At 43.4% G+C, this 288,358-nt stretch overlaps 2 protein-coding genes across 7 annotated transcripts; both read right to left on the bottom strand.

Moving 5' to 3' along the window:
- Nucleotides 1–6,784: 6,784 nt before the first annotated feature.
- On the bottom strand, nt 6,785–10,082 carry pou4f3 (POU class 4 homeobox 3). The gene is made up of 2 exons (XM_038796138.1): nt 9,841–10,082; nt 6,785–9,588 (listed from the first exon to the last, which is right to left on the bottom strand). The coding sequence occupies exons 1-2, from the start codon at nt 9,958–9,960 to the stop codon at nt 8,698–8,700; spliced, it is 1,011 nt and encodes a 336-aa protein (XP_038652066.1). The 5' UTR covers nt 9,961–10,082; the 3' UTR covers nt 6,785–8,697.
- A 51,953-nt stretch (nt 10,083–62,035) lies between these two features.
- On the bottom strand, nt 62,036–222,309 carry rbm27 (RNA binding motif protein 27). 6 transcript variants are annotated; one of them, XR_005460510.1, is made up of 23 exons: nt 221,625–222,157; nt 192,553–192,671; nt 181,319–181,455; nt 177,378–177,467; nt 176,795–176,889; nt 175,175–175,377; nt 165,790–166,059; nt 164,240–164,494; nt 159,328–159,459; nt 156,154–156,303; nt 154,527–154,671; nt 153,572–153,734; nt 149,349–149,573; nt 147,493–147,636; nt 140,540–140,665; nt 133,204–133,278; nt 131,123–131,293; nt 126,501–126,605; nt 122,826–123,011; nt 113,623–113,706; nt 103,971–104,081; nt 73,805–73,939; nt 62,036–62,483 (listed from the first exon to the last, which is right to left on the bottom strand). XR_005460510.1 is itself a non-coding variant. In XM_038796137.1 (22 exons), the coding sequence occupies exons 3-22, from the start codon at nt 181,355–181,357 to the stop codon at nt 79,031–79,033; spliced, it is 2,853 nt and encodes a 950-aa protein (XP_038652065.1). In that variant the 5' UTR covers nt 181,358–181,455; nt 192,553–192,671; nt 222,164–222,309; the 3' UTR covers nt 75,324–79,030. The 6 variants fall into 6 exon arrangements, 5 of the variants coding, with proteins under 5 accessions (XP_038652065.1, XP_038652061.1, XP_038652064.1 ...); XM_038796137.1 differs by lacking the exons at nt 62,036–62,483; nt 73,805–73,939; nt 221,625–222,157 and adding exons at nt 75,324–79,114; nt 222,164–222,309; XM_038796133.1 differs by lacking the exons at nt 62,036–62,483; nt 73,805–73,939 and adding an exon at nt 75,324–79,114.
- Nucleotides 222,310–288,358: the final 66,049 nt, after the last annotated feature.

Here is a 288,358-nt window from a genome sequence, read left to right as displayed (position 1 = left end):
AATTGTGGGCCCAACACGAATCCCTGAGGGACACCACTATCTACTTATCGCCAACCAGAGAAGTACTCATTAATCCCCACTCTTTGCTTTCTATTAATTAACCAATCCTCTATCCATCGCTACTACTTTACCCTTAATGCCATGCATCTTTATCTTATGCAGCAGCCTTTTGTGTGGCACCTTGTCAAAAGCTTTCTGGAAATCCAGATATACCACATCCATTGGCTCCCCGTTATCCACTGCACTGGCAATGTCCTCAAAAAATTCCACTAAATTAGTTAGCCACGACCTGCTCTTTATGAACCCATGCTGTGTCTGCCCAATGGGACAATTTCTATCCAGATGCCTCACTATTTCTTCCTTGATGATAGATTCCAGCATCTTCCCTACTACCGACGTTAAGCTCACTGGCCTATAATTTATACTGGCCTATAAGGAAGGCACGGAGCATGTTGGAAGACATCATCAGGAACATGCAGAGGTGAAGTTAAGGCATTGGAGGGAGCACACACACCTTCAAACACACCATCTTCCGAATCCTTGGAGCACTAGTTGCCCCCCGCATGTGGCAGAAGTCTGCAAATCATGCACTGGGCTTATCAACCATTTCAGAACCTATTGAACTCAAGGGACAGCAAACCATCTTTGATCCTGAGGAACTGCCTAAGAAGAAGAACATTTTCCTTAACAGAAATTTAAATGCAAAATATTAAATTATCCAAATTTAATGCAGTAGAAGAGCATCAAGTCTGTTTCATTTAACTAGAGAACTAATTAGGCACATGATCATTTCCAACACTTCCAAACATACGATTCACCTCTCTAACTGCTGCTAGACAGGAGAAGACCTAAGATGGCTCGTGCCCATAAGGCAGCAACATTTTAAGAGAAACAGTTTGAAGAAATATTTTTATGGGTACTCCCCAAGCACTTTTCCCCACCACAGATTAGAAGCCTTTCTGCATTGATCTTATTAATGGACTGTAATATCCTCAGTTCCAGCATTATTTCTGTTGGTCTGCTTTAGACTCAACCTTTTTCATTTTGTCTTGACATAAACTGTTGGAAGTATTAATGGTGCAAAGCTCCCATGTTCTAATCGGGAAACTAATGCAATACCCCTTTGGGAGATAGGTTGATGCACTTCATTTTCACACATCAACTACAGAGTGCATAGAATTCAGTTGCCTTTGACAATATTTTATTATAAGTTATTGTAAATTAATGATAAGATGTAAGGAGCCTGTCTCTGTCCTCCAGTGAGGTCAGGTAATTTCAGTAATCACTATTTCCCCAATATTCTTTATAACATTTGGTCAGGTCTCAGCTGCACAGTTGACATGGCACAAAACTCAGAGATGTCCCATCAAAGACACTGAAGTTCAAAGGAAATTTGATACAGAAATTATTGCATAACCTCCTCAGAAAGTTGCGACATCCCTTCACTTTCACAATTTCCATAAAAACATAGATGTGGAATTGTATTTGGGAAATAAATGAGATCCTGAAAGATGTTGGGCTGCGTGCTAATAAGTGTCTAATTAGTTCCTCATGTCACTTAAACACAGATACATCATACTTTTATTACTCACTAAAAACCTTTCTAATGGACCATATAATGACAAATTTCAATTTGATTCCAGCAGGGACTCTGGTAGATATCTGCCTGGAGGACTCAGTGCAATTAGTTGCCTTTTGTATAAATGGATTGTGAATAAAAGAGAGCTACTTCTAGTGTTGATTTATGAACCACAGACATTAAATGCATGGGATAGATTGTGATGGACTCAAGATAGCAGACAGGAACCAGAATGCCATGGAGGTAGGGGAGAGACAAAGAGAGAATGATGAATGCATTGGAGAAAGAAGGAGAGCGAGTGCTAAATGTTTTATAAAATGAAAGAGTATTGAATGTTTTATAAAGCGAGAACACTGAATTTTTTGTGGAAAGTGTTAAATATTTTACAAAGGCAGTGAATATTGAACCCCTTATGGAATAAAAATATTGCATATCCTATTGAAAAGAGAATATTTAATGGAAATATTTAGAGGGAATATTACATGTTTAAGAAAGGAATATATTCAATGTTTCAGAGACTGCACAGTTAATATTTTGCAGCGAGTGTTGCCTACGATATGCCGTCTAAGAAACTCTTCATCTTTTAGTTCTGTTTATTTAAAATATATATTTCAGCACAATACTAAGGCCAGGCTAATGGATTCATGTGTCAAGTCTACTTGTGAATGTTTTGCTTTTAGTTAAATCTTCGGCATTATTTTGCGCGGACGATTTTGTCGCTATTCGTTCCTCTCACAGCAGAATTGTTGATTTAAGCCCAAGGGAAATGTTACGGCGAACAATAAATTTGGGTTGCGGAAGGAGGGAAGGGGGTAGGTTTACACTAATGGATTGCCAATCCTGGTCTTCTTCATCAGGCAATTAAAGCAGTTTTAAAAAAAAAGAAAACATTCACTCTGAGATTGAAAACTTCAAGCAGCCATCTCGACAGGCAACATTCACCCAAAGTTTTAAAACAAATCCTGGATCCGCAGTGATTTGCTCAAAATGCGTGATTGATAAGGATTTGGCAATGCTTCCAAACTCTTCTATGAAACGCATTTTGCCTTTCTGCAACCCTGTGGGTAGGTCAGTTTGAACAAAGCAAACACTAAACGCACAACCAGGAGTTTGTATTTTCCATTAGACACGGTTGGCCTCTCGATTCCTTCCTCTGCATTTGGGAATGTGGCTAAAGTTCTCGATTTTGGTGTCATTGGAATAAAGCTTAAATCTCATTAAGTTTACACTCCTCATGGAGGGAAAACCGCCTGGATGAAATCAAATTATGAAGGATTTCGTTTAAATCGCAAATGTGATTTTAACTAGTTAAAAAAAATAACTTTCAAACCTGTTGATCCTTTCAGCTTGCCACTCTCCCACTAAAAAAAGGAAGACACACAGATGGAAGAATAAACCTTTCTCAGCGGACTTGGCTGTTAAACCGCTATTTGTCAAATCAGAACTGCAGGAGGAAACTGACTAAACAGTAATTCAACATAATATGTGAAATCGCAGATGATTGAAGTTGCATTGTCATCTGCTCCTCCACCTCTATTCACAGTCAGCTACAGAACAGTCACAGGCTCCTGTGACAGTGGCCCATTAAGTACACGGCAGTAATCGTGAAATAATCTTACCACCCTCGGAGGACACCCTCGGCGCGACTGTGCTGAAATCCTCTTCCACAATACTGCGGCTCAGGTCACCAACTCGCTTTCTGCCTGTTTTATATCAACCTGGGCGATTAATATTGCATTAACCGTCTTGAACATTTTCAAAACGAGCAATATAATGTGCGGGCATCAGGGCATTTATTATTAACAGCAATTTGATTAGGAACAAATATCTGTGGCAGGCTCCCGGCTTTGGGGCGAGAGGCGAACACACGAACGGATTCACAGGCGAACGGGAGACTTCAAGAGGAGAGCAGACAGGGAACAACTCTTGCCGATTGAGCTCCAGATCATTTTTTAAAATCCTACCTTCAGCTTTGATGCCTGACTCATTGAAATTCTCCAGTAAAATATTCACAAGATACTTGGGCTGTTACATTAATTTTTTATCATCACGATCCTTTAGGGATTCAGGAATAGAACCGTTTTAAGTGCCCTTAAAACAGATCGCTCTTTCTCAGCATTAGAAGACAACAGTTCATTAAAACCCATCCTTTTTTCTTTCCTACATTATTTCCATGATCCAAATTGTAAGAGGAAGTGAAACTGTAATGAATAAAGCTGTAAATTAGCTGTCAGACCCCAAGCTAAATTAAAGCTTATATTTCAAGTTCCTTCTAAAAAAAGACGATTTTACCGAAATCATTATCGTTTTATCGGAATTAATCGTGTCATTTATTCTAATTTTATCAAATAATTGGCGATATTCCCGATCAAACGTTGTACTCCAGTTGTGTGAAGATGCACAGTTTAAGCCGTCCTCCACATGTTCATTCACAGGCCCATCTTTAGTATCTCGCTCTCTGCCTGATGTTGCTGTTGATTTGGGGGCCACACTGCAGCCCCGGGTTTTACTCAATATGGGCAATTAGGCGCAGAGGGGAAACCTGTCGCGTTCAGCTTCCTTTCAAGAGTCCCATTTCCTCAGCTGAATGGGGTTGGCCGAGGGAACGGCAAAAAACTCACCCGAAGGAGCCTCCTATACACCCGCTTACACAGAACTCAGAAGTAGGCCATTCGGCCCAACTGGCCTATGCCTCCCCACTAGTGTCGTCTTATCTTATCTAAACCAATCTGTCTATCCTTCTATCCATTTTACTGCTGGTTTCCATTCTCATTGTTCCATTGAGTGACGTTAGCCAATGTGGAAGCTTTCTTCGCAAAGAGATAGAGCAACCAGCAACAGAAACCTACATCAAACACTGCTTCTTCCTGCAAATTGGAAGATTCAATCCACGCCCACATCCTCGCCAAGAAGATACATCGAATAGAGAGCGTGCCTTAGATTTAAGAAGTCTTCCTTTTTTTAAACTAAGCTGATTCACATGAACAGTTCTGAAGTATTCGAGGAGCTCGTCACTCCCAAGGCGAATGGTCGCCCAGTTTTGAATTTAGCACGGGCTTTGCCACCCTAGACCATGAAGTTCGAACCAATGCAGAATCTTAGTAGTATGTCAATGGACTGTGTACCCAGAACCCGGAGCCGAGGTGCCTGCCAAACCCACGTCCAAAGACAATGATCCAGGGAGACGAGAGATCTCAAGATGGCAAGAATTATCCATGGTACATTATAGATCGTTCATACAGATTACTGGCGAGCTTATGAGCCTGAATTCTATCTGGAACATGTTTAAGATGATACAACAGTGGAGAATGCACGCTTTCTCATCTCAGAGTGCGATTGGAAGAATATTTTGTTTTACTTGCAAGGTATTTGAGAGGGTAAACTCTCAGAGGCGAGGGGAGTTTTCACTGAGTTCCTGCCACTTAAGAGCGAACTCCAGTTCCCCAAACACACACTGTTCCTATCATCTGAGCAATCATCGTGTTTTCAAACATAGATTCACCTCAAAGAAAGGAGCAAGATAGAGTTACATTGCATTATTGGGGGGGATGCCGAACATTTCGACAAACCTGGCCGATCGGGACTCAGAAAGTTGTGAAATTGTGAAACCACGAATGGGATTGTGTCCTCCCCCCCCCCCCCCCCCCACCCCCCCCGTCCCCCCCACCGGCTTGTACCTCCGCCCAATCGAATCGTCCCCAAAGCTTTTAAGCGTTAATTGCAGGGCGGTATCTTTCCCTAATACCCACCCATAACAGACACATATGTTCTATTTTGCTAATGCGGTGAAATATTCCGGAAAACTATAGAAAAAGGAGAAACCTCACTTTCTGAGAGTTGAATGGCCGTTGACGTGCGGTTGGGATTTCGAGGCAAATCTTACTTTGGCTGTCAGAGAGTTAAGGACAGAACCGAGTATTTGGGGGCGAATGCGGGTTAACATGCCTAACTTTCTGCGGAATATACCGACTCCGTGGAAGTTTGCCAAGGTCTCCTGTGTTTTTCGGGACGAGTGGTGACCATTGAGAACATGCTCCTCGGTGCCTTTTGGCTTTATCTTCATTGTGGCAGGAGCGGTTAGGATTCTGCTTGCCCACCCTGTGTACAATGGGGTAGAGAAACACCAGGACCTGCTTGAATCTATGGACTTTAATGTGTAGACAGAGAAGCCGAGCAATTTGTATAACTGCACAGTACAATGCCAGGCAACCATCAACCCATACCCCCTCAACACCCCCACCCCCACCCCACCATCACCATGGAGCTTTTTATTAAAACCATTCACTCTGAGGTCGGGTGCAGTGCCAATGATTTGGGGCGGATACTTGAACCATGACCTCCCCATGGGAAAATAACCTCGATTTGCGTCCAGTTTCCCGAGGACGCCTCTGTTTTTCTTATTGTCTCAATTTGTCTCCAATCAACTGCAGAATTTCTAGATAATTCAGGTAAAACAAGATAGAAGAGCACTGAAATCCGCACGGAAAATAAAACGCATTGCAAAGGATTTTTCTTTTATAATTGCAATAATAAAGATTTTATTTTAAGAAATAAACTTCAGAACAAAGACTACACACGCTCAAACTGGGGTGGGGGGGGGGGGGGGGGGGGATAAGGGTAAGGTGTCCGAAGTCGAAGGTGTTATTGCGAACATCATTATGATTTGCAATAAATGATTAAGGTGCAATAAACAGACCATTTCAATAACATACAAGCCTCTGCCTTTATTGTAAGAGGTCAGACCAACAATTTGCAGTCTAAAAGCGTTCAACGTTACAAACTTGTCCTCAAAGTGTAAACCACGAGCTCTTGGCAAACCCAGACCCAGTGGGAAGGGGGGGGGGGGGGGGCTTGTTGGTGGGGAGTTAATGAAGAAAAGGAAAGGACAGTTTAACATCCAGCCCTGGTGCTTAACAGAAACAAGCAATCACTATGAGGGGTTTGTCCTACAAGGAGAGATTGAACAGTTTAGGCCTATACTCTCTGGAGTTCAGAAGAATGAGGGGAGATCTAATTGAGGTATACAAGATGATAAAAGATGTGGATAAAGTAGACTTGGAGCTGATGCTTCCTCTTGTGGGACATTCTAAAAGGAAAGGTAATAATCTTAGAATAAGAGGTAGCAAATTTAAAACAGATTTGAGGAGAAACTACTTCTCCCAAAGGGTTGTGAATCTGTGGAATTCGCTACCCCAGAGTGCGGTGGATGCTGGGACAGTGAGTAAATTTAAGGAGTTAGACAGATTTTTAATTGGTAATGGGTTGAAGGGTTATGGAGAATGGGCAGGAAGGTGGAGTTGAGGCCAGGATGGGATTAGCCATGATCACATGGAAGATGTGTAGGCTCGGGGCCCGCTCCTAGGTCATGTGTTCTAGAGAGGAGATGCTCTGGCTGATTTTGCAATCCAGCTCTTGGTCTGTAACATTGCAGGTAACAGATGAGGAACATACCAGCCATGATAGAATGGTGGAGGAGACTCGATAGGCTGAATGGCCTAATTCTGCTCCTATATCTTATGAACTTGTGAACTGTTGACGTTTCAGCAGGAATGATTACCCATTGCACTCGGAAGACAGAATTGTAATCACCTAAAATGCTTCGAACGATCAATGACTGAAATGCCAGCCACCAAAATATTCCCTTTACTCTCTGTAGAAACTAAAACGGGTCATTTTCTAAACAGTGCTGGACCAACATGGTGAGACAGGCCAGTCCGGGGGTATGGAAAGCAAGAAGAGACACTTGGCATAAAATGCAAAGAACACCGGAATCCTTTGCCTCCCGTTTCGTTACGATGTGGTCAACTTTATTGTAGGAGATCTGGAGATCTCTGGTTGGCGACATTACTGAAGGATTTCTTCATTATGATTCTCATGAATATTCTGCCTGCAAGGGGAGACGTGTTGCTTAGCACTGGATACAACACATCCGACCATTTAAACAGATATATTTACATACACTATTAATCAGAAGGGGACCGTTACAAAAGGGGTGGCCGTCATCAGCGTGATATCCAAACTATCTCTTTATATATATATATATATGTCTCTTGTATTTTTCCCAGTCGTATGTATTTTGTCAATGATTCAGAAAAGAATGACCTACATACATGCTGGTCCACTGGACCCCCCCCCCCCCCCCCAGTCCATTCTGGGTGTCCCCATCTGGCCGGGTCCGCGGTCCAGGCACTGTGCTGTTGGACTGGGCAGTGTGGAGGACGGGTTCCGGGCTGTCAATCTGCGGGACAACTGTGCCGGAGACGGTGAAACGCCGAGTGACCAGAGGGGTGCAAACAGCATCCTCCACACACACACACACACATCTTACCCAATGTTTGCCAGCTCACATCGCTTTTCATGGTATGGAATGGGAACCCAGGCTCGGAGAGGGAAGGGCGTCTGTCTGTGTAACATCTCCGCACACTTGGTACCAGCTCCTTAAACAATATGACCCAGTTTGTCGATTGAGTGGGTGGAACAGAGGCGGAAAATAATGTAAAAAAGAAAATCACTTTGAGGACATCTTTAGGAACAGTCTGAATGATCAGACCGCTGGTTACACAGTGGAGATTCTGGTTATGTTTGTAATTATTAATACATGAAACAAATAACATTAAATATTAATTTAGCGGTGTAATTAACTCAGCATGGAATAGCTAAAGGATACTAATAAAACTGAAGACTGTCTTTCCCCCAGTCCACTGGCCCATCGTAAATCCCCTTCAGAAGGAAGATGCCTTTACAACTCTGGGATAATCCATGAATTTGTTTTCAGAAACAAGGAAGAGAAATAAGATCTTACTTAGGTTTGGAATGACTGGAAAATACATTTGATTTACATTGGAAGGGGTGTGGAAGACAGAGAGAGAGAGAGAGAGAGCAGTCTGTCCCAACGTGTTATAGAGCAAATCTTCAAAGTGAAGACTGATGCGGGTTACACACAAGAACCGTCCTTCGTTTATTAGATGCCAAACACCAGACCTTTCTCGGAGTTCATTGTGACAAGAGTGGAGAAAGTTACTTTGATCTAAAGTCCATGGCTTAAGTCCTTAGCGAAGACACTGAAAATCCCTGTTTATTTTTTTTTTTGCTATACCCAACATGAGCCCAGTTCCTCGTCAGTGATTTGCTGAATATTTCATTCGCTTTTGTTTCTGTCTCTGATTGCAAAACCAGACCCTCACCACGTTTTTCTTCAGGTCGAGTTTCTCTGCGATTGCTGCGATTTTTTCCGACGAGGGTCTGGGCTGGATGGCGAAGTAAGCTTCCAGAGAGCGTTTCTCCGGAGCTGCAATCGAGGTGCGTTTCCTCTTCCTCTCGTTCGAGTTGAACATCTCGGGTTTGTTCGCCTTCTCCCTGTAGGCGCTCTCCGCCTCCTCCAGCCAGGTCTGCAGTACGGGTTTCAGCGCTATCATGTTGTTGTGAGAGAGAGTCAATGATTCAAAGCGACAGATAGTGCTCTGGCTGAGAGAGCCCACCCCGGGGATCTTCAGGTTGGCCAGGGCTGCCCCCACATCAGCTTGTGTCACCCCCAACTTGATCCTCCTCTGTTTAAACCTCTCGGCAAACGCCTCCAGCTCTCTGGGATCTGCCTCCACCTCGTTTAGACAGGGCATCCCGTTGTGGGTGGCGAAGGAGTGAGGGTGGCCCATGGGCATGGCTTGGTGAAGGTGCCCCATGCTGTTGAGATGGTGAGGGTGGGTTTGTGAGGAGAGGATGATCGAGGGGTCTGGTCCGCCCATTCCTGCCAGGCTCGGAGAGATATCCATCAGGTCGGTGTCCAAAAGCTGGTGCCCTGGGTGAACATGATGGGAGGAGATGGTCGCCGATGGGCCCATAGATAGCGTGGAACCGGTAGAGTTGCAGGGGACGCTGCTCATGGTGTGATAGGTGATGTCCGGCTTGAAGTGATGGTGATTCTTGCTGTGAGCTACCACATCCACAGCAGCCAGAGCTTCAGCGCGGGCTAACAGAGTCTCATCAAAGCCGCCGAATATATTGCCCTGTAGCTGTAAGCAAGAATGCACACACATTGCCGTCAGTGGGGAATTCTGTCAACTCTGTATTAAAAAACATTTACAAAAAAAAAAAATCGCTCCTCAAAGCCCAGGTCATAAAAATTAATATGAAGTCAAGAGACTTGAATGAACAGACATGTGAAGAGGTACAAGAGCTACGCGATTGTTCTGGTGACATGAAAAAAACATTAAGCAGCGCCTGTCAAGACTGTGCCTTAAAGCGGTAATTATGTAGACACATACCGGTGGAGTTGGCAGGCAAATTCTCCTCACTGCCTCTGAGCTGGAGTGCAGGTTCGGGTACTTGGGTTCTTGCAGAATTTGATGCATGCTCATGTGCTGTTTGCCGTTCATGGTCATCATGGTTGCACACCTTGCAGGTAGACAGTCCTGACATAGACGCTGCTACCTTGGTGCCTTGCTCTTGTCAGCTTTCCAATGGCACAGCCTCTTTCCCCCACCTGCTCCTGACTCATTTTACCAGCAACAACCAGCAGCGCGCAGGCGTGCTGCATCCAGACAAAAAGCAGGAAATTAACCCGAGGACTCAAACCTTTTCACATTCACCTTACACACAGACAAACTAATCTGGCCTTTATTCCGAAAACTCATCCTTTTACCTGCATACTCCCTGGTTATTATTATTTTTAATTAACCCATGCAACAAAATGATTTTAAATAACCTTCCACTGCTCATCATCTGGGCTAAAGCAGATATCCCCTGTGAATTGAGGGCACAATCTTTCCAAAAAGGTAGTTTAAAAATCATCTTATTTAATTGTGGTCTATACCAAATTAATAAAAACATTAATTGGATATTCCACAATAGTGAAACTGCAGAAAGTTCCTGGAAGTCCAGATTTCTCGTGAAAATTAATCCTGTTGACTAATTACACAGTTTACCAACTAGATCAGATTAGCATATTTGTGACTGATCTAAATATGTAAAGATATGCTATTTGCAGTGGGTTGGAATGGGCTAAAAGGTTCTTTTGCCGCAATTGCAAATAACAAATCTGGTTCTACCTGCCCACTAAGGGGCAAATTAGGAATTGGTGTCAATGACCATATGACGGGTAGTCTTATCTCCGCACTGAATGCACTTAAGTGTTGATTCCGTTCTATTTGCATTGGGACAGACAGACACTGGCCAAGGTGGAGACAATTGATTCATTTGCACTAACCTAAAGGTTAAATAAAAATCTGAATGAATGTAAACATAACCTTGGGCTGCTGGAGAGACGGATGAACAATCAGAAAGATTTTGAAAGGACTCAGAAAAATGGGAACAAACAAACAGCAAAATAACCATGAACTTAAATGGTTATTGGACGCAGGATACTTATCGCGTGCAGTATTAAATATAAAAGAAAGTGTTGTGAATGAGGATTGCGCTGTAGAGAGTTCCCTTCAACTTTAACTAGTGCATTACGTATGAATTTAGTTTCCCCCATCATCCATAATTAACGAGAAAGAAACTCACTATTGTCAATTTCAGTGGTAAAGGACAGGAAGCAACTCGGCGACACCCCCCCCCCCCCCCTCCTCCTCCTCCTCTCAATCCCCCACCTTGTACAACAAATTGTTTTATTGTTCTTTAACCGGTGTACGGTTAGCTTAAACAGAGTTCGGGCTGCAATGATCTGTTGGAGTATTGGAATTTACATTAACATGAAGAGTTGAATGCTGCTTCAGATCTGAAGTCCAGTGAAAGTTTGTTTTACAACAATAATGATTACTCCTCCTTTAACAGCTTGGGTGGCAACGTTAGAATATTCAACACGGCTGAGACTAGAATAAACATCAAGGAGGATTAATTTCTAAACATTTGCCCAATTGGGTGAGTTTGCTATTTCCGTGTTTCAGGGACGATCAATGCGATTATCAGTTCAAGGGCAATCTACTTGTAAGGCGCGTTAGCCTGGCATTACAGTGTATTCTGGTGCACCCTTCACATCTAAATAAATGGCTAAAAATATATATTGGATGAAGATTATTAATCCTATTCATCCAATTTTAATGGCAGCTGGATGTTATTTACCAAAAGCTCCCAAAACTGCAATGGTTTAATTTTAATTCCAGCGATGTTTGATTCAGAGCGCAGCGAGTCCGGCAGACCTGTACAGGACAAAATCCATGTGGGAAAAGTCCAGATATTTTTCTGGCGGGATTCAAAACAAGTTCCCCTTATTGGCCGCAGCTGTGAGCACACAGCATTTCCCACAATTACAGACACACTCCGTGCCTCAACCCATAATTTAATTAGGGTTTGAATTATGAATGCAAAATTTATCTATAAATAAATAATTTAGACGTTGAAATATTATTTAATGGCAACACATGCACGCTGAAACATAAAATTATTTCATAATAGATTCTAGTGTATATTACTAATTATACGTCTGCACTTTTGCAATTACGAAAGTTGGACTGGGCTCTGATTGGAAGGAAAAATTGAAGTATTTTTGCCGGAACATAATTCTCTCCGTTAAAATATTCACCCTAACATGTGTTAAAATTCCACGGTTTAAATAAAGTAATTTTCGCCGGCAGTTATTCTCAGAGCAGAAGGAGTAAACATTAGTCTCATTGACTGACAGATTAAATACATGTTCCTTGCAATATATTGTAGCAAATACATTAATCGCAACAAATGTCAACATAACTCATTATTTGGGGAAATGGGTTGACTGGGATTCGTCATCGTTCACTTGTCCACCTTAATCCAATAATCAACCTAAATCAATTAAAGTTTATCTGCGGAGTACAGTACGTCTCAATTAACCTAATCCATAGATCTTAAAATGGGCGGGATGAGCACATTTCATTTAATGCTTTCGTCCAATTTGTGTCCATCATCAACATTGCTCCCGCTCCTCTCACACTCTTTCGTGGGTTACTCCCAATATTGTGTCAAATGACAACAGCTTTTACAAGTAACCAACCCACGTTGTTCCATTTCGTATCTACAGGAGGTGAAGCCAATCACTGGGGACAGTGTTTACTGCCGGGTTTCAGTTTAGGGGGAGATGCTTTGACCCATCTCACGGTCCAATCTACTTGAATTGCATTTCTATGTTCCCCTGTGGTAATGGAAACCATATTCCACCAACTGTTAAGTGAGAAACAACCAGCATTCACATTGAATATTTACCTTTGTAAACCCAATGTGCCTGAAGTATAGCAGGTAAAATCTGACAAGCAGCAAAAGATGGAGACTTGTGGGGAAATAGTCCAGTCGGATAGCTTTTAATAAGCGTCTTAAAGGGAGATAAAAAGATAAAGTTTTTGGGGGGGGGGGGGATAGTGTCAGTAATGGTGATCATAAAACCTCCACCAAATTCACTAATGTCCTTTAGGGTAGGAAATCTGCCGTCCTTACCTGGTCTGGCCTACATGTGACTCCAGGCCCACATCAAAGTGTATAACTCTTAACTCCCCTCTGAAATGGCCAAGCATTGAAGAGTACACTTACTCCCCACCACCTTTTCCACTGAAGTTAGGCCCAGGAAAGAGGTACTGGCCATGCTAGAGATTCTTCATTCCATGAAAAACTCCATTGTAAACCTTCCAGAGGTTAGCCTCTAGGCGGGGTCTGGTATGACAGCCAATGGAAACTTCTTTCACATTTGTACTAACTCTATGCACCCGAGTGACCAATCACACCAGATGGATTCTTTATGAGTAAGTAAATAACGATATTGGCTTGGAGGTGAATGAATTCCTTTTCCTCTTGGTGAGTGCTGCAATTCGCAGCCTCGGAATGCAAGGATTAGCAATAGTGTTTAATGAAGGCGTTATCCAAATAAAATGGCGATTTAGGCTGGTTGCCAGGTTAAGAAAAATATTTATAAATTACAAAAAAAAACCCCTGTAAAATAGAATACAGACGCGAAGGCATTCGGTGCTAACCGGATTACAGATAGCAGAGGACATTATTTGTATCTAATCTCAGATATAGGGAAAGGATAATACAGAAAGTATTTTAATTTACAGATTGTTCGGAAGGCTGGAAGATTCGTTAATCTTGCAACCTGAAAAGTGAGCCCATGAACCGTGTTTTTCGAAGAGGTCAAGAATGATACTCGAGTTAAAGTAAAGACCCCTCCCTTAACAAATTTGGGGTCCCCAGATTAGCTGGTGCATCTGCTAAAGGGTCATTCCTCCCCTGTGTTCGACGCCTTAAAACCGGTGAAAAATAACTCTCAGTCGCAAAGTAACTCTCAAAATTAAATCTACGATGGCAATTTGAAAGTTGCGGCGGCTGAGGACTCCCTCGCCCTCCGCTCCTGTTTTTTTTTGCAGAAGTAGATTGTCCTCTGTGAGAGGACGAGTGCAACGCCACCGAGACCTGCACTTAAAACTCACTTCAGCACCATGGACAAGTCACCCGGTCTTCCAGTAATAGTTTCTGTCATCCTCTCCGGCGTCTGGAGGCTCCAAGAGACATTTCCTGACATCCCCAAGCGGCGACAGGACAGAGAAGCAAAGTGCCGGCGGTAGAGAGAAAAAAAAAAATGTGCAGCATGCCATCAGTCTCCATCAAGCCCACCAAATTGCACAAATGGAACAAGAGCATTAGCGAGGCTGAGGCAAAAGCGGTTCCTTGCTAGGCAGGGGAGGGGGGAATCAGCGTCTTCTCACATATATACAAGCACTGATTTAATATAAAATTTTAACGAAATCATTTATATTTCAAGGCCCCTAAATAGCTGCATGAAACTTTTATCTAAAGTGACGCAGTGTTTATAGCAAGGCCTTGTCTGAAGGAAGGTAATTAATAGTTGTATAAATCGCATTGCCTGCTTTTTCATTATTCAACGTTTTCGGATGGCCCTCCTGTAAGTAAACGTTAATAATGAGAAAACTCAGCCCGTCCATTGTGGAGATTGAAGAAAATTAGGAGAATTTGCATCAAAGACCTCATTGCTGGCTGCTTCAATGAAATTGGAAATAACATGATTAGCAAGAGTTGGCAAACATCTGGCCCAGAATATGTTCATTTGCATCAGGAAAATTACAGAACACTAAACAGGTATAATTATTGATGGTAAATTCTTGACACCAATCGCAAACCGGATTAATATCCACGGGATATGTATTAACCTAGCCCCCACCAGATAACCCAACATGGCATTTGAGATCATTTTTATACAACTGGAACTATATAAACTTATGAAACAGAAGCGTAACGCACATCCAAACATGTATCCTTGCCTGTACCATAAATCATGTCACATGTTTGTTTGTTTGTGGCAGGAAGTTACGTTCTGGAGTTGCCAGATGACGGCAGGCAACTTAATTTTTTTTCAGAATGGGAGGCGTGAGTTTTTAGTAGAGTTTTTAGAATGGGAGGGTCGAGATTTTAGTAGAGTTTATAGATGGGAGCACAGAATTTTAAAATTGGGACGTAAAGTTTTTAGAATGGGAAGGTGGTGTTTTTAAAATGGGAGACTGGTATTTTTAGAATGGGACGGTGGTGTTTTTAGAATGGGAGGGTGACATTTTTAGAATGGGAGGGTGACGTTTTTAGAATGGGAGTGTGGTGTTTTTAGAATGTGTGTAGTGTTTTTAGAATAGGAGAGTGGTGTTTTTAGAAAGGGACGGTGGTGTTTTTAGAATGGGAAGGCTGTTTTTAGAATGGGAAGGTGGTGTTTATAGAATGGGAGTGTGGTGTTTATAGAATGGGAGGATGGTGTTTTTAGAATGGGGGTGGTGTTTATAGAATGGGAAGGTGGTGTTTCTAGAATGGGAGTGCGGTGTTTATAGAATGGGAGGGTGGTGTTTATAGAATTGGAGGTTGGTATTTTTAGAATGGGTGTGTGGTGTTTTTAGAATGAGAGGGTGACATTTTTAGAATGGGAGAGTGGTGTTTTTAGAATGGGAGAGTGGTGTTTTTAGAATGGGAGAGTGGTGTTTATAGAATGGGAGAGTGGTGATAATAGAATGGGAAGGTGGTGTTTATAGAAAGGGAGGGTGGTATTTATAGAATGGGAGAGAGGTGTTTATAGAATGAGAGAGTGGTGTTTATAGAATGGGAGAGTGGTGTTTATAGAATGGGAGGATGGTGTTTTTAGAATGGGGGGTGGTGTTTATAGAATGGGAAAGTGGTGTTTCTAGAATGGGAGTGTGGTGTTTATAGAATGGGAGGGTGGTGTTTATAGAATGGGTGGATGGTGTTTTTAGAATGGGGGGTGGTGTTTATAGAATGGGAAGGTGGTGTTTCTAGAATGGGAGTGCGGTGTTTATAGAATGGGAGGGTGGTGTTTATAGAATTGGAGGTTGGTATTTTTAGAATGGGTGTGTGGTGTTTTTAGAATGGGAGGGTGACATTTTTAGAATGGGAGAGTGGTGTTTATAGAATGGGAGAGTGGTGTTTATAGAATGGGAGAGTGGTGTTTATAGAATGGGAGAGTGGTGATAATAGAATGGGAAGGTGGTGTTTATAGAAAGGGAGGGTGGTATTTATAGAATGGGAGAGAGGTGTTTATAGAATGAGAGAGTGGTGTTTATAGAATGGGAGAGTGGTGTTTATAGAATGGGAGGATGGTGTTTTTAGAATGGGGGGTGGTGTTTATAGAATGGGAAGGTGGTGTTTCTAGAATGGGAGTGTGGTGTTTATAGAATGGGAGGGTGGTGTTTATAGAATTGGAGGTTGGTATTTTTAGAATGGGTGTGTGGTGTTTTTAGAATGGGAGGGTGACATTTTTAGAATGGGAGAGTGGTGTTTATAGAATGGGAGAGTGGTGTTTATAGAATGGGAGAGTGGTGTTTATAGAATGGGAGAGTGGTGATAATAGAATGGGAAGGTGGTGTTTATAGAAAGGGCGGCTGGTATTTATAGAATGGGAGAGAGGTGTTTATAGAATGAGAGAGTGGTGTTTATAGAATGGGAGAGTGGTGTTTATGGAATGGGAGAGTGGCGTTTATAGAATGGGAGAGTGGTGTTTATAGAATGGGAGGGTGGTGTTTATAGAATGGGAGAGTGGTGTTTATAGAATGGGAGAGTGGTGTTTATAGAATGAGAGAGTGGTGTTTATAGAATGGGAGAGTGGTGTTTATAGAATGGGAGAGTGGTGTTTATAGAATGGGAGAGTGGTGTTTATAGAATGGGAGGGTGGTGTTGTTAGGATGGGAGCTTGGTGTTTTTAGAATGGGAAGGTGGTGTTTATAGAATGGCGGGAAGTGTTTTAGAATGGGATGGAATTGCCTTTAGAATGGGAGTGTGGAGTTTTTAGAATGAGAGAGAAGTGTTTTTAGAATGGGAGTGAAATGTTTTGAGAATGGGAGAGTGGTGTTTATAGAATGGGAGGGTGGTGTTGTTAGGATGGGAGCTTGGAGTTTTTAGAATGGGAGGGTGGTGTTTTTAGAATGGGAGGGTGGTGTTTTTAGAATGGGAGTGTGGTGTTTATAGAATGGGAGGGTGGTGTTTATAGAATTGGAGGTTGGTATTTTTAGAATGGGTGTGTGGTGTTTTTAGAATGGGAGGGTGACATTTTTAGAATGGGAGAGTGGTGTTTATAGAATGGGAGAGTGGTGTTTATAGAATGGGAGAGTGGTGTTTATAGAATGGGAGAGTGGTGATAATAGAATGGGAAGGTGGTGTTTATAGAAAGGGCGGCTGGTATTTATAGAATGGGAGAGAGGTGTTTATAGAATGAGAGAGTGGTGTTTATAGAATGGGAGAGTGGTGTTTATGGAATGGGAGAGTGGCGTTTATAGAATGGGAGAGTGGTGTTTATAGAATGGGAGGGTGGTGTTTATAGAATGGGAGAGTGGTGTTTATAGAATGAGAGAGTGGTGTTTATAGAATGGGAGAGTGGTGTTTATAGAATGGGAGAGTGGTGTTTATAGAATGGGAGAGTGGTGTTTATAGAATGGGAGGGTGGTGTTGTTAGGATGGGAGCTTGGTGTTTTTAGAATGGGAAGGTGGTGTTTATAGAATGGCGGGAAGTGTTTTAGAATGGGATGGAATTGCCTTTAGAATGGGAGTGTGGAGTTTTTAGAATGAGAGAGAAGTGTTTTTAGAATGGGAGTGAAATGTTTTGAGAATGGGAGAGTGGTGTTTATAGAATGGGAGGGTGGTGTTGTTAGGATGGGAGCTTGGAGTTTTTAGAATGGGAGGGTGGTGTTTTTAGAATGGGAGGGTGGTGTTTTTAGAATGGGAGGAAATTGTCTTTAGAATGGGAGGGTGGTGTTTTTAGAATGTGTAGAACATAGAACAGTACAGCACAGAACAGGCCCTTCAGCCCTCAATGTTGTGCCGAGCAATGATCACCCTACTCAAACCCACGTGTCCACCCTATACCCGTAACCCAACAACCCCCCTCTTAACCTTACTTTTTAGGACACTACGGGCAACGTAGCATGGCCAATCCACCTAACCCGCACATCTTTGGGCTGTGGGAGGAAACCGGAGCACCCGGAGGAAACCCACGCACACACGGGGAGGACGTGCAGACTCCACACAGACAGTGACCCAGCCGGGAATCGAACCTGGGACCCTGGAGCTGTGAAGCATTTATGCTAACCACCATGCTACCGTGCTGCCCTAGTGTTTTTAGAATGGGAGAGTGGTGTTTTTAGAATGGGACGGTGGTGTTTATAGAATGGGAGTGTGGTGTTTATAGAATGGGAGGATGGTGTTTTTAGAATGGGGGTGGTGTTTATAGAATGGGAAGGTGGTGTTTCTAGAATGGGAGTGGTGTTTATAGAATGGGAGGGTGGTGTTTATAGAATTGGAGGTTGGTATTTTTAGAATGGGTGTGTGGTGTTTTTAGAATGGGAGGGTGACATTTTTAGAATGGGAGAGTGGTGTTTATAGAATGGGAGAGTGGTGTTTATAGAATGGGAGAGTGGTGTTTATAGAATGGGAAGGTGGTGTTTATAGAAAGGGAGGGTGGTATTTATAGAATGGGAGAGTGGTGTTTATAGAATGAGAGAGTGGTGTTTATAGAATGGGAGAGTGGTGTTTATAGAATGGGAGAGTGGTGTTTATAGAATGGGAGAGTGGTGTTTATAGAATGGGAGGGTGGTGTTGTTAGGATGGGAGCTTGGTGTTTTTAGAATGGGAAGGTGGTGTTTATAGAATGGCGGGAAGTGTTTTTAGAATGGGATGGAATTGCCTTTAGAATGGGAGTGTGGAGTTTTTAGAATGAGAGAGAAGTGTTTTTAGAATGGGAGTGAAATGTTTTGAGAATGGGAGAGTGGTGTTTATAGAATGGGAGGGTGGTGTTGTTAGGATGGGAGCTTGGAGTTTTTAGAATGGGAGGGTGGTGTTTTTAGAATGGGAGGGTGGTGTTTTTAGAATGGGAGGAAATTGTTATTAGAATGGGAGGGTGGTGTTTTTAGAATGGGAGGGTGGTGTTTTTAGAATGGGAGGGTGGTGTTTTTAGAATGGGAGGGTGGTGTTTTTAGAATGGGAGGAAATTGTCATTAGAATGGGAGGGTGGTGTTTTTAGAATGGGAGGAAATTGTCTTTAGAATGGGAAGGTGGTGTTTTTAGAATGGGAGGAAATTGTCTTTAGAATGAGAGGGTGTTGTTTTTAGAATGGGAGGAAATTGTCTTTAGAATGGGAGGGTGGTGTTATTAGAATGGGAGAGAAGTGTTTTTAAGAATGGGAGTGAAATGTTTTGAGAATGAGAGGATGGCCCCTTGGACCGTCGGGATTGACTCTGGGACTTTTGTGCCTTTTACTGACTGTTGCCTACTTTGGAGGGACTCGTTATCTCCGAGTCATTGCCATTTGTGGACTTTGTGGACGTTTTGCTTTTCGTGAGCTTCGACTATTCAACTTTGTGGCCAAAGCACAGGTCATGAAATGTCGACTTTGGTGTACTTTCTTCGAACACTGCACAGTGTGATAATGAGTTTTGGTGTTGGATTTAGATTTTTAGAATGGGAGGGAGGTGATTTTAGAGTGGGAGGGTAGCGATTTTAGAATGGGACGATTGTGTTTTTAGAATGGGAGGGAGGTGTTTTCAGAATGGGAGGGTGTTGTTTTTAGAATGGGAGGTTGGAAATTTTAGAATGGGAGGCTCGTGTTTTTAAAATGGGAGGCTGGTGTTTTTAGAATGGGACGGTGGTGTTTTTAGAATGGGAGGGTGACGTTTTCAGAATGGGAGGGTGGGATTTTTAGTATGGGAGAGTGGCACTTATAGAATGGGAGGGTGGTGCTTTTAGAATATCAGGGTGGTGTTTTTAGAATGGGACGGTGGATTTTTGAGAATGGAAGGGTGATGTTTATAGAATGGGAGGGTGACGTTTTTGGAATGGGAGGTTGGTATTTTTAGAATGGGAAGTTCATGTTTTTAGAATGGGAGTGTGGTGTTTATAGAATGGAAGGGTGGTGCTTTTAGAATGGGTGTGTGGTGTTTTTATAATAGCAGGGTGGTGTTTTTAGAATGGGAGGGTGGTGTTTATAGAATGGTAGTGTGGTGTTTTTAGGATGGGAGGGAGGTGTTTTTAGAATGGGAGGGAAGTGTTTTTAGAATGGGAGGGGATTGAATTTAGAAGTGTATTTTTAGAATGAGAGGGTAGAGTTTTTCGAATGGGATGATTGTGTTTATAGAATGAGAGGGTGGTGTTTTTAGAATGGGAGGGTGTTTTTAGAATGGGAGGGTGTTTTTAGAATGGGAGGGTGGTGATTTTAGAATGGGAGGTTGGTGTTTTTTGAATTGGAGGGTAGTGATTTTAGAATGGGAGGGTGGTGTTTTTTGAATGGGAGGGTGGTGTTTTTTGAATTGGAGGGTGGTGTTTATAGAATGGGAGGGTGGTGTTTATAGAATGGGAGGGTGGTGATTTTAGAATGGGAAGGTGTTTTTAGAATGGGAGGGAAGTGTTTTTAGATGGGAGTGTGGTGTTTTTAGAATGGGAGTGTGGTGTTTTTTGAATGGGAGGGTGGTGTTTTTAGAATGATAGGGTTGAGGTTTTAGAATGCATATGTAACCTTTTTACCATGTGAGGGTAGAAGCTTTAGAATGAGAGTGCTGAGCTTTTATGGTAGCACAGCTTTTGGGCAGCACAGTAGCACAGTGATTAGCATTGTTGCTTCACAATTTAGGGTACCAGGTTCCATTTCCAGCTTGGGTCACTGTCTGTGTGGAATCTGCTCCTTGTCCACGTGTCTGCGTCAGTTTCCTCCGGGTGCTCTGGTTTTCTCCCACAAGTCCTGAAAGACGTGCTGTTAGGTAACTTGGACATTCTAAATTCTCCCTCTGTGTACCTGAACAAGCACCGGAATGTGGCGACTGGGGGCTTTTCACAGTAACTTCATTGCAGTGTTAATGTAAGCCGACTTATAGAATTTACAGTGCAGAAGGAGGCCATTTAGCCCATCGAGTCTGCACCGACTCTTGGAAAGAGCACCCCACCCAAGGTCAACACCTCCACCCAATCCCCATAACCCAGTAACCCCACTCAACACTAAGGGCAATTTTGGACACTAAGGGGAATTTTGCGTGCCGAATCCACCTTACCTGCATGTCTTTGGACTGTGGGAGGAAATCAGAGCACCCAGAGGAAACCCACGCAGACACGGGGAGAACATGCAAACTCCGCACAGACAGTGACCCAGCGGGGAATCAAACCTAAGACCCTGGCGCTGTGAAGCCACAGTGCTATCCACTTTTTAGAATGAGAGGCGTTAGTTTTTAGTGGAGGTGTTAGATTGGGAGGGCCAAGACTTTAATAGCTTTCAGAATGGGAGCACATAGTTTGAAGAATGGGAGGATAAAGTTTTTAGAATGGGAGGATAATGTTTTTATTAGAGTTTTCAGAATGGGAGGGTCGGGTTTTTAGAATGGGAGGGTATTGTTAATAGAGTGTTTAGAATGGGATGGTTGGATTTTCAGAACAGGAGGGGAGAGATTTTAGAATGGAAGAGTAGAGTTTTAGAATGGGAGTGTAGACGTTTTGAGTAGAGTTTGCAGAATGAGAAGGTGGATGTTTTAGAATGGGGGAGTAGAGTTTTTACAATGCAGGGTAGTATTTTTATAAAGGGAGGGTGGAGTTTTAGTCCGCTGTTTAGAATGGGAGGGTAGAACTTTTGTTATATTCTCAAGGAGAAATTATGGAAGTTCCAGACATGATGCAAGTTTTATTCAGATGTTGCTCATACAAAAAACAAGGTGGAGAAATGAAGCCCGTGCAAACACTCTGCTCTACATCACTACCGATCACGTGACATTTCACCAGCAGCGATATATTATTTAAATACATAACACCCCTCCCCCTTTACTTCTTTAGCACAACTGAAAAATTTTCTTCACGTGAAATAATAGTCCCAATTAGATACATTACTTTGCACCCTTATCTTTTAACGTATGTATAACTTAACAGCTTTTGGAATGTCTTATTTTTCTTCTGTTGGTAATACTTCCTGTGAAGTTACTTCAGTGTTCATCTCCATTGATGTTAAAGCTGCCTCAGAGACAGGATCTGAATTTGTCCCTGTGTTTGGTCTCTGATCAGAGGTATCACTGTTTAGGTTTTCCGGTGGAAATACTTCTTGGGAAGTTTCAGTGATTACATTTCATGAAGCTAGCAATTGGTCAGTATGATGTCATCAAACTCTCTCATCAGCCGTCTGTATGGTATATGGTATTTGACCTGTTTTTGATAGGTTAACTGCACGTACTCATTTCTCATTTGTAGTGTAGCTTCTTGCTAGTACTTACTCTTCTTGAGTGAATACTCTCTTTTTAGAGTTTTATTCCCTCCTCGCAATCTGTGCTTGTTATTGTCGTTTGACTATTTCTGAAGTATCAGGTGGCATCAAAAGGTCAAACTTTATCCCTGAAAAGCAGCAATGCTGGTGAACTCTGTCTGTGTTTGGGTATGACATCAAGAAGTTATTCCCTCATCTTGACAATATCCCTTAATCCTTTGATGTCTTGATTTAATTGTACAAATTGATCGGCCTATTCATTTTTGGCAGGATGTATGGAACTGACTTTATGTGCTTATACCATATGGGCAGCACAATGGGTAGCACTGTTGCTTAACAGCGCCAGGGTGCCAGGTTCGATTCCTGGCTTGGGTCACTGTCTGTGCGGAGTCTGCATGCTCTCTCTGTGTCTGCGTGGGTTTCCTCCGGGTGTTCCGGTTTCCTCCCACAAGTCCCAAAAGACGTGCTGTTAGGTGAATTGGACATTCTGAATTCTCCCTCAATGTACCCAAACAGGCGCCGGAATGTGGCGACTAGGGGCTTTTCACAGGAACTTCATTGCAGTGTTAATGTAAACCTACTTGTGACAATAAAGATTATTATTATTATTGTTGTTTCCTTTTAAGTAGCCTTCAAACTCCTTGGAAGTGACCTGAGTTCCATTGTCACTTACAACCTGTTCCAGTGTACCAAATTTGCAAATACATAATCAAACTTCTCAATAGTTAGTTCTGTCATCATGGATATTATATTCACTGCTTCCAGCCATTTAGAATGTCCCTCAACTGGACCAGCATAGTCTATGTGTATTATCTGCCATGGCTGCCTCAGCCATACCCGCCTTAGCCACACCCACAGATGTAAGGGTTGCACCAGCTGAGTGTTTCTCAGTTTTGCACTAGACTGACATTGCCCCACTTTCTCTTTGGTTTGAGCACCTAATCCTGGCGACCAAAAATAACTGCTTGCCAGTTCCTTCATCCTCGCCACACCAGGATGTCCCTCATGTAGTTGTGCAAGAACTTTATTACACAAGCACGGAGGAATAATCACTCAGATTCCTCATAATAAAGTTACACTCTGGACTGTCAACTCAAGTCTTCTTGTGATGTAGGGCTTGAGGTTTGAATTTCTATGATGTGCATCTGTCATTGTTCCACAGACAAGGTGAAGAGGCGATTTCCCATCACTAGCTTAGTTCTTGTATCTCTGTACTTGAGATGAGGTCACAGGTACATTAATCCATGAGAAACACAGGATGTTGACAAAATTTTCTTCAGATTCTAGCTTGATTTGTAACAGCAACCTTGACAAAGCGTCAACATTTGCATGTTGCTCTGATTATAGTGTGTGCCGATAATATCATAGACCACCTCTGTAAGCTATGGCCCGAAGATTGCCATCAAGGGTCAGTGACCTGTCACGAGAATAAAATGATATCCATAAAAGTAGTGGTGAAATCTTCTTACTCTGAACATTAAAGTTTATTTTTCTAGCTGAGCATAATTTGTTTCTGCACTAGCAAGAGTTCATGAAGTGAATGCTATTGGTCACTTCTCTCCTGAGGCAACTGCGCCTACCTCAATGGCTGACACATCACAAGTAAGTTGCAAATTCAGTTTTGGATTATGGTGAACCAATAGCTCGGATTCTTTAAGGCTTCTTTTACCTCTTTATAAGCACTTTTGCATCCTCCGGTCCAATGCCACAATCTGTTTGACACACAATTGTTATGTATCTGGGAACGCATTCTTGCATTACATGATGTGTAATGACATTATTAGAGTTTGCGTGGGCTTGGCGTAGATCACCAGTCTGATTGAATGAGCAACACCTTTAATAAACCTTTCATTGTGCTTTACAAGAATCCAGAGTGTGGGCATCTCCATACCTTTTCTCTTTGCGGAAACAAAGAAATATAACAGGAGAGAAAACTGGCAGTAAAAAAAATGAAAATTGCAGAAAATACGGAAGTATGGGATTGAAGGTGATTTAGTGGTTTGGATCAGTAATTGGCTAGTTGAAAGAAGACAGAGGGTGGTGGTTGATGGCAAATGTTCATCCTGGAGTTCAGTTACTAGTGGTGTACCGCAAGGATCTGTTTTGGGGCCACTGCTGTTTGTCATTTTTATAAATGACCAGGAAGATGGTGTAGAAGGATGGGTGAGTAAATTTGCAGATGACACGAAGGTCGGTAGAGCTGTGGATAGTGCTGAAGGATGTTATAGGTTACAGAGGGACATAGATAAGCTGCAGAGCTGGGCTGAGAGGTGGCAGATGGAGTTTAATGCGGAAAAGTGTGAGGTGGTTCACTTTGGAAGGAGTAACAGGAATGCAGAGTACTGGGCTAATGGCAAGATTCCTGGTAGTGTAGATGAACAGAGAGATCTCGGAATCCAGGTACATAAATCCCTGAAAGTTGCCACCCAGGTTAATAGGGCTGTTAAGAAGGCATATGGTGTGCTAGCCTTTATCAGTAGGGGGGATTGAGTTTCGGAGCCATGAGGTCATGCTGCAGCTGTACAAAACTCTGGTGCGGCCACACCTGGATTACTGCGTGCAGTTCTGGTCACCACATTATAGGAAGGATGTGGAAGCTTTGGAAAGGGTTCAGAGGAGATTTACTAAGATGTTGCCTGGTATGGAGGGAAGGTCTTACGAGGAAAGGCTCAGGGACTTGAGGTTGTTTTCGTTAGAGAGGAGAAGGCTGAGAGGTGACTTAATAGAGACATATAAGATAGTCAGAGGGTTAGATAGGCTGGATAGTGAGAGTCTTTTTCCTCAGATGGTGATGACCAACACGAGGGGACATAGCTTTAAATTGAGGGGTGGTAGATATAGGACAGATGTCAGAGGCAGTTTCTTTGCTCAGAGAGTAGTAGGAGTGTGGAACGCCCTGCCTGCAACAGTAGTAGACTCGCCAAATTTAAGGGCATTTAAGTGGTCACTGGATAGACATATGGATGAAAATGGAATAGTGTAGGTCAGATAGGCTTCAGATGGTTTCACGTGTCGGCGCAACATCGAGGGCCGAAGGGTCCGTACTGCGCTGTAATGTTCTATGTAATGTTCTATGTTCTATGAAACAAAATGAAAATGAAATGAAATGAAATGAAAATCGCTTATTGTCACGAGTAGGCTTCAATGAAGTTACTCTGAAAAGCCCCTAGTCGCCACATTCCGGCGCCTGTCCGGGGTGGCTGGTACAGGAATCGAACCGTGCTGCTGGCCTGCTTTAAAAGCCAGCGATTTAGCCCAGTGAGCTAAACCAGCCCCTATGGCTTATTGTCACAAGTGGGCTTCAAATGAAGTTACTGTGAAAAGCCCCTTTTGCAGTGAGGATTGAGGCAGAAAAATCACGGGAAACAAGATTTTTGATGACTGATTGTGGGGCTGCATCGGGAGCAACAGAAGATTCTTAGGACTGGACTGGCGCACTCACAGACTTCGGACGAGGCACTGTCGTCAATGTAAAGGTTAACAAATGTTTTCGACAGCAACTGTGAGAAGACTGACAATTAAGAAAGACTGCCAACTCTGCAAGGGCCACTACTCAGGTGAAAAGACAAAATACTCAGGCAAAAAGGAGAACGATTTCCTAGCTGTTTCTGGGCAACTCGGTAGCACAGTGGTTAGCACTGTTACTTCACAGCACCAGGGTCCCAGGTTCGATTCCTGGCTTGGGTCACCGTCTGTGCAGAGTCTGTACGTTCTCGTGAATACGTTCTCCCATTATCTGCGTGGGTTACCTCCGGGTGCTCCAGTTTCCTCCCAAAAGTTCCGAAAGACGTCCTGTTAGGTAATTTGGACATTCTGAAATCTCCCTCTCTGTGCCCGAACAGGCACCGGAATGTGGCAAATAGGGGCTTTTCACAGTAACTTCATTGCAGTGTTAATGTAAGCCTATTTGCGACAATAAAGATTATTATTCAAATAATTGTTGGTGTCAATATTGCCAACAATGTCGGAAGGGAGGAAGTGAAGACCGTAGGAGCCAGTATCCAAAAATAGTGAAGAAACAGGCACCGTGGACGTGTTTGACGAGGATTATGAAACATGGAATTCTTATGAAGAAAGATTCCAATTGTTTTTAATAACTAATCAGACACCAGAAGACCAAAGGGTCGCAACATTTCTCAGCTCAGTTGGCTGTAAAATGATTAAGCTGTTTCAGAATCTTATTCATCCAACAAAACCCGGAGGTAAGTCCTTCAGTGAATTAATGAAAGTTTTTGGGGGATATTTATCTCCTAAAACATCACTGATTGCATAAAGGTTCCAGTTCCACTGCCGTAGACAGAAAGAAAGTTGAACCATTTTACAATTTATAGCATCGTTAAGAAGAATAGCTAGATATTGTGGATTTGGTACAACACTTGATGATACACTTTGAGACAGGCTGGTTTGTGGGTTATGCAGTGAAGCAGTTCAGAGGAAGCTGCTTACTGTAATTGATTTAATTCTGAAAGATGCCCGCAGATAGGGACAAAATGGATTCCTCAAGGAACAAGGCTCACCATTATACTCAGGGGAATCCTGGGGTATATCAAATACATGTAAGAACTGTGGTAAGAAGGGCCACTTTGACAAAGCACGTTGGGCTCAGAAAACTTCTTTTACACTATGAAAGTGCAAGAAGAACAATACGAATAAACAATTTGGCCATGTCTACAAATTAGTGGATGAAGCTCAGGATCACTCAAAGACAGCAAAACTGCACTACAGCAAGAGATAAAGCTGGATATTTTGTCAAGACAGGTGACCAACAACATTTTTGGGCATATCCAAACTTGAAGGTCATGAAATTAAAATGTAAGTGGATACGGGCACAGGAGTATTGCTGATACCCAAGACAATTTATCATCAAAAGCTGAGGCACCTACCTTTAATACCATCTATTTGATCCTAAGGTTGTACACTAAAGAGGTTGTATCATTAAAAGAATGCTCTATGGTGAATGTAGATGCAAATGACTGTGTGGAGTTTGCACATTCTTCCCGTGTTTGCGTGGGTTTCCTCCCAGAGTCCAAAGATGTGCAGGTTGGGTGGATTGGATATGCTAAATTGCCCTTAGGTTGGGTTATGGGGATGGGGGGTGGGGATTGAGCCTAGGTAGGGTGTTCTAGGTAGCAGGTCGGTGCAGGCTCGATGTGCCGAATGGCCCCTTTCTGCACTGTAGAGATTCTATGATTCTATGAAATGGGCAGATGACAAAATTGCCTCTTCAACTTGTCAGTGGAAACTTTCCTGATTTATTTGGCAGAACATGGTTGGCTAAGACTAGGCTTAACTGGGAAACAGTCAGTCAATTAGTGCATTCAAAGAGCAACTTGCAACAACTTCTGAAGAAGTATGAGAAGGTGTTCGAAGATTCACTAGGCTCTATGACTGGAGATAAAGTACACCTAAAAATTAAGCACATTCAGCACACCCAATGACTCAAAGCTAGAACATTACCGTACACCATCGAACCTAAAGTTGAAAAACTAGACAGATTAGTAAGGCGAGGAATCATTGAACCTGCCGTGACAATTGATTGGGTGACACCTATCATTCCTGTATTAGTGGGGTGGCTCAGTGAGAATTTGCGGAAATTTTAAAACACAGTTTTGTGTGTCGATCAGTGTCCACTGCCGCCGATTGAAGACTTGTTTGCTGGACTGTCTGGAGGACAGAAATTCAGTAAAATTTATCTTTCACAGATATACCTGCAGATGAATATAGTTGCCGAATCACAGCAACTATTCACCATAGTGACACACAAAGGTCTGTTTTGTTGCAGGTGACTTCCTTTTGGAAGTACGTCTGCTATTTTCCAAACATTCATGGTTCAAATTCTAAGTGGTTGAAAGGAATGCAATATTATTTAGATGACATACTCATCACCGGTTCGAGTGAACAGGAACTCTTGACAAGTTCGGAAGCTACCCTGAAGAGTTCTTAGAGCCACAATCTGAGAGTTATGAAGGAAAAGTATGATTTTTGCATCCTTGGTCATATTATCGACAAAGCCAAAGAAAATGTCAGCAATCTTAGAAGCACCATATGCTCAAAATGTAACACAATTAAGGTTGTTTTTAAGATTGGTTAATTATTATGGTAAATTTGTGCCAAAGTTAGCAACATGATTGAAGCCTTTACACACTTTTCTACGTGCCAAACTGGCACTGGTCAGAAGAATGTGAACATGCATACAATGAAGTGAAAGAAGCTTAACTGAAGTTAGAGCTGTTGGTTCATTATAATCCAAAAATAAATTTGCAATTAGCATGCAATGCCTCACCTTGTGCTGTTGGTGCAAGTGTCTCACACATTATGCCTGCAGGTAAGTAACATGAGCTCTTACTAGTGCAGAAATTAATTGTGCTGCAGTAGAAAAAGCTTTGAGCATCATTATTGTGTTAAGAAAGTTCCATCATTATCTTTATGGGTGTCATTCTGCCCTTTTGCCAGATCATTGAACCTGGACTACAGTCTTTCGGGTGTTTAAAAGTTTACCTTCTTTGGCAGCTAGTGGATTGCAAAGAGGATTATTGATATTGTTGCCATACACTTAATGACATCCAGTATCATACGTCTGAGCACCATGCAAATGCTGATGCTTTATCACGATTGCCATTACAAATCAAGCATGACCTAGAAGAAAGTTGTCAATATTTTGTATTTCTTGCTGATAGATATGGTACCTGTGACTTCATCTCAAGATCTAAGATATAATATTTATAAGTAATAATCTTTATTAGTGTCACAAGTAGGCTTACATTGAGACCACAATGAAGTTACTGTGAAAATCCCCGAGTCACCACACTATGGCACCTGTTCAGATACACAGAGGGAGAATTCAGAATGTCCAAGTCACCTAACAAACACGTCTTTCGGGACTTAGATTAACGAGAACTGATCCAGTGATGGGGATGTTGATGGACTTGGTCTAAAAAGGAACGCTGTCAGACATTCATCGGAAAAATCCAGACCTCAAAGCCCTACATCACATGAAGACTTGAATTGACAATGCAGAATGGAGCTCTATTATGGGGAATTCATGTGATTGTACCCAGTGGCGGACTGGCCAGGGTGTCAGCTTGCCCGATGGCAAGTGGGCCCCTGATGAAGTGGGCCCCCTATATCAAATAAAAATGCAATAAAGAAACAAACACAGACAACTGTTTTAGTAATAAAAAGGAATAAGAAAAAAAAAGAGAACAGGACACAAATAAGCAGTGCATGAAAAGGAACGAAGCAGGGGAGGTAGTGGAAGGATGTGGAAGGATGTGGAATAGGGGGGCCCGGGTCGGGCATAATTAAGGAAATTCCATGTTTTCAGCAAGAGTGTGTGAATTTAAAGATAAAGTTACAATTCGTGATTTGAGATGGTCGGCAACTTCAAAGGATATCAAGCAGTAGTCTTGGTTCAGCCGGTACATTGGTCTGGGGCCCGGAGAGCCAAGAAGGGGCCCGTGAATCTCTGAAGGGCACTTAAAAATTATAATTAATTAGATAAATAAATCTCCAACTTCTTTCCTGAGATTTGTATTCTAACTTAATAAAATATAATTGTTTTTAAAAAGAGCAATACCAAATAAAAATGCAATAAAGAAACAAACAAATAATCACTCAGTGTATGAAGGAACGAAGCAGTGTTAAATGGATGTGAAAAGGAGTGGGGGGGGGGGGGGGGCTGGTTCACCTGGGTCAGACATAGTTGGAAATCCACGTTTTCAGCAAGTGTGTGAATTTAAAGATAAAGTTACAGTTCGTGATTTGAGATGGTCGGCAACTTGAAAGGATATCAAGCAGTACATAGGGTCGTGAGGTCACCAAAAAGAAGCGGTACCTTCGGGGCCTCACGGTAGCATGGTGGTTAGCATCAATGCTTCACAGCTCCAGGGTCCCAGGTTGGATTCCCGGCTGGGTCACTGTCTGTGTGGAGTCTGCACGTCCTCCCCGTGTGTGCGTGGGTTTCCTCCGGGTGCTCCGGTTTCCTCCCACAGTCCAAAGATGTGCGGGTTAGGCGGATTGGCCATGCTAAATTGCCCGTAGTGTAAGGTTAATGGGGGGAATTGTTGGGTTACGGGTATACGGGTTACGTGGGTTTAAGTAGGGTGATCATTGCTCGGCACAACATCGAGGGCTGAAGGGCCTGTTCTGTGCTGTACTGTTCTAATTCTAATTCTTTGACCGTGAATCATGAGGTCAAAGATATTGAAGTGATAAGCCATGATCGGTAAACTCAAAGGGTTGCGACTTGTAACTCTACACTGGTATCAAACTGGACATGTTAACTTTGGTCGTGGGACCATTCTTAATGTCTTACTATAGTCGGACCAAACTTCTAAGTTTCAACAGTTGTCTCAGTTGCTTGCTGGTGTGAACACTGGACAGTGGATTGTCTCCTCTTCTGAAGCTGCATAGGCCACAGTAGTATTGACTAATGAATATAGCCTATTGAAGTGTAAGTAAGTTATTTTATATTTTTTATCAAGTAGGGGTTTATCTGGCATTCCTTCAAGTTATTCTTGCAATCATCAATATTCATTTTTCCCAATGTGGGCTATTTTTAATTAAGTTTTTATTTCAGGAATATTACCACTACCAGCATGGAGAAGAAAAAGCATAAATCTGGGTCACTAAAACGCAAAGAACAAAAAGAAGCAGAAAGGAAGGAATCAGCAAAGCGATGCAGGCCTATTACAGAGTTTATAATACCACAAGCACAATCCACATCAATATCCAGTTCTGCAACAAATAATCAAGAAGCAAGAAACAATGCTCATGGTGATGATGCAATGACATGCGAGTTACAAGAACAGAGAAGAGCTACTTTGAATGTAGAGACAAATACAAGTGCATCCATTACTAATCAACCCAGGCCCAATATTTCTTCTGGCTTCCTTGTTCCGGTATCTGTACTGCCTGTAGTTGCAACATCTGAACACATAGCTTCAACTAGTGACAGGGAATCAGATATTCCTTCAAGCATAAATTACTTGGTTTCTGAAGCACATCCTGAAAATGAACCTATGCAAGAAAATGAAAAATCAATTACTGGAATCTTCCAATATCCATCACGAGCAAAGCTAAAACAGTTTTTTGCTGAACATCCACTTCAGCCACTTGATGATCTGCCATTTGAGGCTCGTTTGTATGAGAGGAAAATTATGAATGACTCAGTCCCAAGAAAATGCCTAACATATAACAAAGAAAATAGATGCTTATATTGTTCATACTGCTTAGCCTTTGAGTTTCCCAACACTTGTAATCCATCACCCTTTGTACGTGGCTTTAGTGACTACAGGCGTATTAGCCAGAGCTTGACTTTACATGAATCGACAACAACACATGTCAGAACTGCTCAGCAATATATCAGTGTGGTTAATGATGGCACCTTAGATAAATTTTTTACAGCATCACTAATTAAAAGGAAAGAAGAAGTATTGAAGCAGAGAAGTATTGTCATGAGGATTATAGACATCATAAAGATGTTAGGCAAGCAAGCACTTCCTTTTCGAGGTCACAGAAATTAATCGGCCTACACTCTAGATAATGAGGTTCTGAAATATGGCAATTTTTTAGCTACAGTGCAGTTGATGGCAAAATATGACCCCATTATGGCAGCTCACGTTTCTGCAGTGCAAAACAAGTCTAAACAAAGAATCAAACGATTAGAGCAACAAGGAAAGGCTCAAAGTAAAGGCCGTGGTGGACTTGTTACATACCGGAGTAAAACAACTATAAACATGTTAATCAAAATTATGAAGACTATGATACAAGAAAGAATTAGCCATGAAGTTTCTCAAGCAAAATATTATTCTATTCAGGTTGATTCAACACAAGATAATTCATCCATCGATCAGTTTAGCATTATTATTCGGTATGTGCTTAAAGGTATTATCTGTGAGCGACTACTTTCAGTTGTGCCAAGTAATGATGGTACAGGACAGGGACTTTTTGATCTATTGATTGAAACATTACAGCATCTTAAAATTGACCCCCAAAAATGTTTATCTGATAGCACAGATGGCGCTGCAAGCTACCATGGCCAGTATAATGGTTTACAAAGTAAAATTGCTGATGTGGCTGATCAACATGTTCATATATGGTGCTATGCCCATGTCTTGAATGTTGTGTGCCTGCAGTTTCTTTTTTCAATTTTCTCCAGAATATAGCAACTTTTGTGAAAGTATCATACAAGAGAATGGCTGTATGGATAGAAGTTGTTGGAAAACATCTAGGACAAGAAAAAATGAAACGATTAAAGCTAATCGGTGAGACCAGATGGTCAGGAAAATCTAATGCAGCAACAACTATATTTGGACGTTTTGATGATACCGTTGCCAGTACTTTCGTAAATCTATTGACATGCTTATCAATGATACAAGATTCAGAAAAGTTTGATGCAAAAACAAAACATGAAGCAAATGTTTTACTTCAAAGTCTTCTAAAGTTTGAAACCATATTGACAGCATTTACTTACTTGTATATATTTGAAACTACAACCCCGTTATCAAGTTATCTACAGACAAGTGGTTTAGATATGTTTACTGCATGGAGTTTGGTAGATTCAGCTACAACAAAGTTGAAGGAACAGACAAGAACATTTGATAACGTTCACAGCAAGGCATTGGAATTTGTAAATAAATGTAATGACAGGATTTCACAGATGAATATGGATGAAAATCAAACATTGGAAATTGATGCGTTGGAAACAGCATTGCCAGTTAAGAGGCAGAGGAAGAAGAAAAGAATGGCAGATGAGCTTATTGATGATGAAAGAAATTCCTCAGATTCTCTAGCTGATTTTCGAGTAAATGTGTTTAACCTAATAATGGATTGCATTGTCCAGTCACTTGAATCACGCTTTGTACAACACAAACAGTTGTATAAAGATTTGTCATGCTTGGACCCAGCAAAGTTTAAAACTATTGCAGAGAAGGGCCTTGAAGATGAAGCATTGGAAGGTATCATTAAGCTGTTTCCACAAATCAGCAAAGATCAAGTAATATTGGAATTGTTTTCTTTTGCTACAAACTTTGATGTATTAAAGCTATTGCTTAATGATGGTGAGAATATGGATTCCAGTTGCAACAATTGTAAAATTTGCAGCACTTGCCCATCGTGTGTACTAAAAATTCTGGCATCCAACAGACTTCATGACAAGGCATATGATAACCTTTATGAACTTTATAAAGTCATCTGCACACTATCAGTTACTCAAGTCCAGTGTGAGAGGACATTTTCAAAGCTAAAGATCATAAAGACAAGGTTAAGAAATTCACTGTCTGAGGAGAATTTGGAATCATACATGTTGCTATCCATTGAAAAGGAATTGTTAGATGAATTGGATGCAGAAGCAATTATTGGCAGATTTGCACAATCATCTAGCGAACACAAACAATTGCTCTTAATATAGTGGACTGCATGCAATGCTCTATTGTGCTTTTGTACTATCTGTTAATGTGTAAATTGTGCAGTAAACTGTTTAAAAATATCAACCAATTACTTAAAATTTAAAAAAATAAATAAAAAATTAAATTACAACATTCTGTATTTACATTTGGTATCTACTGCCAGTAATATGTACAGTACATGTACACTGTAATTACTAAGAAATACACATTTTTTCCACAAAAATTTTAATTGTACCCTTTTTTCCATATGTATTTTTTGAAAATGTTATTTATTCGTTATGAAAATTAAATGATAGCATTGTAGTTGTGGGTGGGCCCCCTTTGTCTCCTTACCACAGTCCGCCACTGATTATACCGCTGTTCTAATGTAGTAGAGTCCTTGAGGGTCCTTGAGGGTGTGGTAAGGATGAAGGAATTGGCACGCAGTTATATTTGATGGACGGGATTAGATGCTCAAATTGAAAAGAAAGTTGGGCAATGGCTGCTTTGGGCAAAAATTCAGAACACCGCACCATTACAACCATTACATCTGTGGGAATGGCCGACTCAACCACGACAGAGAATAGACATCGATTATGCTGGTCACCTAGAGAGTCACAATCTTTTTAGTGATTGTGGATGTGCACTCCAGAAGGTACGATAATGAAGTCAACGATGCCTGAACAGACCATTGAGAAACTAATATAATAATAATCTTTATTGTCACAAGTAGGCATACATTAACACTGCATTGAAGTTTCTGTGAAAAGACACTAGTCGCCACTCTCCGACACCTGTTCCGGTACACAGTGGGAGAATTTAGAATGTCCAAATTACCTAACGGCACGTCTTAAGGGACTTGCGGGAGGAAACCGGAGCACCCGGAGCAAACCCACGTAGACACGGGGAGAACATACAGACTCCGCATAGACAGTGACCCAAGCTGGGAATCGAACCTGGGATCCTGGAACTGTGAAGCAACAGTGCGAACCACTGTACGACCATGCTGCCCAGCTACCGTGCAAAGTATTCACTAGATTTGGAACACCGGAGCAAATTGTCAGTGATAATGGAATACAGTTTACTCCAAAGGAGTTTGAGGACTACCTGAAAGGGAACAGTATACGCCATATTAAACCAGCTCTGTATCATCCAGCAACGAATGGATTGACTGAATGTTTTGTGCAATCAATAAAACTTTTTATCAAAGCATTGAAAGACCAGGGGACATTATCAAGAAGAGTAATCAAATCTCTAATATCTTCCCGGAACACTGTGTATGCTCCCATGTAAAGATCACCGGCAATACTGTTGTTTACGTGGAAACTACGAACACAGTTTGATTTGTTAACTCCACTTGATACTTCAAGTACAAATTATTAGGGGGGAGAAAATGTCTCAAAAACGAGTATTCAACCAGTGAGAGTGTTAGCTAGGATCACACCACTAACAATAAATGGGCATCAACTATGATCTGAGCAAAGACAGGTCCAATATCATACACCGTACAGACGGACAATGAAAGAATTTAGTGATGTCATGCTGATCAGTTACTTGCTGCACAAAGTGAGTTTGTAGAGACTTCTCAATTGATTTGATTTGAATTGATTTGTCACATGTACCGAAGTACAATGAAAATTATTTTTCTGCAGCCATTGGAACGTACACAATACGTACATAGTAGACAAAAAAAGAATAACCGACAGAGTACACTGACAAATGCTACATCGACAAACAGTGATTGGTTTCAGTGCGGAATAAGGGGCCAAACAAAGCAAATACATGAGCAAGAGCAACATAGGGCGTCGTGAATAGCGTTCTTATAGGGAACAGCTCAATCCGAGGGACAGTCATCGAGTAGTCTAGTAGCTGTGGGGAAGAAGCTGTTCCTATGTCTGGATGTGCGGGTCTTCAGACTTCTGTATCTTCTGCTTGATGGAAGGGTCTGGAAGAAGGCAAAGCCTGGCTGGGAGGGGTCTCTGATAATGCTGTCTGCCTTCCTAAGATGGGAGGTGTGGCCAGAATCAATGGGACGATGGCAAGCTTGTGTGACGTGTTGGGCTGAGTTCACCACACTCTTCAGTTTCTTGCGATCTTGGACCGAGCAGTTGCCATACCAGGCTGTGATGCAGCCGGATAGGATGCTCTCTATCGCACATCTGTAGAGGTTTGTGAGAGTCGATGCAGACATGCCGAATTTCTTCAGCTTCTGTAGGAAGTAGAGACTGTCTTGGGCTTTCTTGACTGTTGCATCAACATGAGTGAACCAGGACAATCTGTTGGTGATGGTGACCTCCAGGAACTTAAAGCTATCAACCATCTCCTCTTTGGAGCCATTGATGCAGATGGGTGTGTGTGTCATGCTACGCTACCTGATGTCGATGATCAGTTCCTTGGTCTTTCCGACATTTAGAGAGAGGTTGTTTTCAGTACACCATGCAACCAAGTGATCTACCTCCCTTCTGATGTCTGATTCATCATTGTTTGAGATACTACCCACCGAAGCCATATCATCCGCAAACTTATAGATTGAGTTGGAGATAAATCTTGTCACACAGTCGTGCGTGTATAGGGAGTACAGTAGAGGACTGAGCACACATCCTTGCGAGGCCCTGGTGTTGAGCTATTGGAGGAGGAGGTGCTATTGCCTATCCTGACGGATTGTGGTCTGTCGGTGAGGAAGTCAAGGATCCAGCTGCACAGGGAGGGGTCAAGTCCAAGATTGCAGAGGTTGGTTATAAGTCTTTTCAGATAATGGTGTTGAAGGGAGGCTGTAGTCTATGAACAGCAGTCTTACGTAGGTGTCCTTGTTGTCGAGGTGTTCAAGTGTTGATTGTAGAGCCAGGGAGATAGCATCTACTGTGTACCGGTTCCGGTGATAGGCGAACTGCAATGAATCGAGACCATCTGGGAGGCTGGCATTGATCCATCTCATGACTAGTCGCTCAAAGCATTTTATGATAACAGACGTCAGGGCCACTGGTCAGTAGGTGTTGAGGCAGGCTACCTTGTTCTTCTTTGGTACTGGTATCATGGTAGTCTTCTTGAAGGAAGTGGGGACCTTGGAGCAGAGGAGTGAGGTGTTGAAGATATCTACGCATACAGTCATCAGCTGGTCAGCGCAGGCTCTGAGTGCTCGCCCAAGGACTCCTTTGGGGCCCGTTGCTTTTCACAGGTTCACTTTCAAGAAGGCAGCTCTTAACTCTGAGGCTGTAACAGTGGGTATGGGTGTGTCCAGGGCTGTTGGGCGGGTGGCACTGATGCATTGGCTTACTGTTCAAAGTGGGCATAGAACTTCTGAAGTTAATCGGGTAGGGATGCTCCAGCCCCAGATATTCCCCCGACTTTGCTTTATAGCCTGTGATGTCGTGCAAGCCCCGTTGTGGGTTGTCACGTTGGCCTGGGACTCTAGGACTCTAGTTTGGTGCGGGATTGTCTTTTGGCGTCCCTGATGGCTTTCCGCACATCGTACCTAGATTTCTTATATAGGTCAGGGTCGCCAAACGTGAACGCCTCCGTCCAGGGCTTCAGCAGGGAGTGAACCCTTTGGTTTCTGATTGGGGAACACCCGCATTATCTTCTTTGGTGCACAGTCCTCGACACACTTACTGATGAAGTTTGTGATGGTCATTGCGTACTTGTCCAGGTTAGCTGCCGCTCCTTGAATATGGACCAGTCCACAGACTCTAAGCAGTCGCAGAGGATGTCCTCTGATGCCTCAGACCATGGTTTTCTTGCGTGGCTCAGCACGCTTGAGTTGCTATTTGTAAGCCGGAAGTAGAAGTACTGACTTGTCAGATTTGCCGAAGTGTCGTTGGAGAGGGTTTACCTTTCTAAGATTTGGAGAGCTATACAGTGGAACAGAGACCAGAGACAGTGACGAGTCCAGATTCTGTTTCTGAGGACTTTTCAATGCTGATAATGACAGATACTGAAATAATTACTCAAGACATACCATCTGCAGAAAGGAATGAAGGCCCTTCTGCGGTTGCAAGTAGAAGTTCAAGAATGCTAAATTACACCAAAAAGGAATAGAAGTCCAGCACGGAAACAGTTATTGAATTTTATATATGTATAGAAATAACATATTCTGGTGTATGTTGCATAAATGTTAATTGTTGTCATTGCACGGAGGAATGTTATGTATCTGGGAATACATTCCTGCCGATTCTGCGGTACATGACGTGTCGTGATGTCAGCAGAGTGTTTGCGCCGGCTTTGAGCAGATCACATCTTGTTTGTATTGGGTAACGCCCTTAATAAACCTCTCATCGTATATGACAAGAATCCAGAGTGTGGGCATCTCTGCACCGTTTCTCTTTGTGGCAACTATAAAATATAACACCTGAACAGCGGTTTGTCTTATTCGAGTGGTAGCTTGCACAGAATTGGAAACCCTTTTGAATCCCTGTTCCCGCAGCCCGTCTCGCTTTGCTACGTGTGTGGTCCCTGCAGCTTAGAGTCTACCCACTTCCAACGGCCAGAAAGATTTTGAAACTTTTGTTCCGCTTACTCTTTTTTTTTGTTGTGCTTTGTCTTTTTTTCAAACCTTTCGGCATTGGTGACTTTTCCCTCGATTGACATTTGAGTCCAATCCTGAGAAAACTCTCTGCTCTCAAAACCGTTTTCACATTTCTCATCAACAATTTTAGTGCCTCACCAGTTTCTTCTCATCTTGGTCTTTTGTCACCAGTTTTCACTTTTGTTATATCCCCAATGTGCCGCAAAGAGAAAAAGTATGGAGGTGCCACACACTTGGCTTTCTTCCAAACACAATGCAAGGTTTATTTAAGAGATGTTACTTTGCAATACAAGATGGAGAGTGAAACCCTGTGCAAACACTCAGCTGACGTTACTACATATTCATGTGCTGTTTCACTTGCAGGGAAACATTACTTAAATACATAACAGTTTTTAGAATGGGAGGGTGGAGTCTTCAGTAGAGGTGTTTAGAATGGGAGGATTGTATTTTTAGTAGACTTTTTGGAACGGGATGACAGAGTTTGTAGAACGGGAAGGTAGTGTTTGTAGAATGGGAGAGTAGAGGAATGTTGGAGGAAACCAGACACCCAGAGGAAATCTACACAGACATGGGGAGGATGTGCAAACTCCACACAGGCAGTCCCCCAAATCCAGAATCGAACCTGGCTCCCTGACTGCTGTGAAGCAGCAGTGCTAACCACAGTGCCACCCAGAAAGGGAGGGTAGTGTTTTTAGAATAAGAGGTCAACTTTTGAATGCAGTTTTTAGAAGGGTAGAGGTTTTAGAGTCTGAGAATTGTAGGGTAGAGCTTGGAGAAACTTGCACCAAAGCACGGTGGAAACATCAAGCAAACGGAAGCCAGTAGAAAGTCCGGGGTGATAATTCTGGACTAACACTGCCTGCTCGAAGCCAAGTGTGTTTCGGTTTAATTAAGGCTTTGAAAGATTAATGAAGCTGGCTCCTGGTATTGACGTTACACCTCGGGAGAAGGATGGGAGGCTCACGGACAACAATAACAAGGAAAGAAGACTCTATATGCTTCTCGGTCTAGCGAGATAAGAACAAGAGGTGCCACGTCACTCGCTTTGCACGCTCATTCACATTCAGATGCATAATTGATTGCTTCTCTGCTTGGGATGAAATTCAGACAGGGCCGAGCAAGTATGGGGCTTGTTCATCGCGCACCAAACTCCAAGTTCCTAGCTGGATGATATCGGGTGAGATTTTAAACCCATGTCAGAACCCATCTATTTGCATAAAGTTAAAATTGGATTCCAAAGAAGAGTCGTATTGAACTCAAAAAAATGTGATTTAGTGGCCCCGTTCGCCGAGTGTGTAAATCGTGTTATGATCCTGCGAGTGGACAAAAAGGGATTTGCGCCGGCTTGATCTCAGTGTAACTTCCGCCTGCCCCTGCCAGTGACTGAGTGCGCCTGATATTTGTGTGACGATGTGGGGCGGGGGCAGTGTGGGGTGGGGAAAAGAGTACCCCCCAAAACTTCCGTGGTGGGGGGAGGGCACCCCACTGCTTGAGAAGGTGGTCCTCCGTGTCGGTGGGGGGTTTTGGGGGACACAGTATTTTAAATGCAGCTCAGGGTGCCATCCTTAGAGGGCATCCTGATCTGGCTTTATCAGGCCCCGCCTTGCCAGAGTGATGGCGTAAACCACACCCCACATTTGCTGTGCACAAAGTGTCAGAAAATCTGGGGCCGGATTCTCCCCTACCCGGCGGGGCGAGGGGGTCCCGGCGTGTCGTGAACCACTCCGGCGTCGGGCTGCCCCAAAGGTGCAGAAGTCTCCGCACCTTTAGGGGCCAAGCCCTATCATTGAGGGGCTAGGCCCCGGCCGGAGTGGTTGGAGCCCCGCCGGCCGGCGGGAATGGCCTTTGGCACCACGCCAGCTGGAGCCGAAGGGACTTCAGCGGCCGGCGGAAGTCCGCGCATGCACCGGAGCATCAGCGACTGCTGACGTCATCCCCGCGCATGCGCACGGAAGGGGGTCACCTCCGCCATCGTGAAGACTATGGCGAAAGCGGAAGGAAAGAGTGCCCCCACGGCACAGGCCCGCCCACTGCTCGGTGGGCCCCGATCGCGGGCCAGGCCACCGTGGGGGCAGCCCCCCGGGGCCAGATCGCCCCGCGCCCTCCCCAGGACCCCTGAGCCTGTCCGCGCTGCCTGGTCCCGCCGGTAAGGTAGGTGGTTTGATTCACGCCGGCGGGACCGGCATGACAGCGGCGGGATTTCGGCCCATCACAGGCCTGAGAATCGCCGGGTGGGGGCCCGCCAACAGACACGGCGCGAATCCCTCTCCCACTGAATCTCTGGTGCTGGAGACTTCGGGAGCCGGCGGGAGCGGGATTCACGCCGGCCCCCGCCGATTCTCTGACCCGCTGGGGGTGTCGGAGAATCCCGCCCCGGTCCAAAACCCGGCTGCGTTTCTGGAGAGAAACAAGTCGGATTTCAGTAGGAACCGGACACTTGAGAAAGTTCGGGAAAATTCCATCCATCAACTCTTTCTGTCTCTCCACAGATGCTGCCAGACCCGTTGAGTTTCTTTTCAGACTTTTGTTTTTATTTAAAATCGTGACATTGAGCCAGATACAATTAGTATGTAGTGAGCCTCTTGGGTGGTGGTACAGGGGGCAGTTATCACTGCCGTGTTGTGACACCCACATGTGTCTCATAAACAGGTTCAGATGTAGCTGAGATCTGGGGTAAAATGTGATCCCCCCCCAGGTTTGACAGTATCTGCTGCAGTTCTGGTCACTCTCCCCCCTGCTTGACTCGGGTTAAAACAGAGCCAATGCAGTGCAAGAAACACTTGGGATATGTTTACTGAAGGAACAGGCAACTTTGAAGCCTTGGGCTTCCGAGAACCAGACAAAAGACAGAAAACCATTGCACTCAAGCAATAGTTTGGCGCATGGTATTGAGCCAGCTGTGCATGTGTTTATAAAGACTTTGAAAGCAAATCGCACTCCAGCATTATTCTTCACTGGTCTTTGTGCGGGGAGCGGGGTGAACACATTTACCAAGGGAGCAGCTTAAAAACTTTTGTGCCAAGAGGCAGCCAGGTCAGGTGGCTGGAGTTCAATCCCCTTGCCTGTCCCCCATCCCCAGTCTATACAATCTAATCTTCAGCTGAAGAGTTGTCCCCTCAAGATTACAATGAACACTTGTGTTTATATAGCTCCTTTAACATAATAAAGTAACCCCAGCTGCAAAGCACATCTCTATAAGTCAGTATTATTTTTAAAAATAGTTAAACCAAAACTCCAGATGAAGTGGTCTCACTAGGATCAGACAATTTTTAAATGATCACCATGGATAAAATTATTACCCTTTTCTATGTATCTCATAAGATGTGTCTTTAATAGGATCATCCAATGGCTACAGCACAGAAGGAGGTCATTCAGCCCTTCATATTCCCGCCAGCTGTCCACAAGTAGCCAGATGACCTTTCATCAGAATTTCTCCTGTCTATTCTGGAACCATTCTCAAGAATCTGTTCTGCATTCTCTCGATTGCCATCACATCCTTCCTAAAGTGTGGTGCCCAGATGGAGCACAGGGCTCCAGTTGAGGCCAAACCAATATTTATACAGGCTTCCCATCATTTCCTTGCTTTTGTTCACAAAAACCTCTGCTTGTAAAGCTCAGGACGCTACATCCCATATTAACCACTTTTTCAACCTGCTCTGCTACCTTCAACGGTTTGTCCACACATCCATGATCCCACTCCTCTTTTAGAAATGTACCCATTGTTTTACACTGCCCCTCCTTCCAAAATCTTCTCTCCATTCCACCAGGTTGACAGAATGGGCCCAATGGCTTCCTTCTGCACAGGAGATCAATTCAATTCTGACTATGTTCTTTTGAAGTGTGTCACTATCCTCCCCGGCTTGGGTCACTGTCCGTGTGGAGTCTGTGTGGAGTCTGCATGTTCTCCCTGTGTTGAAGTGGGTTTCCTCCGGGTGCTCCGGTTTCCTCGCACAAGTCCCGAAAGATGTGTCCCGAACAGGTGTCGTAGTGTGGAGACAAGGGGATTTTCACAGCAACTTCATTGGAGTGTTAATGTAAGCCTCCTTGTGACACCCTGGACATCCAAGTCTAGGTCATTTATACATATCAATAAAAGCTTTTATTCCACTTTACTGAGAAGCCTGTTATGGGGCATTTTACGGAACACCTTTTGAAGTCAATTTACACGTCAAATACTCCCTCTCTATAATAATGATCATTATTATTGTCACAAGTAGGCTCACATTCACACTGCAATGAAGTTACTGTGAAAAGCCCCTAGTCACTACATTTCGGCGCGTGTTGGGATACACATAGGGAGAATTCAGAATATCCAATTCATACAACAAACGCGTCTTTCGGGATTTATGGGAGAAAACCGGAGCACCCGGAGAAAACCCATGCAGACACAGTGAGAATATGCAAACTCCACACAGTGACCCAAGCGGGAACCGAACCTCGGACCCTGGAGCTGTGAAACGATAGTGCTAACCACTGTACTACCATGTCGCCCCCGCTAGCGTGTCACCCATACTTAGAACATAGAACAGTACAGCACAGAACAGGCCTTTCGGCCCTCGATGTTGTGCCGAGCAATGATCACCCCCTACGCAAGCCTAACGTATCCTCCCTATACCAGTACCCCCCCCCCCCCCCCCCAATTAACCTTACTTTAACACTAAGGGCAATTTAGCATGGCCAATCCACCTAACCCGCACATCTTTGGACTGTGGGAGGAAACCGGAGCACCCGGAGGAAACCCACGCACACACGAGGAGGACGTGCCGACTCCGCACAGACAGTGACCCAGCCGGGAATTGAACCTGGGCCCCTGGAGCTGTGAAGCATTTATGCTAACCACCATGCTACCGTGCTGCCCCATCAAAAAACACAAGTTAGTTAACCTGATTTGCCCTTAATAAACCCATGTTGGCTTTTCTTTATTAAGCCGCATTTGTCGAAGTAACTGTTAATTAGATCTGAGATTATAACTCCTAAAAGCTTTCCCACCAAACTGCTGACCCGTAGTTTTATTATTATAGCTAATGGAAAGAACATCGTTAATATTTACATTTTTGTGAATCACGGTGTTAAATTTTGAATATTGCATTTAGTGAAGGAAAATGCAGTTTACTGTGGGTAATTTGCAAAACATTGATGACAGACATGGTTGGTATTTTACATTTCTAACACTGAAATTGCCAGATCAATTCAAAGTTTACAATGTTAACTAATATAGCAAGATGTCGTTAACAAAGATCAATTGAAGTAGCTAAAGGAAAAAGTGGATATAATTAACAAGTTCATGTTCATTTTAAGGCACAAATTATACAAGCAATCAAGGTTCATTTTAATTAGGATATTTCCTCCATAGGGTTTTAGTTAAAGTGCATGAACAGTCAAAGACTATTGACTTTGCAGATGGAATTTATACCCACAGGCTGCAGATCACGTTCTGCCAGGAGAAAGCGAGGCATTCGCAAAGACCTGCTTCCAATTGCCTTGTTCTTTTTAGAACAGGAGGGATCAGACTCATTATTACGTAAAGTCTCAAGTAAATCCAATTAAATGCCCGAACATTCCAAAACACCTCTGCACAAGAGCAGGTAAACAGCCAAAAAGGGTCAAGCCAGCCTGCAAAGAGAATACCACACAATGCTCGTGCTTTAGCTGGGTCTCGCAGTCAGATTAGCATCTGCAGCCCTGAATTGTGTTGATATGTTCATATCAAAGATAAACCAAAGCACACTTTGCATCAATGCAAAAACGTAAAGTACAACAGCAGCACAAGAGGGATGTTTAATCACAAACCTGCCACATATATATTCAGAAACTGCTGCAATTTATGGAACAACAGTCATTAGGGGCTGGTTTAGCACAGGGCTAAATAGCTGGCTTTTAAAGCAAACCGAGGCAGACCAGCAGCTCGGTTCAATTCCCGTACCAGCCTCCCCGGACAGGTGCTGGAATATGGCGACTTGGGGCTTTTCATAGCAACTTCATTTGAAGCCTACTTGTGACAATAAGCGATTTTCATTTCATTTCATTTCATACACAATTAGTGACTATGCTGCAATTAGAAAAAACATTTTGATACTAGCAATAATGATTAAAGTATATTATATTGTATATTTAAAGGGGCAATTCATTAGCCACTTAGGGGCCACTCCACTTCAATTTTCCCTGTTTCAGGCAGAGCCAATGTCAAGCGGGAAGCCCGGCAGTTCTTCCTGCTCAGCCTGTTGGTGGGAAGCCCCCCATACCAAACAGAGTCCCCTTCCCCATGGATTCCTCGCAACATAAAATTCTACCCCACGAGTGTGGATGTTAGGGGGAGGACAGGACTGGGCTTGACTATTACGTTCACTGATAATTGAATACCTGGTTGATACTCTGTGATCAGACATGAAAAATAGCCCAAAGACGGGTTGAGCTCTCATGGAATCAGATAGCAGAAAGGAAGTTGCACCTTAAGGAAATGTCTGTGCCGGACAATAAGCAGCTATTTACTCTAATCCCATTTTCCAGCACTTGGCCTGTACCCTTGTATTCTCTGGCTTTCCAAGTGTTCATCAAAATATTTCTTAAATGATGGTGCCCACCTCTCCCACCCTTTCAGGCAGTGAGTTCCAGATTCCAACTACCCTCTGGGTGCAAAAGGTTTTTCCTCACATCTCCTATAAATTTCTTGCCCATTATCATAAATCTGGTTATTGACCCATCAGCTATGGGGAAAAGTTATTTTCCATCCACCCTATCTATGCCCCTCATAATTTTATACACCTCAATCAGGCCCCCCCCCCCCCCCCCCCCCCTCCCCACAGCCTTCTCTGCTCCAAGGAAAACAACCCCAGCCTATCCAGTCTCTTTTGCTAGCTGAAATGATCCAGCCCAGGCAACATCCGGTTGACTCTCCTCTGAATCCTCTCTCATGCAATCATTTCCTTCCTATAGTGTGGCGATCAGAACTGTACACAGCACTCTAGCATTTTATACAGCTCCATCAAAACCTTCCTGCTCTTATATTCTTTGGCTTTATTAATAAAGGCAAGTGCCCCATTTGCCTTCTTAACCACTTTACCTACCTGTCCTGCTGTCTTCAGGGAGCTATGGACATACACACCAAGGTCCCTCTGACCCTTACAACTTCCCAGAGCCCTACCATTCATTTTATATTTCCTTGTCTTTTTATTCCTACCAAAATGCATTACCTCACCTTTCAGGGTTACATTGCATTTGCCCCTGTTCTGTCCATCTAATCAGTCCATCTCCATTGTTCTGTAATCTAAGGCTTTCCTCCTCACTATTTACAACACCAATTCGTGTGTCATCTGAAAACTTACTGAGCCTATCTCCTACATTCACATCCAGATCATTAATGCATACTACAAACAGCAAGGGGGCCCTCTCTGTGGAACACCACTGGACACAGGCTTCCTGTCACAAAAACAACCTTCGCTCATCACCCTCTGCCTCCTGCCCTTAAGTCAATTTTAGATTCAATTTGCCAAATTTCCCTGGATCCCATGGGCTCTTACCTTCTTCGCCAGTCTCCCATGTGAGCCCTTGTCAAAAGACTTAAGTCCATGTAGACTGCATCAACTGCACTACCCTCATCTACATACCAAGTCAGCTCCTTGAAAAAATTCAATCACATTTGTAAGGCATGTGCTGGAAATCTCCGGCCATTGGGGTGCACTCTTCCTGCTAGCAGCACAATCCCATTGACAAGTGGTGGAATATAGAACCTCGCTGCCAGCGAACGGTGCGTCGCTGAGAGACACTGGGGGACTGGAGAATCCAGCCCATGATCACCCTTTGACAAAGCCATGCTGACTATCCTTGATTGATCCTCGTTTCCCCAAGAGGAGATTCCATCTTTCAGAACTTCTTCCAACTGTTTTCCTACCACTTTCCTGCTTCCCTTCTTGAATAATGGTACCACATTAGCTGTCCTCCAGTTCTCTGATACCTCACTTGTGGCAAGAAAGGATTTGAAAATTGTCAGGGCCTCTGAAATCTCTCACAGCAGCCCAAGATACAGAACATCTGGCCCTCAGGATTTATCTACTTTCAAGCCCACTAAAATCGGTAATACCTCCTCCCTCTCAATGTTAATTTGTAAAAGTACATCATTGTCTCCCTCCCTGATTTTTATACTTACACCGTCCTTCTCCAGAGTGAACACATGTGCAAAGTACTCATTTAAAACGTCCCTAATGTCTTCCGTTGCGCACAGAGATTGCCATGTTGGTCCCTAATGGGCCCTACTATTTCCATGGCCATCCTGTTACCCTTAAGATACCTATAAAACACCCTTGCATTATCCTTTATTTTACCTGCCAGTATTTATTCATGCCTTCTCTTCAATCTCCTAATTTCTTTTTAAGCAACCTCCTGCACTCTCTATACTCAAGGGCTTCCGCTGGTTTTGCGTCCTTGGTGTCTGCCTTTTTTTTCCTTATCGAACCCTGGATACCCCTTCACATCCATGGTTCTCTGGACTTATTGCTCCCACCCTTCACTTTTACGGGGACATGTTGGCCTTGTACTCTATTCACTTTTTGAATGAATTCCACTGCTCTGATGTAGATTGTTCTTCAAGTAGCTGCTGCCAGCCGACTTTGGCCAGATCCTGCCTTATTCTATTAGAATTGGCCCTCCCCCAATTCAGAACCTTTATCTCCGATCCATATTTCCAAACTATCCTTAAATCCTCCTGAATTCTGGTCACTTTCACCAAAACGCTCGCCCACGGAAACATCTACCACCTGCCTGGCTTCAGTGCGTAGAACTAGGTCCAGCACCACCCTCTGTCGTGCGACTTTCTACGCACTGACATTAAAAGAAACTCTTCTAGATGCATTCCATGCCCGATAAATCTTTCATACTTTGACCATCACAGTTAATATTCAGGAAGTTGAAATCCCCCAGTATTAACATAGGAACAGGAGTAGGCCATTCAGCCCTCAAGCCTATCCCGCTATTCAATGAGATCATGGCTACTGTGACCTAACTCCATATACCTCCCTTTGGCCCATATCACTTTTGTATCTATCTCAGATCTAAAATTAACAACTGCTCTCACTTCAACTGCTGTTTGTGGGAGAGAGTTCCAAACCTCTACCACCCGGTGAGTAAAGTTCTTCCTACCATCTCTCCCATTTATATATAAATAACTTGGAAGAAAATGTAGCTGGTCTGATTAGCAAGTTTGCAGATGATACTAAAATGGTAGGGATTGCAGAAAGTGATGAAGATTGTCAGAGAATACGACAGGATAGAGATAGGCTGCAAAATTGGTCAGAGAAATGGCAGATGGAATTTAACCCAGACAAATGAGAGATGATGCATTTTGGTAGATCTAATTCAGGTGGGAACTATAAAATAAATGGCAGAACCATCAGGAGCATAGAGACAGAGAGATCTGGGCATGCAGGTCCACAGATCCTTAAAAGTGGCAGCACAGGTGGAAATGGTGGTAAAGAAAGCATATGGGCATGCTTGCCTTCAGAGGACAGGCTATCAAGTATAAAAGCTCGAAAATTATGTTACAATTATATAGAACGTTGTTAGGCCACATTTGGAATACTGTGTCCAATTCTGGTCACCACACTACCAGAAGGACATGGAGGCTTTGGAGAGAGTACAGAAAAGGTTTACCAAGATGTTGCCTGGTCTGGAGGGCATGAGCTATGAAGAGCGATTGAATAAACTGGGATTGTTCTCCCTAGATAAAGAGAGGCTGAGGGGCGACCTGATAGATATTTATAAAATCATATGGGTTACAGATAGGGTGAACAGTTGGAGGCTTTTTCCCAGGGCATAAATGACAATTATGAGGGGGCACAAGTTCAAGGTGAGGGGGGAAAAGTTCACTGGAGATGTGTGGGGGAAGTCTTTGTACACAGCGGGTGGTGGTGGCCTGGAATGCACTGCTAAGTGAGGTGGTTGAAGCAAAGAATACAGCTCAGGAACAAGCCCTTCGGCCCACCAAACCTGCGCTGACCATGGTACCCTCCTCAACTAAAACCATCTGCACTTACAGAGTCCGTATCCTTCCATTCCCACCCTATTCATATATTTGTCTATATGTCCCTTAAATGCCACTATCGTACCTGCTCCCACCACCTCCCCAGCCAGCGCGTTCCATATATTTATCTGTGTAAAAAAACTTGCCTCTCACAACTGTTCTAAACTTTTCCCTGCACACTTTAAACCTATATCCCCTAGTACTTGACTCTCCTACCCTAGGAAAGAGCATCTGACTATCCAGATACGGTAGCGACCGTTAAGACTTATCTAGATGGACACATGGACAGACGGGGTATAGGATACAGGAGGTTGGTGTAGATAGGACAGATGATCGGCACAGGCTTGGAGGGCCGAAGGGCCTGTTCCTGTGCTGTCCTGTTCTTTGAACGGTTTGGCCCTAATTTTTAGACTATGCCACTTAGTTTTAGAATCTCCACCCAATCAAAGTAGTTTATTTTTATCAACCCTGCGACCAGCTGAATGAGTACGCCACTACAGTAACTGACTTCATTAGTGTGTAGAAGACTGTGTGCCAAAGAAGAAAATCCGCATGTTTCCCAACTGGAAACCCTGGATGAACAGGGATATCCACTGCTTGCTGAAGTCTAGGTCTGAGACGTTCAAGTCAGGCGACCCTGACCTCTACAAGAAAGCCAGATATGATCTAAAGAAATCCATCAAAGATGCCAAAAGACAGTACCGGACCAAGCTCGAGTCCCAGGCGAGCCAAACGGATACCCGCCGTCTATGGCAAGGTCTGCAAGACATAACGGACTACGAGATGAAGGCATGTAAAATCGCCGGCTCCAATACACCCCTCCCTGATGAGCTCAACGTATCCTATGCCCGCTTTGAGCAAGAGGTGAGCGAGAACGAGCCCTCCCCCCAGAAGCCATGGATGAACTTGTATCTGAGATCACCACTGCAGGCGTCAGAGCAGCCTTCTCAAAGGTCAACCCACAGAAAGCCACTGGCCCAGATGGGGTACCCGGACGAGCACTCGGGTCTTGCGCAGATCAGTTGGCGGGGGTATTCGCAGACATCTTCGACCTCTCTATACAACAATCTGAGGTCCCTATCTGCTTCAAGAAGACGACCATCATCCCTGTACCAAAAAAAAGTCACGCAGCGTGCCTTAATGACTATCGTCCAGTGGCTCCGACATCCATCATCATGAAGTGCTTCGAAAGGTTAGTCATGACACAAGTCAACTCCAGCCTCCCAGATTGCCTTGATCCACTACAGTTCGCCTACCACTGCAACAGGTCCACAGCAGACGCCATCTCCATGGCCCTGCACTCTACCCTGGAACACCTAGATAACAAAGACACCTATGTCAGACTCCTATTTATCGACTACAGCTCAGCCTTCAGCACCATCATTCCTACGAAACTCATTTCCAAACTCAGTGGTCTTGGCCTCGGCTCCTCCCTCTGCAACTGGATCCTGAACTTTCTAACCCACAGACCACAATCAGTAAAGATAAGCAACAATACCTCCTCCACGATCATCCTCAACACCGGTGCCCCACAAGGCTGTGTCCTCAGTCCCCTACTATACTCCTTATACACCTATGACTGTGGGGCCGAATTCCCCTCCAACTCGATTTTCAAATTTGCTGATGACACCACCGTAGTGGGTTGGATTTCAAGCAATGACGAGACAGAGTACAGGAATGAGATGGTGAACTGGTGAACTGGAGCGACGACAATAATTTTGCCCTCAATGTCAACAAAACGAAGGAGATTATCATTGACTTCAGGAAGCGTAGTAGAGAACATTACCTTGTCTATATTCAATGGGAACGAAGTAGAAAGGGTCGAGAGCTTCAAGTTTTTAGGTGTATAGATCACCAACAGCCTGTCCTGGTCCCCCCATGCCCACACTATAGTTAAGAAAGCCCACCAACGACTCTACTTTGGCATGTCAGCTACGACCCTAACCAACTTCTACAGATGCACCATAGAAAGCATTCTTTCTGGTTGTATCACAGCTTGGTATGGAGCCTGCTCCACCCAAGACCACAGGAAACTACAAAAGGTCGTGAATGTAGCCCAGTCCATCACGCAAACCCGCCTCTCATCCTTTGACTCTATCTATAATTCCTGCTGCCTCAGAAAGGCAGCCAGCATAATTAAGGGCCCCACGTACCCCGGACATACTCTCTTCCACCTCCTTCCATCAGGAAAAGATACCAAAGTTTGAACAAAGAAAATTTACAGCACAGGAACAGGCCCCTTCGGCCCTCCCAGCCTGCGCCGATCCAGATCCTTTATCTAAACCTGTTGCCTATTTTCCAAGGTCTACTTCTCTCTGTTCCCCACCTGTTCATATATCTGTCCAGATGCATCTTAAATGATGCTATCGTACCTGCCTCTACCACCTCCGCTGGCAAAGCATTCCAGGCACCCACCACCCTCTGCGTAAAAAACCTTCCACGCACATCTCCCTTAAACTTTTCCCCTCTCACCTTGAAATCGTGACCCCTTGTAATTGACACCCCCACTCTTGGAAAAAGCTTGTTGCTATCCACCCCATCCATACCTCTCATAATTTTGTAGACCTCAATCAGGTCTCCCCTCAACCTCCGTCTTTCCAATGAAAACAATCCTAATCTACTCAACCTTTCTTCATAGCTAGCACCCTCCATACCAGGCAACATCCTGGTGAACCTCCTCTGCACCCTCTCTAAAGCATCCACATCCTTCTGGTAATGTGGTGACCAGAACTGCACGCAGTATTCCAAATGTGGCCTAACCAAAGTCCGATACAACTGTAACATGACCTGCCGACTCTTGTACTCAATACCCCGTCCGATGAAGGCAAGCATGCTGTATGCCTTCTTGACGACTCTATCAACCTGCGTTGCCACCTTCAGGGTACAATGGACCTGAACTCCCAGATCTCTCTGCACATCAATTTTCCCCAGGACTCTTCCTTTGACCATATAGTCTGCTCTTGAGTTAGATCTTCCAAAATGCATCACCTCTCATTTGCCTGGATTTAACTCCATCTGCCATTTCTCTGCCTAACTCTCCAATCTATCTATATTTTGCTGTATTCTCTGACAGTCAGCCTCGCTATCTGCAACTCCACCAATCTTAGTATCATCTGCAAACTTGCTCATCAGACCACTTATACCTTCGTCCAGATCATTTATGTATATCACAAACCACAGTGGTCCGAGCACGAATCCCTGTGGAACACCACTAGTCACCGTTCTCCATTTTGGGACACTCCCTTCCACCACTACTCCGTGTCTCCTGTTGCCCAGCCAGTTCTTTATCCATCTAGCTAGTACACCCTGAACCCCATACGACTTCACTTTTTCCATTAACCTGCCATGGGAAACTTTAGCAAATGCTTTACTGAAGACCATGTATATGACATCTACAGCCCTTCCCTCATCAATTAACTTTGTCACTTCCTCAAAGAATTCTATTAGGTTTGTAAGACATGACATTCCCTGCACAAAACCATGCTGCCTATCATTGATAAGTCTATTTTCTTCCAAATGTGAATAGATCCCATCCCTCAGTATCTTCTCCAACACTTTGCCTACCACTGACGTCAAGCTCACAGGTCTATAATTCCCTGGATTATCCCTGCTACCCTTCTTAAACAAAGCAACAACATTAGCAATTCTCCCGTCCTCTGGGACCTCACCCGTGCTCAAGGATGCTGCAAAGATATCTGTTAAGGCCCCAGCTATTTTGTCCCTCGCTTCCCTCAGAAACCTGGGATAGATCCCTTCCGGTCCTGGGGACTTGTCCACCTTAATGCCTTTTAGAATACCCAAAACCTACTCCTTCCTTATGCCGACCATGACCATCCCTAGCCTCAACATCCATCATGTCCCTCTCCTTGGTGAATACCGATGCAGAGTACTCATTAAGAAGCTCACCCATTTCCTCTGACTCCACGCATAAATTCCCTCTTTTGTCTTTGAGTGGGCCAATCCTTTCTCTAGTTACCCTCTTGCTCCTTATATACGAATAAAAGGCTTTGGGATTTTCCTTAACCCTGTTAGCCAAAGATATTTCATGACCCCTTTTAGCCCTCTTTATTGTGCGTTTGAGATTTGTCCTCCTTTCCCGATATTCCTCCAAAGCTTCATCAGTTTTGAGTCGCCTCGATCTTATGTATGCTTCCTTTTTCATCTTAGCTAGTCTCACAATTCCACCCGTCATCCATGGTTCCCTAATCTTGCCATTTCTATCTCTCATTTTCACAGGAACATGTCTGTCCTGCACTCTAATTAACCTTTCCTTAAAAGAGTCCCACATTTCAAATGTGGATTTACCCTTAAACAGCTGCTCCCAATCCACATTCCCGAGCACCTGCCGAATTCTGTTATAGTTGGCCTTTCCCCAATTTAGCACTCTTCCTTTAGGACCACTCTCGTCTTTGTCCATGAGTATTCTAAAACTTATGGAATTGTGATCGCTATTCCCAAATTAATCGCTGACTGAAACGTCAACCACCTGGTCGGGATCATTCCCCAATACCAGGTCCAGTATGGCCCCTTCACGAGTTGGACTATTTACATACTGCTCTAAAAAAACTCTCCTGGATGCTCCTTACAAATTCTGCTCCATCTACGCCTCCAACACTACATGAGTCCCATTCAATGTTGGGGAAGTTAAAATCTCCCATCACAACCACCCTATTTGCTCCTACATTGTTCTATAATCTGTCTACATATTTGTACCTCTACTTCACGCTCGCTTTTGGGATGCCTATAATAAAGTCCCAACAATGTTACTGCACCCTTCCTATTCCTTAGCTCTATCCATATTGCCTCAGTGCTCGAATCCTCCATTGTGCCCTCCTTAATCACAGCTGTGATATCATCTCTGACCAGTAATGCAACTCCTCCACCCCTTTTATCTCCCTCTCTATCCCTCCTCAACCAAGTACCAACCAACTCAAGAACAGCTTCTTCCCTACTGCCATCAGACTTTTGAATCGACCTATCTCGTATTAAATTGATCATTTCTCTACACCTTGCTATAACTGTAACATTATATTCTGCAGTCTCTCCTTCCTTATGTACGGTATGCATTGTTTGTACAGCATGCAAGAAACAATACTTTTCACTGTATACTAATACATGTGACAATAATAAATCAAATCAAAATCCTGTCTTTCCCTGTTAATATCTTGAATACTTTAATCGGGTCACCCTTTTACCTTCCAATTCTAGGAAAGCCAGGTCTAATTTGAGTCATCACTCCTCATAAGACAACCCCTGTAATCCAGGCATAATCTTTGTAAACTACGTTGCACTCCCTCCAAGGCCAAAACATTCTTCCGAAGTGTGGAATCCAGAACTGCTCGTAGTACTCCAAGTGGGGTCTATCCAGGGTTTTGTACAGCTGCAGCATAACCTTTGTGTCTTTACACTCCAATCCTGTAGATAAAAGGCTCGCATTCCATTGTTCCTGACATTTTACACCTTTATGCACCTGAACCCCCAAGTCTGTTTGGGCATCCACTGTACCTAACCTCTTTCCATTTAGAAAGTACTCTGCTCTATCCTTTTTTGGTCCAAAATGGATAACCTCACACTTGCTTACATTAACAATTAATAATAATTAATAATCTTTATTAGTGTCACAAGTAGGCTTACATTAACACTGCAAAATTTCATCTGCCACAATATTGTCCATTCACCTAGTTTGTCAATATCTCCTTACAATTTCATGCTATTGTGCACAGTTTTGGTCCTTTTATTTGAGGAAAGATGGAGTGGCATTGGAGGCAGTTCAGAGGAGGTTCATTAGATTGATTCCAGAGATGAGGGGTTTGTCGTATGAGGAGAGAATGGTAGAATGGCAGAGCAGACTCGATGGTCCGAATGGCCTAATTCTGCGCCTATACCGTATGAACTTATGATCTCGGCTGTCGGCAATGCCACCTACCTAACTTTGTATCATCCGCAAATTTGGATACATGACTTTCTATGCCATCATCCAAGTCATTAATGAATAGTGTGAATAATTGATGCCCCAACACCGATCCCTCTGGTACACCACTAGTCATCTCCTGCCAATTAGAGTAATTACCCAATATCCCCACTCTAGGTCACCTGCCACTCAACCAATTTCCTAACCATGTCAAGAATTAACCCTCAACTCCGAGGGCTTCCACATGGGTTAACGGTCTTGTGTGGGACTTTATCAAATGTCTTCTGGAAGTTCGTATAAATGACATTCATAGACATTCCTCTGTTCACTACCTCAGTCACCTCTTCAAAAATTCAATAAGTTTATTCAGGCCTGACATTCCCTTCACAAATCCATGCTGGTTTCCCTGATCGACCAAAACTTTTCAAGGTGTTTTGTTAGACTCCAGCAATTCACCCCACCACCCCACCCCAGCCCTCCTTAAAAAGCACCATCAAAACTCCCAGCAAGGATGTTAGACCCATTGTGGTTTAGCTGCAACCTGTCAACTTGTAGAGGTCCCACCTTAACCAGAAATAAATCCAGTGATACAGGAATCCAAAGCCCTTCCTCCTACACCATCTCTTCAGCCACGTATTGATCTGCCCTATCCTGCTACTCCTATGCGCAGTGGGATGTTGCACTGGGAGTAATCCAGAGATTGCAATCTGCTACCTAGCTCCCTAAATTATTTCTGCAGGACCTCATCCCTTTTTCTACCCACGTCATTGGTACCAATGTGAATCATGACCTATCTGCTCACTCTCCCCCTTTAGAATGCCCTGCAGCCATTCAGTGACATACCTGACCCTGGCACCAGGGAGGCAACACACCATCCTGAAGTCATGTCTGCGGCTGCAGTAACGTCTATCTGCACTCTTCACTATTGAGTCTACCACCACTATTGCTCTTTCACTCTTACTCCTCCCCACTTTGTGCAGCTGAGCCATCCACAGGGCCATAAACGTGGCTCTGGCTGCACTCCCCAGAGGAACCATCACTTTCATCACTTTCCAACACCAAAAAACTGTTCTGGTGCAGCGTGCACTCTGGGGCTTTCCTACCTGCCTGCCTCCCCTTCTCATTGCTGGTCAACCATTCCTTCCCTGATTGCACTTCCTGAAGCTGTGGGGTGTCCACGTCTAAAACCGTGATTGGCACGCAAGTCTCATCCTCGCAGATGCATCTCAGTGCCTCCCGCAGACTCTCAAGCTCCGAAACCCGATGGCACTTCCCGCACAGGTGGTCATTCAGACGGCAAGGAGCATCTCCGAATTCCCACATGCTGCAGGTGGTGCAACACACAGGACTGAACTCCCCAGCCATAAATTTAGTTAAAAACTCTTACCCTAAATTCATGCCAAGCAGAAATTTATTCAAGTTTTTTGTAAATGCTGGAACTCTTATCTACCTGCCGAGTGTGTCGTTAGTGCTATGCTCCACCCTGCTGTACCTTTGCATGTCAGCTCCTGTAGCTGTAACCTAACTCTTAGTATCTATATTCCTCAGTCATTTAAATATACTAGGTCTCCCCCCCCCCCGGTCCTTTTATAAGATTCCCATGTTCCCAATGATGAGTCAACTGCCCCACACCTGGTCATTTGCACCTATTCAAAAACAAATGCTTGCTTATGATTGACAGTGATAGGAGACTTTATTTTTTACATCGAGGGTTATTGGGGCTTAGAATGCCTAGCAGAAGCAGTGGTGGTAGCACACTATATCTTTCAAAAGGAATCAGGATAAATAATTTAAACGGAACTTCTGGCAAGTTATGGGAAAGAGCAAGGGTTTGGAATTAGAATTGATAGTTCGTTCAGACAGCCAGCAGAGGAATAGTGGGCAAAGGACCTCATTCTTTGCTTCTCAATGAATTAAACGCCTGTGTCAACAGCAAGGAATTTTATATCAAAACAACTTGTTTGCTAGTATTGCCAACAGTAAACATTAGGATAAGTTACATATTTGTGATTTACTAATTATTTGGTTATCACTACGTAATGCTGAGAGAGAGAGAGAGAGAGAGAGAGAGAAAGAAAAAGAGGAGAGAATGAGAGAGAGAGAGAGAGAGAGAGAGAGAGAGAGAGAGAGAGAGAGAGAGAGAGAGAAAATTACTTCAAAAATTCAGGCCAAAGAAAACCCTGTTCCATTACACAATGTGAACTGGAAAGATCTAGCTTTACTTAGACACTGAATAATTGATAAGAAACTGAGTAAAGCTACAGTTACCAAGTCAGATCTTCTTCGTTAAGGAAATTAAACCAAGGCATGGGTGATTCATAGGAGATGTAGTTACTTTACTGCTCAATAAATTGGCCAGTGTTGCACTTGTCTCTGGGTAATGCCAAATCATCTTACATTAAAATAAAATAATTTCCTCCCAACCTTTCCTCCTGTTATAGCTCCCACTCAATTACATGCAATGGGCCTCAGCTAGAAGATGGATAGCTGACTACTCCCAATTCCTCTCATAATCACGAATGTATCAAATACTAGAAATGTAACAACTATTGAGGATGGAGGAGAAGATCTTGGCCAGGATTGTCCGAAATCCCAGCCAAGTGCCGGTCAAAACCGACGCGAGCGATGCCGGCGTCAATGGGCCTCTAGGCCCAGTCATTCCCCTTCTTCGGGGGCTAGAATGGTGCCAGAGTGCTGTGAGCTGTTCCGGCGCCGAAAGCCGGCCCTTCATGGCCGGCGTGGGTTCGCACATGCGCGCCACGGCCGTCTCTGCGCTAGCCCCCGGGCAACATAGTGGATCCCTACAGGGCTCGGCGCGGAGGAACATAGCCCGACCCCCCCGGAATGAGCACGCCTGCCGATCAGTTGCCCCCCGATCCCAGGCCTGCCCACCGTGGAGGACACCCCCCCCCCCCCCCCCCCCCCTCCCCAGAGTTGGCTCCACCCACCCTCCACCAGGACGGCCCCCGCAGCCAGAATGCCGAGGTCCCGCCTGGTAGGACCATATGTAGACCACGCCAGCGGGACTCGACAGGCACTCAGCACGTCGAATGCGGAGAATCGCCATGGGGCCCGCTTTCAACAGCCCCTGAGTGGCGCCGCAGCGACCGCGCTGGCGCGATTGCTGGCAATTCTCAGGTCGCCGGAGAATCAGCAACCCGGCTTCGGAGCGGCATGTCGGGATTCGTGCCCCCCGCCGATCCTCCGACCCAGTGTGGGGCTTGGAGAATCCTGGTCTTTGTCTTTTTTACTTCATATTGTGTGAATGAGCAGCATTGAGTGGATGGGGGTCACTCAATTTTCACATCTGAAGATTAGTGAAATGCTTATTTTTTTCACAAATGAAAACTACACTTGAATATAGTACCTGTGAATTGGTCGACTCAATGGGCCCAATTTGAAGCCATTCAAAATCCATCCACTTGTAATAATAATAATATTATTGGATGGGTGCCCAAGAATTTGGTATGCATAGACCTAATTTTGCTCATACAATGGATCTTCATGAAGAATGGGCAAGGGTAATTCTGAGTATCTGCTGATGGACACCACTACTGCAAGCACATTGTCAGAGAATCATAAGTCTGTGACCATGAACTCTACATCCAGGAATGGATTCTTTGATAATTGAACAATGCTCCCTGCAGTCAATGAAAACCCAGGAAATTTGGGTTTAAGTTCAGTATTCCCATTTTGATGCACGTGTCTTAATTCATTGACACCAACATGTAAGCACTCTGATTCATAATTTATTCACTATGAGCAGATTGAGTTCACCGAGCTTTGTGGAATGAATTGTTAAAAGTTTGGAGGGCGAATTGGCAATGTTTTGGATGCCCGTTCTCTTTTCACTGCTCTGACCAATGTTCAAATATAATTCAGGCTGAGGGTCAAAAGCTACTGTGTGATAACCATGTCTCAATAATATATGGCAAAATACGGTGGATGCTGGAAATCAGAAATAAACAGAAAATGCTCAGAAAACTCAGCAAGTCTGGCAGCATCTGTGGAGCGAGAAACAGTCAACACTGACTCCATATGACTCTTCAGTTCTGTAGAAGGGACATATGGACTTGGGAACGGTAAGTTTCTCTCTCCACAGATGCTGTCAGACATGCTGAGTTTATCCAGCATTACTTGTTTTTATATATGAAACTCTCAATTCACTTTTTAAGAGCACGAGTTCAGGTTTAAAACTAACAATTGTTTTGTTTTTTTTAAATGTTCACCATCACTGGCCAGACCAGCATTTATTGTCCATCCCCAATTGCCCACGCGACGGTGAGCCACCTTCTTGAATCACCGCAGTTCATGTGGTCTAGGTGCATCCCCTGTGGTGTTAGGGAGAGTTCCAGGATTTTGACTGAGCTATGATGATGGACATAGTTCCCAGACAGGAAGGAAGCTTTCACAAAGTATTCCTACTTGAATTTCTGCCTGTTCACCAATCCTCAATCCACGCCAGTACTTCCTAACCCACGTGCTTTAAGTTTTCTAACCAACCTCCTGTTCCTTGATTTTATCAAAAGCCTTCTGAAAGTCTGAGAATATTATGTCCACTGACTCTTTATCAATTCAGTTAGCAACATCTTCAAAAAGCCAAATGATTCAGAGATACAAGTTCAACACAGACAAGGGCAACTGGGAATTTTCAATTCGGTTGAACTAAAAATGGAACAAAAAGAGTATCAGTAATGTTTGACCATGGAACTGCAGGATTGTTGTTAAAACCTATCTATTTCACCAGTATCCTATGGGGAACAAGATCTGCCATCCCACCCAGTCTGGCCCATATGCGATTCCAAACCTACAGCAATGTGATTGACTCGGAAATGATCCAAAAGCCACAAAGTCGCATCAAACCACGATGAAAAAAATCTAACAAATCAGAATTCAGAGAGACATGAAAATGGTTGACGTACGAAACATCAATTCACATTCACACAGAGGTTCTCTTCTGATTCCCGGGGTTATTACATTGATGAGGCTCATGCATCCAATACAAGAGAGCTTGATACTATCCTTGGGTGCCACAGTATAACTGTCCAAATTATGTTGGGTTTGTCATCCTCAGACCTGACAGAAGCTCTGCCAGATGTAAATTTATACAAGTCATGCAAAAGGCCTGATAAAGGTCCAAACAATTGCCAGAGGCATTTATTTCTGAATGAACTATACTCCCTTTGGAACAATAGTTTCCTTTTTCTTAATCATTCCCAGGCCTCAATGTCCCTATCATGGTGGCTGGATCACCACCACTGGTACAATGGATGCATCCCGAGAGAGGTGGACCGTCCATCCTAACTATGAAAATTACTCCATCCCCACAATTTAGGATAGAGTCTGGGCAGAGTGCAATTGGTGGCTAGGAATTCCACTACTGCCTTGCCAAAACATGGAGTCTAGCATTGTAGACCCGAGTACCTAAAGTGGGAAAGTGCTCATTGCACATCTATTCCTCATATACTGTCCTTTACCCAGAGTACACAAATTTATCCAAAGAACAAAATAATAGGTAATGAACATAAGTGAAGTTTTCAATATTAAATAAGTTATTAATGTAGCAGCATCACATAAGTGCGCTCCAGAAATTTGATGCTATTTTGTCACAAATATTCCACCCCTCTGAAGAGATTTCAATTGATGACTGAACCGTTCTTGATGTTTGTAAATTCATGAAGGCCCCACTCTGTAAAGTCAGGGTTGCTGTAACACCAGAAGACTTGCGATTGTGTTACCGGTAGAAAGAGCACACCAATCTCCGATGCTTGTCTCTCATTCCAGGAATTGGAATGCTCAGTGCTAAGGAAAGGAGAGCAATGACTTGATACACTAATTGGTCAACTATACTATACAGCTTGCATCATTATAAAGTGGTTTAGGCTCAATACCAAATGGACCAGAATTGCACACAGTGCTCCAGCTGTGGCCTCACAAAAGTTCTATACAACTCCAATATGACCTCCCTGCTTTTATAACCTATGCCTCGATTGATAAAGGCAAGTATCCCATATGTCATTTTCACTCCTGTCTTGGCCATAGATCTCTGAAGGTGGGAGGGCAGGTTAACAGGGTGGTGCAAGAGGCACATGGGACACTTGCCTTTACCAATTTTTAAAAAATTAATCTTTATTAGTGTCACAAGTAGACTTCCATTAACACTGCAATGAAGTTACTGTGAAAATCCCCGAATTGCCACACTACAGCGCCTGCTCGTATACACTGAGGGAGAATTCAGAATGTCCAATTCACTTAACAAACATGTCTTTTCGGGACATGTGGGAAGAAACCGGAGCAGCCGGAGGAAACCCATGCAGACACGGGAAAACGTGCAGACTCCGCAGAGTGAACCAAGCCGAGAATTGAACCTGGGTCCCTGGCGCTGTGAAGAAACAGTGCTAACCACTGTGCTACCGTGCCGCTCCTGCCTTTGTCAATCTTTTTGTTTAAAAAAAAGGAAATTGGACAATTTTTTTTTTCATTTTTATAAATTTAGAGTACTCAATTCATTATTTTCCCAATTAAGGTGCAATTTAGTGTGGCCAATCCACCTACCCTGCACATCTTTGGGTTGTGGGGGTGAGACCCATGCAGACACGGGGAGAATGTACAAGTGACTCGTGACCAGGATTGACATGGACAGTGACCCAGGGCCAGAATTTAACCCGGGTCCTCGGTGCCATGAGGCAGCAGTGCTAATCAATGTGCCACCATGCCGCCAGCCTTTATCAATCCTGACCACTGGTCACCCTTTATCTAACTCAAAAAAAAAAGATTGAATGAGGATCCCCCCTTCCTCAAACTTAACAGCTTCCAATTTCACTGATAGAAATGCTCTTGATATTGCATTTACATACTTAGCAGTAATTATTATTTAGTCTGAAAGACTTAGTCAAATTTATTGAAGCTTTTGCTCCAAACTTTTTCATAGTTAGATGACAAGTTCTATAGTTGGGCAGATTGCCTTGTCTCCAAATCTTCATTTATTCCTCGTCACTCCTGGGACAGAATATCCCAGGATTATCAATTAACTACAAACTGTTGTACCTCACTTCCTGGAGAATACATGGGTTACCCAACGCATTTTCTCAGGTGTTGTCTCTCCACGCAGGCAGCCAGCTACTTCCCATCCTGTAAATTACTGACACACTTTTCATCTCATCACCAGCATCCCCCTCTACTGTAAGAAAGCGGGTTAAGATCTGCAGTAATTAAAGTCAAAGTTACACCCATTTTGGGGAGTCAGCACGCTTCCCGTCAGACCTGCTCTTCTCCTTCTAAAGTCTCAGGACCAATTCCATGTACTTCTGTTTCAATCGCCAATATAGTTCCCCCCTTAATCCACCACCATGTAACACCCCTTCCTCAGCTATTCACATACTTTTCAATCTATGCTTCTAATTATACGTTTTCCTGTTGTCTCAAGTTACCTTCATGCTTGAGCATTTAACCATTGAATTTTCTTTTAAAATCTGAGGTCTTATACTGATACTTCGCATCTCATGGACCAGTATAACCAATTTTCCCTGTGTTCTGATTTTCCCTGTGTTCTGTTATGATTTAAATGTTGTGTCTTTTTTCACTTCTGGGTGAAATAATACAAACTAAACTACTCTCTGAGCAGGCACGGACTGCTTCCATTTTTTGTTTCAGGCGTGGATTTTTGAAAATATGCCAGCTTGTCTACACCTTTACAGCAAATGTTATTTCTGTACATATTCATCTGGTTTTAAAGTAAGAGCCACCCCTCTCTGAAAATAACATGTGGAAGCAACAAAGCTGATTCAGAAACATATATCGAAATGTATCAGATTCAATTTCTCTAGAATTTTATGAATTTATGAAATTAATTCCATATTAAATACGAGTACTTGATTTTCAATTGGGAGTTGAAAAAGAGAATTAAATACATATATTGTGTAACAAGAGATATATTGATGCTGAGAAAGCATTTCAAAATTTATTGAAATGTTGTTTAAATATATGGAGAACACTTCTGATCATGGGACACAGATTAAAAATAAATCAAACATTAGTTCTCATACTTCCACTGTGATATGAAATGCATCAACTCTGTCAAAACCTATATTACAATTTTTTTCCATACTGGTTCAAGAGGATATTGTTTTGTAACATGTAATCTGTCGATTAACATAAAGAAAGAACTGCTCGATGCCAATGCTAATATACAGGTTTAAAATAGATATTGGTTTTAGTCCTTGGGGAAGCAGGTTCGAAGGCAGCCCACAGATAAGGGAGTGAAGCGGATGCATTACTAATGATTTCTGAAGGATATAAATAAAATGAGCTGCTGACGGCTTGATGCTATTCCCATGGGAAAAATGTCCACGGAGAAAATAACGTCCCCCAGCTCTGCCAAAAACATCTAGAAAAAGAAACACAATTAACATCAATTAATTGATAATATAGATTCAAAAGTACCAAGAACAGTGAAAACACAATAAACAATTCTCAACTACTGTAAATATTTTTCAAACTTCTGCAGAGTATAATATATTATTTGTTGTTACCTTACTACAAGTGTCTTTCAGATCTACAACATGCTGAATCATGAAAATTAATTATTTAATTTTATTTTTGAATCAATATTATCTCACATATAAATCATATGCTGAAAGCATATAACAATAATTTGAAGTTAAACAAACAAATGAATTTGCTAAATGGCTAAAAAAAATTTTTACATCAGCCTTAAATGTCATTAAGTGCATTATCTCACAGATATCCAAGAGGGATATTGCAGTATATGGAGAGACTGTACTTGGAAAACATGATCATTTTTTGAGCTGCCAGGATCAGGGAGATCCTGTGACAAAGGTAGCAAACTGGTCCAAGGTGCGTAATGAGAGATACACTCTGTGGCTTTATGCGATTTATCTTATGAAAGGATGTGGAGACACCTACCTTCCAAACTTGCCGTCACTCAGCATGTGAATTCAGCAGCATCCTTGGAAATCCTACAGTGCCATTCGGCCCATCGAGTCTCCACCTTCTACAAGAGGCCCCCACCCAGACCTACTAACCCCATAAACATCCCCATAGCTCCACCTAACCTGCACGTCTTTAACTGTGGGCACCCAGAGGAAACCCACGCAGACATGAGAACACACAAACTCCACACAGAAAGTCACCCAAGGCCAGAATTGAACCCGGATCTTGAGAGCTGTGAGACAGCAGTGCTAACCACTGCGCCGCCGCGCTGCCCATGATAAGAGTAATCTGCACTCCGTTTCACAATTTATGCGCTTGACCGGTTAAATATGCCTATTCTTGCCCTATGCTTTCTTTCGTACTTCACACTCAACAACCTCTTCACACTGAAAATGAAAATCGCTTATTGTCACAAGTAGGTTCCAATGAAGTTACTGTGAAAAGCCCCTAGTCGCCACATTCCGGCGCCTGTTCGGGGAGGCTGGTACGGGAATTGAACCGTGCTGCTGGCCTGCTGGGTCTGCTTTAAAAGCTAGCGATTTAGCCCAGTGTGCTAAACCAGCCCCTGAAATAAAAACAGAAAACATGGGAAATTCTCAGCAGGTCTGGCTACTTCCGAGAAGGGAGAAACAGAGTTAATGTTGCAGATTGACTGCCTTTGATCAGAAACCAGCTGACTCAGTACAGCAGGACATTTTATATTAACAGCAAGTTTCCAATATTTGTTAAATACTAAGAGAGCCAGAAATTGCATGCAAGCGGAAGGTTTTTCTGTTCATCATTTCTGGAAAAATTGTAAACACATTTATAAAGAAGTCTGTCTTGGACAACAACTGTGGAAATAACTTTTTTAAATTATTCTTTCATGGTATGTGGGTGTCGTTGGCTGGGCCAGAATTTATTGACCATCCCCAATTACCCGTGAGAAGGTGGCGGTAAGCCGGCTACTTGAGCCACTGCAGTCCATGTGGTGTGAGTACACACACACACTGCTCTTCCGGAGGGAATTTCACCCAGTGCCAATGAAGGAACAGCGATAAATTTCCAATTCTGGATGGTGAGTGACTTGAGGAGGAACCTGCATAGATGATCTGGAGTTGGGGGCCAACTCCAGATGAATGGTAGGGCAAGTGTGCAGAGGACACTGACAGTCTGCAGAGGGATATAGATAGTTTGAGTGGGCAAGGGTCTGGCACATGGAGTACAATGTTAGTAAATGTGAGATCAACCATTTTGTTAGGAATAACAGCAAAATGGACTATTTAAATGGTAAAAGAAATTGCAGCATGCTGGTGTGCAGAGGCTGGTTTAGCACACCGGGCTAAATCGCTGGCTTTTAAAGCAGACAAAGGCAGGTCAGCAGCACGGTTCAATTCCTGTACCAGCCTCCCTGAACAGGTACCGGAATGTGGCGACTAGGGGTTTTACACAGTAACTTCGTTTGAAGCCTACTTGTGACAATAAGCGATTTTCATTTTTCATTTCAGAGGGACCTGGGTGTCCTTGTGCATGAACTACAAAAAGTTGGTATCGTGACTGGGAAGGATTGCACTGATTAAGAAGCATGTGTATCCTAGATTGGAATAAAAAGATACTGGCCAAGTTGCAGATCCTAGGTTCTAAAGGGGGATTGGGGGTGCCAATATTAGAACGTACCAATTAGCCTCGAAGCTTCAGTTCATAAGAGACCATGCAATAGTATATGGGATTAAACATAGAACATAGAACAGTACAGGCCCTTCGGCCCACGTTGTTGTGACGACCACTTATTCTAATTTAAGATCAACCTAACCTACACCTCTTCAATTTAATGCTGTCCATGTGCCTGTCCAAGAGCCTCTTAAATGTCCCTAATGACTCCACCACCTCTGCTGGCAGTGCAGTCCACCCACTCACCACTCCGTGTATAAAGAAATGACCTGACATCTCCCCTATACCTTCCTCCAATCACCTTAAAATGATGTCCCCTCGTGACAGCCATTTCCACCCTGGGGAAAAGTCTCTGGCTATCGACTCTTTCCATGCCTCTCGTCACCTTGTACACCTCTATCAAGTCATCTCTCTTCCTTCTTCGCTCCAGTGAGAAAAGCCCTAGCTCCCTCAACCTTTCATAAGACATCCAGTCTAGGCAGCATCCTGGTAAATCTCCTCTACACCCTCTCCTCAGCATTCACATCCTTCCTAATGAGGTGATCAGTCTCGGATTGATCCGTTAGGTTCAGAGACACCAGTTCATAAGGACCATAGTTCTGAAATTATCCAGTCTTTCACTGTTGAAATGTTTGCAGAAATATAGTGCACCAGCTTTGTTTTGAAAGCTTGTTGTGTTTTCTGTAAAAATGATAAAATTCTAAATATATATATAAAATAAAGTACTTGATTGACTAGAAAACATCAATCTGACTCATAGAAAAACTGCAATGACACATTTTTTTCTTCAATAATAAACTTCCTACATCCCTTCTTTTCCATGTTCCAAGAATGGGGAAAACAGATTCAAGCTGCCAGCTGTTTCAAACTCCTCCAATGCAATTCTGGAACACCAGACAAGGGGGAGCATGTTTGTAAAGGAAAATACTTACATACAAAACTCCCTTGCCACACAAGATACACAGAATGCTGCAAACTAGTCACATTAATTCAAGTACAAATTTTTGTTTTGCGGTGTCTACGCTCACAAGACATCAAGTTGCTTTGTCGTACCCTGGATCCAAAACCAAGTAGAAGTTAATGTCTTCCGAAAAGAATGGGAGGAAGCCGAATCAAAATCATTCCTCGCAGTTAATATTTGAAACTTCCATTCCATTCATAAATCCCCTGCAACAGAGTGTGGATATTTGGAAGCTGATAAAAACAACTGTTTGTGGTCCTTAGGTTCTAAATATCCTTCAGCGAAGACACGAAACACAAACTTACTGTAATTGGTGTAATTAGCTCCAGGAAAGGTCTGCATTATTTTGCACGACATGTAAATGGCATTTTTAAGTATGCAATGACATTTGTTTGAAGCAAATAGCATTATCCAGTGTTACAAAACCCCGCTAATGTGTTACGAAACCCTGCTAATGTTATGTGTGAGAGTGTTACAACACTGGCTTCATGTGATGGATTGTTTTTTGGATATTAGTGCGAAATGTCTACGGAAACAATGAGAACTCAAACCTCTCTTTCGTTAAACAACAATAAAAGTGTATATTAACGGTGAAGAAAGATAATGAATCACTACAATTACTTCAGCACATTAACTTAGTCCCTCAAAGACTGAAAATCCCAAAACATATTTTCCCCATAATCTTAAACTCCACCAAGACCCTTCCATTTCCAAAACAACAACCATAAACCTATCGGTCAAATCTTGCCTGTGACGACCACACTGTACAGCCTAAGTGACCAGGGTTTAAAACTGTCTTCAGTTCAACAAGGAAGACAATCTTTTGCACAAACTGGCTTTTGCCTTCAGCACTTCATCCCTGGCTGAGCTGCTTCCTGAGGCTGGCTGGCTGGCTCTCTCTTGCTTCTTCAGCACCTTATCAGTGACTAGCCTGATTCCTGGCTCACAGAATGCTGACGACTAATTGTATTAATTGCAAAGAACACCCTCTGCCAGATTCTTTTCTGTCTTTTTTTCTCAGTTGCTGCCCAGACATGGTTTGCAAGACACACAGCAGTTTGATTTCACTTGTGCAAAAAACTCATTTTAATGGCATCCTACCATTTTATGACTCCTGGCTTAAAAAGATGTCTTGTCAATACCCACCAGATCAAAGCATTCAACTTTGGAGTAGTTGCAATCATTTAAAGTGAAAACTGAATCTCTACATAGTTTGTTTCAAGTTTTCAACTTTAGCTTTTACCTTCAACTTGCAGAATTTGAGAGAAATCATCACAATTATTTTTTTTTAGGTTTATATGGTACACTTCAAAGAACAAAGAACAGTACATCACAGAAACAGGACCTTTGGCCCTCCAAGCCTGCGCCGATCATGATGCCTGTTCAAACTAAAACCTTTTGCAATCCCTGGGTCTGTATCCCTCTATTCCTGTCTTATTTATGTATTTGTCAAGATACCTCTCGCTATCATAGAACATAGAACAGTACAGCACAGAACAGGCCCTTCGGCCCGCAATGTTGTGCCGAGCCATGATCACCCTACTGAAACCCACGTATCCACCCTATACCCGTAACCCAACAACCCCCCCTTAACCTTACTTTTATTAGGACACTACGGGCAATTTAGCATGGCCAATCTACCTAACCCGCACATCTTTGGACTGTGGGAGGAAACCGGAGCACCCGGAGGAAACCCACACACACAGGGGGAGGACGTGCAGACTCCACACAGACAGTGACCCAGCCGGGAATCGAACCTGGGACCCTGGAGCTGTGAAGCATTTATGCTAACCACCATGCTACCCTGCTGCCCCTATCGTACCTGCTTCCACCACCTCTCCGGCAGCGAGTTCCAGGCACTCACCACCCTCTATGTAAAAACGCTTCCCTCGCACATCTCCTCTTAACTTTGCCCCTCACACCTTAAACCTATGTCCCCATGTAATTGATTTTTCCACCCTTGGAAAAATCTTCTGGCTATACAAAAGGTGGAAATTGTGCTGTCGAAAATTGTACCAAAAAAGCTATTAGAGCAAAACATAAAATCCTACTTTGTGCTCATGAAAATATTTTTCCACTAAAATTATCAATTGCAGAAATTTATTTCAACTGAGTGGAACTGTGGTACCCTCTGGTGGCGACTGGCAGAACAGCAATCTGACAATGCTGCGATCCTTTAAAGCTGAAAATATGACTTTAAAAATGGAGTCACTGACATGCATATGGAGACAGCCTGCTGCGAACTTGTTTTTCGGCTAATTTTAAAATTCTAATTCACAATTACACATGCAACGAATTTGAGGTCAACAGCTGTAATATCTGAATCAATTGGTAGACCACTAGACCACAATCGGGGCAGCAGGGTAGCATGGTGGTTAGCATAAATGCTTCACAGCTCCAGGGTCCCAGGTTCGATTCCCGGCTGGGTCACTGTCTGTGTGGAGTCTGCACGTCCTCCCCCTGTGTGCGTGGGTTTCCTCCGGGTGCTCCGGTTTCCTCCCACAGTCCAAAGATGTGCGGGTTAGGTGGATTGGCCATGCTAAATTGCCCGTAGTGTCCTAATAAATGTAAGGTTAAGGGGGGGGGTTGTTGGGTTACGGGTATAGGGTGGGTATGTGGGTTTGAGTAGGGTGATCATGGCTCGGCACAACATTGAGGGCCGAAGGGCCTGTTCTGTGCTGTACTGTTCTATGTTCTATGATAATGCAAGAAATGCAATACTATTAGAGGTTTCTACAGGAATCTAAAAATAAAGTGGAGCAATAAAGTAAATCCACAATGTCTAAACATGCACACTATCCAGTTGGGCTATTGATAACCATCAGGCTGTGAACCCCCGGGTGTTTCACCCTCATTACTTTAGGAGCCATACTGTCATTTACTGACAACCAAGATCAGTAGTAACTTATAGTCAAACCAAGGATTTCCGGTTATGTGGTCGACTCACAAATGTGCTACCCGTTAACAAATTAATTATTGGTATTTTCCCACATTGCATTTTTAATGACAAATACTGCCGCCATTCTGCCTGTGACAGCCCAATTTTATCACCCTGCTCCTCGCTCGGGTAATTAGTATACAGACAATGCATGGATCAGACTCCTCTGGCCTGAGATTATGTTGGGATTTTTTATGGTCCCAGTCTCAGTTTGATTGTCGGAAACACATATTCTCTGTTGCATCAATGTTTCTCCAGATTTTGCTATGACGAAATCTCAATCCAGTCGCCTGCAGACGGTGAGCCTTCCTTTTAACAGATCAGCAGTTTTGGATATGTTCAAAAGAGATTGGATAGATACCTAGATTGGCAAGACTTCTGATTCCAATCAAGCTGTCCCAAGAAGGAAGAACATGAAGCTTTTCACAACCGTGGGACATCACAAAGTGCTTTATGGACAAGTAATGAAATGTTGTCACTATTGTAAAAGTAGAAAAGGTGGGCAATGAATTTGTACACAGCAAACCCCCACAAACAGCAGTGAGATGAGGGATATATAATCAATCAGTCAGGACACTAGGGATAACTCCCAAGTTCTTGTTCAAAATAATGCCATGGGATTATTTACACCCACCTGAGAAGGCAGATGTTACATTTTATTGAGGACGATCTAATACAGATACTGCTTATTGATGTATGGACTTTAGGTTTAAATTAAGATTGAAGTACAGCAATGTTATTAGCTGTGGCATTAAGGCTCTATCGTGGTAGACTCAGGCCCAGGGGGAGAACACAAGAGGTGCTTGTCTCACACTTTCATCTGCTTTGCAGCCTGCTGTGGTTGCCCTGGTACCAGTCTGCACTGGTTCACCCCTCTCCATACACTCAGTCCGAACATCACCTATATTCTTCTGCTTCCAATGCACAAAAGGTATTATAGCTGGACAACCCAACAATATTTTGTGAATGCAAATTTCAGATGGCATCCTGAACTGCCACAAAACGAAACTCAATCAGTGGTGGCGGCTACCAGAATCCCAGCATTAGATTTTGTCTTTCAAATTGCTCTCATCAACCTATCAATTACAAATATTGAGAGTTAGGGGCATGTTAATTCACATCGTAAATGTCAGTCATGCTACTACATTTAAAAGCATAACTGCTATTATCTCAGCAGTAAGCAATTGATTTTATTTCAATAACTGCATTGCAGCTTCATGTTTGTATCATTAAAATAATTAACCGACTTAAAAATCAAGATCCTGGTGCCCATAAGCGAAAATGCACAGAATATCGAAAACACTGCAGCTGTAGGTTGAAACCCGGAATCTCTAAAACAGTTCAGATACATTCACATGAAGTTTCAGGTATCCTGTAACTTTGTCCTCTAATTTTGATAAGTCTGGTCCAATGCCCAGGATGGTTATGCAACTTAGATGTTATCTGAGCAAAACCTGCACCCTCCGGCAACTCTGATAACACGTTTACATTATTTGAAAGAATAGTTGCATTTTTATCACAGCAAAAGTATCAACGGTCTCCATGAAAAATAGTGAATACCATACCGTCAAACCTGCCTGCCATTTTCTGTCAACACCCTATGAACAACATGGATTGAAAGCAATAGGTTTTGTTCCTATACATTACAAGAGAAACAACGACACATTGACCCTGAGGTGGCTTTCAAATGAAGTGCTTCTGAAGTTACCATTTTTATCTGCAGGCTGAACAACGATTGTAGGTACACAAGCAACCTGGTGCCAAAATAAGCAAGTGTCTGAGGGAGCTGGCAAAGTTACCACATTTGCCATTAAGCTCATTGCATTGTGATAACAGATTAGAGCAGAGGACGGCCAACTTTCAGAAGCGGCGTGCTAAATCTTCATATATTCACTCTGATTTAAGGTTTTGCATGCCAGCAATACATTTTAATGTTCATAAGGTATCTATATATAACTAAACTATTCTTGTAAGAGAAGCAATTAAGGTTTTTAAAATGTTCATGAAGCTTCATTTAAAATTAAATTAAAGTGCAAAGACCCTTGCCTTTCCTTCCTTTCTTTGGAGATTACATTTTGTCAGCTATATCCCTCAATTTACAGTGAAAATAAATCACATGGTCAGATGCAGTGCGCTGTTCCACATTATGTGATACTAATGTAAGCAACAAATCGAGGCTCAAGAATATCCCAGTAATTTAATAAAACCGGCACATTTACTATTCAAATTTGTGCCGTTATTTGGTCGAGCAGTGTGAGTACCACTTAAAATCATTTTGTATGCATGCCATTGGTTGCCAACTACTGGACTGTCTAAGTGCCCACTGATCAGTGAAAGTGCGAGGACCTCTGCCCAATGCTTTTGCAAATCAGTTTAAATTATTCCCTTCAAAGAGTCCCCTAAAGCCCAATTGTCCAAGGTTCCACTGTGAATGCACCGGCTAGTATGGAAGGTCTCCAAGGTGGGATGGAGGTGGGAACGAAGATGGACACAAAGGCTTGTGGTACTTCCCCAAAATACTCGGGATTTTTGCATGGATGGCAACAGGATTATATTTGTGACTTCGGCCATCAGTTGCAGTGTGAAACACATCCACTGCCTTTCTTTTTTAAACAATGGAAAACCCAGAGGTCTGAGCATACAGCCTGCCTCAGATCCGAATTCTATGGAACGTCCAATCCCCAAAGTCATAGCCCACTTCTACCTCCTGACTCTTCTGCAATCAAGATGACAATGAGTGTGCCAAACATATAAAGAACTGGAAGGAACAGTCAGGAAGAAGCAGATAGCTTACCTTGACATAACAGTGAGGTTTTTCAACTACTTTTTGCACAGCAAAGGAGACCCAAGGTTTCATTAATTCATACTCACTGCCACACTCGTATCTCTTCATTAAGTATTACTATATGCTTTACGGTCTCCAGCCCCCAATTCCAAACAACCCATCACCATATCTCTGTAATGATATCAGGTTCAAAGCCAAGCTGATGGCTACTTTTATGTACCCCTTACTGCCACCCTCAATGCACAGTTTGCCTACACCACTCGAATAATTGTTACGATCTCGTTCGAGACCAGTAACCCTTTGTTAAAAAAGGGAAAGCTGAAATCGCAGTTATTTATTGAAAGAATTAAGCTACACGATTCCATGGCTTAAAAGAGAATTTGTACAATACAAACAAAAAAATACTATATTTAGTAACCACCTATACTCGAAAATCCAGAATCAAATTAAGTTAAGCATGAATTAACAGCCAGATTGCAGTCAATTATAAGGTATAAAGTATACATTAAATAGTAGATGCAACTAAGACAGATCTTACAAAGTAATTCGGCAGACCATTCAGTTATCTTGATACCAATCTACAGCATGACACAACCAACCCAAGTTTCATGGACAGTCCCACCAAAAACGGCACACGTCTGCGGAATCTCAACTCGGTTTATGATGGTCTGGATGATGTAGATCCACCAATGATATCTTAACCCCAACCAAAACAGCTGCAGCACCTCAGGTGGACTCCGTCTTCTTCAACATGCCTATACTGCAACACTAGGATCATCATCGGAGTTCTAATGGCTCGGTGTTATATGATTTCAATCAGTTTCAGTCTCCCCAGCAGTAATGGTTTCCAATCTCAGTTTCAGTCTCAAATTTCCTTAGATTTATTCTTTATTATTCATTTGTAGTACATGCATGTCACTGGCTGGGCCAGCATTTATTGCCCATCGCGGAGGGCATTTAAGAATCAACCACATTGCTGTGGGACATGTAGGCCAGACCAGGTAAGGACAGCAGATTTACTTCCCTAAAGGGCATTAGTGAACCAGATGGGTTTTTATGACAATTGACAATGGTTTCATGGAGATCATCAGGTTTTTATGGAATTAAAATTCCACCAACTGTCATCGTGGGATTCGAACCCAGGTCCCCAGAGAATTACCCTGGGTCACTAGATTATTAACCCAGGGATAATGCCTCCCCATTCTGGAAGGGTCGGTTCCTTCGTCAGTTTCCATTTTCAATTAGGGTCTGTCTCAAAGAATAAAGCTTTATAACCCATAGATTCCATCACATTTATATTTAATTTTATATTCTGCTGCTCCATCAGATCTCTGCTTTCCCGGTGGCTATTTTTCACAATACCCACAACCCCTGCCCATCTGACTAACATTCATGTCATTTGGGGCAAAACCCCCATCATCACCTCAGCTTCCATCCCATTCCCGTCACGTCTCAGATATTGCAAGTTGGTGTATTCAAATTAGGTGAACAATTCAAGTCAGAAGTGGGTTCCAGAACTTCATGCTGAGTGGAAATCTCACCCCATCACACTTTCAAAAGCCCTTTCAGGAGTCTGGATCATGTTTATGGTGAGAGATGACGCACTAGTAATGCCAGTGGACTGACAAACTCAGATTCCCAGGCAAATTCTCTCGAGGCTTGGGTTCCATGGGGGCTGGTGAAATTTAAATTCAATTGATTAAAAAGTCTGGAATTGAAATCTAGTCTGAGTAATGATGACCATGAAACTACCACTATCATTGTTTTTTGTAAAAACCCATCTGGCTCACTAAAGTCCTTGAAGGGAAGGAAATCTGCCGTCCTTACCCGGTCTGGCCTACGCATGACTTTGCATCCACACTAATGCAATTAAGTCTCAACTGCCCTCTGAAGTGGCTGAGAAAGTCACTCAGTTTGAGGGCAACAAATGTTGGCCTTGCCAATAATGTCCACATCCCCTGAAAGAATACATTTTTAAAAAACAAGACACATTTTAAGATACCATGAATGCATGCCTGTGAAGGCATGCCTAGAAGCCTCACGTATTTGGGGCTTTTCTCCAGGTTAAGGAGCTCATTTAATCGGCCGTCAAAAATAAGCAGCAAAAGGTGATGTATCAAAAATAGCAAATATAACAAAATATCACATGGAGAATGTAGGAAGTCTTATTTTTTCACTAAGTATATTCAGAACATGGATTGTTTTTCCATAAATACCTACTGAGGCAGGGTTGATGACATAATTTGAAGTGAAATTGGACAAAGTGGTTGAAAAAGGAAATGAAAGCATATTAGAAAAAAAACACACAGGTCCAATGAAAAGCTAGCATTGGCACGATGGGGTTTAATGGCTTTTTCTTCCCTGCAAATTCTATCATAGGCAAACTCACAACTGCTACAGTAAAGATGACTCTGTACTTACATATTCTTCAATGGCTCAGCACCTGTTACATCTCATGACGACTCAGCAAATGCCGATGGATAATTGAAAAAGAAAGCCTAACATCAATTACACAAACAGAAAATGCTGGTAGATTTTCAGCAGATCTGGGTGCATCTGTGGGGGGAAGAGAGAAACCGAGTTAATTCTTTACGTCAATGGCCTTTTGTCAGAGCCCTAACATTAGTTGGCTGGATTATAGACTAAGTACAACTCATCAATCAATGATCAGAGTTTGGGTACTTTTGTCATTATGTTTGAAACTGCAAAATTAGTAAAATAGAATAATCATTACTTAACTATAAAACAAAACTGCACATGTTCCCAAACTAGAACAGCAAACATTCACTAATGCTCCACTTCAGCTGGAATTATGCCCCAGACTCTACAAAATGGGTTTGGCATCACAACATAGCAATAAGACCCAATGAGATCATTGGAATGTCGAGTTCTACAGGTAATATTTTAAGAAACTTCGCCACGAGTTATAAAACCTTACACTTGTCCTCAGAAAATAAAAAGGGACTTGCATTTTCAAAATCTTAATGAGAATTCTGTTTGGAGAATATCTATAGCATGCTCAAAATGCTCACAAAAAAAAACCCGTATGACTACCACTGAGCGAAACATTGAATGACTAACAAGACATGGGCACTTTGAGAATAGAAAGCTTAATAACACCAGCACACGCAGTTCCATAGTTAATATGTACAACTGACAGGCCAGAAAGATGATAATAAGCAAGTCTACCTATCAGAGGGATGGCTATACAAATATAAAACTAAGCCAAGGTAAACTGGACAAGAGTACAAAGTGCTGGAAATGCACAGCAGGTGCATTTACATTCTTGAGAGAGAAAAGATGAGAAACCAGTTGATCGGCAGCAAACTCTCATCAGCAAATTCTGATGAAGAGTCAAAATTGAAACAAATATTGCATCTTTTTTTCGCCACAGATGTTAACAGACCTGCTGTGTGTATTTCAGCCTTTTTTTGCCGTGAAATTTGAGTTTGTTTGCTTTTGTAGATTATCTACATTTAAAATATTCTTCTTGGTGTCAGTTACAAACCAAGAACTTTAGCTGGAGCTTCTTCACATTGGATCAGTGTGCATAAATGCGACAGCGTTTTTAAGCTTTGCAGTGCCGTATCATGTCCTACTACCATTCAAGAATTGAACCGGACCTCGGGAGGTCAACATACTTCAATTGGTGAATTTTATACTCACTGTGACAAAAACCAAGCAACTGCCCAACTGAAACAAAAAATAGTTAGCACACTGACACATCAGTGCAGTTGGTTATAGCTCCTTTGTGAACTTCGTTACTTTTTTTTTGGAATGGTTTTCTTTTTTTTTTAAGATGACTAATTTTTTTTTAAATCTTTTTTTAAAGTTTTTCCATTTTAATTCATTCTTTTAAATTTCTTCCATTTTAATCATTCTTTTGAAAGTTTTCCATCTTTTTTCCCCTCTATATCCATGTATGTATAATTTTTTTTTTATGTGTCATATTGCAAACCATTCCATTGCAAGACTTTATTTCAAATGTGAACATGCCTCTATTAGAAATTCAGATACAATCAGTAAAACAGAAATAAAGACATAAATTCAAACGTATAAACTGTTACAAATTCAGCAACAATATCACCCAATGAAGTAACATTTTACTGAAAAGTGCAAGAAACTTGCATCAAATTCACATTTTAGCATAAACAACCTAAAAAATACATTGATGTTCTACATGTCCACAATTCTGAATAAACTCTATTATACAAGTATTTACTTACAAAAGAAAAAGATCATAGAATATCACTGTTCTTCCCCACAAAAAAAATCTACAATAGCAATTTTTAAACAGCTTCAAACAGCTGCAATGAGTTTCCTTTCACACAATGCATTTTTTTTGTTGAATCCATCTAGATATTTGCCTTGAAGATCACATGACAATGACCTCCTCAAACTATAGTTCCACTCTATCCCTCCTCCCTCTTCATGATGGCAAATACTGTATATACTAATTAAAGAGACACAAGTAAAGTGTAGCCTTCCCTTTATCACGATTTTCCAACTGCTTTCTAATTGAATGATGCAGGGCTTTAAACAGAACAAAGCGAAAGATCCAACAGGAATAACAGGGGAGCAGAGAGGGTGCAAGGAGATAAACAAAAATACGATGAACAAAAATGCAATGAACAAAAAAGGTTGTAGGAATCCTTCAGCATAGTTGACAAACAAAAATGACAAACTCAACTAACAAGACTATTCACAGGTTTTAATGTACCAAAGGGCTAAAACCGAGATCAATCCCAGAAGGCTCAGCTTTAACTCCAGGTTTCTAAGCTTTTTATGAAAGTTATATGGAAATTACTTGCTGTTTGCTTGAATTGCGCAAAATGTGATATAATGAATAGTGTAGGTAAGGTGACATCCAATATGGTAGATACCTGGCAGTAATTATAAAGCACTGGCTCAAGGGGCTCAGATGACACTGCAAATCATAAAAACTTACAATCAAGCAATCCCTCTCATCTCTTATTTTAAATGAACAATTTTGTGATAGCAAAAATAAATTCCAATCTTGAAAATTCTTTCCGGAGGAGGTTTAATTAATTTCTGGTTACTTACGATAGCAGTGCCTTATTATTTGTACCAATTACATTTTCAAAATATAGAGCAGCAACCGTGAACATCTTACGGGCATTAAGTTGTGCAAGGTGCTGCAACATTCATTAATGGATATTCTGGAGGATTCCACTAACCGACCATCACAACGGTTAGCTGACATCAGGATAAAGTAGTTGTATTTTGCAGTGATTTGGAGAGTCACTTTGTTAGTATATATCAGATGTGGATTGTGGTGGAACAGAGTGTGATGGTAACTGGGTTATATTTTATCACAAGATGGCACTGTTTCCAGTTCTTCACATCTAACAATTTTATCTTCTGAAATAGTCATCAAAACTAATGCTCAAATATTTCAGGCTACAGTCACTTTTTCCTTTTATAAAAAAGAACTGCAGAACACAGGCGTTAAAAATTTACAATTGTAAAGATGCCAAAAGATATTAACCGACAACAGTTCAGAATTGAAATCTCCCACAATTTATGACTTTCAGCTGGGGCAAGGTACAAAAGGTCTAATTAAGCTTTTTAAAAAAAAATTAAACATCAAAAAAGGCAACTGCAAATGGTCACCCTATATGCAACCAAATTTTTTTCAACAACTATATTTGACCAGTTTATTTTTCCTTTTACATATGCAGTAGACTTTCTTGATGTTTCATTTAAAGCTGCATTTCCGCATGAATTGAAAAAGATTAGTATGAAGTTAAATGTGAACGTAAGTATATATTTATTTAAGAAAATAAAATTCTTGAAGTGTTTTACATTGGCACTGTAGTATTTCTGTTCAGCGAATACATTTTGTAGTATGCAGCTTTTTGCCTTCAGTCGACACATCATTAGGTCTGCAGAGGTTCTGAATTAAACTTCGCGACTGTTGTTATTTCTATAGCCGATCAAATAGTAGCAAAATTAGAACAGCCTACAAGTTACTCTCCCGCAAGTAAAAATATACTCAAAATTGTGCCACCAAAATTAATATTTTACTCTGGACTCCCAATACCTGAATCTGACTTTGAGGCAAACAGGTTATTTAGGCAAAAAAAAAAGGAATGCATTACAGTATATGTTGACCGGATGCTACTTGATTATTAGCTCAGCCATTGCGAATGAAGTACTCCACATAATAGAAAATGACTCTTAACAGGATATACAAAGTCATTTTATATGTCAAGTTGTTCACAGCAATTAAATTTCAAATGCTCACCGAGATATGTTAAGCAAGAAGGAAATAACTGTACTTTCTTCCCCTCCATACATCTTTCTGCCCTTGGCTGATGTCCAAACACCTACACTTTCCAGTATGAGTCACAGGATAGCAAATAGGATCGGTGAAGAGACTCCTTGATAAAGAGTTTCTTCTGTTTATAAAATATTTAAAGGAGCAATCTTTTCTATAAATGACAAAAGAATTGCCGTTATAGCATCTATACTGTCAGTTATAAGCAACGCTTATATTTTTATATTTCAATCATTTCTTTAACACTTTAAAAGAGCAATCTTGCTCTTTGTCAAGAACCAACGTCTTAAATTGAGGAAAGAAGAGCTGAAGTTGAATGCACAACTCCATTGATACAAATCACTATTCAGCACATCATTAGTGATATATCAAACGTGATGCGCTCATTACCATTTGTAATACTTAAAAGAGTGCTAGGATGATAGCGGAGTAAAACAAACAGAATAAAAATATATCAACAACATATAGCCAACAGAAACTATTGGAAACTCAAGCAATAAGAGTTTGTAGAAATTACCATAATATAAAAATGGTTTCAATAAATAGAAAATCACTAAAAGATGTTTAGTATTGAAATTTTGATTAGTCGGGCATTGCAGCTTTAAATGCATTTAGCTTTTGTAAACATTTACCATTCATATACCTTATTTTCAAGGATTACTGTTTTCTATCCAACTAAATTTTGTATTGGTTAACATCGGTCATCTTGGTTCTACAGTATCTTTTTTGCTTACCAGAAGGTCACTATCTGGCCCAACAAAACTACTGAGGAAAACAATAGAACTCTTTAGGTTTACATTACATTGAATGCCCTCATTAATATAGGAACCACTCTATTGCCCTTCAAAATGGAATTTTAATATATATATATATATATATATATATATATAGTATATTAGAACTCGATACTTTCTATAAATTCTCTCTCCTTGTACGATGCATTCTGGTGTTTTAATCTTTTTAAAAGGAGAAAAAGAGACCTCTATCAAAAATTTACTTACAGGCTTTAATGTTCTTTCTTTTCATCAAAAAAAAGGCAAAGTATATACACGATTTTAATATACATTCATACAAGAACCTCTGCTACAAGCAGAATGTACATCTGGTTATTCCCTATCTTCCCCTATTTTTTTCCTGAAACATTCTGTGATTTTCCTCCATTGGGGCATGTATCCTAAAAGCATTGAAAGCAAAATACTAAGCTTTTTGTAATTTTCACAAAAATGTCGCGAACCCATTTTTTTTCCTTAAATACAATAAAAATGTTTCTGTAAAATTAGTAAATATATTTAAACACAAAAAATGCACAAAAGTTCATGACGATAGAGTGAAAGTTCTAAATCCCATCATCGTCTCCAGGAGCGAGATTCATCATCTTCTTCTTCATCATCGTCATCTTCACGAAAGAAAGGATCCACAGGTTCTGATGCCTTGGGGAGCGGAAGAAAAAGAATGCTTAATGGCACACATTTGTGGAGAGGTGAACATTAAAACCACGCAACAAGCAATCCAGGTCTGATGCAAAATGTCTGGTGGGATAGTGAACACTTCTAACTAAAGATATAAATGATAAATAATCCATAATCTACCACTTTGTCCAGATGTAAACAAAGTAATGTAGGCAAAGTTGGAACAAACATGTTCAATATAGATGTTTAGCATTATGAAGGAATGGAATAGAACAAATTGTTTCTGGTCGAGGTGCCTGGAAATGGGGGAGGTGGCGAGAGGGGGTGGGGGGAAAAGAGAGACAGATAAAAGATTAAATGTGAGATTTAGAACAGAGAGCTTTTGAAACTGTTGGGATGAATTCAGATCGGTCAGTTAAGAAACATCGAGAACATGGCAGGAACATGGGATCAGGGCTACCGCCAGGTTGGAGGTCAAGTATCACCACAGCGAGGTTGGGTAGAATGGCTGCTTCAATTCTTTAATTTTGATGCAATTCTACATATTAGACAACTCTAGTCTGAAGATAATAAACCGATCAAATCTGTTGGAAAGTCAATAGAACATTTTGATTCCATGACTGCATAGTAATAGAAATCTAATTGGAAATATTGTTCAGTATTCTGGTAGAATATTTACAGCACACAAGCTAGCCATTCGGTCCATCATGTCGGTTCCGGCTCTTTGCAGGGCAACTCATCTAATCCCACTCAGCTAGTTTTTCTCTCGCCCTTTAGATATTTTTTCCTCAAAACAATTATTAAATTCTTATGAAAGTATCAACTGAATTTGCCTCAACTAAACTCCAGGCCAGTACATTCCAGATCCCAACCATCCACTCTGTTAAAAAATAAATAAATCTTTTCCTCACGCTGCGTTGCTTCTTTACCTCTGGTTCTCAATCCTTTCACCAATGGGAACTGTTTCGGTCTAATTCTGTCCAGAACACTCATGATTTTAAACACTTCTTTTTTTAAAAAAAATAAACGAAGAGTACCCAATTCATTTTTTCCAATTAAGGGGCAATTTAGCGTGATCAATCCACCCACCCTGCACATCTTTTGGGTTGTGGTGGCGAAAGCCACGCAAACATGGGGAGAATATGCAAACTCCACACAAACAATGACCCAGAGCCGGATCGAACATGGAACCTCGGTGCTGTGAGGCAGCAGTGCTAACCACTAAGCCATCATGCTACCCTTCAAACATTTCTATCAAATATCGTCTGAGTCTTCTTTTCTCCAAGAACATCCCCAGCACCTCAAATCCAAGTAACTGACATTCCTTATCCTTGAAACCATTCTTATGAAACTTCTCTGCGCGCTCTCCAATACCTTCCCATTCTTCCTAAAGTGCGCAGAATTAGGTACATCACGCCATTTGTGTTTCACACAGGTTCTTTATAACTTCGCGTTTGTAATCTTTATGTCCCGATTTATAAAGCCCGGGATGCCTTATGCTTTATTAACCGTGTTCTTAATCTGTCCTGCCAACTTCAATGATTTGTGCATGCATACTTCTCTGTTCCCGCAAAATTATAATATCATGCAGGAATCCTACTTTTGAATTGTATACTTTATCTTATCTGCCTCCCTCATTCTTACTGCAAAAATGAATCACGTCACACTTCTCTGCAGTAAGTTTTATCTGCCACTTGCCCACTCAGACAACCTATGACTTTTTTTTTTTAATTATTATTTTTTTTTAAAAATTGAGTGCCCAATTCATTTTTTCCAATTAAGGGGCAATTTAGTGTGGCCAATCCACCTAGCCTGCACATCTTTGGATTGTGGGGGCGAAACCCACGCAAACACGGGGAAAATGTGCAAACTCCACACGTACAGTGACCCAGAGCCGGGATCGAACCTGGGACCTCGGCGCCATGAGGCAGCAGGGCTAACCCACTGCGCCACCGTGCTGCCCCTGTCTATGTCTTCTAGAAGTTTATCAGTACCATCCTCTCACGGTTCTTACTTCTGCGTTGTGTGTCATCCACAGAATGTGAAATTGTGCCGTGTACTCAAATCCAGGTCAATACCATTTATCAAGAAAAGCAGTACTCCCAATACCAACCCCTACTATACACCTCTGTGTGGAAAGTAGTCATTCACCATGCCTGTTTCCTGTTGCTCAGTCAACATGCTGTCTTTTTATTCCATGGGTTTCAACTTTGCCGATGTGGCACTTCATCAAATGCCTTTCGGATGTTCTTGTATACCACATCAAACTCAACACCCTCATCAACCCTCGCTGTCACCTCATCAAAAAACTCAAATAGGTTGGTCAATCACAGTATGTCCTTAACAATTCAAAATGGTTTTCCTCAATTAATCCACATTTTTCTAAGTAACCATTAATTTTACCCTGAGTTATCACTGTTAAAAGCTTTTCCACCAAAGTTAAACTGACTGACTGGCCCGTCATTGTGGAACTTGCCCGTACACCATATTTTTGAACAAGGGTGCAACATTTGCAGATCTCTAATCCTCTGACCCCCTGCATTCAAAAGGGATTGGAAGATTATGGCCAGTGCCTCCACAATTTCCTCCCTTATGCCCCTCATTATCCTCAAATGCATCTCATCAGTTCCTGGTGATTTATCAACTTTAAAGTACAGCCAGCCATCTAATAACTCCAATTATTTTGAAAACAAGTCAAAAAACTGATGCAGGATGTAAATTATCTGATGTTGTCGTGACAAACAAAAGAAACAAAATTGTGTTAAAATGAGAAGAGTCCAATTGGACTCAAAACGGTAATTCTGATTCCCTCTGCACAGATGCTGTCAGACCTGAGTTTTTCCAGAAATTTCTGTTTGTATTGGAGATTTAAAACGTTTGTGATCCAATAAAAACAAAATGTTGAGTTGGTCTGCAAATCCATAACTTTTATTCAAAAAATTTTGAATTACATTTTTATCCTGTGTCTTACCCCAAAAGGCTACTGCAGGAGCATCCAAACTTTTTTATATTTAGGTTGCAAATATAGAGGCCAGTTGTAAAGTGTAACTGTTTCCATTAATTCATATATACCTCGAGTTGCTGATGCTACCAGATTGAGGTTATTCTGGTTTTGGATGTATTTTCTATGAACACATTCTAACCTTTAAAGTTCTACAAACTGCCAATTGGACACATTAGCAAATAGGAAATATAAATACAAGAGGGCAACATCACCAGGGGTTCGACAACTGAAGTAATATCATACAATATCACATGTGTGTGCGTGGGTTTCCTCCGGGTGCTCCGGTTTCCTCCCACAGTCCAAAGATGTGCAGGTTAGGTGGATTGGCCATGATAAATTGCCCTTGGTATCCAAAATTGCCCTTAGTGTTGGGTGGGGTTACTGGGATAGGGTGGAGGTGTTGACCTTGGGTAGGGTGCTCTTTCCAAGAGCTGGTGCAGACTCGATGGGCCGAATGGCCTCCTTCTGCTCTGTAAATTCTATGAATATGGAAACCGTGGGGTCCGAGATACTACTAATCCATACAAATCAAAAAGGTCCCAGTCATGCTCTTTGGTGAGACAGCTACACTCAGAACAATGGCTGATAATCTGCAGAATTCTGATGAAAGGTAGCAAACCCGAACTCTCTTTTTCTCTCCACAGATGCGGACTGACCTGCTGACTATTTTCAGCATTTCCAGTTTTTTTAGCTAACATTCATTGTTCAGGTCCGCATTTTAACAATAGACATTTGGGACAGCAAAGTGTGACTGCTGCTGCTCATCGATCATACTCAGCAAAGAACAGTGCCTTCACCAGAAGGCAGGAGAGAACTGGCAAAAAAAATCTCACCAGGGAATCACTGTCTTGTGATTGACGGGGATTCAAATGGAAGGAGATGCTTGGGGATTGACAGGGGATATATTGCCAAAAGAATAAAGGTCACATAGTACGTACATGTCAGAAATATAACTACGACCTCATAATCAATTCAGGCATTATTATCCAGTGCCAGGGTTCAAACAAAAAAAAAGTAGAGAATTATGATTTGGGTAATATAGCATATATTGCAACGGTAAGACTTGGGCATCAACTTTTTATAAAGTGCCAAACCAATTGTATTTGCGAGCCTTTATCAGCTTTGTGCATATTTTTCATGAAGAAAATGGAATTCTACTTGAATTTTTAAAAAATTTTATTTGACCATGGGATGTGTGTATCGCTGGCTGGGCCAGCATGTATTACCCATCCCTGAGGACATGCAAGAGTCAACCACACTGCTGTGGGTCTGGAGTCACATGTGTGCCAGACCAGGTAAGGATGACAGATTTCCTTTCCAAAAGGATATTAGTGAACAGATGAGTTTTACGCCAATTGACAAAGGTTCAATTGTCACTATTAAGCTTTTAATTCCAGATATTTATTGAATTAAAATTCCACCATCTGCCCTGGTGGGATTCAAATCCAGGTTTCCAGAGCATTACCCTGGGTCTCTGGATTACTAGTCCAGTGACAATACCACTGAACCACTGCCTCTCCTAAACAATTGTACAATTATCCATTTCTCTCCAATCATCACTCGTACATGTTTGAAATTAGTATTTAGATTCTGGCTGCTGATTCAAACATCATCACACAAGATGGAGCTTTGTTTATTGTAAGGCATTTTCTTCTGGGAGCTTAGCTCCTCCCATTAATCACTTCCACATCTCCTGCAGGTTCCATTAGCTGCTTTATTTCTCAAAATGTTTTCTCAGATTTTGTGCATTCTTATCTCTCATAGATACTTGAATAGGACGCAAAGAATACAATGGAAACAACATTCATGAATAAACACGGACAGTTTCAAGTCTTTTCAACACAGCCTACATTTAATAGTGTATCTCACTCACTTTCTCATCCAATTGTTACTAGCCTCAAGTGACAAGCACCAATTCTACATTTCCAGACACTATTACCACCGACAAGGTACACGTCTGTGAGCCCTCCATCACTTGGGTCACAACAGATCGGATGGCACAGAAACCCCAGAGACACTCTTTTGCAACCCCTTTAAATGGTCTGGTGGGTTCTGGCACCACAACAGTGACAATGGGTAATGTACAATCTATAATCCCTTGCTCTTCTGGTCTTCGGTGTTCCGTCCTTTTCAATTAAATGACCTACAGAGCAACAGTCTATCCTCTTATTCAAAGAGACCTGCTATGAAGATTGAGAAACAGAAAACTGTTCCATTTAAAGAGAGCCGAGCTTGCTTTCTCTTTGCACAAACATCAGTGTTCTGAACTGCCAAACAGAAAAACAGATTGACCACGCTCCACTGCCATTAGCTTTTTATTTACCCTTTACTTGGCACCCGAGGCCATATGGGCTTTTCTGGAACCTATTGATGTCATAATGAGGAAACAAATTAATCCCCTTACCTGACCACTTTGTTCTTAAAAGAACATCGCACAAAATAAAATACAGGTTCTTCCCAACACATGGGTCAAAGGTTTTTCCAAAACAACTTACAGCAACAATGTTTGACTCCGTATTTTGAAGCAAACCAGTGAGGTCAATTATTTATATCGAGAGAGAGGTGTTCAATTTCCTGCAGTTGACTTCCAAGAAATAGAATACAAAAGAAGATAAAAATGAACTCATGAAACAAGTTATAACTATGGCAAAAGCCATTTGTAAGTTGTCTCATTTATTTAACCACTGGTTCACGAGTCGAAAATTGGCATACAGCTTTTCCCTAATGCCAAATTCAGAGATACAATTTAGAAGTACAAGAGACTAAAATAATGCATTATGTCTGTCTGTACCCAGGAGAGCTGTGCAGACCACAAAGCAATGGTCCAACAAAATACAAATCAACAACCTGTAACAATTTGGGGACGGTCAGGATTTCAGTTATGCAATGATCTAAATGAGTCCCTGTGAGTAGATATTATGGCAGATGACCAAAATCCTTGTCAAAGTGCTTTTAATCTGGTCAAAGCTTTTAGGCAACATCTCACAAGAGGAAGGAGAAGAGAGATAAAGAGGTTAGGGAAGGAATCACAAAACCTGAGGCTTGGCATCTGAGACAGTGTCGCCAATGGTACAGCAATTAAAATTGGCGATGCTCAAGAGTCTAGAATTGAAGGTATTTAGATATTGAAGAGTTATAGGGCTTAAGGAGATCATAGAGATAAGACAGGATGAGGCCATGGTGGGGGTCTAAAAACAAGAATGAGAACTTAAAAACCAAGGCCTTGCTTATCTGGGAACCAATGGAGCTGAGTGGGCACAGCAGGTGAACAGGGCTTGCTGCAAGTTAGGACATGGGTAGCAGAGGTTTAGATGGTCTCAGGTTTATTGAGGCCAGCCAAGATTGTGTTGGCATTGTCAAGTCTAATAATAATAATAGCTTATTGTCACAAGTAGGCTTCAATTAAGTTACTGTGAAAAGCCCCTAGTCGGCACACCCCGGCGCTTGTTCGGGAAGGCCGGTATGGGAATTGAACCCATGTTGCTGGCATTGTTCTGCATTACAAGCCAGCTGTTTAGCCCACTGTGCTAAACCAGCCCCCTAGAGATAACAAAGACAAGATAAGAATTTCAGCAGCAGATGAGCTTAGGCAAGGACAACTTTCTTCATCAGGCAGGAGATACAAAACTCTTGAGAACACGCACTAACGGATTCAAAAACAGCTTCTTCCTGCTGTCACCAGGCTCCTGAATGACCCTCTTTGGACTGAGCTGAGCTCTCCACACATCTTATCTACTTAGTTGTACTACACTCCGTATGCTTTACCCGATGTCTGTGTACTGTGTATACGATAAACACATTGTGTGTTTATCGTCCTATGTTTATTTTGATGTATGAAACGATCTGTCCGGACTGTACGCAGAACAATACTTTTCATTGGACCTCAATACACATGACAATAAATCAAATCAAAGTCAAGTATAACAAGATTCAGCCTCAAACAGTTGTCAGGGAGAGGGATGATTTCAGTGGCTGGAGAATGCGGTTTGTGGCAGGGACCAAAGACAATGGGCTTAATTCTCCACCTTCAGGATTCTCCGTTTTGCCAGCAGCCGGGGGGTTTCCCGACAGCCTGGGGCTGCCCCACAATGGGAAACCCCATTGACCAACCAGCGAAACGGATAATCCCGATGGCATGCGGGATGGAGAAACCCGCCCAATGACTTTGGTCTAATATTTAGTTGGAGGACAGTTTACATTTGGAACTCACACAGAATGCAATCTGTGATTTTGATAAGAGCTGTTTCAATACTGAATATATTCAATTCATTGAATTTCAATTTCATCCTCTTAGCAGTAACCTGATCGGAGGGATTGAAACATGGCGTTTTGGTTCAAATAGGCATGATTTTGGAGACAGCATGTTCAAGAATTTGGAGTTGGAGTGGCAGTTTACCAGAAAGGAAGAGTTGAGGCTTTTTTTCCAGCAGGGGAGAGATGATGGCACACTTATTGGGGAGGGACATTATCTGCACAGAGATATTAATTAACAATAGGAGCTAGGAAGTTCAGTGATCAGCCAGTTATTGAAAGATAAGGGCCCCAACTTACCAATTGTTTAAATAACAGCAAATGTAACGTTGAGTTGCTGACAGAATTTTAGGTGTGTGTTTAACCACAAAAAGGTACAATCTGTGGGTAGTTTCAAAGCTTAGAAATTTCTCTGACAGTTGAAGGAGTTTCAAAGGATTAACTGTAATCCAAAACAAGGGCACTGCCTTCTGTTCTTCCACAAACCTAACCCTGGAAGATGGTTTCCCTTTCAATCCGAAGCAACTGTGTGGATCTTGCAGCACACTAGTTAAACACATCACTGAATAAGCCTAGCTTTCTCTGGCATCAGATAGCTCAATCAGAAATGTAAACACAAAAGGGAAAAAATAATTTTGCTTGCCATGTTATTGATTTAAGAACAAGGCGAAAATGGAAATGCAGGCCTTCTCCTTGGTCTAGAATAAAACATCAATGTATTTCTTCAACACTTGGCTGAGTTCTATGTTGCCAATCTGTAACTACAGTTTATTCCAAACAAATTCAAACATGATGTTACTCAAGCTATAACTTCACTGACATTTTCCCCAAATGCATTTTGCCTGACTCTATGACAAATATTTCTGTAATTACTGACTTTCTTCATTAATCTAAACAAGTTAGATTGTATCATCTTGCTCTTTTTCTCATCTTATTTTTACAAGGAAAATAGATTGCGCTTTCTTACCTACCTTTAATATCGGAGTGATGCTTGGCCTCTCCATTAACTCTCCATCATTTGCAAATACCATAACAAAACTTGATCTAACACAAGGTCTTACCCGTACATTAATGAGTATCACCGATGCTTAATTTCTCAAAATGTCTTGAATATACTTAAGCAGTTTTAATATTTTATTTAGCTTGGTAATTGCATCAATGTATTCAATATGGGACTGAAATCATAGATAATCTTAGATAATCATAGTATTTACAGTGCAGAAGGAGGCCATTCGGCCCATCAAGTCTGCACCGGCTCTTGGAAAGAGCACCCTACCCAAGGTCCACACCTCCACCCTGTCCCCATAACCCAGTAACCCCACCCAACACTAAGGGCAATTTTGGACACAATTTAGCATGGCCAATCCACCTACCCTGCACATCTTTGGACTGTGGGAGAAAACCGGGGCACCCGGAGGAAACCCACGCACACGCGGGGAGAATGTGCAGACTCCGCACAGACAGTGACCCAAGCCGGGAATCGAACCTGGGACCCTGTAGCTGTGAAGCAATTGTGCTAACCACAATGCCACCTTATTTAGCAATGTTCTTCAACTGTATAGCCACATTTGCTCTTTAGCGTTAGAAAATGTCATCAGCCATTTACTTGTCAAGTCAATGAATGTTGTCTGAACTTTACCCCTCTGCACAGAAAATTCAGTATTATGCTCAAACTTAACACGCTATTAATAATCTCAATTACCGCATTCCAAGTCCAAAGATCAAGGAACAAATTAGATAACCGTTTCAAAAAGCCAACACTGGGATGATGAACTAATGGCCATTTTCCATGCTGTGAAATTACACAAGAACATATTTGGGAGGTCCTTGGAACCTGCTCTGCCCTTTATAACGTCTGATTTCCTACTGCAACCCCATCTTCCAGCAATCTCCCCATTTGCTCAAATTCATTTGGTATACAAAAATTTACTGGTCTCGGTCTCGAGTGCTCTCGATGCCTTCCGAGGTAGAGACTATCACATTCACAGCTCTGAGTGAAGATACTTCTCCTCATCTCAGTCCTAAAGGGCTAATCTCTTATTTTGTAACTCCACTTCTAGACTCACAAGCAAGTGAAGATATCCTCTCAGAATCTATGCTATCAAGCCACAAACATTTTATATGTTTCAATGAGATCGCCTCACATCCTTCTGAACTCTAAGGAATACAGGCTTGTCTTCACAGACTATGAACGCATTAAAAAGTGCAACATGTCCCAACCAAGTAGCCTACTCCTACTTCTCATTCACGAGAAATCAATCTAGTGAAGCTTCATTTCACTCCCGCCAAGCTCGCCTAGATTTTCTTGTGTAAAGAGACCAAAATCGTACACAGTAGTCTGGGCATAGTCTCACCAGGGCTATATACAATTACTGCAACACTTCAATACTCTTAAACTGCATTTCTTTTTGCCATAAAAGCCACCATTTGCTTTTAGAATTGCCAGCTGCACCTTCAAGTTAACTTTGTGATTCATGGGCAAAGACACTCAGGCCCCTTGGAACACCAACATTTTGTAGTCATTCGCTATTGAAGAAATATTCTTTTTTCTATTGTTTCTACGACATTATATTCCATCTGCCATGTTCTTTCTATACTCACCTAACCAGTTTATATAAATCCCTTTGCCGTCTCTTTGCATCCTTCCTTACTTTTCCAACTAACTTTGTAGCAGCAGCAAACTTGATACATTGCTTAGTCTCATCTGATAATTGGCAATTTCAGGATTGTGACCGGGGTACATTCCTGAAGCAGAATGTTCTGGATACAACAAGCGGACAGGCAATATTAGATTTAATTATGAGTAATGAGCCCAATATAATTAATAGCCTAACTGTGCGTGGAAATTTATCAAATAGTGATCACAACATGATTGAATTGTGTGTGGAGTCTGCACGTTCGCCCTGTGTCTGCGTGGGTTTCCTCCGGGTGCTCTAGTTTCCTCCCAAGTCCCGAAAGACGTACTGTTAGGTAATTTGGACATTCTGAATTCTTCCTCAGTGTACCCGAACAGACTGCGGAATGTGGTGACTAGGGGATTTTCAAGGTAACTTCATTGCAATGTTAATGGAAGCCTACTTGTGACAATAAAGATTATTATAACTCAGTGTACCGTTTAAAAGAGAAAAGCATGTTTCAGATACTAGAATTTTAGACTTGGGTAAAGCTAACTTTAACGGGATGAGGCAGAGACTGTCCATGGTAAATTGGGAAGATCTGTTAATGGGTCAAACAATTAAAGATAAGTAGAGAATATTTAGAAACATTCAATGAGTTACAGAGCAAGCATATTCCAGAGAGGAAAAGGTTCCACTACACACACACAAAATAAAAACAGCTATGGACAACTAACGAGGTTAGGGCCAGCAGGGTAGCACAGTGGTTCGCATTGTTGCATCACAGCTCCAGGGTCCCAGGTTTGATTCCCAGCTTGGTTCACTGTCTGTGTGGAGTCCGCACGTTCTCCCTGTGTCTGCTTGGGTTTTCTCCGGGTGCTCCGGCTTCCTCCCACAAGTCGCAAAAGATGTGCTGTTAGGTGAATTGGACATTCTGAATTTTCCCTCAGTGAACCCGAACAGGCGCCGTAGTGTGGCGACTAGGGTCTTTTCACAGTAACTTCACTGCAGTGTTAATGTAAGCCTACTTGTGACAATAAAGATTATTATTATTATTCAAAGAAAGGGCTTGTAAAAATGCAAGACATAGCACAGATCAGGACAAATGGGACAGGTACAAGGACCAGCAAAGGGGCATAAAGCAGCTAAAAATACTACTAAAAGGGATTATGAAAGGAAACTTGCAATGGACATCAAAATCAAGAAGAAGAAATTTTGTAGTTATATAAAAAGAAAAACAGAGGATGAGAAGCAATGTAGGCCGACTAAAAACTGAAAATTGAGATAGTCATTTGATAATGGGGAAATGGCAGACATGTTGAACAATTACAAACACTACCGTGGGCAGTACTGTAGCATGGCGGTTAGCTCTGTGGCTTCACAGCACCAGGGTCCCAGGTTCGATTCCCTGCTGGGTCACTGTGTGGAGTCTGCACGTTCTCCGTGTGTGTGCATGGGTTTCATCCGGGTGCTCCGGTTTCCTCCCACAGTCCAAAGACGTACAGGTTGGGTGGATTGGCTATGTTAAATTGCCCTTAGTGTCCAAAAAGGTTAGAAGGGGTTATTGGGTTGATACAGACTAGATGGGCTTTCATCTAGGCTGTCAAACAATGTCACCTAACTTTGCATCATCCGCAAATTTGGATACATGACTTTCTAAGCCATCATCCAAGTCATTGATGAATAGTGGATGAATAGCCTCCTTCTGCACTGTATGTTCTATGTTAATTACTTTGCCTCAGTATTTAAAGTTGAAAAGGAGGATAACTTGCCGGAAGTTCAGAAAAAAAACTAATAGTCGATAGAGGACAGGGACTTAATACAATTAATGTACGTTGAGCATCAGTAACTAGAAAATTAATGGAACTAACGAGTGACAAATCCGCAGGACCTGACAGTTTCTATCTAAGGGTGTTAAAGAAGGTAGGGGAGCACATTGTAGATTCCCTAACTATAATCTTTCAGACTTCTCATATTCATGAGCAGTCCCTCTGGATTAGAAACTTGCACATGTCACTCCACTTTTTAAGAAGGGTGAAAGGAGGAAATCAAGGAATTACAGACCAGTTCGCCCAATGTCTGTGGTGGGGAAATTGCTGACTAACGTAGTGGCCAGGGGAATATCTGTGGATGTCATTTATATGGACTTCCAGAAGGCACCAAGAGACTGTTAACTAAGGTGGAAGCCCACAGCATTGAGGTCAAATTATTGACATGGTCAGGAAATTGGTTTGAGTCGCAGGCGACAGAGTGGAGTTTAATGAGTAATTACTCTAATTGGCAGGAGGTCACAAGTGATGTACCTCAGGGATATGTGTTGGGGACCTCAATTCTTCCCAGTATTCATCAATGACTTGGATGATGGCATAGAAAGTCATATATCCAAATGTGCGGATGATACAAAGTTAGGTGACATTGTTAGACAGCCTAGATGAAAGTATAAAATGCAAGGAGATATTGACAGAATGGCCAAAAGTGTGGCAGATGGAATTTAATGCAAGCAAGTGAGAGGTTATCAATTTTGGACCAAAAATGGATAGAGCAGAGTATTTTCTAAATAGAAAGAGGTTATGGGTGGCACGGTAGCACAGTGGGTAGCACCGTTGCTTCACAGCACCGGGGACCCGGATGCGATTGGGTCACTGTCTGTGCGGAGTCAGCACGTTCTCCCCGTGTCTGCGTGGGTTTCCTCCGGGTGCTCCGGTTTCCTCCCACAAGTCCCGAAAGACGTGCTGGTGAGACGAATTGGACATTCTGAATTCTACCTCAGTGTACCTGAACAGGCGGCAGAGTGTGGCGGCTAGGGGATTTTCACAGTAACTTCATTGCAGTGTTAATGCAAGCCTACTTGTGCCACTAATGAAGATTATTATTATTAGGTGAATGTTGAAAGAGACTTGGGTTCAGATGTTTAGGTCCTTAAAATGCCAGGAACAAATGCAGAAAATAATCAAAAAGGTTACTGGAATGCTAACCTTTATATCTAGAGAATTGGACGAGGAAGACACAGCTATACAAAACCCATTTGGAGTACGGTGAGCGGTGCTGGGCATCACATCTTAGGAAGGATATTTTGGCCTTGGAGGAAGTGCAAATCCTGGATTACAGGGGTTGAGTAGAGGAAAAATTACTCAAATCAGACCTTGTTTCGCTAGAATTTGGAAGGTTAAGGGGTGACCTGATCAAAGTATCCAAGATATTAACAGGTAAAGTCAGGGTAGATAAAGATAAACTATTTCCACTGGTTAGAGATTCTAAAATTAGGGGGCAGTGTCAAAAATGAGGACTAGACCGTTCTGAAGAGATGTTAGGAAGAACTTCTGCATTCAAAAGGGCAGTAGAGATTCTGAACACTCTCTCACAAACAGCAATTGATGCTAGATCAGTTGTTAATTTTAAAATCTGAAATAAGTTTTTGTTAAGCAAAGATATTAATAGATTATGGGCCAAAGGCAGGTATTTTGAGTTAGGACAGCTCAGCCATGATTGCATTGAATGGCAGGACAGGCTCGAGGGGGTGAATGGCCTACTCCTTTTCCTATTTTCCTATGTAATTGATTGTAAATAGCGAAGACCTAACAATGATGCTTGTGGTATTCCAGTAGCTACAGCCTGCCAAGTCAAAAATGGCCCAATTATTTCTACACTATTTTCTGTACATAACCAATCCTCTTTCCACGCTAATAAATTACATTCAATGCCATGGTCCCTTGTGTTGCACCTTTTCAAATGCTCTTGGAAAATCCAGAACATTACATCGCTTATGTTCCATGCAAGTTACAACCTCAAAACACTTTCCCTCTAAGTTGGTGTTGCATTGTTTTCCTATGGGCCCTGTTACATTACTAACAACGGATTCTTCACCACTACTGATGTCAGTCTGACTGCCCTTCTGGATGTTTTCTCCCTTTCTTTATTGAGTAATGGGGTCATGGGTTCTCTTGCATCACTGTTTGGGCAATACTATACTCAACCTCACATTAACCTTTTATGTTAATCCTTTATATTACACCTTCACCCAAGTATTTACAAGTTATCCCACTTTACCCCATACATTATATCATTACTACTACTTAAACCCCCCCCAAGTTGGAATTCATAGGTTATAGCGGTCTGGCAATCCATATCTTGGTCTCCCTATTATTGGTGGAATGATTTCATGTTTAGCTGTTGGGCCCACCAAATAAAGTAGTGTCTTAGCAGTGTACAGCTCGTGTCTTTTTACCTAAACCTGAAGCAATCATGTATCTAGGAAATCTCTTTCTCCAAAGTCCCCAACCTTGTAATAAATCTGGGCATTGGATACGTCCAGAGGATAAGTTCAAATTGATCTGGAAGAATGGATTTCTGATCCATGACGAAAACTTTTAATTGCACGTCCAGCTTCAAGATGTTTTGAAAATTCACGATACATTTCTTCAGAAAGGGTTTCCCCACGCTACCAGTTTTGGCGTGTACCCGCAATAATGGCATTCGCGATCTCAGCATTTACATTTTTTCAATAGTGGATGCCTGGATCAACTGGTTAGAATCTTCCCACTTTAGCGCAATGTTCTTAGGCCTTGGAAGCATTGTGTCCCAGCTTTTGCAGTGTTTTTTAAGCTGCCTACTTAATCACAATTAATTTTTGTTTGAAGCAAGCTCGGCCACCATGTGTTCAGGCACCAACTCAGGATTTGGGATTCTCGAACTGCAATTTAACAGCAATTTCTAACCAATGCAGTGTTTAACTTTTTTCAGATCGAGGAATTTTACATTTTTAGCTCACCCCTGCAAGGCCTGCTGACTGTACAATCTGGGTATCTAAGGTGGACTTCCATGGGGTTCAATGGAGTCTTCTTCTGCCATGAAGAATTTGGAAATCTAGAAATCTTCCAGATTTCAAACCTTTCTTTGAAGCTTTTCTCTGGTAATTCTCCTCTGTGCCTTCACTTTGAGCTTTTCTTCAGGTAAGAATAATGCTTTGATTTCTTTTCAGTTTTCTAGGATTTTAATTTTCTTCTGCAGTGTCTGCAAGGTTGAGTTATTCCATTTGCTACCACCATGTTGTAATATGTTGGCATCGTTCGGTAGGGCCTATTAAGATATTTGCAGTCTATGTAATTCATAGAATTTACAGTGCAGAAGGAGGCCATTCAGCCCATCGAGTCTGCACCGGCTCTTGGAAAGAGCACCCTACCCAAGGTCAATAACTCCACCCTATCCCCATAACCCAGTAACCCCACCCAACACTAAGGGCAATTTTGGACACTAAGGGCAATTTATCATGGCCAATCCACCTAACCTGCACATCTTTGGACTGTGGGAGGAAACCGGAGCACCCGGAGGAGACCCACGCAAACACGGGGAGGATGTGCAGACTCCGCACAGACAGTGACCCAAGCCGGAATCGAACCTGGGACCCTGGAGCTGTGAAGCGATTGTGCTATCCACAATGCTACCGTGCTAATAACAGTAAGTTATTAACTACTGGAAATTACGTACAGTAAAAAAAGTCCAAGCTCGCTTCTACATACTCTTGTTGGTTCTTTCCAACACTACATGATGCTGAGGTGCAGGTCATGTCTTCTCTTACATCACTGTGTGGACAGTACTGGACTCAGTCACACATTATGTGCCAGACCCTTATACAAGAAATTACATTTAATCTACAGGGTCCACCAGCCTCTTTCTTGAAGTGCATGTTCAAGAATCTAACATTGTCACAGAAGGCAGCTCTGAGCAAAAGGTTGAGGGTAATTTTTCAAAGTGCTCCAAACTGTATCACCTCTTGCCAAAGAAATAGTCCCAAGTGCTGCAATAATTCTGAGACAACGGTGGCCTTATTTCTGGGTTAATCATCTTCGGTTTCCTAATCCCAAAATGGAAAGATTATATTCTAAGAATTCTTCTAATATAAAAACCTCTTGTAGTGTAATAAATTCATGCCCATAGACAATATGGGGTTGAAAAAGTACATCAATACAAAGCAAAACAATGCTTTTAAAGTTTGACTTAAACTACTGCACTTAAAAACATCCTAACCTGTGTACTTCAAAAGTAGTAATATTTTCACACATTTCCTGGTATAAAATGCCACTTTTATTCATTTACCCTGCTGCTAACTTCCCAGATCTCTGAATTAGAAAGTCCACCTTTCCACATAACTTGATTGAACCAATAAATTTTACTTTTAATACCTTCATTCATAAATATAAGCAAATGTGCTCCTATGATGACAACAAACCTCTTCACACAGTACATTTAATAATTTGTGGACCCAACAATCATGATTAGAGGCAAAAGCATCCCTTGTCCGGTGGCAGGCAATTAGATTTTGCCACCTCTTGCAATCCCAGTTAGTGTCATAATGTCCCAGAATGGAACCCTGGCTCAGAAGACCTAAATGTTTTATTTTAAGAAAACACAGGACAGTTACAGGATTGCCATTTGGTTTTTAACAAGAAGAAAAAAAATGTATTAAGAAGTTTGAGTATTATCTTCACAAATGTACCCAGATTTCAAGGATAACACCCCACTCTGAAACCAAATGGAATATGCTTCTCAATCGATCTTCCATGGATTTCTCCACAAATTTCCCCAGAAGAATGGCATGAGTGTTTCCAAACTCCACTCTCAGAAAAACACTCTTAAAATCTTCATTCAAACAATGCTATCAGGTATTTTCATCAAGAACCCACCTCCAGGTTTTCTAACTATCCATTCAGGATTCCTGTGTCTTGAATGCTTGCACACAAACTCGGATCCAGCCACTGATTATGTCAACTAACGTCTCACTGTAATAAGATCTGAAGTGGTCTTAAGGCTCACAAACCTCAAGACCACTTCAGATATCTTTCTGGTTTCTCACTAGCCGACTCCTTCTCAGCTCTGTCCATCTTCACTGCACAGTACATTGTTCGAGATTCAGTTTCCTCTTCTTCTCCAAGCTTTTATTTACTTTTCACACTGTAAACCTCTCCAAGCACAACAGAAACACTATTTGAACTGATCAAAACCTCCTCACATGCATTTAATCTGAATCTACCCTTTCCTACACACACCACTAAAGTAAGCCTACTTAAACCTTTAACTTATTTTTTATATTTAATACAAATTTGGTTAATCTAAAACATGTTTCATCAGGTTGCTGGTAAATAGAACAACAAGAAAGACTTGCCTTAAAGTGCTTTTCACAACCAATCAAGTATTTTGTTAGTCAAGGAAATACAGTGCTTATGAAATGTAGTTACTGTTGTAATGTAGGAATATGAAAGCCAGTTTGCCCACAGCAATCCAACCTCCCATAAAAAGCAAGTGACAATGACCCCACAAACTGCTCTTCATGATGTTGTTTGAGAGATAAATATTGGACAGCACATTGGGATAACTGCTTTATTCTTCTTCAAAATAGTGTCATGGGATCTTTTATGTCCACCCAAGGGAGCAGATGGAGTCTTGGTCTACCCTTCCATCTGAAAAAGACCACGTCCACAGTTCAACACTCCCTTATACGTCACTGGAGTGTAAGCCTTGATTTTTATGCTCAAATTCTAGAGTGGGACTTGAACCCAGAATCTTGTGACTTAAAAGGCAAGAGTGCCCCCAATTGAACCAAGGCTGACAATAAATGTGCCACAGAAAACAACCTTTCAACTTTATAAATACAACTTTAATCAAGATAAATCTCACTGAACTGTTTAAGCCCAACCATGACATTCACTTCCACCGCAATAATGAAATAATCTGGCACACAATCCAAATAAGGGTTAACCTAATTGCATTGGTAGAGCATCTTTTTTTGAAGGGGACTGTCTCTATGAAACTAGAGGTGTTCATTTAAATTATTCAACTGCAGACAATACACTCCAACTCTAAATAAAATGTTGAATGGAATGCCAGTTACAAGATGACACATTTAGCATGCTAAGGAAAAAAAAGCTGCGGATATTGAAACTCTACTTATTGAAAATATATTACTCAGATATGGGAGCCACACAAATTGGCATGTAATGCCTCCAGAGAAGTATTGCAATGATTGTGAATGAATTATCTACAAGAGTTGGGTTGAAGAACTCGCCTAAAGAAAAAATGGGAAACTGATGTATGAAAAGGTCTGTTTGTCCATATGGAAGGGTGCCCATTCATCTTTTTTATTTTAAAAACAACACTTACATGTGCTGCACCAGTTCCGTATGAACATATTAAAGTGTAAAAACATAAATTAATATAAATAATTAGGTTATGTTGATCTCAGGTTCCCACAATAAAGCCAAATACCCCCAGAAGGAAAACGGTCAAATCAAATATCTTGGGTGCATCTTTACCATACAGATATTCAAACAAAATGATTTGTTCGTCATTTCATACCACACAGCCATTTCTTCAGATTGATCAAAAGTGAACAAAGTTCAAACTTTCAAATTTTGACAGTTTTTTTCCAATCCCCACTTTCAGGTGCAGGCCAATACACGAATGATATTGGTCAAGTTGCTTGATAAATGCTTGACACTGCATGGTTTCTGCTTTGATTCTCATTATTGTTGCAAAATATAACAAGGCAGCAATTGAGGATATTATACCCATAGGTATTGATGTATTAAGTCAACCTACGACTTGAAATTCAGGTACCAATTCTCAAAGTCAACTTGTGTAACTACCCTGATATCTGCTGTTCCGTCTTTTCTTCCGTACGTTTTCCACTCTTTGGCGGAGTTGCAAATATTTTGGTATGTTATTATTCAAACTCTTTCTCATGCCCAAGAAGCAATCCACTTTGATAGCCAACCATTATACATACTTTCAAAACTTTGTTGGCCATTTGTTCATTGTGATCAGGCAAAAGTTTGATGACAGGCTTTCTTGAGGTTACAGCACAATCGGTTCATCTCTTACAGCTGGATTGCTGGATTCAGTCTTGCTGTTGGATCCTGGCTTTCCACCTGGATCATATGTTCCTCTTGACAGTAGAAATTGAATACATTTTGGAGTGTTAATTTGTGCAGCACCCACCAATTCCTGTAGCTCCAAGTATAACCCTGAATAAAGAATACAGGAATCTACCCATCTACCACAAGGACAACTCTGTTCATTTAGGGTTGTGCATTCATCTCGGTCATGAATCATCCGGAAAATGAGCGCGTCAAACTTCGAAATATACACCCAGTTTCTATCGCGCAATCTTTATATACATGAGAGATTTCCAAACTTCTGCCTGTATGCTCCAAATGTTGAGTTATAAGCAGTACCCATACATGACAATACATTGTGCGCCATCGCTAAATGGAGGTACCAACTGTTCTGCTCAAAATTCTTCATCTCACTTATGATTTGCTAACAAGTCAAACGGCCTTAAGAATCAACCTAAGTTGTGTCCCTTTACACAAGATGTTTCTACGGAGTGATGGGCTCTCATTCACCAGACGAGTTAATGACACGATTTTCCCATAGTGTATGGCAGTACATTTTTATTCTATCATATACTTCTGTACTATCTCCCATATTGTCCTCATGAGGAATCTGTACGAGCACTCTGCTACTTCTCCCTCATTTACACCAACAGCTCACATTTACAAAGAATCATTCATATCATAAAATGTCACAGAAGCATTCTCAAACAAAATTTGACATCAAGCAATTTAAGGCAGGTGACCAATGGCTTGGTCAAAGTGTTGAATTTAAGGAGGATAGAGAGGCCCAAAACTTTAAGGAGGAAGTTCCAGCACGTGGGGCATTGGCAGCTGAAGATGCAGCCACCAAAAGTGAAGCAAACAGAATCATGGATGCAGAAGATGTTCAAACTGGAGGAATGCAAGATCTCAGACCATACCCATATGCTCATCAGGTCTACGAGGTTAACAACCTCTGGTTTATTAGAATAATGCAGGCAAAGGAAGACGAAAAATGTATGTAGCTTTCCTTAACCACTTCAGGTGTGACTTTCTTTTTCTACTTTACGCTCCACTGCACCTTTACAGTCTCCAAACTAAGCACTCCAACTGGAATTAAATGCTTTGTCACTTTTCTCTACACAGATGAGGTATAAGGGGTTAATAATCCACATCTCTTGTTGTCCTGATCCTCGTTTTCTGATAATATTGAACGATTCTGCTTCCTTAATTTAATTTCAGCTTGTTTGGCCTGCAAATGATATAACTTCTGCTTCATTTGTTACCAATTATTATGATGTAGGTTCAGCCCAGAATCTTATTTTGAGCCAAAGTCAAAAGTTAGCTGCTAGGAAACCACTTGCCCCCCAAAGCCCAAAATGCAAACTTCTGCATGAAGTAATGAGTTAGCAGTCCCTAGCAAAACCCATTTACTGTAGGTCACTTCAGAAGATGGGTCACTCCAAACACTGTTTTATAACAGATGAACCATCAAATAGATTTATTTTAGTTATCCATGGAACCAGCAAGATGGTGAATTCATTCTAATCCAGCAGTCTGGAGACAGTTCATGAAGGATCAAATCAGACATTATCATTTGAAAACATTCCTTGTAGAACTAATGATAAAAACAACTATTTTTTAAATGAAGAATTATCAGATTCCTTAATGAGTTATGAAATTCCAGTCTTCCTGATTTACAAGGACCCACATAGCTGCAGTCCATCCCACCACTTCCACAGCCAGGCTAAAATGGAAATGTTGAAAGTCAGGAAATATTTGGGAAATTTATGCTGTACTTGTAAAGGACTTTGAAGGTCAGTTTGAGACTTGAACGACGATCAAGACAACCTGTAAATGCAAAGCCAAGATGACAACGGCAATTTTGCTCGGATTGTTGCACAAGTCTCGAAGATTAACTGGTTAACGACACCATTAACTCAACTAACCCAAGTTGGATAGGCCAAGAGTCGTCTCATTGAACGGACTATTGTTCTGTTGATAAATTCACCATTGATGAATTTTGCCAACAAAATATATATATATATTCAGGATATCATATTCCCCTCAAAGGGTAATCAAAGATCTTCCAACCCTCTAGCCGATAAGCAAACTTTTAAAAGAAAACAATTTCCATTTTGCATGTCTTTCAAAACCTAATTTTTTTCCAAAGGTATTCAAACTTTATCACAGCTTTTTTAGAAAGAGAGGGCGCAGTTAAAATGCATAAGTTACATCCACAGTTGAATTAAAGAATAGCAGAGTTTTCCCAAAGAGCACTACCACCAACTAATCAGATATGGGTATTTATTGCTGCATTCAATGGTAAAGTTAACAATGAAATGGAAAACATTTCAGTGACTTGATACCACTTAATGATACCTGTCCACACAAAAACTCTAATGAAGGTGGAACTTCTATTTGGCTAACTATCCACCTTTAAACTAAAGTGTTAACCCTGAAAATGAACTTTCCTCACTTGAGCACCTATAAGGCACCTCATATTAAACCAAAGTAACTACAACTGTTTTTCAGCTTTGGGTTTTGGCAAAACAGTGCCACCAGAAACTAGTTTTTGGTTTAATTTTTTATTAGATGGAATTAGGCTTAACACAGACAACATCATACTAACACTTCCAAAACAGTGGCAACAATATGCTTTATTTCAAGATTGTTAGGTACATAAAGTTCATCTGCTACATACATACATGCATGCATCACAGTATCATCTTTATCTTGCTTTCTGAAGGGACGTGTTTTGAGTGGGGAAGGACAGGAAATATATGATGCTTGGATTTATTGCATTTCACATTTTCCCTACTTCACTTCTTTCTGTAATGTTATATAATGTTTTTGAGTACGTGCCATGACATATAGTCGTGCACCAAGTGCTGGGCCTTTCAATTAATTGCTTTGTTCATCAAATGCCTGATGTATTACAGCTATAGATTCCTCATCATTGACCTCCTTCCTGTTGGTGTCCCTGGAGCTGGAATTACACATAATATTGGTTTAAACAAAACCCTGCAGATCGGACCGGAAAAATCCATATCTACAGCCCTAACCTGAATATGAAATTCTATTATTTGTTTCTGAAATACCCTAGTGATTCAGTTGCAAATTTGATTTTACTTGATCAAGTAAAATATTTATATATTTACTAGCTAATTAAGGAGAAGCTCGATCCTTTAAGCATATATGAATTTATTTCTGTGTGGTTGTAAATTTAAAATTTGAGCGATTAAGTTGTTTTTTGTTTTTGTTTTTTTAAAAGTATTTGTTTAAGGCCCAGCTCCAGTTTCATAAAATAAACTATTCAAATTAATCAAACAAAAATAGGAAAAGGGAGATAGTATTTATTCAAATGTGCAGCAAGTTTCCTATGGTGTGTTCCATCTATATTCCTGAACTCTGAAATTATATCAAATGATTCAAACATAATAGTAGTTACTGGGTTAATCTGGTTTTCTCTCTGAACTAAGCTAGAACAGAAGTTAACCTTTTTAAAATAAATACTTACACTCACATAATTTTAACTGAATATATAAGCCTTTGCACACTTGGGTTCCATCACCCGGTTTCAGTATCGTAGTATTTGCAACTTGATAGGAAATCCTTTCAAGTGTATCCTAATTCAAATGGCAATATTAGATCCTAATTTATTGGAACAGAAATTTATCTGAAATGGATTAATATCTGCTGTTTTGTGGAAGTGGACCATTGCAATGCTACATAGACAAGCTTGTCTATGTGAAATTAGAAAATGTACATTTAAAACAAAAGGTCAATTAATTTTACAAACAACCCTTGCACAACTCCAATTCAAATAAGCTTGAAAGTCAAAACAACTGCCATTCAGACAAGTGACAGTACCACATTAATGTCAAGAATCAACTCATGTCCAATGTAATAATCAATCAACAGAAAATCAAAATTGCTTTTAAACTTGTTCCTCTGCCTCCAATCACTCCCTGTGTGTGCCTCTAGTTTCAATTTTCTCTTGATTGCAACGATGATAAAAAGAATTACATTTTTGAATCACAACGAACCAGAATCCCCAAAATACCTGTGAAAAATGCGGATCCAAACTTGATAAAAGGTTATCACTGCGATAAATAGTTTGATTCAGAATTACATTCTTTTGTGAAACATTTGCTGTGATTTGTTAAGTGAAAGGAAGTTGAAACCTCACCAATTGCTACTTAATTGGTTACCATGCACTGTGTTCATGGTTTAAATTAGGGGTTAAAGGGTATATTTTACTGCAAAAGAATTTAAACATTTGGTACAGTAAAACATGATATCGAACAGCAGATGGGCAGCAACTACATGAATACTGGGCGAAGTGAAAATTCAAAACCTGCTGACAGACTAGAATTTCTCAAATGACAAAAATGGGCAACATTGTACATTCTTGTACGTTTTTTGGTGCAGATGTTTCTGAAAAAAAAGTTCCATATCTATCGGATAGCACATATTCATCTTTCAGAAGGCACTGGTATTAGAATTGAGACATACACCCACAAAAGGAGAGGGGAATGCTAAAGTGAGTCAAACACAAATGATGATACATCGTAAACATTGGTGAAATGGTAGAGGTTTTATTCTCCAGTTCAAATGAAAAGTTAATATTTTGGTCAGAGACCTAGCGCTTGTATTTTCAATTGCCACTGTATCTCTACAATCAGTGATTGATTTCAGGTTTAGTTTTTCCTTTGTATTACCATACAAATGTAAGTTGTGAATTTGACTGTACCAATTTAATATCTTTAATGCTATAAAATGCACTATTAATATTGTAGAATAATAACTTATAGATGGCTACAACTGATTAGCAGTGTGCAAGGTAATAGAAAGCTCTGGGTCAGCTAAGCTATTTTTAGTCCATTTTACAAAAAATGATCTCCAATGACTACATTATCATTCGTGAACCAAAGCTGTTCCTATATTTCTCTGATAGTACTGAATTTCAAATTCTCTCTGGTTGTGGATTGAAACCACTTTGGAATCAGGTTAAAAGTACGAACAATACTGCTGAAATACCTTAGTAACATTGTAGGAGATTAATTTACTTGTCCTACTGTTGCTGGATAGTTCACTCTTACAAAATGTGACGTTATGAGGTGACAAAACACAACATTGCTCGTACACCTGTAATAATTAATTTAATGAAGGAAAAAAAAAAAAAAAAAACCTTATGATGGACTGCATAGCCTGACTGTTTCAAGTGAGACCCTGAAAAGTTTCCCAAAGGCAAGGTGAATTAACCTTACTGCTTTACAATATTAATCACCCAATGTTCATAGGCCTTTTTTTTTAGAACTAAACATAATCGTGATTGTGCACATAACATAGTTGAAACCTTGTAAGTAAGAACGGACACATATTAAAATCCTTCACTTCAGCTGTTGTGTGTGCTCTCATCCAGGAGAACAGAGCTGCTTCAATTAGCTGCAGTGCCCGAGGTGAAGGTGGGCACAGTATATCACGGTAGGTTCAGGCTCCTAATCACTATTAAGGGGCTCCTTCAGAAAAATTGCACAGATGTTCGGTTAGGTCATGGCCGAGGTAGGCTGTTATGCCCCTCATGTTCCGATAACCGATTGATGCTCGCATAAGGAATGGTCACTTAGGCAACGCAGGGAATGGCCTGTTACCCACAGTTCGATGATCCAGCACGAATTAGCACCTTCAAGTGAGATAGGTTGAAACATTAAAAATCATTTTGTGCTTGCCTGTAGTTTACCAGTGATGAAAGTCCCATCATTCTGATTTTTGGGCACGCAGCAGATTGTGTCACGTGCACAGTCTGAAAGCTTGTGTCAATAATCAGTGCACACCTGTTCTTACTCAAGTAACACGGAGCAATTTGCATTAATAACCAATATACACAAGTTACAGTTTTTTCTGTTTTCCAAAACCAAATAATTTTATAAAATTAAATATATATATGTATTAAAAATTATATATTACTTCAACTAGTAATATCATCTTAGGAAGCATGTATTTCTGACACCTTCCTCTTTAGTCAGGGATCATCCTGATCTTAAGTAGGAATTATTTGTCTGACAAGAACCTCAGGAGCACTAATACTACTGTATTATTCCAAGCAGTGGGAAATTCTATGGCCAGTGCAGTACCTCTTCTTTTGGATCCTCTTCTTCCGGTTCTGTTGATACTGAAGGTGCTTTTGGCTTGTACCAGGAGATCTGAAGATTTCGGCCTTTGAACTTTGCGCCCTGATTGGCAGCCTGTGCAGGATTTATATGAATCAAGTTAGAAAATGCAATTGCTGAGTCAGTTGTTGATACAAATGTGAAAATCCATTTGAAGCAAGTTTTTCAACCCCACATTTTCTTCCAAATAGTTCTAAAGTACTACAAAATAAATGCAGCTCACGGTATAAAATGTCTTTACAGGTAACAATGATCGAGGTACTTAACATGCGGTGAACTACCAATATGTAAGCATGCGCAAATAATGAATCTCAAACAAAGATTTACCAGTATAATCTAATAATCTTGTATTGGTGCCACAAGTAGGCTTACATTAATACTCCGTTAAGTTACTGTGAAAATCCCCTAGTCACCACACTTCAGCGCCTGTTCCGAGAGAGAATTCAGATGTCCAATGCACCTAACACGCACTTCTGTCGGGGCTTGTGGGAGGAAACCAGTGCTCCCGGAGGAAACCCATGCAGACACGGGAGAACGCACAGACATAGCACAGTGACCCAAGATAGGAATCGATCCAGGGTCCCTGGTGCTCCGAAGCAACAGTGCTAACCACTGTGCTACCGTGCCACCTCCATGTAATTTTGAATAATTCCTTATAATCATTGCTTGACTTAGAATTTCCAAGAAGCTATAAATTATTGAATTATGGAGAGATTTAGGCATCTGAGAACAGAAAGTTCGAAGTTAGTGAACAGGGATGAAATTTGTTTAAAAGTTTGCTTTAAAAGGAATTTGGCCTTTATTACGAGGGGTAAATACAACAGAGTGTAAGTTATATTTATAGTTATATGGTATTCTGGTTAGGCCCAGAGTACTGCATTCAGTTCTGGGAACCACACCTCAAACGGATATATTGGCTTTTCAGGAGATGCAGGAGACTTCGCCAGAATGACAACTGAACTAATAGCATTAAATTATACACACAAGTTGTACAGACTACTGCAACAAGTCAGATTTCTATACCTTTAACACAAATGAGACAAACCAAGGCATTTCACAGGAGTGTTATAAAACAAAGTATGAGACAGGACCACCTTTAATGGATTGTTGCTTTTGAAGCACACGGCTTGTTCCCCAGGTGTAGTATTACAATTATGGACATGTGGTTTTTAAAACAAAACAATGTTTATTCCATGAACTCAAATTAACCTTTTAAATAAACATTGAATCTCTTAACACCCCTTACTTCAAAGATAACCCCGAAAATAATACAACACTACCCAATCTTGCAAACTGTTCCTTTACATATCCAAAAGGCTTAACAAATCCTTCAAACAGAAGCACATTAGATTTATATTCAATACTAAGACATTTTTACAATTAAGATTTCACCAAAGGATTAAGAGATAGTCGTTCATGGCAGAGATCACCAGCAATGCAGCTCACAGCCACACCTAAGCTTTCTTCAAACTGAAACTAAAACTCCCAAAAAACAGAAGTCAGCTCAGCTCCCCCCGTGACATCACTTCAGTAATATGATCAGCATCATTTCTTAAAGGTACGTTTCTTAAACATCCAATTCTGAAAGGCATTCTCACATGAAAATGGGATGTGGGGTCGCTGGCTGGGCCAGCATTTATTGCCCAGCCTGAGGGCAATTAAGAGTCAACCACATTGCTGTGGATCTGGAGTCACATGTAGTCCAGACCAGGTGAGGATGGTAAGTTTCCTTCCCTCAAGCAAATTAGTGAACCAGATGGGTTTTTATGATAATCAACATGGTTTCATGGATGTCATTAGGTTTTTAATTTCAGATTTTTATTGACTTCAAATTCCACCAAAGGCCCTGACGGGATTCAAACCCAGGTCTCCAGAGCATTACCCTGGGTCTCTGGGTTACTAGTCCAGTGACACTACCACTATGCCACTGCCTCCACTCACTGCATAAAAAAAGTTTTTCCTCATGTCACCTTTGGTTCTTTTGTGATTCATCTTAAATTATTGTCCTCAATGAATTTGAACTCATCTGAAACACCTCTTCACGCATTCCAACTCAAGTTCCTTTCACCCATCACCCCTGTGTGCTCACTGACCTCATGGTCTAGCAATGCATTATTTTAAAGTTCCCCATCTCAGGTTGAAATCCCACTATTCCTTGCGATTCAATTTGGGGGTTTGAGCATGGTGAGTGTTCCTTTCTCTAAAAGCAGTGTTAGCACTGTGCACTTTGGAGACTGCCTGACAATTATGAGAACATTCAATTACTCTGCAGCAGCAGGGGCAAATTATACATATTCCACGCAAACTGTTGAATGTAGTTGGGCATCTAGGTTGGGTGGCAAGGTAGCATTGTGGTTAGCACTGCTGCCTCACAGCGCCAGAGTCCCAGGTCCGATTCCCGGCTTGGGTCACTGTCTGTGCTGAGTCTGCACATTCTCCCAGTGTCTGCGTGGGTTTCCTCCGGGTACTCTGGTTTCCTCCCACAAGTCCTGAAAGACGTGCTGTTAGGTAATTTGGATGTTCTGAATTCTCCCTCAGTGTACCCGAACAGGCGCCGGAGTATGACAACTGGGGGATTTTCAGAGGAACTTCATTGCAGTGTTAATGTAAGCCTACTTGTAACAATAATAAAGATTATTATTAAAGAGGACCAATCAGAAATCTGGTCCAAATCACTTACATTGCAAATAAAGAGCATGCTGACCTCATGATCAGAGAGAGGGGAGGGGTTGCTGGATTTCCTTCTCTTACAGCCCACTAACACCTCACCCACATCGCAGCAAACCGTTCATTTTCCCATTGCCAGAAATACTGGCACACTCGTTTCACACTGTCAGCATTTCTTCAGTCTACTAAGTCAATATGCCAGAAGCTGCAAAGTGCATGGTAGAAAGGTGAGGAAAGAGTCCTTAAGCTTGTGTTGAGCTGTAATTAAACTATGGAAAAGGCCAAAAGATAGATGCAACAATGGAACATGAAAATAAATGACAAATAACAAGTAGTTCAGGGTTGGACTGCCATTTTGAACACGACCACTTTGACTGTAGGTACAACCGTGTTCCATTTATGCACTTAACAGATCACTATTTTCTTTCCTGTTTTTGCCCCATCCACTTGTTACATTTATTTAAAAATTATAATCTTTTAATAATAATCTTTATTGTCACAAGTAGGCTTACATTAACACCGCAATGAAGTTATTGTGAAAATCCCCTAGTCGCCACACTCCGGCACCTGTTCAGGTACACGGAGTGAGAATTCAGAATATCCAAATCACCTGACAACACTTCTTTCGGGACGTATGGGAGGAAACCGGAGCACCCGGAGGAAACCCACGCAGACACAGGGAGAACGTCTGTGCAGACTCCGCACAGACAGTGAACCAAGCCAGGAATCGAACCAAGCCAGGAATCAAATCTGGGACCCTGGCGCCGTGAGGCAACAGTGCTACCCACTGTGCTACCGTGCCGCCCAGTATTTTTTAATACTGTTCAGCTACAGCATCTGCCAGATCTAATGAAGAGTTCATATCCAAAATATAAAGTGTCTTCCCTCTAGAAATATTATCTGATTAGCAGTGTTCCTGGAAGTTCCTCCTACTGTTTTGATTTTCAGCACCCAAGGTTTTTAAACTTTCAGAGTTAGATGGAGCAGCAGGAAGAACAGATTATCTCACAAATACGTAAACTAAGCACTGGGTAAGATAGAGGACATTGAGCCGTAACCTCCAGGTTCCCCAGTGTCAAATTTGGGGGCTATCCCAAAGATGCGTTGGGGAATACTTCTCAGAAAATTGCAGGCAAGCATTTTCACAGCAATTATCCAGAAGCACCACATTACACATGACAATTGCACTGTGAATCATCCAACAAAGCAATTTAAATCACTAATGCAGGTGGTTCTGCCAGAGGTACACTGATAATTACTCAGAAAAAGTTAGAAGAAAATAAAACTTCTTCTAACTTCTGCGTAGCTATTTTAGATACCCAGAACATTCCACATCGGGATTTCTATCATACACCCATCATTCCCCTGGGGGGCGCTGCCGTCACCACATACCAGACACTCTAGGGCCGCCACCCTCATCACTTCTCCAACTCCCAAGGGGACACAACTTCCAGCACACCCCCATACCCTAGGTGACGCTGCTCGCACCATGCCCCCACCACATTAGGGAATGCTACCACCCCCGCCATCCTCCAGTGGAGTCCCCACCACACCCTGACCCAGCTGGGGGACTCCGATCCCACCATACCCTAACCAACCACCCCCTCCATGATATTCCCCTCACACCCCCCCCCCCCCCCCCCCCCCCCCCCAACCCACCATCAGCAAGGGACAACATGGCCCTCCCCCCTTGCTGCACCCATCCTCTTCCTGACCTGGCTGTCTTGACTCTCCTCCCACTAACGATCTGACCCTTCTTACATGACTAGACACCCACCCCCATGGCTTGGCCACCCCCCTACACCTTCTGCAACACCCCAGACCTCCAACACCCCGCACCCACCCTGATCTCCCAACCCCCATCCACGACCCCCAAGACCCCACTCCCCAACACGCCTTGACCTGCAACCCTCCCAACCACCAAAACCCCACCCACTTAACTGAGACACTCGCCTTCTCCCTGGTCTGTCACTGGGTTCATTATACATGGCTACTTATGACATGGAATGCAATAGAAAAGGTGCCGTTGCCTACTTTAATCCGACGTAGCTGGACTATGCTGGGCCATGTGGGAACTCTTTCGATGAAGGTCCCAAGCAGGCCTAGCCATCAGAGGCTTCATCATAATTGTCGATGGTATGCAAGTGTGCTTTAAAGTATTGGAATTCCAGCGGACCGTCGCTTTCCACACTCGTTCGAAGTCATTGCCAATTGTATTTGGTCCCTACCATAAATTTGGTTTTCTAGCCAACTATACCCTATCTCTGGCAACAGTCCAAGGGTCCCAGCTTTGTTTGAGTTCAAAATGAACTTAATACCTGCTTATCACCCAGCCATCTTCCAGAACATTAGTCAACTCTCTTCATGCCTCAGGGCAGATACTACTGAAACCCTCAGCCATGCCTTTGTGCACTAGACTTGGCTACTTCAGAGTTCTCCCGGCTGGCTTCCCACCAAATACCCTAAATGAACTTGGAGCGCATTCAAATTTGTGCTGCCCATATCCTATCTCGCATCAATGCATCAAATCCCAGTCATCTACTAATCATGCGCTCGCTGACAAAAATCGTCTCTCCCTCGGGCAATGGCTCAACGGAAAAATTATCTTTGCTTACATATTCCTCCAAGGCCCTGCCTCTCACAGTGTTTGTGATCTTCTTCACCCCAACAAGTCTGCAAGATCTCCGTATTCTTCTAATTCTGGCCCTTATGCATTCCTAATTTGGCCGCCAAGCCTTAAGCTTTGGAAGCCTTAGCTCTGGAATTCTCTCTCTTTGAACCTCTCTAACTTTCTCTTATCCATTAAGATGTTACTTAAAACCTAACACTTCGGGCAAGCTTTTGGTCATTTGTCTCAGTATGTCCTTACATGAGACAAAGTAAAATCTTTGTTCGAGAGTTCTCTTCTGAGGCATTTTGGGTTATTTACTACATAATTGGTAGTAGGGATGGAGTTGCCATGGATGCCGCAAAAATACAAGTTGTTGTTGGTGTTGGCCGGTAAAACCAGAAATCTCTGATAACACAGGGCGTCCAAAACAAAATACACAGAAAAATTCATCATTCTCTATCTCTGAACAATGATAAAGATTATCCTTTGTGGACCAAAGAGAAAAACATTTTTAGCTTAATCAGTATGTGCGACATCTAAATATGAATGATAATTACAGCAGACCTTTTCTGAGCATCAAAATTAGAAACATGGTTCCGGAAATTTTATACATACAGCTAAATAATTCACCCCAAAAAGTCTACATTTCTTATAATACTTGTAATTTATTAACATTTAACAAGTTGGGTTGATAATTATTTTTATTTCTGGATCTAGAGTCATTATCAATCAACTCAAAGTATAAATATTACAGAAAGTACAACAGCAGGAAATAATAAAAATATGTTTAGTTCTGCTTTATGTCAGTTAGGTTTGATACTGGATTAATGTGCACATGCTGCCTATATTGGAAACTTATTTTCTTTTGAATTTCTTTGTGCAATATGGATGATGCTGGGAATGAAGTCTATTTGCCCAACTCTAGTTGCTCTGATGGCATCTTTCTAGTGAAATAAGTCTTCAGTAACATCGTTCATTATCCATCATATAGTCAACAATGCAAAATGCTAGTCTCATGAACAATGACCACAAAACTGTCAGATTGTTGTTAAAAACCCAATCAATCAGTTAATTAATGTCCTTTCATGGGGGGCATTTGTTGCCCTCACCCAGTCCAGCCTGCATGCGATTCCAGACCCACAGCGATGTGGTCCAGACTTAACTACACTCAATGACGTAGCAAGCCGCTCAGATGTACCAAACTACTACAGTAAAGTTAACAAATAAAACAGAGGACCTAGACACCGGAAGTGACAAAGGCAGATATTGTGCAATCGACCCTGCCAAGTTCTCTTCACCAACATTTGGGATTTGTGCCAAAACTGTCCCACAGATGAGTCAAGAAGCCGCCTGATTTAATTCAAGCTCGCTGAATCATACTGTAAATGTCGCAGATTCCTCCATCACCTTTTCCACCGACAGGACAGACCCACAAGTGGTGGCACAGTGGAACGCAGTTGGGATGGAGTTGCCATGGAAGTCCTCAGTATCGACTCCAGACCCCACGATGTCTCATAAGATCAGGTGAAACAGAGGCAGAAAATCTCCTGTTGATTGCCACCTACCTCCTTCCCTGAGCTGATGAATCAATGCTCTCAATATTGAACGCCATTTGAATGAAGTAGGGCACAGAATGTTCTCCGGATGGGGAATTCAAGTCCAAGAATGGCTCAGTAGCATCACCGCCAACTGAGCAGATTGGGTCCTAAAGTAAACATCTACCAGTCTGGGCCTTTGGTAGGTAGTGTGATAACCCAGGAGAGGGAAAAACACATTTTACATTGTCCTCATAAAGCTACTTGGCGTAAATGCATCTGTCCATAACAGCATTAGTAGAAATGACCACTGCACAGTCCATGTGAACACTACATCCTAACTTCACAATGAGGACACTCTCCATTATATTGTGTGGCACTTCCATCAGGCTAAATCGGGTGGTCACAGCGTAACTCAAAACTGGGCATTCATGAGGCACTGGGACCAGTAGCAGAAATGGAATTATATTCAACAATAAATCAGCAAATCTCATGGACCAGTATATCTTTCACATATCTTTCAAAATTAGGGCCTGGTAAAGCAACAATACAACATTACATGTAACCAAACAGCAGAAGCAGCATGCAGAGCTAATCAGTACCACAACCAACAAATCAGATCAAAGTTCTGCAGTCCTGAAACACCCAATCACGAATGTTTTTGGACAATTAAATAACTACCTGTAGCAGGAGGCTTGAAAAAAAAAAATCCTGAATGACGGGGCCACCACGCACATCAATGCAAAAGACAAGGTTGAAGCGTTTGCAACCATCTTCAACCAGAAGTAGAGTGGATGATCCATCTCTGCCTCCTCCAATCATAGATGCCAGGTTTCAGACAATTTGATTCACTCCACGTAATATCAAGAAATGACTGAATGCACTGGATGCAACATAAGCTATGGACGCCGATAATATTCCAGCTGTGGTACCAAAGACTTTTGCTCCAGCCATAACCCTGGTCAAGCTGTTCCAGTACAGCTACGGAAACTGCACCTTTCCAGCAATGTTGAAAATCTCCCAAGTGTATCCTGTATACAAAAAAAACAAGACAATCCGGCCAATTACTACCTGATCAACCTACTCTCAATCATAGGTGTCGTTGATAGTGCTATCAAGCGACACTTACTCAGCAACAACCTGTTCACCCACACTCAGTTTGGATTCCACAGAGGGCACTCCACTCGACATCACATTAGTTTTGGTCTAAACATAGAAAATAACTGAATTTCAGCAGTGACATTAGAGTGATTTTCCTTGACATCACGGCAACCACTATAGCATCAAGAACCACTTGCAAAATTGATGTTTATTGGAATCAGGTGGAAAATTCTCTACTGGTTGCAATCATCTCAGTCCAAGGATATTGCTGCACGAGTTCCCTGGGCTCGTCTTCTCAGCCCAAATACCTTCAGCAGCTTGATCGAGGACAAAGCTGCCCATCCACCACCTTAACATTCATTCCTTCCACCACTGATGCAGTGGCAGCAGTGTGTACCATCTACAAGATGCACTGCAGTAATTCACTAAGGTCCCTTTGATTGGACCTTCCAAACCTGTAACCTCTACCCACCTAGAGCTACAGGGGCAGCAGATACATGGGAATACCATCAGCTGCAAGTTCCCCTTCAAGCTACATACCACCCGGACTTGGAACAATATTGCCATTCAAGAACCTGGATGTCCCTCCCTCACAGCATTGTGGTGCACTTATACCCAAGAACTGCAGTGGTTCAAGGCAGCTCACCACCACCTTCTCAAAGGCAATTAGAGATGGGAAATCAATGCTGACTTAGCCAGTGACATTCACATCCCGTGAACAAATTTAAAAACTGACCTTCCCCCCAACATAAAGTTAGAAGTGGGGATATTCACTGATGATTACATGTAGTTCAGTGTCATTCGCAAAGCCTCAGATATTGATGCATTCCATGTCCACATGCAGCAAGACTTGGAAAGAATTCAGTCTTGGGCTGATTAGTGGCAAGTAACTTTCACGCCACGTAACTACCCCACAATGGCCATCTCAAACAAGAGAATCTAACTATCTCCTCTTGAAACTCAAAAACATTACCATCACTGAAACCTCCACAATCAACATGTTTGGGATCACCATTGACCAGAAATTTAGCTGGACCAGCCATATAAACACTGTGGCTACAAGGGCAGGAAAGAGGCTGGGAACTTGCAGCAAGTCGCTCACCTACTGACTTCTTGTAGCACGTTCAACATCTACAAGGCACAAGTCAGGAGGGTGGTGGAATATTCTCCACCTGCCTGAATTAATATGGCTCTAACAACATTCAAGAACAAAGCAGCCCCCTTGATCAACATTCAAGAAGAAAGCAGCCCCCTTGATCAACATCCCATCCATCCATCACCTTAGATATCCATTTCCTCCATAACCGGTGCACATCAGCAGCAGCAGTATGCAGCGCCTAAAAAATGCACTACTGCAACTAGGTCCTTCAGGGGCACCTTTCAAACTTGCAATCTCCACCATCTAGAAGGACAAGGCCAACAGACACATGGGATTACTACCACCTGGAAGTTGTCCTCTGAGCCACACATTTGCCCGAAGCTTTCAAACTATATTGCCGTTCTTTTCCTGTCGCTGGTTGAATATCTTGGAACTCAATCCCTATCAGCACTGTGGGTGTACCCCCACTACACGGACTGCAATGGTTCAAGAAGGCAGCTGACCACCACATTCTCAAGGGCAATCAGCTATGGGAATATTAGCTGGCCTTGCCAGCCACATTCACATCCTGAGAACGAATAAAAATAAAATCTATCTACTTACATTTTCTGCTTCAATTCTTGATTTGAATGCAATTCTAATATTTAAAGGAGTATCCTCTTGAAAATCCTCCACTTCTCCAAACTTCTAGAGAAACCAAACAAAATACAAAAGTCAGATATTTTTTTAAAACTCACTTTGTCTTAAAAACCCTGTAAACCAGTTTATTGCCTCCATATAATTGAGCAAACACTTGGCAACAAGTCACAGACTGGTTCTGGAAACATCAACATCGATTTCAGCTGAACCTAAATTGTCCTTGGTTATTTCAATACATCTGTATGTATTTCACAGCAATATACATGTTGCCATGAGTACAGATCATGTCTTTGTCCCCAAGGGTTGTGTGTGTGTGTGCGTGTGTGTGCGTGCGTGCGTAGGGGGGGGGCATGCAGAGCTGAATATAGAAGCGTAACCTATGAAATTCTTTTTAAATGTCCTGTGGTAGAGGGCCAAAGTTCAATGGTACCTACTTCATCATGCCAGAAATAAATCCAAAATTTTAATTCTCTGATCAAGAAAACAAGAAATGGGGAAAGTGCCGAAAAAATGTTCCTCAGCTTAAGCATCCAAGCATGTAAACGTTCTTCATTTGTTATTCTGGGCAGGCAGGACTCTGCATAATACACAAGGACAAGGTTGGACCCAAAGCTATGTAACTTGTGCAGCTCAATTAGAGCTGATCCCAGGGAACCCAATTTAAATTGTATTTTTAGATATACACAGACTTTGTGCAGCATCTGTTTTTTAATGAAATGTTTTAAAAGAGAGTCTCAGTATTATTTCAAACACCATCAGTTAAAAATCAATGGGAACGTTTTTATTCAATCTTTTTGATTTTGCATGTTAATTATTTTCCTAGTTTCGTTAAAATATTTGGCAACTGATGATGGCAATCCCACAGGGGTAGATTGATTGGCAGAAGTGTAGCTGTACTTGATAGAATGGAATGAAACACCGCTGAAACTAAACCATAGCTGGGTTAATGATGGTTTCCCTGGTATTAATCAGATCACCTGCACTGTTTATAGCTCACTAATTCCTCAATGACAACTTCTCTCTTATGGGGCATCAGCATTCATAGCCATATCAACATCACAGCAAAAGGCCATAAAAACTGATCAGAGAGAATGAAAGCGATTAAATTGAATGAAAATTCTGTACAGCATGATTTTGAAATTGGATCTTAGTGGCAACATTTCCTCTTTAAAACTGTCCGAAGAAACTCTGGCACAGTACCATTTTGAATATTCAGGAGGTTCCTTCCCCACGAGTGTTCCATGTAGCCATGAGCGGACGGAACACTGAAAGACTGTGAGCCTCAACCTCCAGCACAACCTCCTCTCAATACTGGCATCTGGGAAATTGTCACGGTGCATCCACAAAATCCAGAACAAACCCAATTTAGTCAGAATGATAACAAAAAAAACAAAGAACAAAAAGAAAAGTACAGCACAGGAACAGGCCCTTCGGCCCTCCAAGCCTGTGCCGACCATGCTGCCCGTCTAAACTAAAATCTTCTACACTTCTGGGGTCTGTATCCCTCTATTCCCATCCTATTCATGTATTTGTCAAGATGCCCCTTAAATGTCACTATCGTCCCTGCTTCCACCACATCCTCCGGCAGCCAAGTTCCAGGCACCCACGAACCTCTTGTGTTTAAAAAAAAACTTGCCTCGTACATCTCCTCTAAACCTTGCCCCTCGCACCTTAAACCTATGCCCCCTAGTAATTGACCCCTCTACCCTGGGAAAAAAGCCTCTGACTATCCACTCTGTCTATGCCCCTCATAATTTTGTAGACCTCTATCAGGTCGCCCCTCAACCTCTGTCATTCTAGTGAGAACAGAATTTATTCAACCGCTCCTCATAGCGAATGCCCTCCGTACCAGGCAACGTCCTGGTAAATCTCTTCTGCACCCTCTCTAAAGCCTCCACATCCTTCTGGTAGTGTGGCGACCAGAATTGAACACTATACTCCAAGTGTGGCCTAACTGAGGTTCCCAAATGCCTAATAGAGAAGTCAATGGTGTGATCACATGAGATTTACTCACCAATGACCTGATGAGAAGTTCTTTTCCTCAGAGGATTCCCCTCTATTCTAGTTGACAGGGACCTCGTCCACATCTATTCCTTTTCCTGCAATTCTGCTCTCATTACTTTCTCTCCCTCCAAGATTCATCACACCTTCAACTTCCCATCATTAACCTCCACACTCAACTGATCATCCTCCACTATTTCTGCCACCTGCAGCAAACATCTTTCCCCTCAACTTTCAGCATTCTTAAAGGACCGCTCCCTCCATCACACTCTGCTCCATTTCTCAGTCAACCCTCCCCCTCACAAAGCCTTCCCATAACAGCACAGGAGATGCAACACTTGCCCCTTTACCTCCTCCTTTCCCATTATCCAGATGAAACAGCAATTTACTTGTACTACTTTCAATTTAGTACACCGCATTCACCAAATCTCCTCCAAATTAAGGAACTAAATGTAAATTGAGTGGCTACTTTGTGGAAACAGGATCAAGAGTATCCGGTTGCATTTTAATTCTTCACACAGTGCCGAGCTGATCTCGCTGTCCTCGGCTGACTGCATTGTTCTAATAAAGCTCAATATGAGCTAGAGTAACAGCACCTCATCTTTCAATGAGGCACTTCACAGCCTAATATACGAACATACATATTAGGGAGGCCACTTGGCCCCTCGAGCATGCCATTCAATGAGATCACGGCTGGTCTGATTGCAAGCTCAACTCTCTGCATCCCCACTCTTACCCCCTTGCTCATAAAATATCTAACTCTGCCTCAAAAATATTCAAATATTTGGCCTCCACCGCTTTTTGAGGGAGAGTTGCAAAGGCTCACGGCTCTCAAAAGAAAGAAATTCTCATCTCAGTCTTAACTAGGCACAGCCTATTTTTAAACAATGGCCTCAAGGCCTGAATTTTTCAGGTGACATGGACTTGCATCCCGTCATTCGAAGAGTCCGCAGGGAACACATCCCTGTTGACTTTGAGTGCTCTGTAGCTATTTCATGCTCGAATGAACACGAAGTGGCTGCAGGTGTATCTTGCACCCCTCACGCGCAATGACCTGCCTTCGAGAGCTGCCGGCCACTCTGATTCGTCAGTACCTCTCTAGAATCTGCAGCGTCAGTGCTGCAATGGATGGAAGAGAAATGCAGGAGGCAAAGTCCAGGCACCGAGGGCCCGGGTTAATTCAAGGGCTTCCAGGGCAGGGAAGGCCAGCAATCGCTGTGCGGTCGTGGCAGGTGGAAACTTGAGGGAATTCAGTCCTTTCAATTTCAGGTTCCCAGCCCACCAGTGATGGAAGTGCAAAATTCTGGCCCAGTTCTAGGCTCTCCCACAAGAGGGAACATCCTTTCAAGACCGTTCAGGATCTGTTTCAATAAAGTGGTTTCTGGTCTTCTAAACTCCAATGGATACAAGTTTCGCTTGTCCAATACTTCCTCGGAAGACAACCTGTCTATTCCAGGTATTAGTCTAGTATACCCTCTCTGAACTGCTTCCAACATATTCTTCCTCAAACAAGGAAATTGATACTCCAGGTGTAGTCTCACCAGTGCCCCGTGTAACTGAAACATAACCTCTCTACCTTTGTATTCAATTTCCCTCACAATAATCAACAACATTCTATTAGCTTTCCTCATTACTTATTGTGCCGGCATACTAGCCTTTTGCAATTCATGCATTAGAACACAGATCCCTCTAAAAAGAGCTCAGCAATCTCTCACCATTAAGATAATCTGCTTCTTTCTATTCTTCCTGCCAAAATGGCCAATTTCACATTTGTCCATGGTATACTCCATTTGCCAGATCATTGTCCACTCACTAACCCGTATCCCTTTGTAGCCTCCCTATGCCCTCTTCACAATTTACTTTCTTACTTTTCCTGGTGTCATCAGCAAATTTAACAAGCATACCTTGCGCCCCATCATCAGTCATTTATATATGTATAAATTGTAAAGTTGAGGCCCCAGCACTGATCCCTGCGGCACATCACTTGTTACATCCTGACAACTAGAAAATGCCTTCTGTTTGCTTTTTTTTAAAAATTAAAGTACCCAATTCTTTTTTTTCCAATTATGGGACAATTTAGCGTGACCAATCCACCTACCATGCACATCTTTTTGGGTTGTGGGGGCAAGGATCACGCAGACACAGGGAGAACGTGACAACTCACATGGACATTGACCGGGGGCCGGGATCGAACCTGGGTCCTCGGCTCCATGAGGCAGCAAAGCTAACCACTGCACCACCGTGCCGCCCCTACCTACTCGGTTTCCTGTTAGCTAGCTAATCTTCTATCCATGCCAGTATGTTATCCCTACATCATGCATTTTTATTTTCACAACATCAAGAACAAAAGCTTAAAAATCATACCCTGGTCCCCATTTTTTCCAGATTGCTGTTGTTGGTAATGATTCATGTCATTTGTATTTACACCCCCTCTAGATATCTCTTCGGTTTCTTTGTCATCTCCTTATGCCTTGCATCATCTGTCTTTTTGTCATTTGATCTCTCGTCTCCTAAAACAGGGCTTCCCTTCTCCCATTTCAGACTTCCCCCTACCTTTGTACTTGCTTAAACCCTATTATATCTCTCGTTTTTCTTGTTTTGACTGAATATATTTCTCTCCAGATTTGTTGCCCGACTTGTTTTGTCACCATTTTCTACCTTTAATTTTACATGTCCAGCATCTACAGTTTTTAAATTTTATATTAATGTTCAGTTTCCATTCTGCTAGGAAATCTTGGCTCCAAATCTTATTACAGCTTTGGTTCAAACACAAGTTGAATTCTAGAGGTGAAGTAAGAATGACTGCCCTTAACACCAAGGTGCCATTCAACCAAGTGTGGCACTGTCAAGGGGAATTGGGGAAGCTCACCATCTTCTCGAGAGCAATAAATGCTGATCTGGCCAGCGATGACCACATCCCCTGAATTAATAAATTAACTCTCCAATGGTTAGAGTCACATCTGCCACTAGGCAAGATGATTTTTAGAGGCTAATCATCTTGGCTGTAGGACATGACTGCAGGATTTCTTCAGGGCCGTGTCCTGGTTCCAACTATTTTCAGTTGCTTCATTATTGACCTTCCCTCTTGATGGATAATGAAGTAGTTCCCAGCCACACTCAGCACGGTATGGACAACATCCAGAAAAAATAATCAGATCACCTTCCCAAGGCATTCGATGGGATTATTTATCATCACCACTGACCAGAAACTTGACTAGATCTTTACTTCACACATCCACTCCATCCATATTAGCACACTGCCAACAGGATGCACCATTCAGCAATATCTCCCAAACATGCAACCTGCATCACCCAGAAGGGCAAGAGAAGTAGATGCAGAGGGACATCACCACCTCAGGTTCCACATCATATATAATCACTCTTCTTTCATAATTAATGGGTAAAAATCTTGGAACTCCCTAGTAAAAGGATTATGACAGAAACCTTCACCACAGAGATTGTAGAAGTTCAAGAAGGCAGCCCATCACCAACTATGATAGGCAAAAAATGCCAGCCATGCCAACAATGTCCACATCCAAAAGAAAAATAATCAATATAAATTTCCTTGGGATTAAAGTGCAACAAGGAATTTGTTTGAAAGTCTCAATTCAAAATCATATCCCAAGCATATCTGGAGTGAAATTCCACCTTTTTTATACTCACTGACACACTGACTTAGCCTAAATTTCACCTTCACTGAACTCTTAAATTTAAAAAAACACTTATACAAAGATCTCAAATAACCAATTAATTGGTTATGTATCTCAGTGCAGTAGGTTAAATTTTCTAAGCACAAAATAGCTGTCATGTTTACTTGCATAAAAACAGTTCTTTTTCGGTGATCACTCGGTAATGAGTATGATTATACACCGAAGAAGTTCCATGTCAATGCTTACTGCTATTCTAAAATATTTTATGTGGAGTCCTGTGGTCCTTTTGAAGAAACATGACATGCGCCATATAAACAAAAAACGTATTTTCGAATGCCGAACCAATTCTACAGAATGAAGCCTATATTATATTGGAAGATAAATGCAGGGTCTATCAGTAAATGCATATCTTGCGTGATCTGGAGTCACACAGACCAGGATGAACCCAGGTTCACTATTTTTCATCTATATTATTAATTGAATACTTTAAAGCTGGGCTAGCCATGTAATTGCCACAATCAGTCTAATTGCCCTTGGATTTAACAAGAGGGAAAGAGGAGCAAGAATTAACCAGTTTTCCTAGCCTGTTTCTTCTAACAAGGCTACCCCATTAATGGGACATTGGTAGTTTCCAGGTTAGCGTAAATACTGGTGCAATGCTACAAGATGGATCTTATCGTCTGTACCTAATGGCATGAATTGACTAATAAAATATGCTTCATTGCAATGTGGATTTGTAAGATACACAATGAGCAGGTCCCAAGATCTCAAAAAGCCCGGACTGACATTTTCAAAGAATTGGATTCGTGCCCTGTGACAAAATGTGTGGGGAAATTTTCAATAATATAATGGATTAGATAATAATGGGAGAATAAAAATCCACCTATCTGCCAAGGCATTCAATTGACTCTAATTTCTTTGCAGGATCACAGAAAATAGCAACAATTTTTTTTTTTGAATTGGCTCATGGAGCTGGAGACACTGGAAATTCTTGAGGGGACAGTTCATAGAAGCATCGAATCTCTACAGTGCAGGAGGCCATTTGGCCCATCAAGCTTGCACCAACCCTCTGAAAGAGCAGTCCACCTAGATTCACCCCACCGCCCTATCCCCATAACCCCACTTATCCCTGGGCAATTTTGCATAGCAAATCCACCTAACCTGCAGATCTTTGGACTGTGGGAGGAAACTGGAGCACCCGGAGAAAACCCACGCAGACACAGGTAGAACATGTGAACTCCACACAGACAGTCACCCAAGGCTGGAATCAAACCTGGGTCTCTGGTGCTGAGGAAGTAGTGCTGACCACTGTAGTTATTTAACAAACAGTTCCAAAACAGCAGAAATCCTTCATATGTCTTGGTTGGGATAGTAACTTTCAACAAAAAAGGAGAATTGAGTTTCATTTTTTTTAAAAAGGATTGTATTTAGTCCAGTCCGAGAGTAAACATATCTGATACCCTTAGTGGGATGAACTGTGTCACCCATCCCATTAATTCCCAACTAATCAACTCAATAAGATGGATATTTTGCATCACAATTGAGTGTAGCAGTGGCAACTGCACTACCTTGAAATTTAATTTGGAGCCCTGGTGCTTCACAGATTAGCAGGCAAATCTGTATTACATGTATACTGACCACATACATACTGTCATTGCAGCACGGTCACGGTCAGGTAACAGGACATCAGAGAAGTCAGCAATGCTGAGCAATACAAAATTGATTGGGGAATAGGAACAGGTTGGGAATATGGAAGTACATTCTACAAAATAAGCTTATCACGTGAGGGAGATATTAGGGAGTTGTGTGAGAAATGAGACAACAATGTAGCAGACAATTTAGGGGTTAAACAGACTGAGGGGGAAATACCTGCTAGCACAGAGTCAGAGGGATATGCCCACAATTGGCCGAGTTACATTTCTGCAGTCAGATGGTGGCAATATACATGATGCTCCGGATTCATTGTTCTTTGGGACACTCCTGGCTGACCAGGCAATAGTCCACTACAGAGTTTGATGGTCTTTTTGTCTTTCAATGGGAGGTTAGTTGCACATCAGTAACATGGCTCTGTTCTTTTGTATACACGGGTGTGGGCAATCAAATAGCCGAGCTAACGCTGATGAGTTCAAGCATGGAAACCCCAGCAGAGAACCTATGTACCTTTGTGTGAAGGAGAACAGATTCAGAGCGAGTGCGAGAGCAAGAGCAAGCGCGCGAGACCGAGAGCAAGCGCAAGAGAGCAAAAAGAATGCTGTTCTGAACAGTTCAAGGAGAAGGCTTTGGAAATCGACTGAGAGTGATGATGAAAGTTACCAGAGGAGAAAGCTTTGGAAATCAACCGTGAGGGTCATGAAAGTTGCCACTGAAGCAGGCTTTGGAAAAAGGGTTCAGAGTGAACGTCCCTACAAGAAAAAGTGCTTCGTAAATGCAAGTATTGCCTTTGTCTGCTAATGAAAGTTATACGAGAACTGCAGGTTCTGTTACAGTGTAGTTTAATGGGAACTAGTGTGTTAAGGTTAAGAAACCACATGTAATCTGTTATTGTCAAGGTTGAAGATTAAAGTTTAAATATTTTATTTTCTTAAAGTTTATTTATAAAATAACCATCTGTATTTCTTATATTATGGAACAAATTGATCTATCCACACAGTCTTAAAATATAAAAAGGTTATGGCTCTGGTTCAGCCTCTTAGCTACTATTGAGAGCTGACTAGGCTTCCTTAACGAAAAATGAAATGAAATGAAAATCGCTTATTGTCACGAGTAAGCTTCAATGAAGTTACTGTTAAAAGCCCCTAGTCGCCACATTCCGGCGCCTGTTCGGGGAGGCTGGTATGGGAATTGAACCATGCTGCTGGCCTGCCTTGGTCTGCTTTAAAAGCCAGCAATTTAGCCCAGTGTGCTAAACCAGCCCCTGCTTCCGAAACAGCTTCCTTAACAAGCTACACAAGATTATTCCCTATCCTTACTATTTCCAACCCCCAGTGAACAGTACTTCTCATGTACGGTACAATTTATGAGTCTAAATTTTTGGTTATGTGTTATGTCTCCCAAAGTATACTTAACAGCAAGACCGAAAACTTGGGTGTGCAGACTATAAGATCATTTCAGAATCTCTAGTACAGATGGAGGCCATTCGGCCCATCGAGTCTGCCCTGACCCTTTGATAGAGCACCTTACCTAGGACCACGCCATGTCCTTGTAGCCCCACCTACCTTTTGGGCAATAAGGGGCAATTTACCATGGCAAATCTATCTAATCTTCACATCTTTGGACTGTGGGAGGAAACCAGAGCACCCACTGGAAGCCCACGTAGATATGGGGAGAATATGAAAACTCCACACAGTCACTGAAGGTCAGAATTGAACCTGGGTCCCTAGCATTGAGGAAGCAGTGCTAACCACTGTGTCGATGTTGCTAATCTTGGGAGATGAACAAACCAAAATATCTACAATCATTTTGCAAATTAATTACTTAAATTTGAATGCTGACTGTAATTCTTAAGTCTGGACTTACTGAAAAATGTGGCATTAATTCATCCTTTTCTTCCTCTGTGAAGCCGAACACAGTTAGCGTTTTTGGTCTGTGATCAACCACCATATGCATCTGTGCGCCTCGTCCCCTCACGCTCCTGCCTCGACCTCGGCCTCGTGTCTGCACAGTTTTACCACGTCCTCCAGGAAGAATACCCAATCGTGCAGCCTGGAAACAGATAAAGAATTTGATTATGTCCATTTATAATGTAAAAGCTTTGCTTGTTTGTACCAGTCTCTTGTCACACCTTTTTACAACTAGATTCCTCATACTGTGCCTTCTTAGAACAGCAACAAATAACAGAATTGGCACGGTATATAAAATCAGACTTCGAAGAATACAGGTAGATAAAATTTCAATGAGGAACAATCAAGGTGTGATGAATGTAGGTATATATTATATGAATCTGGTACAGTAACGGGTAAAAGCCTGCATTAGTGTGTGTATGTATCTGCTCTGTAAGATGTTTAATAAACCTGATTTAAGACAGGCATACACCGTGGCTACATAAGTAGTAATTAAGACATCGTAAAAAATGAGATTATCCTTATTTCAAACCATGCTTATGAGTAAAAGGCCTAACAGATTTTTATTATGATTTCTCGGGAGTTGATCATTGGAAACATTGGGCGCGTACAAACGGCCATGCTACCGTCCGAAAAGCAGGGCGCCGCTAAACAACATTAGATATAAATCCCACTAGACGGTGCGATATAAAATCCGCCCAGCATGGATGGAAGCTAGTAGACCCCGCTCCCGAGATCTCGCGAGACACTGCGATGTAAATCTCTCTTCCATGACTTGATAGAGGTCTACAAGATTATGAGGGGCATGGATAGAGTGGATGGGCAGGCACTTTCCCATCGTGGAGGGTTCAGTCACCAGGGGCCATAGGTTTAAGGTCCGTGGGGCAAAGTTAGGAGGAAATGTGCGAGGTAAGTTTTTTTTTTACGCAGAGGGTGGTGAGTGCCTGGAACACGTTGCCAGGGGAAGTTCTGGAAGCAGATACATTAACGGCATTCAAAAGGCACCTTGACAAAGACATGGATAGGATGGGTATAGAGGGATATGGCACAAGGAAGTGCTGAGGGTTTTGGCAAAGGTTCGTATCATGACCGGTACAGGCTTGGAGGGCCGAAGGGCATGTTCCTGTGCTGTATTCTTCAATATTTAATAATCGCTTATTGTCACAAGTAGGCTTCAATGAAGTTACTGTGAAAAGCCCCTAGTTGCCACATTCCTGCACCTGTATGGAGAGGCCGGTAAGAGAATTGAACCCGTGCTTCTGGCATTGTTCTGCATTACAAGCCAGCTGTTTAGCCCACTGTGCTATACCAGCATCACATGGACTGCAGAGGTTCGAGAAGTCACCTTCTCAAGGACAATTAAGGATGGGCAATAAATGCTGGCTTAGGCAGCAATGCCTACATCTCATGAATCAATTTTTTAAAAGTTGTTTACATGCAGGGAATAATGATGATCTGTAATGCACTTCCCAAAGGGGTGGTGGAAGCAGATTCAATACCAACTTTCAAAAAGAAACGAAATAAATACTGGAGAGGAAAATACTGCATAGATTTTTCTAAAAGCCAAAAACAGCATGATGGGCTGGATGACCTTCTGTGCGGTGTCACGAGGTGATTCTATGGAAGGCCTGCCAAGAGATCATTGGAGCAATCTTGACCAACGGTAACAGACATCATAACCACGCTCCAGACACAGACTACCCTCTAACAATGTCACAGCAATTTAAACAGTACATCAAGTTCTGAAATGTATCCTTCAAACTTGGTCACAATTGAGAATTTCTGCCATACATAAAAACAGAGGAGAGGAAGCATACTGTATTGTATTTGATTGACACTTAATTTGTCTATTGGCTGGAAGTAAGCTTTATGGTCTTGAATTGACTTCTGATTGGAAAGATCTCCACTTCAGCAGTAGAGCAGCATAATCAGAATCCTCCAACTTATCGTGAACAACACCACTGGTACGGATAACTGAAATTTCCTTGCCTTGGTTGTCTGAAAGTCACACTATCAAATGTATGACATTTCAGGACTTTTTAAAAAGGTTATAGGTTTGTTACCGTTTCCTACTTTTATTTCTTCCATATTTGGTCAATAGTATATACAGGTAAAGTTTCTCAAAACCAGCAACTTGCGAGTCCAGACTGAGTCCATGCCAGATTTCGGATCTTGGTTTACAAGTCTGGTAGTTCGGGCTGGGATTGTACAGTGCTGAGGTATTTTTTTCGAGTAAGGATTGCAACGGGTATTTTGAAAGAAATAGAGAAGTTCTGTTTATGCATGTAAATGGGGTCCACTGCACTTCAATGAATAGTTGCTGGCGGATGGGAGCAGCTCCAAGGAATTTCCTCGCCATAAGTTAGGCCGAAGACGTCACCGAGGAGGTGATGACAGCTTAAAGAAAAGTATCTCATCAAAATTATACAAGTACGTATAATCAACAACAAAAGTTGTTTCATATTAATTTGAAATAGGTGACATTTTCAAATCCTTTTTGGGTGATTTTTGCAATGAGGTATAATGGAATGTAATATTTTGCTTCTCCAGAAGAACTGAGCTCTCTTGCGCAGATTACATAAAGAGTAAAGGTCCCTCCATTCTACCCATCAATAAGTCTGATCGGAATCTCAAATGATTCTTCTCCCATTTCCCAAATCAGTGTTTCTTTTTTTTTGACACTAACACTGACAATCAACCTGTGCTGTGTATGCTATTAACCCATAACTTTTCAGAACTGTGTTCAGTCTAAACCAATTTGACAAAGGAATCTTATCGCCAGAAAGCTTGGAGTTCTTTCATTCAGTCTTGTCAGATTCAAGCACATGTCGCAGAAATGATGGAACAGTATGTCAGGAGGCAAAGGTAGTTTTAAATGATATATATTTGCTTTGTTGAATGTTAGAAATAAGATACAGATTTAAATGTGTTTAATTTAGTGTTTCAGTGTAAGAAAAGGTACATTGCCGCCCCAGGTGACTGGAGTTTGCACATTCTCCCCATGTCTGTGTGGGTTTCCTCTGGGTGCTCCAGTTTCCTCCCCCAGTCCAAAGATGTGCAGTTTAGGTGGACTGGCGATCTAAACTTCCCCTAGGTGGGGTTACGGGAATAGGGTGGGGGATTGGGCCTAGGTCGGGTACTCTTCAGAAGGTCGGTGCAGGCTCGATGGGCCAAATGGCTTCCTTCTGCACTGTAGGGATTCTATGATTCTAAGAACATTTTTGTTCCTGAAAGCAAACTGGCAGACCTGTGACTCTGTTCTTCCACGTTTTCTGAAGAAAAAGTAAAAGTTATGTTGTTTTGAGTCAGGGTTCCATTCTGGGACCTTCCCATCCAGTAGGAACACCAAATGGGATCATAATAGTACGTTCACCTATTCTGGTAATAACACGTCCATTTTAGAGGTCTGATTGTGGCTGCTGACTTCATACACAGACCAGTGCTTAGCAAATTTTTCCCGCTCGTGGCCCCATATTAAAGTCTGAAAACTGACAAAACCCTAGAGTGAGAACGAGAGGCAGGGTGGGGGGAGTGTTTACAGCTACGAGAGCTGCGGGTCAAGGGAGGTCACCGGGGGTCACAACCCTTAGTATAGGAACCCGGGAGACACAGATTTGAAAAAACAACGCACCTCCACCTGGAGCTGGTTTAGCTTTTTCCTCAAGTCTGTTGTGTCCTCTCCCGAGTTCAGCTTCTTGTGGAAATCCAGTTCTGCATCCAGTAATTCCTTCTGTGCCTGAACAATCAAAAGAAGAAAAATAATAATTAACCTTTATATGACCGTATTCCTTTAACCAGCATGTATTCCTCAACCAACTCTAAAAAATCATTTTTTTCCATTGCTATTTGGAGGAACTTGATGTGCGCAAATTAGTTGCCACATTTCCTTACAATGGAATATACTTCCAAAAACACTACCGCCGTTTGGGTACTTCGATGCATCGCAGGCGTTGAATGGGCGAAATAAATGGCTGTCAGAGGACTGTGTGTTTAAAACCCACTACAGAAACTTGAGTCCATAATATAGGCTGACACTCCTTTGCAATACTGAGAGGGGACAGTTGGGGCGGATGTGCTGGCTTTTGGATACAACGTTAAACCATGGCTCTGTCTATCTGCTGAGGTGGTCATAAAAGATTCTATGACACTATTTTAAGCATCACATGCGTTCTCCTGGTGTCCTGACCATTTATCCCACAAACATCAATAAAACAAAATTCGTTGTTATCTGGTCATTATCTCATTGCTGCGTTTAGGCCCTCGCTGTAAACAATTTGGATTCCTCGTGTCCTACATTCCAACAGCAATTACATTTCAAAAAGGACTTCCTTGGTATAAAGCATGATGAAACATTCAGAGGTTGAGAAAGTCACCAAATAAATCTAGGTATTTGATTTACAATAGTGCTATTCTTTGTGCTAACTCAAACAACTTGTCAACACTGAACCTTTTCAGTTACTTTTCTTTTATGACACCGCATACATCAAGGATCAATCTTTGTGATCCATTATGACAACAGTTACTAAAATACTAATGGATGACACATATTACTCGCGAGAATTGATAAGGGTAAAATATTTATGCAAATTTATCACTTTATAACTGTGCCTCACTGAAAGATATCTCAACTGTACAATCTCGAGAAAGGGGTGCTCCGTTTCCATGGTGCCTCATGCTCATTGGGAAAGATGGCCAATACTAGCCGTAAGGCATGATGGGAAAATAAGTCAATGACTAACTTTAAAGAAGCTAACAAGAAAACTGCAGTTCTTTTCAAAATGGATTTCATGAGAACCAGGGACAACAATATCACTGATAACACCCTTGTTTTCAGAACACGGAAGGACAGGCACAGATGACGTCTAGTATAACGTCCTTGTTTGTGGAACGCGAAGGATAAGCTCGAATGACATCTGAAGCTTGAAGGATTGTTTAACTTAAACCATCTAAAATACCCTATCACCGAATTCAACCAACGATAACCTGAAATCAACCGTTGTATGTGCAACGTGACCTTCAAAGCCCATCAGCCCCTCAGAGCGAACCTGGCCAAGCTCTCTCTCATGGGAAGTATACTTGATTCAAACAACTGTTTAAATAAACACATAGCTGTAGTCTTGGTGAAGTCTTAAAGAAATAATAAAGCTGTGTTTAAAGATAAATCAACCTGACTGAGTAATCTATTCTGTCTGCATTTGGCAGTTGCGGCCAGCAGAGGCAGAACATTTGGCACAACCAGATGGGGCATATCTAACTTAAAAGAGGTGATTCGTGATCCAGTTCCAAATCAAGCATCTCATCCACCCAGACTGAGCTTGAATTAAGAGGGCAGTAGCCCCACGTGATGGCCAGGATTAAGTAGGTGAAGAGAGTATAAGGCAAAGAGCTGGGTTGCCGATTAGTTCGGAGGCGGTGTTTAAACTACAGAAGTTGCAGGTAGAATTGTTAAGAGTTAAAAGTTTAAAGTGACTTAACGGTTAATAGCAAAAGTAAGCTCCAATGATCAGCCTCGAAGTGTGTTCAGCAAACCTCAAATGTGCAGACGAGGAGAGACTGGACAGGAGGTTAGTGACAAGGGTATCTAAAAGGAGTTTAAAAGGATTAAGGAGAGACACTCTCTGCCAGAAACCGGCATGGACCCAAAAAATCTTCAAACGGGTGGCACGGTAGCACACTGGGTAAGGCATTCCTGGAATATCCACTACAAGCCCACTGACTCCCACAGCTATCTGGACTGCAGCTCTTTGCACCCTACACCCTGTAAGGACTCCATCCCTTTCTCTCAACTCCTTCGCCTCCGTCACGTTTGTTCCGATGATGCCACTTTGCAAAATGGTGCTTCGAAAATGTGTTCCTTCTTCCTCAACCGTGATTTCCCTCCTAGTTGTTGACAGGGCCCTCAACAGTGTGCGGTCCATCTCCCGCACCACTACTCTAGCCCCCTCTCCTCCCTTCCAGAATAGGATAGAGTCCCTCTCGTTCTCACATTTCGCATCCCACCAGCCATATGCAAAGCAAAATCCTCCGCCATTTTCGCCAACTCCAGCGTGATAGAACATAGAACATAGAACAGTACAGCACAGAACAGGCCTTTCGGCCCTCGATGTTGTGCCGAGCAATGATCACCCTACTCAAACCCACGTATCCACCCTATACCCGTAACCCAACAACCCCCCCCCTTAACCTTACTTTTTAGGACACTACGGGCAATTTAGCATGGCCAATCCACCTAACCCGCACATCTTTGGACTGTGGGAGGAAACCGGAGCACCCGGAGGAAACCCACGCACACACGGGGAGGACGTGCAGACTCCGCACAGACAGTGACCCAGCCGGGAATCGAACCTGGGACCCTGGAGCGGTGAAGCATTTATGCTAACCACCATGCTACCGTGCTGCCCATCAAACACATCTTTCCTTCACCCCCTCAGTCAGTATTCCACAGAGACCGTTCCCTCCGAGATAATCTAGTCCACTCCTCCACCATACCCATTACCTCTCCTACCACCCATGGCACCTTCCCATGCAATCACAGAAGGTGTAACACCTGCCCCTTTACTTCTTCCATTCTGAGCCCCATCTGAAGAAATGAAAAGGGCCATACTAACGAGCAGTTGAGTGGACCCGGTTGAAGGTCTGTGTCAGTGCAGACAATGGAATAGGGAACATCACACATCATTTGCTAACCGCATAAGGGTGCTCATGTTCCAGGGCTGTGACACTATAGTTAAGAGAATCAGAAAAACTATCGTCGCCACAGAAAATTCGAGTTACGAAGGGGAACAGCATGAATATCAGGTCTTGACAGTAAACAAATCCAAGGGACCATTCGTGTCAAAACAAAAAAAGAGGGATGGAGCCCAAGGCACCAAGACCTGGGCCACCGCAGCTGGGGCCACTGTGCCCCCACCCGCCAAAACTTTGTCAAGGCACAGGAGGCAGATGAGGATTGGAAACAGATCAAGATTGGATTGTTTTGGCACCTTATAACAAATGAAAAGCCAAAATTGTAACAGAGGACGGTCTCATCCTTTCAGGTGGAAGTTATGTGGTGCCAATCCAGAATTGGAACCTCATAATCCATCAATGTCACAATGTCCAGGGACATCAAGGTGTGAATTCAACTACAGAAAAAGTTTATGTCGGTGGCCCGCAGTAGATGGACACAAAATATGTGGAAAATGATCTGATTTGTGCCCAAAATAATCCAGATCACAATGCTGAGAAAGGAGAGCTCGGACACACCAGGCCAGTAAATGGGCCATGGACAAATTTACTAATAGACTATGCGGACCCACTGTCATTATGTAAGGAGAGTTACAAATACATTCTTCTCATCATTGATACATTTAGTAAATGGATTGAAGCATTCCCTACTTATCAGGACGAACATAACAAACGTAATAGCCGATGTGCAGGTGTACACTAAATGGGGGCTCTCCCGTAACATTGAATAATCAAACCAAGGAACTAATTTCACCACTCAGGTGATGCAGAATGCAATGACCCTATTCTGAATAAAACAGAAATTCCACATAGCCAATCCCCCACAGTAACTAATCCTGAGGTTCACCTCTGGTCCTGACTGCCTTTGCTCAATTTCTATTCAACAGTATTTAAAGGCAAACATCTTTAAATTATAATGCAGGCATAATTCCAATTTGCCCACTGCACTCCATTTCATTCAAGGTCCTCAGATCAGACAATCTGAAACCATCAGCATTAATCCTCCATGAAGCAAACTCACTTAAATGCAATGGACATAAGGAAAGAACTCAGAGGCAAAAGCAATGTTCAAAAAATGTTTTACTTTTTTAAAAAATTGGTGCAAAGAAGTCTATTCTGCACTGGACGTTTAACACAACGCAGAAAATAATAGGGCAGTGTTCAAAAATAAAACTGCTTCATGCTAAGTAGTAAATGGAAAAAAAAAAATCAAACAGGTCTATTGGGCATGCAAATGAATTCAGTTATCTTGTTCCTCAATATACTCATTTCCCACAGTAACTACATGTAATTCTGATCCAAGAATTAAAGAACCTTTAAGAATAGGAATAGGCAGTTCATCCTCGCCACTTGCTCACCAAATTCCTCAATCTTACACACAATCCAAAATAGATAAAATTACTTTCTCGGTCCATTTACACTGCTTTAATGCACTTCGCAGAAAACTTATTCCCTATTACCATTTGAGTGAAGTAAATGTCATCACTTTTGAGTCTTTTTTCAGGCAAAAGAAAATTCAACACTCACGTCAGATTTTGATTTTAGTTGTGATGGAGCCAATGACGTTGATGCTGACGTTGCCTTCAGTTCATCTCGCAATTGTGATATTCTTTCTGTCAAATCTTTAATAGTTTTCATTATTTTAGCCCTCTCCTCTGCTTTCATACTTTTATTCTTTTCCAGTTTGCAAATTAATACCTGAATTAATGAAAAAACATAAAAGAGAGCTAACCTTATTACAAATATTTCTTAATCTAAACGGGCTAACAGTAGAAGATGTATGCTGTGCCAAATGAGCACTGTTTTACATGTAAAGAAAAATAGTGCATCAGCTTAACATGACAACAGAGGCAACATGAAAATAACATTAGCAAGTCTCATACGTTGGACAAAATAACAGAAGTTGGATTGGCTGAATAGTCTTTTCATCCATTCTTCTGTGTACAAACAGAAGAGGACACAATTTCCTATCAATCCTTGGATCTGCTGCTGCTTCCCAAACGCATACCCATCTTTCCCTCCACTCCATATTTGAATCTTTTTGCACCTTCCCACTAACCAAATTTAAACTTAACACCCTTAGTGGTCATGACTGCATTACACTATCCATCCTCAACCTTCTCCACCTCTCAGCAGTCTTTATTCTGACATTCCACTCCTGCTTCACCCCTTGCTACATCTATAGCCTCCTCCAGGCTTAATACAACAAACTCTGCATTCGTCCAGCTGTGACAACCCCCATTTTCTTTACTTCATCATCGATTATTGTGCCTGCAACTGCCTTTTTAGACTCTCTTTAAATGCTACTGCTTTGATAAAGCTTTTATTCACTCCGCCCATAGTTCGTTCTTGGATGCTGTCAAATTTTGTATGAATATGTATCCATTAAATACCGTGGAATGTTCCTCCATGTTAAAACATTATAGAAATGCCAGCTGTTTTTGAATACATTGCAAGAACTCTCTAATCCTATTATCACACAAACATCTTCACAACTGTGGACAACGACAACACCCAGCTCTATTTCACAACCACCCTTCTCAACCATCACCGTCTCTAAATGGTCATGATGTGGAGATGCCGGCGTTTGACTGGGATGGACACAGTAGGAAGTCTTACAACAACAGGTTAAAGTCCAACAGGTTTGTTTTGAATGACTAGCTTTCAGAGTGCAGTTCCTTCACCTGTGCTCTTTTAGAGCATCGGTGCAGACCCGATGGGCCGAATGGCCTCCTTCTGCACTGTAAGGATGCGATGATTCACTCGGACCACCAACTTCCACGAAGGCAAGACCTCTCAACTCTGACTCTGTCTCAGTTCATCTGCTGTCGAAAACCTCATGCATCTAAACTTGACTATTACAAGATGATCCTGAATGGCCTCCCATGTTCTAGGCTCTGTAAACTTGAGATCATCCAAAATTTTGCTCTACATACCCTAACTCATACCAAGTCCAATTCACTAATTTCTGTAGTGCTCAAGGATCAACAAATGCTCCGAATAAAGCACTGTCTTAATTTTAAAATTCTTATCCAGATTTTCAATCCTTCTACAGCCTCATCCTTCTGTATCTTAGTAATCACCTCCAACCCTCAGATATCAGCCAATTCTGGTTTGTTTAACAACCCTCAACTTCAATTATCCCATCGTTGGTGAATTGTGCCTTCAGCTTTCAAGATCCTACGTTTTGGAATTCTCTCTTTAAACCTCTCTACCTCTTTTAAGACACTTGATGAAACCACTCTTGTTTGGTTATCTCCTCTAGTATCTCCTTGGCATCCAATTGTGTTTTACAACACTTGTCTGAAGCATTCTGGGATGTTTTATTCCTTAAAAACACAATACAAGTGCAATTTTTGTAGTGAGTTGCAGTTGTGAGTATCTGTCCACTTTCTCTATTGTTTTATGACGCCTTTCATTTTAAAACCACATTTGGGGAAAAGTGCTTAAAGGAAGGTAGCCGAAAATATTTTCACTCTGTTAGGGACCCAGTTAATATCAAGGGGTCAGCCTGGACCTGGAACATGCTTGAGTGTGCAGTAAAAAGAACGAGAGGTTAGGTTGCAATACCATCACTGTCAGATTGTCTTTTCAAACAATGTTCTTACCTTCTGGCACTCAATTTGTTTTTCCAACATCTCTTGTTTCTTTTTCCTCATATCTTGCTGCAGCCTTATAGCTTCCTAAAATCAACATATGAAATCAAATAAACAATTCTCACTTTTACTTTAAAGATTATATTTCAAACAAAAACATCCACATTGTGTAACAACAGTAAGAACATTTAATTGATTGTGAAAATAACACTTAATTACAAAATTTCAGTTATTTATAAAAGGTATCTTTTTCTTCATTCTTTGACATGGAGATCGTTGGAAGGCCAGCATTTGTTGCCCATTTCTAATTGCCCTTGAACAGATTGGCTTGTTTGGTCATTGCCAAGAGCAGTTAGGTAGAGCTGGGTGGCATTAGTAAATTTCTGCAGTCCACATGATATTACCAATGGAAAGGTTGTGATTAATGAGGCGGAGAAGTCTAAGGAGAAATCCATATTGAGCACTGGAAAAACCTTCACAAACAAGTCAAGACCTACATCATTAAAGGGGACAAAATAGTCAAATGAGGTTCCTGCTTTGCCATGGTCGTGCATCTATTTTAATATTTTATAATCTCCGAGGGACATCAATCCAGATAATTAACTGCCCCTTGCAATATTTCAATATTCAGGGTTAGAATGAGACCACATTTCCTGTTTAAAGTTGTTGTAATTAAGCAATAGAAACAAAATGACTTTCACTTTATTATTCTTTTTTCTACATGTCATTTAACTACCATCTTATGCTTAAAAACTAAAGATTAGTAGCCAGTCTGTTCCACATAACTTATGATAAATGACCTTTAACATAATTTGTATCTGTAACTCTTCAAAGTAGCTCGGGGAGACTTAATTTTCTTCACTCATGAAATGTGGGCATTGATGCAAGGCCAGTAATTATTGCCCAGTGCTAATTAATTGCCTTCAAGAAGATGGTGATGAGCCACCTTCCTGAACCACTGCATTTTGGATGGTGAAGATACATCTACAATGCTGTTGAGGGGGGAAAGTCCAAGTATTTTGACCCAACAATGAGAAAGGAACCAGATATGTGGTGTGATATGCCTGCTGCCCTTGTTTTTCTCAGACATTAAGAGTGGCTTTGGAGGGCACTGTCAAGAAGCCCTGATGAATTGCTGCAGTGCATCTTGTACATGGTACAAACAGCTGCCATTGTGTGTCAGTCGTGAATGGAGAGGGTGGTGGATGGGGTGCCAATCAAGCAGGCTGGATGGTGTCAAGTTTCTTGTGTTGTTGGATCTGCACATATCCAGACAAGTGGAGAATCGAATCATACAGTCATTATGACACAGCAGGGCACCATTTAGCTGGTTAGAGTCTAAAGTTTAAAAACACATGTCCTTTAGGATAAAACATCTAATTAATCATGCTCCTGACTTGCGCCTTGTAGATGCCACACACTTTCAGGAGTCAGAAGACGAATAACTCCTAGAAAATACCTAGCCTCCGAGTTTCCCTTATGGCCACAGTATTTAAATATTCAGTTAAATTTCTGGTAAATGGTAATTCCCTAGAATATAGTTAGCGGCAGATTCAACAACGTTTATGCCACTGAATGACAAGGACAGAAATCCAGAATCTCTCTTGTTGGAGATGATCATTGACTGGCACGTGTATGGCATGCCATGCTAAAATTCCCCTTACTGTCCAAAAAAAGGTTAGGTGGGGTTACGGGGATAGGGTGCTCGTTCCAAGACCGGTGCAGACTCGAATGGCCTCCTTCTGCACGGTTAATTCTATGATTCTATGCATCTCATTTTTGCTTCTGAGCCCAAGCCCGAACCTTATCCAGGTCTTAATGCATGCAGGCACAGACTGCTTCATTATCTTAATAGCTGAGTGCAAATGAACACTGCAGTCGATGAAAATTTCCATATTTCTGTTTATGTCATGAATGAAACGTCAAATATTGATTAAGCAGTTGAAAATACTTGTGGCCAGGACACCACCCCGAGGATCTCCTGAGACAGAGACGATCGACCTCCAACAACCACAATTATCGTACTCCTAAGCAGTGAAGAGATTTCATCCTGGATTCTCATGGACTTCAATTTTGCCAGAGCTCCTTGATGCGGTACACAATTAAATGCTGCCTTGATATCAAGCACAGTCTCTCTCACCTTAGCTATGCAATTCAGCTCCATATTTGGAACACAATAGTATTAAGGTGTGGAGATGAGTACATAGAACATACAGTGCAGAAGGAGGCCATTCGGCCCACCGAGTCTGCACCGACCCACTTAAGCCCTCACTTCCACCCTATCCCCGTAACCCAATAACCCCTCCTTTTTGGTCACTGAGGGCAATTTATCATGGCCAATCCACCTAACCTGCACGTCTTTGGACTGTGGGAGGAAACAGGGGCACCTGGAGGAAACCCACGCACACACGGGGAGAACATGCAGACTGCGCACAGACAGTGACCCTGCAGGGAATCGAACCTGGGACCCTGGCGCTGTGAAGCCACAGTGCTAATCACTTGTGCGACCATGCTGCCAGAGTAGATCTGGCAGAACCCAAACTAAGCATCAGCAAGTAGGTTACTGGTGTGTAAGTGCCACTTAATAGCAGTCAATGGTATTTTACGTCACGATGCTGAAAATCAAGTGGATTGATGGGAAAGTAATTGGATGGATGGATTGGATTAGTCCTGCTTCTTGTGGACAAGATGTACTCTGGGCAATTTTCCACATTGTCAGGCAGAGGCCAGTGTTGTGGCTGTACTGAAACAGCTTGGCTACAAAAGTGGATAGTTCTGGAGCAAAAGTCTTCAATTACACAGTCAGAATGTTGTCAGGGCCCATTGCCTTTGCTGTATCCAGTGCCTTCAGCCATTTATTGATATCACGTACGGCGATATCACACTGGCATCTGTGACCTTAAATAGAAGCAGAGATAGGTTATCCATTCAGCACTTGTGGCTGAAGATGCCTGCAAATGCTTCAGACTTGTCTTTTGTATCATGTGCACGGCTCTGCCATCTGGGATTGGGGTGTTCTTGGGAGTTGCCTCCTACTGTTGTTTAATTGTCCATTGACTTTTGTGACTGGAAGTGACAGTACTGCAGAACTTCGATCTGATTCTTTTACTGTGGGATCACTGAGCTCTGTCTCTACTATGATTCTGCTGTTCAGTGAGCATAAAGTGTTCCGCTGTGGGTTCACCAGATTGGAACCCAATTTTCAGGTAAATTCAGTGTTGCTCTTGCGATGTTCTCCTGCATTCACTGTCGAAGCAGAGTTGAGACATTGGTTCTCTATGGTAATGGTAGAGTGAAGAATATGCTGTTAGAATGCTTACTAATTGAGGGGGTTGAGAATTCTGATCCTGCTGATAGTTCACAGCCCAGCTTTGAGATGCTGGATCGGATTTGAATCTCTTCCATTTTGTACAGCGGTGGTGCCACACAACATAATGGATGGCATCCTCAGTATAAAGATGAGGCTTCACTCCTACAAAGGTTAGGTAGGGTCATTCTTAGCCAAGACACCTTCCTTTGCAACACTTTGACTGGTTAGGAATTAGTCAAGTAGATTCTTCCTTCATGCTTTTTCTCTCACCATCTGCGCAGACCTATTGGTTGTGGTGTTACTGAGCCACTCCTGGAGGTGGACATTGAAGAGCCCAACCAAAATATGTTGTGTTTACACTCCATGGTGTCCAACATTGAGGAGACCGTTTCATCACCCGAAAGAGGGCGATAGGTGGTAATTAAAACAGGAGAGTTCCTTGCGCAGGTTTTATCTCATGCCATTAAATTTTCCATCCATGGCGTCTGGCATCCAGTCCAGCAGCTTTCCCTGTGAGCTGGTGTTGGTGGAGTTTGTTTTGGGGGTGGGGGAGTGCATCTTGGGCCATTGGAACCCACCCCCAATCCCAAAAAGAAAGTCTGGCCACAGAATCATTGCAGCACAGGAGGTGGCAATCGTGTTTCACTCCCCCTGCCCTCTTCAAACAGTTGGTCTCCACGCATAGCCTCTCAAACCCTAGCCCCACTCTCCCAGCTGGGGACTTCCCACTTGGCAGCTAGTGAATAAGACAATTGGAAGATTTGAGGAAAATTGGATTCTAAATGCAGTGGGCAGTTTAAGGGTTAAAAGCCTAGGGTTAGAATGTGTTTGACTGCAATGGTCATTTATTTTTATTGAATGAGTTCTGTTCTGCAGGGTCTGGGTGGTTGTAGCAGCCAGCAGGTGAATTTGACAAAGGAATGAGTTTTTCCAATCTGGGCTAACACATAGTGGTTTGCCTGGGGAAGTGTCTGGAGAGTTGATATGCTTTCAGTCCCCGGAAATTTAATTTGTTTTTTTAGCTTGGGGTGGTAAGGTCATTGCTGGGTGGAGTTAAGGATGGCAGAGAGCTATTTTGAAAGCATTGGAGAAAGACTTTTGGAAATTAAATCTGGCAACACTTGCTTTTTTTTTTTTAAAAAGAGCACAAGTAAAGGCAATTTTCTTTCCCAGTGGGACAGTTTAAAATTAAGAGTAATAATATTTTAAAAGCAGAGCAGTCTTGTCTGAAGACAATGAAGAGGCTGAAACAACCAGCTGAAGCAGTTATTTGAAGATATTCAGCCAGAGTCTGAAGGGGCTTTAACAAGAGCCAGAATCTGTTTTGAATAGCAAGTATTACGATAGACCCTGCTGATTTTCAAGCTGGATTGAGAACGTATGTTTCTTTTCTTGTTGTTTAGTGGGAAACTTAAGTCATGTTAAGAGGTAATTGGAAGCTCTTCTTTTTCAGATTTGAAGTTAAAAGTTAATATTGTATTTGTAATAAAGCTTCGTTTTGGAGATACGAAAGCCCTATTTTTTTTCCATGTAATCACTTCTGGAGCAAATCATTCTTTCTGCAATATTAAAATGAACTAAAAGATTGGGATTTTGGTCCAGTATCCTAGCCACTGTTGGGGTCTGGTCTGGTCTGGTATCGTAATAAGAGACATCCATAAACCTACCCACATCCTGACCCAACGCTGCTCGCCTCGGTACAGACGTTCCTGAGAGCTGTCAGCCAATCAGAGGCAGGCCTTTCTGCTCCTGAAGGACAGAAATCCCACCTACAGCCTTTTACTGGCCAATGTAGGGGGCAGGCAATCTGCTGCCTCAGATAATTCAGTCCTATACCACTGTATGATTCTATGGCTGTGTCAGGCTGTTGCTCGATAGGCTTGTGGTACTACTTTGCCAATGTTTGCACAGGTCCCTAGATTTACTGAGGAATTTGTTGCAGTGTTGACTGTCAGGTCTGATGCTCGAGGTCAATGCAGGACGGTTCATCAGATTTTGTAAAATAATTTTCTTGTAGCAGCTTGATACCATTTAAGAATCACCCACATTGCAAAAGGTGTGGAGTCACATACAGGCACTGTCTTGTAAGGAATGCAGATTTTGCTCCCCAATGACATTAGTGAACTTGTTGGGATTTTGAAGAGATAGATAATGGTAGTTTCATGGTCATGATTACTGACCACAAAATTACTTTATTTCATTAATTGAATTTAAATTCCCAATCACAATGATAGAATTTGAACTAATTTGCCACCCAGGTTGATAGGGTTGTGAAGAAGGCCTATGGTGTGTTGGCCTTTATTGGTAGAGGGATTGAGTTCCGGAGCCATGAGGTCATGTTGCAGTTGTACAAAACTCTAGTACGGCCGCATTTGGAGTATTGCGTACAGTTCTGGTTGCCTCATTATAGGAAGGACGTGGAAGCTTTGGAACGGGTGCAGAGGAGATTTACCAGGATGTTGCCTGGTATGGAGGGAAAATCTTATGAGGAAAGGCTGATGGACTTGAGGTTGTTTTCGTTAGAGAGAAGAAGGTTAAGAGGTGACTTAATAGAGGCATACAAAATGATCAGAGGGTTAGATAGGGTGGACAGCGAGAGCCTTCTCCCGCGGATGGGGGTGGCTAGCACGAGGGGATATAGCCTTAAATTGAGGGGTAATAGATATAGGACAGAGGTCAGAGGTGGGTTTTATACGCAAAGAGTGGTGAGGCCGTGGAATGCCCTACCTGCAACAGTAGTGAACTCGCCAACATTGAGGGCATTTAAAAGTTTATTGGATAAGCATATGGATGATAAGGGCATAGTGTAGGTTAGATGGCCTTTAGTTTTTTTCCATGTCGGTGCAACATCGAGGGCCGAAGGGCCTGTACTGCGCTGTATCGTTCTATGTTCTATGTTAATTATCTCCACAATTGGAGTCTAAGGGCGCGATTCTCCGCCCCCCATGACGGGTCGGAGAATAGCGGGAGGGCCTTCCCAACATTTTTCCCGACCTCCAGCTATTCTCCCCCCCCCCCCCCCCCCCCCACCCCCCGACACGAATCGCTGCTCGCCATTTTTTTTTTACGGCAACAGGGATTCTCCCCTATCCGATGGGCCGAGTTCCCAGGCCGTTTTCATGAATTTAAACACACCTCCTCTCACCATTCTTGAAAACGGCCGCAAAGTGCCGTTCTGCACAACCATGGCACCGAATGGCACGGCTGCACCACGGCCGTGCCAAGGGTGGCATGGGCCCGCGATCGGTGGGCACCGATCGCGGACAGCGGGTCCGATACCCGCGCACACTTTGTCCCTCCGCCGCCCCGCAGGATCAGTCTGCGGGCCGGCTGAGGGGCATGACGGACCGCGCATGCGCGGGTTTGACGCATATCCACGCATGCGCGGGTTGGACCCGTCCAATCGCGCATGCGCAGCTGACGTCATCGTGCGCGTCAGCCGCCGTGAGTCTTGGCGGCCGGGCTTAGCGTACGTTCGCTCAGCCCGCGATGCCGTTCTTCACGGGGCCGCGATGCTAGCCCCGACCGGGGGGGGGGGTGAATCGGGTCCCGGGAGGGGGCGCGGAGGCTGCCGTGAAACACGGCCGGTTTCACAGCAGCCTTTACGACTCTCCGCATTTGCGGAGAATCGCGCCCTAAGTCTCTGGGTTCCTAGTCCAGTAACATAGCACTACGAGTGCAATAACACAGTAGTCTTAAGCTTTCCAACATTAGTATGAGTAACAGATCTGCTCAAAATTAGCATTTAAATCAGGTACTAAAGAACCCACCGTAAAATTAGATGCATTAATTGAGTATATTCAAGAGAGCGATGAATAGATTTCTAGACATTAAAAATACCATGGATAATGTGGTAAAATGGTTTTGAGGTAGATCAGCAGCCATGAGCTAGTTGAATGGCATTAACAGACACAAGGGGGCTAATGGTCTACACCTGCTCCTATTTCCTGTTCCTAAATTTAATTCAAGAGTGAATGAAGTGTACATAAGATGCCCAAAACACTACAAAGGAAACTATGCCAGTAATATCTACAGTACCTGCTTTTTCTTGAGAGCTTCTTTTGCTTCAATTGCTTTACTGGATGTAACAGAAGATTTATGGTTTGTCTTTGTGACTGCAGAACTATATCCTGCCTTTATCAGGCTTGTGGAAGTAGGAGGCCCCTAGGAGAAACAAAGTTAGCATAATAACTTAATAGCATTATAACTTCAGACAAGTATTATGGAATATTAAATAGTGCGCACAATATTGGCTGTAGAACAAAGTCCCAGGAAGACACAAATGGTGTTTAATTATAATACTCAGGTCATGCTAGATAACTTGATATGACAAAATGATACCATGGCACAGGGTTTTTCAAATGGTGGGACTCGACCCGCTGGTGGGTTGCGGGCGGGTGCCAGGAGGGTCGCGCCCAGTGACCGCTACTGGCATTTGAATTGAAAATGGCTGCTGCTACCAGTTTTAAAATAAGAACCAAATGAGGCTGTGTGCAGTCTTCTGACTATAAGCAGTTGCAGTGAGGTCAGAGAGCATATACAAACATCAAGCGCCCTGTCTGTACGTGCTTTTGGCCCGAAATCACTGAAAAGAGGGGGGCTCTGCACCAAGTTCTAGGGCCTCAGGTGAACAACTTATGAAGAAACTTAACTTGAGAACAAAGCAGTATTAAGATGATTTCTTGAGGTATGGTTTTGTCAATTGTGCGGATGCAAAATCCATGTGTGTTAGATGCAGGGACATACTGGTGAATGAGAGAAGTTTCAGATTTTAAAAGAGAAGTGGTGGGTGAAAAATTCCTTCTGAGGTTGAAACCCCAGAGTTATGATTAACTTACAGCTGACTCCAAATGAAAAGCTGCTGTACCCGACCTGTGACAGCACATTAAAAACACACCAAACGTCCATGAAGCTATCAGCATTCTGGAGTAGCATCTCCCAAGAGGATCCAGTGCTGAGTAAAACAGTTACTTTGTTGCTACTGTGCGAGGTTGGAATTTTTGTTCACACAAAAATGAAGACAGCAAAAAGGAACTTGCTGAACTCTGCATCTGATATGCATTGTCCTCTTCTTCTGTGAACCTGAATGGAGTAAGGACCAAGTAGGCTTCCAATTCCCATGAAATGTATGCAAACATGGCATGTTACAAAGGTCGGCAAACGTGGGTCCCGAAGGTTGGTTGGTTGGCAAAAGTGGATCACGGGGGAAAAAAGGTTAGAGTTTGATAAACACTGCATGGCCTGCATTTCAGAAAGATCTATAGCATGTATTTCAGAATGTTCTCATCTGCTCTTCAAATAAGTAATTGTGAAATACATCTTTATGTTACCAGTTAATAACTATCATTCCTTGCAGATGACCGAGAATTGTCATTTTTTTGCAGTTTCTAATATAATCGATGAGAGCCAATATAATTTTCCTGAATTGTGTACTTAATTTTTTAACTAAGTCTACATCCTGCAAGGGTCCTTCCTGTCCCCCCCCCCCCCCCCCCCCCCCCCCCGCCCCCCCCCCCCCCCCGAGTTGATTCCCTTATTTTCCCTTTCTTTTCTTTTTGGTGTTACATTTTTTTAATCTATGGATGATTAATGGACCTGTGACTTTAAGGCAAAGCAGCCCAGAAGCAGCCTTTCATTCAAGCAAGCAGATTCCAGCAGACTGTGCTGTTTTAGCTTGGTGATTGAAGATTGGCTGTCCGGGGTGATGACTCTGTCTGATTGATGTGGCTAGTGGCCAATGAATTGGACCAAACAGCTGTGCTCTGCTCTGTAACAGGTGGTGATTGGATCTTATTCCTCTGAAATGTTTCTCAGAGCCAGGAGGGTCCATTTCAGTTTCACTTCTGATTCTGCAGTATGGGTGGAGGATTCCAACTATTTCTCTCCCAAAAGATATAGCTAAACTCTCTCCATAAGGCCACTATGCAAACTCCACACGGACAGTGACCCAGGGCCGGGATCGAACCTGGGACCTCGGCGCCGTCAGGCAGCTGTGCTAACCACTGTGCCACCATGCTGCCCAAGTACACATTATTCTTTACGGTCAAGTACTCTTCTGTGTTGGCATGAACATTACATCCTATGTTTAATCTTCCGTAATATCATGACATCCATTTTGAATTTGGGTCAAGGGCATTCATCATTTTACAGCTTAGATTTTGCTGTGCAATTTGATATCTTGCTATTCTCTTTCAGACTCCCAGGTTTATGATGATACTGATCTTGGATTTGAAAGTACCTACTTACTGCTACATTTGGTCAAATCTCATCACTTCACACTTAGTTGCATTTTATTCTCTTTATTCTTTCATGGGATTTGGGAGTGACAAAAGTGGATCGATCCATCACTTTTCTGCCCATAATCTTCAGTTTTTTTTGATTGCTTCTGACCATCTACTTCTACTGCTTTAATGTCATCTGTAAACTTGGGCATCTTAGGGCGGCACGGTGGCGTAGTGGTTAGCACTGCTGCCTCACGGCTCCGAGGACGCAGGTTCAATCCCAGCCCTGGGTCACTGTCCGTGTGGAGTTTGCACATTCTCCCCATGTCTGCCTGGGTCTCACCCTCACAACCCAAAAGATGTGCAGGGTAGGTGTAATGGCCACGCTAACGTGTCCCTTAATGAGAAAAAAATTGGGTAACTTAGACTCCAGTAACCAATATTTATAAAACAGAATCAACCAAAACTCCAATCTTACATTGTTCTAAAGGCATACAATGGAGCAATTAATGATATGCTGATGGGTAAAACGCTATTTCTGCTTTAGTTTAAGCCAAACCAAACATTCGGTGGAGGGGGTGGGGGGGAGAACTCACAATAATTTGTATTTATGTTATGTAGAATTACTTGCGTGTTACTTTTGCCCTCACCAACAAACATAAGATACTTGTGAGCATCATTTCAGCTGCCTTTAATTGTTTCTCACAGTTCCCCTTGCCAGCCAAGTCAAACCTTCCCCCTAGGTTTCACTCTTGCCCCAGCCCTGAGCCCACATAATTCTTGAGCCAAAATAAAAACAAGTTACTGCGGATGCTGGTATCGGAAACAAAACAGAAAATACTGGACAATCTCAGCAGCTTTTGACAAAGAGTCATCCAGATTCAAAATGTTAGTGCCCTTCTCTCTCCACGATGCAGTTAGACCCGCTGAGATTGCAGAGTTTTTTCTTGAGCTGCTCTTTTATCTCTCTTCATGCCCGCAAGAGTTCATCTTGAACACAAAATCCTCCTTCTACTCCTTGATTACATTGACAGCAAGTGCTGACGACCCAACTTCTCTTTCAGGCTCTTTAGAGCAGCTAATGCAAATACCTCCCTCTCAATTTCAACACCATCATTGCCATCCATTCCTCAAACAATCCCTCAATCTTGTTCTTGAAAACTATTGGCATATCCTCAACCTCCCTTTCCTCTCTCAACTTCTTGATAATGTTGTCACTTTGCAATTCTGTGCTTATCTTTGCTGCAACTCAAATGTTTGAAACTCCAATCAGTTGTCTGACTCAGCCATAGCATTGAAGCACATCGAAAACATGTCATCAATTTATTTAAATAAATATTTTTCAGCTTTTAAAAAATTATTACACATATCTAACTAACATTTAACAACCCCTTCCTCAACTTGAAAACAATGAATTAACTAACTACCCCGTTCCTCCTTTAGCTGCTGACTGAGGTTAATCCCTTAAAGTGAGCTATGAACAGACGCCATTGTTTATGAAACCCCTCCTCATTCTCTCAAACTAAACTTAACCTTCTCCAGGCTTAGAAACTCCATTAAATCTCTCAGCCAAATTGAGGCAGAGGGTGGAGAAACCTACCTCCAACCCACTAGCATCCGCCTCCTCGGCACAGGGGAAAGGCTAAGACTTCTGTCTCTGCCCCTGTCTGGAGCTTCAGCAAGTCCAACACCCCGAATGTGGCTCCCAGGGAACTGGGTTCTAGGTCCATCTGGAACACTGCCGACATGGTGCTAAAGGTGGTGTTCCATAATTTCCTCAGTTCCAGCCATGCCCAAAACATGGGCTGAATGGCCTCCTTCTGCACTGTAAATTCTATGATCTATGTGTACATGATTGCGAGAGGCTGGTCTTCTCCTGCATCGGTCACAAATGTTCTGAATTCCTTCAAACATGCGACTCATTCTCAACCTTGTCAAATGTGTTCTGTGAGCTGCGTTCAGTTGTATCAGTGCCAACCTTGCACACAAAGTCTATGCATTTTTCCTCCGTAAAATTTCACACCAAAGCTCCTTCCATTTGGCCTTAACCCTATCCAAAAATTTGGATCCTGCTTCCATAATTGTTCCATAAATCGTAGTGGTAACTTCCAATTTTATCCCCAAAGCCATCAGCGCCTCCTCTTCCAAGAAGGGGGTAACATTGGGAACGTAGGGAAGGTCTCCTTTATGAAAGCCTGTATCTGTGTATATCTAAAGGCCTCCCTCTGGAGAGCTTATTTCTCCTTCAATTCTTCAAATGTTGCAAAACAACCTGCAAGAAACAAGTTTTTGAACATGATCACACCTTTTTCCTCCCAGTCTTGAAACCCAGCAATCATTTATGCAAGTTTAAATAGATGGTTTTCTCGGACTGGCATTCATTTCCAAGTCTAAAATGAAGAAAATGAAAATGAAAAGAAAATCGCTTATTGTCACAAGTAGGCTTCAAATGAAGTTACTGTGAAAAGCCCCTAGTCGCCACATTCCGGCGCCTGTTCGGGGAGGCTGGTATGGGAATTGAACAGTGCTGCTGGCCTGCCTTGGTCTGCTTTCAAAGCCAGTAATTTAGCCCTGTGCTAAACCAGCCCCTGGTTGTCCTTTGATGTGCTGCATTATCCCTCCATGTCCTTTTTGACCACCCCATCATTTTTACTTTTACTGAAACCATCCCAGCCAGAGAATCTCAGACAACGGCTTCCTTTCCAGCCCTCACATCATTGTCCATATAAATGTTTTTCAAACTTTCTTCCCACAACCCACTTTTGCCAACAGGCCGACCTTCACGACCCTTGCCAGGTTCACTTACCTTTAATATGAAAAGGGAGCCTGCTTGGTCCCCATGATTTCACTCCAATCAGGTTTAGAGGAGAGGGAAATGCACAATCATCTGCAGACTTCAGCCAGTTCCGTCTCGTGATCCATCACCACACATGTAGGTCATTGTGAAGGGCAATATCAACAAAATGCACGTTTTACTCAGCATTGGACTCTCCTGGTAGATTATACTCCAGAATGCTGACAACCTCATGGGCTTTCAGTGTGTTTATAGATGTGCAACCACAAGTCAAAAAAGCAGTGTCGTCTTTTTATTTGGAGTCAGCTGTAAGTTAATAACTTACGCTGGGGTCTCAACCACAAAAGGAATTTTGCACCCACTATTTCTCTTTCAAAATCCGAAACTTCTCTCATTTGTCAGTCCTTCCCTGCTTATGACACAGATGGGCTTTGCATCCTTATTTGCACTGGCACAATTGACAAAACCAAACCTCAAGAAGTTTTCTTTATATTGCTTTGTTCCAGATCAAGTTTCTTCTTTGTAGGCTGTTAACCAGAGGCTCTGGAGCTCTGTAGAGAGCTTACACTAGCGCTGCTCTTGTCCTGCTGTGGACTCCTCTGAACAGCTCTCTCCAGCAGATTCAGTTGTGCGACCCTGGCCAGGAGGTACACTGCTGACTTGTACCTCTGGCCTTCTCTTACTTGTAAGAAAATGATTAATCTGCACAGTCCTCTTGCCTTGCTCGTCAGTAGCTGAAGAACCTCTCCACTGTGATTTGGTGGCAAAAGCACGTACAAATATGGCGAGTGACATCAGGTGTACTTGCTCACTGCTGCTGCTCCTAGTCGGAAGACTGCAGACAGCCTAATTTCCTTTTTATTTAAAAGGAGACAGCTGCTGCCATTCTCAATAAATATGCTGGCAGTGGTCGTTGGGTACTTCTTCCACAATGGGGACCACAGAGGAAACAATGCGACCGATCGTTCTGTGACACTCCTGACACCCACCCACTGGTCGCAATCTACACTTTGAAAAACCCTCTCCTTCCATTCTGACGCTGCACAGCGGCAATCAAAATTAGAGACATTGGGTCAGATTTCATATATATCTAATGAGGCCAATCTCTACCACTTTACTTTGTTGTCCACTTTTGTACGGATTCGGAGTTGTCAGGGTGCTTGTCCAAAATATAGTCTTGGTTGAGTCACAATCAACAATTATACATTGAGAACACTGCAGCTATTGGCGCTAGCTCCCGTCAAAACTTCTATACACTCAGATCAGATTCCATCCTCTTCCCTGGCCACCATCTAGTTTAAAATCATATCCAATCTTAAGTTGAACTTCAAACCCCTACATCAGGCCTACTGCTGAAACTATGTTGCCCTCATCCTAAGCAGCACCATCCCCTCACCCATCATCTCCACTTTCCTGACTTGCACTGGTTTGACTGGTTTCCAAGGCACAATGCTTCAAATTTAAACATTTTGTCCTCTTGCTTAAATTTCTTTATGATCTAGCTTCTCGCTATCTTTTCTACATTAAAGGGTGTTAAATAAATGCATGGGGCGTGATTCTCTATATATGAGACTAAGTGTTGACACGGTCTACTCATGCTTCTTGTCTTGTGGACACCGTCCCGTGTGCGAGTGTTTTTGGGGTGGGGGGGGGTTGGCACCCCGGCATGTTCCCCCGGCACATACCCACCCAACCCCGAGCAGCTCAACCAGTCCGCAGTGTCCGGCCCGACAGCCCACAGCCACTATGTCCTACCTCCTCTCTCTCTCTCTCATAAGCCACGATACCAGTTTCACGATTTTTAAAAGCATGAGTGAATCGTGCTGTCGGGAACTCTCCCATCTGAGGAGGAGAATCGCGGCGGCCCAGAACCTATTCTCCGCCCAACCGCCTTTGCCGATTTCACCTTGAGGCGACGGATAATCCCCCACAAGTTGTTTTTGCAAATAGAAACATGAAACTGGAATAGTCATTACCTGTGAAGCTTCTCCACCAGCTCCAAACTGGCTTGAACTTATTTGTGTCCCATCAGGCTGACTTCCACCCAATGGCCCAAGTCGTTGCTTTACTGATGGATTTGTAAGTACAAAAGGCCCTGGATTTTGGTTTCGGTTTAGTATCTGGAACATAGATAACAGGGTTTGTGATCATGGGAATTAGTATTCAACACATGACTTCTTTATTCATGCTTTTTAGGATTTTATAACCGTCTGTTTGTATATTCTGAACATGATCCTTGGACCTATGGAAACTTGGAATTCAAAACTAGTTCATATTAGATGAAAATGACCTCTTACGTCACAGATGGAGGCCATTCGGCCCATCAAGTCATAGGGTCCAAAAGTTTGAAAAGTAATTGGATGCGAAAAAAAAGTGATAAAACTGCATATGAAAGGAATTATTGTACAACATACTCTTTGCATAATGTATTCGTTGCAATGTTGTAAGCAGGTTTAACAAAACGTATACAAATTAACTATTAGTCTGATTACAGAAGGCAAACAACTACTGAAGCAGGAATCTGTGTAACACATGTAGCAAAATGAAGTCACCGGCTGCCAATGTTTAGCAGAAACAGATTTTCAATTTCCCACTGAAAGCTACAACGGGAAAGAAAGGAGAATGTATGAGCACAGGCAGTAAAGCGAAGCAGGAAAAAGAAAAGCAAAGAGACGGAGGAGGTGGAGGTACTTGGCATTATCAATACCCAAACTGAGGTTGGGACACATTCGAAGCAGACAGCTTTTGGTTGCACGAACCCCACAAACCACAGACTCAGATCCTCTTTTCACATTTACTGTCAATGAATGTTGAATGGTTTGAGCAAATGCTTTGGATATGTCCACGTGTGCGATAAGGCCCTGTTCTTCATCAGTGATTTATTATCATTGTAGTAAAGCCATATTTTGTGTAACTGTTTAATGTAACTAGGTTGCAAAGCACTAAAACATTCTTTTATCTATCATAAAATATACAGTTGCTTTCTTTTTGAATTAAGGAAGGCAGTGTAATTTGCAACACATCTGACTTAAGGGGGAAAAGCACCAATTTATTTTGCCCACACACTATAACGAGCTTCATGAACGAAAAAGGAACCCCACTTTGACAACTTGGAAGCTGTACAAAAGTGGACAAAAAAGATAGTGGTAGAGCTTGGCCACTTTGACTTTAGGCCTTTGACAAAGAGTCATCCAGATTCAAAACGTTAGCTCTCTTCTCCCTCCACAGATGCTGTCAGACCTGTTGAGATTGTCCAGCACTTTGTTATTGGTTCGGATTCCAGAATCCGCAGTAATTTGCTTTTAACCCCACTTTGCCAAAGGTTTATTCAAGGCTGAAATTCATTATGGGGCAATTGTGGATGCAAGTTATATTGTGCTGCTTTACACTGTAGCAAATAGATCGAACGTGCTAAAGTTCCGCCAAACCGCCACTCATTTCAATAAAAATACAGAATAGATTGCAATCATCGTTACTTGAAACTGAATAATTCCGGGATTTGATTTGAACATTCTATACGGAGTCATACAAAAAAAGAGGACTGTCCATTTAAACAGGTTCACTTTTAACTGGAGTACTATTTCATATACATTTGCAGGAATAATTTTTAAGTCTGCAAAATAAATGTGCATTTGGAGTCCATTCGCACATATGCGATTTTTCCATTGGGACCAATGCTCATATTTGATTCCCTTCAAGTGACATTGGGTTAGATAAACTGAGTTATCAGTTTTGGTTTCCATATAGTTGAAGAATCTTGTTGTCGAAATCACAAAATACACCAGTCTGATTACTAAAGTATTAGACGTGCAGTAAAATAGTAAACCAGTACCTTATGAACAGTGCTGTGCTGTGACACTGCTAACTGTTGTGTCTGTACTTGCTGATGCTGTTGCTGATGTTGATGTTGATGTTGAACTCCATTGTTCTCTCTGTGCCAGTATACCCTAATAAATCTGTTGTTCAGTACTGCTGCAGTGCTGGAAATGGCCCGTTTTGCCTCCTCGTTATGAGAGTATTGAATGAGAGCGGCTTCTGGATCACCACCAAAGGCCACCTGAAGGATTAAGTGGAAGGAGGGGAGTGGGTGGAATCAATACTTTGGACCAGCATTATATTCATTCAGACAAGAGAATAATAGCTTCAGGTTCTATTTGTGCCTGCCATTGGAAATGGTGTTCAGCAGATTCAAGCCTTTGTTTACTACAGCTAGCACATAATGTTAACTGAAATGTCTTAAGAAAATTGCAATGCTCATCATAGTGTGGTCATTTATTTCCACGGTAAAAGCGTCATCCTGGTAAATTATTTAACTTGTCTATTTTGTTACAGTGCAATAGTTATTGATTCAAGTGTTAAGCCAACAAAACTGTTTGCATGGAGACCAAAATATATGGATGTAATACCGATATTCCAACAACCACACATTTGATCCTGATATGCCGCTCAATAGTGGAGGTAGTTTTCTCAACAATATGTTTTAAAACCATCAAGGAAACAGACCATATTAGGTTTAATGATAAATAATAACTAGAATTAGTTAACAATAAAGGGTAAGAAGGTGTCTTGAATGTTGATCATTATATGATTGCAAGCTGATATTGGGTTTGAGAAGGTGGTAGAAATGTCAATAAACAAGTTAATCCAGGTTCCACCTTAGCCTACACCAGGTCCAGCTCCCTCATCACCCATTTTCCCTAATCAGTAATCATAGAATCAGACAGTACTGAAGAGGCCTTTCGACCCATCAAGCATGCACCGACAAAAAAAAAAAACGAATTTCATTTACAGAAATCCCACTTCCCAACACTTGGCTCATTGCCTTGAATTTTATGAAATTTCAAGTGCTCATCCAAGTATGTTTGAAAAATTGAGGTTTCCTGCCTCAACTACCCTCCCAGGCTTTCCAGATTCCCACCACCCTCTGGGTTAAAAAGAATTTCCTCAAATCCCCTCTATACATCCTTTCTTTTACCTTAAAATTGCACCCCCTTGTTATTAACCCTTTAACTGAGAGGAATAGCTGTTTTCTATCCACCTTGTCCATGTCCCTCAATCTTATACACCTTGATCATGTGCGTCCCCTCTCAGCCTTCTCTGCTCCAAAGAAAACAACCCAAGCTTATCCAGCCTCTCTTCATAGCTAAAATGCTCCATATCAGGCAACATCCTGGTGAATCTCCTCTGCACCCTCTCTAGTGCAATCACATCCTTTCCATAGTGCAGTGACCAGAAAGGAACACAGTACTCAAGCTGTGGCCTAACCAAAGTCCTGGATAGCTCCAACATAACCTCCCTGTTCTTCAATCAATGCCACGGTCCCTGTTCTTCAATCAATGCCACGACTGATACAGGCAAGTATCCCATACGCCTTCTTAAGTACCCTATTAACCTGCCACCTTCAGGGATCTGTGGACAAGCATCCCAAAATGCCCCTATTCCTCTGAGCTTCCTAGTGTCTGACCATTCATAGAGTATTCCCTCATCATGTTACTCCTTCCAAAGTGCATCACCTCACACTTTTCTGGGTTATATTCCATCTGCCACTGATCTGCCCATCTGACCAATCATATCCTCCTGTAACCCAAGACCTTCTCCTTTACTGTCAACCACCCGGCCAATCTTTGTGTCATCTGCAAACCTACTTATCATTCCCCGCCCCCACACACATTTTCTTCTATATCGTGGTCCCCTGTACCTCAAATTCAGAATTATGTGCAAAAAAACTTAATGACCTTGCATCTGCTCATCTATATACCTTTCAAACAGTCGTGCAAAAATCCCCATCAAACTTGCTATTCCTCTGAAGTGAAACGCTTCCTTCCTTCATCCGCTATCCTTATGAATGTCTTTAGCTCCGAGCCCGTGGTTCTGGAATTTCTTCTCTAAACTGTTCCATTTCTCCACATCTCTCATCTTTTAACAACTTCCTAAAAACATCCCTCTTTGATCAAGATTTTTGATGCCTCTTAATATCTTGCTTGCTCTTTGTCGCAGTACCATTTCTGTCTGATTATGCATCCACAAGGTCTTTTCCTATATTAAATGCACAACATATATGAAAAATGTTGTTATATACACTAAAACCGATTCTCCAGTGTTTTGTCCACTAATTAGTCTTAAATTAGAATCGTAGGTTTGAAGGATAACGATTATAAAATTGAGTTTTTCCCTTCTCAGGCCTTCCCAATTGAACTTTCGCCATTTTGATCTCTTCATGGGCACTTTGAGAACATGTCGGTCCATCTGGACTCTTGTACTGCAACCGAGTTTGGAATAGGATAGTTTGGGAGTCTGGTGTCAGGTGCATGAATGACATGCCTCTCTCCCAATCAATTCATATCAATGATGAGGTTCTTGAAAATGTCCCCGAGTCCTTGTACCATCAGCTAATGGACACAGTAAGAAGTCTGACAACACAGGTTAAAATTCAACAGGTTTGTTTCGATTCACAAGCTTTCGGAGCGCGGCTCTTTCCTCAGATGAATGAAGAGGTGGGTTCCAGAAACACACATATAGACAAGTCAATGATGCAACACGATGCTTTGAATGCAAGTCTTTGCAGGTAATGAAGTCTTTACAGGTCCAGATTGAGCGACTGGAGAGAGGGGTAACCACAGGTTAAAGAGGTGTGAATTGAGACTGTTGGACTTTAACCTGGTATTGTCAGACTTCTTACACTGCCCACCCCAGTCCAACGCCGGTATATCCACATCATCAGCTAACAGGGAAAGCTTTTTCTACAATCTTATCAAAAACAATGTTAATCGAGTGCACCTCCATCAAATCACCCCTGCTCCAAGCAGTACAACCCTTGCTAATATTCACCAGCCCAGGAACCATTCTTATAAATCAAAAGGATCATAGTTTTTTGGAAAGGTCAACCCAAAAGTGGATGGCCAACTTTCTGATGTGTATGACACGTCCTCATTCATCCAGTTAACTTATATACTGTTTCACAAAGTAAGTATTTAAATACTAAATATACTTTAATGTGGTTAACTGGTACATTGTCTTTTCACCTCTAAAGCCAGCACCATGCTTCCCTCTAAGCTTGATACAAGTCAAACAAATTTTGGTGTACTGATCACCAATGTTTAGGAGGGTGGGATAGCTCGCGTGGAAAGTATAAAGTTCACTTTGAAGTTTGCTTTGATAGTCTGGTAGTTAAAGCACATCGATGGGATCCAGTAATATATTTGGTTTTACAAACAACAAACTAACCAAAAATACAAAGCTTTGTGTGTCCCAGGCTTGTGTTTTCAGCACCCTCCTTTACAGTAGCAAGGCATGGACAGCCTATGTAAGCCAAGAAAAGCCACTGAACAGCTCCCATCTCCACTGCCTCAAATGAACATTGGACAACTTCCGGCAAGGCAAGAGGGCCAAATATGGAAGCATAGCAGCTTGCAAGGATCCCCAGCAGGTTTGCCTTCATGAGTCAGTGGCAACTCCATTAGCTGAGTGGGGTGAGCTGAACCGATGACAGCCGCATATCCAAGATATGTTTTATGGCGATTCTGTTAATGGGATGATGTCTGTGAGCGAGTCTTTAAGTTGACCGGGATCAGGGTTGACGCATGGGAAGCCATCGTTGCTGACCGGAGTGTCTGGGGATCAGCAACGGCAGAGAAATAAAGGAAATGACCAGATGACAGAGAAGAGCCCAAAATAAAAAAACATCAGTTGACCTTGGGCCAATGCTGTTCATCTGTGCCAGCTGTGAAAGGACTGCCACTCATGAATTGGCCTCTACAGCCACAACAGACGATGTTCAATACAGAAGCGGCAAACAATGCCATCATTTCCCATGACGGCAGTTGCCAATATTTTGCACGTGTAACAGGTTTTGCTCGACTTGATGGAGCTGGTCTTTCAATTACCAGCACTAAAATCTCTCCCTTTGATGCAGACTTTCATCTGAAAGCAGGTGATCTGTTGAACAGTAATATTTGATATCATTGCTCCTTTACAAACAGGAGATAATGCTCCATTTATCACATGACTCGTGAAAAATAATAATTTTAATTCTTTATAAAGTGACAGTCTGCTTACCTGAATGTTGACAATAGTACCAAATTTACTGAAATGCTCATTGAGCTGGGTAATAGTGTTCATTTCTCTTGGGATTTTGCGGACCTCTAGCTTTGTGTTATCATATGTGTGTTGAGTTTTCTTCTGAAACCCTTGCTTGTTTTGATGGTTAAAGCTTTGCCTGCTGATTTAAAATAAAGTGCAACATTTATATAATGGCATCCAGGACTCCAGTATTCTTTGATAAGCATTTGCCTTCAACAATGGGTTCAAGTTAAAAATTGTTGTGTCAAAGCTAAATTCTACACCAGATTTCAGTTTTGGAGAAATGAATGAAATGTGAAATTGATACATTCAATTAATTGCTACCAGAATACACAACTCCCATTAATCTGATGCTGTGAAATATTAATTAGACATATTTAAATTCTTAAAATGAACAAACATACATAAATATACAATTCCCCCCAAAAACAAATTCCAGATATGTTACAGCACATTGGTACACTGTACTGTATATTAAAGGAGGTAGGTTTGAACCCCAAAAATACAACTCAGCAAGCTTCCTATTTCAGCAGTCAAGAGAACTTGCAGAGCAAAGAGCAGACTTCTAATCAAAATTCAGAACAATGCTTCATGTCATGTTCAGTTTGTTGCCCTTTTAACTTGTAAATGGAACAGATCAAAGTGAAAAGTACTTCAGGATTTTTTACATTAAAACCAACAGGAACATCACATTAATAAGTTAGTCAGTATGGACTGGATGGTACAGTAATGTTAAATCCACACCAGAATCATCGGATCTAATCCTTCATTTTGCTGGTTGCAAAAACCTGATCAAAGAAATCTGACTTGAGCACTCAGGATCATGCAAAATTTAATGTAGAAGTATTTATTCCATGAAATGGGTATCATCCATTCTTCACAGTTGCATTCCTTAACCTAAAAAACAAGAACATTCACAGTGCAACCTTACTTGTCCATCCAAGGCTTTTTCGTAGGTGGTCCATCCACAGTCACTACAGTCCTTTTCCGAGATTCTGGTTCAATAACTACACGTGACACACTGTTGCTGGTTGTTGCGGCTATACAGATCTCGGTTTGATTAACTTTCACAGGCACTGGAAGTGTTAAAGAATAAGAAAATTGACAACATCATTGTGAGCCATCTGCATATACAACCGAATTGTTCACAGCGTACAAAATACTTTCCAAAATGCCTTTTGGTTTCCGCATGGGTGCATTTTCAGTCATGGCTAACCATGAGAACAATGCCGAAGAGTGCAGCTTCACAGAGGTAGTAATAGAAAATGATATAATAGCATCTCAGGACAAAGACATTGTGCTGCGCTGGTGCAAAACACTTCAGATATACTGGGTGTTATATTATCTGCCTCCATCCTGTGGATTTCTTGTGTAGTGAAACTGCCGCAGCTGATTCCAGTCTAATTGGAAACTCAAGGGAGACCGCCATCTCAAAACACCAGCCCAAAACACCAAATGGCCTGCAAATAACCCAATCAATTGAAGATACGCATTGAAATCTGAGAAGAAATCGTTTAACTTCAACAATTCACTTTTATGATGTCTATAAAAATCCTCCAGATTAAACGGAATAGAAGCACTTTGCTCTCCATCTTCTTTCTGTCAAAAACCAAATCATCAGAAAGCAGCATTCAGACCCAAATTCCAAACCAACGACTTCAATTTAAACCAACAATTATTTTTCAGCGCTAAGAGTTCTTTGAAATTGTGACTATATGTGGAGAGGGAAGCAAATTAATTTCAGGTTGATGACCCTGAAAGGTTACAGAAACAGAAAATACTGAGCAATCTCAGCAGGTCTGACAGCATCTAAGAGTTAACGTTTCAAATCTGGATGACTCTTTCTCAAAGCCCAAAATGTTAACTCTGCTTCTCTCTCCAGATGCTGCCAGACCTACTGAGCATTTCCAGCATTTTCGGTTTTTGTTTCAGTTATTCCAGCACCCATAGTGTTTTGCTTTGAACAATACATGAAGGGCAGGATTCTCCAGCCTCCCAGCCGTGTGTTGCTCGGTGAGGGAGGCAGCACACTTAAGCCATGCCACGCTGCAAGTAGGGGTGCGCTGCCAGCAGGACCATAAAAATCCATTGCCAGTGAACGACCGGAGAATTCTGGCCTAATAAGTTTGCTCGCCTGATTGTAAATGCATTACTTTGAATTTCTAAACAATAATTAAGGGTGGCTCAAGTTGCAATCTCAGTGCAGTAGTGACACAACGACATGACAACATCCTAAATTTAATGACAAATTCTAAGTGTGTTGGGAAACCCAGTAGCTCCATCTTTACATTTTGTTTTAGAAATTAGATTTATTAGATTGCTATGCACCTTGGCAGCGTAGAGTCTCAAGTACAGATGCCACAACTATAGATTTACTGTATAAACTATCTTTTCCCCATTCTGAACTCAAATTAAAAGATTTATTCAGTTACATTTACTAATTCCTACATTAAGATATAAATTCTGAACCAACACCACCTTGTAATTAAGAAATTGTACTAATAGCTGAAGACCACCTGCAATCAACCTGCTACAAAGCATCACAGTATTTTTTTTACCTCGTGAAGGACCATCCATAGTGTTGGAAGTTAAACCAATCAGATTTGGACGCTCATTGTGAACTCGTGGGATGTAGTGTCGATACGGAGGCCTGGCACCTCCAGTAATACTGGGAGCTTCGGGGTTATATCCATCAGGCTCATAGTTATCTGAAACATAAAGGCCTCATCATAATATTTTATTGAAGCAGAGTGGTAAAGCAATAAAGTCAGGAATCTGATCATATTGCAATCAGTTGTTAGAAATACATTCTTAGAGTCAAGGGGAAAGAAACTGGAACCCAACTCTATTCCATGCCATGGTTGCTGGGAATACCAAAATTGCAATGAGTGATTCAATGCAACAGTCAAAACATTTAACTGCTGTCAAGCAAGGGGAAAATATAATGTCTGAAACATTCAAGCTAATATACACATAGTGGTCGAAAGTTTTACATACGTACGCACTGAAACATTTTCCATAATTTAGAAACTAAATTCTGAAGACATTATCACAATATCACAACTGGTTAAAGCACCAAGTAACCAAGACACACAAGACAAAAGAGGTCTGCGTTTTCGCTCATGATCTGTGATGAATTAGGTAATATCAATTAGGTTGATGGCACAGGTGCAACATTGGGCCTCCATGCCCAGGGCCAGGAAAGGGAAACAAATAATTAAAAGTTCTTGCTCTAAATAGTTTTCCTTTGATCCCTGCTGGAAAGTGTTAATGCATGCTCATTAGTTGACAAACACACCAGGATTGGTGATCATTCTTACACGGTCACTCAGTGACAATCAGTAAGGATCACAGATTTGAAAGGCCACTGGGATGATAAGGCAGCATGCAAGCGGTATGTGAGAAACTGGACTCAAGAACAGACACCTTCAGACAAGGAGGGGAGAAAATTGGCAAAATTACTTTTGGGTCGATAAAGCTACGTTAAAGCTATGATTCATAAGTCTTAGGAGATAGCAGTGACGCTGAAATTGTGTCTTGTCTTGGGGAAGCCCATCTGGAGTTCAGCTTTTGGTTCCCACGAACAAAATTTAATAGGTTTCCCACCCTGACACCAGAAGACGCAGCAAGAAAAATTAACGCTGGTAGTGCAGGAGCCATTTAGCATTCCATTGATCGGTGGCCATGACCGAGACTACAATCAATTCCAAATGTCAATGGTGGAGGTAGGATGATGCTAAATTCAGGGGCGTTGTGGCGAGGGCTTGAGCAAAGGCTCCACACGGTGGGGATCTTGCTGGAGAGGGTGGGCTCTTGCTGGAGAGGGGGAATGTGAGTGTGAGCGAGCACCCGGGAGAGGGGCAATCCCTTTAAAAGGGGACAATTATTGACGGTCCCCACCCCAAGTGCACCCTGTTGGGTTTCATCTCTATTCCAGCTCTTCTGCTAGCCTTAAAATTGAGGCCAATAGGAAGCAACCCTCAAGTGGGTTAGGAATTGCATCGCGTGTAGTAAGCATATAGTTTTGGTTTTCCTCATCCAAGCATCATCTCTTCACTCACAAAAACGCTATCCTGTGACGGTTTTCTTGCAAAACCCATGAAATTCTACCTGGCACAACAATGCTGGGAAGAGTGGGAAGACACCAATCGAGAAGAAACCCCACACTATTTCACATTTGCAGCCACAAACCTAAATATTAGCACTGTGCAAACCCTAAAAGCATAGCGGTGAAGCACCATCTGCATACATTGACACAGCATGCATTTGCAGCCCAGAACCAGGGCTGAGAGCAAGGGATAGCACAGGTGCCACAGCCAGGTGGATGTGGTCTCACAAAAGTTCTTAGAACTGGGGGGCATAAGCGTCATCATTTGCTACATGCAACTCCAGAACTAGGGGCATAAGCGGCATCATCTACTACGTGCAACTCCAGGAGTTTTCCGTAAACCTTTTTTTATGTTTACTTATCTCTTGTCTGTATGATTGCAGATGCAGGTGTTTTAGCATTTCTCCTCAACTTTTACTAGTTAATAAACTCTCTCTTAACTCAAGAAGCCTAGTTGATTAGGCTCCTTTTTAAACATACCTATTGCATCTGGAAAAGGTATGGGAAAGGAAACCATGTTAGATTAAACCTTTGTTGCTACAAGAGAGTGGTTTGAATAAAGACACAGCCGGTCATCCCTCCTCACCTGGATTTGAACAATTTGTGAGTATCCCAGCCAGGTGGGAACAATCAAGGGGTCTCACCCAGACCAATTACTTTTGGGGAACCGCGTCCGAGGCTGGTTGGAACAATGGGGATCTCGCATATTCAAAAAATCCTACAGCACCCTCAGAAGAGCAAGGGACTTCTTCAGCACCATAGCCAACATTGATCCTTCACCAAAGTCAGTGAAACAGGATTCCTCCTCAATTATCTTATTGCTATTGCACTGCCCTCATGTCATTGCCTGCTAGAATTCTCATCCTTCTTTTCACATCCCTCCATAGCCTCCTCACCTCTACCTCCGAGATTGCAGCCCTCTTATGGACCTCCAATTTTCATTGCTTCGCCATTGGCAGTCATGACCTAAGCTGCTTAGCCCTTAAGCTCTGGAATTCCTTCCCTAAACTGCTCTACTTCCATTTTCTCCAAGGTAACAAGAGAAGTTCTATAAATAGTGTCTTCTTCCTAAAAAGACTGTGCCACATTTTTCTTCTTATTGGATGACTGAGTATTCATTTCTACATGGAGTCAAACTATATTGAAAGAGTAAAGGATAAAGTGCCTTTAAAGCCTCATATTTCTGGCACAAAAACATTTTTCAGCTACAACAATTCAAAATGATTTAGAGTCGTAGATGATGTCACAATTTCTTCAATGAACGCCTGATAGTTTCCCGATTGAATGATGATGCCCTGCATACGACTGCACAATTTAAATTTGCTGAGTATATTGATGACAAAAATTAAATGGGCGATAAACTAGACAAAACCATGCTTGATGTAGATGCACAAAACCACAGTAAGCACCCACAAAAAAAATATCTGCAGCAATATGAAACCATAAGCATTTTAAAATCTCAATTAATTCATATAATTTTGACTGGCTGACAACAGGCTGGATTTGTACATGGCAAGATAATTATTAATATGTCACTATTACAGATTTGAAATATTTGTGTGTTCCAGAGACAATCATAAAATTATATTCATCCTGGTTTATAAATAAGAAGGTGACTACTTACATTCTGAAGTCACATATGGTGGATACTGAGGTAAAGGTGGGGGCCTTAATCCTGGAGGTGGCAATGTATGTACTGTACTGGTCCCAGAGACTTCAATGGCGTCTGCACCATTCTTTGGGATTGGATGTGGTCCTACAAAGACAACACAGAGCACTGCGTTATTGGTATCATCAAGCACAATACACTGGAAAAAAGATACTTGCAATTACTCAGCAATTATCTGCCATGTTGTCATTTTGATTACCGTCTATCTTTCAGAATGATCGCATTAGCTAATCACAACTGCACACATTAGAGTAAGGATGCTGCAACTGTTCCTTTAACTGTGGTGGCACAGTGCCGGCATGGTGGCAGTTTTTAGCCTCTGTGCCTATGGCGCTGAGGACATGGGTTCGAATCCCGGCCCTGGGTCACTGTCCATGTGGAGTTTGCACATTCCCCCAGTGTCTGTGTGGGCTTCACCCCCACCACCCAAAGATGTGCAGGGTATGCGGATTGGCCACGCTAAATTGCCCCTTAATTGGAAAAAAAATAATTGGGTACTCTTAATTTAAAAAAAGAGAACAATGAGACGAAATAAACAAGCCGAAGAATGGAATATGTCAACGAAAGAAAGAACGTACGTTAAATCCCAATTGCATGACAAAGCAAACTTACCTTAAGAATTATATCATTGGGCAGAGATTTTTTTTTTTTCTTTTTTTAAGTGATATATAGAAGCATCCATAATTAATGGTGTTCGTTTAATGAATTTGTGCTCTGAATATTGCACATCGCCCAAGATATGTTAAGATAAACAAATGGAAATTAAAAAAGATAATTTAATTTAAGGGTTTTCCCCAAAGTAGCCTCAAAACCAGTGAGAGCTTTTAATTCTGCACAACATTCTTGGCAGCAGACTAAGCGCTGTCCATTTGAGCAGAAGATGTCTACAGGGAATGTTAGGATATAATTAATATCATATTAACTCTGAAGGACATTGTTTAAAACCAAGCCAAGATTCAGAGAATAACTATTTATTTCTGCAAATCAAATGTTTGGTCATGACAGAACAAATTATTTCTACCCTGTTTCCAGCTTTAGGATTTTAGACAGAGATTGAGAAAGGTGCGTAATCTTACAAAAGCCCAATATTTTCTACATGGTCACAAATACAAAGCTTGTGTGACTGGTGCTATTGTAATGGGTCAGTCTTATAACGGAGTACAAAGGACTACTATGCAGCCCTCCTCTGACTCTAAAGATTGCTCCATTTTATCTTGTATCTATTCTTCTTATCTTTACTCTCCCAAAGAAAGTGACATATGCTAGGATAGAGCTTGACAGGCACTGGTGGCTCTCCTTTACCTTGCCTACATTGACTCCCTTCATGTATTTCAGCCTTTTTAACTGGAGGTCGAGGGTGGTTGCTGTTCAGGTGAGGCTAAAGACCCTCACATATTTCACTGGCAACCAGGAAAGATAGATTTATGTTGATATAATACCTTTAACTATCTCCATGCATCCCAGAGTGTTATTTTGTTGTTGCTTCACTGAAGCTGTCTTCATGTATTCATCAAGCCAAAGATTGCGAACTTTATATCCATGAAAGGCAACAGAGTCATTTTTGTCAATTCTCTGCTTGCTGGAAAGGTTTCAGAATGCATCAGGATATAAATGTAAAAGGAATAAAACTTCCTCAAAAATAAAAATGATGAAATGGTCTGGTTTACAAATATAACCAACATTTCTCAGTCAATTGACTGACTGATTTTGAGGCACCCTCTCTGACTCCATACCGAGACTGAAATAGCAGGGCTTGCTGCCAACAAGTGAAGAATATATATACCGGAGACTAGTCTGGAAATTTGTCACTGGTGATCCTGTACGCAGAATTTAAGATAATAAAAATATCCAATGTCAGCTTAAGCTCTGTACACATTGTCAGCATGGTAACTGACGTTCTTGTTTAGCATTGACGATGTTCAGCAGTCTTTAACCTCAAACTGGCATGCAGTGACTTTGGGATACACTGTATTTAACGTAGGTCAGACGTTAGCACTATTTCCCAAGAGGCTTTTATTTTGGTACTATATTGCTCCCCCAATAATCAGCAATTTCTGCCTGCTGAAGTCGTCAGTTGTCATGTGTTGAAAATGTTACTTCTATCCAGCACTCCCACAACCATGTCATTTCAAAAACAAGTGGCCATCCAAATGGCCAAAAATCGTCTTTAAAATTCGAAACTGAAGCAAGATCAACTTTTAATTCTAATTTAAGCATCTTCCACTTCTTGAGAGAGAAATCATGAATCTTTGAAAGCCTGGCTTTTACTGGACACTTGATCCTCTCCCCTGAATCAAACATTATGAAGGGAAGAAGTAGTTGAGCTCTCGCTTCTCACATTTGAAGAGTCGGCACAGTCAGAATACTCCGCAGCCTTTTCAGGCTCGAATGGATGTTAAGCTGCAGGCAGGACTTCCGTACCTCACTCGGGAGAAAGTCCTGCCTTAGAGAACTGCCGTCCAACCTGATTAGTCAGCAGTGTAAAGGAGAGAAGTAATACAGGGGGACAATGGATCCAAGTTTGAGCACCAGAGGTCCAGCTAAGACCCGAGGGTCATGAATTGAGTCTCGGGGCAAGGGGACTAGCCCTGAAGTGGCCCTGCATAAAATCTTTGTGGGGCCAGAGTTCAATACTAGAACCACAGCTATTTTTCAAATACAGTAGCAGCGTACACATAAGGTGCAATTTTAAAATTTGCAGGTGACAGAAAACTTGGAAGGGTAGTAAATGGTGAAGGAGACAGTGATACACTTCAGAGAACATGGGTTGGTGAACAGGACACATGGCAAATTAAATTAATTGCATTAAAATTAGGGGTGAGAAGAATGGGGAGGAGATCAAGGACAAAAACAAATCTTGGAGAGTTTGTGGATAAATCTTTGAAAGTGACACGACAAGTCAACAAAACAGTGAAGCATATGGAATTCTGAGATTTTAAAGGCGAGGGGCAGAGTATCAAAGCCAGGCGGTTATCCTAAACGATGTAAAGCCTAAGTTCAGCCTCAGATGGAGTATTGTATCCAATTACAGATACCACATTTTAGGATGGATATGAAGATTAGGGAGATGGGAAAGAAGAAATTTACCAGACTGGTTTGAATAATGAAGGACTGTAATGACAAGGGTAGACTGGAAAAATTAGGAGTGTTCTGAAAGCAGCAAAGACTAAAAGGAAATTTGATAAACAGCTCTAAAATGAAAGGGATAGATACAATAAATCAAGAAAAATGATTTCCTGAGCCAGAAGAGTTAATAACCAGAAGGCAAAAGTTTAAGGTGATTAGCAAAGAACCAGAAACAAAAAGGAAATTTTTTTTGCGTAATGAATGGCAAGAGTTTGAATCCACTGCCCAGTGAGGGTCGAAACAGATCCAATGGGAGCTTTCATAAGGAAATTAATAAATACTTGGAGAAAAAAAAATGAGGAATATGGAGAAAGAGCTGGGAAAGTAAGACTAATTGTAATAGTGTTCAAAAGAGCACCTGGTTCTTTTACACTAGATGGGATGAATGGTCTCCTTCTCTGCTCTACAATTCTATGATGATTCTATAAAGCCAGGAGATTGCACCTGTCATACGAAACTGCAAGCAAGACTGGCTGATTTTTTTCAGCACAAATGTTTCTCTTGGGACATCAAATGCAAAGCACTGTTGTTAGCATTTTATAGACAATGGTTATCTTTATCATTAGATGCAAATCTCAAAATTACTATTCCAATTAGTAGAGGTTCACAAATTTTTCAAATATATTTGAAAAAATGGTTTTACTGGGAACACGAGTTACAGAAACTCACTAAACGTTTTTGAGATCTTCTTTCTTCAGGCAAAAAGCTTCCATGCATTCCCTTAACTTATATTTTTTCTGATTTGTTTTTTTTCAGTTCTATACAACAACATGGCTAATCATCATGCAATGTTAAGTCAACCATCAACTCTACCTTTCAAAAGCATTCTCAGTTCTTGTACCATACTTTTCCAAATAATAATCCCAGTTCTCACATCATTAAGTCTATTTTAGTACTCTGGTAATAATGACTTAAGATTGCATTACACAAGGGCTCTTCAATCAACCAAGCATGTGAAAATAACTATAACAGAGATCTTTCCAATAAAGCCTGCTTATTCATAAAGGTTTCAATCTCTAGCAGAAAACCAAAGTGGGATGCATTGCAGATTCAGACATCATAGTGCTTAATTCCCAATGACAGCCTGGTTTTCTGTTCATTACTTTGTCATGACTCTGTTGTGCACCTTTTCAACTTAAAAACACAAATGCATCTCAAACGCAGTGTGCTGCAACTTTACAAAGAACTGCAGTTTCATAGAATTTCATAGAATTTACAGTGCAGAAGGAGGCCATTCGGCCCATCGAGTCTGCACCGGCTCTTGGAAAGAGCACCCTACCCAAGGTCAATACCTCCACCCTATCCCCATAACCCAGTAACCCCACCCAACACTAAGGGCAATTTTGGACACTAAGGGCAATTTATCATGGCCAATCCACCTAACCTGCACATCTTTGGACTGTGGGAGGAAACCGGAGCACCCGGAGGAAACCCACGTACACACACAGGGAGGATGTGCAGACTCCGCACAGACAGTGACCCAAGCCGGAATCGAACCTGGGACCCTGGAGCTATGTGTGTTTCTTAATTCACATGTCCTATGCTGCTCAGAGATTCCATGACTTAAATACAATGCTATTTCACAGAGTGAAAATAAATAGTTTTCCAAGTACAAAAGACTGAACAGTAAATGAACATTTCTTTTTATTCAAGTAGAGCCAAAAACCGGTACAAAGTAACCCAGGTTCACTGAATACAAGCCAATATTTAAGTCAACTGAGAAAAGGAATGGTGTCCTTACCAGTTACAGGATGGATGCCAGGAGGAGGAGGCTGCCCAGGTGGTGGTATTGGGGGCAACCTCAGGTTTGGAGGGAGACCTGGTAAGGGTGGAGGTAAATGATGTCCTGGTGGAGGCAATTGATGGCCTGGGGGGGGTAAGCCTGGAGGTGGGGGCGGAAAAGGAATCATTCCAGGAAGAGTGACATCTTCCACTATTAATGGGTCATTGCCATGATCAAAGAGGCAGAGATCACCACGCATGCAGAAACCTTTCTCTGAAAACAAGACATAAATTTCAGTGCAAGGTTTTTCTTCAAGCTATATTTTTCACTCAGATCCTTCAAATTTTAATATATGGGGGTATGGGGAAAGGAGGAGTAAATTTATCTAGCAATCATATTGTAATATTATGTACTCACTACACCGTGTACATACGCATAATAATATTTATAATAATAATAATCTTTATTATTGTTACAAGTAGGCTTACATTAACACTGCAATGAAGTTTCTGTGAAAATCCCCTCGGCGCCACACTCCGGCACCTGTTCGGGTTCACTGAGGGAGAATTCAGAATGTCCAATTCACCTAACAAGCATGTCTTTCAGGACTAGTGGGAGGAAACCGGAGCACCCAGAGGAAACCCACGCGCAATGCGCAGACTCCGCACAGACAGTGAAGCAACAGTGCTAACCACTGCGCTACCGTGCTCAGTCATCGACTGCCAATAGTTGACAAACTTCTTTTCAATGGACACTATACCAAAAATTTGATTTTGTTGGGTGTTCAGTTCTTACAGACCTGTAACAGCTTCAAATTACTGATCTTGCCGGTTTAATGTGCAACCAGGTAACCATATATTATTTTGGACACAAGTTCATCATGTTCACAAATGATTAAAGCAAGTCTGATGAACATAGACGCAGGGAGGGATAACCCATTAAGTGCCACCAAGAGCACAGATTTTGATTCATTTTATTACATAGAATTACATAGAAATTCAGCACAGAAACAGGCCATTCGGCCCCCAAGCCTCCTCCCATCTTTCCTCATATAAATATATTATCTTAACCCTCTTTTCCTTTCTCCCTCATAACCTTGCCGAGTATCCCCTTGGGCATATATAAACTACTCGCTTCAACCACACCCCATAGTAGCAAGTTCCATATTCCCATCTCTCTTGGGGAAAGTGTCTTCTGAATTCTCAATTTGATTTCTTGGTTTCTATCTTACATTATTAGCCTCTCGTTATGCTCTTTCCACAAGAGGAAACATTCTCTCTATATTCAGTATATCAAAGCTTTTGATAACTTTAGATATATTCTCAGCCTTCCTTTCAACAGAGCTTTAAATTTATAGCCAAATTTCAACTGGAATTATCACTGAACTTCATTTGCATGGCTCTTACATTATGGACATTAAACTAGAGTTTGCTATATTGTTCTGAATTTCAGTGCAGGCCATCTTGACTATAGTCACCATCAAGTGTCAAAATGCAGTTGGAGGAATGAAATTTTGACTCAAACATATTCAAGAGAACAAAAAGGTGAAAGCTGGACACATTTCTTACCATCATAGTCTCTGCATCGGTGCTTTGGGGCTGAATTTCTACCAAAGGAGTTTGTGCCTGTGTGGTTATTATAGAAATTAGACCAGCTCTCAGTCGTGTTGTCAGGGTGGTGGGCAGGAGCTACCACAGTTACTGCACTAGAAGCAGCATGTCCTCCAGAGAAATATTGTTCAGTTGAACTGTTCGCAGACGTGCAACTAGGAACATACATGTTCTCTGAACCCTCGTTTCTTTCCAATTCAAACTTTGATCTGTCTTTTTGTTGTTGCTCTGTGTATTTAAAAAACAATAAATGTTATTGAACCAAATTCTTTCTTCAAACAGGCTGTATTTTTCAAAATAATAATTATGCATGGTTATCAAATTTTATAAAATCAGCACTCACGAATCAAATTGCACCCCTAAAATTATGTTCATAGTCCTACAAAAAGCTGAAAACAGAATATTTTATGCCCAGGTCAATTTTGTTCTTCAGTCCAGCATTTATGGGAATGTAATGTTTGTGGGACAGACCAATTTTTTAATCTTGCAATATACTGACAACAAGCCCTACACAACCACCTTCCAACAAAAAGCAGCTCACTTGAGTTTTGCATTGGCAAATAAAATCACCTTCCTTAAAATTTGTACAGCTCAATTATTTCTTGCACACTTCATTAATCTTACAAATCGGATCTTGCATGTCCTGTTAAAAACAATATGCCAACAATTGCTTTTGCATTGTTTTTGAATGCTCTTTTACATTTGCTTAGTATCTCGAGCAAAACGTCAGCCAAGCCACTAGAATCCACGGTAAGCTATGTTTTAATGCTAGGCAAAACCAGCGAACAACAAAACTGGTTTGACTAGAACGACCACTTTAAGGAACCTCTTTTAAATCCTTGTCTGGTCCTGGTGTCCTTTTTAATTCCAGTGTTGAGTTTCAGGACTGCTTACACCCTAGGAAGAACAGGTTCTCTCAACTGAGGTTGGCGATTTTTAAACACTTTTCAGCTAGGCCTGTGAAGGTTTAACTTCTTGTTTAAATAATGCAAGCATTCCACCCAGCCAGGCCCATGAAGATCAAAAGGCTGCAAGCAGTCTCTTATCCAGGTTGGTGAAAGCCTAACCTCTGTATGAAAGGCTGGGGAAGGCACAATGCTGATAGCTCTCCCCTGAGCTCCCTAGAGGTCTGGAAGAAAGGGCCTCTTTACTTTCTCTTCACTCCAGTTAATCTTGATCTGCAGAAAGTCGGGGCAAAGTCGACAAAAACCCCTCTTTTAAACTCTCATGTAGAGAATTCTAATACCATCTCAGTGAGCGTCAATCTGGTGGAGGCCTGTACAAGTGAAGGTGACTCTCCGGAGGAATTGCTGCAGCCACAAGGTCCAGTTGAAGGCAGATTCTAAAAGATCCACACCAACCGATGATTTCAAGATCGTTGACTACAAAGACTGCAAAGATTCAACTCCACCCTTTTACTCAGTGTTACTTTTTAACCTTTCCTACCCACCCACCGTGTGTCTGTCTGGGAGGAGGATGGGAGGGGCTTTGGGGGGATAGTTAGAGAGGCAGACCATTGTTCTTTTATTTCCATTACATGTTTAACTCTTCTCTCAAAGTTTTTTAATGCTTTACTAACAAATCTGGGGCCTGTACGTCATTGGAGCAGTTGAAGGTCAAAGATCTCAGGAAAACATACAAATTATTGGTTAATTCATTTATGCTCTGACTCTGGGGCCTGTCGAGCTGGAATTGACCACACACTAGCCCAGGGTGCCACAATACCACACCATCTAAGATCACATCAACAAAAAAAACAAAAAAAAAAAAGGAAAAGCTCTCCGCGCCTGGCAAACTGACATCACCAGCAAGACAAAAAGAACTAATCAAAGGACAATGGCAGAGGTGCAAACAAGAACGAGGGAAATCAAGAAGCAATGGTGGACTGTGAAAGCCAAGAGCTGCAACTCCTCACTGACAAGCGTGACACGTTTAGCTTCTTAAGTGTCAATATAAGGCAATATATGGACCCAACACCCTCAGCCTCAAAGCGGTACAGAGTAAGGATGAAACTAGAGACAGAGAACCTATCAGCCTTCGATGGTGAGAACAATTCAAAGAACTCTAAATCGGGATGTTCTCATGTATAATTTGTGCACTTGGAAATCCCCCAACTCCCCAAAGATAATCTTGGACTCCCACCAAGTGTGGATGAAGTCGAAGCGGCTATCAAACATATGAAGAATGGAAAAGCTGCAGGAGTGGATGGGATTCCATGGAGGATTGTCTAACTTGGAGAAGAGATCATCCGTTGTCTCCATCAGTTGTTCCTTCCTCAGGTGAATGAGGAAAAGGAAGTTTCCTCCCACAGTCCATTCACCTGAGGAAGGGGCAGTGCTCCGAAAGCTAGTGTTTGAAACAAACATGTTGGACTTTAACTTGGTGTTGTACGACTTCTTACTGTGCTCACCCCAGTCCAACGCCGGCATCTCCACTTCAGGGATGCAGTCATTGCTACTATCTTCAAAAAAGACAACAAAGCACACTGTGGGAGCTACCAAGGAATTTCCTAACTCTCCATCGCCGGGAAGATCATCATCCGAATCCTCGCATGCCACCTTCTCCCAATTTCTGAAGAAATCCTGCTGGAAAGCCAGTGCGGATGGGAGGACATGCATACTAACATCAAAGTCCTCGAAGGGCCAGCACGTGCTTAGGATGTCAGAGCCCCAATTGCCAAAGCAAATTTTCTTCGCCCACCTCAAGGAAGGCTTCTGAACAAGAGGAGGCAATGGGAGTGCTTCAAAGACACCCTGAAGGCTTACTTTCAAGAAATGCAACACAGACGTCAGTGCCTGGAAGTCACTTGCTCAGAGACGACCGACTTGGAGGAAACTCCTCATTGAAGGGACACAATTCCTTGAGAACACCCATGGCAAGAGGAGATCCGGAAACGGAGCCCGAGAAAAGAATATCAATGATCGAGTCCAAGGACCAATCCCACCTCCCAGAAACACCTGCCAAGTATGTGGCCGAAGATGAGACTCTGTAATCAGACACATCCACCATGTGAGGACCCACAGAACATATGACCAGTGACACGGAATTTCTTAGATGGACAATATAACACATTAGCGAGTGATCGCCGGAGAAAAACATTAGGTCTTTGAACCAGTGTTTGCAATACAGCAGTGATTCAACACCGGCCTCTACTATACAAACAGCACAGGGCAACACAGTAGCATAGTGGTTAGCACAGTTGCTTCACAGCTCCAGGGTCACAGGTTTGATTCCTGGCTTGGGTCACTGTCTGTACGGAGTCTGCATGTTCTCCCCGTGTCTGCGTGGCTTTCCTCCCACAGTCCAAAGGTGTGCGGATCAGGTGGATTGGTTAAATTGCCCTTAGTGTCCAAAAAGGGTAAGTGGAGTTACGGGGATAGGGTGGAGGGGTGGGCTTGGGTAGGGCGCTCTTTCCAAGGGCCGGTGCAGACTCAATGGGCCGAATGCCCTCCTTCAGCACTGTAAATTCTATGAACTTCTATGAAAAACATAGCAAACTTCAAAATAGAGTTAAATTTTGACTTAAAAATATTTTAGAGGGAAACACTAAAACTGTGCCCTTTACTTCCAGTCATAGTCTCATAAGTTAACTTTATATTAGCTGTTCATAACCATGAACAGTCCAGAGACAACCAGTCTAATTTTTTTTTTTTTTTTTAAACCTTTTCATTTACTTTATTCCTTCAATCTGGCTCCAAACTAAGAATTCCCACCAACATTCATAAATGCAGAAAACATGACTTTCTTGATGTACAAAAGGAGCTGAACTTGATCTTAGTCAGTTGCTAGTTTCTCCACCCCTTCACAAAAACAGACACTTTCTAAATGAGGTTTGCCACCTGATGCCCTGGTTGAGAAATGATGAAACTATTGCAAGTACAGCTGATATATTCAAGTAACAGCAAGGGACATGATCTTGAATCCAGAGGGACTATGCTGTTCACATGCAGTCCCTAAAAATGAAATTGAAAAGAATCTCTTCATAAACATTGTGATATAGCTTTCTTAGCAGCATTACAAGTCACAATTCACAGTCTGCTAATTTACTAATGCAACAATGGAATTTTTTCCAATTCGATATATGTGTTAAGATCAAGACATAACTGGTCCCTTCCCAAAATTTAGACCAATTTGCAAAACTGTTTTGCTACCAGTATCATCCAAGGGGGATATTTCAATTCCAGGAGTGTTCTGTCCAAAGGCAGGCCTTGGCTCAGTGTCAGCTCACGCTTAATCTTGAGGCTTCAAATTATGTGCCCAGCAATAGAAAATTCCGAAACTAGTTCTAACTCCAATAACTGATGGAATCAATCATCAGCCTGAATTTGAACGGGGAAAATAACAACAGGTGTCAGAGGACAAATCCTACTCTTCTCCAATTGTATTTAGCATGAACAACACTGCACAGCACAAAATGTATTTTAAAAAGTGTTTATTTTTAGAAAACAATATTTCTTGGTTGTCATATCTTATATAACCTGTCCTTCATTCAAAAGGTAGGCAAGCAGGTTTAATACTGTGCAGAAAATAAAAACCCGCACAGCTTACAGATAAAAGGATTAATCACTGTACTCCAGGTGCCTACACGAGCACCCTATTGAGATTTAAGAAAAATATTTTTTAAATCTCGAAGTGCTTCAGGTAAGGATTCCATCCAGACCTCAGAAGATATGAAGCAGTCTGGATTTCCTTTCTAAAGGCTTGCACAATCAGTGGTCTTGCACATACCACACAGTATACCTCTGCAGGGAGTAACAGGATAATGCCACTTAGAACATACTTAACCGGAGTACACAATGTAGTGGTTATGGTACTAAACTAGCAATCCTGAGATTGTGGCTTTCAATTGCACCAGAAAAGCCTTTGGAATTGAATTTAAGATATTTGAAATCTGAAGCAGCAAATGAACAGAGTTTAACTTCAGTAAATTGCCGAATGCAAGAGCTCCAAATTCTAAATACAATAGCTGTAAAATATTGAAATAATTCACACAAGGCTTTGCATTACTTCACAGTCAATGATGTATTTCTGAAAAGTGAAGTTTTTTAAATATTGGTCCATGGTATGTGGGCATCACTGGCATTAATCAACCATCCCTAATTAGAACATAGAACATTACAGCACAGTACAGGCCCTTCGGCCCTCGATGTTGTGCCGACCTGTGAAACCCCTCTAAAGCCCATCTACACTATTCCCTTATTATCCATATGTCTATCCAATGACCATTTGAATGCCCTTAGTGTTGGCGAGTCCACTACTGTTGCAGGCAGGGCATTCCACGCCCTTACTACTCTGTGAGTAAAGAACCTACCTCTGACATCTGTCCTATATCTATCTCCCCTCAATTTAAAGTTATGTCCCCCTCGTGCTAGACATAACCATCCGAGGAAAAAGGCTCTCACTGTCCACCCTATCTAGTCCTCTGATCATCTTGTATGCCTCAAATAAGTCACCTCTTAACCTTCTAACAAAAACAGCCTCTAGTCCCTCAGCCTTTCATCATAAGATCTTCCCTCCAGACCAGGCAACATCCTGGTAAATCTCCTCTGCACCCTTTCCAATGCTTCCACATCCTTCCTATAATGCGACGACCAGAACTGCACGCAATACTCCAAATACGGCCGCACCAGAAAATTGCCCTTAAGAAGCTGGTGATGAGCTGCCTTCTTAACCTGCTGCAGTCCATGTGGTGTCGGTACACCCACAGTGCTGATTTGGGGGGGGGGGGGGGGGGGGGGGGGGGGGGGGGGGGGGGGGGGGGGGGGGGGGGTACACGGCTGCTGAGCATCGCTGGTGGAGGATGTGAACCATTTCGAAGGGGTGGCAAGCACCTTAATAGTGTTGAGTGTCTTCAGTGTTGCTGGAACTGCACTCATTCAGGCAAGTGGAGAGTATTTCCCGTTGCCCCTGCCTGCTGCTGGTTGAATACCAGAAGTGGCAGGGTGGGACCCTTTAACTGGTCACCATCAGAACTGGTCTACAGGTGGGAAGGTCACTCTTGAGCCTTCCCACTCTGTTTTAATTCGGGGGAGGGGAGGGGGCTGGAAGAAAAAAATAAAAGATCCACAACCAGAATTCCCACCTCATTTTATGCATCGCACCCCCTCCCCAAACACCCAATCTGCACCTAGGGGCGGGTGGGGTTATTCCATTCTGCCCCAGGTGTCGACACAAATATACTCTGCCCTGAAAAGCTACTGAAGCATATGTGTGATGTGTAATGCCTTTCTATATAAATTGCCATGGATATGGGGGTATGGGCCAGTACATCTATGAAAAGGAAAACTTGCATGGAATATTTCACTTTACAGCTTGTGATAGGAGATAGATTAGTGATAATGGGTTTTGCTTAGCAATATATTTCACAGTTCAGTGAATAAAATGATTTCACAGCTTGAAGGCATTTAATATCCAAGCTTAATTTGGAGTTTTATCTTCTGATTTTACATTTGTCATTTGAGGGGATGAAAAAGGAACCTTTCTAAAAAGTAATTTGACAATTGATGTTTAATTTGGTCTGGGAGAATGAATAGAACACAGTCAGCAAAGTCTATGGACTTCCACTAATGTGCAGGTTAGGTGGCTTGACCATGATCAATGCATGGGGTTACAGGGATAGGGTGGGGAGTAGGCCTAGGTAGAGTGCTTTCAGTGGTTCAGTGCAGAATCAAGGGACCTAATGGCCTCCTTCTGCACTGCAGGGATTCTATAAAATCATACATCTGACTTATGCTTTCTGGATGTGTGTGTGTGGGGATTCAGGAATCAGTAGATGATGTATCCGCCGCAGGATTCCTTGCCTCTGATCTGCTCTTGTAGCCAGAGTATTTATATGTCTTGTCCAGTTAGGGTTCTGGTCAATGGAAATTCCATGCAGGATATTGATAGTGGGGGATTCAGTGATGGCAATGCCAAGGAGTAATGGTTAAATTCTCTCACTTTGGAGATGATCATTGCCTGGCATTGGTGAAGCACAAATGTTGTCATGAGTCAGTCCAAGCTGTTCAGATCTCACTGCATTTGGACACGGACTGCTTCACTATCTGAGGAGTTGGGAATGGTGCTGAACATCATGCAATGCCCACTACTGATCTTATGATGGAATAAAGGTGATGATGAAGCAGCTGAAGATGGCTGGGCCTAGGACACAACCCCGAGGAACTCTAGCGGTGATCTCCTGCAACTGAGATGATTGACCTCCTAAAACCATACCCACCTTCCTTTGCACCAGGTATGACTCCAATCTAAAGAGGTTCACCAATGATTTGGATGATGGTACCAAATGTAATATTTCCAATTTTGATGACGACACAAAAACTGGTGGTAATGTGCGTGGTGAGGAGGATTTTATGAGACTTCAAGGTGATTTAGACAAGTTGACCGAGTGCATAAATATTTGGCAGATGCAGCATAACGTTGGTAAATATGAAGTTAACTACTTAGGAAGGAAAAACAAAATGGCAGAGTATGACTTAAATAGTGATAGATTGGGAAATGTTGACATACAAAGGGACCTGTGTGACCTTGTACACCATTCATTGGAAGCAAGCATGCAAGTGCAGCAAGCAATTAAGGAATTAAATGGCATGATGGCCTTCAAACAACTGGACTACAGGAGCACCATGTCCCTTGGTGAGAGCACACCTGAAGTATTGTATACAGTTTGGGTCTCCTTACCCAAGAAAGGGTACATTTGCCATGGAGGGAATGCAGTGAAGGTTCACCAGACTAATCCTTGGAATGGCAGGAGTGCGTTATGAGGAGAGATTAGTTGGACTAGGTCTGTATTCCCTGGAATTTCAAAGAATGAGATGGATCTCATTCAAAGGTATAAAATTCTGACATGGCTGGACAGACTGGATGCAGGGATGATGTTTCCCCTTGCTGGGGTGTCCAGAACAAGGAGTCAAAGTCTCAGGATACAGTGTGATGAAGGTAAGAATTTCAGATATATTGCATTATAGGTATTCTGTGCAGTAAGCATTAAAAGCCTGGGTTAGTGGGTTTGTGTGTGTATGACTGCTGCAGTTGGTCTGAAAGGCTTTGGGAGCCAGAGGCTAATGGAGTTTTGTTTGGATTAAGGAGGTTCCCTGTGGAGTTAATCAGATACGTTGTGTTTCAGCTTGCTAAGTTGATGTAATTAATGGGAGCAGCTACGGTACCAGGCATTTTGCAGAAAAGCAGTTTAGTTGAGTTATAGATTGGAATGTGAGCCGAAGTCAAGCATCTGCTCTCACTACAGTTCAGTTAAAGATACGTTTATAGGCAGATTAGCAGTTTCTTTCCAAACTGTTTAGAATTGTGTGGCTGACAGGTGATCTGAAACAAACAATTATCTACATCAAATTGCATCTTCAAATTACCTACACATGCTTCACATAGCTATAAAGCTTGTTCCCATCTTCTACATATTAAGAATATTATTTGAGTATTTGAACCTCATTTCTAAATCTCTCAATGGATTCACTCCTCAACTACCTCTGTGACCTTCTCCAGTCCACAAACATTCTGCCCTCCAGCCAGAACACTAGTTATTTAATAGACCTCCATTTCATGTTAATCAGGAAAAATTTACACTAGCCATTATATTTTCCAACTGGACTTCCATTTCAAAGGTAATTTCTCTTTTTTTTTTACATAAGTCCAAGTAAATTAAATCCATATTGCTACCCATGCTACATTATTTTAACTCAAAATTCTATTAAATTGGTCTGGCATAATTTGCCTTTTGTAATGCAATTACAAAATGAACTACAAATTTAGTCCACCAGTTTATCCTTGATGAGCAATTGCAAATTTTCCAGTGTAAGATACTCCCACATAAGTTTTAAAATAACAAGACGTTTTCCCTTTACCAGAACCAAAAGACAAATAAAAAGTTTAATGACTGATGACGTCCAATCCTGTCATACTGCATCATTAGGTCTGTCCTTCCTTTTTTTGGATCACCAGCTGGGGAGTTTCTTCAGTTCTTTGCACAAAAAAAAGGTGGATGAGCTCAGGTTTAAGGAACAAATTCCAAAGCTTAGGGTCTATACACCTTCAACCATCTTTTTGATTATCCATTCCAATATCCCCAATCTGGCTCAATATCAAATATTGCATGATTAAACTCATTTAGAGCATCTTGGGACACTTCCTGTATAAAAAGGAGATGAATAAATGCAACTTGTTGTTCATAAATGGATAAAGAGATGTCCTGCACTGAAAGGATGGTAGCATAGCAAGCAGCAGACCATTCATGATTATGCATCAATGCTGATAGTAAATAGATTACTCACCACAACATCATCCTTCACCCCACCACCCCAAAAAAGCATATTCACTAGCATATTAAAATTACCTCTGCTCGTGCTGTTGCTGCGCCCAAGATCTCGAGTCCTGTCTCGACTACGACTGCGACTTCGACTTGCGTTCTTTGTTGGACTCTGGCTGTAACTTCTGCCCCGACGACGGTCATATCGCTCTCGATAAAGGTCTCTGGGATGAGGATATCTCTCAAAGTCCCTGCGTCGTCGTTCTTCACGTTTCTTATCATCACGAGTTCTAATAAATTGAAAGAATGGATCATACTAGTACTCGCAATAAAATTATGGCCTTTCAGATTAAAATGTTTTTTTTAATCCAATCACACTTCAGTTCAGTTGAAGTAAATGACACACAGAAATTAGATTCAGCTGATAGAGATTGGGGAGGTCGGACCAAAAAGTAAAACACAGCAGAATCAATCTCTGGATTGTCATTTGAGCCACTTACAAATTAGCATAGGCGTCAATAATATTTCAGCGTTAAATAAATGGCTGAAAGAGCAGTGTTGGAGGAAAGGGGTTCCAGTTTACAGATCACCGGCACCATACTGAGGAAAGAGCAAGCTGTTCCATCGGGATGGTCTTCACTTGAACTAAGCTCGGACCAGTACCTTAGTGAATCAAATCGCAGTAGAGCTTTAAAACGAATATGAAGGTGACCGTTTGATAAATCATGACACATTCAGGAAATAATTTTCTTCAAACACAAGATAGGTTTTGTGGCTCACTGACAAAATATTTCAACCGAACATTACAGGATGCATGAGCATTCAGAATATTACTTGGCAATATCATTCTTGAAATGTGCCAAGTAAAGAATTATTTTGAATGCAAAATCTCTCAATCAAAATTGCCTGCTTCCCTTGTAATTACAATCCACTAAGGAAAGCTATCAAAGTGTGGAAACGGTGATGCTGCAATTTCATTTGTTGGGCATTAGTTTTTTTGGGGTGGGGGGGGGGGGGGGGGGGAAGAAATAAAACAGGCATCCTTCCATTTTTCATTATAACAAAAATTTCATCTCCTTAATGTCTTAATCCATTTTATATTATAACATTACTAAAAAAACTCTCCGAAACTAAAATGGTCTGATAATCATTATTTATTTATCATGCTGAATAAGTACATTGTGGAGCAATATATTAAAACTAACAAATATCCATAATTCATGAAGAACAATGCAACAGAATTTGCAAGCAATACTTCTCTGCTGGGTATAGCTTGCAGCACCCCATTACCTTGTGGAAAGCAAGTCAAAAGGGGACACAGTCGTGAGTTTACTGCATTCGCCAAAACAAACATTAATACTATATTCTTGTGTATTTGTGCACTCCCTCTGTATCCAAAAACGAGAAAAGTACTTGACTGGTGACGTGGGTCTGCGTGTTCTCCCTGTGTCTGCGTGTGTTTCCTCTGGGTGCTCCGGTTTCCTTCCTCATTCCAAAAGTGGATTGGCCATGATAAACTGACCCTTAGTGTCCAAAGATGTGCAGGTTAAGTGGGATTACGAAGAAAGGGCAGGGGAGTGGGCCAGTGCAGACTCGATGGGCCGAGTAGCCTCCTTCGCCACTGTACGGATTCAATTAGATTGAACCCAATTGAAAGCACACTTAATTCTGATATTTTCAGGTAATAATTTGGGTTGAAGCACATACCTTGGATCAATAGGTCCCAAAACAGGTTTAAAAGGACTATGACTTTTCTTTAATAAAGATTTTCTGCCATCTTGATCTTCATCATACAAGGGAACCTAAAATAGCAATAAGCAGTAAAAAAAATAAAGATGTTTCTTGCAGTTAGCAGTTCAGAAAAATCTCACTGCATCTAGTGCTTATCCCATGCCAACTTACGGATAAAAGGTGAAAATAAAGGATTACATCTCAGCAGTTAACCCCTTAAGAGTACAACTTCAAAACTTTGCTCGTCATCTGCCTCTCAAGACAACTCACATTACAACCCAGTTGGAATGGCATCATGAAATTTGACCGACTACATAGACATTAGAATCTGTAACTTCCTCAAAGTACATCATTACACAATCTGTTTCTAGAATAATTCTATCCCTTGGATATCCACTGCAACGATCCCCACTGCTTTCACTTTATCATATCTCCCACCAAATGGACAGCATCATCAATGGAACATCAATTAGAAAGTAAGGAATAATGATACACGTATGAAAAAAGTTCTGTAGATTGATTGCCAAAGAACCAGTGTATATCCATTGGTAATGCGTACCATTAATGGAACACTATGCTCAACACAACTCCCTTGGTGCCCTGTCCTGGCAAACATCACTTCTCCACGTATCCACCGACTTGCAACAACCTACAAAATTAGAAAAAATTAGCAATGTTTCAGAACGTTATGTCGTCTGGAGATTTTGAAATCATGCCCTAAACGTGACAGTCTGGATCATTAACATTCTGCCGATCTTCATGCTGATCTATTCAGCCCACCCAAGGTACGACTCCCATCAAGGAAGCCAAACTGGAAAAACCGTCCCACACTGGACTTCAACACAAATTCCACCTGGAAAAATTATTGGGAATCATTGAACGTGACAAACAAGTACCTGGTCCACCTTTTACAGATTAAAGACCAGCTACAGCCCTACTTGGCCAACCTCCACAGATGGGACATTGGCACCAGCCCCCTAATGTGCCTGTGGGAGAGAGCAAACTGTGCACCACATCATAGAAGAATGCCCAATCCACACACTCAGAAGTCTATCTGCACTCAAACACAGCAGGACCCAAAGAAACTACTTGGCTTACATAGAATTTACTGTGCAGAAGGAGGCCATTCGGCCCATCGAGTCTGCACCAGCTCTTGGAAAGAGCACCCTACCCCCTACCCAAGGTCAACACCTCCACCCTATCCCCATAACTCAATAACCCCACCCAACACTAAGGGCAATTTTGGACACTAAGGGCAATTTATCATGGCCAATCCACCTAACCCGCACATCTTTGGACTGTGGGAGGAAACCGGAGCACCCGGACGAAACCTACGCACACACAGGGAGGATGTGCAGACTCCACACAGACAGTGACCCAAGCCGGAATCGAACCTGGGACCCTGGAGCTGTGAAGCGATTGTACTATCCACAATGCTACCGTGCTGCCCCACAATGCTACCGTGCTGCTTAGAGACTTTGCATTCACTAAATAAATAAACATCCATTGGTGTAACACATTCATGCACACACGTCACTTATGCAACTTCATGTGTACTTTTCCTCAAATTGTATAATCTAATATTGGCAACAAATGGCAACCATAAGATTAAAGCTGAACAAATGCATTTTTGGCACCCCAGAAAACCTCCCAAAATTTTCAAACTACGAGATAGAACGGGAAGAGACAACTGCATTGTAGAACAAAATCTTTCCCAAAGAAGCAAAACACTGAATGCTGAAATTCTAAAATAAGAGAAAAAAGTCGAGTAAATATTCAGATGAGGCAGCATTTATGGAAAAAAGAGTTAATGGGCTCTGAATGTCCAGCAGCTCTTTATAAGTGGGATTCCGAACTTCAGGGCCCTAAATCCTGGGGAAGACCAGAGTTCTCACTGGTTTCTCCAACCAATATTCCTTCACCAATCATCACCGACATTAAATTCAGTCCAACATTTCAGGTCTGTGTCCTTTCACCAGAACAGAGCTGGAACATTAACTGTTTCTCTCTCCAACACTATTGGCAGACCTGCTGACTCTTCTCTAAAGTAGTCTTAACATCAATTCTTATCAGAATAAATTTCTATGCCATCTCTCTCCTAAACCCTGATTTTGTGTTTATAAGAAAGCGTTTTCCTACTCCTATCTTTAACCCCAATCATCCAACAACAATTCACTTCGGTTGTGCCTTCGTCACCCCTCATTCAGTCACAAGGTTAAAGTCTTCAACTGAATTATGCAGGTCTGGGATTAATTATAAAGCGTTAGATTCATTTGTGTGAGAATATTTGACTGAAAGTAAACGGACTGTATATCCTTTTTTATTCTTACTATTTAATTAGTTCCTGTCCATTGTAAAGGTGACTTCCTATGTTTAAAAAAACTGTTCTTGAGATGCAAGCAGGTCTGGAAAGGTAGTACCAAGTTGCACATTCGTTTTAACCGAGAGCAATAAGTATTGTGAAAGTGACAAGTAGGTCAGACTAAGGAGGTACTGCACGTTTCTCTCCTAATCAAGATTAATGAACCAGAAGGCAACCCACAAGTTACCAGATTTATCAAATTCACAGAATCTTTAGTGCAGAGGCCATTCAGCCCACTGACTCTGCACTTGCGCTCTGAAAGAGCTAATCCCACTCCTCTGCTTGCCCCCATAATCTTACATATCTCTCTCTTTTCAGATAGAAATTCAATTCCCGTTTGAATACCTCAACCAAACTGGACTCCACCACCCTCTCAGAAATTTTATTCCCGATTTCAAATACCCTCTGGGTGAAAACAATTTTCCTCACATAATTTTTACTCCTTTTCCCAATTATTTTGAATTTGTGCCCTCTAATTCTTGGTGCGCTTGACTGGGGCCGTTTCTCACTAATTATCCTGTCAATACCCCTCAGGATCTTGAATACCCCAATCAACTCTCCTCTCTCCCTGTTTTCTCCAAGGAAAACAATCCCAACTTCCCCTCATATACACCAAAGTCTCTCTATTCCTACACCTCTTTTCCCTATTTTTCCCTTTATTTTAAGACTGTCTTTCCATATTCTTCCTGCCAAAATGAATCACATCTCACTTCTCTGCATCGGACTTTAGAATCATATAATTCCTACAGTGCGGAAAGAGACCATTCGGCCCATCGAGTCTGCACTGACACTTCCAAAGACCATCCTACCCAGGCCCAATCCCCGCCTTGTAACCCCACCCTGAGGGGCAATTTGTCATGGTCAATCCACCAAACTTGCACATCTTTAATGGAGACCTGTCTGGACAATCCATCAACATGTCTAAGTCCTTTTGAAGTTCAAAGCTACCCTCATCACAGTTGACAATGTTTCCAAACGTCATGTCATCTGGAGATTTTGAAATCATGCCCGAAACCTGACAGTCTGGATCATTAGCATATATGATGAATTGCCAGGGTCCCAATACTGCCACCTGGGAATTCCACTACAAACTATCTCCAATCTGAAAAGCAACTATTTATCACTGCTGTTTCCTGTCACTCAGCCAATTCTGTATCCAAATGCCCCCTTTCCCTTTTATTCCACGAGATAGAATTTTGCTCACACATCTGTTGTGTGGCATTGTATCAGATGTCCATTTACACTACATCAACACTGTTGCCCTCATCAACCTTCTCTGTTACTTCCTCAAAAAGCTCCAACACACGAGTTCAACATGGCTTTCCCTCAATGACTCCATGCTGGCTTTCCTTAATTATCTGCACTGGTCTAAATGGCCATTAATTTTGTCCTTACCTAGAAGTTTCCCCAACAATGAGGTCAAACGGACTGCACCCCTTTTTGAACAAGTGTGTAACATTCACAATTCTCCAATCCTGTGTCACCACCCCATATCTGAGAAAGACTGAGAATCACTAATGCCTCTGCAAGATGCATCTCCTCCAGTCCTCGTACACTGTCTATTTTAAGTAAAGATAGCCTTTCCAATACTTTCTCCTACGCAACTCCAAATTCTTCCAGTGCAACAGTTACCTCCTCTCACCTCGACACAAGACATAGGAGCAGAATTAGACTACTCGGCCCATCGAGTCTGCTCCGCCATTCAATCATGGCTTAGATTTTTTTCATCCCCATTCTCCTGCCTTCTCCCCATAACCCACGATCCCCTTATTAATCAAGAACCTATCTATCTCTGTTTTAAAGACACTCCGTGATTTGGCCTCCACTGCCTTTTGCGGCAAAGAGTTCCACAGATTCACCACCCTGTGCAACATGCGTTGCAGCTTCTTCCTTTGTCAAGACCAGTTTAATCTCTCCACTATTTCTCCTGTTACCTCGTGCAAGTCCCCTTTTTTCATCCCTAATCGGCCCTACTCTTTTACTAGCATTTTATTTTTAAATGCTTATAGAAAACCTTGGAATTCCCTTTAATGATATCTGAATTTTTGATCTCGAAATTAGTTTAGTACTATATTCACTAGGTTAGCCATGCTCTAATACAAAAATTAACTCTCAGAAGTAGACATATCGTTACTCACTTCTTTCTTGTCCTCTCTTTCTTGCCAAGTAGGTTGCATGTCCTGCTTTAATGTCTCCTGGACAAACTGTTCTGGTCGTGGCACGTAGTTCTTTGTGCTTAAAGCATCAAAAAGTTTGTCCACAAATCCAACAGTTTCTGTCAAAATAATTATAGACTAATGATGAGTTGTGGTGCCAGAGAAAGCAATATGTTAAAAAAATGAAATTTCACAAAAATAACTTGCTTATAAATTAATTACGTAGAGTACCTCAAAAAGAAAGTTAGAAAGAGTAATGAGATTAAGAGGGATGAGGTCCTGCAACGTGACTTTAGGGAGTTAGGCAGAGGGCCACAAAACAGGACCTCCTAAATTGTGATATCGGGATTACTTCCTGTGCCCCAGCAAATAGGAGATAGGTCAGATAAATGGGTGGCTAGAGGGTTGGTGCAGGAAGGGCTTTAGATACTTGGATCACTTCTGGTAAAAATGGAACCTGTATAAGCAGGATGGGTTGTACCTGAATTGGAGGGCGACATATCTCTGCAGGGAAGTTTGTTCATACCACTGGGCAGGGTTAAACTAATTTGAAAGAGGGGATGGGATCCAAAGTAGGTGAGAAAATGGAGACAAATAGTCAAAACCAGGCAAGTTCAGTGGGCTGATCAGAGTGGTATAATGAGGCACATGGGAGGATGGGTAAGCTAAACTGCATTTATTTCAATGCAAGGAGCCTGATTGGTGAGACTGATGAATTGAATGTTGACCAGCACATGGAACTATGACATTATTGCAACCACAGAAATTTGGATGAAAGAAGGACAGGGCTGGCAGCCGAATGTCCCTGGTGTAGATGCTTAAGGTGTGATAGAGGTTGGGGGGGGGGGTGGTGTAAAAGAGGAGAAGGAATTACATTATTGATTAGGGAGCACAGTGCTCACAGATGATATCTTAGTGGGTTCCTCAATCTAACTAAAACAGGGCTAACACATTGCTGGGAGTGTACTGTAGGCCCCCAAAAAGTCAGAGAGATAGAGGGCAGATATGTAGGCAAATCTCTTGAGAATTCTAAGAAAATAATAATAGGGGATTTCAACTGGTATTGGGGAATGAGCCCGGCCAGGTGGTAGAAGTTTCAGTAGGGGAGCATTTCAGGAACAGTACCCACAATTCAGTAAGTTTTAAAGTGCTGGTGGACAAGGATAAGAATGGTCCTAGGGTGAATGTGCTCAATTGGGGAAGGCCAATTATCACAATATTAAGCAGGAACTGAAGAACCTAGATTGGGGGCGGATGTTTGAGGGTAAATCAACATCTGACATGTGGGAGGCTTTCAAATGTCAGTTGAAAGGAATTCAGGACCAGCATGTTCATGTGCGGAAGAAGGATAAAATACGGCAAATTTCGGGAACCTTGGATAGATAACGAGATATTGTAGGCCTCGTCAAAAAGAAAAAGGAGGCATTGGTCAGGGCTGGAAGGCTGGGAGTCTGTATGGAATCTAAGGAAAGTAGAAAGGAACTTAAGCAAGGAGTCAGGAGGGCTAAAAGGGGTCACGAAAAGTCATTGACAAATAGGGTTAAGGAAAATCCCAAGGCTTTTTACACGTACATAAAAAGCAAGAGGGTAGCCAAGAAAAGGATTGGCCCACTGAAGGATAGGCAAGGGAATTTGTATGGAGCCAGAGGAAATGGGCGAGGTACTAAATGAATACTTTGCATCAGTATTCACCAAAGAGAAGGAATTGGTGGATGTTGAGTCTGGAGATGGGTGTGTAGATAGCCTGGTCACATTGAGATCCAAAAAGCCGAGGTGTTGGGCGTCTTGAAAAATATTAAGGTAGATAAATCCCCAGGGCTGGATGGGATCTCCCCCAGAATACTGAAGGAGGCTAGAGAGGAAATTGCTGAGGCCTTGTTAGAAATCTTTGGATCCTCACTGTCTTCAGGTGATGTCCCGGAGAACTGGAGAATAGCCAATGTTGTTCCTTTGTTTAAGAAGGGTAGCAAGGATAATCCAGGGAACTACAGGCCGGTGAGCCTTACGTCAGTGGTAGGGAAATTACTGGAGAGAATTCTTCGAGACAAGATCTACTCCCATTTGGAAGCAAATGGACGTATTAGCGGGAGGCTGCACGGTTTTGTGAAGGGGAGGTTGTGTCTCACTAACTTGATAAGAGTTTTTCGAAGAGGTCACAAAGATGATTGATGCAGGTCGGGCAGTGGATTCTGTCTATATGGACTTCAGTAAGGCCTTTGACAAGGTCCCTCATGCTAGACAGGTACAAAAGGTGAAGTCACACGGGATCAGGGGTGAGCTGGCAAGATGGATACAAAACTGGCTAGGTCATGGAAGGCAGAGAGTAGCAATGGAAGGGTGCTTTTCTGATTGGAGGGCTGTGACTAGTGGTGTTCCACAGAGATCAGTGCTGGGACCTTTGCTGTTCGTAGTATATATAAATGATTTGGAGGAAAATGTAACTGGTCTGATTAGTAAGTTTGCAGATGATAAAGGTTGGTGGAATTGCGGACAGCAATGAGGACTGTCAGAGGATACAGCAGGATTTAGATCGTTTGGAGACTTGGACGGAAGGATGGCAGATGGAGTTTAATCCGGACAAATGTGAGGTAATGCATTTTGGAAGGTCTAATGCAGGTAGGGAATATCCAGTGAATGGTAGAACCCTCAAGAGTATTGACAGTCAGAGAGATCTAGGTGTACAGGTCACTGAAAGGGGCAACACAGGTGGAGAAGGTAGTCAAGAAGGCATGCGGCATGCTTGCCTTCATTGGCCGGGGCACTGAGTATAAGAATTGGCAAGTCATGTTGCAGCTGTATAGAACCTTAGTTAGGCCACACTTGGAGTATAGTGTTCAATTATGGTCGCCACACCACCAGAAGGATGTGGAGGCTTTAGAGAGGGTGCAGAAGAGATTTACCAGGATGTTACCTGGTATGGAGGGCATTAGCCATGAGGAGTGGTTGAATAAACTTGGTTTGTTCTCACTGAAACGGCAGAGGTTGAGGGGCGACCTGATAGAGGTCGACAAAAGCATGAGGGGCATAGACAGAGTGGATAGTCAGGGGCTTTTTCCCAGGGTAGAGGGGTCAATTACAAGGGGGCATAGGTTTAAGGTGCGAGGGGGAAGGTTTAGAGGAGACGTACGAGGCAAGTTTTTTTTTTTAAACACAAGAGGATCATGGATGCCTGGAACTTGGCTGCCGGAGGATGTGGTGGAAGCAGGGACGATAGTGACATTTAAGGGGCATCTTGACAAGTACATAAATAGGATGGGAATAGAGGGATACAGACCCCAGAAGTGTAGAAGATTTTAGTTTAGACGTGCATCATGGTTGGCACAAGCTTGGAGGGCCGAAGGGCCTGTTCCTGTGCTGTACCTTTCTTTGTTTTGTTCTTTGAAACATGTGCAATGCTCTCATATAGGACTTGGGTATTCATATGTACAAAGGCTCTGTTACAAATAACCACGAACCACAACTCTCAAAATACAGTCAAAGTTGTTTGTTACCTCCACTGTCTCAGAAGAAACTGAAACATGGAGAGAGTAAATAAAGGAAAAGGACACTGCTATCCATTGCAAAAAGAAAACTTCCCAATATATAGTTTATCTTCTGAAGGTTACCACGAAAGGATTTAGTTATGGGGCGGGATTCTCCGTTGGCCGACGCCAAAATTGGGAAAGGCGATTGGGCGGAGAATAGGTTCCGACGCCTAAATCGTGGCGTGCGGCGATTTGACGCGAAATCGCAATTCGCCATCATCTCAATGGCGGCGTCAATGCGTTCTGGAATGCAGGTATGGTAAACAATGTTTGCATATCATTAGGGGGCCCGACCAGGTATTCTCCGGGGCGTCTGCGATTCTCCGTCTCCGATGGGCCGACGGCACGGTTCACTTGTGCTTTTAAAAATCATGAAACCAGCGCCGCGGCTGCTGATGGAGAGGGGGTACGGAAAGTGTCCAACATCACCGTTTTTTGCGAACAGTTGTGCCGCGGTGCTTCTGCCAGGGCAGGGGGTGGCCAGGAAGTGGGTTGTGGGATGGACGGGCAAGGAACACCATTGCCACAGCCGGCAAGGCAGCCATGCAGCTGCACACAGTGAATCTAGTGCGACAGGTCATATAGGTGTCTCCTCCCAGGGCACCCCCCGAGGTGCCTTCTGGCCCCAGTCGACCCATCAGCTGTATTGGCAGGCTCCAGCACAATCAGTGCCATCTAGTTGGCTGGGATGAGTGTGTGTGGGGATTGTAATGTATACGTGCAGCTGCAGCTTGTCAGCCTCCCGAGTGTCAATCATGAACCTGGCGAAACGTGCACAGTTTTTCCTTGGATTTGATTGGTGTTCTACGCTGCGCATGCTAGCCCCTCCACAGTAGTGGAATCAGTCCAGGTGTGGTGCCAGTTTTGCTGTCGTGAAAATCCACAAATTCTGCGTTGGCGTCAACACAGTTTCAGTAACAAAGAATCCCGCCCAAGGTCTTTTATGGAAGGAAACAAACCATTACTTGCATGCAACAAAAATAAATTGTGTTTTTTTAAACTCAGAAAAAGATTTTTGAACAATTTTTATTCCAAATGTCATGTGTCTCAACATAAAACATTTTCAGAAGACAGAAAAGGAAAAGAGGCCAAAACAAGTTGATAACGTTGTTAATAAAGCAGAAAGGGCCCATTTCATTTTTTAAAAATAGAGCATACAAAAGCAAGGAAATTATGCTAAATCTTTAAACATCATATAGTAGTCTTCAGCAACAATATTTTGTCAAATTCTAGGCCTGTACTTTAGCAAGGACGTTACGCCTTGGAGATTCTACAGAGGATATTGACCTGAGTGATAGCAGGCATTTCAGTTCCGAGAAAAGATGAGTGAATTGGGGATTGGTTCTGCAGAATTTAACCTAGGTGTTCAAAATTATGACAGATAATACAGTAAATAGAGAATTCTTTTCTACTGGTGGATGGGTTGGTAACCAGAAGTAGCAGGTTTAAGGTAATTGATGAAATAACCAGAGAAGAGATTAAAAGAATAATTTTAAACAAGTTAAGATTTGGAATGCATTGCCTTAAGGAGTGGTGAAAGCAGATTCACAAGTAACTTTCAAATGGAATTGGATATACAGGCATACTTGAGAATAATGTGTACGGCTATCAGCGAACGCCTATGAAACACAACTTATAGTTATTTCAAAAATCCCACACAGGCACTGTATCATGAGTGGCTTCCTTCTGTGCTGTAAGATCCATAATTCTCAGTGTTCTTCAGGACAATTTGAACAGATTTGTCATCTCCCGTTTTATTGACAGCGATCCACCCTCATGTTGTATGTCAGGATATTAAATTGTCAGCGAGCCTGACACACTTATATAATATTATTACAGCTGGAGTTGAAAAAGGACACAATTTTGAATATGCTATTTATGTAACCAATGTAGGCCCGCTGGTTCCTCATTAGAAATTAGAGCTGTTGTACCGTAAAATAAATGCCAAACACAATTGTGTAGTAAATAATGAATCAAACTAACATGCATGATGAAGTAGCACAAATCTAACTTTACAGAAAGTAATAGATCTGCATTAGGCAATTACACCAGCCTTATGAGATTTCCCTTCTTCAGAGCACAGGATATCATTGTTATGAAAATACAAAGCATTTGCACCTCTCTATCTGAAAACAGGCTTTAATATCAAATGGCTTTTACAGTCTTCTTCTTGCCGAGGCTTAAAAGTTAAACCAAATTGCTGGATTGAGTGGAATATATTCAACTTAAAGTGCTGCCTCACAGAGCTAGGGACCCGGGTTTGATTCCAACCTTGGGTGACTGTGTGTGGAGTTTGCAAATTCTCCCCGTGTCGGTGTGGGTTTCCTCCCATTGTCCAAAGATGTGCAGGTTAGGTGGATTGGCAATGGTAAGTTGCCCCTTAATGTCCAAAGGTTAGGGTGGGGTTATGGGTTTGCGGGGAGCGGGCCTAGGAAGAGTGTTCTTTCAGAGGGACGGTGCCGACTTGATGAGCTAAATGACCTCCTTTTGCACTGTAGGGATTATATGGTTCTATGATTAACACGGGTGTTTTAGTTGGACAACGTGACAACATTTTCTTCTTTACTAAGCAGTGTCTGAACACACACAGTGCTCTTGTGATGTAAGATTTATCTGGCCTACATGTGACTCCAGACCCACAGAAATGTGATTGACTCATAACTGCCCCCCTCATGAGCAATAAATGCTGGCACAGCCTGCGATGCCCAGGTCCCATGAACAAAATCAAAAATTACATTCAGCAGTTGAAGCCGAAGAAGAAGTGCTCCTAATATTGGTACCTAAGAAAAGATTTATTCTTGGATTAATCTGGAGCAAATAATTCGGAAAATGTCCACAGGTGAAACAATCTACTTTATTAAAACATTTGTGCAAAGAAATAACTTACACTGACATAGTACATTTCATAACCTCAGGACCTCCCAAAATACTTGTTTTGAAATGTAGCCATTGTTGTAATGGAGGACACACCTAGAATGGAATAGAATTACTACAGTGCAGAAGGAGGCTATTCGGCCCATCAAGTCCGCATCTCCTTGGCTCACTCCCTAGTCCAATCCCATAACCCTACCTAACCTACACATCTTTGGACATTAAGGGGTGATTTAGCATGGCAAACCATCTACCCTGCATATCTTTGGACTGTGGGAGGAAACCAGAGCACCAGGGGGAAACCCATGCAGACACTGGGAGAACGTGTAAACTCCACATAGAAAGTCAATCAAGGCCGGAACTGAACCAGTGTCCTTGGCGCTGTGAGGCAGCAGTGCTAACCACTGTGCCACCATGCCAACTATCCCTGCTGCCACCGCAACGAATCTGCACACAGCAGGGTCCCACAAAGAGTAATGAGAAATTGACATGGGTATTGCAGTCAGCAGTGAAGTAACAGCGCTGGAAAATCCCATTGAAATGCACAAGATTTTGAAGGAGCATTATAGCGTTGAAGTTCAGAGATAGTTTTCTGCTGATCGGGGAATTTAAAACACAGTCTCAGGATAACAATCGATCATTTGTGACTAAGATGAGGAATAATTACTTCATTCAAAGTGTTACGAATCTTTGGAATTCTCTGCCTCAGATGGTTGTGGATGTTCCATCATTAAATACATTTAAAGCTGGAATAGGCACATTGTTGATTTCTCAGGATATGGAAACAGACAGAGACGTGGATGTGAAGCCAAAGATCAGCCATAATCACACTGAACGGCAAAGCAGGCTCAATGGGCCATATGGTTTACTCTTGCTTATATTTCTTTTGCTGTGTTCTCACCACTGATCCCAGAAAGCTCCCACAAAATAACTACCAAACTTTATGACATAGATTTCACCTTTCCCAATGTTAATCCGTCTCCAAGTCAAGGGGATCGTCCAGCAATAGTGATGTAAGTAAGCAGCCAATCCCACAAGTATTCCCAGACAACAATCCAGGAAGTAAATTGCACGATCCTTCACTTTTCATCAAATGTTACAGAGACAAAATAATTGATTTGGGAAACACAATACAACACGAATAGGCACTAATGTCGGCAGAATATCAAAACATGTTTTTTTTATAAATGATTTTAAATATGGGATTTTGTCATGAGACCACAAGACATAGGTGCAGAATTAGGCCACTCGGCCCATCGAGTCTGCTCTGCCATTCAATCATGGCTGATATTTTTTTTCTGCCTTCTCCCCATAATCCTTGATCCTCTTATCAATCAAGAACCTATCTATCTCTGTTTTAAAGACTCAGTGATTTGGCCTCCACAGCCTTCTGTGGCAAAGAGTTCTACACATTCACCACCCTCTGGCTGAAGAAATTCCTCCTCATCTCTGTTTTAAAGGAGCGTCCCTTTAGTCGAAGATGGTGTCCTCTGCTTCTAGTTTTTTCTGCAAGTGGAAACATCCTCTCCACATCCACTCTATCCAGGCCTTGCAACATCCTGTAAGTTTCAATAAGAACCCCCCTCATCCTTCTAAACTCCAACGAGTACAGACCCAGAGTCCTCAACCGTACCTCATACGATTCATTACAGGGATTATTCTTGTGAACCTCCTCTGGACCCTTTCCAAGGCCAGCACATCCTCCCTTAGATAAGGGGCCCAAAACTGTTCACAATAAACCAAATGGGGTCTGACCTATAGAAGGAGAATTATGATTTTCCACAAATAAAATTTGGGTTTTCAGAGCCAAAGAGCTTTTTCAAAATAATTAGAAACTCAGTAAGTCATTAAAAATCCAGTTATGCCTCATTCAACAAGGTACAACCTTTTCCAAGAGCTTTTATAGCAAGGCATAGATTTCACGCTTCCCAATTTTAATCCAACTCAAGGGGATCTTCAGGCAATTCTTATCATTTCTATCATTTCAGTGTTTTCCATTTAACATAGAAACATAGGAAATAGAAGCAGGAGTATGTAATTTGACCCTTCGAGCCTGCTTTGCCATTCAATGTAGTCACGGCTGTTTTATCTCAAAGTCATACTCCCGCACTCTCCCCTTGACACCTAGACAATGTCCAGAAATCTATTTCCTTCTTAAGTACATTTTGACTTTGCCTCCACAACCTTCTGTGGTTGAGAATTCAACAGGTTCACCACCCCGAGTGAAGGTTTTCCTTGTCTCAGTCCTAAATGGCCTACCCCATATCCTGAGACTGTGACCCCCTTCTAGACTCTGCAGCGCGGCAGCATAGTGGTTAGCACAGTTGCTTCACAGCTCCAGGGTCCCAGGTTCGATTCCCGGCTTGGGTCACTGTCTGTGTGGAGTCTGCACGTTCTCCCCTTGTTTGCGTGGGTTTCCTCCCACAGTCCAAAGATGTGCAGGTATGTGAATTGGCCAAGATAAATTGCCCGTCATGTCCAAAAACGGTTAGGTGGGGTTACTAGGTTCCGGGGATAGGATGGAATTGTGGGCTTAAGTAGGGTGCTCTTTTCAGGGGCCAGTGCAGACCTGATGGGCTGAATGGCCTCCTTCTGCACTGTAAACTCTTTGATTCTATGACTCCCCAGACAGAGGAAACACTAACCCTGCATCCAGCATCCAGTCTGTTCAACCCTGTCAGAGAGTTATACATTTCAACGAGATCCTCTCTCATTCTTCTAAACTCCAGTGAACATAGACCGAGGTCAACTAAACATCTCCTAATACACCAATTTGCCAGCACTGGAAACATTCTGGTGAATCTTCGCTGCACTCGCTCAGTGGCAAATGTATCCTTTCTTAGGTAAGGAAACCAAAGTTGCACCCAATCCTCCAATTGTGGTATCACCAAGGCCCTGAACAGCTGTAGTAAGACATCTTTGCTCCTGCACTCTAGTTCTCTTACAATGAAGGCTAATATACCATTTGCTTGTCTAAATGCTTGTTGCACCTGCATGCTTGTTTTCAGTGACTGGTGTACAAGGACACCTGGGGTGCGTGTTAGTGTGCAGTGAGCACAACATCACTGAGAACGACTCTCTTCTTCTGCAAATAGCACCATGGGATCTTTTACATCTACCTGAAAGAGTACACAGCACCTCAGACTAACATTTCATGTTAGGAGCACCTCTTATAGTGCAACACTTAAGTACTCAACTTGAAGCCTCAATCTACATTTTGCACTTGTGTCTGGAGGGGGACTTCAACTCTCAGCCTTCTCACCCAAAGACAGGAGTTCTACCACTGAGCCACAGCTTATCGCCAAAGTACATTTCATACACAACAAATACAGATTCTCAATTCAAATAGTTGAAACAATAATGGCCAACCAAGAAAAGAAACCATTGAACCATTGCGATTCCTTCAGTCAAACATTTACGGTATCTGTGAAACTTCATGCTCATCTGCTCTGCTGCTGATAAACAAAGGAAAGTTCTAGTGCCATTTATGCATGCACTGTCAACGAACAAAAAAATAATTCATCCTTAAAGAATGTGCTTCAGATATTCTTTTAAATAAACTGTCATACCTTTTCAAATGGAGGATGCATGGAGGGTGTATTTAAGTACATTTTTTTAAAAATTAGCAACATATATCTGAAACAATGCACGCTTCAGTATCATGTAGCCAGTAATCCAAGTTGAAAAGGGGAAAACAAGGTAGACCAGTCAATTGGAGCCAATTAGGTTTGGTTCTATACCTGCCAGTGTAGACCGCAAAACAAGACAGTTATTTTTAGATGGTAAATCTAATTTTGCCAAGAGCTGCATCATTACATATATTTAGGTTGTAGTCAACATCTATTCCCCTCTCTAATATTTAAATTAAGTTATAGAAGTAAACAACTCATTATTATAATTTGTTAAACTGGTAGAATTTAAAAGCTGGCCTCTAACAATAACTATCTTTGCTTTTAGATAAAGAGACGTGCACACAATACCCATCAATCAAATGAGAAGGCTTTAGAGAAGCTGTTGCTTTTTTTTGCAATAATAAACTGTCTTCAAACTGTATCTTGGAATCCAACTGGTATTTGATTTTTCTTTTTAAATGCTGCACACTTGACAGTGACTGTACAAAATGCAAAACATGCATAATATTTCAGTATAGATAATTAAACTACAAAACAGGAATGGTTGGCACAGGCCTAGTCTTTAAAACATCAATACCACTTGAAAAACCAGAAAACATGCACGTGAAACTCAGTCAAAACTTAAACCGCAGTGGTTAAAGCAGCATTTTCACCCAGTTAGCAATCAGAGTTTAATAAATTATGAACTTAAAATTCCTGTTCGCACTGAACATTCTAATCAGTGGAGAAGATCTTCCGGAAAAAATAAACAAAACAGTTTCTCTATTCATTCAGTTGATAAATGTACCACCCACTGCGTTACTGAATTATACAGATCATGAAGATCTCATGTTCAAACGGAAGTGAGAATTCAATTAATTGATTTCAGTCAGGTCAACAGGGGTGTTACAATTGGCTTCAGAACAGCTTATGGAGAAGGCATGGAAAATTATTTAGTTTCACATTGATTACCTGCCTGCCAGTAAAATGTGTTTAAGATCAGCTAAGGATAAATCTAGTTAAATAGGGTGATCTCTCCCACATCCTCCGCCCCCCCAACCTTACAAGATTAAATAGTTTACTAAAAGCTTGCAGCCTATATTTCCACATGATGAATGTCACTTGCAACAGTACATGTGAAACTACAATCCCAGCATGAATTAGCAAGTTCAAAAAATGCTGTAGTAAATAGAAAAACCATAAATCTTACCTTTTTGTAAAAATACGTCCAGTTGATCAACGCACAAAGCCTTCAGTTCTTTTTCTGGCTTGTCTTTCTTAACTAAAGCCACTACATATTTTGCTAAAGCTGATGGGTCAGCATCGCAACTGAAAAATAAGATCAGTAAAAAAAAAAATCCAACATTAGATTGCTAGAACAACATACTTGATTTCTTATGGTGGAGGTGTGGTTTCTGTAAAGCATGCCGAATGGCTTTCTGTGCGCAGTAACTTTTCTATGACATATAATCCACATAGCACAGATTTTAAGATTGATCTCAAAAAGGAGCTCTCGCTACAGAAAATTAGCAATGTTGTAACTGATTTATCACTTTCCGCCTTAGGTCAAATCTTCCTCCAATCAGCTAAAGAAACTTATTTCTGCACAGGATCGCTGTTGTTCATTCCACATATCCAAGTCCTACGGCAAATATTTATTATAGAATACACAGTTCACTAGAGGCAGAAAGGGAATTCTGGTGCACGTCCACTTGATCTCAGTTAATAAGAGGCCAGCCAGGTTACCTTCCAGCCATATTAGGATGCTTGCGAGAGTATAAAAGAGAACACAAAACTAAAAATTTTTTAGAAATTCACTTGCTGCTTTTTTAAAAATTATTTGATGAGATAGAAGTGTCGCTGGTTAAGCCAGCATCTGTCCATCCCCGATTGCCCTTGAATTTAATGACACAGTATGCTTATAGGACAGAGGACAGTTTACACGACAGAGGGCTGAGTCAACCACATTGCTGAGGATCTGGAGTCATATATAGGCCCACCAGGCAAAGATGGCAGATTTCCTTCCGCAAAAGAGGTTAATAAAGCAGATGCGTTTTTACAGTAATCAATGGTGGTTTCATGGTCTCCATTACTGAGGCTAGCTTCCAATTCAGAATTCTATTAATTCAATTTGAATTCCGCTAGCTGCCATGGTGAGATTTGACCCAGGTCCCAAGGCATCAGCCTGGGTCTTTGGATTATTAGTCGTGACATTACCACTATATTACCATCGCCCTGTTTCATTTTTTTTGTTAAGAAACTTTCAAAAGCTTTTTCTGAAACTGCCAACATTTAATGCCCATCCCTAACTGCTCTTGAGAAGGCAGGAATGGTGAGCCAATTTCTTGAACTGCTACAGTATGTGCAATGCTAGTGTAGGTACTAACTAGTGCTGTGAGGTCACGACTTCCAAGATTTTAACCCAAGCTTGAAAATGAAGTTGTCAGGAAGACCGAGAAAGGTGGGCAGCTTTCAAACCTTCAGAACAATAAGTAAAAGGTTGGATAGGAATCAACATTGTCTTATTATGTACACAAAAAAATTTTACAATTGAAAACATTCCTACCACTTTCAGACAGTGCTGAAAATGCATTTCAAATGCAAAAATTTAAATTTATGCCTTCTGTTTAATGATTTAAAAGCTTTTGGCTCAGTCACACAACTGTTAAGAGGATTTTGTAAGTAAATGCTACTCCTGATGCAGCACATACTGATATAACGATTTTAACACAGCAGAACATACCAAATCATTTGACAAGGACATTATTAGACAAAAGTTGAAATCAAGGTCTCTTTATTTAATCCCTCTTCTCCTGTACAGGTTAAATTCCTTACTCAGTCAATTTTACAGCAACCATTCGCCCTCATGTACCTTGCCCAAATCGGGAACATTCACACACAAAGCTTGACAATGAGCACATTGTACTAACAGCTTGGGGAGGATCATCACAAATAACGTCTGACCCTGTGCTCATCCAACATCCATAATCTCCACTTCTAGCAATCGAGAGTAGGACCCCTGGCCTATTTTCGTTTCCCTAATTCAGAAGCATTGAGGATGCTTTTGGTATCCTAATAATTGCCCCAAAAAAGCACAGACTGAGCTGTTAACTTTTAACTGACCTAGTACGTGAAGCAAGCTATTTCTCCCTGCAAAACTCCTCTGGAGCAGAAAGACGATTTGTATGTGGTCAACCATTTCCATTTATATTGAGTAGTTAAGAAAGCAAAATTCTTCACAGGAAAATGAACAATGGGAGAATTAGAGGACTGAATGATTGGTCAAAGATCTGGATGTTGCGAATGCTTTAAATGCCAAAGGACATGGGCGTAGCTGGAGTTTCAAATAGTAAACGTGAAACAGCGAAGGGTTCCACCTGTTAGGGTGGAGTGAGGAACTGATTCAGAAAACCAATAAGCATGAACACAAGACTGGAAGTAATTTCGTTGCTCCAATATTATATTCTAGTTTTAAAGTTGGTCCAATCAGGTCTAATATTTACTATTTTAATACAAGGTCATGGAACATCAAAACTCAGTTAACTTTAGATCAATGTATGCAGCATGTAACATACTTACAGAATGGTTGGTATTGGATTGACATATCAGGAAACTCACTTCAGTAGTGTTAGGAAGCTCAGGTACTTAATTTGAAAAAGGCAGTTGCAGGACAGGAACTACAGTTGCCAGTGGGCCTTGGGTCTTCTGCGCATGCACCAGGCGGGAAATGTGCAGTTCATGTGCGTTGTGTGTGAATGTTCTCGATTTGGGCAAGGTACATGAGGGCAAATGGTTGCTGTAAAATTGACTGAGTAAGGAATTTAACCTGTACAGGAGAAGAGGGATTAAATAAAGAGGCCTTGATGTCAACTTTTGTGCAGTCGGTTAAGTTTTTCAGGCCAGGAGCTGGCACTGCATGCCTGCACAGTAGCAAGGAAGTGAAATGGCATGAAACTGCAGTTATGGGGACCTGAAACTGAGCACCATCCCAGAGAAGGTGCTCTAAGGAGCAGGACATGGGGAGAGGGAGAGGAAACGGAGCAAAGTTCCAAATAGGGACAAAAAAAAAAAAGAGGTCCCAGAAAGAAATCCCAGGCAAGGGACAGAGGCTGGGATCAGAAACAAGTCTCAATAAGTAGAGTTGAAGAAAGTTAAAGAAAGAGCTACAGGATGCAGACTTAACGCTAATGGGCTCGAGAGATGCCCCGAAGATCTGAGAAGGCAGCCAAATGTTAGTGACTCCTTACTGCGGACTTTTTGGAGCAGTGGTGCTCCTCTTGGCATAGCCAAGGATCTGAAATTGTGCTTGGAAGGTGACACTTGAGTGTATTTGGAGATCCGGGAAAAGGAATGCTGGAAGGTGAGATTGAAACCCTCAAAAGTAGGTCAATGTTACAGCCGTAGTGAGAGCGAAGTTTGGATCGAAAAACAAAAGAATTCTGCAAATGTGGAGAACCCTTTCTAAGATAAACACAGCTTTAGTGAGACTGGTTGACTCACAGTGTTAAACAAAATGCACAGAACTAGCTTTGGCCGCATATGTCATTTACTCAAATGTCTGACCACAGTTCGCCTATTAATTCAGAAGTACCTCATATCCCTTGAATATTAGAGCGCAAGATAGATATGATTAATTATTTTTCTCTTTCTGAATTTGGATGAGTTTGTAAACATGTTGCTAGCATTAAAGGAACAGTGTGAACTTTAATTATTTTCTTGTGTTTGGACGGAGACCTTTCCAACCATGGTGTAATAAGGTTCATTTTTTCTTGTTTCATATTTTGTTCTTGCAGTTAGACTTTCATTAGCAGACTTCTGTGAATTTGTTTGGCCACTTTTCATTGCAGTTTCTAAACAAAACCTAGGATCCATCATACCAGGTTTCACTTTGGGATCTGACTTATCCAGTATTAACACTAGCTTGGATCTTAACAATAGTGTCAAGTTAAACTGCTCCTTGCCCTAATTATACCCCATCACCTGTATAAAAAATACAAACAACTGCAATTTTATCTTCTAAGGCAGGGTTTATAGCTGAAACATGAATTGATTTGTGGTTTCTCACCAATGTTGCCCAATCTGCTGAGTCTTTCTGGTGTTTGTTATTTTTTATTTGCAATTTTATGAAGTGTTATGGCAGGTGCAGGGCTCAAAAACATCAACGGTCCACTAATCTAAACAATAAGCAAACCAACATTGGACACAATTTGCTGAATGGACTCAAGAATGGATTTTAATGCCAATATATGATCACTTCACTGCCCTACGTGAATGCAATTTCTTCTGTTAACACTATATTACAATTGCCAACAAGGAGAATAATTTTGGGTGTCTAATCGAAGCAGACAGTTTAATGTAGCTGAGGTGGTGTGGCATTTGGTGCCGCATTCTCTCAGGCGATATTATTCCAATTCTCACAATCTAAAAGTTTAACAAAGGGAATCTGTCAGGAGGAGTGCAAGTACACAGCAAGCAAATATCTTGGACTGGATGGATTGGAGCCTGGGATATTAAAGGAAGTAGCTACAGAGATAGTGGGCTCACTGGTAGTAATCTTCCAAAAATGATTAAATTATGGAAAAGTCCCAGAGGATTGGAAACTACCAATGTAACACCCTTATTCAAAAAGGGAGAGACGAAAACATGTAACTATGGGCCAGTTAGCTTAACATTAGTCATTGGAAAATTGTTAAGAGTCTATTATAAAGGATGTAATAGCAGAGCATTTAGAAATACACAATATAATCAGATAGAGTCAGCATGGCTTCAAGGAGAAACCATGTCTGACAAATTTATGGGAAATATTTGTTGTAACAAGCAGGATCAATAAAAGGGGAACCAGTAATATACTTGGATTCCAAAAAGTGTTTAATAACACACCGCAGAAAAGGCTGCGGTAAGGTAAGAGTCCCTGGTTTTGGGGGTAGTATATTAGCATGTATGGAGGATTGGCTAACGGACAAAAGGCGGAATTGGAATAAGAGAGGCATTTTCAGGATGAAACCTGCAGCTAATGCAGTGCCACAGGAATCAGTGCTGGGGGCCACAATTACTTACACTATATATTGACTTGGATGAGGGACGTGAATTTCCTATTGCCACGTTTGTGACAGGAAAATAGGCAGGAAGGCAACTGGTGAGATAGACACAAGAGAGAAAGAAAGAGAGAAAGAAAGAGAGAAAGAGAGAGAGAGAGAGAAAGAAAGAGAGAAAGAGAGAGAGAGAGAGAAAGAAAGAGAGAAAGAGAGAGAGAGAGAGAAAGAAAGAGAGAAAGAGAGAAAGAGAGAAAGAGAGAAAGAGAGAAAGAGAGAAAGAGAGAAAGAGAGAAAGAAAGAAAGAAAGAAAGAAAGAAAGAAAGAAAGAAAGAGAGAGAGAGAGAAAGAAAGAAAGAAAGAAAGAAAGAGAGAGAGAGAAAGAAAGAAAGAAAGAAAGAAAGAAAGAAAGAAAGAAAGAAAGAAAGAAAGAAAGAAAGAAAGAAAGAAAGAAAGAAAGAAAGAAAGAGAGAGAGAAAGAGAGAGAGAGAAAGAAAGAAAGAAAGAAAGAAAGAAAGAAAGAAAGAAAGAAAGAAAGAAAGAAAGAAAGAAAGAAAGAAAGAAAGAAAGAAAGAAAGAAAGAAAGAAAGAAAGAAGAAAGAAAGAAAGAAAGAAAGAAAGAAAGAAAGAAAGAAAGAAAGAAAGAAAGAAAGAAAGAAAGAAAGAAAGAAAGAAAGAAAGAAAGAAAGAAAGAAAGAAAGAAAGAAAGAAAGAAAGAAAGAAAGAAAGAAAGAAAGAAAGAAAGAGAGAGAGAGAGAAAGAAAGAGAGAGAGAGAGAGAGAAAGAGAGAGAAAGAGAGAAAGAGAGAAAGAGAGAGAGAGAGAAAGAGAGAAAGAGAGAAAGAGAGAGAGAAAGAGAGAAAGAGAGAAAGAGAGAAAGAAAGAAAAGAAAGAAAAGAAAGAAAAGAAAGAAAAGAAAGAAAAGAAAGAAAAGAAAGAAAAGAAAGAAAAGAAAGAATCGCTTATGGTCACAAGTAGGCTTCAATGAAGTTACTGTGAAAAGCCCCTGGAATTCCGGCGCCTGTTCGGGGAGGCTGGTACGGGAACTGAACCGTGCTGCTGGCCCACCTTGGTCTGCTTTAAAAGCCAGCGATTTAGCCCAGTGTGCTAAACCAGCCCCGGAGTTAAGCAAATGGCCAAAAGCTTGGCAGATGGAATATAATCTAGGAAAATGTGAAGTTATGCACTTTTGGTAAACATAAAAACATAGAATATAGGAGCAGGAGGCAGCCATTCTGCCCTTTGAGCCTGCTCTGCCACTCAATGATCATGGCTGATCATCCAGCTCAATAGCCTAATCCTGCTTTTCCCCATATCCTTTGATCCCCTAAGTGCTATATCTAACTGCTTCTTAAAAACATACAATGTTTTGGTGGGAAAAATAAAGGTGCTGAATATTATTTAAATGGAGAAAGATTGCCAAAATACGTAGGACAGAGGGATTCGGAGGTCCTCGTGCATAAATCACAAAAAGCCAACATGCAGGGGGCAGGACAGTAGCATGGTGATTAGCATAAATGCTTCACAGCTCCAGGGTCCCAGGTTCGATTCCCGGCTGGGTCACTGTCTGTGCGAAGTCTGCACGTCCTCCCCGTGTGTGCGTGGGTTTCCTCCGGGTGCTCTGGTTTCCTCCCACAGTCCAAAGATGTGCGGGTTAGGTGGATTGGCCATGCTAAATTGCCCGTAGTGTCCTAATAAAAGTAAGGTTAAGGGGGATGTTGTTGGGTTATGGGTATAGGGTGGATACGTGGGTTTGAGTAGGGTGATCATTGCTCGGCACAACATCGAGGGCCGAAGGGCCTGTTCTGTGCTGTACTGTTCTATGTTCTAAGTTCAGCAAGTAACAGGGAAGTCAAATGGAATGTCAGCCTTTATTTCAATAGGAATGGAGTATAAAAATAGGGAAGTCTCGTTAAAACTGTAGAAGACACTAGTTCGACCATCCCTGGAATACTGCGAACAGCTTTGGCCCCCTTATCTAAGGAAAGATATGCTAGCTTTGGAGGCAGTCCAGAGAAGGTTCACTTGCTTGATCTCATTCTACGGAGGGATTTCTTTTAATGAGGAGAGGTGGAGTAGTTTGGGCCTGTACTCATTATAGTTTAGAAGAATGAGAGGTGACCTTCTTGAGACTTATAGGATTCTCAGGGGGCTTAACAGGGTAGATGCTGAAAGGTTGTTTCCTCTGGGAGACTCTAGGATCAGAAGGCGTAATATCATATCATAAGGCATTGTCCATTTAAGGCAGAGATGAGGAGGAATGTCTTCTCTCAGAGGGTAGTGAATCTGTGGAATTCTTTACCACAGAGGACTGCAGAGGCTGGGTCATTAAGTATCCTAAGATAGACAGATTTTTAATCAAGAACGGAATCAAGGGTTATAGGGATACGGTGGGAAAATAGCATTTTGAGGATTATCATATATCAATCATGATCTCATTGAAGGGCAGAGCAAACTCGATAGGCAGTAGATTACTTCTGCTGTTAAGTCTCATCTTTGGAAATGTAAGTTCCCATTTTCGGTTGCTGGTGACCCACTGGTCTTCACCACTGTCACACCAACTGCTCTCATTGTCTGACAGTTTTATTTTCTTCTGAGCTCTGCAAATCCACAAATGCAGGTTGAGCATCCCTTATTCGAAATGCTTGGAGCTAAGAGTGTCTCGGATTCCGGAATAGCTGTGTAGGTATAGTTGAGAAACATTGCATAGCTCGCGGATTTTGGTTGAACACAATGTTATTTTTTACTAGAAACATGATTTCGACCCTCGAAAAAAAGTGCAGATTTTACAGCTTATCAAATTTGTATAACGGGTGCTCAACCAGTAAGAAGCAACAGTTTGTAAAATCTAAAGTTGAATAAAACAGTTGCAATACCTGTATCCCAGAGAAGTCATGGTAGGTTTGATCCATGCAAGTTTAAACATTTAGTCCAACTTTTTAAACTTTTGAAACCTGAACTGCCTTGCATCAGACATTAGTAAATCACATCTCAAAATGTTGTACCATTATATCTCCAAACAAGTATCATACTTGCTTTTGATGAACTGAAATAATATTTTTTTTAAACAATGAATAAACACCAACTGGTGCAAAGTAAACCTAATCAACAAAAAAAAAAATCAGTTGTGAAACTGGTAATAAATGTATGATGAGTAACTAATGAAATCACAGAAACCTTTTTTTTAAAACATTTTTTAGCCACAGAGTGATGCAGTGTTTCCCATCAATTCAACTTTGTCTTAAATGGATTTATACCTCAGTTCAGCAGCAGAATAACATTCATTTTTGCAAGATGTAACCCTTACAAATAAGAAATACCTTACCCCACCACATGAGAACTTAAGTAATTCTAATAAAAAATACAGACATTAAAAAATTGAAATATTTCAGGCATGTTTAATGCAAATTTCTGTGTCAGATTTAAAGGCAATCTTATTCCCTCTCAGGAATAAATTATACTGCCCAAAAATAAAGCCAGGACTCTGACCTCCTAGTTTTTATAACAATTAACTTCTAAATAAGAATTCTTCAATTTATGAATTATACTGTGTAGTCTTAAAACATTCATGGGAGGCACGGTAACACAATGGTTAGCACTGTTGCTTCACAGCGCCAGGAACCCAGATTCGATTCCCGGCTCAAGTCACTGTGTCTGTGCAGAGTCTGCATGTTTTCCCTGTGTCTCCGTGGGTTTCTTCCTGGTGCTCCGCGAAGTTTCCTCCTCTTGAAAGACGTGCTTGTTAGAAGAATTGGACATTTTTGAATTCTCCCTCAGTGTACCCAAACAGGTGCAGTAGTGTGGTGACCAGGGGCTTTTCACAGTAACTTCATTGCAGTGTTAATGTAAGCCTACTTGTGACACTAATAAAGATTATTATGCTACCATATCAGCAGAATAAAACTATTATTTTTAGATAATGCCACATTTTTCTCAGTATTATTAAGAACTAAAATGAAGAATAACGTTCAGCAACAGCATGTGGGCAGTTAAATGAGGAAATCACAAAGTTGCTGTCCGAGTTGCCCTGCTTCTCCACAAGCTTTTGCGACACTTGCACTTCACAGAGGTATTCAATATTCACTTGGAGTGACGTTGCAGCACTTACCCATTAGATGCTCACAAAATATGCTGGAAAAGCTAGGGCTTGTCCAGTCAAGCAAAAGAAAATGTTCCAAGGGGTGGTAAGCCTCAATTGTTGCCAAACAAATTCATTGGCACAGTGGTTAGCACTGCCCCCCCCCCCCCCCCCCCCCCCAACAGCACCAGGGACCTTGGTTAAATTTAAGCCTGGGTAACTTTGCACTTTCTCCCTGTGTCTGCGTGCATTTCCTCCGGGTGCTCCAGTTTCCTCCCACAGTCCAAAACTGTGCAAGTTCAGTGGATTGGCCGTGCTAAAATTGCCACTTTGAGTGCAGAGATGTGCAGATTAGGTGGGGTTAGGCGTGAGCCTAGGTATGGTCGATGCAGACTCGATGGGCCAAATGGCCTCCTTCAGCACTGTAGGGGAACTGAGAACTGTGAAAATTGACCCCAAAATGTTGTTTAATTCCTTCAGATTTGTATTACTGTTGGTCATTTTTTTTTAAAATAATTTAGTTTCAGACTTTCTCTGTCCATCTAGTTTCTCTCAAATCTCATCTTCATTCAACATTCTCTTCAAGATTTTATAACTAAATATTTTAATTTATTCTTCCTAGATTAGACTTCAGTGCCTACATATTAACAGGTGCAGGTAACGCGATAGGTCGAGGTGGGTGCAGAGCTTCAGACAAGAAACCACAAAATCCAGGTTTCCCCACCTGTAGGGGTTTAAACTGCACGTTGTATATCTTTTGTCATCAACGGGTTCCTCGCACATACCCAGACTGATTGACAAGTTTGGCTCTTTTTCAGGCACGTAGAATGTCCGCAGCAGGTAGATTTGATTCACAATCCCAGAGAAGAGAAGCATTCTCACCCCCTCCTGGCCTACAAAGTAGGGCGGTAAGAGACACTTATTTTCTTTCCTAAGCTGCCCTTGTCTCCCTTCAGCTTCATGGAAACAAAGCCACCCACTATAAAATTGCCACTGCATGTCAAACAACAGGTTGCTCGCTGAATGAAAATATTAAAATTCCCAACCAAGGGAGCATGTTAGTTGTCCGCCCATTGTCCCACCTTCAGTTGAACATGGAAGTGGGTGGGTTAAACTGGGTTTCAGATATTTAAAACTTCAACATTTTGTCCTGACATTAACAAATCCGTTTTTGGCAGTTAAAATTACTGCAAGTCGCAGTCAGGATTCTTCTGGTGAGGAGGAGATACACCATTGCTAGCTCTGTTCACAGAAATCCCTGGTTCCGTGGAGGGGGTGTTGAGCTGTTTTGGCTTTCTAATTACCACACAAATCACAATGTAAAATGTGAACACGTAAATACAAATGAATGTCAAGCATTGTTCATTCATCCCCAAGCATAAAACATGAGCAACCATAATGTTCCTGGTCAGTTTAGCTCAGTTAGTCGGACTGCTGGTTTGTGACCAGCAGCGCGGGTTCAATTCCCGCACCAGCTGAGGTTATTTCTGAAGGCCCCCCTTCTCAACCTTGCCCCTCGCCCGAGGTGTGGTGGTCCTCAAGTTAAATTATTGCCAGCCAGCACTCCCCCTCAAAAGGGAAAGCGGCCTATGGTCATCTGGGACTATGGCAACTTTACATTCTTACAGAAAGTGGTTCCTGACTTGCGTTACTATCCCCGTAGAGACTGATAACTTTTTTTTAAAAGGCATTTTGAATTTCCAGTGACGCATTGAAAAGATGACACAAGATTTCAATTGTTTAGGCTTTTACTGTTACAAAAAAACATTATCTAAATATTTTTCAGTCAGCAACTTGTGCTGTAAACGACAAACATGAGACTCAATTAGCGTTCAACAGGACTGAAAATCTCCCACTACGGTTGTCCCTTATGCGGACACTTCATTCTCCAAGAAGGATCTAGTCCTAAGTCACTCAACCCCCAAGGGCTTGCTTCCATTATTTTCCTTTCCCAGCCAGGTAACTTCTAATCCCAGAACCTACTTGCACTGTGAGGGTTACACTGGAGATGACTGCCCTTGATTCCAAGCTATGTGAATCTTGTGGCCTCCTGTAAATCCTCACTGACCATGTTTCCTCAGCTGAGCATGAGCTCCCACCCACATTCTGCACGGTGAAGACTCAACATTTTTACGACTTCAAATGCAGGACTAGCTGCCTCACTTGCGTTCTGCCTCTCAGATAGCTCTTATTTCTGAGATTCAGTGATACCGTAGGAACACTGTAACCCAATAAAATGGCTTTCTAATGGATCTTTTTCCATCTCAAAGTTCATCTCCATGATAATGTGAATTACATGGGCCTTGTATCGAGGTGGAAATGCTGATCACCCATCTCTCAGACTCCCAACTCAGTTGTAACTTGGAATTAAACAAATAATTTAAAGTACAACTGTTTATAATGCCGAGCATTCTTAATATCTCACTATGAGACCTGGAGACTAAAAATCTGCCCACAGCCAGCACAATTGCTCTTCCTGCAGATGGATGTCTAGCACCTTATTCCCAGTAACACAAGCACAACCTGCCCCCTCTCCCCCCCCCCCCCCCTCCCCCCGCTTTACAACCAATCCACCAGGCTTGTTGGGCAGAACTCAGGGCAGGATACATGACCCCCATCATTCTTCCATCTTACTTTAAAGATACTGTCCCAAAACATAACAATCTTATAAATGTTTCATTTGCAACACTTAACATGAGCAGCACCAGAAATTATTGGCAAGTACACACATACAGTCTGTGAAACTTGCAAGCAACATTCTAATCCAAGTTCCCAGATCAAATTAAATGCTCAATATTATCATCAGTTTTCATGGAAGGAATGAATAAATAAACCCAAGAATGAAATTGCTTTTTGATACTTCATAATCAAGACCTTTGTGGGCTTAAAGAAACACGATTCTGCCTTAGCATAAAATATATTTGGCAATATATCATATGACAACCCATTAATAATAAAGACAATGAGGTGAATTATCCGCCAGCAGGATTCTCCCTTCCCGGCGGTGTGGGGTGGCTACAATGGGAAATTCCATTCACCAGAAGTGCAACAGATAATCCCGCTGCCAGTTATGGCGCGCTGCCGACAAACATGTGGCTTGGAGGCAGAGAATTCACCCCAGTGTTTTATCCAACTTAATTCGCCAATCTCTTACAGTGTTGTTTAGCTCAGTTGGCTGGACGGCTGGTTTATGGTACCGAGTAATGCCAACAGCATAAATTCAATTTCCGTAACGGCTGAGGCTATTCATGAAGGTCCACCTTCTCGACCTTGCCTCTCGCCTGAAGTGTGGTGACCCTCAGGTTAAATCACCACCAGTCAGCTCTCTCAAAAGGGGGTCCTCTGAGACCAAAGCAACTTGATTTCATTTCATTCTGTGGCTACAGGTCTTACACTGAGCATATCTTCATCATACGAATGCAGTTGTCACAAAAAAAAATGCTAGTTTCCTGGAATCGATCAGAAAACCCTTACTACTTCTACTTTGACCATATTTCTTCAAAACTTCCTTCCAAATTCTCTGTACCCTTCCGAGCTGTTAAAGCTAACAACAGCCCATCGATCAACACAACATTAATGGAAATTATATTTGTGGTTTTATTAAATGCACAATTAATTCATACACAACCATAATTCATGCAGAAGAAAATTTCTGATATAATAGGGAATAAAATGACACTAAGCATTACAAGGAAAGACACGTTTGAAGAACATAGAACATAAAAAATACAGCACAGAACAGGCCCTTTGGCCCATGATGTTGCGCCAAACTTTTGTCCCAGATTAAGAGCAAATCAATCTACACCCCAGCATTCTACCGTAATCCATGTACCTATCCAATAGCCGCTTGAAGGTCCCTAATGTTTCTGTCTCAACTACTTCCTCAGGCAGTGCATTCCATGCCCCCACTACTCTCTGGGTAAAGAACCTACCTCTGGCATCCCCCCTATATCTTCCACCATTCACCTTAAATTTATGTCCCTTGTAATGGTTTGTTCCACCCGAGGAAAAAGTCTCTGACTGTCTACTCTATCTATTCCCCTGATCATCTTATAAACCTCTTATCAAGTCGCCCCTCATCCTTCTCTGTTCTAATGAGAAAAGGCCTAGCACCCTCAACCTTTCCTCGTAAGACCTACTCTCCATTCCAGGCAACATCCTGGTAAATCTCCTTTGCACCTTTTCCAAACCTTCCACATCCTTCCTAAAATGAGGCGACCAGAACTGCACACAGTACTCCAAATGTGGCCTTACCAAGGTTATGTACAGCTGCATCATCACCTCACGGTTCTCAAATTCAATCCCTCTGCTAATGAACGCTAGCACATCATAGGCCTTCTTCATAGCTCTATCCACTTGAGTGGCAACTTTCAAAGATCTATGAACATAGACCCCAAGATCTCGCTGCTCCTCCACATTGCCAAGAACCCTACCGTTAACCCTGTATTCCGCATTCATATTTGTCCTTCCAAAATGGACAACCTCTCACTTTTCAGGGTTAAACTCCATCTGCCACTTCTCAGCCCAGCTCTGCATCCTATCTATGTCTCTTTGCAGCCGACAACAGCCCTCCTCACTATCCACAACTCCACCAATCTTCATATTGTCTGCAAATTTACTGACCCACCCTTCAACTCCCTCATCCAAGTCATTAATGAAAATCAGAAACAGCAGAGGACCCTGCAGTACGCCACTGGTAACTGGGCTCCAGGCTGAATATTTGCCATCCACCACCACTCTCTGACTTCTATCGGTTAGCCAGTTTGTTATCCAACAGGCCAAATTCCCACTATCCCATGCCTCCTCCTTGGATGTTTTTCTATTTTAAAGATGCTGAATGAATACAAATTGCTGTTTTTGTGAATCACATTCTTTATATTTCTTTTCAAATCCTCATTTGTACTAAAATTTTAGTAAAACACCCTTGAACAGACCTGCACTCATCAGCTGAGCAACAAAGAATAAATAAATATCATGGGAAAGGGCACAACCTTATTTGGAAAAAAAGTCAATTTTATCCAGTTTAAAGAGTAGCAAACACATTCCAAAATTTCAACATATAAAATTAACTAAATTATCTAAGACTGCTGCCTGAAGTACAACACAATAAATGGTAAAAATGTAGAAAATAATATTTGAATGCCACAACATTCATCTGGAGTGGTCATTTGAAATCTCGTACAATTGCAACAGACTTCCTTCATTCTGCAATACTAACAGTCAAATGCTCGCCACTTTAGCCAATGCACAGAATAGAATGACATTCATGCTCATCATTTTAGAAAAAGTATTCCATTGAATAGATCGCCCAAGGGTGTGAAAAGGGCTGAAAGTACATACTAAACTATTACTCTTTTGAAGTTTTCTTTAAAGAATATTCCAGCTCCGCATTACCTGTACAGGAGGTTCCACATCTTAATGATTTCAACATTACTATTCCTAGTCAGCTTGAAAGAAAACAATCTCCGGGAACATATAGTATATATCTGAAGGCACTAAGTGAGGCTACAAAGATTATACAAAATAGTGATGGCGTGTGAGGGTGATGAAGAGCCCAGGAGAGGTACAACTAATTGGAAATAAATCCACATGCTCAAAACTTTAAATTAAAAGAAATGTTTTACATTGGCAACTGTCAAAAATAAATTATCTGGAATAAACTAGACAATGATATAACAAAATATCACCTAGCTCATGACACTAACAGTTTCTGAAGATGGAAATCATGTCTGACCAAAAGTTTATTAATTTACTCTTTCACAAGATGTGGCCATCCTGGGCTAGGCCACTTTTATTGCCTGTCCCGAGCTGCCCTCGAGAAGGTGAAAATACACGATAACCCTTGAAATTGTTCTTAGTTTTTGGAAGAAATCCTACCTCACGTGGACAATACAAAGTCCTATGATCAACACCAAGGCTTCCAGAAAACCTCTGACAAAGGTGCGCATGAATGGCTGTTACACAAGTTTAAGGCAATGGGTCCGATCCAATAACATCATCAACTGCTTCCCTTTACACCGACAACACCACTAAACAGAAAATTTATGCAAACTATTACTTCAATAAAATAAATAGAAAAATCTTCCATAACCCCAAATTGTGGATGGCTGTGTTCGCAAGGCCCAGGAGCAGACTCAATAGGATGCACCCCAATCTGCTTAACTTGTGTATTGGGTGACCAAAAATATTGGGAAAATATCAAATCTTTCAAAGGCATCCTTTCAAATAACATGGAACACAGGCTTCTCCCCACCTTAAAGTAGACAGAGTTGGAGCTCAATGGCAACATTTAATAAAACTGGCCATACAATAGTTTACGCTCTGGATATCCATGCATTAATAGTGTGCCTTTCACTTGGATACAAGAGAGCATAGTTTGTGCTCCTCGGAAAATTTCTGAATTCCCAATTTCCCTTTCCATATGCCATTGATAAAAAGGACTTCGGGCACGATCTAGCAACCATGTTAAGCGTGAAAGGCAGTGCAGCACATCGCAACTGACCTCGTCCGGGATGCCACAATGGGAATCCCATTGTAGGCGATCACCTTTTGGCAAATCTGCAAACAGATACTCTAATACTCCCACAATCTACACACGGCGATGGAATCCAACCCCTTTGCCTTGGAGATCTCGGGTGAGCGCCATTCAGTGCTGGTCTCCACAAACAGGTACCAGACGGAACAGCACTCATGGATGTCTCCCAGAGGATCGGAGGTCTCCCAGAGGTTCTGAGGCCACCAGATGCTTGCCCTCTGGGCAGGTGGGACCCTGGCACTGCTGGTGCCACCCAGGCATCCTGGCACTGCCACCTGGGTGTTAGCCTGGCACTAAGGTGCCCAGGTTGGCACCCTGGTTGTGCCAAGCCAGCACTTTTTCCACACTGCAGATTGGGCCCAGGGGTACCCTGCATGGGTGCAGCATGGCCTGTGGGGGGATGGGCAGTTCAACAGATCGGGATGCCATTTCCGATCTCCTTCTGCACTGAGGAGCTCTGGCAAGCGGAGCACCTCAGTGCAGAAAACAGGGCTGTGTGGCCTCATTGGGGCGTTCCCCACTGAATCCCCTTATCTACCTGAATGGGCGTTCAATAGTGTATTTCTCAGTGCTCAAATACCCAGCTAACCATGCTTGTGACAGGATTCCATTCCCATTTGGACAGATTGCACCCTTTGTCTTTCTGCCAATATCTGCAATATAATTTAGAAGCACTATAAAATAAGGAAGTGCACCAAATTATACAAACTATTTCTTTATTCAAATTAAACCTGACATAAGCGGATCATTTAAATTTTAGAAGATGACTGCTACAATCCTGAAATAGTTCATCAAACGCTGCGCAGTTACACAGTGGACACAGTAATTATACAAAAGTAAAACTCAGCCAAATGTACACATTTTACTCATTCATGATCAAAGTTGAATGGGAGAAAACCACACACTCAGGAAGAATCCACAACCGTACCAATGCCAGTAGGAACATAAAGAAGCAGCGACAATTCCGGCAATACTAATTATATGGAAAATGGTATTTATTTCACAGGGTTTTGGATTTTTCTATCAATATCTTGATTCCAAGAGATTTTTTGGTTTGTTTTGCAGTTCACATAGGAGACGGCCCACTGCTAAGTGTGGATATCACCGATGGTGCAACAGCGGGTTTTATTCAGACAAGTTGAATGCAGTACTCTCAGAATCACACACAGCACTTGCATCTACATTTACAGCATTCAACAAAAAGAATCTTTGTTTTTCAAAATACTATAAGAATTTCACTTGAACAAGTATGGAGCACTTATCTGCCATTGAAGGACAGAAAATATGGCTTTACCGTTTGACATATCAGGGGCTGTTTAGCACAGGGCTAAATCGCTGGCTTTGAAAGCAGACCAAGCAGGCCAGCAGCACGGTTCGACTCCCGTAACAGCCTCCCCAAACAGGCGCCGGAATGTGGCGACTAGGGGCGTTTCACAGTAACTTCATTTGAAGCCTACTTGTGACAATAAGCGATTTTCATTTCATTTCAAAAGAAGTGTGAAAAATAAGGATAGAAAAAGTCAATAAACACAGAAATCCAAACCTTTATAATGGAACAGCTACAAAAGCTCGATAGTGACAAAGAAAAGTTAACCCTGAGAATGGAGGAAAAAGGCCGAATCCTCCAGTCGTTGAATGAAAATAAAATGTGCACCACTCATAGGTTAACCAATTACTTTAAAAGTGAGGGCAGAGTCATAAGAAAACAGGGCAGCACGGTAGCACAGTGGTTAACACAGTTGCCTCACAACGCCAGGGGCCCGGGTTCGATTCCTTGCTTGGGTCACTGTCTATGCAGAGTCTGCACATTCTCCCTGTGTCTGCGTGGGTTTTCTCCGGGTGCCCTGTTGTGTCCAAAAAATATTTGGTGGGGTTGCTGGGTTACAGGGATAGGGTGATCTTTCAGAGGCCGGTGTTGACTCGATGGGCCGAATGGCCTCCTTCTGCACTGTAAATTTTATGATTCTAGAACACGTACATCAGCAAAATGAGGATTAAGAAGTGCATTGTGACATAGCCAAAAAAAATAAAAAACAAAAGAAAATACATAATAGGGCAACACAAGGTACACAATGTAACTACATAAACACCAGCATCGGGTGAAGCATGCAGGGGTGTAGTGTTAATCAGGTCAGTCAATAAGGGGGTCATTTAAGAGTCTGGCAACAGCAGGGAAGAAGCTGTTTTTGAGTCTGAATGAGTGTTCTCAGACTTTTGTCTGATCAGCCACAGATGTCAAACACACAGCTCAAGATAGGTTTTTTTTCTAATCTTAAGGTTGTCACGCACTCTGAAATGGGACATAAATCTTACAGTCTAATTTAACTGAGAGAACTGCACCTTTTCTTCTTCTTAGGTAGTCTTTCGGGATTGAAGACGATTGCTTTCACCTTGGTTCAATTAGTTAGGGGGTGCCTGATGAGCCCAATACATGATCTGCTGACTGCCACATATGAGGCAGGTGGCACTTGGGTTCTTCAGAGGTTTGTGCGCTCCCATCAACACCTCAGCTTTGCCTCTGCACCCTCCCAACAGTGCATTTCCGAATGAACCTTCTTAGTTTTGCCAGTCACAAGCCAGCATCTCCCATGAGTCTGCAGGAATGCTAAACATCATCAGTGATGAAGAGATCCCCAAAGGGTTTCTAAGGGGGTCCCCAAAGGGACTCCAGGGAGCCACCTGCCACAATTGAGTTCCAAGTGGAGCAGTTGCTTCACAATCTGGTGTCAGACATACGAACAACATGTTCTATCCAGCAGAGCTTGCTTTGAGTATAGAGCGCCTTGATGCTGGACAAGTTGGCTTGGGAGAAGATGCTGCTGTTAGACCGCCTTTCGTGCCACCGCTGATGGTGTTCCTTCAGTGCTTTGAGGTACCTGCTGCAGGTTTTCCAATTTTTTTAAGAACATAGCAGCAAAGGAGTTATTGCTGCCCAGTACACCACGACCTTAGTCTGGAGTTTGAGATCCTGATCCTCAAATGCTCTTTTCTTCACTTCTAACAGCTCGCAATAATTACAACTTTTAAACTTGGGTGTGGCAGCGCTCCCACAGCCTCACCTCACTCCTCGACCTTCCTATACAGCCCCATTATATAACTGAAATACTAAGTCAGCACAGCACATGCTCAAATTGTTTTCCATTTTGCTGAAGAGTCCCAAAATAGTTGCAAGACCCTTCTTTTCATACTTAAATTGATCCAATACTTATTTCAAGCAGCTCCCAGGTCCGTGAAGACCAATATAACAGCGGCCATATCAGAGGGATATAAAATACAACGGTGAGAATATTGACGTCCACATTTTCAAGGACTGGGAGCCAATGTCGTTCAACAAGGTTATGGTCAAGCACAACAGCATTCTGGAACAGCTAAAGTTTGCAAAAGATATTAGCCAAGTAAAGCATAGAATAAGTATCTATGGCAAAGGAATGGCCACGGGTTTCAGCAGCTGATGAGCTACGGTTGCAGTATTGTATGAAAGTAGGTATTTTGTAATGATGGAGAAGATACAGAGTTGGAAGCTCAGCATGTAGTTAAATAGTTATGGCTGCGAAATTGGGGACATTTTTGTTCAGTATGAAAGTGACTCTGCACTTTTTAATTAAGAAAATTTTCAAGATAGGAATCCTGAGAAAACTGCAACACTAATTAGAATGTCTGGAACGTATGAAATAGAACTTTTCTCAGCTGCACGGAAGAAATGAGATACCCGAAACACAGAAAAAGTGAACCTTGTGAGAAGTCATAGCCATACCAGTTTGAATAACTGTGACAAAAATCATATCATAGAATCACAGAATCCCCTACAGTATAGGAGGCCAATATCATGCATCTTTTCAAACTGAAAAGCATTGTACAGTGCAGCACTCACCAATGGAGCAAAAATATAATAATCTGTATTATTGTCACAGGTTTACATTAACACTGCAAAGAAGTTACTGCAAAAGTCCCCTCGTCCCCACACTCCGACGCCTGATCAGGTACACAGAGGGAGAATTCAGAATGTCCAAATTAACTAACAGCGCGTCTTTCGGGAATTGTTGTGGGAGGAAATCAACACAGACATGGTGAGAACGTGCAGACTCCACACAGACGGTGACCCAAGCCGGGAATCAAACCTGGGACCTGGCGCTGTGAAGCCACAGTGCTAACCACTGTGCTACAGTGATAGGGTGCTGCTAAACATGTAAATGTGTTAATGGTGCAAGCAAGATACTTTTACAGTGCAATTTCTGCTACATTTCCCCACACCCCACTATTTGGCAACTGCAATTATGCCCTCCGTCACAAAGACGACATGAGCTTTGGCAAACAACCTAAGCCAGGAACAGTGTCATCGTTCGACAGGTAACACTGTATATCTATCATTTCAATCTCTCCAAACATTTCCATGCACATAAAATTTGGATTTTGGATTCATCACGTGTACCAAGGTGCAGTGAAAAGTATTGTTCCTCATACAGTCCAGGCAGATCATTCCATACATGAAAAACATAGGACATACGCCAATAGTTAAGATGCTGAATCAATTGCTTTATCAACTTACAAGGATTTCTGTTCTGGCCTTTTACAGCTCCACGCCTTCAGACGCCCCCAATACTATGTACCATTCTCCTCCAACTCCAAAAGACGACAAGCATGCAGTTTAGAGACCCATATTAGTTGCAAAAGTGTAATCTGGAGTGACATGCCTTTTAAATTACCGTGCTTTAAAGCTGTCTGTTTCCATCCCAATGACTGAATATAGGAATACAGGTCATAAGCAATGAAACAAGGACTGACTGCCTCTTCTAATATACTTACTAATCAGAAATTCAATTTCTTCACTTCCAAATAAAAAAATAATTGCGGGAGCAAGATTCAGTACTGAAGCAGAACTCCTACTGCCACCCCACATAAAATCAAGGTTGAATGTAACATTGCAGTCAGCATGACCATTGCAAACCGTTCAGCGCAGCAACAAAATATTTAGGTTTCAATCACCAACTATTCAAGCATTCTATAAAATATGCCTGAAAGGCGTTAATGATTATGTTTTTCCTTCAGTTTACTATCTTTCCCTCAATGAAGCAACTTCGTTTGGGACTGTTCCGTACCTGTATTCAGTTCTGTAGGATTAACTGGAGCGATGCCAACAAAAACAAGAAAAGTGCCCTTTTGCTACTATGTTTTATGGTCATTTCCATTAAATAGGTTGAAAGGTTGATAATTCTGTGTCCTTTGGTTAAGGAAAAAGCAGGCAATATAAGAAAACATTTTTTAAAAAGTGACTTGCTGGAATCAAGAGTGCACTGTCTTAAAGGGTGGTGGAATAAGATTAAATCCAATTTATAAAACAATTTGGGGGCAGCAGGGTAGCATGGTGGTTAGCATAAATGCTTCACAGCTCCAGGGTCCCAGGTTCGATTCCCGGCTGGGTCACTGTCTGTGTGGAGTCTGCACGTCCTCCCCCTGTGTGCGTGGATTTCCTCCGGGTGCTCCGGTTTCCTCCCACAGTCCAAAGATGTGCGGGTTGGGTGGATTGGCCATGCTAAATTGCCCGTAGTGTCCTAATAAAAGTAAGGTTAAGGGGGATGTTGTTGGGTTACGGGTATAGGGTGGATACGTGGGTTTGAGTAGGGTGATCATGGCTCGGCACAACATTGAGGGCTGAAGGGCCTGTTCTGTGCTGTACTGTTCTATGTTCTAATTGGATAAATGTGTGAAGAAACATTAACAGGGCACTGGGAAAATTGGGTAGCTCTACCAGAGCCAAAACAAGCACAATGCGTTAAGAGATCTCCTTCGGTGATGTGATTTCAAAAAATCATTCTGTACATCTTGAAGCTCATGGCAGCTTTACCTAAATCAATTTCCACTACAGTGCACATCACTGACATTTATTGTCCATCCCTCATATCAATGTGTAGGTGGTGACTAGATTTCGTTTGGAGTTGCTATAAGTGGTCCAATACAATTGGGTGCACACTAGACCACGTCACAGAGGCTTCTGCAACAAGAGGCTGCTGGGAAAACGCAGCAGGTCTGGCAGCATCTGTAAGCAGATAAAGCAGAGTTATCGTTTTGAGTCCTTTTGACTCATACAGATGCTGCCAGCCCTGCTGAATTTTTCCAGCATCTAATGTAAATTCTGTTCTGGTTTCAGATTCCAGCATCTGCAGTGTTTTGCTTATCATAAAAAGAGTTTCCTCTGCTTACACAGGTACACCAAGCAAACCATTTGCATTTTACAACAATCCAGCATCTTCATGGACACTTCTACATGAGCTTATTTCCAGATTTGCTTTTCTGAAGCCAATTTCAAATTCTCACGGTGCAATGGATTCAAACTGACATTCTTGAGATTATTAGTCCAAGCTTCTAGGTTACCATCCAAACTTCTAGCTCAATAGCCCAGCAAAGAACCAATGCATTGTCATAATCCTATAATTTCATCAAATTTTGCATTACAATATAACAAAAGCATTAAACATAATGCAAGAAATAGGGGCAGGAGATTTCACTCTGCTCCTGGAACCTGCTCAACCCATTCAATAACATTCTGGCTGATCGGATCATGGCTTCAACTCCACTTTCCTGGCAGCTCCTCATAATCCTCGACTCCCTTGTAGAACTAAAATATGTCAACCCAGCCTTGAATAAATGCAATCCACTGCTTTCTGGGGAACAAACCTTCCAAGGACTAATGACCCTCAGAAGAAAGTCATCTTGCTCTCCTTAAATGGGGAACTGCGTTCTCGAATCCTCTATGAGGTGAAACATCAAAATCTTTCATGTTTCAATAATGTGGCGACGCTGGCGTTGGACTGGGGTGGGCACAGTAAAAGGTCTTACAACACCACCTGATGATAGAACTGTGCTCCGAAAGCTAGTGATTCGAAACAAACCTGTTGGACTTTAACCTGGCGTTGCAAGACTTATTAATGTTTCAAAAAGATCAACTTTAATTCTTCTAAACTCCAAAGAGTACAGAACGAAGGTGCTCAACCTTTCCTTGCAAGACAACCCGTTCATCCCAAGAATGAACCTAGTGAACCACCTCCAATGCAAGCACAGTATAACCCGCTTAATTAAGGAGGCCTAAACTGTACGTAGTACTCTAGGTGTGGTCCCACCAATGCCCTGTACGGTTGTAGCAAGACTTTATACTTTTGAAGATAAAATGAAACACCTATGGCTCATAAAAATACACTCAGGAGAGCAACTGATTATTTGCACACACAAAACAATTGAGGAAATCTTGCTGAACTGAATTACCAAACATTTGGTTTGCAATGTTAGTTTAGACATTTTCAAGATGAGTCAAATGATAAGGCCACCAAGTCAGTGGTTGTTTAGGTGGTACATAGATCTAATTACAATGTGATAAAGCAAACACAGGAGACAAAAAATTCAATATTCTAGCCTGCAAGAAATGTTTCTAAATACAATTTACCATGTAAAAGTTATAAATATTCTTCTCCATTCCCTGGTACAAGTGCTGTCCGACATGTATCGGCAACTGCACTGTGCTTCACCAACTTCTCCATCCTTTGTGTCTAAGCCAAAACAGAATGTCAGCTGGCTGTTCACCAATATAGGCAGCAGGTATCCACTGATGCCCTCATCTAATTTATCCAAACATGCACTTTGCAGTGGGGGAGACTGAATAGCAATCACAGGATTTTCACAAGCTACACATCAATTGCAGTCAACCATGGCATGATCATCATTTCCTTGTGTTCGCCAAAAATAATGATCAAACTTCAGCTGGTTCATATAGCTCAGTACAAAAAGTGCACATTTATAAACTGCGCTATCACAAATACCTTTTACTTTAAAAAGGTTACCGCGAAAAATCATAGAATTTTTGATGTCAAAAGTTGCAATCCCTCGGACATTTTTGTTTAAATGCTTTCATCTGTTCAACATATTTAGTGGCCAAAGGAAGGTACCCCTCCTATGAAATCAATATTTTCTTTGCGCAATTTTAAAATAGCCCATAATCTACTTAATTTTCACAGTTGGTGCTAAACCACAAATTCTTTTATGGATTAACAAAATGGGATTTGAACCCTTCACCTTTGGATTGCTTATCCTGTACCATTATTAGATGCTAAGAAGAGGATCTCCTCATGGCTTACCAAACAATGCAGTTCCATCTGAAATGCACAATGGATCAGACAATCTCAGTTAGGGCAGTAGTTTACCCAAACAGTTAGCCTCATCATTCCAGAGATTGGAGGGGTGGGCATCAGGTAAAGGGGAGATGTAAAAACAACCAGCATGATCCCCATTCCAGATTGCTATCCAGGAATACTGATTATTGGGGTCAGCTGTGGCTCAGTTTGCAGCACACTTGCTCGACAGTCAGGTGGTCATTGGTCCCAGCCTACTCCAGGGACTTTCACCCACAAATCTCGGCTGACATTCCAGTGCAACACAAAAAGAGCTTTGCGCTGGCAGAGGTTCTGTCTTTTGGATAACACACCAAACCAAGACCCCATTTGCTTTTTCAAGGCGAAAGATGTAAAAGATCCCAGGAAACCTTTAAAACAAAAAAATAGGGAAATTATCCCCAGTTCCCTGGCCAATAATTATTCTTCAATCAACACATACAAAATAGATTCTCTGGATATTATCACTTTGGAACTTTGCTGTACACAAATTAGCTGCCACATTTCCTACATTACAACAGTGACTAGATTTCAAAAGTACGTAATTGTCTGTAAAGCATTTTGGGATGGTCTAAAGTTGTGAAAGATCCAACATAAATGCACATCTCTTCCCCCCCTACATAGAAAATAGGTGCACGAATAGGCTATTCGGCCCTTCGAGCCTGCACCACCGTTCAATATCATGGCTGATCATGCAAATTCAGTACCCCACTCCCGCTTTCTCTCCACACCCCTTGGCCCTTTAGCTGCAAAAGACTATGTCCAGCTCCCTCTTGAACATATCCAACGATCTGGCTCCAACAGCTTTCTGTGGTAGTTATTCCACAAGTTCATAACTCTCTGTGAGAAGTTGTTCCTCATCTCAGTCCTGGATGGCTTACCCTTAGTCTGAGGCTGTGACCCACTAGTTCTGGATATCCCCAATATCGGAAACATTCTTCCCGCATCTAGCCTGTCCAGTCCCATCAGGATTTTATATGTTTTGGTGAAATCCCCTCTCATTCTTCTAAACTCCAGTGAGTACAAGTCCAGTCGATCCAGTCTTTCTTCATATGTCAGTCCTGCCATCCCAGGAATTAGTCTGGTAAACCTTCGCTGGACACCCTCAACAGCAAGAATGTCTTTCCTCAAACGAGGAAACCAAAACTGCAAATACTCATGGTGTGGCCTCACCAACTGCAGCAAAACACACCTACTCCTGTACTCAAATCCTCTCACTATGAAGGCCAGCATGACATTAGCTTTCCTCACCGCCTGCTGTACCTTCAGCGACTGTTCCACCATGACACCCAGGTCTCGTTGCACTTCCCCTTTTCCTAAACTGACAACATTCAAATAATAATGACTTCCTGTTTTTGCCACCCAAGTGGATAACCTCACATTTACCCACACTGTATTGCATTTACCAAGTATTTTCCCACTCAGCCAGCCTGTCGAAGTCACCCTGCAGCTTCTTTGTATTCTCCTCAAAAATTTGTTTTTATATAGAAATTTAGAGTACCCAATTCATTTTTTCCAAGGGGCAATTTAGTGTGTTCAATCCACCTACCTTGCACATCTTTGGGTTGTGGGGGTGAAACCCAGGCAAACACGGGGAGAATGTGCAAACTCCACACGGACAGTGACCCAGAGCCGGGATCGAACCTGGGACCTCGGCGCCATGAGACTGCAATGCTACCACTGCGCCAGCGTGCTGCCCTTGTTCTCAATAATAATAATCTTTATTAGTGTCACATGTAGGCTTACATTAACACTGCAATGAAATTACCGTGAAAATACCCTCGTCTCCACATTCCAGCACCTGTTCGGGTACACCGAGGGAGAATTCAGAATATCCAATTCACTTAGCAAGCATGTCTTTCGGGATTTGTGGGAGGAAACCGGAGCACCCGGAGGAAACCCACGCAGACACGGGGAGAACATGCAGACTCCGCATAGACAGTGATCAAGCCGGGTTATCAAACCTGGGTCCCTGGCGCTGTAAAGCAACAGTGGTAACCACTGTGCTGTGCCGCTCACAGCATACACTGCCACCCAGATTAATATCGTCTGAAAATTTGGAGTTATTGCGCACAATTCCTTCGTCCAAATCATTTATGTATATTGTGAACAGCTAGGGCTCCACCCTGCGGTACCCCACTAGTAAAAAACAAAAGCAAATGACTGCGGATGCTGGAATCTGAAACCAAAAAGATGCTTGAAAATCTCAGCAGGTCTGGCAGCATCTGTAGGGACAGAAAAGAGCTAACATTTCAAGTCCAGATGACCCTTTGTCAAAGTTGTACCCCACTAGTCACTGCTTGCCACTCTGAAAAGAACCTGCTTATTCCCACTCGCTGCTTCGCGGTCAATCATTTCTCTATCCACGTCAATACATTACCCCCAATATCATGAGCTTTAATTTTGCTCACTAATCTGTGTGTGGGACCTTGTCAAAAGCCATTTGAAAGTCCAGATACACAATATCCAGTGGCTCACCATTGTCCACTCTGCTGGTCACATCCTCAAAAAATTCCACAGTATTTGTCAAGCATGATTTCTCTTTAGTGAATCCAGGCTGACTTGGACCAATCCTGTCCCTGCTTTCCAAATGTTCAAATATTTCATCCTTAATAATTGCTTCCAACAATTACCCACCACCATATTGATCTTGACTGATGGCTTATTAACCTGTAACATTAACCCTGCTTCTCTCTCCACAGACAGTTATTTCCAGCATTTTTTGTTTATATAACACCTTGAGCTTGACAACAAACATTATTTTGAGAAATAAATCTTGACTTAGTAAATTTTGGGCTGAAAATGGCTTTAACATACTCATTGGGTCTAAGTACAGAACACATCAGTATTCAGAGATCACAGATTCATGGATCATAAATTCCATATTGACAGATGATTTTATGGGCCAGATTTTACCATAACAAGATTACTTTTTTGAAAACTCCGAACATGGTCCTATGAAAAGGAAGTGAAAGGGTTGAAATTGTGGCTTGCACAAGATGAAGTGAATTGTTTGTCTCGAATAATAGTGTATACTACTTTTCTTTTTTTTAAATTTAGAATACCCAATTAATTTTTCCAATTAAGGGGCAATTTAGAGTGGCCAATCTACCTATCCTGCACATCTTTGGGTTGTGGGGGTGAAACCCACGCAGACACGGGGAGAATGTGCAAATTCCACACGGACAGTGACCCAGGGCCGGGATTCGAACCCGGGTCCTCAGCGCCGTAGGCAGCAATGCTAACCACTGCGCCACCGTGCTGCCCCTACTACTTTTCTTAATGGTCTCAGCAGCAGTGTTACTCTTTCCAATAAATAACATTCTTCCAACAAAATGCTGTGGAAAGCTATTTGCAGAAAAATATGAAGAAGCACTATAAGTTGCAATAAATGGAGAATTAACAATTTCATGAAAGTGATAATTCACGAAGATTCTAATCTGCTTTGTGTGTTTCCTGTCCCACCTTCAAAATGTCCAGTTCCAATTTTACAACTCCCATTGGTCTTTTACTTTGCTGCTCCAACACCTTCCACAATTGGAAATGTATCCACCCACTGTCCAAACCGAACTTCAAAGTCAACTTCAGACAATGGCAACAAAATATCAAAACATAAAAGCATGGTACCTTACCACAATCACAGCCAGCTGAGTGAAATTCAAGTATGATGCAGCAAACACACATAATTATAAGCTTCTCATGGAATTAAAAATACTTTAACATACACGTGAATCTTCAGAGGCATGATTCACACTAAGTTTGATGATATGCTGTTTTGTGATATGAGCATTATATCAGTTTACAAAAAATATAATGATTCCCTTATTCTGGTGGATGAGTTCAAGATGCCCTCTTAACTTTAACACTAAAGAGTCTAGTTACTGTAAGCAAATACAGCCTGTGATCAATCAGAATTTAACAGCTCTTGGGTGAGGTGAATTTGCAGATTAGAAGGTATTTCTGTTTTTTTTTTCTTTGCAGCAGAGGGATGATTTACTTGAGATATATACAATTCTTAAAGAAGGGCCTGGTTAGGTAAATAACTCGAGGGCATGGTTTTAAATTATTACTAGAAGGATTAGTGAGGAACTCAGGAGGCATTTTTCATCCACAAGGTGGGGGCAGTCTAGAGGGCATTGCCTGGAAGGGTGGTAGAGATAGAAACACTCTTCACATTTAAAAAAGTTGGAAATGCACTTGAGCTGCTATGGACCAAGAGCTGAAAGGTGGGATTAAATTGGTTTATGTTTTTTCGCCAGCAAGCAGGTGATGAGCCAAAAGTCCTCCTTCTGCACAATAAATCTTTCCAAATGTTTCCCATCACCAAGGTAGAAACAAAATTACAAACTGACTACTTTTCAGGTTATATATTTGGACATTTTGAAGTGTGACAAATGCTCTGAAAGCTTCCTGTAGGCCAACACGATAAAACTCCTTCAAGCACCTTGGAATTTTTCATTTTATATTAAAAAGGACGAAGTAAACAAAGAGCAAGAACTTTCATTTGCATAGTATTTTTACAACTTCAGAATGTCCCAAACTCTTCACAGCCAATTGGTTACTTTTGAACACTGGAGACATAGCAGACAATCGGGGACATCAATCGCCCACAAACAGCAGTAAGATAAATGACCAAATCTGTTTTTGTGCCACTAGTTACATAAATGCATGATATTGTTGCAGGGACTCACATTCCACCCAATACCTGACCAGAATATTTAAATTAAAATAATATTTATTGTCAAAAGTAGGCTTACATTGCAATGAAGTTACTGTGAAAAACCCCTAGTATTTATATTTATAATGGTTATTAAAATTGGCAATGTCGACATTGACGGATATAAAATATTACTGGTCATATATTACTGGTTAATCAACTATAGAAGATATTCCTTTTCTTTTTAACTAACAGTTTGAAAAGGAATTAATTTTTGTTCGTCAAAAAACGCAACTTTTAATTTTCTCTCACACCGAATGTGATAATGACATCGAGAACACCTTGCACTTAAAGGAAATACTCCAATAGCGTGCTAAGAGTTTTAGAAAGAAAATAAAACATAATAATCAATACATCTTGCACTTCAAATTAAATTTACTGTTTGCTAAATTTCTCGCTTCACTCGCCACAAGTAGAGTACGAAATCGATGTGGGTCCTTCTGCTATCGTTTTAAAAGAAGATGAAACCCCGAAATACAAGGTTGGTAAGTTCAGATTCGTAAAAGTAACGAAGAGTACGTGTTTCCAAAGAGTTAACACATTCAAAGAAAAAAAACAAAGTCTGCCTGATGGATTAAATTGTTGAGCCTCATCTTAACGGGGGTGACAAGAGCAGAATCTCAGCGTGTGGCCTTGCAAGCCTGGCTCATGTGGCAGCCCGAGGGCCCGAAAAGTGAAAAGTCCCGCCCTCTCCCCCAATAAAATCACTTAAAGAAAGCCCCAAAAAGCGCCCGGTGCACCCGAAAAGGGCAGGATACTACTCACATCGGGTCCAGCGCCCTTGACAACCAAGATCTGAAAGCGTCCAGGTTCTCTATGATCATCTTCCTGTGGTGTCTGGCCCAGTCCCTGGTGCACCATCAGAATTGTCAGGCCCTCAGTAAAAGTCCACAAGCAACATGACAACAAACCCGAGCGAAGCCCAGGCCGCGCCGCACCGCGCAACCGACCCTGCCGCCGAACCGATTGACAGCTCGGCCGGCCAGTCAGCGAGCGGCCCTCCGGAAGACGCTCCAATCGGAAGGAGGGGGAGGCGGGGCGCGTCAGACGGCCACCAGCTAAGTTAGGTTGCACCCAACGGCCTGGGAAGAGACGAGCAATCGATCAGTCCAAATTTCGGTTTCCTTTCCCCACTCCCATTTACAAAGAAAAAGGTGAAACGCGGGGGTTTGTGGAATAGACAATATTCTTTTCCACTGGGGGAAAAAAATAGACACTACCCGAACGGCAAACGTTTGAGTTGCGGGCGAAGCCCGGGCTGGTGGGGGAGGGAGGGAGGAGGATACCGCACTGCTCAATCAAACCTGAAAACGTCGTGCAGACAGCCACTATTTGATAGGCAGCGCTACCGTCCAATCACAATGCGTCTGACTGGCGGCGCTGCTTCTCCATTGGACGGGTGGGCAGTAGAAGGCGGGACGGCCCCGCGCTGACGGCAGGCCTCGCGACCAACAGAACAAACGCAATTTTCCTAACTACCGAAAAAATTGGCGTGCATGTGGGAGACGCGTTAACATGGTTACGTGGTCGGTAAATATGACCGAATATTACGAAATGTCAGCACAACGCCGGCAGTCACGCCGCCACGTGATCAGGCGCAGTTTGATGGACAGCGCCGAGGCCCCGCCCCTCGCTGGCTTCTCGGGGTAAAATATAATATCGCGAGATTATAATCCCTTCCCCCTCCTGCCGTGTGTGGTATCCTAGCAACCAGAAACCCAGGCCTGCAAGGCTCCCCTCTCCTGGGATAGAGCTGATCTGTGTCCTGCAACAGCACAGCTACCAGCCACCCAATGAATTGCTAGATAATTGTGGTTCCCAGAAAGTTCACTGGGATGGCCCACCCCCTTCCCCCTATGGAGGAATTGTTTTATCAGCAATGGTTAAACTGATTGGGACTCTACTCATTGAAATTTAGAGGGATAAGAGGTGGCCTCATTGAGGATTCTTAAAGAGGCCTGGCAGGGTAAATGGGAGAGCCTAGGACCAGAGGGCATAGTATCAGAATAATTTAAATCCAGGGCAGTTGGGGCAATGAGCGTCTCCTAATCCTGGATTAGACTGAACAGGAAAGTGAGCTGCAAAGAGGGAGACTCCCTAAAGTACAAGTTACAGTCCAGATAACCAGGGAATTGGGACAGAAAGAACTCTTAAGACACCTTATGTTAAGAGAACACAGACCAAGGTATGGTTCAGCAGAATTCAAAGAGGAGTGAGCAAAATGTTATGAGTTAAAGAATAATTAGTAACTAGGGCAGCACGGTAGCACAAGTGGTTAGCACTGTGGCTTCACAGCGCCAGGGTTCCAGTTTCGATTCCCCGCTGGGTCACTGTCTGTGCGGAGTCTGCACATTCTCCCCGTGTCTGCGTGGGTTTCCTCCGGGTGCTCCGGTTTCCTCCCACAGTCCAAAGACGTGCAGGTTAGATGGATTTGCCATGATAAATTGCCGTTAGTGACCAAAAAGGTTAGATGGGGTTATTGGGTTAGGGTGGAAGTGAGGGCTTAAGTGGGTCGGCGCCGACGCGATGGGCCGAATGGCCTCCTTCTGCACTGTATGTTCTAGGGGCGAGATTCTCCGGTCTCCCAGCCGAGTGCATCTTTCCGGCAGGAGGCGGCAAGCAGTTTGCTGGTAGAGGGATTCTCTGCTCCCGCCACTGCCAATGAGTATTTCCATTGAAGCCACCCCACGCCGCCGGGAAACATGCAGAGGAGGCGCAATGCCACTAGAACTAGAGAATGCTGCCGCCAGCAAACGGCTGGAGCACTCCAACCTCGATTTAAAGTGGGACAGCGGACCTCAGAGGTAGATTAAACATTTGACGTCATTTTAATAGTTTGGGAATTACGAGTTAAAGCAATTGTGAGCAGTTTGCACAGCAGTCAAGACAAAGATATCCTAAAGGGGGTTGCTGTAAAATCCTGGACTGGATTCAGAACTTTGTTAAAAGTGCCATTTGGAAAACCTGATGTGTATTTCAGGATGCAAACCATAGAGAAAAAGCATAATTATGAGATTTTTAAGTGCGTTTTTGGGAGTGGAGTCTGGAAACTTTCACATGACAATCATCTCTGGGGTTTCTGAATATTTTTCTTGTTGTAAAAACTAATTAACAGTCCTGTGACTCTGTTCCTGCATATTTTATGAAAATACGCCCATTGTGGGCAGAATCACTTTTAGGTAAATCTGAATATTAATGCGAGACAGCTATTCTCACTTCACTGCTTCACTGTGCAGTTTCCAGAGGTACCCGAAGCTTGGGATATATCCTCTTCAGTACAGATCACCACAAACGGGGAGCAGATGGAACAGCACCCGTGGGGGGCTCGGACCCCGTGTCAGTACGCAGGCTCTTGAACACCTGCGACCAGGTTGAACTGGCCTCGGAAGCCAAGGTAAACCGTGGCAAGAGCGAGGCCATGTTCTTTGGTAACTGGGCCGACCGGTCCTTTGTCCCCTTCACTGTCAGGTCGTATTACCTGAAGGTGCTGGGGATATGGTTCGGAGCAGCTGGGGCGTGCACCAAAAACTGGGAGGAGCGCATCGCCAAGCTAAGACAGAAACTGGGCTGGTGGGAGCAACGCTCCCTCCCCATTGCAGCAAAACCCTGGTCATCAGCTGTGAGGTACTCTCAGTGTTGCTGTACGTGGCGCAGGTTTGGCCCATTACCCAACCCTACGTCGCACCAGTCACCCGAGCCATCTTTAAGTTCATCTGGAGATCCAAGATGGACCGTGTCCGAAGGGACACCATGTACAAATCTCTGGATAAGGGAGGGAGAAACGTACCCAACGTCTCCCTCATCCTGATGGTCACCTTTGTGTGTACCTGCATCAAGCTGTATGCAAACACCAAGTGTCAATACACACTGAGGTTCTACCTGTCCCCGGTGTTACGAAGGATGGGCCTGGCCTCATTGCCGCGGAACGCTTCAAGTAGTTGGACCGTGCCGTATCATCTGTCCCTCGTGGAGACATTTTTTCAGAAAAACACCTTTGACCACAAGGCAATGAAGCAGTGGTCAGCACGCAATGTCCTCAAGGCCCTTAGGGAAAAGGAGACTGTGGAGGATGTTGGATGGTTCCCTGAGCAGACTGTCAGAGTCATCTGGCAGAACGCCTCATCACCAGAACTGTCAAACAAGCACCAAGACCTAGCTTGGCTGGTGGTGAAAAGGGCCTTCCCAGTCAGATTCTTCATGTACACCCGAAGGCTCCGCGCCGTTGCACGCTGCCCTCGGAGTGGCTGCGGGGGAGATGAGACGGTCACCCACATCCTTGTGGAATGTACCTTTGCAAAGAAGGTCTGGAGAGAGATGCAGTGGTATTTGTCAAGGTTCATCCCGAGCAGCTCTGTGACACAGGACTCTGTGGTCTATGGACTGTTTCCAGGAGACACACCGAGACAAACATCAACTGCTGCTGGAAGGTCATCAACTCGGTGAAAGACGCTCTTTGGTCTGTCCGAAACTTGCTGATCTTCCAGTGCAAAGAACCGTCCTCGGCCGAATGTTGCAGACTGGCACATTCCAAGGTCCAGGACTACGTGCTGAGGGCCGCACTCAAGCTTGGGCTGCTGCCGCCAAGGCGCAATGGGGAAAGGCCACTGTGTAAGGTCTTCCAGCAAATGTACACGGAGGGGTTGGTCATTAACACTCCAGTGTATAAAAGTATTGAAAGAAACATGACGATGTAAATATTTAAGAAAGAATTAGGGCAGCACGGTAGCATTGTGGATAGCACAATCGCTTCACAGCTCCAGGGTCCCAGGTTCGATTCCGGCTTGGGTCACTGTCTGTGCGGAGTCTGCACATCCTCCCCGTGTGTGCGTGGGTTTCATCCGGGTCCTCCGGTTTCCTCCCACTATCCAAAGATGTGCAGGTTAGGTGGATTGGCCATGCTAAATTGCCCTTAGTGTCCAAAATTGCCCTTAGTGTTGGGTGGGGTTACTGGGTTATGGGGATAGGGTGGAGGTGTTGACCTTGGGTGGGATGCTCTTTCCAAGAGCCGGTGCAGACTCGATGGGCCAAATGGCCTCCTTCTGCGCTGTAAATTCTATGTAATTGTAACGTAAACAGGGGAATGTGTGGAATATCATCCCAATTGAATGCAAGAAAGTCAAGTGAATATGTAACTTTGGAGGAAATGTAAAGTCATAACAATTCAAAATGTTCTGTAATGTTTGTTAGAGATTTTGCGAATAAAGTATATTTTTGGGGGGAAAAAAATCTTTTCTTATCAATTTAATGTGTGGAATGTCATCCCAATTGAATGCAAGAAAGTCAAGTGAATATGTAACTTTGATGGAAATGTACAGTCCTAACAATTCGAAAAGTTCTGTCATGTTTATTAGAGATTTTTATGAATAAAGTATATTTTTGGAAAAAAAAGCCATGGGGGTCTTCCAGGGCATTGGAGGCCCGCAGGTGCATGTCCTTTGGGTAGTGTAGTACCCTGGCACTACCAGCCTGGCCCCCTGGCAGTGCCACTTGGGTGCCAGGCTGGCACTGCCAAGTTGGCATTTTGCTCAGTGGCGATCGGGCTGAGGTTGCCCTGCCCTGCCCTGCACAGGTGTTTGGGGAGGCATCCCATTGGGGTTTGGGATGTGTCGGGGATCACTTCAGGGCTCCAGAGATTGGAATGTCATCTAAAAATGGTGCCCCGATCTCTCGCCACATTAAGGAGATCCTGCGAGCGGAGCTCCTCAGTGCACGATACGTGGCTATGTGCAGCCTTGGCCACGTGTTCCCGTTGAGGCCGCCTTTCTACCAGGGTGGCTTTTATAGCATTGTTGTTCTGGGCGCGCTCACTGTGGCACTTTGTTCCCATTTCGTTAAATCCCATTGTTCCCATTTAGTTAAACCCCGCCCATGGTCTTTTGAGCTAGGGTTCCATTCTGGGATCTCCCTGTTCAGTTATAACATAAGCTGGGATCGTAACACAGGGATGAGGAACTTCAGTCACAAAGATAGATTGGAGAAGTTGGCACCGTTTGCTTTGGAGAAGAGAAAGCTGAGAGGAGATTTGACAGAGTTATTCCAAATCATGAGGGGTCTGGACAGAAATATTGCGTAAAAACTGTTCCTATTGGTGAAAGGATAAAGAATGAGAGGGTGCAAATATAAGTAGAAGAAACAATGGCGCCATGATGAAAAATATTTTCAGTCAGTGGTTAGGATCTGGAATGCACTGGCAAGAAATGTGGTGGAGGCAGGTTAAATTGAGGCATTCAAAGGGGAATTAGATAGTTATCTGAAAATGAAGAGAATGTAACATTGCGGAGACACTCAGGGAAATGGCACAAAGCGCAATAACAATTTTGTATTTCATCATCTGTTCGCCTTACAGAGTGGAAGAATGTGGCCAGAATATCATCTAATTGCCAACAGTCAGTTTTTTGATGGCTGAAGAGACCCAATTTTGCTGATCTAAGATCCACTGCCATTACATTGCCTTGAATATATTCAATAATCCAGCCTCCATTGCTATCTGTGGAACACTATTCCAAAGACGAACGACCATCTGGGAGAATAAATTCTTTCTAATCTGTCTTAATTGGGAGGCCCTCTATCTGTAAACTGTGCCCCCCTTGGAATCTCCACAAGAGGAAACATCCTCACAGCATCTACTCTGTCAAGTCCCCTCAGAATTTTATACGTTTCAATAAGATCACTTCTCATTCTTCTAAGATACAACAAGTATAAGCACAACATTATCAACCTTGCCTCATAAGACAGCCCATTCATGTCAGTAATCAGTCTGGTGAACCTTTTCTGAACAGCTTCCAAAGCAAGTATGGGTGGAATTCTCTCATCCGGGGCTAAGTCCATGGCAATGGCAAGGATGGGAAGTGTTTCCTGCTGTGGAATCCAATGGGAAATTCCATGGAATCTTGTGTCCCCAGCATCATTAATTATGCAGTGGGAGGACAGCACGGTGTCGCTGTGGGTTAGCACTTCAGCCTCACGGCGCTGAGGTCCCAGGTTCGATCCCGGCTCTGGGTCACTGTCCGTGTGGAGTTTGCACATTTCCCCCCGTGTTTGCGTGGTTTTCGCCACCACAAGCCAAAAGATGTGCAGGTTAGGCGGATTGGCCATGCTAAATTACCCCTTAATTGGGAAAAAAAAATGAATTGGATACTCTGAATTTTTTTTAAAATTATGCTGTGGGTGTTTCCTGATGTCTAGCTGAATGATGCATGTCCTACCGTCATCATATTTGGGTGCCAGATTTAAAAGGTGCCCTGACATCCAACTCACTGTCAAGTCCTATTGAGATGTCAGGAAGGGGAGGTGAAGGTCCAAGTCCAGTGAAGCCTCCCTGATCATTCGAGATCAGGAGGGATGTACTCTACCAGGCTGATTGGAAGAGCAGGCTGAGCAAGAAAGCTTCCCCTGCATGGGAGCAGGTTGCTAATGGTTGAAGTGCCAGACTGTCCAGTGCATCTCAGCCGTACAATGCTGGAAATGGATGAATAACTTCATCTGCTCCACCAGTGTAAATGTGCAATGAGGTGGGAGATGGGGTGAGGTAGGGGAGGACAACCTCTGAGGGTTCTCACGGAGTTTGAAGAGAGGGCAGCCCAGCTGGCAAGTGTGAAGCGGGACCGGGCAATTGGTGTTGCGGAGCTTGGAATTGGGTCTCCAACCAATAAGGATCCATGCATGGTATAGAATCCTGAGGGCCAACTGGGCCTCCATGTTGGAGTCAGCCCATGCTGTCATAAGAATTAGGAGCAGGAGTAACCATCTGGCCCTTCGAGCCGACTCCGCCATTCAATGAGATCATGGCTGACCTTTTGTGGACTCAGCTCCACTTTCCGCCCGAACACCATAACCTTTAATTCTTCAAAAAAAACTATCTACCTTTATCTTGACAACATTTCATGAAGGAGCCTCAACTGCTTCACTGGGCAGGAAATTCCATAGATTCTCAACCCTTTGGGTGAAGAAGTTCCTCCTAAACTCAGTCCTAAATCTACTTCCCCTCATTTTGAGTTCTGCTTTCACCTGCCAGTGGAAACAACCTCCCCGCATCTATCCTATCTATTCCCTACATAATTTTATATGTTTCTATAAGATCCCCCACATCCTTCTAAATTCCAACGAGTACAGTCCCAGTCTACTCAACCTCTCCTCGTAATCCAACCCCCTCAACTCTGGGATTAACCTAGTGAATCTCCTTTGCATACCCTCCAGTGCCAGTACGTCCTTTCTCAGGTAAGGAAACCAAAACTGAACACAATACTCCAGGTGTGGCCTCACTAACACCTTATACAGTTGTAGCATAACCTCCCTAGTCTTAAATCTTAAACTCCATCCCTCTAGCAATGAAGGACAAAATTCCATTTGCCTTCTTAATCACCTGTTGCACCGGTAAACCAACTTTTTGCGACTCATGCACCAGGACACCCAGGTCCCTCTGCATAGCAGCATGTTTTAATATTTTATCATTTACATAATAAATTCCTTTTATTCCTTCCAAAATGGATAACCTCACATTTGTCAACATTGTATTCCATCTGCCAGACCCTAGCCCATTCACGTAAATTATCCAAATCCCTCTGCAGACTTCCAGTAGCCGCTGCACTTTTTGCTTCACCACTCATATTAGGTGTCGTCTGCAAACTTGGACACATTGCACTTGGTCCCCAACTCCAAATCATTTATGTAAATTGTGAACAATTGTGGGCCCAACACTGACCCCTGAGGGACACCACTAGCTACTGATTGCCATCCAGAGACACACCCATTAATCCCCACTCTTTGCTTTCTATTAATTAACCAATCCTCTATCCATGCTACCACTTTACTCTTAACGCCATGCATCATTATTTTATGCAGCAACCTTTTGTGTGGCACCTTGAAATCCAGATATACCACGCGCTCATTTACAGGTATCACCAGGAAAAGGTCGAAGCCTCAGGCAGAGGACTCCCTGTCAGGCCTCAACAGAACTCCTAACCTGGAGAGAGCCAGGAGAGAGGACAAGAGGAGAGTTGTCACAGCAGACATCTTCATCTGCATATCATGAGTGAGATGCAAACTGGTGTCACGCTGGCCTCTCATGGTAATCGTGGTAAACCGCAATCTGCCATGGTGGAGTCGGAATATCCTGCAGTCATTTAATGCTGGGATGAAATAGATTTTTGAACCTCCCACTGAATTCTATCCCCCTCCCCACACCTGCCATTGATACCCTGAAGAGGGGCATGTGAGAATTCCGCCCTCTAAAGAGACCAAAACTGTGTACAAACAGCATACAATTCGACCTTTGAAGCCTTCCAAATTCCTTCCAAAAATGATTTGTAAGTCGAGTATAAAAGTGAGCCACCAGTGTGCGCGATGATCATTTTGAAAAGTCATTCGCATCTGACTCGTGTATATACACTCGCACGCATCTTTGCAACACACTCCATATTGCTTGCTTGATCCCTTGCACCCAGTTATGAGGTACGAGCACGTTCCTTGTGGGGTGAAAAATTGAGGCTAACTACTAATGCAAGTACAGCATGTTGTGGCTGATAACGGAGCGCGGTCAACTTTACGTTGCACCATTCACAACCTCGGTAACCCAAAATGGTTCACAGCCATTGAAGTACTTTTGAAGCATAGTCACGATTGCAATGTAGAGAATGTGGCAACGGATTTTGTGCATAGCAAGGCTACTCAAACAGCTATGTGATCATAACCAGATAATCTGTATTTATGATGTCAATTGAGTGATAAATATTGGCCAGGACACTGGGGTTAATCCCCTGCTCTTCTTAGAAACAATATCATGGGATCTTTCACATCAAGGCTTTTCAAAGTGCGGTCGGGTCACGGCGGGTGTCAGAAGGGTCACAATGTTTTGAATCCATCAGCCACTAACACAGAGTTTTCCAACATCAGCATTCAGAAGCCTGCAGGGAAAAGCCAGCCTAAAATTTAAATTCAGTCCTCCAGGGAGAGTAATTATTTGACAGATTCCCTGTGAGCCTCGCAGCTCCCCCCTCACCCACCACCATCAACCCCTTCCCGGCGGTGACTCTGCTTTGAAAATCCCGTGCCACAAAATGTTTGGCAGATTCCTCAACCTCTCCTGGCCAAAGCTGCAGCCAAATAGTTCACCCAGATGCAGTCTCTCTGCACTTCCATCCAACTGGACATGGACCCCATGTGCTCTGCCTCAATGCAGAACAGTGATCCGGTGGACGACATCAACGGGACCATACTACCCTCCAGGAGACCAAGCTGCAGGAGAAAGAGACCATCGTGAAATAGAAACCATCAGAGAACCCAACATCAAACTCAGCAGATCCAGGTGTCAGAGTATGTCAGGGCCCTCGGTGAGTGAGCACAAACCTGGACAGAATTTCCGTGTGTTGTGTGTGAGTGAGTGGTTGTGTGTGCAACGTCTCCATGCAGACAAATCGCTTGAAAGTCTTCTGCAGATCCTCTTGCAGTGTGGTTGCTGTTGAGGGGCCAGAAGCATGTCTGTCAGCGATGGCGTGGAGGCACATTCATTGGGAGAGAATCGTTGCCATTGCAGCAAGATCTATATTAGTGGAGTAAACAGTCTCCACGGAGTGACTGCAATGGCATGTCTTCTGGTTGGGAGACATGAGTACATCACGATTCCACGATTGAATATCTGAGAAAATAATGAACATTTGAGAAAAAAAAGTTTGATGTCCATTTTGTCTGATTAATGACAACCAGAACAGTTAGTTTGTCAGTTGTCTGTGGGTCAGTTTTAGTGTTGTCAGCATTCATCAATATTCATAAAAGAATAAATCATAGAATCACTATAGTGCAGAAGGAGGCCATTCAGCCCATTAAGTCTGCACCAACCCTCTGAAAGAGCACCCTACCTAGGCCCACGTCCCCAACCAATTCTGGAACCCAGTAACCCCACCGAACCTTTTGGACACCAAAGGGTAATTTAGCATAGCCAATTTACCTAACCTGCACATCTTTGGACTATGGGAGGAAAAGGGAACACCCGAGAGAACCCACGCAGACACAGGGAGACGTGCAAACTCCACTCCAGGCTGGAATTGAACCCAGGTCCCGGCGTTGTGAGGTAGCAGTGTTAACCATTGTGCCACTATGTCAATATTGGTGAACTTGTTTCTAATAGTATTCTTTGAAGTGGATAAACTTGTATCAAATAATTGAAGTGCATTTAAGCCAATTATAAATCAAGATTTTAATATCATTAGCTTCAGATTTATGGCTGTTTTATTTACGGCTCTCTCCCGCTGATACCTGTTCTTTGTTCTCCTCACCTCAGTCTTCTTCCTTTATTTCTTTGTTTTCTCATGGCAGTGTCCCACAATGAATGCAGATACACAATTGTTGGTGGATCTCCAGTATCTCTCACAAGTAATTATCCTTTGTGTCTGACCTTATCAGTGAACTTTTCTAGATGGGAGGATATCACAGGCATATATGATCCTGTCCTCACTCAATGTTGATATAAATTCAATGCACCAGAGGCTACGTGATAGTGAATAAGAACAGGAAAACTTGAGGATTTACTTTCCCTCTCTTGCCTGGGGCTCAAACACTGTCTTGAATCAGGATAGACTGAGTTAGCAAACGTGGCGTGGGTCCCGAATGTTGGCCAGCATGAGTCCCGAAGGAGGAAAATGTGAACTTGTCCCCTCTGGCAGGAGGGATAAAAAAACAGCATTATATTTAAATAGAGAGAGATTGTAGAACCCAGTGGTACAGAGGGAGTTTTGGTGTCCTGGTACATGAATCACATAAAGTTAGCAAGCAGGTTATCAGTAACAAGGAAAGTGAGTGGAATGTTGGTGGTTATTGCAAGAGAAGTGGAACATAAAAGTAGGGAAGATTTACTGCAGCTGTGCAGAATATTCATCAGACTTCATCTCGACTACTGTGAACAGTTTTGGTGTCTTTACTTGAAAAGGATATAATTGCATTCTAAGTAATTCAGAGAAAGTTATTTAACTCATTCCTGGGATGAGGGACTCCCTTTCTGAAAGGTTGAACTGTCTGGGCCTATGCCTAAGAATGAGAGGTGATCTTATTGAAACATAGGAGGCGCGATTCTCCGACCCCCACGCCGGGTTGGAGAATCGCGGGAGTGCCGGGCAATTCCCGCCACGCCGCCCTGGCATCCGCACGTGATTCTCCCACCGCCCCCAAAACGGTTGAGCGCCGATACTCCGGCCTGGATGGGCAGAGCGGCCTGCCCAATACGACCGGTTCACGCCGGCGCCAACCACACCTGGTTGCTGCCGGCGTGAACAGCGTGCGAACGCTGCGTGTGCGGCCTGTGGGGGGGGGAGGGAGGATCGAGCACCAGGGGGATGCTCAGTGGGGGTCTGGCCCGTGATCGGTGCCCACCGATCGTCGGGCCAGCGTCTCTAAAAGACGCACTCTTTTCCCTCCGCCACCCCGCAAGATCAATCCTCCATGTCTTGCGGGGCACCCGCGGGGAGGACGTCAACCGCGCATGTGCGGGTTGGCGCAGGCCAACCTGCGCGTGCGTGGGTGACATAATTTAAGCGCCGCCAGCCACGTCATTTACACGCCGCCGCTTTGACGCGGGCGCCAAGGCCCGGTGCGCGAAATTGACGCGGCTCCACTCCTAGCCCCCGGGGTTGAGAGAATAGGGGGCGAGGAGCGGCCTCCGACGCCGGAGTGAAACACTCCGGTTTTCACTCCGGCGTCAGCACCTAGTCTTCCGTTGGGAGAATTGCGCCCAGGATCCTGAGGGGACTGGATAGAGCAGATACCAGGAGGATGTTTCCACTTGTTGGCGAGATTGGAACTAAAGGACACAGTTTAAGATTAAGAGGCATATTATTTAAGATGGAGACATGGAGAAATACTTTCTCTCAAAAGTTCATGTGGTGATCCACCACTGTATATATATGTGTGTGCCTGTATTAGGGGATGTGCAGCAGTACCTGTATTACAGGTTTGTCGGTAAGCCCCTGCTGGCTAGCTCCACCCACAGGGAGCAGTATAAATATTCATGAGTTCTCCTGAGCTGCCATTCTACCAGCTGCAGTCGAAGGATAACATCTCACGGTAATAAAGACTCTCTTGTACCGGTTCGACTCCTTGTATGCAATTGTTAGCGCATCAATTTATTACCATGAGATTTTCCGCATCATGGACATCAGAATTAAACCTGACCGCTTGCAGCTGGATCCGCAATCGCCGAATGCCAGAAAAGACTTGAACCACTGGCTGGCTTGCTTCGAGGCCTACGTCACCTCAGCGGACCCCGCACCATCGGAAGCTCAGAAAATTCAACTCCTCTACTCAAGGCTGAGCTCCTGCGTGTTCCCGCTGATACAGGACGCGCTGAACTACGCACGCGCCATGGAACTTCTCAAAGAAAATTACGTCCAGTCGACGAACACTCTGTTTGCGAGGCATGTACTCGTCACTCGCGTCCAGCAACCGGGTGAGTCGATTGAGGACTTCTGGCGGGCCCTTATCCCTCTAGTACGGGACTGCGAGTGCCAGATCGTCACGGCCACGGAACATTCCAATCTCCTCATGCAAGATACTTTTGTGACAGGTATTGCATCGGACCCCATCCGGCAATGACTGCTGGAAGGGGCCGCGCTCGATCTAGCGGCGATAAAGACTTTAGCACTCTCTATGACGGTCGCTTCCCGTAACGTACAATCCTACCCCGCGCGCCGCGCGGCCCACCCATCCTACCCCTCATGGACCCCGCAACCGACCCCCCCGACTGGGGCCACTCCCGCACAGTATGCCTGCGTTGCTCGCCACACCGCGCACCCTGAGGATCCCCGCTGCTACTTCTGCGGCCAGCAGAAGCACCCCTGCCAGCGCTGCCCGGCCTGCGCCGCGACCTCTAAATCCAGTGGCAAAAAAGGCCACTTTGCAGCGGTGTGTCAGGCCCGCGCAGTTGCCGCTATCGCGCCCAAACTCTCCCCCTTTCCTCAGCCGATCGTGCAATGGGCCCCGCCGTCCGCTGCTTCTGGGGCCACGTGTGACCAGTGGGCGCCACCATCTTCTCCCCCAGGTCCACGTGCGGTCAGTGGGCGCCACCATCTTTAGCCACCCCCGCAATGTGCGCACCATGGGCGCCGCCAACTTCCTCCACCGGGTCAACGTGCCGCCAGTGGGCGCTGCCATCTTTCCCCGCCCCCGCAACGTGCGCTCCATGGTCGCCGCCATCTTGCCCCGCCCCCACAACGTGCGCTGCATGGGCGCCGCCATCTTCTTCCCCGCAGGTTCTTCAGACGCCGCCATTTTGTCCTCCCCTCGGGACTGGACCACGGGACCCGGGTCGCTGCCACTACTCGTCGGACTCTTCGGACTATCGCCCGCTACTCGCCTCAATGACGCTCGACCAATCCCGTCCTCGCAACCTGGCTACCGCTTCAACGACGGTGCTCATCAACGGCCACGCGACCTACTGCCTACTTGACTCCGGGAGCACCGATAGCTTCATCCATCCGGACACGGTGAGGCGCTGCTCCCTGGCGGTCCATCCCGCCAACCAGCGGATCTCCCTGGCCTCCGGATCCCACTCTGTCCCGATCCGGCGTTTCTGTCTGGTCAAACTCACCGTACAAGGCATTAATTCAGCGGTTTCCACCTGTACGTTCTGCCGAACCTCTGTGCGACACTTTAACTGGGCCTGGACTTCCAATGTAACCTCCAGAGCCTCACCCTCAAATTCGGCGGACCCCTACCTCCACTCACCGTTTGCGGCCTCACGACCCTCAAGGGTTGACCCTCCCTCCCTCTTTGCCAATCTGATTGCAGATTGCAAGCCCGTCGCCACCAGGAGCAGACGGTACAGCACCCAGGACAAGATCTTCGTCAGGTCCGAAGTCCAGTGGCTGCTTCGGGAGGGTATTATCTAGGCCAGCAACGGCTCCTGGAGAGCCCAAGTGGTGGTGGTTAAAACTGGGGAGAAACACATGATGGTCGTGGACTACAGCCAGACCATCAATCGGTACACGCAGCTCGATGCGTACCCCCTCCCTCGCATATCTGATATGGTCAATCAGATTGCACAGTACCGGGTCTTCTCAACAATTGACCTGAAATCCGCCTACCACCAGCTCCCCATCCGTAAATCGGACCGTCCCCACACTGCCTTCGAGGCGGACGGTCGACTCTATCAATTTCTTAGGGTTCCCTTCGACATCACTAACGGGGTCTAGGTATTTCAAAGAGAAATGGACCGAATGGTTGACCGGTACGGACTGCGGGCCACGTTTCCGTACTTAGACAATGTCACCATCTGCGGCCACGACCAGCAGGACCATGACGCCAACCTTGCCAAATTTCTCCACACTGCATCTCTCCTCAGCCTCACTTATTTTTTTTATTTTTTTTTTAACATAAGCATTTTATTTTTCAGGTCCAAAAGTCCAAATGAAGAAATGAAGAAACCGGAAACAATGCTGGAAAAACACAGCAGGGCTGGTAATATCTGGCGAGAGAATCAGTTAAAGCATTGAAAACCCACTTGATATAAGTTAACAATTCCGCTCTCTACAGATTCTGCCACACTAACTGAGTTATTCAGCACTTTCCCCTCCCCGCAAGATTTCTGGCATCTGCAGCACGTTGCTTTTATTTCAATGAAGAAACCTTTTAGGCCATCAGTGCTGAAGCTGTGGAGGATTCATATTTCCAGTTGGGTGGGAGCACCCTCTTGGACTTGTCGTAACGAGCCAGCCTGTGGATTCTGCTTTCAATAAGAATCAAACGGAATTTGGCATCTTTATCCTGCAATTTAAATACGACATTGTCCAGACTGAGTGGGAAGCATTTATATGCACTGTTTAACTGGCAACTCTTTAATTACCGGCTGCTTGAACCACCATAGGTTCCTGAAGCTGACGTCAAAAATAGCTATATAGCTCACTCACCTCAACCTCACTTATAATAAGGAGAAGCGGACTACTGGGGCCCGATCCCGACTGCATGCGCCCCCTCGTGGAGCTTCCCCTCCCCCACTGCTCCAAGGCTCTCAAACGATGCCTGGGGTTCTTTTCTTACTACGCCCAGTGGGTCCCACAATACGCGGACAAGGCCCGCCCACTGATCCAGTCCACGCAATTTTCCCTCACGGCCGAGGCACAACAGGCCTTCGCCCGTATTCGCTCAGACATAGCCACGGCCGGGATGCACGCAGTAGACGAGACACTGCCCTTCCAAGTAGAGAGCGACGCTTCCGATGTCGCCCTTGCTGCCACTGTAAGCCAGGCAGGCAGACCCGTGGCATTCTTTTCCCGCACCCTCCATGCCTCCGAAATTCGACATTCGTCTGTTGAAAAGGAGGCCCAGGCTATCGTTGAGGCGGTGCGGCACTAGAGGCATTACCTGGCCGACAGGAGGTTCACTCTCCTCACTGACCAACGGTCGGTAGCCTTCATGTTTAACAACACGCAGCGGGGCAAGATCAAAAACGACAAAATCTTGCGGTGGAGAATCGAGCTCTCCGCCTATAATTACGAGATCTTGTATTGCCCCGGCAAGCTCAACGAGCCCCCAGATGCCCTCTCTCGAGGTACATGTGCCAGCGCACAAGTGAACCAGCTCCGTGCCCTGCACAATAGCCTTTGCCATCCGGGGGGTCACTCAGTTGTATCACCTAGTCAAAGCCCGCAACCTGCCCTACTCGGTCGAGGAAGTACGGACAGTCACCAGAGACTGCCAGGTCTGTGCGGAGTGCAAGCCGCACTTCTACCGGCCAGACCGAGCGTGCCTGCTGAAAGTGTCCCGCCCCTTTGAACGCCTCAGCATGGATTTCAAAGGGCCCCTCCCCTCCACTGACCGCAACACCTACATCCTTAGTGTGATCGATGAATTCTCTAGGTTCCCTTTCGCTATCACATGCCCGGATATGACGTCTGCCACCGTCATCAAGGCCCTCGAGTCCATATTCGCTCTGTTCGGTTACCTCGACTACATCCACAGTGACAGGGGATCCTCATTCATGAGCGATGAGCTGCGTCAGTTCCTGCTCATCAGGGGTATCGCCTCCAGCAGGACGACCAGCTACAACCCCCGGGGAAACGGGCAGGTACAGAGGGAGAACGGAACGGTTTGGAGGGCCGTCCAGCTGGCCCTACGGTCCAGGAACCTCCCAGCCGCTCGCTGGCAGCAGGTCCTCCCTGATGCACTCCACTCCATTCGGTCACTGCTGTGCACCACAACTAACAACACACCCCATGAACGTGTGATGTACCATCGATTGCACGCGAGGCGAGTGATTTACCAAAGTCTGGCTTTAATTAACTAGAACACAGCTCTGCGATCGTCTACAGTGGAAAGGGACGATCGTCAGGCGTTTGAGCATTTATACCTCGTTAATAGAGGCGTGGTTAACTCAGCCTCTCGGCCAATCGGTCGAGAGGCACATGACCGACCAGGGCCAATGGTAAGCCGATGTTCTGGCCCAATGGCAGACGAGTATGCAGATCATATCATCACATTCACCCCTTACGGAGAAGGAAGGCGGGGGGGGGGGGGGGGGTGTGAACGAGACCCGGGGGGGGGGGGGGGGGGGGGGGAGAACTGATGATATGAGTAGCCGTCGGGAGAATAATTTTCTCTCCGTACCCTTATCGAATTTGGGGGCTTGCCACTGGCCCAGACATAACAATATTTACAAAAGAAAGTCCATGGGGCTGTAGAACTCTAGAGGGATTCGATCAGTCTTTTGGTGGTCCTTGACGTCCTGGCCGAGCTCCGTAGTGGAGGAGTTGTCGTCGGATCGGCTGATGGTCCTGCTGACATCCTGGAGTCCGGGAGCGATGGACCTTGAATGGTCTCCATCACCTGAGCTGGCCGCGGAGACGCCATGGATGAGGGATGGGGAAGCTGAGTGGGGTGCTAGGGTGAAAAAGGGGAGGGGGGGTCTGTGATGGGGGGGGCCGCACGCCGGCGGGTGCCAGGTCCCGGAGGGAGACCGTGTCCTGCCGACCGTCGGGGAAGGGGCAATTTGACAATCGAATCAATTCTTTTGAATTCGATCTCGCGTTTGCCGTGTGTGATGACTGTACCCAAATACATCACTTTGTTTTCCAAAATCTGGGCCTTTCTTGGGTTAACTTTACAGCCAATTGAGGTTAAAAGTTCCAGGAGCTCGGCCAGAAGCGTAATGTGCTCTGCCTTTGTGTCTGTCTGCAGTAGTAGGTCGTCTACATACTGTACCAGACATTCGGGGCGGGAAAATTTTTCTAAACCATTCGCCAGCTGTCGGTGGAAAATGGAGGGGGAATTGTGGAATCCTTGTGGAAGGCATGTCCACGTATACTGTTGTGCTTTGAAAGTGAAGGCAAATTTGTACTGGCACGCCTTTGCCAATGGGATTGACCAGAAGCCGTTGCTAATGTCCAATACCGTGAAATATTTGGAGTTGGGTCCCTGTTTGAGCATGGTCTCGGGACTTGTTGCTACCGTGGGGGCTACTGCTGGGGTTACTTTATTGAGCTCCCGATAATCGATGGTCAGACGCCATGATCCGTCGGGCTTTCTCACTGGCCAAATAGGGGCATTATTGGTCGAGGCTACTGCTCTAAGCACACCTTGCTCCAATAAGCTACCTATTACCTTCTCTATTTCTCCCTCTGCTTCTAGGGGAAATCTGTATTGTTTCTGTGGTCGGGGGTCAGGTCCGGTAACGTGAATTTGTCCAGTCATTCTGCCACCGTCATGCCGGTGACTGGCAAATGCTGTCCTGTGTTTGTGTAATACTGCCTTTACTTGTCTGTCCGTGTTTAGTGTAGTCCGGTCAAATGAATAGTTTCCTACTGCGCTAATCCTATTAGTGTACTCTCCTACTGTGAGAGTAGCGGGTGCTCTGTCTGATCTCGCCATTCGCCAGACACACTGGTTAACTGGGTCGAACGACAGGCTATGGGCATTCATAAAATCTATCCCCAGGATGTGTTCTGCTGTCCGGGGAAGATTTACTAGAACGACGGGGTGTTTGGTGGAAATGTTCCCTAGCTGGATTGCTACGGGTGCTGTAATGTGTCCCTGCTGCGAGTGTCCTGTGAAACCGCTAAGTGTGATGGTGGAGGTGGTCGGCCACGTGTCTGCCTGTGCCGTGGTGGTGGAATTAATTGTGGTGCGGGACCCTCCTGTGTCCCAAAGTAACTCTATGGGCTTCCCTCTAACCTTAGCTGTGACTAGCGGTCTTCCGGATTGATCCCAAAGAGTGTCACAGACCCAAGTGGGGGAGCCCGAACACCGTCAGTCCGTCCCGTCCACATTGGTCTGTCCTGACTGGATCCCTATACTATGGATTGGTTTGGCTTTATTCCTATTCAGAGTGCCTGTCTGCTGGCCTCTCTGTGATCTTTGGGGTGCATTACATTCCTTAGCCCAATGTCCTAACTGGCCACAGTTGTAGCATTCCTGCGACTTCTGTGGAGGGCTGTTCCTTCCTTCATTTACCCACGCGGGGTTTTGGTGCGCTCTCACTGCCTGAATGTCCGCTGCAGCCTGAGCTTCTTCTGGGGACTTCACTTTGCCTCTGCCCTGAACTGATTGCTCCCAAGCGCGGGACAATCTTTTCAGGACCCACTTCTCATTATGGGCCTCTTCTGAGGGGTCATAGCTGTTGCAAACACTCTGTCCTGCATCTGTGGCATGGGAAATTATGGTGCGCGTCCATTTAACCATGTTTTCACGGTTCAAATGGGCTCTATTTAAATCGGCAAAAACTGCGTTAAAATGGATCCACAGCCTTCCTGCGAATGCTGTGGGCTGCTCTGTTTTCTTCTGTCGGCACTTGTTAAGTCCTTCTACTGGGTCACCTCGGTTATACCCTATGGCATCTAAAATGGAGGTGTGCATTTCCTCTAGGGTGCCTCCACCAACGTTCTGTGGGTCGGGGAGGGCTGCTACTACCGATTGGTCTAAACTCAGAACCGTGAGCTTAACCTGCTCTCTCTCGTCCAGGCCGTACATGGTTGCCTGTTGCTTTACTTTTGCGAAAAATTGGTGGGGGTCTGCGGTGGGGAGAAACGGAGTGATCTTTTCACACGCGTCCCTGAGTTGGGTTACAGTTAAGGGGGTGGTGTAGGTGATATCGGGTGCGCCTTCTGTGGTCGCCTTTCTTTGGGTGGTGACTGGATTCATTGGTGCGGTAACTATCTGATCTGTGGGGGGTTGGGGTGCTTGTCTTTTCTGCTGCGCTGCTGGCGCACATGTTCACTGAACATAACGCTGCGCTGTTTTGCTTAATTCCTTCCAGTCTGGGGCATTCTCCTCATCTAACTGCGTTCCAAAGGTGCTTTGGAACCCATTCAGCACTGAAAGCAGCGATTGCAGCTCCGCAATCTGCTTCCTGCATTTTGCATGGTCTACTGTACTCTGTCTTTGTTCTGTGGTGGCAGCATGGAGTGCTCTTAAAGCTGCCTTTAGGTCAGAGCATTGCCTCTGCAAAGCCTCTACCTGCTTCTCTGATTCTTCTCTTATCAGGACGGCACGTTGCACGTCCTGATAGGCCTTTTCGTACTGGGTCTGGAAACTGCTGAGATGGGCTAGACAAGACTGATGTGCCCTCTTGGCATCATCCACCTCTCTACCTTTCTCTGCCAGCTTCCCTCTAAGATCCATATTTTCCTTCTCGATGTCCCTGACATCCACTTTACTCATCCGATTTCTCTCTTCTAATTCTGCCCGGAGCGTCTGAACGACCTCCTCTGTGCCTCGCAATTGTGCCAAACAGGACACGATTGCCATCGGCTTGCGTGCTTTACTAAGGTTTTTCTTATGAATTTGAGAGAGGTTCTCCCACCAAGTATGTCCTATACTTCCGGGACCTGTCTCCTCATTCATACAGAACTCTTTCCAAAGGGGCCATCCCTTTCCTTGCAGATACTTGCGGAGTTCCAGCTCCCACACGGGACACTGACCTACTCGGCTACTGCTGGTCGCTGCGACCACAAACCATTCTGGGTTCATGAGGCGTTCCATTGCCTGCATGGCCATTTTCTCTGACTCACTTTAATTTGGAACAGGGGGTGTTGAGGTTATGTCTCACGAAACGGGTAAGGCTTACGCTATGTTCCGTTCACAAAACTCCCGAAAGTTTGTCGCAACAAAAATGCTTTCAGGTTGTCCTTACAACCCTGTTAGTACGCATGCACTAAACACACTTCCGAATTACGTTTATTCGTTTGAACACCTTGAATACTTGTGATTTCTTTCCTTTTTCTTTACTCAGATTTCTAAGTCAAATTTCAGGGTCCTCGACGGAGTGAGGGTGCCACTTGTAACCGCGTCCCGTCAGGATGTCGCCACTAAATGTTGCACGTTTTACTTGAGTGTATTACGCGTTTATTGGAGTGTATTAACACGCCTCCGTTTAAAGGCCGTGTGCTTAACACTGCTACAGCTCTGTGTGTGTATTTTCAGCTCGGAGTCGCCAGGTGCCGTATCTAGACACCTCACAAGTATTTCAAGGTCAGGTTCAAAGTAATAAAACTATACACCGATTAGTAAGTTCAAACGATTAATATTTATTATACAAATATAATAAATACGCATGCATACGCTAAAGACTAATACTTATTACTACTATTAAACGACTAAATACTTATCTAAGTAGGAACCAGCAAGGTCAGGGGACAAGGCCTTTGTTCCTTTCTGGGCTGCACCTTCTGTTCACTAATAGTCGAATACTGTATAAGTAATGCCGGGTTCACGTAGCGAGCGTCGTTTTGGCACTTACTGAACGATGGCTGGTGCTCAACGGCTGGTGATGGGAGACAGGATCAACGGCTGGAGTTGGAGTCAGGATACAACAGCAGATCTGGGCCGGAGTCAAAACAGCAGTCCAAGCCGGAGCACAAAAACAGCGGAGCCGGAGCAAAACAGACAGAACCATGTGCGGGGTCTATCTTTATAGGTCCCCCAATGTCCGTGCCTTTTCGGGGCGGGCCTTTACCTGCCATGTATCGATTGGGTCATTTCCCAATCGATGTCTTACAAATCCCCCAATCTGAGGGTCTCTTCTCGATGGGTGGGGCGGTCTCTAGGGTCTTTTGTGATGGATACTTCTGGTGCCGTTTCGTCTGGGCGTCCACTCAAAGTATCCATTCAAACCCAAATGTTGCTATTGTGTGTGCCCAGATCTGGATTGCCTCATTACTATGCAAAGCGTTTTGCTATTTACATCTTTGGTTGAGATCTTTCACCTGGCCATAAACTAGTTTTGTTACGTGCAGAATGCTAATTAGCCTTTGCAGACTGCTTGTCCTGGCTAAAACTGTTTTCTCCCTACAGTCTTAGCAGTTCTCCATTTTGTTAGCCCAGTGTCCATCTTAGGTGGCTACATTACCAGCCACGTCGGGAGAGGGGATCCGGAGGACGACTTCCGTGTCAGGGTGAACGAAGCTTTCCGTGCTCCCGGAGTCCAGCAGGCAGTCCGTCTCGTGGCCGTTGAGGTGGATCAGCGTAGTCATTTTGGCGAGCGTGCGTGGATGAGACTGGTCGAGTTGAACGGCCGTGAGCCGTGGAGAAAATCCGTCGTCGCCGTCCGAGTCGATGCTGGAGGGACCTTGCGTGGCAGATCTGGAAGACGGTGGCCAGGATCCATATGTGAGGTGAACGGCCGCGAGCCGTGGAGAAAATCCGTCGTCGCTGTCCGATTCGATGCTGGAGGGACCTTGCGTGGCAGATCTGGAAGTCGGTGGCCAGGATCCACATGTGAAGTCTGTTCCCCAAGATGGCGGCGCCCAGTATCCGCACGTGGGGTCGGGGCCCCAAGATGGCGGCGCCCAGGACCCGCACGTGGGTTCGGCACCCCAAGATGGCGGTGCCCAAGAAGCCCTCGTGGCCGCTGGTGGCGGAGCTAGCGTTGCCGGCGCTGTGAGCGGTGAGGCGCGCAGGCCGGCTCCAGGAGGCGAGCCGGGTGAAGCAGCTGTGGGGACGCGCAGGCCGGCTCCAGGAGGTGAGTAACATGCATCAGCTGTGGGGATGCGCAAGACGGCTCCAGGACGCCGGTTAGGTGCATCAGCTGTGGGGATGCGCAAGCCGGCTCCAGGAGGCGAGCCGGGTGCATCAGCTGTGGGGATGCGCAAGCCGGCTCCAGGACGCCGGTTAGGTGCATCAGCTGTGGGGATGCGCAAGCCGGCTCCAGGACGCCGGTTAGGTGCATCAGCTGTGGGGACGCGCAGGCCGGCTCCAGTACGCCGGTTAGGTGCATCAGCTGCGGGAGGAGGTAAGGCGCGCGGGCCGGGTGCGGGGGGGCCGGGGGCGGGGGGGGGGCAGAGTCGCGCTGCGGGCAGGCAGGGACCGGGAGGGCCCGGAGAGGCGGGCCGGTCGGGCGCCGGGGCCCGGGGGCGGGGGGGAGAAACGTGCACGGCGGGCAGGCAGAGGCCTGGAGGGGCCGGGGAGGTGCGCTTGTTGGCCGGCGGGGCGCGAGTCGGGAGCTGCTGGAGGGGCCCTGGAGGAGAGAGAGAGGCACACAGGCCGTTTGCAGAGGCCTGGGGGAGGGGGGGAGAGTGCTGTGCAGCTTCCAGAAGCGCTGCAGCCAGCGTTTTACCCTGGCAGACCGTGGAGTAGTGGCCCTTCTTCCCGCAGCTCTTACAGAGGGCGGAGCGGGCTGGGCAGCGCGAGCGAGGGTGTTTAGCGTACCCACAAAAGTAGCAGCGGGGCCCCGCGGATTTATCGGGGCGCCCCGTGGCACAAGCCTGAGGGAGGCCGGGAGCGGCGGGTGGCTGGTGGGAAGCGTGCCAGGAGGCAGCCTGGCCAGGGTCATAGGGGCGAGCGCTTAGATCTGCGACCTCCAGGGAGGCGGAGAGAGTCAGCGTCTCAGTTAAACTGAGTTCGTCTCTTTCCAGCATCCGCTGGCGGATCATGGGAGACAGCATCCCAGCCACGTAAGCGTCTCTGATGAGTAGCTCCATGTGCTCTGTAGCGGACACCGCTACACAGGCGCAACCTCTCCCCAGGGCATAGAGGGCCCGGGCGTATTGGTCTAGAGACTCACCGGGGACCTGCTTTCTGGTGGCCAGCAGATGTCGAGCGAATACCCTGTTGATCGGTTTGATGAATTGTCCTTTTAGCTTTGGTATAGCGTCATCAAAATCCGTTTCCTCTTTGATTATGGCGTAAGCGTCAATACCCACGCTGGAGTGGAGGACGTGCAGCTTCTGTGCCCCGGTGGGGGGGGTGGTTGTAGATGCTAGGAACCCTTCAAGGCAAGTCAGCCAGAGTTGGAAAAGTTCTGCAGAGTTCGGAGTTTGCGGGCTGATGCGGAGGCATTCGGGCTTCATGCGGAACTCCATCTTCAAAGTCGTAGTTAATTAAATTGATGTACCATCGATTGCACGCGAGGCGAGTGATTTACCAAAGTCTGGCTTTAATTAACTAGAACACAGCTCTGCGATCGTCTACAGTGGAAAGGGACGATCGTCAGGCGTTTGAGCATTTATACCTCGTTAATAGAGGCGTGGTTAACTCAGCCTCTCGGCCAATCGGTCGAGAGGCACATGACCGACCAGGACCAATGGTAAGCCGACGTTCTGGCCCAATGGCAGACGAGTATGCAGATCATATCATCACAACGTGTTTTTACCTTCTCTAGGAAGTCTACATCCGGGGTGTTGCTCCTGACTTGGCTCGCAGCTCCAGGGCCGGTCCTACTGCGTAGGCATGTCAGACTCCACAAGGTGGACCCTCTGGTGGACAGCGTACGCCTGCTCCACGCGAACCCCGTATGCCTACATGGAGTTCCCCGACGGCCACCAAGATACAGTCTCGCTCAGGGACCTGGCTCCCTCGGGTGCCGACCCCACTCCCACACACCTCCCCACCCACGCGCAACCCTCCCCTTCCCTGGCGCCCCCAGCATCAGCCCCACCAGGTCCATCCCTCGTTCCCCTGCCCACACTAGAGGACATGGAAGATTTCGGCACGCTCCCGGAGTCGTCCAGCCACTGGCCAGCACCAACACCACCACCACTGATGCCGTCGACGCCGACACCGCCTGTGCCAACGTCGCTACCACTGCTGCGTCGCTCTCAACGAACCGTCAGACCACCGGTCAGACTCAACCTATGACGGGCACCGGGTTGCAAGATGGACACTTGATTTTTTTTCCCCTCCCCTCTGTAAATATATCACGGATTCTGTATATAGTTTCACGTCACCCCCGCCGGACTCATTCTTAACAGGGGGTGAATGTGGTGATCCACCACTGTATATATATGTGTGTGCCTGTATTAGGGGATGTACAGCAGTACCTGTATTACAGGTTTGTCGGTAAGCCCCTGCCGGCTAGCTCCGCCCACAGGGAGCAGTATAAGTATTCATGAGTTCTCCTGAGCTGCCATTCTACCAGCTGCAGTCGAAGGATAACATCTCACGGTAATAAAGCCTCTCTTGTACCGGTTCGAGTCTTTGTGTGCAATTGTTAGCACATCAGTTCATTAGCATGCAGAATTTTCTTCCCCAGAAGCAGTGGATGTTGGGTCATTGAATTTATTCAAGGCAGAGTTAGACAGATATTTGATAGCTAAAGCAGTCAAGGGTACAATTAGATCAACCATGATCTTATTGAATAGCAGAGCAGGCTCGTAGGGTTGAAAGGCCTCCTACTGCTCCAAAGCCCTATTTTCCTAACCTGTGAGGCAGGAGGTCGGGCATGGCAACTCCTTGCTCAACACTAGGGGGAGCAGGTCCTGCATATGGGTAACGTCTGTCACTGTTAGCTGCTGCGTTAAAACAAATGAGTTGGCATGGCATGTGGTAAACCACTGTAGAATATTATATGTATATTGTGGTAAATGGCTACTGTATTACATGTAATGTGGTAAACAACTGCCTGATGGCTCCGCCTCCCCTCTGGCTCGGTATAAAGTTGGCTGGTCTCTGCCTCTGCCCCAGTTCGGGATCAGAGGCCAGGAGGCCTTCTGTTTAGCTTATTAAAGCTTCAGTTACGTTCACTCCTCGTCTTATGTTCATTGATGGCACATCAACACACAAATTACCAATGCTGTGCAGTTGTTATGATCTGAAATGTATTGCCAGACCAGGGAATGGAAGCAGATTGAGCAGTCAGTTTTCAAGAGAATTGGATACTTGAAGGGAAAAATTACAAGCCTATGGAGAAACAGCAGGGCAGTGGATAGCTCTCCCCAAAAAATCTGCCCAGGCATGGTGGGATGATTGGCCTTCTTCTGAGTTCTCTCATTTTATGGGGCAGTTCAGCTCACTTGGCTGTAGAGCTGGTTTGTGATGTATAATAAGGCCAGCAGCACGAGTTCAATTCCCTTACCGGCTGAGGTTATTCATGAAGGCTATAATTCCAGGCGACAATTCTGTGTGTACTAGTTCTTGCAACTTGTTTCAAAAAATAAGTTTTGTTTTATAATAAATCAATTATTCTGAGTTTATTGTTGAAGTGTCTTATTCTGGGTCCAACAGCAGTAAATGTAAATAATTGGCCATTTTGATGAGTGAATTAACTTTAAATTAATGGAGCAAGCTGAGACGAGTGGGGCTAGATAAACTGTGCAGTTCTCCCATCCTGATTGTAACAATAGTTCTTTATCTGAATGCACACATCCATTGATAGTTCAAGTCAAAACAAATGATACAGATATAACAGAGACACTATTGCAAGATAATCAAGGTTAGGACCTGAATATTCAAGGACATTGACATTTCAAAAAGGCAGGAAGAAAGAAGAAGGATGGAGTAGCTCTGTTAATGAAGGATGAGATCAGTATTGTGAGAAATAATCTTGGCTTGGAAGATCGAGATGTAGAGAGTTTGAGTTGAGATAAGAAAGGAAACAAGTCACTTGTAGTAGTCTAATAGCAGCTACATTGTCGATCAAACTAGAAATCAAGAAATATTTGGAGCCTGTAAGGAAGGTGCTGCAATAATTGTGGATTTTAATTTTCATATCGATTGAGTTAATCAAATTGGCAAAGACAGCATGGAAGATGAGTTCTGACTGCATTCAGGACTGTTCCCCAGAATGGCACATCTGGAACCAACCAGTGAGCAGGCTATCTTAGACCTGGTAATGTTAGATGAGGCAAGATTAATTAATAACCTCATACTAAAGGATCGTCTCGGCAAGAGTGCTCATAACATTCTAGAATTTCAGATTCAGTTTGAGGATGAGAAATGTGGGTCTGAAATTAGTGCCTTAAACTTAAATAAAGGCAATTACAAGGGTATGAAGACAGAGTTGGCTGAAGTACACTGGGAAAATGCGTTAAAAGGTAAGACAATAGAGCAAACAGCAGTAGATGTTTAAGGAGATACTTCATAACCTCTAACAAAGATAAAGTCCATTGAGAAAAGAAACACTATACATGACTAATTAAGAGTTACGGCTGGTATCAAATAGGAATGGGTACAATGCTTCCATAAACAGAGGATTGGGTGGCACAGTGGTTAACACTGCTGCCTCAGCGCCAGGGACCCGGGTTCGATTCCGGCCTTAGGTTACTTTCTGTGTGGAGTTTGCACGGTCTCCCCATGTCTGTGTGAGTTTCCTCCCACGGTCCAAAGATGTGCAGATTGGGTGGATTGGCATGCTAAATTGCCTCTTAGTGTCCAAAAGGTTAGGTGGGGTTACGGGGCGAGGGCAGGGGCATAGGCCTAGGTAGAGTGCTCTTTTGGAAGGTCAGTGCAGACTCGTTGGGCCAAATGACCTTCTCTGCACTGTAAGGATTCTATGATTGGGACAAATTTAGAAACCAGCAAAGAATGACTAAAAGAATAATGAATAGAGGGAAAAATAAAGAGTAAGATAAGAAGCAAGCAAGAATTATAAAATCAAACAGTAAACCTTGCTACAAGTTCATCAAAAATAAAATAATAACCAAATGAGCTTAGAGGGTGAAACTGGGGAATTAATCTTGGGAAACAAAGAAGTGACATAAACTTTAAAGTCTTTGTCTTCACAGTAGAAGACAGAGAAGGCATGCCAAGAACAGTAGAAAATCAAAAGGCACAGGCCAGGGCAAAACTTAAAACAATCATGGTCATAGAGAAAAAGTGCTGGGAAAACTCATGGGACTGACAAAGGTCCGTGGGCCTGATGGCCTGTAGGCGAGGGTATTTAAAGCTTCAGAGTCGTGAAATCATTGGTTATTAGCATACAGATACAGTAGGTAATTCAGAATGTATATGGACGGTTGGCCTTTATTGCAAGAAGCTTATTACAACTAGGGGCACAGTTTAAAAATGAAGAGTCTCCTGTTTAATATGGAGTTGAGGAGGAATTTCTTACCTCAGAGGTTGTTAATCTTTGGAATTCTCTTCACCAGAGAGCAGTAGGGACTGAGACATTGAATCTATCAAGACTGAGTTAGACAATTTTTGATCTACAAGGGAGTCAATGGTTATGGGGGCAGGGAGTAAAGTGCAGTTAAGTCGATAATCAGATCATGATCTTATTGAAATGGTAACAGGGCCAGGGTCATATTGCATGGTGGTGTAGGCTCGAAGGGCCAAATGGCCGACCCCTGGATCCTGTCTCTTCTGATCTTATTATGAGAACATAAGAACTAGGAGCAGGAGGAGGCAATTCAGATCCTTGAGCCTGCTCCGCCATGCAATATGATCATGACTCATTTCCTCTTTGCCTCAACTCCACTTTACTATCCATTTTCCATAACCCTTCAACCCATTACAAATTAAAAATCTGTCTATCTCCGCCTTAAATTTACTCAATGTCCCGGCATCCAGCGCACTCAGGGGTAGTGAATTCCACAGATTCACGATTCTTTGAGAGAAGTAATTTCTTCTCATCACTGCTTTAAATCTGCTACCCCTTATCCTAAAACTATGACCATTATGATCTTATTAGGTCAGTCAACATCAACAGGCAACATTTCTTTAAAAGGGTTTGGTATATCACCCAACTGAGGTACCTGATGCTTTGCTTTTCTATATGAAGTATCTAATGATAGGTCCACCATTTGAGGTTAGGGTCTCATGCTTCCCCCCCCCGAATCGGATCAGAGCTGGATTCTTTTAATAGAGATTTTGTTTCTTGGAATGTGGGCAAGGCTGGCATTGCCGGCTGGGAAAACTCATGATGGAACAATCTGCTATACACCTGTGGGCTACAAACCCTTCAATGGGAGGTGAGTAGCCATTTCCATTTTACGGCATGCAGCTCCAGGGAGCTGCTGCCCCAGTGCTCAGGAGAACCCTCGGGGGTTGGGTTTGGTCGGGGGGGGGGGGATAGAATAAAATTGCAAGGAGATAGTGACAGACCAGCTGAATGGCCAAAATTGTGGCAAATGGAACTCAATGTAAGCAAGTGTGAGGTTATCCATTTTGGACCAAAAAAGGAAAAGCAGAGTACTTTCTAAATGGAAAGAGTTTAGGTGCAGTGGATGTCCAAAGAGACTTGAGGGTTCAGCTGTAGGTCCCTAAAATGGCATGAACTAGTGCAGAAAATAATCAAAAAGGCTAATGGAACGTGAGCATTTCTATCTAGGGAATTGTAGTATAAAGACACAAGGGTTATGCTGCAGCTAGACAAAACCCTGGTTAGATTCCACTTGGAGTCACTGTGAGCAGTTCTGGGCACCACACCTGAGGAAGGATATTTTGGCTTTGGAGCGAGGGCAGCGTAGATCTACAAAAATGATACCTGGACTACAGGGGTTGAGTTACGTGGAGAAATTACACAAATTAGACCTGTTTTTACTAGAACTTAAAAGGTTAAGGGGTGATCTTATCGAAGTATTCAAGGCAATGGGCCAAGTGTTGGGAAATGGGATGGGGCAGACAGATCAGGTTTTTTCATGCGTCAGCGCAGGCTTGATGGGCTGAAGGGCCTCGTCTGCACTGCATCATTCTATGATTCTGTCAAAGCATTGAAGCTAATGTGCCATCTGTGACTCATCCATGCTATCAGATGAGTTCATTGACACATAAGGAGACATTTTTCTCAAAGCTTATCCAGTGAAATGCCCTTGGAGTCAGAGGCAGATTTACAATGAAACACACTGTGCCTAGGCACAGAGTTTCAACCAACGGGGCGCTCCACGCTGGCCGATGCACTGGACATCCAATCAAAGCCTAATTACTCTAGATTTGCCAATGTGCTCATTTGTACTTGACGAGCCTATCAGCGGGCAATGCAGAGCGAAATCAGACTCTGATTGGTGAGTCTGAAAGCACCGAATCAAGCTTCAGCAGCACAAGAAGATGATGAGTGAGGCAGGAGGCTGTCTTGAAGACCCAGGCAAGCAAGATGAGTGAGAATGGGAGAGTCTGAGTGGTTGGGGGAGGAGCAGGAGGGGAGCGCGAGGGCCCCAGAAATGAAGAGGCCTCACGAACATTAAATCTGCCTGCCTGGAGCCATTTTGATTTGACTACTCCAGTGAATACAAGGCTGCTCCTTCTCCAGCAAGTGTTGATCTCATTCAATAGAACCTACTTATGTCATTCTGGATTTTTTTAACAATGACATACCAAATAAAACAAAATATCAAACCAAGATGAACAGTGACTATGGCATGCATGTGCGGACGTCAAAGATATCTCCATGTCTTGACTGAATTATTACTCAGCGGCAGCAACATGTTTCACATTAAGTAAAGCAAAAATAACAGTAAATATATATGTTTAATTGTATAACCAATTTCTACATCTAAAAACACTTGTTACAGGGATCCATGGAATTTTTTTAACAATGGGGCCTCACGGTAGCATGGTGGTTAGCATCAATGCTTCACAGCGCCAGGGTCCCAGGTTCGATTCCCGGCTGGGTCACTGTCTGTGTGGAGTCTGCACGTCCTCCCCGTGTGTGCGTGGGTTTCCTCCGGGTGCTCCGGTTTCCTCCCACAGTCCAAAGATGTGCGGGTTAGGTGGATTGGCCATGCTAAATTGCCCGTAGTGTAAGGTTAATGGGGGTTACGGGTATGTGGGTTTAAGTAGGGTGATCATTGCTCGGCACAACATCGAGGGCCGAAGGGCCTGTTCTGTGCTGTACTGTTCGATGTTCCATGTTCTAAAGGAGAGGCGGGTGGAGGTGTGGGCGCCTCGATCAGAACCAAAAAGGTTGAGAATCTCTGATACAGATAACACATTTTAGAGCCATGTATGCACATTTGCCTGTGGCACAAATATTGGTGTTATAACCAGTGCTGCAAGTTTAGCTTCTGTGGTCTAATCATAGTAACAAATGACATCCTCTATAACTGTGACCATGGTAAACTGCCCCTATCCTTCTCAACTGGTCTACAATCTTTGATACACTATCCTCCTCCAGTGCTGAGTGAGACTGTCCTCACCTGGCTCCATTCCTATCTTTTTTATAATTTTTAAAATTAAAAAAAAAAAATTTAGAGTACCCAATTATATTTTCCAATTTAGGGGCAATTTAGCATGGCCAATCCGCCTACCCTGCACATCTTTGGGCTGTGGGGGCGAAACCCACGCAGACACGGGGAGAATGTGCAAACTCCACACGGACAGTGACCCAGGGCCGGGATTCGAACCCAGGTCCTCAGCGCCGTAGGCAGCAATGCTAACCACTGTGCCACCGTGCTGCCCCGCTCCATTCCTATCTAACCAGATATAAGCATAACATAATCTGCAATTACTTCTCTTCTAATGCTTCTACCATTATCCCTGAAGTCCCCAAAGGCTGTACTCGCGCCCCCCTCCTATTTCTCATCAACATGGCACTCAGAGTGACATAATTCGAGAACACAATAATACGTCCCACAGGTATACGAGAACACGCAGCTCTGCCTCATCAACCCCTCTCGTGAGACTTCTGCCATCTCTGATTTGTCACTCTGCTTATTTGACGTCCAGTACTAGATAAGCGGAAACTCAGTCCAGTCGATACTGGGCAGACTATTGGGTTGGAATCTCTGTCGGCCGGCACTGAAATTAGGAAAGGCGATTGGGTGGAGAATCGGTCGTGAAGACAAAATTGTAGCAGGCGCCTGGCACCCGCCAGATTGCCATGCTCTGGTGCCTCTTGGCAGCAGTATAAATGTGTTCTGTTCCGCACATATAGTAAACGCTTTTTGCATATCATTAGCGGGCCCGATGCGGTATTCTGCAAGGCCTCCGCGATGCTCCGCTTCTGCCGGGAGGAATTCCCGATGGCTAGTTTCACTTGTGGTTTTAAAAATCCGGAAACAGGCGCCGTGGCTGAAGAGGGAGAGAGAGGAGTTAGGACGTGTATGGGTGTGACCATGGACCTCTAGTCCTGCTGCTGGCAGGGGTGGTTGGGGTGGAGGGGGGGGGTGGCTCCACAAGGCCCGGGGGCAGAGGCCGTGTACAGTGCCACCAGTCGAATAGATTCTCCCACCCCACCATCTTCAATGCCCCAGCCTCCACCAACCCTAACATGCTAAGGGGAAGACAAGGCATCCATGGCTGACAAAGGATGTCAAGGACAGCATAAAAGCTAAAGAAAAAGCATACAAAGTGGCGAGGATTAGTGGGAAGCCAGAGGATTGGGAAGCCTTTAAAAGTGAGCAGAGGACAACTAAAAAAGCAATAACGGAGGAGAAAATGAAGCATGAGTGCAAGCTAGCTAGTAATATAAAGGAAGATAGGAAGAGTTTTTTTTTCAATATATAAAAGGTGAGAGGCAAAAATAGACATTAGACCACTGGAAAATGTGGCTAGAGAAGTAATAATAGGAAACAAAGAAATGGCAGATGAACTGAATAGTTACTTTGCATCAAACTTCATGGTGGAAGACACCAGTGGGATGCCAGAGCACCAGGAGAACCGGGGGCAGAGGTGAGTGCAGTGACCATTACTAAGAAGGTATGGGGAAACTGAAAGGTCTGAAGGTGGATAAGTCACCTGGACCGGATGGACTACACCCCAGGGTCCTAAAAGAGACAGCTAAGGAAATTGTGGAGGCATTGGTGATGATCTTTCAGGAATCACTGGAGGCAGGAAGGATCCCAGAGGACTGGAAAGTGGCTAATGTAACACCACTGTTTAAGAAGGGAGGGAGGCAGAAGATGAGAAATTATAGGCCGGTTAGCCTGACTTTGGTTATTGGTAAGATTTTAGAGCCTGCTATTAAAGATGAGATTGGGAAGTACTTGGAAGTGCATGGTAAAATAGGACTGAGTCAGCACGGCTTTGTTAAAGGGAGGTCGTGTCTGACAAATTTGTTAGAGTTCTTTGAGGAGGTAACAAGGAAGTTAGACAAAGTAGAACCAGTGGACGTGATTTATTTAGATTTCCAGAAGGCCTTTAACAAGGTGCTGCACAGGAGACTGTGAAATAAGTTAAGAGCCCATGGTGTTAAGGGTAAGATCCTGGCATGGATAGAGGATTGGCTGACTGGCAGAAGGCAGAGAGTGGTGATAAAGGGGTCTTTTTCAGGATGGCAGCTGGTATGTCAGGGGGCTGTGCTGGGACCACAACTTTTCACAATATACATTAATGATCTGGAAGAAGGAACTGAAGGCACTGTTGCTACGTTTGCAGATGATACAAAGATCTGGAGAGGGACAGGTTGTATTGAGGAAGCAAGGGGGCTGCAGAAGGATTTGGACAAGCTAGGAGAGTGGGCAATGAAGTGTCAAATGAAATACAATGTGGAAACGTGTGAGGTTATGCACTTTGGAAGAAGGAATTTAGGCATACACTATTTTCTAAATGGGGAAATGCTTAGGAAATCAGAAGCACAAAGGGACTTGGGAGTCCTTGTTCACAATTCTCTTAAGGTTAATGTGCAGGTTCAGTCAGCAGTTAAGAAGGCAAATGCAATGTTAGCATTCATGTCAAGAGGGCAAGAATACAAGACCAGGGATGTACTTCTGATGCTGTATAAGGCTCTGGTCAGACCCCATTTGGAGTATTGTGAGCAGTTTTGGGCCCCGTCTCTAAGGAAGGATGTGCTGGCCTTGGAAAGGGTCCAGAGGAGGTTCACAACAATGATCCCTGGAATGAAGAGCTTGTCGTATGACGAGCGGTTGAGTACTCTGGGTCTGTACACGTTGGAATTTAGAAGGTATGGGGGGATCTTATTGAAACTTACAAGATACTGCACTGATCTGAACAACCGGGACCTAGCTCCATCTGGTGGCCGAAGAGCGGAATCGTACCGACCTGGAATTCTTTGGTGAAATGCCATCTGATGGTCGAAGGTCAGAATTGCGCCAACCTGAACCTCTTGAGTCTCTCTGTTTCCCAAAGGCTGCAACCACGACACTGGAAACTCATCTCAAGCTTACCCTTTAATCCCTATTTTTTTTAAATCCCCAACAACCTTTACCTTGTGTCTGTCTTGTGTGTGTCTGGGGAAAGGGTGGGATGGGGTTTTGGGATTAGGTAGACTGATAGACCATTGTTCACTTACTACTTTATATATGTATTTACCTTTTCCTCTTTTTATCAATGAACAGTTTCTTAATCTTTTACTTATGAGTCTGGTGGTTGTAACTCATTGGAGCAGTCAAGGGTTAAAGATCTTTGAAAAACATGGATTATTGGTTAATTCATTTATGTTGGGATTCTGGGGTCTGTGGGGCTGGAATTGACCAGGGTGTCGTAACATAAATTTCAGTTTCATCTGGGATTGGAAACATTCGACGGTGAACGTGGGGGTACAATGTAAATTAGAAAGAGACACCGGGTTTGTCGTAACTAGATGGTTATTGAAGCGGCTAAGAAATATCTCCAGGTGGACGACTCATCTCTGATATTTTTGGAGGAGCTTTCCAAAGATCCGCTCATCGAATTGGCAAAGGAATTAAAACCTCTTGTGCCAGCTAAAACTGAGAAGACAGAGGTAGTTGACGCGATTGCTCAACATGTAAATTTGAAGGCAATGCAGCCTAGGCCTAATCCACATGCAGTAGAATTGGCTGAGGTCCAGTTAGAGATGAAACAGAAATGCAGCAAAAACAGGGAGAAGTAGAAATGCAGCAAAAACAGATGGAAATGGAAATGAAGAGAGGGGAAAGAGAGAGAAAGAGAACAAAAGGAAAAAGAAATGGAGATGGAAATAAGGAAGCTAGAATTGGAAAAAGGCTTCCAGATTAAGGTACTGGAAAGGGAAGCTTTGAAAATGTGAAGGGGAGCCCAGTTCGAGAACAGAACTTAGTGGTGATAACTTTAAGTTTCTACAAGCTCCTCCAAAATTTGAAGAGAAAGAAATAGAAATGTTCTTCAGGGCTTTTGATAAAATGGCAACCTAAAAGAGAACTGGACATTACCCTTGCAGAGTGAATTGACAGGGAGGGTACAGGAAGTTTCTGCCACCTTGTTGAAGCAGGACTCTTGCGATTTTGACTTGGTGAAAAAGGCTATTCTCGATCCATATGAATTGTTTCCCGAAACATATAGGCAAAAATTCCAGAATTTGAAGAGACTGTTGGGACAGACTTCTGCAGAATTTGAGATGGGTTATACAGAACAATTTTAATATGAGCTTTGGGAGTTGTGCATACCTATGAGGCTCTCGGAGAGGTAATTCACTTAGAGGAGTTACATTCGATAATAAGAACCCATGTTGAAGACCAGAGGGTACAAACTGCTAGGCAGCAGCAATTATGGCTGACGATTACAAGCTAACCCATAAATTTAAATCTTTGTTCCATCACCCCCTTAATTTTGTAATGAATAGGAAGTAGGAGAGTGAGAGGAAGGCAGGGAGCCAAGGTAAAGAATGGATAGCTGGGAAGGCTCTGAGATCTCCGCCTCAGACCAGAAAGGAAGGTACTGGGGGTGGAAGTTAGTCTTAGAAGTTCTGGGGAAGCCTAGATGTTACCATTGTAGCAAGGTGGGACATATTTGTTCAGCCTATTGGAAGTTGCAGTGAAATCCCATGGCCATTGTGGGGGTTTGGAAGGAGGATTCTGAGAAAAGAGCGAAGGTGTAGAACGATCCGGTACAGATGATCGTGTTAATTACACTTAGAGGACCTATGGTGAACACTGCTATGGAAACAGCTGTAAAGAATGAGGTAGATGAAAGATACACTGGTTTTGTGTCCACGGGGAAATCACCACATATTCCTTGACAGAGGTAGCCAAAGCCCTAACAATTTTAAGGGACACAGGTGCTATGTCCCTTGCCATGGGCCTTGGTTACTTGAAACATGCTCATCAGCCACCAACTCTTGTGCTGGAGAAGGATTTGGTCTTTCCTCCAGAGAGCTTACTGAAAGCTGAGGTACTTGTGAATGGGATGGATGGAAATGGGATCCCAGTTCCAATGTATAAATGCAGCTGGAGTGTGATTTAATATCAGATCTGGTAGTTGACGGCGTGGTTAAGGAATTCCCAGTGAAAGTAATAGTCTTAGTTCTGGGGAATGATTTAGCGGGAGTGAAGGTTGCAGCTTCACCCATGTAGAGTCCAAATGAATACTGCAGTTAGCCCCTGAATTGCTGACTGTCGGGCATGCGGGAGCTGGGAAAACTCATTGGATAGCAGAGGACTCCGAGAAAGAGATGTTGGCGGCTGATGAGCATTTTGCAAGTGAGCATGGTAGTGAACCAGGCCCGAGAATTTTCAGAATGCAGGTGACCATAAGAATGAAGAATTAGACAAGCGTCTTGACTTTGATTCTGATTATGAGGTGCTGGTGAACAGTTGTTGCAAGAATGTTGGTAAGGGGGAGGAATCAGACGAAAGTTTTGACTTCAACCTCGGTCCTGGTTACAAAGTGATGGTGACTAGTTGCTGTAAGAATGAAAGTAGGGAGGAAGTGTCAGACAACTGTCTTGACTTTGATCTCGGATCTATCTATGATGCGATAATAGACACTTGCACATGAGTAGACATGTCACCAATTGAGCTTGGACCACTGGCGAGCAATTCTTCCAGAGCTATTAATGGAGTTAGTAACCTAGAGGACGTAGGTGAAGTGGACTTGCCAAAGGGGAGGTTGTTACCGCTTCTTGAGTTAAACCCATTGCCACTCCCTTCAGGTGAAAGAGGTTCCAAGAGCAGGTTTGCCCAAAATAAAAATATACCTGACTACACAGCGTCAGTTAGTCAGGAGGAGGACAGTAAGGACTGGGAAGTGATACCAAGCGAGCAGCTGGTCAACTAGTATCCTTTTGAAGGGTTACAGTATCTTTTCAAGGTAACAAAGATGGTTAGCCAGGAAGGTGAAGTGGTTGGCCATCAATCCTTTTTGGGAATTAAGGGAAAGGTGGTTGGTGGATCCTGTAGAGGTTTTGCAATACAGAGGCCAGGAAAACCCAAACTGTTTGTAGAGTTAGTGACGTCCCATACTCTGATTTTGAGAGCAGAGATACCAGAGGTGGTTACGAAGACTCTGATGAGGAGGTAAAAGTTGCCACCCCAGGAATAGTGTTTGGCGAGTCAATTAACTTAGAAAAGACCGACCCCACAGCAGCTCCAGTTGCTGAAGGTGACCTGGCGAAGGTCAGGAGAGAATGTAAAGCCAGTGGGGTTGAAAAGAGTCTATTGGTTCCCAGTGAACCCACTACTTCATTCAGCGTTGACAACCCTACTTGTAGTTTAGTCGTAGGAAACCCTCAAAGTTTGTGCAGAAGTTCATCAGTCAGGAAGGTTTGCATTACCTGAGGGTCAACAAGAGACAGATCTAGTGCAGGTGCCAAAGGAATGTAGACGAAGGTGTAGGGAAGCACCAGGCGGCTCTCCGTTAACCACCCTGGTGTGGACCTCAAACCTTTTGAACCACCAAAGCCACTTCGATCTCAACGACAACCACAGAGATTGGCTCAGTTAGAAACTGAGGATCGATGCATGTTGGACATGTTACAGGAACACGCAAACCTGTTGTGGTCCACAGAACACCAAGGAGAATCTGGGGAATTGACAGCCATGTTGGAGGATGAATAGATGCTGGCCGATCTGGACATGTTTGAAGTGTTAACTACTTGCATTTATAGAGACATTTAAAAACCGTAACACAAAATGTTTTTTGTCAGAGTCATTACTGCAATAATTTGTTCTAAAGACTGTGTACATATTTCTTGGAGCTAGTAATGTGATTGTTCGTATGGTGAATGTTGAAAGTCAAACTGCCATTAATGCTGAAACCGGGCAGGGGATTGTATTGGGGCTAGTTCATACAGGTATGTGAAGGTGTTTTGCGTCTCGCCTACTTCGTAATAAAACATAAGAACTAGGAGCAGGAGTCGGCCATCTGGCCCCACGAGCCTGCTCCGCCATTCAATAAGATCATGGCTGATCTTTTTGTGGACTCAGCTCCACTTACCTGCCCACTCACCATAACCTTTTATTCCTTTACTGTTCAAAAATCTATCTACCTTTGCCTTAAAAACATTTAACAAGGTAGCCTCAATTGTTTCACTGGGCAGGGAATTCCAGATTCACGACCCTTTGGGTCAGTGGCGTGCAGAGGTCTGGTGATGCCCGGGGCAAATCTTGATTGTATGCCCCAAAGACTCAAGTATAAGGCCTAATATACTGAGAAATATTATGAGAAAGGAAAACATTTTGAATATATAAACACAGATGAAACATGAAATAAACGCTTTATTCGATTTTAATATAAATCAATCAAATTTATTAAGTTCTTTTCCCCAAATGATACCTCCTGTCACAAAACACCTGAACTACTTCACTTTTTACATCAGCTGTGAGAAATTCTTTTTCAATGCTTATTAAAGCCAGGTTGGTCAGTCGCTCCTGTGACATAGAAGACCTCAGATATGTTTTTATTAATTTCAGTTTTGAAAATGACCTTTCACAGCTTGCGACTGAAAATGCGATTGTAAGCAGTAATCTGTATGAAGCACACAGCGTCGGAAAGACATCCCTCCCATACTGCAGTAAAGACTCCAGAGCATCTTTAGGATCAGGGGGATCTCTATTTCCTCCAGCTCGAAGGAGCATCACAAAATCAATAATTTTGTCATATAACTGAATTGCAACCACATCATTGTCATAATAATTTGCAAAGTCTGAACATTCCTTTTTTAATTTCTCTCTTTCTTGTTCATCTTCAATCACTCCTGAATTCAAGTTCAGAAGAAAAGAAAATCGGTCACTGAGTCTTTGAAGACGGACACTGCGGTATTCAATTTCAGTTTTTAATCTGTTTACAATCTCTACCATTACTCTATTAATTTCTTCTTGTGCCGTCAGTCCACTATCTCTTGCTGACTCTCCAGGCATTATTCTTCTTCTCCTTGTTCGTGCAATTGGTATTCCCCAATTTTGACAATATTCATTGGCTAAATCTATTGCATTGTGGATAATTTCGTCATTCTTCAAATTCAAGATATGAATAAGTCCGCTCAGATCACAAGAAGCTTCATGGAACCCCATTTTCGGATCCTGCAAACGTTTTGAGACTTTATCCACTGATGATAAAACTGAGTACCAAAAATTTAATAAAGCTATAAACGGGAACTGTTGAATAGAGTTCAGTAGCGATCCTGCATCAGATTTAGTTTCCCTTGAAAATTCTCCTTCCAGCAGGTGTTGAAGGCTTGCAATAACGTTGTCACACTCTTCGTGGATTACTTGCATAGCATCATGGCTGGAACTCCATCTTGTGTCACACTGTCTTTTCACAGTCCGAGTGACAAATGATTTTAACACTTCCCAACGAGAAGTAGATGAAGAAAAAAAAGTAGAGTTTTTCTAGAATGCCAAAAAATGTAACAACAACAGGTTGCACCTCACTTGCATGGACACAGGACAAATTGAGGCTGTGGTTCTCGCAGTTCACAAACACAGCTTTTGGGTTAACTTCAAGAATTTTTTGTTGAACACCTCCTCTCACTCCAGCCATAACTGCTGTGTTATCATATGCTTGACCACGACAGTCATTCATGGAAATTTTGTCTTCTTCCAATTTTTCCTGAATTTTATTTACCAGGCTGACTGCATCTTTCTTGTTGACTTGAAAAAATCCCAGAAATGTCTCCTTTATTTCTACTTTTCTGTTTTCATCAATATGAATGTAACGCAGAATTTCAGAAACCTGATCTTCATGGGCAATATCTGGAGTTGAATCCAGCATTATGCTAAAATATTTTGCGTCCTTAATTTCGGAAATTATATTTTTCTTGACAGTTTCACCAAGAAGATTGATTATTTCGTTTTGAATTCTGTTGGACAAGTAGGTGACACTTTTTGGTTTCTCTTTCCCTCTCTGCAAGTGTTTTGCTAAGATGTCATCATATTTGGCCAAAAGTCTGATTGCTGCTAGAAAGTTTCCTGTATTTTCACTGACTGTCTCCCCTGGCTCTGATAACCCAGATATTCCTTCTCCTCGATGTCCACGATAGGCCAGATTCTGTTTTGCCAGAAAGGATATAACCTCGACAATCCGTTCAGTTATAGCTTTCCATCTTTTCTTTTCAGCAGACATTTGCTGTTGAAGTTCAGCATCTATCGTAGTTGAATGATGGAGTCGAACTACAAGGTTCAGGTATTCCCTCATGTGAGCTCTATGAGAAGGGCTTTTCTCATGGTCAGGTATTGTTGGATTTAATTTTCTCCAAGTGGAGAAACCGTCTTCCTTTCCAAAGTTTGACACAGACGACAAATGCTCCTTTGAAAACAAAAAGCAAACAAAACAGTAGCATGCTTTCCGATATGGAGAGTATAACAACCATTTTCTCTCCACAATTTCTCCGTTTGTGGAAACTTTATCAAACCACTGTTTGGAAAATGATCTCCCATCCTTCTCAGCAAATGGACCACTTTTATTATGATATCTTTCAGGGCCATGTTGTAATATTGTCATCTTCAAATGATCTGGAATCGGTTTCTTCAAACAGCCAAAATCGCTTCTTTGCAAAAATATGCAAATATCTTCTTTATTTTCTTCACATGGATCATCATCCTGACAACGAGACTGAGGAGAGAGAGTATTATGTTCTGACCGAGCTGAATCCGTATCAGAAAAATCCTTCTCTGCACCCACATCATCTTTTACTTCTCCAGCTCCTCCTACTTCTTCTTTACTTCTTTTTATCCATGCATCTAATGCCCCTCTTTGATGGGACTCTTCTTCGACTCTGGCCCTCTTTTTTTTCCTGTTCTGTGCTCCACTCGGTTGTACACGAAATACTCGTAACATTTCATTTTCTATCTCAAAAACCGTAAGACGCATGAGAAAATGGGAAGAAAATGGTAAACAATCGGTCAGTTGCAGACGGATAAACCATATTTCATTTCTTTGTTCCTTCGTATCAAATTATTTCACACTGATTCTCCACTGATAATTTTATGCAATTTATATCATAGACTTGCAAATTAGTGGTATCTGTATTCGAATATTAGCATGTTAAGGAATAAATGTCTCCTATTCCGAGATTAAATGCCATAGCAGTCCTCTGATCATCCAGGCTTCACTCTTACTACATCCCACGTAAATATTTCATTAAATATCGCCAAAAAACCTATAAAAACCGTAGTTGCACCTGTTCTAGAGCTATTCACTGACCTGAGTAGGTAAAAGAACTAATCTAGATGCACAAAAAGCTGAAGAAAAGATGAGTTATGACTCGAGGAAACGCAGGAACGAACAGCCACGTTTGCTTGTTGCTTTTGATGGTTGGACCACGTACATCATGCGCATGCGTGTGGGGGGGATGGGGAGAAGGACCATTTTCTCTAGACAGAAAGGGTACACCATGTTAAAGGAATAAAGGGCTAACAACTGCCTCTGCAGTGTGGTGAGCCTCCAAAAATTGATTTATCACCGCTGAAATTTTAAAATTACTATCTTATTTCCTTCTCTGGGGCAGCACGGTGGCCTAGTGGTTAGCACAACCGCCTCACGGAACTGAGGTCCCAGGTTCGATCCCGGCTCTGGGTCAATGTCCGTGTGGAGTTTGCACATTCTCCCCGTGTCTGCGTTGGTTTCGCCCCCACAACCCAAAAAATGTGCAGAGTAGGTGGATTGGCCACGCTAAATTGCCCCTTAATTGAAAAACATAATTGGGTAATCTAAATTTTAAAAAAAATTAAAAAAAAAAAAAAAAAATTTTTTTTTTTTTTCCTTCTCTGATTGGATGCCCCCATCAAATGGATGCCCGGGGCCAACGCACCGTCGGCCCCCCCCCTCTGCACGCCACTGCTTTGGGTGAAGAGGTTCCTCCTCAACTCAGTCCTAAATCCTTATTTTGAGACTACACCCCTAGTTCTAGTTTCACCCGCCAGTGGAAACAATCTCCCTGCTTCAATCCTATCTATTCCCTTCATAATTTTATATGTTTCTCTAAGATCTCCCCTCATTCTTCTAAATTCCAATGTATAGTTCCAGTCTACTTAGTCTCTCCTCATGAGCTAATCCTCTCAACTCAGGAATCAACCTAGTGTGTCTCTTCTGCACACCTTCCAGTGCCAGTACATCCTTTCTCAAGTAAGGAGACCAAAACTGTACACATTACTCCAGGTGTGGCCTCACCAGCACCCTATACAGCTGCAGCATAACCTCGCTGCTTTTAAGCTCCATCTCTCCAGCAAGGAAGGACGAAATTCCTTTTGCTTTCTTAATTACTTGCTGCACCTGCAAACCAACTTTTTGCGATTCATGCACAAGGACACCCAGGTCCCTTTTCACAGCAGCATGCTGCAATTTTTTACCATTTAAATAATAGTCCACTTTGCTGTTATTCCTACCAAAATGGATGACCTCACATTTATCAACATTGAACGACATCTGCCAGACCCACTCACTTAAACTATCTATATGCCGCTGCAGACTTTCAGTCACCTCTGCACACTTGGCTCTACCACTCATCTGAGTGTCATCTGTGAACTTTGACACATTACATTTGGTCCCCAACTCCAGATCATCTTGTAAATTGTGAACAATTGCGGACCCAACACTGATCTCTGAGGGACACCACAAGCCACTGATCACCTGCCAGAAGAACACCCATTTATCCCCACTCTTTGTTTTCTATCAGTTAACCAATCCTCTATCCATGCTAATACATTACCCGTAACGCAATGCACCTTTATCTTATGCAGCAGCCTTTTGTGTGACACCTTAGTGAATGCCTCCTGGAAATCCAAATATACCACATCCACTGGTGCCCGTTGTCAACCGTGCTCATAATATCCTCAAAGAATTCCACTAAATTAGTCAAACATAACCTGCCTTTCATGAACCGATGCTGCATCTGCCCAATGTGATGATTTCTATCCAGATGTATCGCTATTTCCTTAACAATAGATTCAAGCATTTTCCCCACTACAGAAGTTAAGCTAACCGGCCTATAGTTACCTGCCTTTTGTCTACCTCCTTTTTCAAACAGTGGCGTCACATTTGCTGTTTTCCAACCTGCCAGAACTGCCCCAGAGTCCAGCGAATTTTGGTAAATAACACGAGTGCATTTGCTATTCCCCCCTGCATCTCTTTTCGCACCCTGGTATGCATTCCATCAAAACCAGGAGACTTGTCTACCTTTAGCCTCATTAGCTTGCCCAACATTACCTCTTAGTGACAACAATCGTTTCTAGGTCCTCAGTAGCCATAACCTCCTTGCCAACAATTTTTGGGATGTTATTTGTGTCTTCCACTGTGAAGACCAACACAAAATACCTGTTCAAAAAAGTTCCATATACTGATGTTTCATTCCTTTAGGATGGGAGGCATGTTGGGATATTGTTGTAAAGCCTTTAGTCTGTCCTGTGTCCCCCTTTTTATCCCCATCCTGCTGTCTGTTTTGATCTACTGGTTAGTGATACAACCTTACTGCGCCATTTGGGATCTCTGCTAAACTACAGGGTTTAGGCAGAGCTGGAACCCCCCAGTCCTGTTGGGCCAGGTCACGACGTCCCCTCTAGGTTCTGTGGTAGAACTTGTGATGTTGTTTGATACACTTGAAAAATAGCCAATCAGTGTATATTTAGGATTCTCAGCCAGCTCCTGTGGTTGGTGAAGCCAGTCAGAAACTTTCAGAAAACAAGGCGGGTTTCCAGAGAGCTCCATCTTTGTTCAGTTCTGTGAGGAAAGCCAGCAAATGTGGACTCTGGTGCATCTCTCTCTCCTTCTCTCTATCTGCCAGAAGATTTTAAGAGGCATTCTCGCCAAATCTGTGAAGACTTTCTGGTGTAAAGGGGCACAGACAGCCATTTAATCTGGAAAAGAGATCTTGAATGTGTGAGTGCAAACCATTTTCCCAAAGGCCAGTAACCTTCGAACTGTGTGTGTCAGGAGCTGGGACGAGCTCAAAATTGAAGCTTAGACTGAAAATATTCCTTAAAGAACGGCCAGAGTTCCGGTCTAGAGTTCAAAGGAAATAAAACTGAGTTTACTCAGGCTGGCTGGCATGATCTCACGTGGTGGCGAAAGCTTCCGATGGTGGAAAGGCAGAAGTGCACCGATTTGAGCATCCTATGTACAGCACCATCTGGTGGCCGGCGACGAGAACTGCACTGATCTGAACAACCTGGACCTAGCTCCATCTGGTGGCCGAAGAGCGGAATCGCACCGACCGAGAGTTCTTGGGTGAAATGCCATCCGGTGGTCAAAGGATAGAATTGCGCCAACCTGAACCTTTTGAGTAATTCTATTTCCCAGAGGCTGCAACCTCAACAGTGGAGACTCCTCTCAAAAATACACTTTAATCCCTGTTTTTTTTATCCCCAACAATCCTTAACTCGTTTCTGTCTGGGTCGAGGGTGGAACAGGGTTTTGGAATTCGGTAGAGTGATAGACCATTGTTCTGTTACTGCTTTATATATATTCACCTTTCTTTTTTTATCAATAAACAGTTTACTTATAAATCTGGGGTGAATCGCCCGGGGCCTCCGAAAATCCCGCCCCCGCCATGTCCAGAATTCTCCCACCCGCAAAATGTCAGTTAGGCGCCAATCCCGCCGCCCGCCTCGGAGAATGGCGGGGGCCGGCGGGAGGCTACGGGTTTCTGTGCTGCCATTATTCTCCAGCCCGGATGGGCTGAAGTCCCGCCGCTGAGAGGCCAATCCTGCCGCCGTGGTTTGAACCACCTCTGTGCAGGCGGGATCGGTGGCGCGAGCGGGCCCCCGGGGTCCGGGGGGGGGCGGGGCAATCGGACCTCGGGGGTGCCCCCACGGTGGCCAGGCCCGCGATCGGGGCCCACCGATCGGCGGGCGGGCCAGTGCCGTGGGGGCACTCCTTTTCTTCCACCGCCGCCACGGCCTCCACCATGGCAGAGGCGGAAGAGAATCCCCCAGCGCGCATGTGTCGGTGGTGACGTCAGCGGCAGCTGACGCACCGGCGCATGCGTGAACCGGCGAAGGCCTTTCGGCCAGCCCCAGCGCCGGGCAGCGGGTGTCAAAGGCCGTTGTTGCCGGTTTTGGCGCCAGTCGGTGTGGTGCCAACCTCTCCGGCGCGGGCCTAGCCCCTCAATTCCGCCACTCCGCTACGCCGGGACCCCCCGCCCTGCCGGGTAGAGGAGAATTTCGCCCCTGGTGTCTGGACTTCCGTTGGCGGCGATGTGCTGAGGGGACGAACATCAGGTGGCTCTCCTCCAAGTTGGACCCAACATAGCGAATTTCTTTGAGTTTTTGGCCCCAAAAGCCACCTAAAACTCCCCCAAACTTAAAAGGCCCAAAAACGGTGAGGGGGAAGGAAGATGCCGGCAGGCTTTGCTATCTTTCAGACGCTTCCATCAGGCGGAAGATACCGAAGTCTGAAAACACGCACATCCAGGCATGGGAACAGCTTCCCCACAGCTACTAGACTTCTCAACGACTCTCCCTCGGACTGATCTGGTCCCTGTAAGAACACTATTCATCACACCCTATGCTGCTCTTGCTCATGTATTTGCTTTGTTGGGCAGCATGGTGGCACAGTGTTAGCATTGCTGCCTACGGCGCTGAGGACCCAGGTTCAAATCCTGGCCCTGGGTCACTGTCCATGTGAAGTTTGCACATTCTCCCCGTGTCTGCGTGGGTTTCACCCCCACAACCTAAAGATGTGCAGGGTAGGTGGATACGCCACGCTAAATTGCCCCTTAATTGGAAAAATTAATTGGGTAGTCTAAATTTATAAAAATTTTTAAAAATGTATTTGCTTTGTTTGGCCCTTGTTCCGCACTGTAACAAATCACTATTTGTTGATGTACCATTTGTCAATGTACTCTGTTGATTATTTTGTCTACGATGTACGTACTGTGTAGTCCTCTTGGCTGCAGAAAAATACTTTTAACTGTTCTTCGGTACATCAATAAATATCAATCAATAAATATTAATCAATCAATAAGCCGCTTTTAAGACTTTTTAAAGAAGGCATGGGGGTACCCCAATAGCTTTGGCCCAAATTCACTGACGGGCGTTTTTCCTAGCAGCCTCCGAGTATATGTTTGAGCATCAACCAGGGACTCACATAGCCAAAGCCTATGTCACCTTCTATTTCCTGTAAGCACACCATCTCCCTTAGAGTTTATGATGGCCCTCATCTTTATGGATTCCTTACCCGTCACAGCAAGTCAAATACTGGACTAACTTTGTTGTCAAAGATCAAGTACATGACATTGCATGGTTGACAAAACGTGAAAGCTTCTGAAAAGGAGAAGCCAAACCAGCTCAGAAAGGATGAACTTAGTTGCAAGGATGATGTCATTCCTTGGGGATCTAGCGTGGTTGTCCCAAACCAGGAGGCCAGTTGTTATTACAAGAGTTATCGTGCAAATCTGGGCGTATCAAAGATGAAAATGTGAGCAAAGCGCTATGCCTGGTGGTCTGGGATTGATGCAGACATAGAACAGATGATAAAACGGTGTGACCAGTGCCCACTACAACTGAAATTACCTACAACTGCTCCCTTACATCCTCGGGAGTGGCCAGGTCATCCATGGGTGCAAGTCCACGTTGATTACGTTGGCCCATTTATGGGCACAATGTTCCTGATGCTGGTGGGTGCCTATTCAAAATGAACAACGGTTTTCAAAATGAAGTCCACAAGGTTCCACCCGAATCTTGTGAAGTTGTGTCAATGCGTGGCACTCCATGCTGTGCCAGAGAAGTTAGTTTCAGACAATAGCACAGCATCCGCTAGTGTCGTGTTCCACAGATTCAGGGCCTTCAATGGCATTAAATATATTTACACTACACCACCCCTCATTGAATGGGTTAGCTGAATTTACTGTCCAAACATTCAAGGCTGGCCCATTTGAGACTAAAGTGGCACGTTTTTTCCTGACTTACAGACCCACCCAGCACGCTACGATGGGAATAGCTCCAGCCGAGTTATTACTGGGCCATTGCTTAAGGACCAGATTATGCCTCATAGTTCTGAATTTGGCAGGGAGAGTGAAGACAAGGCAGAGGTGTCAAATGAGGTACCACAATTCTTTAAAAACAGAGAGGGCATTTGAGATAGATGACCCAGTCTTTGTGATATTCTTTGGAGGTGGTTCTTGGAGTTGTGGTGGCCAGAACAGGGTCACTATCCTATGAGGTGCAAGTGCAAGACAAGCTCAACAGTTGGGTTTGAACACAAGAGCTCACAAGATGTCAGTCTAAACCCAAATAAAGACACAGACTTGCACCTACCACAGATATGCAATAACCGGGCACTCAACAGCAGATTGTTGGTGCAAAGACATCACATGCAGGAATTTTGGCAGAAAGGGCCACATTGCACATGCTTGTTGGAAAAAGAAACAAGCTTCAGGCAAAAGTTGCAAAGACCAAGAGCTGAATAAATCAAATGGGGGAAAGCATCCACGTGGTGCAACAACGGACATGAGAAGAAACTCTATTCACAGTCCGAAGATAAACTGTCATTAAAAGGTACTGGCTATTGCTGGTGAAACAAACCGTGACGGGGTCACTCCATTACCGGACAGTCAGCCAGTGAAGATGGAGGTGGATACTGGGGCAGCCCTCATGTTGACACCGGAAACTGCTCATCAAGAAAAGCTCTGACGTTTCTCTGAAACCCTCGTAGATAATAATAAAAACAAACATTGAAGATACGGTTCTGTTGAGTGGCCGTATTGATGGAGCAGTGCAATTAAATGGTCAGACAGCAAATTTGTCCTTGCCCATGGTCAAAGACAATCATCCAGCACCAATGGGAAGAACCTGGCTGGAAAAGGCCAGATTAAATTGGGCCGAGGTAAATCTCATGATAGATTCTGAATCAGGTGTACCTAAAATCTTGAAGAAACATTCCATTGTCATCAGCGGTGAGCTGGGAAACATAAAGGATATCTCAGTAAAGCTGAAGATCAAGGAAGAAAGTCAGGCGAGGTGTTTAAAAGCTAGGTCTGTGCTGTACGTAATCAGACCTAATGTAGAGGCAGAATTAAAATGGCTGGTCAGAATGGGAGACCTTGACCCGCTAACATGAGTGATTGGGCCATGCCAGTCGTACCTGTGATTAAAATGACGGCTCTGTATGCAGTTGTGATGATTTAAAATTGTCTATTTCAAAGTGACTGTATTGTGTGCAGATCAGTACCCTCCGCCCTTGATTGATGACTTATTTGCTGGGTTGGCTGGAGGCCAACATTTCATTAAAATTGACCTGAGTTAAGCATATCTAAAAATGAACGTGGATCCAGATTCACAACAGTTCTCAATAATTATGACACATAAAGTGTTATTTCAATATAAAAGACGACCATTTGGCATCGCATCTGTACCAACATTGATCCAACAAGCTATGGATCAAATTTTAAGCGGATTAGATGGAGTCCAGAATTACTTGGATGACACCTTGGTTGCTGGAAAGAATGAGAAAGAACATCTCTGCAACCTAAATGCCACACTCCAGAGATTAGAAGATTATGGATTAAGAGTCTGAAAAGACAAATGCGAATTTTCCAATCGAGTATCTGGGACATGTCATCGATGCTATGGGACTGCACAAGTTGCATTTGAAAGTCAACGCCATTACTGAGTTACCCATACCTCAAAATGTCAACCAACTTCATAGCATGTCATTATTTCAGTCCCTCGAACCTGCCCTGCCATTCAATGAGATTGTGGCTTATCTGTGAACTAACTCCATATACCTCCCTGTGGCCCATATCCCTAAATACCTATGCTGAACAAAATTTTCAGATTGTAAATTAATAACTGATTTTGCAATAATTGCCGTTTGTTGAAGAGAGTTCCAGACTGCTCCCACCCTTTGTGTGTAGAAGTGCTTCCCGACATCTTTACCAAATGGTCTGGCCCTATTATAACCTGCCTGCTTACCATTGGGTGGGGACTAATGACAATCCCACAATCCTGTGGGAGTATGAGCTTCCCCAATGAGGGGGGCAGAGAAATCATTAGCAGATTCCCTGCATAAATAGAGCTGGTGCCGTTTGTCGTAGCACTGTTTCCGCGTTGGACCATCGTCCACCAGGGTGTCGCAGTCGAACCATGTCATTGACCACTAAAGGTTGCAGCGATTTTGCACGACGGCCATAGTGCTGCTTTTGTTTGTGACATTGGTGTCGTATCTTGTCAAGCACTTGTTTGTGATCTGGATTGCTGAAGTGTAACGCTGGTAGAGTTGTTCTTACATCTCGTTTGAAGAGCATTTGAGCTGGTGATAGCCCTGAGCTCAACGGTGATCATCTGTATGACAATAGAGCCAAGTGTATGTCAGAATTCGAGTCAGTGGCCTTGCTTATGAGTTGTTTGATAATGTGTACACCTTTATCTACTTTGCCGTAGAATTGGGGAAAGTATGGACTTGATGTCACGTGTTTAAAGTTGTATTTCTTGGAGAATTCCGTCCACTCCCAGCTCTCAAAGCAAGGACCATTATCGGACATGACTGTTTGTGGAATACCATACCTCGAGAATGTTTCCTTGCACGTTTTGATAACTGATACAGACATGACATACGGGAGTTTCATTACTTATGGAAAGTTGGAGTAATAGTCAATGATAAGAACATAGTTTCAACCCATGGAGTGAAACAAATCTACACCAACTTTGTTCCACGGTGACGTAGCCATCTCATGCTGCTGGAGTGGCTCCTTGCATTGTGCCGGTTGATGTTTTTGATACATGTCCTATGTGACTATTATGTTTGTAATGTCCTCATTTATGCCAGGCTAATACACGGATTGCCTTGCTGTTCTTTTGCATTTTTCAATTCCGAGATGTCCCTTGTGAATCCTGCAGAGCATGTCTGACCTGAGCGTTAGTGGAATGACGATTTTGTCATTTCTCAATATTAATCCATCCACTACCGACAGTTCAGTTTTTATGTTTTGGAACTGTGAGCACTGTCCTTTTGGCCAGCCATGCTGAAGGTTGTGCATGACCTGGAACAAGGTTGCATCTTCTCGTGTCACCAGGCGAATTTGATGCAGCTTCTCGTCAGATGCCGGGAGAATCTCTTTGCACAACTGTGCTTCAGCTTCAACATCGTCAATGGTCGTAGGAGGTGAGCAGTCGGTGTCAGTGGCTCAGGACTGTGTGTCAGCTCTGATGAGGTCCTTCCCAGAAGTACAGACCAGTGTGAAGTCATACCTCCTCAGCTTCGTCATCATGCGTTGTAGGCGCGGCATCATATCATTGAGATTTTTTTTCAATTATGTTGACCAGCGGTCTATGATCAGTCTCAACTAGGAACGTGGGAAGGCCGTACACATAGTGGTGGAATTTTGTTATACCTGTGATCAGCCTCAGACACTCCTTCTCTATCTGTGCAGACCTGCACTCTGTGGCGGTCATCGCTCTAGACGCCTATGCAACTGGGACCCAGTCCGATTGGTCATCCTGTTGGAGGAGTACCGCACCAATTCCATGTTGACTGGCGTCGAAGAATTTTGTTGGGTCGAAGAATGTCAGAGTTGGGGATGCCATCAATTGGTGCTTTAGATCCACCCACTCTTCTTGATGGAGTGGAGTCCAGTCAAACTCCGTGTCCTTCCTCATCACATTTCATAATGCTGACGTCCTTGTTGATAAGTTTGGTATAAACGTGCCTAGGAAGTTGATGAATCCAAGGAACCTGAGCACAGCTTTCTTGTCTCTTGGCTGCTGCATGTTCTGGATTGCCGCAATCTTTTCATTATCCGGCCTCAACCCTTGCGCTGATATAGTGTCGCCCAGGAAGGTCAGAGATGAGCGTGCAAAGGTGCACTTGGATTGGTTGAGTTTCAACCCAAATTGGTGAATTCTTTTGAAGATTTGTCGTTGACCACATGATGATGTCATCGACATATACTCTGTCACCTTCAGTGCCCTCCGTCATCTGCTCCATGACTCTGAAAGATTTCAGATGCGGAGATGATCCTGAAAGGCATGCGATTATAGCACTATTCTCCAAACGGTGTGTTGAACGCACACAACAGTCTGCTGGAATTGTCAAGCTGCATTTGCCAAAAGCCTTGGGAAGTGTAACGAACTCCAATTGGCTTTATTGGTTGGCCAATTGGAGTATGAGCTCCCTCTATGCTAGCTCATTGAGGGGGCCCATATAATCACCTGTGTAGGCTTTGTGAGCCAGTCTTAAGTTGACTGGACTGCTAGCAGCACTGTTTGTAGCTGCTCCTGTAATATCGTTATTGTAAATAAATATTGGTGTGGTGATGGAACGCCTGCCTCCCGTGGATTACTACAGGAAGCATCAAGTTTGGTGAAGATGCGAGCATCTGACATTTCACATGTTATCTCCTCTCGCTTGGGGATGGGGCCGTGTTCCCTGCAAATATTTTTGTTCAGATCTTTGGGATCTAAACAGATTCTGACGTCACCTGATGGCTTCTTGACACACACCAGCAAGCTGACCCACTCAGTTGGCTGTGTGACCTTTGATATTATACCTTGAGATTGTAGGCGTAGGAGCTCTGATTTTAGCCTGTCCCGCAAGGGAGCTGATACCCTCCTAGGTGGATGAATGACAGGTTTTGCATCTTCCTTGAGCAGGATTTTGTATTTGTAAGGTAACGTACCCATGCCACGAAAGACGTCAGGATACTCGCTGAGCAGCAGCTGGATATCATCGCCTAGTCGTGATGAGTCATTCGTGTGCATGAATATTCTCTGGACCAGCCACAAGTCCTTGCAGGCTTGAGCATCTAACAGCGATGACTTTTTGTCGTCCACGATCTCGAAGCGTAGTCCTTTCGTGACCCTCTTATTGGCTACTTGTCAGTGGCATGATCCTCTTGAGGTGATCTGGTTCCCATTGTAGTCTTTTCACTTGCATGCAGCAGGTATCATCTCGTGTGTCCCTGGAATGGATGCGAGATCTTTGCTTGTCATCAAGCTTGAACGTAATTGGGAAGTTGTTCACTTGCACTGTGGCGTTCCATTCACTTTTGGAGTCAATGACATTAACGTATTGAGGATTTGTGGTCGGCTCTTGAAGTTCCCCTGCCGAATCCATGATTCCGAGGAAGTATGTGTTCTCCCAGGGGTGGAAATCTTCGTGGTCGGAAACATTTTCTTTGGGTGTTTGGTTTTCCATTGTATCCACTGTGCGAACCTTGAAGGTTGCATGTTTCTGTGTTGGAGAGTGATATTTTGCTGTTGACTTACACTGGGAGGCGATATTATTCAGTTTTGAGCACTTTAAACATCTTTTCCCTTGTTGCAGGACATTTCCGATTTAAGTGGGCGCTGCCACAGCGGTAGCACGTCATGATGTTCGTGACGTCATGCGTAGGAAGCGATTGCACATGCATGAATTGCTCCTCTGACTGAGTTCGGTATTTTGCGGAGTACGCATGCGCAGCTTCTTGCCCATGTGCAGAACGGGATCTCGCCAAATCGCGTCTCTCTTGATTGTGCGCCTGCGCGTACATATCTGAATTGGAGCCGGCAGCCGGAAGAAGATGCCTCTGAGGAGAGGACACCATTTTAACTTCTTCCACCTCGTGGAGGAATTTCTCCCCTTTTTTTTCCTGAAGAAACTCAAGGTACTGCTGTTTCTTTTGTTCTTGCGCTGTGCACTTTGCTATGGTGGTTTTTAGAGTTAGATCATTTTGTTGCATTAGTGATTCCCTTAAGTGTTCATCGGAGAGTCCATAGATTAATTGATCTCTGATGATGGAATCTGTTAAATCATCATAGTTACAGCCTTGTGCTATTAATCTGAGATCTGTGGCACAATTAGAGATTGTCTTGCCATTTGTTTGGAACCTGTTGCGTAGGTTAAATCTTTCCAGGATTGATTAGACTGTGTTTTACAGTGTTCTTCAAATTTTGCGAGTATGACTTGAAATTTAGTTTTGTCTTCATTTTCAACGTAAGTGAAAGAGTTATAAATGTCTATAGCTTGCTGGCCTGCCCTTGCTAGCAGCAGTGCAATCCTTCTCTCGTCGGAGGCTGTGTTTAAGGCAGTAGCTGCCATGTATATTTGGAACTGTTGTTTAAACATTGTCCAGTTACTATTTTCAGCTGCCGTGGAGCTTGCAGGTGTTCCATCGCGTCGGTTGGTTGTCTTGGCTCCAAATGCTGCAAAGTTTTCCACAGTCAAGCAGTCGGTGCTTTAATGTCTGTTCTGTTTTCTTTCTTTTCTCTAACCTAATCTCGCTAGTATTGTTTGTTTGTTTAAAGCCAGCCTGGTACTCTCTTTTGTTACCTTACTGTAGTGTGTTTGGTAGCACTACTGTATGTAACATGCGTTACTCAATCCAGTTGCTGCAGAGGCTTTCTGCAGCTTGATGAAGAAGGCTCAAAGTCGTCCAGAGGTATTGAAAGGTTTATTGAGTAACAGAATTTAACAACTACGTGAGTTCTTACTTTAAGATCAATACCAGTAGAAAGGTTACAACGTTTATATACAGTAGCTATGTCTGACCACACTAGTAGTCCTGAGCTAGATCTATGTTCCTGCTCTCGTCACAGTCTAATCACCCAGAGAGGCAGAGAGCCACTTGTGTCTGTTTTTATACCTGCCAGTGCTGCCCTCTAGTGATCTTTCAATTTCCCATTAACCCCTTATGTACATACCCATGTAAAGATCACTACAATGTGTTTGGCTGGTGCAGAAATGGAGAACATGTGGGAATGGCCAGATGAGGCCTGGCAACGGCTAGGTGTTGATTATGCTGGACCGTTGGTAGGGCGCACGTTTCACATTCCAGGCGATGCTCACTCGAAATGGCCTGAAGTTGCCTTCATGAAGAAAACGGCAGTGGAGAAAACAGCTGAGAGATTGGGTGATATCTTCAGTAGATTCGGTTACCCTGAACAACTCGCGAGTGATAATGAGCCGCAGTTAATTTTGCAAGAGTTTTCACACTGCTGGAAGGAGAACGGAATTCAACACGTACAATTCTCTACTTATCCTGCCACAAATGGGCTGGCTGAACGGTTTGTACAGTTGATGAAACACTCGTTGAAAGGCTGCTTAGGCCGGGTTGTTCGGGCAGAGACGGCTGTGTGGGAACCTGACTGAGGTGTACAAGATTATGAGGGACATACCTAGGATGAATCTGGAGAAACATTTCCCCTTAGTAAAGGGGTCAATAACCAAGGATAATAGATTTCAGGTGAGGGACAGGAGATTTGAGGGAAAACCATTTCAACCGGAGGGTAGTTGGAATCTGGAACTCACTGCCTGAAAGTATGATAGAGGTGGGAAATCTCAGAACATTTATGAGGCATTTAGATAAGCACTTGAAACATCAAGGGCAGCATGGTAGCACAAGTGGCTAGCACCGTGGCCTCAGAGCGCCAGGGTCCTAGGTTCGATTCCCCGCTGGGTCACTGTCTGTGCGGAGTCTGCACGTTCTCCCCATGTGTGCGTGGGTTTCCTCTGGGTGCTCCGGTTTCCTCCCACAGTCCAAAGACGAGCAGGTTAGGTGGATTGGTCAAGCTAAGTTGCCCTTCGTGTCCAAAAAGGTTAGGAGGGGTTACTGAGTTACGGGGATAGGGCGGAAGTGAGGGCTGAGGTTGGTCGGTGCAGACTCAATGGGCCAAATGTCCTCCTTCTGCACTGTATGTTCTATGTTCTATCACAGCATACAAGGCTATGGACCAAGTGCTGGAAAATGGGATGAGAATAGATAGGTGTTGGCCGGTGCAGGCTCTGTGGGCTGAAAATTCCATACTGTGCTGTAAAACTCTATGGGGTGGATTCTCTGCTGCCTGATGCCGGTAGCGGGATTCCCGATTGTTCGGAGAATCGAGTGTCAGGCTAAAAACAGGATCGGCGCTGATGCACTGGTCATCGATGCCATCTGCAGCAAGCTCCATCTCCTGCGCCAGTGGCACCATGCAAAACCGTAATTTGCAAGGTTTTAAATGCGACAAAGGGCTTGAAGTCTGATGCTCCACCCATCCGAGATGCTCCAGTCCTCTCAGGCGGGTGTCGCGTGGGCGTGAATTGGTGCAAGTATTTACGGACAGGACCAAGTGCCATGGCACCTGTGCACGTTGGGTCCTCGCTGGACTCCCCTTCTGGGTCCCTCCGCAGCCTGTTGGGCGGCCGGATCTTCAGGGTATGCGGTGGCCCCTAGCACATGGGGTGCCGTCTCCAGCCTGTGTGGTCTTACTGCCATCTCCGGCACCTGCCTGCCTCGGCTGCCGCAGGCAACGAAAGGACAGCTACCGCAGGATTCACACCAGCAGACATTGTTATATCTGTGAAGAACTGGAGAAGGAGAGAGACTTGCAACCGGTTAGGGCTTCCACCCCAGAACCCTCAACTGGCCTCAGCTTCCCCACCCTTACATGTCCTGCCATCTCTCAGAGTGCCATCCAGCGAGTCTCTTGTGCTGGTCAACCTTGCTGTGAACACTCACCTCTAGCCACATCAGGAGCACCTAGACCCCAGACCCCAATCCTCCGTCGGGAACATTAGAGTTGCTGAATCACGCCCGTTGGATTAAGAGGCGAGATTACACAGATTAGTTATATATTTCCTGGAATATATAAGGTTATGATTGATTTAACTGAGGCTATTAGAATTTTGAAAGGTAACAAAAAAGTCGATAGAAAGGAACTTTTACAACTGATGGGCGAGTCTAGGACTGGAAGATAACCAATGTGGTACCATTATTCAAGAAGGGTGGAAGGTATAAACACTACAGGCCTGTGTTGGTCTTACGTCTTACATCACTCTTCCTGTTCCCTGGTATCTTGTTGGCCCCTGTGTGACCCACCTCCTCCCCTCACTCTGTTGGTTGTTGGCTACAAACAGGTCCTGGATCAGGTTGGTGAATGACCTCCACGTTTTGTGGAAGCCCCCCTCTGACCCTCGGATGGCAAATTAGATTTTCTCCAGGTGGAGAAATTTATGCCAGCCAGTCTGCAGCTGTGTGTGGTCCTGCTGATCGCCAGCCGAGCAGGATTCTTCACCGGGCGATTAGGGAAGCAAAGACAGGGGCATCATGCCCTCTTCCCCATAAATAGTTCTGGCTGGTCTGATACACTGAAGATTGACACTTTTGGGCTTGGCTCCACCTTCACCTCCACAACCTTGGACATTGCTTGGAAAGAGTCTGTCCAGAAACCGACAAGTATAGAATCATAGAATTTACAGTGCAGAAGGAGGCCATTCGGCCCATCGAGTCTGCGCAGACTCTTGGAAAGAGCACCCTACCCAAGGTCAACACCTCCACCCTATCCCCATAACCCAGTAACCTCACCCAACACTAAGGGCAATTTTGGACACTAAGGGCAATTTAGCATGGCCAATCCACCTAACCTGCACATCTTTGGACTGTGGGAGGAAACCGGAGCACCCGGAGGAAACCCATGCACACACGGGGAGGATGTGCAGACTCCGCACAGAGAGTGACCCAAGCCGGAATCGAACCTGGGACCCTGGAGCTGTGAAGCAGTTGTGCTATCCACAATGCTACCGTGCTGCCCCAGAACATGTGGATGTGGTTGGCCACCCTGGCACCGTTCACATTTGTCCTTCACATCTGGGAAGAACCTGCTCATTCAGGTTCTAGTTAGGTGTGCTCTGTGCACCACATTCAATTGTATTAGGCTTAGCCTTGCACAGGTTGAGGTGGATTTGGCCCTGCTCAGTTCTTCACTCCAGAGTCCCCACCCTATTTCTATCCCTAGTTCTTCCTCCCACTTTTCCCGTGTTTCATCCAGTGGGGAGCATACCCTTTCTGATAGTCATCTGTACAGGTCCCCACAGTTCCCCCTTCCCAGACTGTCTGCGTCCAGTAATTCCTCTAAGATTGTGCATCTCGGCATCCATGGCCTTGTTGTTGTCTCATTGAAGAGGAAGTGCAGACTCCGCACAGACAGTGACCCAAGTCACAGTTCGTTCCCGTTGGAAAAATTGTGTTTTTCTGTCAGTTCCTCTAAGGTCGCTAGCGTGTCTTCTGTGTGAAAGTCCCTAACGATCAGTAACCTCCGTCCTGACTCCACCTCCTAAAAATGGCTCCTAGCATTGCTGCCGCGAACCTGTGGTTGTTGCAGATGGGAGCCACAGTGGACATTTCAGTTAAGCCGAAGTGCTGTCCCATCTGATTCCAGGTTTGGAGTGTGGCTATCACCACTGGGCTTGTTGATTGTTTTTCTGGCGCGGATGGGAGTGCTATCGTGGCGAGTGCTCGAAGGGCCGTCCCTGTACAAGTGCTCTCCTCCGCCCTTACCCATTCTATTTCTGGTTCTTTCACTCATCCCTTCACTCTTTCTGCAGAAGCTCTCGGGGATGTAGATCGGGGGGGGGGGGATCTGAACAGGAAGAGGAACCTGGACAGCACATTCATCTTGATTATCTGCACCCTCCCCGCCAGGGAGAGCAGGAGTGTGTCCCATCTCTGGACGTCCTTTTTGACTACTTCTGCCAGACTGGTCAGGTTCCGCTTGTGGATCCCTGTCCAGCCTTGGGCAATCTGGATCCCCAGATAACGGAATTTGCATTGGACTTGCTTGAATGGTAGTCCCTCCAGCTTCGCCCCTCCCCCTTTCGGGTTCAGGGGGAAGACTTCACTCGTGCTCAGGTTGACTTGTAGCCCAAGAAAGCTCCAAACTTTCTCAGGAGTTTCATGATCCCTTCCATGCTGCATTACGGGCCGGGGATGTAGAGGAGCAGGTCATCCGCATAGAGCAAGATTTGCTCTCTGTCTCCTCTTCAGATTCCCTTCCAGTTTTTCGCTGCTCTGAGGGGATCGCCAACCGCTCGATTGTCAGGGGGGAATAGGAGGGGAACAGCAGATATGCCCGCCTGGTGCCCCTGTGCAACTGGAAGTATTCAGAGCTGGTGGTGTTGGGCCGAACGCTCGTCTTGGGGGTGTTGTGCAGGAGTTTCACCCATGATGCAAACCCTGTCCCCAGCCCAACCTGCTTCAGTACCTCAATGAGGTACTTGCACTCGACTCTGTTGAAGGCCATTTATGCGTCTGGGTCATTATCACGTTTAGCAGTCACCTGATGTTCATTATAAGCTGTGTACCCCTAACAAAGCCGGTCTGGTTTCTTAAAATTAATTTACGGGATGTGGGCGTCGCTGGTTAGGCCAGCATTTATTGCCCATTCCTAGTGTCCCTTCAGAAGGTGGTGGTGAGTTGCCTTCTTGAACCGCTGCGGTCCTTAAGGTGCAGGTACACCCACTATGCTGTTAGGGAGGGAATTCTGTCAGTTCCTCTAAGGTCGCTAGCATGTCCTCTGTGTGAAAGTCCTTAACGGTTAGTGACAGGATTTTGTCCCAGTGACAGTGAAGTATCGGGTGGTGACTGACTTGGAGGGGAATCTCCAAGTGATAGGATCCCAGGCATCTGCTGCTCTTGTCCTTCTGTATGGTAGCAGTCGTGGGGTTGTCTAAGGTACCCTGGTGAGTTCCTGCAGTGCATTTTGTAGACAATACACACAGCTGCCACTGTGCATCAGTGGTGGAGGGTTTTAATGTTTGTGGAAGGAGGAACAATCAAGTGGACTGCTTTGTCCTGGATGGTGTTGGGCCTTCTTGAGTGTTGTTGGAGCTGCACTCATCCAGGCAAGTGGAGAGTATTCCATTCCACTCCTGACTTGTGCCTTGTAGATGGTGAACAAGTTTTGGGGGGGTCAGGAGGTGAGTTAGTTGCCGTAGGATTCCAAGCCTTTGACCTGCACTTGAAGCCATAGTATTATGTCTAGTCCAGTTCAGTTTCCGATCAATGGTAACCTCCAGGATGTTGATTGTGGGGGGTTCAATGATGGTAATGCCATTGAATGTCAAGGGGCGATGGTTTGATCCTCTCTTGTCGGAGATGGTCATTGCCTGGCACTTGTGTGGCGTAAATGTAACTTGCCACTTGTCAGCCCAAACCTGGATATTGACCAGGTCTTGCTGCATTTGGACATGGTCTGCTTCATTATTTGAGGAATCGCAAATGGTGCTGAACATTGTGGAATTATCTGCAAACATCCCCACTTCCGACCTTATGATGGAAGGCAGGTCATTGATGAAGCAGCTAAACATGGTTGGGCCGAGGACACCACCTTGAGGAACTCCTGCAGTGGCGTCCTGGGGCTGAGATGATTGACCTTCAACCACCATAACCATCTTCCTTCGTGCCAGGTATGACTCCAACCAGCGGAGCGTTTTCCCCCTGATTCCCATCGACTCCAGTTTAGCTCGGGCTCCTTGATGCCAAACTCGGTCAAATGCTGCCTTGATGTCAAGGGCAGACACTCTCACCTCACCTTTGGCATTCATCTTTTGTCCATGTTTGAACCAAGGCTGTTATGAGGTCAGGAGCTGAGTGACCCTGGCGCAATCTCTGGTACGCAGTTCTCCAGTCTCTTAGCCAGGATATTTGTGAGCACTTCCGCACCCATGTTGAGCAATGAAATGGGTCTGCAGGATCTGCATTTGGTTGGGTCTTTTGTTAGCGTTGGGGGCAGGGTGTCTCTCGCAAGCAAGTCTGCAAACATCTCCTGCAAGTGCAGGGCCAGTGCTGTGGCGAATATTTTGTAGACGTCCGCCAGGGACCGATGCCTTGCTTGCCTGCATGGAGCTGATGCTCTCCATGATCTCTCTCAGTTCCAGTGATGCTTCCAGCCCCACCTTATATCGTCCCCAGCGACTGGCATATCCAGTCCATTGAGGAACTGTTTCATCCCCGAGGCTCCGTCTTGGGGTTCAGAGGTGTACAAGCCCCTGGTAGTTGGCCTCGAATGCTTCAATACCCTGTTTGATTTGGCTACCAGTCTGCCTCTGCTATCCTTCACCTGCGCTATTTCCCTCGTGGATGCCTGCTTTCTCAGCTGGTTGGCCAACAGGCGGCTAGCTTTGTCTCCGAGTTTGTAGAAGGTCCCTCGTGTCTGGCGGAGTTGGTGCACTGCTTTCCTGGTGGATAGCAGGTTAAAGTCCATTTGTAGCTTTTACCTCTCCTCCATAAGCTCAACAGCTGGGGCCTTGGAGTATCTTCTGTCAACGTCCAGAATAGAGGCAATCATTTGTTGTCTAGTTGCCCTCTCCTCCCAGTCCCAGCGTGCCTGATATGTGATAATCTCTCTAATCACAGCCTTCAATGTCTCCCAGAACGTGGAGGATTGGGTTGTTCATAATGTACTTTTCTATGGCCTGTGATGCTTTCTGGCAGAAGACCTTGTCGGCCAGGAGAGCCGAGTCCAGCCTTCATGGCGGGCGTTGAGCACGGCCTGTCTCCAACCTCACATCCATGTAGTGTGGAGCGTGGTCGGAGATTACGATCACAGAATATTCCGCTCTTACTATCTGTGGATGCACCGATTTCCCCACTACACAGAGGTCGATACAGGTATAGACCTTGTGAACCTGCAAAAAAATGAGAACTCCTTCTCACCTGGGTGCATGAACCTCCATGGGTCCACAGCCCCCATCTGCTCAGTTCTCTAGCTATGTCTGCCATTTACCCTGTTTTGGGGTTTGACCTGTCCATCAGTGGCTCCTGTACACAGTTAAAGTTCCCACCCATGATCAGTCGGTGTGTTTCTATGTTGGAGATTTCCGCTATGGTTTCCTTTGCAAATTCAATGTCATCCTAGTTGGCCGCGTACACGTTCACCAGGACTACTGGTGCCCTCAAGGACACCACTGACCATGACGTACCATGAGACATAGGAACAGAATTCAGTCATTCGGCCCACCAGGCCTGCTCCGCCATTTAATCGTGGCTGATATGTTTCTCATCCCCATTCTCCTACCTTCTCCCCATAACCCCTTATCCCCTTATTTATCAAAAACCTATCTATCTCTGTCTTAAAGACACTCAGTGATTTGGCCTTCACAACCTTTTGCGGCAAAGAGTTCCCCCTGTGTCTGTAACCATCTTTGCCGCATTAAATGCCGCTCTCTTACTCAGCAGTACGGCTACCCCCTTGGCTCTCATACCATAACATGAATGTTAGCTCTGTCCCACCTATCCCTTTGTAACCCGCAGACGGTCCTTCTCCCTCAGGTGCGACTCTTGGAGGAAGACTATGTCGGCTTTCATACTTTTCAGGCGGGCGAACACTCTGCATCTTTTCACTGGCCGTTAAGTCCCTGACATTCCAGGTGACTATTCTGATGAGTGGTTTTCTGTGCCCTCCCTGTCATAATATGCATCCATGTGTATGATGGAGTGCAGACAGGCAGTGATTGACACACAGGATGACCAGTGAGCATACAGAACACAGCAGCCAATCACCAGACAGGACACGACCACTATAAAGCCAGAGGGCACCAGTTTTACCGCTCTCTCGGGATCCAGCCTGTGAGACAGTCAGAGCTCGTGAGCAGCAGCTAGTATAAACACCATTTGGTAATCAGTTAGTCTGGTCAGGCTAGCCTCAGGTCAGCATAGTGTCAACCCACAGTTAAGCATGTAATATAGTTAGATGTTAAATACAATTGTGTTGCATCTCATCAAGTGTTGGAAGCCTGTCTCTCACTGCACTGCTTCAAAGGCAGTCCACATAGACCCAGCTTACCCAACACATCATGGTACTAGGTCTGGATGTTGAGAATTGACGGACTCACCTTGAGGTAATCGGCCTTGACCAGCGATCAGCCATCCGGTAACATGGACAGCGTCCGCCCTCCCCCGCAGCTTCACATCGCCGGCAACCTCGGTGCAAACTGCAAGATTTTCAAACAGAAGTTCCAACTATATCTTGAAGCCATCGGCCCCGAGACTGCATCAGATGCCAGGAATATCGCACTATTCCTTTCTATAGCCGGTGACCATGCTATCCACATCTACAACTCCCTTACATTTGCTGAAGGCGAAGACAAGATGAAATTTAAAACAGTCCTGCCGAAGTTCGACAGCCACTGCGACATTGAGGTGAATGAGAGCTTTGAACGGTACGTTTTCCAGCAGAGGCTTCAGGGTAAGGATGAACCTTTACAGTCCTTTTTAACCCATCTCCGCATCCTCGCGCAGTCATGTAAGTATGACTCGACAACTGATTCCATGATCCGGGATCAGATTGTTTTCGGGGTCCGCTCCGATTCCCTTCGCCAGCAGCTCCTGAAAGTTAAGCAGCTCACCCTCACCATTGCCATCGAAACATGCGTCCTCCCCGAGCACGCTAACAACCGGTACTCGCACATCAGGGCGGCAGAAACGGCAAAGCTAAACCCCCACGAGGCAGAACGGGTGCAGGCCATCAAACAAATGCAGGGCCTGTGTCTTGATGAGAGTGGCCATTTTGCGTGCTTTTCCCGGGCTCCAGCGCAGAGCGGCCGAATGACGTTCGCACCTGCGCAGGCTGGTCGTCGGTCTCGCCGTCCACTCGGTCTGAGGGGATGGCTAGACTGACGACCAGCCTGCGCAGGTGCGCACGTCATTCGGCCGCTCTGCGCATGCACGTTGGCGCATGGAACGTGCTGACGTCGGCGTCATGATGTTTCCGAATTGTGGCTCCGCCCATTTAAAGCAGCAATGTCCAGCAAAATCACGACGCTGTCTCCAGTGTGGCAAGCTTGGCCACTACGCAGCCCTTTGCAGATCTGCTCCACTGCCCAGCATCCAGTGATCCCAGCCACAGTGCAGAAGCATCCGTTCGGTACAGCAGGCCGTGACAGACTCTGACCCCGACAGCCGGCCAGATCCTGACGCTGTGTGCCTCAAATCCCCATTCCGGGTGGGCATCATTACTAAGCATGCGCTGCCTTTCTCAACGATGGTGAAACACCTCCCAATCCTGAGCGTTGATCCGGATGACGAGTGGTGTGCTACCCTTACAGTTAACAAGGCTTGCTTCCGTTTCAAGCTGGACACCGGCGCTTCAGCAGACCTCATTTCAAAATCTGACCCCAACACCATCCGCGTCAGACCAACCATTCTTCCACCGGCCTGCCAGCTCCTCGACTACAATGGCAATGCCATTGCTGCCAGTGGCTCATGCCAGCTTGGGGTGTCCAATAGGTCATTGAAAGCGATACTGCGATTTGAAATCGTTGGACTCGACAGAGCTTCTCTGCTCGGTGCTCGGGCCTGCAAACTCCTGAACCTGGTTCAACGAGTCCATACCATGTCATCCGCACAGGCAACGGCCTCACCTGATGAAAACTTCCAGGCTCAACCTGATGTCATCATAGCGCAATACCATAGCGTCTTCGAAGGTATGGGCACACTCCCATACCGATATAAAATCCTGCTGAAGCCAAACGCCACCCCTGTGGTTCACGCACCACGTCGGGTGCCGGCACCCCTCAAGGACCGCCTCAAGCAGCAGTTGCAAGACCTCCAGGACCAGGGCATCATATCGAAGGTCACGGAACCCACGGACTGGGTGAGCTCCATGGTTTGCGTCAAGAAGCAGTCAGGGGAGCTTTGAATCTGTATTAAACCGCAACACCAGGAAGGAACATTACCCAATACCAAAACGAGAAGAGTTAACCAGCGAGATGGCTCATGCCAAATTCTTCACGAAGCTGGATGCCTCCAAGGGGTTCTGGCAAATACAGCTGGATGCATCCAGTTGCAAGCTGTGCACATTCAAACCCCGTTTGGTTGCTACTGCTACAACCGAATGCCCTTTGGCATCATCTCTGCCTCAGAGATATTTCACCGCATAATGGAACAAATGATGGAGGGCATCGAGGAGGTGCAAGTGTACGTTGACGATGTCATAATCTGGTCCACAACTCCTAAACGAACCAGGCACCGGAAACCACAACGGCAAACCCAGCCTTGCCAACTCTGCAAAGTCCTCCTTACTAACATCTGGTGCCAAAGTTTGGAGAGCTTACTCAAAGACCAGTTAAGAAACAGCCTGATATAGTCAGACTCAGACAATGTTCCAGACACCACTATCATCGGTTTAGCTCACTCAGCTAAATCGCTGGCTTTTAAAGCAGGCCAGCAGCACGGTTCGATTCCCTTACCAGCCTCCCCGGACAGGCGCCGGAATGTGGCGACTAGGGGCTTTTCACAGTAACTTCATTGAAGCCTACTCGTGACAATAAGCGATTTTCATTTTTTCATTTTCATTCATGGGTATGTCCTGTCTCACCATCTGTTAGAATTCTTTGAGGAGGTAACAAGCAAGTTAGGCAAAGGAGACCCAATGGACGTGATTTATTTAGATTTCCAGAAGGCCTTTGACAAGGTGCCACATAGGAGACTGTTAAATAAGTTAAAAGCCCATGGTGTTAAGGGTAAGATCCTGGCATGGATAGAGGATTGGCTGACTGGCAGAATGCAGAGAGTGGGGATAAAGGGGTCTTTTTCAGGATGACAGCCGGTGACTAGCGGTGTACATCTGGGGTCTGTGCTGGGACCACAACTTTTCAGAATATACGTTAATGATCTGGAAGAAGGAACTGAAGGCACTGTTGCTAAGTTTGCAGATGATGCAGAGATCTGTAGAGGGACAGGTCGTATTGAGGAAGCAAGGGGGCTGCAGAAGGACTTGGACAAGCTAGGAGAGTGGGCAATGAAGTGGCAAATGAAATACAATGTGGAAAAGTGTGAGGTTATGCACTTTGGAAGGAGGAATTTAGGCATACACTATTTTCTAAATGGGGAAATGCTTCGGAAAGCAGAAGCACAAAGGGACTTGGGAGTCCTTGTTCACGATTCCCTTAAGGTCAATGTGCAAGTTCAGTCGGCAGTTAAGAAGGCAAATGCAATGTTAGCATTCATGTCAAGAGGGCTAGAATACAAGACCAGGGATGTACTTCTGAGGCTGTATAAGGCTCTGGTCAGACCCTATTTGGAGTATTGTGAGCAGTTTTGGGCCCCATATCTAAGGAAGGATGTGCTGGCCTTGGAAAGGGTCCAGAGGAGGTTCACAAGAATGATCCCTGGAATGAAGAACTTGTCATATGAGGAATGTTTGAGGACTCTGAGTCTGTACTCGTTGGAGTTTAGAAGGATGAGAGGGGATCTTATTGAAACTTACAAGATACTGCGAGGCCTGAATAGAGTGGACGTGGAGAGGATGTTTCCAATTGTAAGAAAAACTAGAACCAGAGGAAACCATCACAGACCAAAGGAACGATCCTTTAAAACTGAGATTAGGAGGAATTTCTTCAGCCAGAGGGTGGTGAATCTGTGGAACTCTTTGCCGCAGAAGGCTGTGGAGACCAATTCACGGAGTGTTTTTAAGACAGAGATAGATAGGTTCTTGATTATTAAGGGGATCAGGGGTTATGGGGAGGAGGCAGGAGAATGGGGATGAGAAAATATCAGCCATGATTGAATGGCAGTGCAGACTCGATGGGCCAAGTGGCCTAATTCTGCTCCTATGTCTATGGTCTCAGCTGGTGATGGTACAGTGGTATACAGTTGGGAAGGAGTTGCCCTGGGAGTCCTCAAAATTGAATCTGGACCCCATGAAATCTCATGGCTTCAGGTCAGACATGGGCAAGGAAACCTCCTGCTGATTACCACGTACCGGCCACCATCAGCTGATGAGTCAGTTACTCCTCCATGTTCAACAGCACTTGGAGGAAGCACTGAGGTGGCAAGGACGCAGAATATGCTCTGGGTGGGGAACTTCAATGTCCATCACCAAGAGTGGCTCAGTAGTACCACAACAGACCAAGCTGGCCGGGTCCTAAAGGGCATAAAAACGAGATTGGGACTGCAGCAGATGGTGAGGGAACAAAGAAGCTGTGGGCGGTCAGCAGCAGAATTGTATTCAGCCACAATCTGCAACCTCATGGCCCGGCATATGCCCAACTCTACCATTACCATCAAGCCAGGGGATCAACCCTGGTTCAATGAAGAGTGCAGTAGAGTATGCCAGGAGCAACATCAGGCAGACCGAAAACCTAATGAAGCTACAACACAGGACTACTTGTGTGCCAAACAGCATAAGCAGCAAGTAATAGACAGAGCTAAGCGATTCCACAATGAACACATCAGATCTAAGCTCTGCAGTCCTGCCACATCCAGTTGTGGTGGACAATTAAACAACTCACTGCAGGAGGAGGCTCCACAAATATCCCCATCCTCAATGATGGAGGAGCCAGCATTATGTGCAAAAGGCAAGGCTGAGACATTCACAACAATCTTCAGCCAGAAGTGCCAAGACGATGATCCATCTCGGTCTCCTCCAAACGTCCCCAGCATCACAGACGTCAGTCTTCAGCTAATACGATTCACTCCATGTGATATCAAGAAATGGCTGAAGGCACTGGATGCTGCAAAGGCTATGGGCTCTGACAATATCCCAGCAATAGTACTGAAAAGTTGTGCTCCAGAACTTGCCACACCCCTAGCCAAGCTGTTCCAGCACAGCTACAACACTTGCATCTACCCGGCAATGTGGAAAATTGCCCAGGTGTGTCCTGTACACAAGAAACAGGACAAATCCAACCCAGCCAATTACCGCCCTATCAGTCCCCACCATCACCAGCAAAGTGATGGAAGGAGTCATCAATAATGCTATCAAGTGACATTTGCTCAGCAATAACCTGCTCACGGACGCTCAGTTTGGGTTCCACCAGCACCTGACCTCATTACAGCCTTCGTTCAAACATAGACAAAAGAGCTGAATGCCAGATGTGAGATGAGGACATTAAGGTAGCATTTGACCCAGTACGGCATCAAGGAGCCCTAGCTAAACTGGAGTCAATGGGAATCGGGGGGGGGGGGGGGGGGGGGAAACTCACCGCTGATTGGAGTCATACCTGGCACAAAGGAAGATGGTTGTGGTAGTTGGAGGTCAATCATCTCAGCTTCAGGACATCACTGCAGGAGCTCCTCCGGGTAGTGTCCTAGGCCCAATCATCTTCAACTGCTTCATCAATGACCTCCCTTCCACCAAAATGTCAGATGTGGTGATGTTTGCTGTAGCCACCTGGGGTGGCCACGTCCCGATTCCAAAATGGATACTCGCAAAGAGTGCAGGGAAAAATGGACAGCACTAGAAAAACAAGCAGGAAAAAGGTTTCCTGTGGATTGGAACTTGCAGAGCCCAGACAGAACTGAAACTACAAGCCATTAGCATAGTAATGAGCTATCTCCGGGGACAAAAAGAAACATTGAAACAATCGGTACCAGGACAGACTCCCCGGCGCCAGTGGAGACTAAAACAAAGGCAGGCCAACGGTTACCTAGGGCCCGCCCAGCGATCGGGGAACGACCCCGTTATTGGAGAGAATCGATACAAACGATTGGGACATGATCCAATTAATTGGGACCAAGTCCAGGGTCCGCCCAGAAGGGCGCAAAACCCCTTGGGGTATAAAGCAGAGTCCCCAAGGTCCGTTCGCTCTCTTACTCTTCTTCTTCACCTTCACCTTGGCCTTTGGCTCTCAACGACGAGAGGCCCGCCAAGCAT

This window comes from Scyliorhinus canicula, chromosome 4, assembly GCF_902713615.1.
Source record: "Scyliorhinus canicula chromosome 4, sScyCan1.1, whole genome shotgun sequence".
Taxonomy (NCBI): Eukaryota; Metazoa; Chordata; class Chondrichthyes; order Carcharhiniformes; family Scyliorhinidae; genus Scyliorhinus; species Scyliorhinus canicula.
Note: the sequence above shows the minus strand (reverse complement) of the source record. Positions and strands in the feature narration are given on the sequence as shown.

Bases quoted from the DNA above. Each gene is read 5' to 3' on its own strand.
- rbm27 (XM_038796133.1), bottom strand. From the start codon at position 221,683: ATGATCATAGAGAACCTGGACGCTTTCAGATCTTGGTTGTCAAGGGCG. The intron at 181,456-192,552 runs GTAAGATTTATG...TTATTTTGACAG, and splicing joins GGACGTATTTTTACAAAAAG to AAACTGTTGGATTTGTGGAC. The intron at 140,666-147,492 runs GTAATGACTATT...TGTTTCTCCTAG, and splicing joins CTGGTGGAGAAGCTTCACAG to GGGCCTCCTACTTCCACAAG.
- pou4f3 (XM_038796138.1), bottom strand. From the start codon at position 9,960: ATGATGACCATGAACGGCAAACAGCACATGAGCATGCATCAAATTCTG. The intron at 9,589-9,840 runs GTATGTGTCTAC...TCTTGCTTACAG, and splicing joins TTTGCCTGCCAACTCCACCG to CTACAGGGCAATATATTCGG.